At 41.1% G+C, this 288,358-nt stretch overlaps 3 protein-coding genes and 1 pseudogene across 4 annotated transcripts; 2 read left to right on the top strand and 2 right to left on the bottom strand.

Moving 5' to 3' along the window:
• The first annotated feature begins 29,738 nt into the window (after positions 1 to 29,738).
• LOC148039272 (mitochondrial outer membrane protein porin of 34 kDa-like) lies at positions 29,739 to 45,473 on the top strand. Its single transcript, XM_087675159.1, has 7 exons — positions 29,739 to 29,920; positions 30,486 to 30,536; positions 32,188 to 32,255; positions 42,276 to 42,386; positions 44,421 to 44,507; positions 44,599 to 44,807; positions 44,917 to 45,473. Exons 2-7 carry the CDS (start codon positions 30,488 to 30,490, stop codon positions 45,221 to 45,223), a joined length of 831 nt encoding a protein of 276 aa, XP_087531285.1. The 5' UTR covers positions 29,739 to 29,920; positions 30,486 to 30,487; the 3' UTR covers positions 45,224 to 45,473.
• A 71,187-nt stretch (positions 45,474 to 116,660) lies between these two features.
• Positions 116,661 to 226,926, top strand: GRV2 (DNAJ heat shock N-terminal domain-containing protein). Of its 2 annotated transcripts, XM_087675158.1 has the most exons (24): positions 116,661 to 117,645; positions 159,286 to 159,421; positions 159,612 to 159,845; positions 159,935 to 160,022; positions 160,284 to 160,492; positions 163,176 to 163,277; positions 163,404 to 163,466; positions 163,551 to 164,118; positions 164,269 to 165,776; positions 200,284 to 200,646; positions 215,842 to 215,982; positions 216,170 to 216,562; positions 216,682 to 217,176; positions 217,507 to 217,730; positions 217,808 to 218,152; positions 221,205 to 221,499; positions 221,583 to 222,044; positions 222,124 to 222,469; positions 224,021 to 224,364; positions 224,455 to 224,925; positions 224,999 to 225,123; positions 225,364 to 225,487; positions 225,577 to 225,645; positions 225,794 to 226,926. In XM_087675158.1, the coding sequence occupies exons 1-24, from the start codon at positions 117,299 to 117,301 to the stop codon at positions 226,016 to 226,018; spliced, it is 7,677 nt and encodes a 2,558-aa protein (XP_087531284.1). In that variant the 5' UTR covers positions 116,661 to 117,298; the 3' UTR covers positions 226,019 to 226,926. The 2 variants fall into 2 exon arrangements, with proteins under 2 accessions (XP_087531284.1, XP_087531282.1); XM_087675156.1 differs by having other exon boundaries at positions 163,551 to 165,776.
• On the bottom strand, positions 173,546 to 175,755 carry LOC148039271 (uncharacterized; annotated as a pseudogene).
• A 17,973-nt stretch (positions 226,927 to 244,899) lies between the features above and the next one.
• LOC148039269 (uncharacterized) lies at positions 244,900 to 245,631 on the bottom strand. The gene is made up of 4 exons (XM_087675332.1): positions 245,383 to 245,631; positions 245,203 to 245,308; positions 244,971 to 245,117; positions 244,900 to 244,903 (listed from the first exon to the last, which is right to left on the bottom strand). The coding sequence occupies exons 1-4, from the start codon at positions 245,594 to 245,596 to the stop codon at positions 244,900 to 244,902; spliced, it is 471 nt and encodes a 156-aa protein (XP_087531458.1). The 5' UTR covers positions 245,597 to 245,631.
• Between the last annotated feature and the right edge of the window lie 42,727 nt (positions 245,632 to 288,358).

Here is a 288,358-nt window from a genome sequence, read left to right as displayed (position 1 = left end):
CTAGCCAAAGTCAAGGAGGTAGACTTAGCCCAGGAAGGGGAAACACCTCGACCAGTATTCATTGCCGATGACTTGACTGATGAAGAAGAAACAAGTCTTGTTGCTCTCTTGTGAGAGTATATAGACGTGTTTGACTGGTCCTTAGAGGAACTTAAGGGGGTAGATCCGAGTGTCGTGATTCACAACATACCCATGACGCCAAACACAACACCGGTCAAGCAGCGAACCGTACCCTATGAATCCAAAGCACACCCATGCTGTCAAAGAGGAAATTGACAAGCTAATGAGAGTTGGATTCATTTCGAAATTGAGCACACAGATTGGGTATCACCCATAGTCATAGAGATAAAGAAGAATGGAAAAATCTTAGTGTGTGTCAATTACAAGAAGGTGAACGTTGCTATGAAGAGGAACAACTATCCATTGTCGTACACCAAGCACATGCTTGAGAGGGTGGCAAGCAAGGAGGCCTATAGTTTTCTGGATGGCTTCTCAGGGTATAACCAGGTGCAAGTGCATCCTGCGGACAGGCACAATACCGCCTTTGCCACTGAGTGGGGAATCTTTGCATACATAGTCATGCCCTTCGGGTTGACCAATGCCCGTGCCACTTTCCAACGCCTCATGTGCACCATCTTTAAGGGCATGCTTCGCAAGGAGTTAGAAGTCTTTGTCGACGACATGTGTGTCCATTCGACCTGGATCAAACACTTAGACAAACTCCACGTAGTCTTTGAACGGTGTCGCTTATATCGTTTCTCCTTGAACCCCTTGAAGTGTCAGTTTTGGGTTAAGTACGGATGCATCCTTGGGCACGTGGTGTCAAAGAACGGCATTGCCACTGACTTCTCGAAGGTCAGGGTTATTGTTGACCTTCCAACCCCAATTAACTATAAGGGAGTTCAATGCTTCTTAGGCCATATGGGGTACTATCGGCGGTTTGTACTGAACTATGCGTTCATCGCCAGACCATTATACAAGTTGCTGATCGTCTTCGAATGGACCAAAGCATGCCAATAAGCGTATGAAGAATTGAAAAAGGCTCTGACAACAGCACTAATTCTACGAGCTCCAGATTAGACCATTACCTTCCACGTGCACATCGATGCTTCTAAGTTTGCCGTGGGGGCAGTGTTGTGCCAACCTGGTGAGCACAACTTAGATTATCCAGTGAGCTTTGCTAGCAGACAACTCACTGGGGTGGAAATGAACTACTCGACAACAAAAAGAGAGGGATGAGCCATGGTGTTCGCTGTGAAGAAATTCTGGCATTATCTATTGGTCACACCCTTCATCTTTTTCGTGGACCATCAAGCCCTGCTCTATTTAGCAAACAAACCTTGTACTACAGGACACATAGCTCGATGGCTCCTTCTGCTTCTAGAGTTCGATTTCTCCGTGGTAGTACGAAAGGGAAAATAGCATTACATGGCTAATCACATGTCACGCATCCCCACGGGAGAAGCTGCTGGACAAGGCATCGTTGATGAGTTACCCGACACCCACCTATTCCACCTGTCCAGTGAGAGATTTATTTAAGGCTGATCTAACGCCATATTAGGCGGACGACATAGTCCAAGTGCTTGAGCATGGACTACCTGAGCGACCAATAGAAAAGGCCTGACTTAGGCAGTTGATCCTGAAGATCTAGCCCTATCAGCTGATTGCAGGCTAACTCTATAGGCTCAGGCAAGACGGATTGCTACATAGATGCGTATGTGAGCATGAGATGCACGATGTGCTCTCAGAGGCGCACAGTGACATTGCGGGAGGACACTTTAGCGGAGACATGACAGCACGGAAGGTGCTGTAGTCTCAACTATGGTGGCCCGCGCTTTTCCGCGATGCCACGCGATTCGTTAAGCATTGTGACGAGTGCCAACGGACAAAAGTCTCGATTCGCAAGGATCGGATGGAGTTGACCCCAATTATTGCTCGACAACCCTTCGAAAAATGGAGAATCAACTTCATAGGACCCATCAGTCCAGCGACGCAGTACTCACAAGCCAAGTACATCATTGTAGCCATGGATTACCTCACAAAATGGGCAGAGACAAGAGCCACACGTAAAAACGACGCTAGAACAACTGCCAAGTTCCTATGGGAGCAAGTGATCTCGCGATTCGACTGCCCCATCGAACTGGTTAGTGACCAGGGCACGCACTTCATCAACGAAGTGATAGTGCATCTCTTGTCCACCTTTCTCATTATCCATCGCAAAACATCTCCATACTACCCTCAAGCGAACGGTTAGGCAGAATCCACGAATAAGATTCTCGTCAATGTCCTGATGAAAGTAGTCTCAGCCTCACGAAGCGACTAGGACAACAAACTTATGGTGGCTTTGTGGGCTTATCGTACAGCTTATAAAACGGTTGTCGGTCAAACCCCGTTCAGGCTGACCTATGAAATAGAAGCAATCCTACCCTTAGAATTCTTTGTTCCTAGCCTGAGAATAGACCTTCAAGAATGATGGGAAGGGAAGGAGGCATGGATGCAATGCCTGGTCGAGCTCGAACGCCTCTCAGAGACCCGTCTTCTAGCCACCCATGCACTTATATGTGAGAAGGCCTGTCGCAAGAGTTGGTTTGACAAGCATGTCAAGCAGCGCGACTTTGAATAGGGCGACTTAGTGCTCCTCTACTCCGTCAAGGGACATAAATAGAAAATGAAATTTCGAGGCCTTGGACCCTTCAAAGTTCGTGCAATCAGCCGCACAGGCAATGTCGAACTCAAAACCTTGGATGGTGAGGGAATAGGCTTCTTCAATGGTAGTTGGGTCAAGAAGTACTACCCTCCCACCCATCCTTTGCACGAGCCATCAATGTTAGAACCGCCTATCAAAGTACGAGTGGCCACAATCACGAAGATTGATGATGAGGATGAGGAAGCCGTAGAGCCCACATACCTCCATGTAACGGTCACTGCAAAACAAACTTGCGCTTTCAATGCTCTGATCGATGAGGGAGCAGACTTCAATGTCCTAACTCAGATCATTGGACCAAACTTGGTAGCCCACCACTTCAATCCACGAATGCTAAATTAAGCCCATATGGAGCCCATTCCTATGCACTCCTCGGCAAGTGCAAAGTAGCCATTTCTATCGAGTCTGAGACTGTCGCAATGATTTTTTATGTGTTGCCAAATGCTAAAGACGCGGGCACGGAGTCGCTGCTATGATGCACTTTCAAAAAGCAGACTCACTGCGATGTTGATTGTGAGTCGCAGCGCATCCACCTCGCAATAGGCAACGTTTGCATTGTCGCAGCTTTCAGCAATGGCTGCGCGACTTCATTATCATCCGCAAAGCCACCGATAGAATTCTCCATGACCAAATCTACAGAGGGGGGTAGTGCGCGGCTGCCACCTTCCAGAATTCAGGAATCACAGCCCACAGTAGCAAAACATCAGGCTCAACAGCCTAGTTTTAAATGGAAGCCCAAACAGTTGCAACCGCCGCCTAGGAGTCGACACTCCTATCCTCGTAGGACCAAAAAATCTAACCCTAGGAGGCCAAGACGTAGTCACAAAAAGCGCCACATGATCAAGCAAAGATGGGTCCCTAAAGCCCTCTTATGTACACAAGGCTACTATGAGGGAAATACCTGGCTGTGGATCCCTAAGGCCCACACGGCCAAAGGCACCATTCATACACCGCCCTCAAGCTTGATCAAACCGCGTTCCATCAACCCTCAAAACCATAAGCCGCAGTGCTCTCCTGAACAACAACCATCCGCCTCATCCACGCCTAGGCCCAAGACAGTCCCACAAGCCTGCCGGCCCAAACCGCACGCTCCATCACAAGAGTCATCACCTACCGAAGTCAATCCGCCTCCCCAACTCCAACCTGAATGCAGCAGCCCATCTGTCATGGCTGCTCCTAATCCACTTAGCCTCCAAGCAGCCCAAACACAAACTCACGAACCCTCCCAACTGCCCATCTTTGTTGTCAAAAGTTCTTGTTCTGTCAAACCTCAAACACCTGTCAGCCTTACGCCCTCCTATGAACGAAAATCCTTTCTAGCGCTAGCCGCTGACCTTGCTGAGGACACCGAGGATGATGTGGTGGATTGTATTAAAAGACTCGATAACACTTTCATGTCACTCACACTAAGCTATGGCCGCTTGGACTTAGGTCTATTAGAAGAACCCTTTGCAACTGAAGTGCAAAATATGCCTTGCTCTTGGGAAACCTTTGAATTTGCGTTCGCAAAAGCTTCTCGCTCTGCTGCTGAGTTGATTAACAGCAAAATCTCCAAGGAGCAAGCCATCAAACAACGCCTTATCACGTCACACGATCCACGAACCACTTATGCTATCACTGACCAAGAAATCGCAGAGTTGTCACACCTCGCTGATACTGGATCACCTTTCTTGAGGCAGTGGTACGCTCTTAGGTTGCAGTGGGAAGTTGAAGGATGTTGCATAATGACCAACATCGAGCAACGCTGCGCCATCAAAATAGCAGAGTATGATCCCACTTATGTCGCACCCACCTCGTATAAAGTGTTAACCACTCTTCGGGGCCGACCCATGGAAGAACACCTCAAAGGACACCCCTACCTCGATCTCTTGTTGATCGAGGAAGAGCTACACGTTGCTAGCCATGTTGACTCTTATGACTTCCTCACAGATGGTCTCACATACATCACGCACATGGGAATTCGACCCTTTTATTTGGACTGCGCAGCTCAACTGGAATACAATCCAAATTTCTATACTTGGCTCCTTCACAAGTAACTCCTACCCAACATGCCGAAAGCCCTTAACCTTTTGACCCTCAATCCTAGGAATGATTCTTCTCAAGATGGAAGGGGAGGGGGGAAGGTGAAATGAATCAGATGAGAAATGAATCAAAGGAGATAAATCAAAGTAAAATCAGTAAAAAGCATAAACATGTATTATGAAAAAACGGATGGGGTAGGAAAATGGGCAGGAAAACTTTGAAGTAAAGGGCAAAAAGTCCAAGTCTAAAAAGGAAAATCTACATGGCTTCTTATTGAATTCATTCAAAAAGCATAGAGTTTTTCTTTTCTAGCAATCAGTGAATTAATATGTGGAAAGTACTAATGAAAGTTACAAATTATGGCACGGGCATAAAATGTCGCAGCAAGACCGCGCCCATCGACTCCCATTCACAAACGAGGAAAGGGGAGCAATACCGCATCCATCTAGAGAACCACGCCTTCAGCCAACTCAAATTTCAAACCATCCACAACATAGAAGTTGTGGTGGCCAGGGAGGAAGCAGTCAGGAGAATGGTTGAACAATGCAACCTCACAAAGTATCTTGAAAAGTTCTCGCAAGAGCCGGACCACCTGAAGTGCATGGAGTTCCTCAGAACGTACAACCCAGATCAAGAATGTAGTACTATGACGGTGGGCAGAGGAGAAGATGCAAAGCAGGTACAAGTCCGTTTAGACCTAGCCTTGGTGGAGAAGGCTTTGGGGTTGGTACCAAAGATGAAGAGGAAACAAAAAAGGGATGTTTATGCCATGCTTAAAATGAAGGAAGACGTGCTCACAAATGACGGCATAAGCATCTAGGATATCCCTGGCGTAGAAGCCAGGATGCAAGCCAAGCTGATACATGTGCTCTTCTCCAGCCAGTGCTACAATTCATTGATGCATTGAATTAGCGAACCTATGCTGGAGAATGTAGCAACCCATACCCTAGAAGAAGTAGATTGGAACGGGTACGTGCGAAAAACGATCGATCAGGTAGCCAAAGAATTAGCCCTAGGAAGTGTACCAGCAGGAGGAGAATCTGCAGCCTCTAAAGTTACAGAAAGAAAGAAAGCCTCCTTCATCGGGTATGGAGGTGTCTTGACTGCGCTCATCTAGGAGGCAGTGAAGGAAGCACAGGATGCGGAAGAAGGAGAAGGAGAAACGCCAGAAAGGTCGCCTCCTCACCAGGACAAGGATAGGTCCACCGATAGAACTGAGACAGAAGAAGAAGGGGAGGGACACAAGCAAGAAGACAACCAAGAAACCCAAGAAGAAGATAACGCAGAGAAAGAAGAAGGATGGCGAAGGCAGAAAGAAGGAGAGAGAAGACTTGGAAAGGGCAAAGAAAGAGTCCCTAAAAGAGGCCAAGGAGAGAGAGAGGACGAAGAGACATGAGGAGGAGAAGGAAAAAGAAGAATTATAGAAAGCAAAGAAGGCATTGAAACAGGAAGCAAAGGAGAAGAAAAGAAAGGAAAAAGAAGAAAAATGAAAAAAGAAGAAAGAGCAGAGAAAAGCGGAGGAGGAAAGGAGAAGAAAGGCGGATGAGGACGAGGAGGAGCTACAAAGGAAGGAGGAAGAGGACCTGGAGGAAGCCACACGCCGGTCCATCAACCAACAAAGCTGAGCAGATGAATTGGGGAACCTAAGCCCGCATAGAGAAGAAGGGCCAGGGTCTAGCACATAGGTGCCGTAGTTTGTGCCACCTCAAGTCCCTAAGGGCAAGGGCAAGGCCCCAATTCATCCAATTCCTACCCTCCTGGTACCTCCTGCTGAACCCACCACCATCACCCCTAGCATCCCGACCAGTGCCGATGTGTCAAATTTCGTGGCGTGGATGTAATATTTCATCAACAAAGAGATGACCCAGGGACATAGCACGGGAACCACGGCCACAGGACAAAAGAGGCCAGCTACTGATGCAAAATCCAGGCAAGAGCCTAAAAGGCAAAAGGTAGAAGCCTCAACCTCACCCATCCACACAACGATGACGCCATCGGCTAACTATGACGAGTACGTCGCCGAGCTGCTCTCCCAATTGGAGAAAGCTAAGGAGGAACGCAAGATAGCCATGGCTGAGTTGGCAGCAGAGAAGGAATCAGTAGCCGCCTTCCAGCTAGATAAAATGAGGATGATAGTCATGCAGCAAAGGGAGACCACAGATCTCAAACAATAAATGAAGGCTAAGGATGATAGGGAGGAGCATTGAAGACAGCAGCTTGAAGACAAGACACACGAGCTAATGAAAATGCAAAGAGAGTACAAGCTCCTGATAGTGCAATACCAGGAGCTCGCTACAAAATCTGCTCAGGTTGATGCGCTTGTGGTTGAGCTGAATGCCAGGGACGAGGAGAGAAGACAAGATATAAAGGAGCAGCAAGAGGAGATCGAGCACCTGACAAATCAACTAAACTCTGAAAAAGAAGAGCAAGAGAGGCTGGTCAGGGAGTTGGAAGACCACGAGCAGAAACTCATGATATTAACCCTAAAGCAAGGAGAGAGCTTGGAAGAAATGAACAAAAGAGCATAGGAGTGGGCTGTGCACAATGAAAAGAGGGTGAAGACACTGGCGCGGTGCCTTGCTCTGGTAGAGAATGAGAAAATCATTGCAGAGAGCAAGGCAGAAGCTGCCCAAGTGGCCTTCGGCACTCAACAGAAGGCCTTCCTCGACACCATCCTGGACACCACCCACTCAGCGCAAGGAGAGTCGTTGGAGGTGACGCAAAGAAAGCTCGGTATAGCACGTAGAGCCTTACACGCTGGATTGCAGATGCCACCCCTACCTACGGAGGTTAGGCTGAGCTTGGACGAGCAACGAAAATACCTATTGTTGGCCAGTCTAACCCCCCAGGAAATCGACGCCCTCGGATTTTAAGAAGAAGCACCACAAGGAGAACAACAGGGGGAGGAAGCAGAACTTGAAATCGACATGAACCGATTCAAGGAGGATGTAGTCCCACAACCCCCCTCACCACAGTCTCAAGAGCCACCACAAGAGGACCTATCTGTGAAAAGAAAAGCCACATCTAGGGAAAGACGCAGAAAGCTAGTAGAGAAAGTCAGGAAACAGCTAAGAGCCAAACCAGCCGTGCTGCCGTCTGCACCCCTCCCACCGTGCCTTGATGATCTCCCCGCAGGATTCCATGCAGAATTGGTGTTGTGGGAGATACAAGAACAAGGAAAGGATCCATTCACCTTTAGTTTTCTCCTACCCAACAGTCTGCCGAGGGTCTTGCTGCTCAAGGTGATGGATGAGGTGATCGCGATCGATGGCAGGTTGGGGCAAAGATGGCTAGAAGAGCGAGAAAAAACCCTGACCTCTTGGGGCACAGAAGCAGCTGATTACTGGCAGAACAAAGTTTTTGAAGTCCCACACACTGTACATGGCTACAAAAGCCAACCCTTGTGGAGGAGGCGAGTATGCAACATCAGTATGCTCGCCTGGATGGCGTTTTGTAACACCCTGCCATTCGAGCGGAACAACCCTACCTACATGGCATACCCTCAAAGGGCAGGGGTGGATTTTGATGCCACCCTCCACGGGCGGTATAACTTCCCTATTATTTATAACTCTAATGTAGTATCCTTCGAGCATGCCCTTCTCTTTACCTCCGAAAGTCTAGATGATTCTATGACACGCTTCCTTGCAAATTTCTCCTCATGCCCTAACCCTGCATTTGTAACAACCTGTAATTATCTTAGGTTACTTAAGCTACTCCTTAAGCAGGACTCGACTCCACAAGAGCGCAGTCTACCTCCCCTCTTCTTTGACCCTAATGCTATTGACAACTGCGCCATGGCTCGTCTTATGATGAGGGCTAGTCTCCTCCCCTCTTTTTGCCTAGCCCTCCTAGAAGATATGAATGACAGCCAATTCACTAGGTGCAATCACCCTTTCCTCTCCACCACTTCTCTTCATGTCCGCATGAATCTGAAAGATTACATGCAAAGTCGCTAGTTTTTGAGCAAATTTATCCAACCCCCTTCCCCTCCTCATTCAGATGAAGACAATTAGGCCTGGCTATCATTCCACAATTGAAAAAAAAAAGACATGAAAGGAAAGGCACACAAGCACTCACTTGCAAATGCACTTGAACACCACATAGAGCACTATCACTGCATTTAGGGGTTCTCAAGTTAGGCGTGCCCGGTGGCTTCGGTCGATCGGCTCAGGTCCTAACCCCCTATCCCTTTTTGCTTCCCCACTTTATGCTTAGGGCACATCAAGGGTAGGACATACCTAGGGAGCTAACACTCGCCTATGGTTAGACCTGTCACCCTAAGTCACTTGCACCGCACCTCCCTTAACACAAATGGGATCCTCAAGTGTGGGACATCACCCAGGCTTGCCTGTAGTTAGACCCACCTCCCCATTCCATTAGCACGAGCATACTGCACTATAACAGCAAGGTAGACACTCCCCTTAGGAAGAGCACCACACCTTCTCCTTTCAGGCATCACACAAGCGGCAAACCACCAGCTTTGGAGGCCCCTGTCAACCACTCACTATCCATCTGGCTTCCCCAACAAACATCAGCTTCCACACGCACCTAAATCTACATGTGGCCCTCCCCTTTACACCCTCATTGCCCAAGTGCCTACCACCCTACAACAACATAGGAGTGCCATGGGACTGGCACCCGTCTCGGAGGGGGGTAATGTTAACCTCAAGTCGAGATGGCGGAAAATGAAGGAAAAAGTGGAAAAAGCATGGATGAAGAGCAAAGACATGCAGGCGACCTCTAGAAGCTAAGCCGAGACCAAAGATGCAATTTTAAATGAAATGTGCCTCAAAAAACTTGGAAAACTCTTGTAAAAGAGCGCCAGGCTCCCTCCTGTGCCAATTGTAAAATATTAGACGGGCATAAGCTAGAGGCATAAGGATGGAAGAGGGAAATGGAAAAAGGACCTTGCCACAATGGCCAGTCATGTAAAAAAGGTGATGGGTGCCCATGGGATTTTAGGGTTTGTATATAAAGTTCAAAAAGTGAATGGAAGATCATTCTTTGGGTGTGTGGCAAAAGGAGTCTTCATCTTCTTCTCTTCTTCTCTCCTTCTTGCTTGTGTGTGCTCTTGAGAGAGGGAGTGTGAGAGTGTGAGGGAGTGAGTGTGCGGGAGTGAGGGATCAAGAGGGTGAAGCTATTCACCATCTCCTCTTCTCTTCTTCTCTTCTCTTCTCTTGTGCACACGGCTATGGAGGATGGAGCTTGGAGATGGAGGAGGCTTGAGGATGCTTGAGCTAGCATCAAGAATCATGGAGCTATCGAGGTGTGCGAGGGAGGAAGCTACTCACATCGGCATCAAGGTAAGCTCACTACATTCGTAGGATCGACAGCGCGTCGGCTAGGTGAGAGATAGCCATTAGAGCTCGCTTGAAACACTTGAAGCAATAAGCGGTCCGTGGGTCTTGGTGGTTGAGCAAAAACTCCCACAACATCTCCAGTTCACAACTTCAACTCCATGTTGGTATAACCCTGCAATAGGCATAGTCTACTCAGAGCTCTAGCTCAACTTGTGACAATCACAGGAACTAGTTTCATCTTCCAGCAGCACATCAACATATCCATTATCACATCACCAACATGGCTTCTACACTAGCTCATCGACATCATAGGCACAATACACAATCAATTACAATCATCCGTCAGCACATGTCATCAACGACTTCAATACTCCATCTAATAGTAAGCACAACTAGATAATCATCACCAATTAAAGTCATCATCCGAGGTGTCATCACCCCAATCAGCCCATAAAGTCACATGGCAATAGTAGCACAAATGATGGCATACTTTGGCTCAATAACTTCCACAAGGAGCTTGCTCTCATTTAGTAGTGCATTCAACAGAACAATCAAGGAGCAACACAACTCAATCTTTACTTCCACCAATAGCATATTTGACGGCTTGATGCAAGAGATACTTGATCATCGCCAACTTAGTGAGTGCAATCATTGGTGGAAAGATTTGATAGTATTCCAATAAATATTCGGTATTGATTTAAATTTCTAGCTTTACTAAAGTGTTTAAACCTTAATACTCTCAAGCCCTTATTCACTCCAAGAAGTCACTTTGCCATCAAGTGTTCTTTGATACTAGTATTGAATTTCCTTTCAACATCAATGACCATAAGAAATATGCCTCGAATATCAACAAGGAGTCAACATATAACAAGCTTTTCGAAGACATGGAACCAAAGCTTTGAGCTTAAGAGTATGAGATCAAGACAATAGCATTTGGAAGAACAAAACTCAAGATCAACATGGCTATAAGTAGAACATGTTCGTATGCTACTACAAGCCAAGGAGGGCTACCAACGCTATTATTGGCTATCAAGAGCATTCATTTCCTATCTATTTCCCTTCACAAATTCAATATCTCTTATCTCTAGCACGAAACCCCTTATCTTCTTCTCTATCATAGTATCTGCCAATCATTCCACTATCTCAATCCCTACCAAATTTCGTATTGATGTATCTCATCTAATAGCTCTCTTTGACACATGCTTACTTTCTCCTATCTCATTAAACTCTAAATGTTCTCCCTTATCTAAAGTCTTTGTCACAAGATATTCCTATCACGTCAGTCCATTATTCACTCTCTCTTGTCAACTAGTGGAATACATAGAAAATGATTTGATGGACAACCCCAAATATCTACCAAATGAAGGACTCTCACATCCATCTCTTTGTCATGACTCTTCCATTTTGTGCTCTTCTACTCTCAACTCATCCATGTTTGTCTACAATATATGTGGCCTAGGGAAGAGGGTGAACCTCTTTCTCTTCTTCACGTCAGTCATCATCTGGTAAGTCCATGTGGACCTACCCTTCCTTGCAAGAGGCCTCTAGGTCATCATACTGTGACCGTCAAGTGAAAGAAATAAAGAGGATTAAACTTACAAAAATAAAATGTCATATGAACCAAGCTGAAAGTACCAAAACTTCCAACCAACCATTGTAGTAATGATAGCCAATGTACCAAATGTACCAAAGAGCATCAAATGTCCACCAAAAGATATCAATAATAGCTACAAGCAGCACCAAAGGAAAACTTTGTCCAAAAAATAGCATGAGGAAGTACCAATAAACACCAAAGGTACCAAAAAGTACAAGAAAACACTTAGTACCAAAGGAACCAAAAGATACCAACTGTACCAAATTCAATAGTGTACTTCATGTACCATAGATCTTTAAGTACACCAAGTACAAGAACCACCAAAATATACCTAAAAGAGACAGAGGCAGAACCAATTAGCTTTTTTAGTAATGAAAACAACCAAAGAGTACCTAGAAGCTCTATGTGGTATTGAAACAATTTCAAAAGTGATAAATGTATCCAAAAATATAAAATGCTACAAAAATATTAAGAGGAAGTACCAAAAAACACCAATTGTACTAAAGGTTCAAATACCACCAAAGATTTAAAAACCACTAAGAAGTGCCAATTGCACCAAAGGTTCAAAAAGAATGTACCAAGTTCTACCAAATGCTTCAAATACCAAAGAGCTTAAAATATGCCAAGGAATACAAGAACCACCAAAATATCTGAAAAGAGTATGAGGCAATACAAATAATCTTTTTAGTAATGAGAACAACCAAGGAGGAGAGTACCAAGAAGCACGAAATGGTACTAAAAGGGTTTCAAGAGTACCAAATGTATCCAAACAACCACATGAACCACATGCTTCTAAAGGATTAAGAGACAATAAAGCATCAATTCCACCAAAGGTTCAAAAAACACCTTATAATCCCAGAGTACCAAAAATCACCAAATACACCCTATATTTTTAAGTATACCAAATACAACCCCTAAACCTAATGCACCAAAGAGAACCAAATGTATCAAATGGGACCATATCAACTAAATACTTTGAAAATATACCAAGTTGTAACAAATGCTTCAAGTACCAAAGAGCTTAAAATGTGTACCAAAGAGTACAAGAAACACCAAAATATACCAAAAAGAGCCAAAGTCTTTACCAATGAGCTTTTTAGTAAGAAGAATAACCAAAGAGAGTTCCAAGGAGCATTAGATGGTCTAAAAGGGTTTCAAGGGTACCAAATGTATCCTGCTCAAGCTCAATCTCACTGACCCTAAGATGTCGTAGCATTTGTTGGCTCGCTTGAAGGTGTCAGGTTTCGACCTTCTTTGCCTCTACATCATTACACAAAATTTATTGCGAAAGCTCTTGGAGGTATGCTTTCTACACTTTAATGTCATCCCTTATGCACTCAACCATTGCATTCGACTCCTTGTACTTGAGGAATGCCTCCTTCTTTTGCTAGATTGAAGCTTTTAGCTTTGATAGCCTATTCATTGTACTCTTTGTCTGCCAACAACAGAAGTAGACAATGACTCCAAGTCAACAATGTAATCATAGACTGGCCTGCATACCCAGGCTCTAGCTTTGTGCAAATGTCACTCACACAGACTTGGTGAAGCAAGACTTCTTTCTAGGAGGAACAACAGCCTCTTAAGAGGCACTACTCGCCCTTCTCTATGTCTCAATCTTCTATTTCAATCCCCATGGCCTCCTCCTATATATCTAAATTACACTTTTCCCAAACCTAGCCCATGCCGCTTTATGGCCTATGGGGTCTTTTGTCCCATCATGGTATCACTCAAATGCATAGCACTGTGCAAACCTAGTTGTGATCTCACCACAAGATGGAGGTGCTTGACAGACATTGTCAAAAAGCAACATGCAAATCTTCTACCAAGTGAGGATGCATTGGCTCATGTAGTTTGTTGCTCTTTTTTGGTACTTATGCTTGGTCAACTATTGGTCTTCACAGAGGGCATCTTCACTTAAGTCCTTTGGAAGCACCCCTTTCAATCCTAGGCCATACTCCTCATGCAGCTCCTTTGTTGTATAGCAAGATTTGCACAACTATGGATACTCTTTTATTTATGTTTTTCATGTGTCGATCAATACTTCAGAGTTAGGCATACCTTGGCCCTCTTTTGAAAATAAACAATGTTGAATGTATATTTAAAAAAATAATGTGTGGGGGTGTGGGGGATGTAGTTTCATCTACCCAAAAGTATATGGACACAAAAGCAATCATGTTTCCTAATGTAATCTTGGCACAGGTTTTACCTAGTGTAATAATACCAAATTTGGTGCTATTGCACCACCAAATCTGGCACTATAAAGGTTTAGTCTCTCTATTGCTTATCCTAGAAAGGTCCAAAACCAGACAACCATCTACAACAAGCTCTTGGGAATTGAAACTATGAGATTATGCAATAATGTTGCATTGATGTTATTATTGACCACCATAAGCGTTCTATGCACAAGCGTGCATTGGAAGATTTGACCCCTTTGGTGTTTTTTTAAATAATGTTACACAGATTTGCATTGATGTATAAAGGTAACATTTAGAGGCTCAAAAAGAAGTCAAGGCCTACTAAAGGCTTTAAAGTTTAGCAACCACTTTATACACATTTCTTATATCCTAAGCAATGTTAGGATTTGACATGCACCCATACTTTTCATGAGACATTTTCTTTTGGACCTTGCCAATCCCAATTGCATGGAAAATTTGAATATTTTCAATCCATTGAAAATCGTAGTAAATTTTGACACAAAAGATAGAGTTGAACTAATAAATATCAAGCATTATATATAGCTATGGCCATTTGACATGGGGACAATCATAGTAAATTTGTGCATATTACCACTTGAAGTTCAAAGTTACAATAGAGAATCCACTTTAACTCTTAAAAGTAAAAATATTAGATACTTATTGAGCACATATTATATGCTCTCTTTTTTTGGATGGGCATTCCTTATTATTGCCCATCCATAAACATTTTTTCAAAAACTTTGAAGTTTCATATAGATTGATAATTTTTTAGATTGACAATCTAATGAAAAGTTCCATGTTATTTTGCTATTCTTAGGACTAGTTGGAGACCCTTGGACTAGCTTTGCATCTTGAGTTTAATCTTGTTGTATAGCCAATCGAGTCTCTACTTCAACATGAGCACCATAGCATGAGTGGACAACCGATGAATATCAGGTTTGCCCTAGGCTATATTATCTTAAAGCTACTCTCTATGAGCCAGCTCAAAGGAGAGTCCCATGAGAGCATGATTTTCTCTATTTTTTTCTTACCAATTTTAGAACCAGACAAGAAAGAAAAGTGTTCATACGTCTAAATGAGCTCTTTTGTGGAAGGTTGCCCCAAATCCCATTGCTTGGTAATACAATGTCCAAAGCCGAATCTATCATATCTTCATAGTTTGCTATAACAGGCTATGGTCCTATGCATTACTGTCTTGGCATTGAAATTAAACAGTCACCCACATCCATCAAAATGCATCAACATACCTACATTATGTCTATTCTCTCCCGTTATTCCATGCTAAAATGTAATCCCATGGTCACTCCACTTGCCCAAAATCTCCAATTGAATCCATCCTCATCCCATTCTCTTTCAACTGACCAGGCTCATGAAATGGAGACTATTCCTTGTATAAAAGCACTTGGATATCTTTGATATCTAATAACTTGTACTCATCCAGATTTATATTATGCAGGACACATTCTCTCCAAGGCCATGCATCAACCCACTTATGAACATTGGAAGCAGCTTAAACGGGACTTCTGATATCTAAAAGCAACATCAAATGTGGGAATTTGTTTTACAAAAGGCAGCAATGATTTTCTTTACGGGCCTATTCCGATGCAGATTGGGGTGGTGATCTTACTACCTAAAGATCTCTAACTAGTTTTATCATTACTTTAGTAGAAGGTCCCATCTCTTGGAGTACAAAATAGCAACACTCCGTTGCACTTTCTGAATATGTGGCATGCAACATGGCCGCCTAGGAAATTATTTGTCTAAAGAAACTCTTGGAAGACATCAGTTTTGGGTATCAGCCTCAGCAAATCCAATCTTCACCAACAATAAAGCATCAATCTCTGTCATTCAAGGACCAAAATTAAGCATTAAACTCTGACATATTGATATGAGATATCATTTTGTACATGAATTAGTTGAAATTTCCCATATCATCCTTCAACATGTACCATCATGTGATAATGTTGTTGATTTCCTCACCAAATCAATTCCTCACTTGAAGCACAAAATTGCCATGCAAATCCTTTGCATGATCTGATCGAGAGAGGAAAACATCCAACTAAATTGATGAATTCAATATAATATTTTATTTTCTCTACAGATACCTATGGAATCCTTTTGAGGAGGGATGTTAAGATAAAGTTGTGGATAAGGATAAAAGTTTAGATAAGATAAGGACAAGTCAGTATGTGGACAAAAGGATCTCATAGATGTTGAGATATTGAGCTCCACTCGTGATATGCCAGGGTGACCGTTGTGCATTTATGTCACCGACTTGTTAGCTGCAGATGCGATTGGTACACCACCCATGAATAATAGCTAGATGACAACTATCCTTATCTACTCTAGTTCGTGGCTCAGTTAGTATGCCACCTTAGTTAGTTGAGTTTGGTTTGAGACCCATATATAGGGTTCTCCTATTTCTTTGTACTAGAGTTCTTTTGGCTTACACAACTAAGAAGAGGAAAACTGTTTTCAGCCTCCACCTGTGTGTGTATTCCCCCATTGTGCAAGCAAGAAAGCTACAAGTGAGACTTCTTCCTTCTCTTCCACAATCATGACATGGTATCAGAGCCTGGTTCGTGGTAAGGAGCTCAAGAAAGCAAACCAAGTTCGCGGCGTTCTGGTAAGAGGACCAGTGTTGCTTTCATTTTTCGAGTTTGGGAGCAAGTCTCTGTAGGTAGCACAGCCAGAAAGTGCAAGAGTGCAGTGTCTCAGATTGAGACGCCCTGTTTTTTTGATTCGAGGCCTGTTTTGGAGATAGAAGTTTTCCGCACGCACTCAGGAAAAGGCCCTGTTTTTTGATGTGCGACCATTGTTCTACAGGTCGGTAAAAAGTTATTGTAGAAATTGCATCGTATGCCTGTGCGCAGAGACATTGGGAGTTACAGAATCATCCTTGTTGCCTATTGATGCAAAATCGTCACTAGGAAGTGACTATGTGGTCAAATACCACTTTCGTCAGTTTTGCAGATTTACCCTTGTGAGGCTGAAGCTGTGTTTTTTGCAGTGATAGAATTCTTTGCAGTGTTCTGTAATGGCGTCTGATTCTCTTTCACAGATTGTCATTGAAAAGCTTAACAAGAACAACTTCCAAGCATGGAAGTTTAGAATGACGAATTTCCTTATGGGAAAAGGATATCAGGAATTTGTTGCAGAAAATTAAGAAGAACCAGTTCTTCCTGATGTTCCCAATCAACAGCAAATGCAGACATTTAAAGGATGGCATGAGAGAGCCAGAAAAGTTATGTATTGGCTGTCTATCAGTATTTCAGACTCTATGATTATGCATATTCAGGATGCAAGTACGCCAAAGGAGGCATGGGATACTCTGTCAAAAATGTATAGCACAAATACGCAAGCCAGAAAAATGCAGCTCAAGCAAGAGTTGCACAATGTGCAAAGAGAAAGTATGAGCATCAATGACTACCACATGAAGGTGAAGAAGATTGCAGATGCACTTGCTTCCATTGGGTCGCCAGTGGAAGATGATGATTTAGTTTCTATGACCTTGAATGGTCTAGGAAAGGATTATGCACAGTTCTGAACATCCATTTCCGTCTGTGAAAGATTTCCTGATTTTGAGGAGTTGATTGCTCTTCTAATTTCTAAGGAGTAGAGAAATGGTGGTGCATCTTCTTCAGGAGGAACTTCAAAAGAAGCTGTCTTCTACTCAAATGCTGGAAGAGGTAGAGGCAGAGGTAGAGGAGGCCGATCTGGAGGCCGTGGTAGAAATCAGAATATGCAACAAACTCAAGAAAACCAGTCCTATGGAGGAGGACGTGGTAACTCTAGAGGCAGGGGGAGCCAAAGAGGTCGTGGTGGATGGCAAAGAGGGCAAAATGCAAACAGTAATGTTGAATGCTACTACTATGGTAAAATGGGTGATAAGGCTAAAGACTGCTATAAAAAGTAGAATGACATCATGAATGAAAAATTGCAACAAGGGAATTATGTGTCTTCTAGTAGACAGGGTAATGACAGAAATGAGCATTTGTTTATGGTGCAACACATGACCAATTTTGTGACAAGTGTAGAAGAAAGCAACGATGTGTGGTATGTTGACTCAGGTGCATCAAACCACATGACAGGTCATGCAGAATGGATGTAGGATGCAAGGAAAATGGAAAAACCAGGATTTGTGGAGACTGGTGATGATACTGCACATCCTATTGTGTAAATTGGAAAAATTCCTTTGTCTATGCAGGATGGGAAAAAGAAATACTTGTCAGAAGTATTTCATGTCCTGAATATCACCAAGAACCTGGTTTCTGTTGGTCAAATGGTTGAGCAGGGCTTGCAGGTCAGATTTAATTCTCATGGATGCTTTGTTGAGGATATGAAAAATAAAGGTCGCTTGATAGCAAAAGGAAAGAAGAAAGGCAAAATGTTTACGTTGGAAGCAGACATGCCTGAATTGAGTGCAACAATGTTTGCACATGGGATCGGTGTAGTTGCAGATATTGATATCTGGCATAAACGCATTGGTCATGTTAATGTACAGCGACTTAAATCAATGCAAGCCCAAAATATTGTTGCAGGATTGCCTAAATTCAAGGTTGCAGAAATGCATAAGGTATGTGAAGCCTGTCAATTTGGAAAACAGGCAAGGAAACCATTTCTTAGACATGTTCAAGAGAGTAAGAAGCCATTGGAATTAATCCACTCTGATGTGTGGACTACTAAAGCTGCATCTATTGGAGGCTTTCATTATTTTGTCACTTTTATTGATGACTATAGCAGAAAAGTTTGGGTGTATTTTATGAAAAAGAAAAGTGAAGTGTTTGGGCATTTCAAAACTCTTAAAGCTATGGTTGAAAAAGAAACAGGCCTGTAAATAAAATGCCTAAGGTCAGATGGAGGGGGAGAGTACCTCTCAAATGAGTTTGCAAGGTTCCTGCAGGAGCATGGCATAAAGCAGCAATATTCATGCAATAATACCCCACAATAAAATGGAATTGCAGAAAGGAAAAACAGGCATATTGGAGAGGTATCTCGTGCCATGCTCAACGAAAAAGACCTGCCGATTTTTACTGGGCTGAAGCAGTTGCTACAGCAGTCTACATAATGAACAGGACTCCCACTGCAGCAATACATGGGATGACTCCAGAGGAGAGGTATACTGGTAGGAAACTAGATATTTCTCATTTGAAAAATTTTGGTTGCATTGCCTACGTTCATGTGCCAGATGAGTTGAGATCCAAGTTGAATCCAAAAGCTGAGAAGTGCATCTTTATTGGTTACTCTCTGCAGCAGCAGAAAGGGTATATATGCTATAACCCTTCTACTCGTAAGTTTACAGTGAGCAGAGATATTGTTTTTGATGAGATGAGTAGCTAGTATAAACCACTAAATGTGATTGATAATGTAGATGCACAAAATGGTAATGCTGCACAGAATTCACAGCAGCAGTCACAAGATATTAGTGGACCTGGAGTGTCCTCTAGCTGCGGTTCACATTCTTCGCCATGGACAAGTAGATTGAGATCAGGAGAATCTTCTCAAAGCAATACAGATAGTGGTATGCAGGTTTCACAAAAAGAAAAAGAGAAGGTAGATCAGCCCATGTTTGATGTGAGTGCATGTCACTCTTATGTGGATGGTGAATCTAGTGGCTCAAAACAGAGCATTGATGATGAGTTGGGTATTCCTTCTATTGTTACACCTGGAGTAAGGAAGACCATGGATGTTTTGAGAGCACCTGGGAGTGAACCTACTTTGCGCAGGTCTACCAGAGCTAGGTATCCTGTGGATAGGTTGAAATATGATGGATTTACAGCCATTCTATATGCCTATATGGTCAAAGTGATATAGGAACTAGAACCCACTTCTTTTGAGCAAGCCATGGGAAAAGAAAAATGCGAGAAAGCCATGGATGCCTTGGAAGAAAATGCTACATGGGAATTGGTACCTTTGCCTAAAGATAAGAATGCAATTGGTTGTAAGTTGGTTTATAAGGTGAAGCACAATGCAGATGGTTCTGTGAACAGATACAAGGCAAGATTAGTAGTCAAGGGGTATGCACAAACATATGGCATTGATTATGAAGAAACATTCAGTCCGGTTGCAAGGATGGCAACCATAAGAGCAGTCATTGCTATGGCTGTATCAAAGGGATGGTCTTTACATCAGATGGATGTAAAGAATGCCTTCTTGCATGGTGATTTGCAAGAAGAGGTCTATATGGAGCAGCCACCAGATTATGTGCATGTTGTTCATCCTGAGTTTATTTGCAGGTTGAAGAAAGCCTTGTATGGCTTGAAGCAAGCACCTAAAGCATGGTCTGACAAGATAGGACAGTATCTTGTCTCTATTGGCTTTCAGATTTCCAAGGCAGATTTCTCACTTTATGTGAGAAAAACAGAGAAAGGTATTATGCTAATTGTCATTTATGTTGATGATTTGATTATGACAAGTGATAGTGATGAAGATATCATTCATGTGAAAATGCTATTGAAGTAGAAGTTTGAGATGAAGGATTTGGGAGAGCTGCATTATTTCTTGGGCATTGAGGTGATTAGATCACCAAGTGGGATACAGCTCTTGTAGAGGCAATATGGATTGGACATGCTGTCCAAATATGGGATGACAAGCTGTAAGCCTATTTCAGTTCCTTTGGAGCAGAATGTGAAGTTGAGCGCAGATGCAGGTGAGCTTCTGGAAGACCCTACTATATATAGACGCATAGCAGGAAGTTTGATTTATATGACTATTACCAGGCCAGATTTGAGCTATGTTGTTGGATTGGTAAGTCAGTTTATGCAGGCTCCAAGGAAACCGCATTTGGATGCGGCTAGACGCATACTCAGGTATGTGAAGTCCACACTGCAGTATGGACTATTTTATGAGACTGGGGTTCAGATACAGTTGCATGGATATACTGATGCTAATTGGGCTGGTAGTATTTCTGATAGATGATCTACCAGTGGATATGTGTTCTCTTTTGGGAGTGCTGCAGTCACTTGGAGCAGCAAGAAACAACCTACAGTTGCCTTATCGAGCACAGAGGCTGAGTATAGGGGTGCAGCAATGGCTGCATGTGAGGTAGCTTGGTTGCATAAGCTACTTTATGATATGCATCAGCCTACAGATGGGCCAGTTGTCATTTATTGTGACAACATGAGTAGTATACACTTGGCAAATAACCCAGTCTATCATGCTAGAACAAAGCACATTGAGGTGCATTATCACTATGTGTGGGAGAGGGTTTTACTAGGTCTTATTGATCTAGTTTATGTCAGCACAAAGGATCAAGCAGCTGACATATTCACAAAGGCATTGGGTGCAGAGAAGTTGTGCAAGTTCAGAGACCTGCTTGGTGTGCAGGAATTGGGATTGAGCTCGAGGGGGAGTGTTGAGATATCGAGCTCCACTCGTGATATGCCAGGGTGACCGTTGTGCATTTATGTCATCAACTTGTTAGCTGCAGATGTGGTTGGTACACCGCCCATGAATAATAGCTAGATGACAGCTATCCTTATCTACTCTAGTTCGTGGCTCAGTTAGTATGCCACCTTAGTTAGTTGAGTTTGGTTTGAGACCCATATATAGGATTCTTGTATTTATTTGTACTAGAGTTCTTTTGGCTTACACAACTAAGAAGAGGAAAACTGTTTTCAGCCTCCACCTGTGTGTGTATTCCCCCATTGTGCAAGCAAGAAAGCTACAAGTGAAACTTCTTCCTTCTCTCCCACAATCGTGATAATAGATATCCACCTTGTAAATATCTCAGATATTTGGAGATAAAGCTCACCTACCTCATTTAATGTACCTTGTATATATACAACCACTAACAATTAAATGCTCAACTACAGTTCACTACCTTTTCTATATCATCTCTATCTCTATCTCTTATTGTGCACGTTATCCTCTTATCTTCAAGTTCTTGGTTTTCACTACACTAGCCTCTACCCATTTGGTCATATAGTAAGCTACCACAAATATATAGCAATCTTGGGAATACTAGGCAGGAGGACAAATGGGTCCCATGAAGTCTATACCCCACTTTTTGAAGGGTTGGCATGTGATAATAGGGGAGAATTCTATTTTATCTTTTCAAATCAACAATCTTGGATAAGGTTGGCCACCACAATTGGGAGTGTAAAACTTGTTTAGCTATGGCATTTATGTCAAAGTGGCCACTTGCAATTCCTTCATGTCCTTATTGTAGCTCATCCTCAACTTCACGCTCACAGACACATCTTTAAAGGAAAACATCCTACCCCACTCTATACAATTGATTGATGTTCATTTGGTAAGATTGGGTTTTGATCAAGAGATCGGTGATCTACACCTTTTCAATAAGTTGATTAGGCAATTTGCTTTCCAATATACGAGCAATGTCATCTACCTAGTGGGATGTTAGGTCTACCTTGAGGAATTGAGCCTCTTATTATATTCTAAATAAATTAGCAATTGGGAGATTATCATTAATCATAGTAAATATCTCTCCACTCATTATGCATGACATGTAATTGGCAATGAGATGTTGCTTTCCTTTCCATACGATCATAGAAAAGTCAACTTTTAATAATAGTAGAAGCCATCAAACAATTCATCTTGTATCACAGGGTTGATTCACCAAAGTGCTTGATGGTTTGCAAAGCAGATGAATGGTGTGGCCAATAAATAATGGGGAAACTTCTTAACAACATACAACATTACTAACCCTTTCTTTCTACCTTTGAATAATTCGTTTCCAACTACATGAGTTGTCTAATGGTGGCAAAACTCATAGGGAAGTCCGTGTTTTGTTCACCAATTTTGCATAGTATAAGGCTATTTGCTATTTTTGAGGTATTAATATGTACACTGAAAGTTAATATCTAGGGCTCATAAGATAGACATAGTCATTAGAGCCTTTACAAGTGCTTTATATGACTCCTCCCAAATAACTAGAAGTTTGTAAAGCAACCTCATCATAGCGTACTTAAGCACAAAGCGTCGGTAATGCCCAATATGTCCCACAAAGCACTAAATGCCTTTTTTATTATGGCAAATGGCAAAAGATCCATTATCACTTCAATCTTGGTAGTGCCATTTGTGCAATGTCATTCTTGGATACACATGGCCTAAGATGATGTTGTGCTTAATCCAAAATTGGCATTTCAATGGGCTTAAGGAAATGAGTTCCTCCCAAAGCTAGAATGGACATAGAGGTCATCAACATATACCTTGAGCTATCATCTCAACATATATTTAAAGATGGTGCACATAAGGTATTGGAAAGTGGTTGGTATATTGGTCAAATCAAGTGGCATGACAATGTAGGTGAACACTCCCTATTAAAAGCAAATGCAATTTTTGGATTATCATCCATGTAATCTTAACAATTCGGGAATTTATAAGCTTTCTTTCATGCACTTGTTTGATCATGTGCTTAGCATGCAATAGTGAATAATGATATCACTTAATTGTGGCATTAAGATTTGTGTAGTTAACACATACTCTTATCTTTCCATTCTTCTTAAGTACCATGACAATGGGTCATACTTGGTTTGTATGCTATCCCATAAGTGAATTTTACTTTCTTTAGCTTTTCTAACTCTTCACAAACATGACAAGCGTAGCTAGAATTCATAGGATAAGATCTTAATTTCATAGGCTTGGAGTTGAGTTTTAGCGACATTGTATGTATAAACACTTGAGGTTGTATATCCTTGAGATCTATTAGTTCCATGAGAACACATCATTGTCTTTCTTAAGTAAACTAATGAGATGTTCTTCATCCTCAACATTGAGATCCTCGAGGATGTAGACAATTCTTAGAGATTCCCCTAGTTTAGTAAGGTTTATCTCCTTCACCTTTAGCGAATCCTCAACGTGTCCTTGGATTGTCCTTCTCTCTTAGCACCAAGCAACACAATAACTCGATCTCCCGTTTTAAATTTTGTCAATCGCTTTAGGAGATCCTAGGGTTTTTCTAAACTATTGAGTCTGGATTCATGGTCTATTGAGATATACTTGAGATACTTTTGCTTAAGATGGATTGGGATTTTCATTTTGGCCCTTTGTATGTGGTGAGATTTTAGGGTCAAAGTCATCACTCTCATCCATCTTTTGAGTTAAAACCTTTAGTGGATGGAGCATCAAAAGCTATGTCTATTTCTTTATTAAGTATTACTACTTTTGAATCAGGGGTCAAATCAAGGACCAATAATTCATTCTCTGTCAGTTCTTCCTCTTCTAGTTTACTTTCCTCCTCAACATCTACACCTTGCTCTTGCATTAGAGAGACGAAGAGGTCGTTGTGATAATCAAATAGGACTTGGTGGATATTTTTCCATTGGAAATTGGATCCATTAAGCAATTCCTCAAAAACTAGGATGTTTACTTCAGGTTCACCACAAAAGCATGGCCACCATTAGCTTAATATATTGCATAGTTCAAGCATGTTCATGTGGATAGGATAGTCCTTAATATGATTTGGTGATGGTGAGTCAAGTGTCATCAGAAAAAGAGGCACTTTGCTCACCATAATAGTGCATTAGTATCCTTCCATCTATCCACTAGGCATAATGCGATCAATGTCACACATGTACATGTGCAACAAGTCACTAATCTTGTGGTGGAAAATTGACAAAATTCACAAAAATGAAAATCATCTTATTCTCATAATGAATCCTAGCAATTTCCATAATAATCACATGACCACAAAAGCAAGGTACAAAAGATAATTGAGAAAAAAACCAAACATTTTAATTGTCATCCACAATTGAGACCAATGGAAACATTGTCCCTCAGATATCGCTTTGCTTGGATTCAACACTTCCATCCACCCTACTACGAGTATCTCCTAGGATCTTCTCCACCTTTGTCTCAACAATGATAACTCCTCCATCTTCTAATATTCATTGGTTCATCGACTTAATATGTAAGAAGAACCAATGGAGTTGTCTTTTACCTAAGTAATTACCCAAGTGTGCATGTGTACTCACATTGTATTTTCAGAATAGTGTATACATGGTTTCGATTCTCAAGTGTGGGAAAAATCTCTAGGCTTGCTTAGAGTTCAACCCATATCCCAAACCAACAATATATGTCCTACATACCAAAAATACTAGCACTCCCCATAGGAAGCAAATGCACATGAGGCTTTCCGTTGCAAATATAGAAGTTTTTGAAGATTCTTAAACTGTCACCTATCCCTCAACACCAACTACTTCTTCTCTTTACAACCCAATTCCATTAGCCATCGAAGCTAATCTACTGAAGGGAGCTATTTTTCAAGTGTACCATCAACAATGACATGACCTTCAACAGCTTTGTCACCAACCACAACTTCAACATTTGACAATTGTGTAACAAGAAGCATTCATTATCTTCTTTGTCAACAATTAACAACACCCCTCCTAGGACAAACATAATGCCTATTCCCAACATTGCACATCTATAATGTTGAGTGCCAAGGGATTGACTCTCATCTAAGAGGGATATAATGTTAACCTCAACAAAAGTGATACCTCAATAAGAGAAGAATAATGAAAATTCAAAATGACTACATGCAAGTTGAAGTGCCAATTTTAATTTGAAAACAAATTTATTGGATAACATTATTAATTCAAGCACCTCAATCGCAAAGTGTAGTTATAATGACTTCTAAATATTTATTATGACTGCATGCTCGTTGCATGTTTGTAATATCATGTGAGAGTTGGGCTTTCTCCCATGCAAATTGTAACATACCTTAAAGGAAGACTTGCAACATGTGTCATGTTGTGGATACAAATCTTCTATTCACTTTGGATGCATGCATAAACTAAATAGGACCGATCAGGAGCATAAAAAGTGGGCAAGGCACCCAACTTATGGGAGGAAACCATAATCCTAACCCTAGTATATAAAAGCCAAAAAGTGAATAGAGCCATGAAAGTGAGAAGGTGAGTCTTCTATAAACTATTTAGTTGTTTGTTTTCTCGCTTGCATTAGGATTGTGAGGAGAGATTGAATGGCTTGGAGATCTAATTTTGAGCAAACTATGTGAGAGATACATAGTGAACAACTAAAAGCCCACATCAACAAATCATAAGGGAACAAAGAAACAACTCAATGTTCTCTAGATGCAATGTTCACAAACAAGAAGTATGCCTTAAGTGCAAACAATCATCATACCAAGGAGCAATGCAATTTTGAGTTTATATTTTTCTTTTTTGTAGCTAGCCTCAGACCACATAGTTCGACAATTCTAGATATTGCCACTTCTAGTTAATAGTCTAAAATATAGACAATTTCAGTAGAAGAAAGTCCATGCTAGCTATTCAAAGTAATGGCAACTTGTAACTTTGAATACACATTATATCACAAAGGCATACTATTTGCAATTGTTAGACATGCTATCACAAATGTCCACATGTAATGGCATACTATCTATTCAAAGTAATGGCAACTTGTAACTTTGAATACACATTATATCACAAAGGCATACTACTTGCAATTTTCAAACATGCTATCACAAATGTCCACATGTCACTAAATGAGCTAGATTTGAGCAAAGCATATACTCCCCCCCACTCCCCTAAACCCTCCTTTCCTTTGCAAGAATTTGCACATGTACACCTGGTTTTTATATCATGAACACAAAGTCATACCAAAGAAGGAGGTTGCAATTGAAGTGGAAATCCATCTCACCAAACCTTGCAAAGCCCAACACATGACATGACATACACATTCCAAATTTAGCCACGTTATTGGCACATATGGACATATCAAGAGAAAGAAAAGATATACCAATTCCAAACCTAAAGACTTGCATATCAATTGAAAACATGCATGCTTTTCCTTGAATTGTAGAAATCAAAACTTCAAGAACTAAACACCTAGAAACACAACTTGTTTCTCCCATTGTAGACAATGATACATCTAGAAGTAATAATATGGCATGGTGACATTATGTGATAGAGGAAGGAAAACACTCATGGAGATTCTTAAACTACCCTCAAATTCAAAAAATAGTAAAACACCTCTCATGTTTTGTTGAAATCCCTTAAGTACCCCTCCCAAAGTAGCTAAAGTTTCCAAAAAGCATTTTCAACTTTATATAAATTCACAATATATGTTGCTAGGAGGCATTTGTTAGCTTGTGTGAGATGTATTTATTGGAATGTGTGAGGCATATTTATGAGCTTATGTGAGGGGTATTTATTGACCGATGTGAGGTGTTTATTCTTTAGAGGGTTCTCCTTTACGCATGGTGGATGTTATTAGTTGGGTGCCTTTGGAGTATCCTCTTTGACTATTTGTTTCAACAACAACCGATGTTTCATAGTTTATATTTTTAGTATTGTGGAAAATGATTTATAATGATTCTCATTATGTCTTTATTTGTTGTTAGAGTCTATTGATGTGTAGAGGTAGGTGAGGATATGTCAACATTGTTGGACTAAGCATTGCCCAATTTTGGATTGTTCACATCTACTCATTGATGTCATTGGATTTATTTATTTGTTAGAGGCACTCCAATGGAAGTATTTCTTTTTATGGCATTGCCTACATTATTTGTTGATTATCATTTGTAAGGTGTAATGCCATTAGCATTGGACAAATTGTGGCATAGAGTTAGATTATTCATTTGATTAAAAAAAGGGGTAAAAATTGTTAGTGCAAATAAGCAAGCAAAAAGCTTGCTCTATTTTTGTGAAGGGTTGTTTTTGGATAAAAGATCAATCAAATCACTAAATACATGCATTGAGGAGAGCCCTCTAAAATGCATGGGGGGAGATTATACTAATCTTGTGTAGTCATGCACTCTTTGTTGCTTATTTTTTCATGTTCATCGTTTCTTACTTTCTTGTGAATGGGATATTAAGCTAGGGTGAGAGGTTCTAGTAATATACCTCTTCCAATGTTCACAAAACTCCATGACACATCATGCTTTACATTTTGTAAGTCACATGCTTTGTCAATTGAGGATGATATTATGTGATATTCTAAGGCGGAGAGGCCTTTCAAGGAACTAGAATCCTTACATGAATTAACAAATAATTATAGTGCATTAACTTCTAATTTTGGTCTTCATTAGTAGCCCCAAAAAATGGTTTATTTGTATTTATTGTCAATTATTTCACAGGGTAGGACATATGCACCAAAGTTCCTTATAAATATCAAAGGAGATGTCTCCTTGTACAAATGGATTCAAGTTATTCACGAATTGATTGTTCATGGTTCGTATCACAAATTAGTTTGATCCCATTGTGGGCATCAAATACACTCTCATTCTCTTCCAACATTAGTTCTTCAACTACTAGTAACCTATTCCTCACACTGTCAATGTACATTTCATGGCTTGTTTTGGCTACCCAACCATTTTGCCTTTGTCCACCATTCTTTAGAGTGTTGGTGACATCTATAATTGTGTGTGACCTATCACTTAATCCTTAGTGTGTGCCTTAGATGTTTTGTAATCCATCCAACATCCCACGTTCATTTGCAATAGTTGACTTCATTAGCAACATTGTTTTTATAGTTTGGAGGTGTATACATGTTGTTGTCTTTGTGCTTTCCTCTCCAAGAGGGCTACTTAATAGTCCCCTATATGTGACCACATTATCAAATAGTTTCCTTTGTCATGCTTTGTGTTGAGGAATTTGGAGATCTTCCTCTTCATCATCATACCTCTTAGAGTTGGCATCCACCACACGTAGCTGCTCGCTTCAGATTGTAGACAACTTCTCCTAGAGTAATCATCATCTTCATTATTGACTCCTTGGCCCAAATGACTAAGTTTTTCTTCCTTCATAGGTATAGATCCCTTTATAGGTGTTACCCCTTGATCATTTAAAAGAGTGTAGCCATCTTTGAGCTTTGATCGATGTCATTGACTGGACTTTGCTCACCTCAATGCCAATCCGTGAGACATGGAACCTCAAGGCTCCTTCATTTTATCAACATTGTACATGGTCCCATCACTTTCATTCATTGTGTTTCTGAGTTCATTGCCTTTGGGTTTTGCCATACACACATTGTCTTCCTTTGTGCAAACCTTAATGCTCCTTTAAAGGGCCCATATTAGTTACACCCAAGTTGTGTTGCTTTGATTCCAATATCAAATGATCAAAAAGTTGATTTGAACATAAAAGCAGTGAAGGATGTTGTTGAGATGCTCATAATGCATTTTACAGCTTGCAACATTGAAGTGAGAGAGACCATGCTTGTAGTTGCTAAGTGGATTTGAGTATTCTTCATCTACCCGCACATGATTTTCTTCTTGTGCACAATGAACTCTACAACGTCACGTGATTTTCACAAAACCAATTACATAGCAAGGCTCACCAAGACAGGCGAAGAAAACAATCATTCCATTTGAAAGTAAACCTTGAAAATGCAGGTTGCTGCAACAAATTGCTAGACTAGTTTGGTAATAGTAGAGGTGCCCTAAAATAGATATGCTTGTAGTAGGGCGCCCCCCAAAGGAAGATCACTCGTATGCTCTAGTAGAAGATTGTGTTGCATATGTTATCTTTCAACTTTTTGAGCTACCGGCCAATCGTAGAGTACGATGCTTGTCTATGATTAGTGGATTAAGTGATGGGCTTCTTCCTCATGACAGATCTTCCTCTCACCAAGGATTTGATTGAATCGATGGCTATCTAATAAAATTAATTTCAAAAAAGGTTTCGCCACTAGCAAGCAAAGAAAGATTTCATTGCAATGCACCAAAGAATTTGTGATACATAGGTTATCGCAACCAAAACTATTGATCTTCTTCTAGCATGCCCATTGCCAACCCTAGTATGTGTTGATGATGTGAAGTTGCGAACTTCATAAAATCGCAGCATTTCGACAACAAAAAATACAAGAGCATCTCGGTAGATTAGGGAAATTGGAGTGGTGGTTTGGAATATCAAGAGACTAAGGGACATTTTGGTGATATTTTCATTCTTGAAAATCTTTAACGAGAGCATGAAAAATGAAAATTTCCCATGGACCTCGAAGGGGCAGCCGCGGGCAGGCCAAAAAGAACTTTAGGGCTACCCTCGTTATGAAAGGTGCTGTGTGTTGACCAGCCATTCTTTCCCTTGATCGCATCGGCCGGAGGAGATACACACGCAGAGTCGAGAGACAAGGGAAGGGAGCAGCTCACCTCTCGGCGTCTTCTCCTCCGTTTCAGGTATCTCTCGAGGCTTCCTGCGTGTGTTTTCGTTTTCCCGCTGCAGTTTGATCAGGCACAATTTCTTCTTCCGGTTGTTGCATCTCGCTCGTTTCTGCCATGTTCGTGTCACTGGCATGGAGGTTTGCTGATGATAATTCAAGGCCTTCTGGTGAAAGGTTCACTTCGCCTTAGCTGCACACGGACTTTTGGTTGTTGTCCGCCCATTTTGGATTGGTTGAGGGATAGTTTGTGTTGCTAAGTTCAATATCTCGATAAATGCACAGTATTCAGGACATTCTCTGAATGCAGCTGTTTATTGCTGTCAATAGCTTCAATAGAATGCTTCGAAAGTAGTGTCGCAAATTTAGTTTATGATTATAAGCGAGGCACAACTGGCAATGCTACCAGGAATAATTCATGGTTATGTAAGCTGTTTGTTGGAGTTGCTAAAAAACAATGCACAAATAGGATGGTTCAATGTTGAAGCTTTCTCTAGTTTTAATCGGGGGAAGGCCCTTGTTTTTTGATGAACTAGTCCTACCTTCTCAGTTGAAGTGACCGATCCTTTGCTTGATCTTAACAGTGATGGGAAAGGGACCTGGCTTGTTCACAGACATTGGCAAGAAGGCAAAAGGTGTGCCTCCCATGTGATGTTTCTCTTCCTTTAAAGCTCATGAAAACAATGAAAAGGCAGTGCTATATACATATAAGAATTAAAGCTCTAAAAATTTGTAAACGGTGAGCCTTGCTTGCATGATTTTTAGTTTTTCATTGAAATTTCTAGTTCGAAGTTTGCTGATAGAGTTGAAATCGCACTCTTTTGATTATTCCTCTGCCCATTCTCACGATTTGATTTATCAGCAGTGCTCTTCTTATTTGCTTAATCTAAGACTCTGGAAGCTTTGACAAGTCCTGCTGAACATCTATTTGTCAGAGCAGTGCAATACTGCTTGTGAGATGGATTGTCGCTTCCCCATGACACTTTGAATAAAATATTTGACGAGATGTGACATGTGAATTCTGGCTCACCATCCTTTATAGTGGAAAGTAGTACAGCTTTTTGATCGGTTTCTGAAGCCAAATTATGACGGCATTGAAAGCAGTACAGCCACTTCACCAATGATGGCAGTGTGCATTAGGTGATTTTTGTAGATACCAACTTTGAACTGTTAACTAACTTGTAATGCTACGTGGGTGGCACTGCTATCAAACTGATGTGGCATTACATATGGTCAGGATCGAAAGAGCTCACTTTCATCGTAAGTGTATACACACTCTTTATATATTTAAGGAGCATGCAGAAGTATCACCTTGTAGGAGGCAACCTTTTTTCTCTTTGAGGGGGTTTTGTTTGTTGATGCTTATAGCTCAAGTAGCACATGGTGTAGTGGTTGGGATCCTTGTGTGACTGTGTAGGAACGCCAGCCATTTTGGCCCTTGGATGAGTTTATGGGAACTTGTTATGCAAGGTAGTTGGTAGAGGTTATAGTGGTTTGAGTTAATTCATTGAAGTATAAGGATTCTTAAGTTGAGGTCTTATAAGTTAGGGTCCATAGTGAAATAGAAGCAATATCTTATGCAAAAAGTTCCATTTTGATGTATTTTTGCTATGACTTGATAACTAAAGTTGAAATAACTGGTTGGAGGGGGGATGGGTGAAGTCAAACACAGTAAGTCTATATGTTGTTATTAGTTAAGACATTTGCATGTATTTTGATGGAGAGAAAATTCTGAAATAAATGGCCTTGTTGCGTGGTTCTACTGTTTTTATGTGTCTCCATCTTGTATTCCTTGCCAGTCAAAGTGGGCTGCTCTGCTTGTCCTTTCTGCCTCAGCTCATTTGACATGTGCAAGTTTTCCTTTGGAATTGTTGTTTACTTCAGTACTTTTTTGAGTTAAGTCATTAGTCTTCTTCGGGTCTCTCTCCTGAATTCTTAATGTTCCAGAATTCAGCTCTTAGTGAATGCATGCGCAAGAGCAAAGGACTTTCTATTTTGTGGCATGTCATGGGCTTGTTGTCCTTTCTGCCTCCAGCTCATTCAAACATGCAAGTTTTCCTTTAGAACTGTTGTTTACTTCAGTACTTTTCAAGTGAAGTCATTAGTCTTTTTCAGGTTTCTATCTTGAATTCTTGTTCCAGAACTCAGCTCTTAGTGAGTGCTTGTGCAAGAGCTAAAGGACTTTCTACTCGGTGGCATGTCAATTTTGGAATGAGCCTCTGTCATTTGTGCTGCTTACTATGCAGTTTCTGCTAATGATTTTTGCAAATTTTTCCATGCATCCAGATTTGCTGACCAAAGAATACATATCTGACCAGAAATTCACAGTCACAACACAAACCGACTCAGGTTTGGTAAGATGTCAGTAACTCACTTACTTATTACTTGCTCGTGTATAGGGGAACATGTAATTTAGCTTACACTTTTTATTGGATTTGGGTTGATCAAAGCTTTTTTATATTGACAACTAAAAGGTTACATGGTCTTCTCATGTTCGAAGTTGTGTCAGGGATAAGAAAAAACATCATTCATAGAAGTGTACCTTTCAGTTTTAGTTAAATATGCTTGGGTGCTACCTAAACTTGACTTGGGTCTGCTTTTCACTTACTGAGTTTTGGTGCAAAGTAAAAATTTGGATGGCTACATGCTGGTTAGAAATGGCTGGGATCTCAACAGATTAAATCATTTGTTTGAACTAGAATGCTTGGGTCCTCATAAGTCATGTGGTTGCTGATTATACCGTTGGATAAACATTTTGTGGTATCAATAGAACACCTTGTCTCCTCAATGTTAACATTCTTCCTTCTCAACCTTGTTGTCGCCTTGTGCCTTCCCATGTGTGAGGGTGTTCATCCACACACATGCGTGCACACACACACACACACACAATGTTTGCACATGTACAAACATGTGCAAATACATGTATATATACAAGTGTGTATACTCCTTTGTATGCTTAAACACTCACGTTCTTGCATTGATACTTGTTGGCTTACATGCCAATTCTCTATATTTCTATCTGCCAATTATACATATGCCATGCTTTTATAGAAGTGCACACTTTGTACATTTGTAATACATATACATGCATGTCTTTGAATGCATCTATACACGTGTATTATGTTGTTGATTAATGGCGCCCAATATATATATATATATATATATATATATAGAGAGAGAGAGAGAGAGAGAGAGAGAGAGAGAGAGAGAGAGAGAGAGAGAGAGAGAGAGAGAGAGAGAGAGAGATTCCAATGACATTTTAGTTGAAGGGCCTCCTTGAAGGTGCATTTGCTTTTCTTTACTTATAGGAGAATTGGATACTATAATTAGAGCATCCTATTGATTTGAATGATTGCAAGTGGCTTGAATGCTTAGTCTTGAGCTTTAGGAGTACTAGGACATAACTAGAACTTGACTTAGGATTGCTTGCATTGAAGGAGCTGATTATGCAATCAGCTATGATTGCAAAGGCTTTTGGGGGGACCTTGCTTGGAATGCACAATGGGCCAAAGTAGAGGCACCAACATTGATAGAGGATGGTTGAGTTGATGACACATATGCATGCGTATGCATATGGATATGCTATAATCCATTTGTAGATACATCTTTTCATGCATATCTTCATATATGCATTCATTACTTACATCGTACATATGTTTATATGTGTATACATGTATTGTCTATACATACGTACATATGTATGTATATATAGACATACGTGGATATGCCTTAAGATATATATTATTATGAATGAAAAATTTTAAATTCACAATGTATACATATGTGTGCTTTGTACATATGTATCTATGTTATGGATATATGTGGATATGCCTTAATATATATTGTATCATATACGAAGAATTTAATTCACAATGTATACATATGTGTGCTTTGTGCATATGTATCTATATGTATGCATGTATAGATATATGTGAATATGTTTTGGCTATATATATGTACATTCGTTTTATTGAATTAATGGACAATACTCTCAATGTATTATACATTTAGGTAATATGTGTTGTGGATTTCTTTCAAACACTAAATGCACATCCATTTTTATAGATATGTTTATACTACACATAGTTGTATACAACAAAGTTTTCACACATACATAAACACATGCACATTTGTGCATGCCATCAAGATACCTATATATGTGTGCATGCATTTATATCTATGTGTGTATTCATGCACGTGCATTTGCACATGCTTGAAATACAACCAGATTATTCCTTCATGCCCAATAGTTATTATTGATCTCAAAAGACACTTTGGTCTTGTTGTGAATCTAAATACTTTACTTCCAAGCATAATCACAAATAATAAATTGAAAATGGATGCATGCAAATCCTCACTAAAAGTTGCTTAGTGGAAGATTTTACCTTCTTTAGGAAGATGATGGGCGTTGGATGAGATAATGTCTTTTCTTATCTTGTTGTCCTCTATGTATATTTGTGCTTTGTCTCTTTTTTTCTTGTTCTCTTCTCACCAGAGATACATTTACCTTTAAGTGGGAGGTTGTTGGGGGTAAAGGTACATTTGTCTACGTCCTCGTGTATTTAAATACACTTAAAGTACTCACACGCTTGTAAGTTGTACACTATAGATGGAGGCACCCATCAATGTCACTTCATTGTTTATTATTTCAGTGTCTAATGAATGAGAGAAGGCTGGTCACACACTGTGATTGTTGGAGTTTCCACATCTTCTCTCTCTCTTCTCTCTCTCTCTCTCTCTCGCTCTTTTACTCCATTTGCCATAGCTTACATCTCCGTTGCTTTTTCATGGAGCTTAAACATTGCAAGGGTGTTAATATCCATGGAAGGTTTCATTAAAGGAGCTTTCTAGTAGGAATTTTCTATTTTTAGAGTCATTTGTTAAATTGGTATGTCTGGCAAGCTTGTCTCCATTGCGAGTTTGTTTAGTCGCTCCATGGATAGGTGGCCGAGTTTTCAATTGTGTAGTTTTCAACCATGGGCATCCTAGTGTAGTTTGCAAGTAGAGTCAAAGGCACTCCTTGAATACCTGTATCATCATGCAGGAGGGTGGGTGGTTAGCTCTAGATAGAGGGCAAAAGAGTCTTGGCTTCTTTGACATCCCTTGGAGTTTTTATTTCTATTTTTGGCAAAACTTGAAAATTGAAGTTGAACAAACTAAAAGGCTTAGTAACAAGTGATGGTTGTCTTAGGCTCTCCAAACATGGGTACACCATTCTAGGCATGTTTGTTGGAGGGGACTCTTTAGCAATGTATTAGGCACTTCTATTAAGGTGTTATTGGGTGCATAATAGGTACTCGAATGGCTCATTTAGGAGTGGTCGTTTCTCTTGGCTCTTGATTTGTAGTCTATATATACTCCACTCTGACACTCTTATTGTTTGGGATCACATCCCTTTGGAGAGAGGGAGAGTGGAGGTACTGTTGGTCATCATATGTGCCATCATTTGTGTGGTTTGTATAGTATACTCCATGTCTTGAATTGTAAGTTCCACTGCTTGCTTATTCATTCTTTGAGTTCTTGTGAAAATCAATCTTCTCAGCACTCAAGAAGTATGCTCTTTTATTTCCATGGAGTTGCTTATTCTCATGTGATATCAAATGACCATTGTTACCAGCTTGGTGCTTTGCATTGTTTTATTCTCTCTTTCATTGTTCACTCCTCTCAGTATTCAACAATTATGCTCTTTTGTTTCCATGGAGTTGCTTATTCTCACATGATATTAAATGTGTTAAGAGTGCAGCGATGTGGAAGCATAGGACAGAGTGAGAGAGAGTGCACATAGAGAGAAGAGAGGGAGAGAGAGAAAAGGAGATAGTGTAATGCAGTTTAGTATGCTATATAGGAGTGCAGAAATATACACGGGTGCGGAGAAAATGTTTGCGTGTCTCTGCCTTGAGAACCTTGATCTCTGTCAGCCTGCGCACTGTCAGTCTCAGCAGACCAACTTTGTCAGATGTCAGATTAGAATGAATGAGTGTGCCACCAACTAACTATAAATAGCCGGAAAAGAATAGTGCCCAGCACCAGGTCGGATGTAGTAAATGCAGCCGATTGTATAAAATAATAATAAAACTGTCCAACGGCACAAACTGTTGACCAATTGCACAGTTTGCTGCCATGTGGTAGTTGATGTGGCTCTTGTTGTGAACTGCTTTGTTGATGTGGTACCTTTGTTGTCTGTATTGCTGACGGGGCCAGGGAATGACTCACTAATATCCCCTCTCAGATCTTGGACATATCAAAAGATTGAGGGATTAGGCATGTCTCAGAAGAAGAGCATGGGAAAGCGCCTTCGTGAATAGATCTGCAAGATTATCCTTCGTCTTGTAGTACTCCACATCAATGGTTCCATCGAGAAACTTCTCTTGAATGAAGTGATATTAGATCTCAATGTGCTTTGTTCGAGCATGGAATACAGGAGTCCGGACAAAATCAATGCAACTCTCATTGTCGCACCGCAGAAGAGTAGGATAAGGCTAAGGGCAACCAAGCTCCTCCAACAATCGTCGAAGCCACATAACCTCACATGTGGTGGAAGACGCGACTCGATACTCCGCCTCAGTAGAAGAAAGGGCTACCGTGGGCTGCTTCTTACTACTCTAAGAGATAACACTTATACCTAAGGTAAAATAGTAACTTGTAGAAGACCATCGATGGTCCACATCGCCAATACAACTCGAGTCGCTCCAACTTGCAAAACAAGATCAGAAGCTTCGGTAGCTGTTGGATAAGAAATCCCTAAGTTAGAGGTTTCCCTCAAGTATCGAAGAATCCTCTGAGCAGCTTGCCAATGCACTCAACCTTGCCAAAAGACCCACAGCAAAACAAAGACCAACACGAGTGTTGAGTAGCCAAATCAAGGATCCAATCAACTGACGGTAGCGGGAAGCATCCGTCAAGGGAGAATTAGAGTGTGAAGTGGCCTTTCAATTCAGGTCCATGGGAGTAGAAATGGTTTGACAAGTCTTCATTGCAAAAGTCACCAAAAGCTCTTGAATGTATCGTTACTAAGAGATAAAAATCCCCCTTTGTGACTGATAAATCTCGTGACCCAAGAAGAAATAAAGAAGCCCCAAATAGCAATCTCCAACGTTTGAGGTAAAGCTGTCTTGGTCTCTTGGACCTTCTGTGCATGATCCCTTGTTAGTATCAAATCATCAACATACAACACAAACAACACATGACCAATCTCGAAAGTGTGCATATAAAGTTGCAGATCGGCCTTGGAGCGTTGATATTTAACTTCGATTGAAGAAACGAGTTGATCTTCTCATTCCATGTACGCGGAGCTTGCTTGAGGCCATACAAGGCCTTCTTCAACCTGTAAACTTTTCCCATCCAAGGATCCAAAGCCAAGAGGTTGCTCAACATAGATCTCCTTCTGCAAGTCACCATTGAGAAAGGCCAACTGATAGACATGCCATCTCCTATGGCCAGCTAAGGTAAGAACAACGTGAATAGTCGCTATACGAGCAGTTGGGGCAACAGTGTCATGGAAGTCAATGCTTGGGCGTTGAGCAAAACCTTTAGCAACAACGCGAGCCTTGTGCTTGTCCTAAGAACCATTGCTAAGGTACTTGGTCTTGAAGACCCACTTGACGCCAATCACCTTCTTGTGAGAGGGACGAGGCACAAGAGACCAAGTGCCATTCTACTCAATACCCTCCAGCTCGGTTTCCATAGCCGTCTACCAATGGTCAAACTGCAAAGCTTCCTTCATTGAAGTGGGCTCTCGATCTTGCATAACATGGGTCATCAAACAATAGTTAGAGCAAACAAGCTCTGTAGAATGTGCCTGGGTTTGTTGTGACCTCTGCGGTTCATCCTACGATTCCCACTCCTCAGGGACCCCCTCAATCCTTGAATCTCAAAGTGTGTCACGGGCCCAACGAGAAGGAGGCCCCCGGCACTCTCCATCTATTGAAGACTGGGGAATACCCACCAACGGCAGCTCCACTGGGGTGGCCGGTGGAAGAGAAGACTTTGAATCAAAAGAAGAAGCTCCATTATGAGGCTTTGGCTCCAAAGGAACTGTCTCGGGAGCCCAACTCTCCTCTGGATCTCCAATGACGGGGTTCTCCTCACCCTCCTCTGTGGTCGGAACTTCCACGAACCCCACATCTCGGCTCTACTAGGGTGGCCCGTGGAAGAGAAGACTTTGAATCAGAAGAAGAAGCTCCATCAAGAGGCTTTGGCTCCAAAGGAACTGTCTCGGGAGTCCAACTCTCCCTTGGATCTCCAAGGACGGGGGTGCTCCTCACCCCCCTCTGTGGTCGGAACTTCCACGAAACCCACATCTTAGCTTGTGTAGACATCTCGCTTGATGGGATCAAAAAGACGATAACCTTGGGATTGGGAGCTGTAGCTAACAAAAACCTGTCAACGGGAAGTCGCCAAACTTGTCATGCTGCGTCTTTGGGATGTGCACACAGGCGTCACACCCAAAGATCCGGGAAAAAAAGACATTAGGCTTAGTCCCAAAGTAAGCATCAAAAGGTGTTATCCTGTCAACGACGGAAGTGGGAGATCGATTGAGGATGCGAACTGCAGTAGCCACGGCCTCGGCCTGCAAAAACTGAGGTGTCTGTCGGTGCTCCATCATGGTGTGCACCATCTCGATCACACTTTTTGTTCTTCCGCTCCAAAATGCCATTTTCTTGAGGAGTGTTGGTGTTAGCAAACTCTTGGTGAATGCCCCTATTTGCACAAAATTGAGCAAACTCATTAGACATAAATTCACCGCCCTTGTTTGAACGCAAGGTCTTCAGTCGCTAGCCAGATCGGTTCTCCTCAAAGAGAAGCCAATCCTTGAAGTGAGAGAAAGCCTTCGACTTCAATGTTAAAAAATAGGCCTAAGTTATCCTGTTGTAGTTATCTACGATCAACATGAAGTACAAGCTCCCCTTCAGAGACATGGTCCTCATCGGGCCACAAAGATCTGTAGATACAAGCTCCATAGGTGATGTAGATCGCCTCGAAGCTTTGTTGGGAATCCCATCCCGACGCAGTTTCCCACGAATGCAAGAGACACATGGCTGATGGCTCACCACTATGTCTAGCAAACCTCGGACAAACAATCCTCGTGACATTCGAAGGTACTCAAAGTTCAGGTGGCCAAATCGAGCATGCCATAGCTCGGACTATGTCTGAGAGGTGAGAGCTGTAGAAGACTTCAATTTGTAGATGCCATTCTCCTCAAAGCCATAAGAGAGAACCTTCCTTGATCCACCATCAAGGACTCGAATAGCATCATTGTCAAACTCCACCAAGAGACCAAGAGAATAAATCTTATGGACCGAAAGCAAATGATACCCCAAATCTGGCACATGCAACACCTCGGAAGTGTGGGTACCACCATGTCCATCTGGAATCAGCTGCATCTGACCCTGTGTAGCAATAGACACAAAAGAGCTGTCTCCAATGAGAATCTGTCCACGCGAAGGCCGCAAATCGGCAACACCAATGGGAGGAGTCATGTGCCATGAGGCACCACTGTCTAGATTCACTCTCGAGCTTGGGGAGCTATCATCGCAGTATCAAAAGTCTTCGGTGTAGAGTCCTCTATGATTGCTAAGTGTAGAAAAGCAACTAATGAGGGTGCAGCCACCGTTCCAAAATCCTTTGTATCCTTCTTCTTGGTGTCCTTGTCTTTGTCAGGGCAATCTTTCTTCCAATGACCGGTCTTACCACAAATATGGCAAGTTGATTCCTTCTCCTTGTCCTTCTTGGATTTGTTGTCCTCCTTCTTTTGGTACTTTCCCTTCTTTTGAGAGGCTTGATCAACCAATGTCTCTGATTTGAAAGCATTCTGTCCCTTCAACTGTTCCTCTTGGTCCAAAACCATAGGAACCAACTCTTCCCATTGAAGAGTCGACTCCCACCTTGATGCAATAAGAGCGGAATAAAAGGTACCGTATCGTGGCGGCAATTGGGACTATAAAGTGATCGCCATGTCTTCAGAGGAAATAGGCTTACTCGCATTTTGAACTTGCATCTAAAGCTGTTGAAGCTTGTTGATGTGTTCCCGAAGCGAAGAAGACTTATTCACGAACAAGGTTTGCATTTGCACCTCCAAAGAAACCCTCTTCATGAGGGTCATCTGGTTATACATCTGATCGAGCTCCAGCCATATTTCTCAAGCCACCGTCAAGTGCTTGATGTGAGCTATCACGGCTGTAGTGCAAGACAGAAAAAGAAAAGAACGAATCCTTGCATTCAGTTTGTCCCAATGAGACTGAGCCTTAGTCAACTCTGCACTAGCATTGGAAGAGAGTTTGGACTCATCTCTTACGGAGAGCCTATTAATCTCCTCCATCACAAGCTCCGCCCAATCATAAGACTCTAAAATGGCCATCATCATCACCCGCCAGATGCGGTAATTGTCACCATCAAGCTTCTGATGTGATGGAAGAGCCGATAGGATAGGCACCTTCCTGTCCATGATCGCTTGGAACTCCAAATCAGTCTTTGTAGACATGCTCACCTGCAATGCTTGCACAAACGCAAAATCAGCTCCCTCTGACTATGTAAACGCAGCCTGCTAGGGCTGTTTCCTCCGCTTCCCGAACCTTCTTCAGCTGCCGGAGGCGATGAAAAGGTAAAATCTGCAGTGGAAGGCCTAAAACACAGCCTTCCTCCCCTTCGAACAGCAATATCCTCTAGCAAATTCACCAGCTGGACTCCTTTCCTGCACACCCACACTCCCTCCAGCCTTGTTCCGATGCGCAGCCCTCCCGCTCGCCCTCGAATGCTGAAAATGTACCCTTGTGTCGCGCTGAAATCTCCTCTTCAGGTAGGTTCTTCTAGTCCGTCTGATTTCACCGCTTTGATACCATGTCAGAGTGCAGCAATGCGGAAGCGTAGGACACACACACAGAGAGAGAGAGAGAGAGAGAGAGAGAGAGAGAGAGAGAGAGAGAGAGAGAGAGAGAGAGAGAAGGAAACAGTGTAACACATAAAATCTGCAGTGCAGTACGCTGTATAGGAGTGCAGAATATACATGGGTGCAGAGAAAATATCTGAGTGTGTCTCCACCTTGAGAACCTCGATCTTCGTCAGCCCGCGCACTCAGTCTCAGCAGACCAACTCTGTCAGATGTCAGATCAGAATGAATGAGAGTGTGCCACTGACTATAAATAGCCGGATTTAGTGTTTTTAGTTGCGTTTTGTGTTTTTAGTTGTAGAGATTGTCTCTTCTTTTGGATTTGTGTTTTGTTGCTACATTCACTTGATTGTTGCTTCCTTCTGTGTTTTTTCCTATTGCTTGTGTTCCAAGGACAGCTAACAAGGGACATGTTTGAGGCAAGAGACTTTTTTTTAGAGTTCATCTTTCAGTCTCTTTGTCTAAAGATTCTAGTATGCTAGTTATCTTTGTTTCACATATATATCAACAAATTCTCATGCCCAATCAGCCTACATCACACATGTGGACGTGCACACAGTGCACATGCATGCATGGTTTTTCAAAAATGAAAACCACATACGATAGAGCCACCTCCTCTGCCAGGAACACAAAGTATATCCACCCAAGGGACTTGAGTTACTCTTTCTCCTGCTATTGGATGGAGGGAATTCCGAATAATTGTGCATGCTTGCATACAATGTTTTGTGATGTGCATCTGCCCACATCTCTATTGACCACATCACATGCATACACTTAGCAAATATGAAATTTAAAATGACCCACCACATCACATGCATACATCTAATGAATATGAAATTTAAAACATTATATATGTATGCTGTCCAACCCCATCCCTGTCATTGTCCTTGTGCTTGCTTGTCCCCTCTACCATGTTTTTATCCTATAAGGGTTAATCATGCCAAAGAATTGAGGGGCCAAAATCTTTGATACTTTTGTTTGTGTGCAGCCTTGGATATGTAGATATTGCTTGAACTTCATTTAAATCTACAAAAGAAGATAAATGCTGATTCAAGTGCAAAGGTTTCATGCATTCATATGAGAGATCCTTGATAGAGATATTACTTGAACTCTTCTTGCCATTGCAAGCTGAGAAAAATGCTTGTGGAAGTTGAGCACAATGGTTAGAATACAAGAGCTCTTAATATTGGAATACAAAACACAATGGTTGCAAGTTATATTCAAGAGCCAATGGCAGGCTAGTCAGCTATGATCCGCATGATATGTCCATTCTGTGGACTCAATATGGTCCTAAACGTACATGAAAAATGTCAGATAAAATACGGTGTTTTGTATGGTATTACAAAATACGTATTGCAGAGCTTCCTATTTTATTCTACAATGAATATAACTTTTGACTTTTGATGCTTGTGCTATTGGCAGTTCTTATTTTGTATGTTTATGAGCTATGCAAGTAGTTGTGTCCTGAATGTTGATGATTGTCTTCCAGGTTTTTACGACAAATGGATTAAAGAAAGGGGACTTATTCGTTGGTGATTTGGTGGCCAAATTTTCAAAAAAGAATGTTACTACTGAGATCAAAGTGGACACTAATTCCAAGGTGTGCTTGAACCTTTATTGGGATTAAAGCTTAAACTGTGATTGTTCAAAGTAAGATTCAAAGTATTCTCAAAAAAGAATGTTACTACTGAGACCAAAGTGGACACAAATTCCAAGGTGTGCTTGAATTTTTATTGGGATTAAAGGCTAAACTGTGATTCTTCAATGTAATGTTTATGACTGATTGTTCAAAGTAAATGTATATCATGTGTAGCATTAGTCGTTCAATATGTAGTCGATGGTTTTTTGGAGCTTCATATCCCCAGTCTTAAAAATTAAGCAACGATGGAGAATGAAGTCCGCTTGCCAGGTTGTGGTCCACATACTTTTTGAGTGAACTTTCATCTCTGTTTTTTATCCTGTGATCTGATTGCTCTTAGCTTGTTACCCTAAACACATCAGTGGACCAAGTATTGGAGTTTGTGTGAGCAATCCAGAGGGGAGACTTCTGGCAGTAAACTTGGTATATTAGTTGGCACTTGCATGTCACACCTCCCTGCTAAAAGAAATTTCTGCTTGCAGCTTCACAATCTTGGCTCACTAAATGCGTTGAAGTTTGTGTGAGCAACCCAGAGGGGAGAGTCACTTCTCCCTGCCAAAAAAGAACAAAGAAAAGCTGCTTGAAGCTTCACAATCTTGGCTACTGCTGCACTATGTCAAACACAGCCACACAACATACACCAAGGCCAGACATTGCAGCAGCACTTTGTGGGTCCACATCTTGATGATGACCTGCCACCATGTTGTAACATTCAACTTTCTAAGCTGTATGCGGTTTGCTCCCTGTGTTGTCTTTGCTTCACACTGATTGGCATGTACTCCATTTTAGCAAGCACCTTTTGCATGCTCATGCCAAATACCAAGATGTCATTGGCGCTGTCAAACACAGTGATACAATGTACACCAAGGATGACAGGCATCACAGCAGCACTATCTGGGTCCTCATGTACATGACCTGGCATCCTGTTATAATGTGTAACTTTGTAGGCCGTATGTGGTTTTCTTCCTGACTTGTCTTCACTTCATGCTGACTGGCATCTATTCCATTTTAGCAAGCACCTTTTACTTGCTTGTGCCCACTACCATGAACTCATTGGCATGCAAGCAAGCCTTCATGCAGGATGCAGGTAGTAAGGTGATTTTGGGTATTTGGGATCTTTTATGTTCAATATTCTGCATGAACTCATAAATCACATCACAGATTGGCTATCAATATTTTAGGTGATTCTTGTTATAAAGTAGTTCTTAATTTTGGTGTGTAATGCCATGTTTTTCTTTTGTTGAAAGTCTTGGTAGCTTCCAACTGCCCTCTCAAAAAAGGGACAAAAAATTTAGCCACTGCTTAAGTTACACATGATTATTTATTTCAAAATTTGTATTTTTAACTTTTGAACAAAAATTCAAAGCCTCATTTTGAATTTTCTGCCAAGTGATGTGGTGTTGTTGGTCATATGAGCACATGCTGAACTGGTTTCTGCCAAGTGATGTGGTGTTGTTGGTCATATGTGCACTGATTTGCCCACTGTTGTTTGCTGAATGTAATTGATTGGTGGAGTTATGTTTTTGGACACTTGTCTTGATGCTAAAATTTGCTATGCCTTGGTGCTGCTCAGATTGTAGCTTGACTTATGCTGATTTGGGCTTCAAAACTTTTGCCTTTATTGAGTTCATCCAGCTTACCCTATCTGGCTCTGTAGATGTCATTATATGCCAGATATTGCTTGGCCTTAGATGTGAAGACCTTTAAATTGTGCTTAGATAAGCTAGGTGGATGTTGGCCTATAGAAAGTATTCAAAGCTATAGCTTGTTTTTTCATTTACTCAAAACCTAGTAATTTTGAAATAACTTTTACACCAATTTTCGACCAAATTGTCTTATGATGTTCTGAACCCAGCTCATTTACCACACTAATGGGTGAACAGCCCGATCCTGGTTCTGTTGTGAGTGTGAATGTCAGTAGCAGAGTTTTATGTAATAAGTTCTTAATCTCTGTGACATTACCTTGATCTGACACTCAACGCTGTGCTAGAATAGATTGCTACAACAGTTACAGTTGATGACTTTGGCCCAGGCTTGAAGTCAGTTTTGAGTTTTACAGTTCCGGATCAGAATTCAGGAAAGGTATGCTTCTATGACAGTTTTGTTCACTGTGATCAACATTTTCAGTTGAGGTGTAATTTCCCCCTCTGATAGTCCATCTTATTTGGAAAAGATGGAGCTGCAATATCATCATGATTATGCAGGTCTAAGTTCTATCACTGGCTTGACATCTGTTCCTGTGGTCGAAGTGAATGGGGCCTTTGGTAGTGAGGGATTTTCCATAGGTGGGGAGGTTGCCTTTGACACGAACTCCGGAGCTTTTACCAAATACAATGCTGGTCTCGGGCTCACCAAACCAGATTTCAGCACTGCCCTACTGCTGTGAGTCCTCAGCACTTCGTTCATTTTTAAGATGCTAAGCCAGAGGTCACAGTGGTTATTTGTGGAGATTCGAAATTCAGTGTTCCTTTTTCCCTTTTTCTGGATGCAGGTTGGACAGAAGGGATACTGTGAAAGCCTCCTATGTTCATCACATCAGTCCTGCTACAAAGACCACTGTGGGTGCAGAGGTTTCACACAGATTCTCAACAAAGGAGACAACACTAACTGTTGGAACTTCATATGCCCCAGACCCTCTCACAACTGTGAAGACCAGATTGAACAACCATGGTAAATTGGCAGCTCTTTTGCAGCATGAATTTAGACCCAAGTCAACCTTCACTGTTTCAGCAGAGGTAGATACGAAAGCACTCGACAAACGTGCAAAGGTTGGGCTGGCATTGGCATTAAAACCTTGAAGATCTTGATACTAGTGTCCTTTACCATCACTAGTTCTATTCCATTAGTTAGAGGTTGGATTATTCAAAATAACTTCCTGTCAATAAACACCTTGGACATGAAATCCTGCCGGATTTTTATACAGATGCTGCGTTTTCTGCATTGAGTTTCAATGTCATGTCTGTTGAACATGGCGACATTTTTGATCCACCTATGTGCCTTGATATTCAAAACACATAATTACCGGAGAAACTATTTCAACATTCTATATACATTCTCTGAATGCGTGGTAGTTGGGAACTTCATGAGTATGCTAAGCTGTCTTATTACGCACAGGATTGGTCTTTATTTATGTTTTCTGGCTTTCTAGTCTTGGTAGAATTACATACCAACATCGTAACAACTGAGCTTGTTGGGAGGACTTTGCCATGCCAAATGTGGCTTATCTGTGAACTGCATGATTAATTTGCTAATCTTACACTTGAGGCGCTATGGCTTGGAATGCATCGATGATTGCACTATATTTTGAACATAGAATGGAAGACGCAATAAAGTGGTTATTTATGGATGTGAAATGTGGCTAAGTTTTGGCAGATGCTAAAAGCATTACAGAATTCTGCCATCCTGCTGAGGGAAGTTGTAAGCTGCTGGTAGATTTCTGAAAAGTCCTAAGATTTTTCCCCATGGTTATCTCACAAAATTGTTTGCATTCCTACAGGATGATATTTTCTTTGATACTATCAGGACTACATTACAGATCCTGCTTGTTTCATTATCCATGGAGCCCCTATCCCTGAGTAGTGCCTGTTTCCACATCTAGAGATCCTGCAACCCCAGATTTCTGAAGGGCTCAAACATTTTGTTCCAGAGCTTGTTCTCTGTAGTTCCACAGAGAATGTTCAATAGTTTCATGCATCCTGTATAGGGGACACATCTATGAGCATTGCATCGTCTAGCACATATGATCCTTTGTTGATAATTTGCAAGAATGCTTTTTCCACAGCATCACATGAGAGAGAGAGAGCGAGAGAGCCTCATGGGATGGGTTCCATCTAGGTTGGTTTGCCTTCTGGATGCTCTCAAAATAATGGGCACATTGCTGCTTGGACTCTTCTGTAGCATGCTGGAGTTTCAGCATCATGGGCACATGAGCAGAAAATACAAGCTGTTAAGCAAGTTGGACAGATGTCCTTTGGTGCGGTTACTTAAGCAATCCCACCTGCCCCACTTCTGCTTGTCGCTTTGTACTCCCTGCCTGATGGAATCCTCCATATGCCACGAGAGAGAGAGAGAGAGAGAGAGAGAGAGAGAGAGAGAGAGAGAGAGTGAGTCTCTTTTACGAAAAAAAGAGAGTCAGTCTCTAAATGTGTAGCTCAATATATAATAATCTTAGGGGTTTTCTAGTAGCTACATGTTTGCCATACAGAGGTAGTGCTAGATACATTAATGTAGTAGAGAACCAGAAACTGAACTGCAGACACACCAAGTATAGTAATGGGTTTCTACTAATAAAAAATAAACACGGACGACTAAATTTTTTCCCATAAAGCAAATTAGCCAACTAGTAAGTTAATGATACATGATGTACTAGTTGGATCATTTGCGAAGTTCTAAAACTTGGTCCAATTTTAGTATCTATGAAACTGTTACTCCATTGCTTCCTATTACAGGACCGGATTTTAACTAGTTGGTTGAGCTATCCTGTCAAGGATCTTGCACTGGGTCCATTGTCTAGCAAAAATTTGGACATCCACTTTAACCTAGTAGAGATGTTTGTGAGATGCTTCCTTTTAATCTAGCTTTTGTTTTGGCTATTTAGTTTACATCCTAGAAACTCCTATGTCAGTGATCTACAAAGTGAATTTCAGATCTCAGCCTGGCACTAGGGATGTAGGCAATGTATCTAAATGCACAAGCTTTTTTATGGCAAGGCCTTGTTCTTTTGAGTCTTCTTTGAATGAGTAACTTGAGCAAAGCTTAGCTGAATGATGCTGTGATAATGGAATGAAGACCATTTGGTAGCTTAAATGTTTAGCCTTTGATTTTTGAAGCGTAACGAACCACATGTAAGAAAGCACATTTGCTGTTATGTCTTGAGCTGATTTTTTTTTACAAAAATAATTAAAGACCATAACTTGCTCACAACTTTTGAAGTTGAATTGACTACTAATCACACATTATGAAGATCCTTGAAATGCACTACTAAGATTTAAGACATTAGGTATAGAAATGGTCAAAGAAAACTTGCCAACTTTGTCACTTATTAGTTGAGAGTAAGGCCTATAGGTTTGGAAGTTCACCTTGAGTGGACATGTTAGGCTTTGGCTCTAGTGTCTGTATTGTCTTTACCCCTAGAGGTCATATCCTTCACTTTGCAACAATTGGTGTGTGGGCAGACAAAATCATTAGCCCATCTTCAATGTGGTAGAATGGAAAACATTTTTCTACTACTCTCTCATACTTGTATTTAGTATATGTGTTGTATAGTACTTTGTTCAAGAGTAATCCTAATAAAAAATTGTGTGTTTTCAAAGCCGTGTTCATCTTTTGTTCTTGTGTTTATTATGGTGCACCTTTTGTGAGAGAGCATGAGTATAAAAGTTTACCTTATATGCCTAGACCAAACTCCCATTTGACAACATAATGAAACATTGTCAGGCGAGGAAAGAGTTGCATGGTTCTCTTTACGTTGAAGAGTTGATCTAGTTCCCCTTTTAATAGTTTTGAACTATTTTCTTGTTCTTGAGACCCGTAATATCCTTTTAAGTGTTATTTTTCTACCTATTTGAAAACCATGTGTGGTGGGTATTTTGTAGTTTGACACGTGAACGAAGAAGTGGTATAATATTAGCTTCCAATATCTCCGAAGATTGGCTTGAGTAGATCAACATCATCATCCTCATTAGATGCATCGTGTGGGGGGGGAGGGGGGTGTAGGCTTATGTCATTTTATCATTCCCTTTATCCTATCTTGTTTGGGAAGGGCTAGTGGAGAGAGTTGCTAGTAGGGGCCATATGTCAGGAGAGTTGACCCGGGGGGAGGTAGGCTTATGCCATTTTATCATTCCCTTTATCATGTCTTGTTTGGGAAGGGCTAGTGAAGAGAGTTGCTAGTAGGGGCCATATGTCAGGAGAGTTGACCCACCAGGGGGGGGGGGGGGTAGGCTTATGCCATTTTATCATTCCCTTTATCCTATCTTGTTTGGGAAGGACTAGTGAAGGGAGTTGCTAGTAGGGGCCATATGTTAGGAGAGTTGACTAGTAGCCTGTACAGAGATGTCACTTCCAAAGTAGATGATGTTTGCATCCATATCGTAGATCGCGGATATATAGCTAGTGCAATAACTTTCAACTCAAAAAGTCCTAGGCTGTATTGATAGGGTTTTCCCACTAGACTTAAAAGTGTCTTGAAAGGGTCACTAAAACAAAAAATGAGTGCCTATCTAAATATGATTTTGAAAATGAATGTTAGATTGTTTCATAGTTTCACTTTCCTATTGTGGAGAGTTTCTTAGGCAGTATAATATCGTGTTCTATCAATTTGTAAGAAACTTCTAAAAGTTGTTACTATGCGCTTTTATATCCCGCTTCTCTTGTAGTTATAGTTCTTGATGTGTTCTTTCTACCAAGTGCATGCATATTTCATCCAAACTTGAAGCTACAATTCTAGATACATTTTTTTCACCCCTTGTACATGTTGATTACCTAGTTTTTCATTAGTTTCATTTTAACATATATGATAGATATCTTGAGTGCCCTTACATCCTCTTATCTCATCTTGATAGTGGCAATGGAGGCAATTCATCATAATTTGTCTGGAAAGCCACACTGCATAATAAATTGTAAAGTAGGGTGAATGTTTTTGCTATGCTTGCATGATGCTTTCACATGTAAAGCACAAATTCAAAAGCTAAGAGGAATGTTGATGGGTAATGGTGGGAAGGGATGAAAGAGAAGGAAACAATGACTCATAAGAGTGATGCATTAGTGAGGGCATTTAGGGTTTTATACTTGTAAAGTAAAAATGGCGTGGGAGGTCAACACCTCTCGAGCACAAAAGCTTCAATTTTTTGTAGAGCTTGTAAATTGTAGGGGGTTCGACATTGTAGAGGTTAGGGTTAATAATGGGTTTGCAAGTAATAATCAAGGTAAGTTCCCACTGAATTAGGAGTACCTTGACAACAGTGGGGTGCAAAATCCATCGTTGACATGTCTCCAAGATTAGGGAGACGTGTCTTTAAGATGGTAATTCCCAATTCATCATGACACTCTCTACGATTTGAGACCATTAGGGACAATGTGGGTAGTTTCCATGCCTAAATTGTACACAACTATGGTGGTGGTTGAAGATTGATTATTGGTCCTATTACATACAATAGGACCATGGTTATCTGGCAAAGTGCTTAGAGTTCAAGCTAGAAAGTCAATCATACTCCTTTAAATAAAATTTGTGAAAATTGTACACCCAAAATAGTATTGCATTTTTGTAGAAGTGATTCTAGAGTGGAGATAAATAGAGATTCATGAGAGAGATTCATATGAGAGAGAGAGAGAGAGAGAGAGAGAGAGAGAGAGAGAGAGAGAGAGAGAGAGAGAGAGAGAGAGAGAGAGAGAGAGAGAGAGAGAGAGAGAGAGAGAGAGAGAGTGTGTGTGTGTGTGTAAGGTTTATGAAAAAACTAATAGTATTTTGTGCTTTACATACATACATACATACATACATACATACATGTGTGTGCATGCATGCACAAGCATGCGTGCACGCGTTCTGTCTGTCATTTATAAGCGTAAAGAATATGAATATGTTATCAACTTTCAGTATTGTGATTGAATAGAAATGTGTAATGATAGGCTATGTTTTCAAGTATAATATGTTATAAATAAATTAATAAAGAAGAGCCACAAATGTGCCTAATTGCTCATCCTTAGTCAATTCAATTAGGTGTTTTGGTTGACTAGAGGGGTGTCATAAATGGATAAATAAGGGATTGGAGGAGTTCATTAGAGATTTGCTTAGGAAGAGGGAAAATGAGAGTGGTGCTAGGGGCTACGACAACATGGTGACAATGCCCAAGGAAAGGTCTAAAACTTGGGTAGGATGGTACATTGGGCAAGGGTTAGGAGTAAAGGTTGGTTACTATGGATGAGGTAATGACCAAGCCTTGATGGCATTGGGAGGCCTTAGGATGGTACAACCACCTAGGTGGGATTAGGGAAGGAGGAGTTGAAGGACAACGATAATTTTAATAATTATATTCAAAGGGTCGTATCATCTTCGTTACAACCTTGAGCATGCAAGAATTGTTTAGGAGATTATTGGTGGCGATAGGAGAGTAATAGCTTAGGTTTGTGTGGGGGGAATTGGCAGGTTCTATGTGGACTTGCAAGTTTGGCGGTGATTGCCACAATAGTGCTATCATATATGGTGCCATGTTGAAGGAATTACATAGTAGTTGTTGCGGAAGGTGGAAGCCATGGGATGAATTAGGGTTAAGGGTAGATTGGGTAGTCTAGGAGAAGAGATGAGGGGCGTGGAGGGGGGTTTATGACAAGGGGGATTGTCATGGGTTGTATCACTTTTGATAGTCAATATGATAGTCAATTTGATCCATGTGGACCCTAAGATGAAAGTCTCACATGCCTCAAATTGGTTAGGACAACGACCCTCTGGGCAATTTGGCTAGCATTGGCTTTGAATGGGCTTTGACTGTCCCCACAACATTGACGTTGGCTTTGTAGAGGGCGCCAACTTGGACTTAGTGGATGGAAACTCGGGGCATTACAAGTACTTCTGACGAAGTAAATTCTGTATGGCAGCCTCTATACTATGCCAAACTCCCTTCTGCCACAAAGTGAATGAGGTAAGGGCACCACCTAGTCATGGAAGAGCGGATTAGGACGCTATGCAAGAGGGAGAGGAGCTTGTGAGGGAGAAGAGAGGAAAACACACACACAAAGAGAGAGAGAGAGAGAGAGAGAGAGAGAGAGAGAGAGAGAGAGAGAGAGAGAGAGCTACAAAAAAATAGATGAATCAATAAACTTAAGAGATGGAGAACCCTCGAGACATAACCGATATACACAATATGGACATCAATAGCATGGGCTTATTACACTGTAGAATATGCATAAGATATAGTAAGGGAATGAATTGCATAAGCTCATGAGAGAGAATGGGGAAGGCTCAATAGGGCTGAAGAAGGCCTTTTGGCTCTCTCTCTTCTTGCAAATTACAAAGGAGAAGACCTCTTTATATAGGCCTTGAGGATGTTTAGGGAGGAGGTTAAGACAAAATAGGAGTTAACACCACCAAGCTGCATTAAGGCGGTTCCACCAATGTGGAAGCTCTTTCTAGGTGTTTTGTTGACCAATTTGTACTTAATCAAGCTCCATCATAGGTGAGTTGTCTCCATTCTCCCCCCCATAGCTTGAGTCCAAAAGCTCTCCCATAGAGAATCTTCATAAAATAAGATCATATCTAGCAATAATGGAGAGAGAGTAGTGAGAATTCATACATTACTACTACAATTAAGGATGGTTTGAGGGTGATTTAGGAGGGGAATTCTAATGGTTTATTAGCTCGAGAGAGAGGAGAAGTGAGGAGAAAGGGTTTGGAGTCCAATGAATGATGTTTTATGGAAGTGTTAAGTGTGGGGAAGAAAGTCTGGGTGTGTATAAAATTGGGAGGTGGTCTCCACCGTAGTTGGAAAAAGTTGGCATCCACCATTTTGGCCATATCTCCCAACTCGTAGCTCCAAAAAATTATAAAAAAATACCAGCCAAAACTTCAGCTCACGTGCTACAACTTTCATGTTGAATTTTTTTTTTTTGGATCGGAATGAAAGTATTTTTAAAAAATCTTACAAAATCATGTGCCTGATTTTTCTTCCACTAATGCTTCTAAGAAGGGTCCCATTTGTTTGAATTATCATAAGGCTCCAAAGTCATGACATTATGAGCCTCACATGCCATTTGGATGGCTTTAAATCCATTTCATGTATTTTCTTTTAAAATTATACATTTTTCCTTCACCTTTCTCCATTGATCTTTACTCTTCATCCCCCTTGGTAAACCAATCCATGAAATATTTCCATCTAGTGATTTCCTGGATTTCCCAAGAAGTTGTTCCCACCCTTTTCTTTATTTCAAAGCTCCAAATGTACTGTAGTCTGTGACTTTTGTAAGAAATCTGGGTATATTGATAAATTTTTCTATGCTAAGAAAAAATCTCAAAGAGCATATCTTGCTACAGTCAAAAGTAATCTTTGATGTAACTTCTCCTTTTGAGAGCCTATTGTGCCACCTAATACCCGAAGGCTAGCTAATTTCACCTCAATAGGCAAACGAGCCTATTGTCCATAAACTAGATGAAAAGGTGTGAGCCCTAACATGGTTTTGAAGGAGGTTCTGTAAGTCCATAGAGCTCCACTAAGGTGCTTGTCCCAATCCCGCGGCCTTGAATGTACTTGTTTGCTCATGATTTTACAAATCATTCCATTTACCTTTTTCACCAATCCATTGCATTGAGGGTAGTAAGGGGTAGAGTGCCATCGTTGAATATTTAGCTTTTGCATGAGTTCACCCACCACATTGACTCGGAACCCTAGTCCTCTATCTGATAGATAGTATTTTAAGAGGGGTACCAAACCTACAACAAATGTGGTCAAAGATGAATTTACTCACTTCCTTAGTAGTGATTCTTCTAGTTGGCATAGCCTCGGTCCATCTAGTCATGTAATCCACCCCCATGATAATATACTCTTTTCCTGATGGAGTGCGTGGTAGAGGCCCTATGGCATCAATTCCCCACTTCTCAAAGTGTCCATAGACCTTGATTGGGGTTTGGGGTTCTACTATGAGCCGTCGTGGTCCTGATTTCTGACATTCTTCACATGTTTGACACCAATATTTGACATCTCGATGTAGACTGGGCCAAGTAAAGCTGACTTGTAGAACCTTTCTACTTGTAATGTCGTGTGCAAAGTGGCCTTCACACATATCATCATGGCAAGATTTTAAGATTTCTTCAATTTCCCATTTTGAAGGCATTTTCCTAAGCACACAATCCTTACCAAGACAATACAAACTATCATTTACCATGCGATATCTTGTAGCCTTCCGAGCTAGCCAATGTCTTTCTCCCTTAGTCAGGTGCTTGGGAGCTTCTCCTTGCTCTAAGAGGTGTAGAATATCTTCTAAGTCTTCCTTGCCTTGCCGAAGTGGGCGTTTGATAGCCACTCCTCCCACCTTTGACTCATTTAGCTTTGATGATGCTAGATGGTCGGCATCCTTGTTCTGGTCTCTTAGCACATGATGTACCTGTGCCTCCCTAAATCTTCTCATAAGAGATTTGGCCTCTCTCATTTTACTAGAGAGATTTGTATTTTTGCATGCCCATGTACCTTGCATCTGCCTTACCAATAGCATGGAGTCTCCAAAAGTATTCGACCTCTCGATTGAATTACTAAGACACCAACAAAGACCATGAATTCAAGCTCGATATTCTACCTCATTGTTAGAATGGAGACCTTCCAAGATGATTCCTTCACCATAGATTTTCTCTCCTAAAGGAGAGAAAACAATGATGCCTGCGGCTGCCTTATCCTTAGTTCTCCTATATGCACCATCAAAGTAGAGGCTATAAGCATGTACAAGAGTTGTTATGGATGGGGGTGGTGGAAGATTCTTTCTTTTTACCCTGAGATTTTTCTCATAGCACCTGTTTGTCAAAATATTAGCCAAGCATGCCCGAGTTGTTTTTTCAACCTGCACTGTATAATCAAACTCTTGAAGTCGAACCACCCACTTTGCTATTTTGTCAGAGGTTTCCACATGTTGTAGTGCATAGGGAAATATATCCTCCACAGTGATGATCACAAACCTCCTTGGAAGCAAATATGGCTGAAATTTGGTTACTGTAAACATGAGGGCCAACACTAGTTTTTCCATGGAGGTGTGAGCCTTCTCTGAGGCTTTCATGATGCGACTGGCAAAATACACAGGCCTCATGAAGGATGTTTTTGGATCTTTTTGTAGGAGAGCAGCACCAATGGCCTCTTCTTCCACGCTAGGGTTTACAAAGAATGTTTCTTCCCAACAAGGCTGGAGGATTATAGGAAGCGACCCCAACATTTTCTTTATCTCCTTAAAATGTCCTTGACTTTGTTCACTCCATACAAGTGTTTCTTGGCGTCTCAGTTTGCTGCAGGGGATATATGGCTGAGAGAGTATGTGTATAAATCTATCCAAATATCTTAGCTTTTGTAAGAAGGAGACTAATTGTTTGATGGAGGTTGGGGAAGATAGAGCTAGCATTGTTTCTACCTTATTTGGATCTACCTCATTTCCTTCAATTGACACTACATGCCCTAGTAGTGTAACCTTGCTTTCCCCAATGTGACGTCATCTACAGTCATGGTGTAGTCTTCCATGAAGACAAGATGCATCAGCATTCTGAGAGAGTTGTTGAGTTCCGCAGGGTCATATTTTAGGAGGAGCCGAGAGCTCTCGCACAGCTAGTTGGACAGCCTATAGAGCAGATGCTCATGATCAAGGTGTTGGACAAGCAACTGGGCAGGTAGTCGAGCCTACCATGAGACGGTCTACTAGAGATAGATGTCCACCTGATAGATTTCAGCCCTCGATGCATTATGTCTTGGTTACAAATGCAGGAGAGCCTTTCACTTATAATGAGGCTATGCGCAGGGGTGACAGTCACTCCTAGGAGAGGGCTATGGAGTTTGAGATAGACTCCTTGCATAAGAATGAGACTTGGGATTTGGTTTCCTTGCATGAGGGCAAGAAGTCTTTGCCATGCAAGTTGGTCTACAAGCTGAAAAGTACCCGTGGATACCACAGGCCGGCATATAAGGCTAGATTGGTAGCAAAGCGTTTTAAGCAGGAGCATGGTGTGGACTTTGATGATGTCTTTTCTCCTGTGGTTAAGATGACCACCCTGCGCTTAGTCTTGGCTTTGGTTGCTCAGCTTGACTTGGATTTATACTAGATGGATGTCAAGACGGCTTTCTTACATGGTGACTTGCATGATGAGATTTATATGGAGCAGTCTAAGGGCTTTCCAGAACCTGGCAGGGAGCACCTAGTGTGCAAATTGAAGAAAAGTCTTTATGGCTTGAAGCATGCACCTATGGAGTGGTATCATAAGTTTGATGCCTTTATGTAGTCACAAGGCTACAGCAAGAGTGCTATGGATCCGTATCTTTACACGAAGAAAGCATGTGATGGTTCTTTATTGATTTTGGTACTCTATGTGGATGATATGCTAATAGCAGGGAAAGCTCATGATGAGCTAGATGCTCTTAAGGCTCAAACTCAAGAAGAGCTTTGAGATGAAAGATCTGGGACAGGCTGCTCACATACTTGGTATGCGCATTAGATGCGACAGGCATCAGGGACTTCTCTACTTGTCACAGAGGGAGACGTCCACAAAGTCCTTGAGCGCTTCCACATGCAGGACGTAAAGCCTATTGGCTATCCATTGCCTTCTTATGTGAAGGTATCACAGGGTGATTGTCCGCAGACAGATGAGCAGAGGGCCGAGATGGCCAAGATTCCCTATGCATCCGTAGTGGGCAGTCTTATGTATGCCATGATCGCCACTCGTCCAGATATTGCCTTTGCAATTGGTGTTGTGGCACGCTATATGGATACACCTGGCAAGAAGCATTGGGATGCCGTGAAGGGTATCATGAGGTACCTGAAGGGCACTGCAAATATGTGTATATGCTATGGCAGCCAGGATATAGGAGTCATGGGATACACTGACTCTAATTATGTAGGACATGCAAATAGTAGGAAGTCCACTTCCGGCTATGTATTCACCTATGCTGGAGGTGCTCTTTCTTGGATGTCCAGGGTGCAAAAATGCATGGCCCTTTCTACTACAGAGGCCGAGTATGTTGCAGCCACTGAGGCTTTCAAGGAGGCCATTTGGTTGGGTCTGACCTTGGTATTGATGTTATCCCTACATTGCATTCGGATTCTATGAGTGCTATTTAGTTAGCCAAGAATCCAGTATTCCATGCAAAGATGAAACACATTGAGGTGAAGTATCACTTCATACGTGGGGTCGTTGAGGACAAGTCTGTTGATCTTGTCAAGATCTCGATTGATCAGAATCCTGCAGATCTGCTCATGAAAAGCCTCTCTACAGAGCGCTTTTCCTTCCTCAGGAGGTTGATGGGCATGGGATGAGATGACGTATTTCCTCATCCTGTTGTACATGTGTACATGTTGTACTGTCTTTTTCTTTTTCTTTTCACTCCTCACTCCGGCAGATTCGCCCTTAAGTGGGAGGTTGGAAGGCCCAGTCACACATTGTGATTGTTGGAGTTCCTATTTCTTGTCTCTCTCTTTCTTGCTCTTGCTCTCCCGCCATAGCTCTCGATTGCAAGCTTTGATCCTTCTCACCTTTCAATCTATAATGATAAATAGTCGCAATAATTAAATTATAACCCATAAAGCACCTTTTTAGTGTAAAAATGAAGGTTTTATTGGTTTCGGGTGGGAAAAAGAGGTACGCATGGGATAAAATTCCGATACAAAACATATTTCAGCTATCATAATCAATCCATAGTCACAAATAAAAAAATAACCTATTTGTATGCATAAATAAATAGTGGAAAATAGCAAAAATAGAGAAAATGAAAGGAAAATGGGCTTTGGGCTTAGAAAAATGTGAAAAAGTATGGTTAGTGTCCTTGCATGTTTGGCAAGGGTCGAGGTAAAGGGTTAAGCCTCAACTCACCCTTGTCTTTATGTTCTAGTGTGTTTTCATTGCTGTATACATTAAAAATGACAAAAAATAATACCCTACACCTATGCAACGCAGCATAACCTAAACATTAGAGGGGAAGAGTGAGGTTTAGAGATTAAGAGGGCTGAGAAGGTGTGAATATTTAAAATATTTGATTGTGCATTTCATTTAGAATTGCGATATTCCAGTTTAAGGAACTAGTAGCACGAGAAATCGGTGCTAGTCTCCATATATCAAAGCATACGTTTAGTGAAAATCATGAAAGGGTTGTTTTTCTACATCACAAAGTGCTGATTTGGTGAATATTGTTTGTGCACTAGGATCATATGCACTATGCATGACGCATGCCATGGTATTGATCCTAGATTACATAACAATTATCTTCCTAGGACATGACTTATACGTGGATTGGAAAGGAACCTAAGCTATAGGTTAGTCGTTCGTTTTCTAAGGGAATTATTTGGTGAGGACACATGGTATCTCCTAGAACATGTTTAAAATGAAAGAGTGGAATTTGTATTGTGTGTACTTTTTGTTGAAGCGACACATCTTGGGGCCAATCCCCGAGGTGTAGGAGAGTCGCAGTTGAGCACGACAATCAGTTGAGGGGAGCTTCCTTATGTTTGTGTTACGATGCACTATGCCTATATGTTATGGGATCTCCCTCTGAGGAGAAGGGAAGGTAAATGTTGGACTACATATACGCTACAAACGCATAATTAAGTCTATCTAGTGTACATCAGTGTATTACATATGCTCCTGGCTGCGAGGTCATGTGGTGGGGTTGTCTGTTGTGTGCATGAGGTCTGGCTGGTGCCATAGCCAGTGCCTGCCCATTTTAGGTCCCATAAAAGGTGCTGATATAAGCATTGGAATCACACATGAATGTCCAAGCACAGTGAAGCATAAGCCCTCTCACCGCATGTGCAGTGAACTCACCTATGTGCTTTGCCAAGCACATAGTGACCAAGAATCCCTCGTTGGCCAAATACTTAGAGGCAAGATCCATGCAACCCGTAATTAGACCCTTTGAGAATGTGTTTCACTTGGGAAAAGTCATGCTCTCTAAAAGAAACATTAGGGACATGACATATGAGAGAAAAAGTAACTTGCCCAATAGAGTGGGATCTAGAGATCCACAAGCAAGCTTGTATGAAAATCTACAAATATCAATCAACCTACATCTCAACATGGAACTCCATCTTTGCTATAAAGATGCATCTTCTGTGTTGCAAAAAACTTGTAGATGTTATTTTAAAAAAAACATATAGTCATTGATGCTAAGTAAATGATGATGCAATGCTATATGCAAGATGTAAATTGATGTTATTGCAATATGTAATTGCCATGTTTACTTATCAAGCACAAATCTATCAATCTGAGTCACATCCACTAGTAGTAGAGTTTCAATGTATGTTTGATATTAGAACCCTACAACAATTATATTAAGTCATATATTTTTAATAATCATACATATAAGTCTTCTTCATGGGCAACAGAAAAAGCACATTAATTTCAAGCTAATATAAGACTAGTCAGCTATTGAACAAGTTATAGGTCGCCTCTCCCAACTCTCTCAGCCAATAGATGACTCTGCAACAAAGGAGGTGGCGCGTGCCATAGAGGACTCTAACACACTTTATCTCTATGGATCCATGGAGATGCTTCGTCATTTTAGAAGCCCTTTACCTCTTTTGTCAACAATGCTAGCAAGAGGACTAGTAGTGGCTCCATCGGTAGCTTGAGTAGCCTACGCATTATCTTGAGTGCCTTGGGTGGCTTGTCTAGCATCCTTTCTAGCTTCAATAGCCTAAATACTTCCTTCTACAGCTTTAGTGCCCTTAGTTGCTTGCTTCTCTATAGTAGTGGGCATGGTAAGTGAATTATGAACATCAACTTCCTCCATGAACCCTACAAGCATGATTCAACCCTTAGACTCACATGCATGAGCACAAAAACTATTTCTACAAAAGTGACAAGATGCTTTACATGGGTTAAAGTATGTACTCTCATGCAAATCTTTCTCTTGTTTAAGAATAACTTCCATAGGGTAATCAAGCCATCAAGGACAAGCATTTGCATCCCATACTATCAATTTCGTCTCATGTAATGTTAGAGAATGCATAGTATTCTCATTATGGATATCAATCCACTCTCTTGTGGATTTCAGAGTTGCATCCAACCTCTTCTCTTCTACACATTGTAGTATCCACCTACAACATTCTTGATACAAATGATGCAAGTAGGTGCATGCAATCTCCTTAAAAATTTTGGGTAGAGTCTCCTTTGGTAAAGAGATCAATTTCTAAATAATTAACCTACCACCCACCCTTAGGCTTCCACATGGAGTTTAAGGTAGAGAAACCAATACCATAGATAGGCTTCCACTCACTATTCCATCCACTTCATAATGACCAAAGAACTTATCATATGAGAGCAAACTAATGCATAACCATCATAATAAACCAACCACCCTCACTTGGTCTTCCACTTGAAATTAAAGGTGAAGAGTTTAGAACAAATGCTCCTTTCATCAAAATCGGTGTTTTTAAAGTTCAAACTTGAGAAGTTATTTAGATGCAAATCTATAAATCACACATTTGGCTGAAAACACGAGCTCTGGCATCTTCTCTACAACATCTAAAGACTTCACCCCATCCAAGAGATATACAGAAGTCCACACACATTTTACAAACACCTAACATTGGCACAAATACATTTCCTTACCTCCTCCCCCCCCCCCCCCCCCTTCCTCCAAATTAACACAAAGCTTTCAGAATACATGGGTTTTGATATAGGTGGATGTGATTTTGACCAAGCAAAGGAGCTATGGTTTAGACCAAGCTATGCTAGTAGAGTTGGCTATTTTCGATTTGGCTATGGAGCCTATCTATACTCGCTACAAACCCCCACACTTACATACACCAAAATAACTCTTCCACACACATTGAAAAGACCTCTTTCACACCCAACACGCACACCCCACTTCACTCACACTATCTAAGAAATTAATTGATTTGGTTTTTGCATGAAGAGAATTTATTGGCCATGCAAAATTTTATTTCGAGCACCTCCCAAATAATATGCATGTGAACATAGATGACCTAACATCCTCTTTTTTTTAAAGGTACGAAAAATTTTATTTGAGCACCATTAAGGATTGACTAGAACCAAGGGATATATCTATAAGAAAGCATCTATATAATGTGCATTCAAAGGGTATTTTTAAACACCCTTTCTTTACATGCTATAAGGCCATAAAATGACCCCTTTTACTTTGCTAAATTTACGAGTCTTTTCAAATTAGAATTTAAAAACCCCTTTTGTTAATATAGTCCTATATGTTTTACTAAATAAAAAATCATTTCCTTTGAACTTGTGTGGTATCTTACATATTCTATAAGGTGGACTCCCCAAGCAAGTATTTCTAGACAAAGAGATTATTTTACTCTAATAAGATGGCACAACCTTACCATTAGCATCCCACTCCTACATAAACTTTAATAATGTTTTGAGCATAAGATGGCACACCTAACAACCTAACCATAAGCAAGCTTAAATGTTTTGACAAGACACAAAGTCTACCCCTTTTCAATATGACACACACTTCCACTTCATCGTCCCCACCATTTCTAAGAAGACTGTAAAATATTGAGGTGGCATTTGCAATTGGCATCCTACATAATTTTATGACATTAGATGGGGTTGCTCTATTTGCTATTTATCGCATGAGCTACACATATCCTTGGAATTACCTAGAGGCTAGCTATCGACTTTGTGTTGGATATCTCAATAGCCACACAAGTGCAGCTACATACCTTTAATGTACTAACACATGAAAATGTAGCATCATTATTGCTTATAGTACTTAGCAAACCCCATAAAAAGGTGTGCATGTGCTAAGGTCCTAAATGCTTTACAATGCTATATTGAAATCTCCCTCTACAATTGGTTTATATGAACCAGATGGTAGAGTAAGTAGATAGTATTATGAAAATAAGTAGCTATAAAATCATATTAATATTGCTACATTAAGGTATGGTTGACATGGACTATTTAGCATACATGGCAAAGACTCTTCAACTACATCAATGGTGGTGGCTCTAATAGATCTAATCAAGCTACATGTATCCTTTGGACAAAGGTTGATCAAGGAACATTAGGCAAGGATCCTAATACAAATTACCATTAGATTCTCACCACAAAGGTTGCATGATTTTCTCTATGCCTTAAGTCTCTTTCAACCAAAAAAATTAGCAAAATATCCAAGTCCAATCCCTCTTACCACCATCATTCAAACACAAAGTAAAATGGGAGGTTCTAGTCTGATGTCACACTACCACCTTGAGGGACACACACCAATGACAAAAAGGTGGAATAATGTCGATACTACCATGAGTGAATGCATCAAGGGCCTCACAAAAAAGCAAGTAGACTGCCTTTAGTAGGAGACTTGAAGGCCATGGCCTCAAGGGGGAAAGGAGTAAGCTATATGCCTTGAGGTCTGGAGCCCCAAGAGGAACACCAAGAAAATGGAGATTCTACTGCAAGAAAATCTATCTTGTATCATAAACAACCATCTTTTTCATATTTGATATGTCCACAACAAAGAAAAGAACATCATGAACAAGAAACCGTCACACATCTTCATAGAAACAATTCTCCCATGGCTTTAACTTTAACAAAATCGATCATGCTCTTCATATTCTTCATAGAATTCATTGATAGACCACAAAAACATAAGAGAATACACCACTTTGAATGGAAAGATATCACCTAGTATTCTTTTTCAAAGGTTCCATAGCTTTCTCTCGCAATCTCTCATAGATATGTTGTTTGGCATAAAATTGGCTATCTTTCACACACACACACACACACACACACACACACACACACACACACACACACACACACACACACACACACACACACATAATCTCTCAATTGTACAATGAGATCATCAAGAATAGTCATTCATTACCCCTGTTAGCTCGTGGATACCCCTTCCAAGAGGTATGTCTAGTATGAAAGGTCACCAGGACCACTACAGTGTCCCTTGAGAGCTCACTACTATCACTTCACTTCAGTCTTTACTTCAAGTCTTCAACAGCTAGATCTTCAACTTCTTTGAACTTATATTCATCCCTTCCCAAGAATAAAAAACTTTTCCAAGATTCACATTCATCCATATCACATTTATAAAGGTATACAAAACAAAACAGAACAGAAACAGATGATCTACACATGCTCAATAGAAGGCATCATAAAGATTTTAGCTCACTTAAATCACTCAAACCCATCAAAACTCAATCAAAAGGCTTCCAAAAACTTTCAAACTTCATCAATCATTACTCTATCCCTTCATACATAAGAAAAAAATAACAAAACAGAAGGTCAAGAGACTCAAATAGGCACAATCAGACACTAAAATAGGACATCAACAAAACATCATATCTCCACTATAAACCATCATGAGCTTTCAAAACATAATCAACCTCATCCAAAACACTTCCAAACACTTAGAAAACAACTAAAAATCATGCAAAATCCATCAAAAATCAACCATTCAATCCATAAAAAAAAAAGAAATCAACAAAAAATCAAGTCATTTCAACCCTCAACATATCCCCACACTTAATCAGGGACCGTCCTCGTGACCTAGGAAAAAGAGAATATAAGTTCAAAACATAGTGTATCTCGATCTTCTTTATCATCTTCAATAAACCATCCAACCATAACCCCAACTTATAACATGTATCTAATAAGGAATACAACAAAAGGAAAACACCTTTATCCATCATAATAGCTTTAAAACAAAAAAGCATGACAAATTTGTAAAGAATATAAGAGGTTTGTTTTCTTCCACCAAAAGCATCCATCCCATAGAGAAAATCTCAAACCACCATTATTCATATTCTCAATTAACTTCATCTTCTTCTTTCACTCCACGCAAGAGGGACAAAACACCATATATACACCATAAAACATATACACAACTCACATGGACACAAGATGATGTAGTCTAAATGGCACATGCTCCCAAAAAATGAAGAGCAAGGAGAAAGCTTTTCATTAGAAAGGATCAATACATCCAAGGGAGCGTCCATAGGCTATGTAGGATAAATGTATTTTTTCTTAACCTTGTTACTTAGTTTGAGACGTTCCGAACTCTTGTTCTCATCCACAAAATATAAAGGCACATTCTGAAGAAATTGTAAGCTACACATCCTTTCCAACATGATAATGAACTGAGTAGAAAAAGCTTGTGCAAACTAATATAAAACATCCATCTGAGCAACAGTCACATCCTCATTTGGATTAATCATCAAGTTAGAATGCTCTTTCTAGTATTCAAGTGAGACTGCTAATGCTTAAAAGCAAGATACCAGCAAAAATAAGACGCCAATTGTACCAAGGTATCTTCAAAAGAAGCATAGGATTTAGCAAATTGCAAATAAGAAGTGGAACATTGCACTGAACTATCCCAAGAACTAGGAATGATAGCCCAATTAAACACTAGTCCTATCAAAGAATCATGTAATGTCCACTGCCATCAATGGAGGATATCACTGTTATACCCAAGAGTATCCATCACTGATCGAGGAGGAAGATTAATATAATCTGAAGGAGATAGTAGAGGGATAATAGAAGAATAGTGAAGAGGGAGGTAAGATAAATCATAGAATGAAGATATCTGAAGGGATAATGAGGGTGGGAAAGAAGGGAAAGAAAATAGGAATTTCTAAAGGGATTCTGGAAAAACACAAGGAATATGTTGAACAACATAAGTAGTTTCAATAGGAGTAGGCGAGGATATAGGATTAGCAATAAATGTACATGTAGTAAAAACTAGAATGTGAGGGGAAACCATAGGGGTAAAAGATAATAGAGGAATACTATCCAGATTAGATTGGAGAATGGCAATATACAATGGTAATCGATAGGAGATTAAGGAATATGATAGGATATCATGAGAATCATAAGGATGAATGGAACAACACAAATCAAAGGCTGAGAAAAAATCTTCATTGAATAAAGGATTCTTAGTAATATGGTTTAACAGTTGGGATCTCAAGGGTTGAACATCTGACTTGTGAAATACACTCCGTCAACGGTGAGGCTCTAGAACATCATGATAAGTCTTTAAGCCATCAACCATATTCAATTTAGTTGCGTAGACATACATGATTGCTTGTAAAATCACATCTTTAACATAAAAGTTCATATCCTCCTCATCTTAGGAATGTGCAAATCTCCGCAGAGATACATAAAAAATAAGAGTTAAGCTTCATAAGAAATCAAGTCATCAACAAATCTGTCAAATACTACTTTCAATAAATCTGCTAACCACATATTCTACTACACATCCTCTCGAGGTTCTAAATCCACATTACTCAAAGAGATATACAAGCAAAGCATTGCTACTGATACTGAATCCAAAAAGATGATGGAGGTGACATCAACTCATCATAATGGATAAAATCCTCCTGGACACAATTCATGCGCTATGCTAAAGGCATTCTACCTTTGCAGAAAAGCCATCACACAATTTGGCTTTTTGTTGCAAATGGTCTAGTTCTTTAGACAACAAGAAAGACATCATGGAAACTTGAGGAGGAATAGAAAGAGTGGCAACTTTCTGATTAAGTTCTTCAATAAACTTCTTTTGCGACTCTATAGTCTCTTGAGAATGCTAAAATTTTCCCTCACAAACACCAAGCTCGCGAGCGAATTTAATCATTTCCTCAAGGGTAGCATCCTTCTTTTTAATTAAGGACACATTTGCTTCCTCTTGTTAGAATATCAAGCTCCCATTACTCTTCAGTCAGTCTATCTTTATGTGTGTGACCGACATTAGCTGGATACAGTTGTACATGTGTGTGACATTCAATAAGTTGATGTAGTCAGTGACTCAACCACAGTTAGTCTTGGTTAGTCATACCTATGTGTGTAAGTCTCTTTCAATGAGTATGATGGAAGAATAATAAAAGAAGAACAACAATGAGCTGAAGCTCATCTTCTACTCCACTCTGTCTCTCTCCCTATCTTCCAACATGGTATCAGAGCTTGAACACCTGAAGCTTGAAGGCTTGGTAGTGGCCATTTGACATGAAGTCATCACATCTGAAGAAAACGTCATCAAAGAAGACAGTGCCTGCAACCCTTTTTTTGTAGAAGCTATATCTTGCTATAGAAATGGTTTTTGAAGAAATGGCCCGCAATTCTAGACCATTTTGATGTGGTATACAACTTTGCAAAAGAAAGATTTTTTTCAAATTCCTCACAGATTTTGAGATATTCAGCACAGACCTATGCAGACTAGCTGTTTACTGCAGGAAACAGGCAGGCAACCATTATACTTGAAAGGTGTACATTTGCTTGTGTTAGGTTCTATGCTTCATGGCAGTGGTGAAGACTTGTCAGGGAGCTTCACGGAGCATTCTTGAGCACATTTGAGTGCTCATCTTCATCAAAATCAACACGACCTGCTATTGCGTGATTAGCCCAAACCTGCGTGATGGCACCTAGCTGTATGCTGATGTTAGATCTCTCCAAATGATTGAAAACATGGTCTAAAGCTTGTGTGGAGCCTTTGTGGAGTATCCCTGAGCAATGCCTTGCTGCTACAACACCTACAGCATGTATGCACCTCTGACATGAGCTTGGAGCTCTCAAACTTATTAAGAAGTACCATTGAAGCATAGATATATGCTGGGAAGTCATATGGACTTGATGTCATGCATTGGAGCTAGGATTTTATGTTGAAAAATATTTAGATCTAGATTCTTCTAATGGCTAGAAATTGTCACTGAATGTAGGCAACAAACATTGTCTCTTACTGAAGCATTACATGTCATTTTGGAGCTCCTATCATTTATATGACGATCTAACATATTTATGTTGAATGCTTGGAAGACTAAAGAGAGCATTGGATGCAATTGAGGATTGAAATTTGGAGATGAAACAAATGCCTTGACATCTACTTGGCTGGTCATTTATAGTAAATGCAATATATTACATTGCCTCTCTACACTCTTGAAGAAAATAGCATCATTTATCACTCAGGATCTCAAAGGAGTCGATTTCTTGAATGTCAAGAAGTTGCATGGATGTTAGCTTGCAAGTTTTAGACTGCATATTCTCTTCAATGCAGTAAGAATACATGAGACATAGATACAGTACTTGTAGAGTCTATGTATTGACTAAAACACCTACGGGTTATCCCACATGCTTGTGGATGTTTCTGAGGTTGTAAACTATTGAAATACCCTATTTCTTTCGTGCAGAAAATTATTGTAGGAAACTGGCCTGAATTGCAAGAAGTTGTCTTGAATTGCAGAAAACTATCATGATCTACAGGAAACTGTCTTGATCTGCAGAAAACTGCCCTGAATTGCAGGAAATTACCTTGAATTGCAAGAAACTGTCCTGAATAGCAAGAAATTCATCCTAAACTATAGGAAAAGGAGTTAGATACTTACAGGTTATATACATAATTGAAAACCTAAGCTGCAACTATGGCAAATGCTCAAGGCACTAAAAATATCACTTAAATTGTGGGAGAAAAGCTGGACAACAAAAAATTTGCTCTATGGAAGTTTCGTATGAAGAATTTTTTGGTTGGCAGAGGTTATTGGGACTTATGTATAGGAGATGAGGCTGAACCTAAAATGTGTGAAAGAAATCCGACAAATGATCAAAAAAGGGCTCATAAGCTATGGACTGAGAGAGCATGGAAGGTGTTACATTGGTTTTCCTTATGTATATCAGATGCTATGGTTATATAGATTACTGGATGCACTTCCCCAAAGGACACATGGGGCATACTCATGAAGAATTATGGAAATATAACACATGCAAGAAAGATTCAGCTGAAGTAACAGTTCAATAACATGTCTAGGAATGGCAGAAGCATTTAGGCCTACACTATAGAGATCAAGAACATAGCGAATCAACTTGCCACCATTGGATCTTCAATGTCTGAGGATGATATGATTGCAGTGACATTGAATAGACTTGGGAAAGAGTATAAAGCATTTGATACGTCTGTTTTTGTGAGAGTTGCATCCCCTGATTGGGATAAGCTCATTGCTTTGTTGCTGCATGAGGAAGTTAAGCTTCAGTTGAATATAGGTTCTAGTATGTCTCAAAGTAGAGACATTGGTCTTTACTCTAGCTAGCGTGGCAAAGGCGGCAAAGGCCGTGGCTCTTTTGGAGGTCGAGGAGACACTCAAAACACTTATGGAAAGCAATAGCAAAATTCCTAACATGGCACGAATACACATGGCCAACGTGGATCTGGCGGTTTTTGAGGCAGGTGGAGATTCCCTAGAGGTAGAGGAGGATCCTAGCAGTCAAATGATCAATCCAACAGGGACAAGGATTGTCATTATTGTGGTAGATATGGGCATATAGCCAAAGATTGTCCTAAGAAGTAGGCTGACATGAAAGCCAAGGGTAGAGAGCATGGAAATTATGCTTCATCTAGCGAAGTTCATGATGATCAGGGTTACACATTGTTTGCCATGCAACATGTGTCTAAGAATGCATCTAGTCAGAATAGAGATGAGAGATGGTACATTGATTCAGGGGCTTTAAATCATATGACACCCCATCGAGAATTGTTTGACGAGACGGTTGCAGATTCGCATGGACATGTTTGTACTAGGGATGACACCCAGCATACTATTCAGCATAAAGGAGTTGTACCTTTGTTGATGCTTGATGGCAAGAAAAAGAGCCTGCATGATGTACTACATGTACCTACAATAACCAAGAATATTTTGTCAGTTGGACAAATTGGCAGAATAGAATCTACAGGTGAGATTTAATAGAGATGGATGCTTTGTTGAAGAATATGGTAATGACTGCAAATTGATTACTAGAGGCCGAAGAGATGGAAAAATGTTTACTCTTGATGCGTCATTTCTAGAATTGAAAGGAGCCATGTTTGCACATGACGGTGGTGCTATACGGGATGTTGAGATATGGCATAAGCGGATTATGCAGTAGAAGGAGATTGTGCTTGGACTGCCTAAGTTCAAGTATCATGACTTTGGACATGTATGTGATGCATGTAAGTTTGGAAAGCAGACAGGTTTCCATTTATGAGACATGTACCAAATAGCTCACAACCCTTGCAATTGGTACATTCAGATGTATGGGGCCCATCTCATAATGCTTCGTTTGGTGGTGCCCATTACTATGTATACTTCATTGATGATTTCAACAAGTACACTTGTCTTTACATAATGAAACACAAGGATGATGTGTTTGATGCATTCAAGGACTTCAAAAAGCATGCTAAAAATGAGTTGAGTTGTAAAATTTCATGTCTTAGATCAGATGAAGGTGGACAATATGTCTCTAATTACTTTGACAAGTACCTTGCTAAATATGGGATCAGAACATAGTTAACTTGCAACTATACACTGCAACAAAATAGTGTAGTAGAAAGGAAAAATAGGGTAGTAGCAAAACAATTAACTTGCAACTATACGCCGCAGCAAAATAGTGTGGTAGAAAGGAAAAATAGGGTATTGATGGAATTAGCAAGAGCTATGCTAAATGAGAAGATTTTGCCAAATGGTTATTAGGCTGAAGCAGTAGTGACTATTGTCTATGTGCTAAATAGAACCCCTAAAGCAGGGATTCATGATGTAACTCCATATGAGAGGTTGTATGGTCATAAGCTTGAAATTTCACACTTGAAGGTATTTGGCAGCATTGCACATGTGCATGTTCCTGATGAAAAGAGGAAGAAATTGGATCCTAAAGCTGCCAAAAGTGTGTTCCTTGGTTATGCACAAGACCAGAAAGCTTACAAGTGCTATGTATCATCTACACATGAGACATCAATTAGCAGAGATGTTGTTTTTGATGAGCTGGCATCACGGTGTGGTAATCTTATTGCTGTGGCTATTGATGGATCAACCAGCACTAGTAATTTTGAAAATACACCTACAATGAGTACATCTATAAGTGGTCCTATTGGTGATGGGCCGCCTACAGTAAGTCCTTGGTTAGGACGCTTGCGGAGTCATACTCCTATATCCATTGACTCAAATATGTCAGTGAGGGGGAGATTGGATAAGGGAAAAGAAAAGTTACTTGAGGATGTGACAAGTCTATACAGCAGGATATGAGTCATCTAACAATGACAGTTTGGATAGTGAGTTGGGCATTCCGTCTATTATGATGCATGGAGCAAGGCGCAGTCGTGATGTACTGCCTCATGAGAAGCAATCTTAGAGTGAGCCACAGTTACAGAGATCTGAGAGAGTCAGAAAACTAGTTGACAAGTTTATATACACTAGTTATTCAACCCGTCATTATGCATATATGACTAGTGTGACAGGTTACAAAGGACCTATAAATTTTGATGATGTAGTTATAGATGATAACTGGTGTGTTGCCATGGATGAGTATGCAGCCCTAGCTGAAAATGAGACATGGGAATTGGTTGAGTTGCTTGAAGGCAAAGTCCCCATTGGCTGCAAATGGGTGTACAAGGTTAAGTGCAAGTCAGATATTTCGTTAGAATGCTATAAGGCCAGGCTAGTTGCAAAAGGCTATGTGCAGTGGTATGGCCTTGACTATGAGGAGACTTTCAATCCGGTGGCTAAAATGGCAACAGTTAGAACTGTCATTGCTTTGGCAGCATGCAAAGGTTGGAAATTATGGCAAATGGACGTCAAGAATGCTTTCTTGAATGGTGATTTGGTTGAGGAAGTATATATGGAGCAACCTGAAGGCTATGTTCACCCGGACTTTCCTACACATATATGTAAGCTGAAAAAGGCTTTATATGGGCTGAAACAGGCACCTAGAGCATAGAATATTCAAATCAGCAGTTATTTACAACAACATGGATTTAGATTGGGTGATGCAGATCATAGTCTGTTCATGAAGAAGACAGATCATGGATATGTGTTTCTAATGATTTATGTAGATGATTTTATCATCATTAGATATGATGAAGAGGGCATTGCTGAAATTAAATCATGTTTACAAACTGAATTCAGAGTCAAAGACCTTGGTGAGCTGAAGTATTTTCTTGGGATTGAGGTAATCTCTACCCCTCAAGGTATATGGTTGCTACAGAAGCAGTATTCTCATGACATGTTACAGAAGTATGGTATGGCTGAATGCAAGCCTATGGAGACACCTCTTGATCAAAATGTCAAGCTGGAGATTGATGTTGGGAATGATATAGAGAATGTGTCCATGTATAGATAAATGGTGGGCAGCTTGATATACATGACTATTACCCATCCTGACTTATGTTATGCAATGGGGCTGATTGGTTAGTTTATGCAAAAGCCTCGCAAACCACATTTAGATGCAGTTAGGAGGATCATGAGATATGTAAAGGGTACTATAAATTATGGATTGTTTTATGCATATGGAAAATCCCTTGGCTTGACATGGTTTACTGATGCTGATTGGGCTAGTTGTGCCTATGACAAGAGGTCAACCACTGGTTATGCATTTGGATTGGGCAGTAGTATGATCAGTTTGGCAGAGTGAGAAACAACCTATTTTTGCATTGTCTAGTACAGAAGTTGAGTATAGAGGAGCTACCTTAGTAACTTGGGAAGTAGTTTGGTTGATGAAACTACTGAAAGACTTGGGAATACAGCTGGAAAGCAAAGTGAGATTGCATTGTGATAACCTCAACAGTGTTATGTTGGCTAGCATTCCTGTCTACCATTCTAGGTCCAAACATATTGAGATTCACTACCATTTCATCAAACAAATGGTTCTTACAGGGAAGATTGACTTGATTCATGTGAAGACTGAAGACCAGGTAGCAAATTTATTTACCAAGTCTCTGGGTAAAGAAAAGTTTATATACTTCAGACAACTACTTGGAGTTTATCATATGGTTTGAGCTTGAGGGGGAGTGTTAGAATATCAGCTCCCATTACTCTTCAGTCAATCTATCTTTGTGTGTGTGACTGACATTAGCTGGATACAATTGTACACGTGTGTGTCATTCAATAAGTCGATGTAGTCAGTGAGTCAACCACAGTTAGCCTTGGTTAGTCATACCTATGTGTGTAAGTCTCTTTTAGTGAGTATGATGGAAGAATAATGGAAGAAGAACAACAATGAGCTAAGGCTCATCTTTTGCTCCACTCTGTCTCTCTCCCTCTCTTCCAACACCTCTAAAGTAGCAACCTTAGCTTCTAACTCTTTAATCATGGCCTACTGGGAATCCATCAAAGCCATAGTTGTAGTCATTTGGGTATGGATGTCACTTCAAGCAGTCTTTTCTGAGGCTAAATCTACAAGAGCTTTACTAAGCTAAATCGTCAAAGAATCCACCTTATCTTGCAATGAAGTATACACTCTCGTATAAATAATCTAAAGACATGAAGTCATGGAAGTCTCCAAAGCATTTTGCACACCCGAAACTAGCTATGACAGCATAGATCTAGAAAGGACTGTTTGTAATGAAGAAGGAACCCGTGGATCCAATTGTCCTTCCCTTTGTGCAGCAAAAAGATTGGTGCATGACAGGAACGAAGGAAGGGAGCTACCAGACACCTCAAGGATCGAAATCTATACCACAAGGGTTGAAACAGGTAAAGAATCAGAAGGACCTTGTGTGCGGGGTTCTTTCAAATGAACTTGGTAGGGGGTTCATCTACTAGATTAGAATTAACTTCCACAAGAGGAGAAGGAACAGGTGGAGGAGACTGTTCTGGAAGGGGAACATGATCAGGCATTGGAATGTCACTTGGGGGAGGTGCCAATTGAATGATTTTCTGTAGAAAAACTCTATAAGACACATTACAAAGTTGACCTTTCATGACTCGCTAAAAATGTTAATCCATCTTGGCCAATAGAAAGGTTATCCAATTAAGCTCAACCCCTTCCAAGATCCTGACAGAGGCTATGAAGAGTTCTCTAGACAAACACTTTGAAGCAGGCTTGCCTAACATGAATCTATCTTGGAGAAATTGGTATAATTGTTTCCATAATGGAGAGGCAATATGTGCCACTGATACTCCTGAACTAGTGATAACTTTATGTGCTACCAACAGAGTAGAGGTTTTCTTCTGTAACAAGGCAAGGATCTCTGTAGTGGATAATAATTGATTACCACTAGGCACAAGAATAGCTGCAAAAGGCAGAACCATGGCCTCATTGACAATAACAGGAGATATGCAAAATCGATGGCCATAAACTAAGCATGATTGCTTCTTGTAAGTCTCCAGGAAATAATCAAAAATCTTTACATCCACTGGAGGGAACTTCAAGGCCACGAAAAGATGAAGGCCATCCTTACAGATACATTCAACATCCAAAGAAGGGAATAGTCATGGACCAATAATGGTATATGCTAGATAGCAAGTGGGGGAGTGGAAGACGATGCCACTTAGACCACACTACAATATCCACACACACACAAAATGAGGAAAAGAGGAAGGATTTTTGCAAAACCCACACATAACACCACTGAGATAGATAATAGGGGAAACAAAAATAGCAATATCAACACATTGACTGGACTCGACTAGACCTCCCCAAGCATTTCACATCCTACAAAAAATTCAACATGGCCTACGCACATATATGATGGAAAGATTCATGTGATGCAAACATTCAGGCACCCATATGTTAGAAATCAAGCTCACCGTCAGTGTGTCTTCATCTATGACCGACATCTATGACAGCTAGTGTGTACACATGTCTACATGTGACTACATTAAATAAGTCGGGTTAGTAGTCAATCAGTGACCTGACTAGAGTTAGTCAGTCTAGTCTACATTTACACTAGGTCACTTTATCTTGTAGTGGGTGTGTGCTTTTCAGTTAAGTGTGTGGAAATGAAGGAATGAGCTTGAGAGCCTGAAGGCTCATGGATATGGAGTCTTTCCCTTTCTCTCTCTCTACTCTTCGAACATGGTATCAGAGCTTCATCCATGAGGCTGTGGGAGAATGGGCATGACAACCTGCAGTGCAAAGGAGATGGAAGTAAGGAATGAGGAAGAAGCTGGACACTTGCAAATGAAGCCATAGTCAAAGGAAGAAATCAGTGTGGACTGCCTCCTGAAACCTGTGTCTTGAAATCGTGGACTGCAACCTGTGTCTGAAAATCGTGGACTGCCTCCTGAAAAACAGCAACATGTATCTCAAAATCTGCGCCTGCTGATTTGAATGGACAGCAACCTGTATCTGAAAATCTGCGCTTGCTGATCGGAATGGACAGCAACCTGTATCTGAAAATCTGTGCCTGCTGATCTGAGTGAACAGCAACATGTCAATCTTCAGTGGGGCACCTGGACAAGGTTCATAGAGCATGTATGATCACTATTGAAGGTATTTGAAGTGTGCAAGGAGCAAATGCTTATGTGGGAGCTCTGTTATGAGCTGGAGTGACAGACACAGACCTGTAATCGTTTCTGAACTGCTGTAAACATGAATGAACAGCATGCATTCAGTCATTACTGACACACAGGAGCCTTGTACTACACTCAGAAGGCATCTTTGGAGCACAAGAATGTGTCAAAGCATGTATACATTGGATCAAATGTCTTGGAGCTGAGATCTCTTGCTCAGAATACTCAGATATGAAAATCAATGACAGGCTGAAAATTGTCATACACAGTCAATGACAGAATACTCAAATCTGAAAATCAATGACAGGCTGAAAACTGTCACACATAGTCAATGACAAGTACTGTGCATTACTGAAGCAATATAGGTCATCTTGGGGGTTTCGTCATCTATATGAACTGGCCTATACATGCTGAATGCATGGAGAATTGAAGCAAGCAATGAGCATCATTGAAAACTGAATTTTGAAGCTGAAATAAATGCAGTTACACTGTCTTGGTTAATTACAAACAGCTCATGAGGTTTATGCCATTGGTCAATGAAGGCAGGTTGTCTATGCCTACTCAGATGCTCATGTATTGAACTTGCCACTACAAAGTAAATGTATGACATGGTCAAAAGACATTTTGGAGCTGCTTGGAGCTTGGTATGCTGAATTCTGGTTGACTGCAACTTGAAACTGAATTTGTTGACACACTCAGTTTTGGACTTGAAATTGCTGTTGGTTACTCACAGTTTACAGTTTTCAGACTGCATGTATGTACCCTGGCAGTGAGGTTACATAAGCTTAAGCTGAAGCAAACACATAGCTTATGTATTGACAATTATATCTACAGTTGAGACTGCTTGTTTGTGGGTTGTTTTGGGGTATCAATGGGCTGAAACACCCTGGTTTTTTTCTGCAATTTAGTGCAGAAAACTGTCATAAACTGTTACGGACATACTTATTGGACTGCAGGGAGTCAGGCACTTGATAGACAGTCTATTGCATCATGGCTAATGCACATGGGACTGACAATATCACTCAGATAGTTGGAGAGAAGTTGGATAATAAGAACTTTACATTATGAAAATTCAGAATGAAAAACTTTCTGGTTGGCAGAGGTTATTGGGATTTATGTACAGGAGATGAAGTTGCTCCTGAGTTGCCTGCACACAATCCAACAAATGAACAGAAAAGAGCCTACAGGCTATGGAATGAAAGAGCATGCAAGGTGCTGCATTGGTTTTCCTTATGTATATCTAATGCTATGGTAATTCAAATCACTGGATGTGAGACTCCGAAGGATGCTTGGGACATACTGATGAAAAATTATGGAACCATGACACATGCAAGAAAGATCCAGTTGAAACAGCAGTTCAACAATATGTCTAGGAATGGCAAGAGCATCCAGATATATACCATGGAGATTAAGACCATAGCTGATCAACTTGCTACTATTGGCTCAAGTGTATCAGAAGATGATATGATTGCTGTTGCTTTGAATGGCTTAGGCAAAGAGTACAAAGCTTTTGACACTTCCATTTCTGTCAGAGAAGAGCCCCCTAGCTGGGAAGAGCTAGTTGCTTTGTTGCTGCATGAGGAAGTCAAACTTGGTTTGAATACAGGTTCTAGTGCATCTCAGAGTAGAGACACTGTGTTGTACTCTAGCCAGCGTGGCAGAGGATCTAGAGGTCGTGGTTCATTTCGAGGTCCTGGTGACACTCATAATACTTATGGACGGCAGCAGCAGCAGAGTAATTGGCATGGTGCAAATACACAAGGCCAGCGTGGATCTGGCAGGTTTAGAGGTAGGGGGAGATCACCTCGAGGTAGAGGTGGTGGTTCTGGTTCATGGCAGTCATCTGATCAGTCCAACAGGGACAAGGACTGTCATTATTGTGGTAAGTATGGGCACATAGCGAAGGATTGTTACAAGAAGCAAGGAGATATGAAGGCAAAGGGCAGACAACGTCGGCACTATGCATCTTCCAGTGGTGCTCATGATGAGTCAGTTGATAGACTCTTTGCCATGCAGCATGTATCTAAAAATGCATCGAGACATGATAGAGATGACAGATGGTACATTAACTCTGGAGCGTCAAACCACATGACCCCGCATGGAGAGTGGTTTGATGAGATGGTTGCAGGTACACATGGTCATGTATGTACTGGGGATGATACCCAACATTACATAAAGCATAAAGGGATTGTTCCATTGATGATGCCTGATGGCAAGAAGAAAGGCCTGCATGATGTCTTAGATGTACCGACCATAACAAAGAATTTGTTGTCTGTGGGTCAAATGGCAGAACAGAATCTACAAGTGAGGTTTAACAAGGATGGATGTTTCATTGAGGAGTATGGAAATGGCTGCAAGCTAATTGCCAAGGGCAGAAGGGATGGCAGGATGTTTACTTTGGAAGCGACCATTCCTGAACTTAAAGCAGCTATGTTTGCTCATGATGAGAGTGCCATCAGAGATGTAGAGATTTGGCACAAGCGGATTGGACATGTCAATGTACAAAAGCTGAAATCTATGCAGCAGAAAGAAGTAGTACTTGGATTACCTAAATTCAAGTATAATGATTTTGGTCATGTATGCCCTGCATGTCAGTTTGGGAAGTAGGCACGGTTTCCTTTCATGAGACATGTAAAAAACAGCACTAGGCCTTTACAGTTGGTACACTCTGATGTCTCGGCCCCTTCACATAATGCTTCTTTTGGCGGTGCACGATATTATGTCTCATTTATTGATGATTTCAGCAGGTACACTTGGCTTTATATCTTGAAACACAAGGATGATGTGTTTGATGCATTCAAAGACTTCAAGAAACATGTTGAAAATGAATTGGGCTGTTACATATCATGTTTGAGATCAGATGGAGGAGGTGAATATGTCTCAAACTTTGAAAAGTATCTTGCTAAACATGGGATCAGAAGACAGCTCACATGCAGTTATACATGTGTTGCAGAGAGGAAAAACAGGGTTTTGATGGAGTCAGCTAGAGCTATGTTGAATGAAAAATGTTTGTCAAATGGTTATTGGGCTGAAGCAGTGGTGACTGCTATATATGTGCTCAATCGAATCCCTACAGCAAGGATTCATGATGTCACTCCGTATGAACGGCTGTATGGTCATAAACCTGATATTTCACACTTGAAGGTATTTGGCAGCATTGCATATGTGCATATACCAGATGAGAAGAGGAAGAAATTGGATCCTAAGGCAATGAAAAGTGTGTTTATTGGATATGCACAGGAACGGAAAGCTTATAAGTGTTATGTACCTTCTACGCATGAGACACTCATAAGCAGAGATGTGATATTTGATGAGTTAGCATCTTGGTATGGGAATCCTGTTGCAGTGCCTACTGATGGCTCACCCAGTATGAGTCATGCTGAAAATACTCCTGCAGAGAGTACTTCCATGACTGGTCAGACAGGTGATGTATCATCTACAGTGAGTCCTTGGACAGGACGATTACGGAGTCGCACTACTGTATCCACTGACACGGATATGTCAGTGAGGGGGAGAACAGATAAGGGAAAAGAAAATGTTTTTGAAGATGTAGCAGGTCCACTCACTGCAGGTTACGATTCATCTAGGAGTGACAGCTTAGATAGTGAATTGGGGATTCTGTTTGTTATGACGCCAGGTGCTAGACAAAGCCGTTATGTGCCGCCTCATGAGAGGCAAGCTCACAGTGAGCCACAGCTCAGGAGATCAGAGAGGGTCAGACGACCTATTGACAGGTATACTTACACTGGACATTCAGCCCGTCATTATGCTTATATGACGAAAGCAACAGGTTTTAGAGAACCAAGTAAGTTTGATGAGGCAGTTTCAGATGAGAATTGGCATGCTGTTATGGATGAGGAATATTCAGCTTTGGCTGAAAATTGTACATGGGATTTGGTATAGTTGCCTGAGGGCAAAACACCTATTGGATGCAAGTGGGTGTATAAGGTAAAATGTAAAACAGATGGATCATTGGAAAGATATAAGACCAGGCTGGTTGCAAAAGGGTATGCGCAGTAGTATGGTCTTGATTATGAGGAGACTTTCATCCCTGTAGCAAAGATGGCTACAGTTAGAACTGTGATTGCTTTGGCAGCAGCTAGAGGCTGGAAACTATGGCAGATGGATGTAAAGAATGCATTTCTCAATGGAGAATTACAGGAAGAGGTTTACACGGAACAGCTTGAAGGCTATGTACATCCAGAATTTCGAGCACATGTATGTCGGCTGAAAAAAGCATTATATGGGTTGAAACAGGCACCCAGAGCATGGAATGCTCGCATCAGCAGTTATTTACAGCAACATGGTTTCCGATTGGGAGATGCTGATCATAGTCTATTTGCGAAGAAGACAGACAGTGGCTATGTTTTTCTAGTTGTCTATGTTGATGACTTAATCATTACAGGAGATGATGAAAATGGGATTGCAGAAATAAAGACATGTTTACAGGCTGAGTTTAAGGTCAAAGATCTTGGAGAGCTGAAATATTTTTTGGGGATTGAGGTTGTCTCTACACCTCGAGGCATATGGCTGCTACAGAAGAAGTATGCTCATGACATGTTACAGAAATATGGTATGCCTGATTGCAAGCCTATGGATACGCCTTTGGAGAAGAATGTCAAGCTGCAGATTGATGTTGGGACAGAGATTGAGAATGTTACTATGTACAGACAGATGGTAGGCAGCTTGATCTATCTCACGATCACTAGACCTGACTTGAGTTATGTTGTGGGGCTGATCAGTCAGTTCATGCAGAAGCCTCGTAAACCACACTTGGATGCAGTCAGAAGAATTCTGAGATATGTAAAGGATACCATAGATCATGGGCTGTTTTATGCATATGGGAAAACCCTTGACTTGATGGGGTACACTGATGCTGACTGGGCTGGTTGCACGTATGACAGGAGGTCAACCAGCGGCTATGCATTTGGATTGGGTAGTAGCATGATCAGTTGGCAAAGTAAGAAACAACCTACAGTTGCATTGTCCAGTACGAAAGCCGAGTATCGTGGTGCGGCCTTAACGGCCTGTGAAGCTAAGTGGTTACAGAAGTTACTGAATGACTTGGGAGTACACTTGGAAAGCAAAGTCAAGTTGTACTGTGACAATTTGAGCAGTGTTATGTTAGCAAGCAATCCTGTTTATCATGCATGATCAAAACACATTAAGGTTCACTACCATTTCATCAGGGAAATGGTTTTAGCATATCAGATTGACTTGGAGCATGTGAAAACTGAAGACCAGGTAGCAGACATCTTTACCAAATCACTTAGTAAAGATAGGTTCATTCACTTTAGACAGCTACTTGGAGTGATGCAGATGATTTGAGTTTTGTTTTTGAGCTTGAGGGGGAGTGTTAGAAATCAAGCTCACCGTCAGTGTGTCTTCATCTATGACCGACATCTATGACAGCTAGTGTGTACAGCTGTCTACATGTGACTACATTAAATAAGTCGGGTTAGTAGTCAGTCAGTGACCTGACTAGAGTTAGTCAGTCTAGTCTACATTTACACTAGGTCACTTTATCTTGTAGTGGGTGTGTGCTTTTTAGTTAAGTGTGTGGAAATGAAGGAATGAGCTTGAGAGCCTGAAGGCTCATGGATATGGAGTCTTTCCCTTTCTCTCTCTCTACTCTTTGAACACCATAAACCCTGTATTAGGCACTCAACATAAAATCAAATTTCACGCAATCCATATCCTAGACATATACATAAAGCAAGACTATGACCATCAATAAATATGGATAGACAATATATTATCTTTGACCAAGAAAAATCCCAATCCCAAGAAATGTAAGGCATACACCTAGGGTGCGATGAAATGGGTGAGTGAAAACTACACAACTCATTTTATTAGATGATCAATTAAGCTCGGTTCATTATTAAATTAATCCATTAATTCATGGTGAGTCATTTGCATAGCCCAACCCCAACTCATATTGACTTGACTGGACTTGGGGTCTCTAAAAATGCAATTCATTTTTACAAATTACATGATTTTTGGTGCAAATCACATGCATGAGTGACTTTGGGGGGTTTATTAATCGTTACAAATTAATTGTGTGTATAGCGCGTGTGCACATGCACATGTGAATGAATTTTAAGTTACCAAATTAAGTGAGTTATGGTGTAATTAAGCTCGTGCAATGACCGGGTTCCTTTTATAACTTAACAACCAGTTCATTTTAATTTAAAATTTTAGGATATGCATTCTGTTCATTTTGTGGGTGCAACAGTCGGTTGATTTTTATTACAATTACTTATGTGTGATGGTGCATGTGAAGGAGCGAAAGAGAAAAACCTGGCGGCGTGTGGACATCCACAAGGCCTGTCATGCAAAATTCCACTTGTAAACAATCCAAAAGACAGGAAAAATCCTTGTACACAACCAACAAGGCGACCAAGGGGTAGTCGACCTCCTAGCATTTACAAGAAACCACATCCTAATATAAAAATGAAAGGGAACAATTGGCATTCAGGTAATTATGTGTTAGGTTTGTGTGTTTTGTTTTCTTTTTCTTTTTCTTCTTAAGTTTGTTGTTTTTTTTTTATGTTGAAAGATTTGTGTGTATGTGTTTTAAGTTGGGTTTGGTTTTGTTGTCTGTTCTTTCTTTTTTTTATGTTTCTTGATTTGGGAGTTTGTTTGTTTTTTCTTTTTTAAAAAAATAAAGAAATGAATAAATAAATATGATTATCCATATAGTAAAAAAATATGAGGAATATAAAAGAAATATGGTTGAAATGTTTTAAGGCATGAAACCAACCATGTTTTGGAAAAGTTCTACCATGTCGTATTATTAAAGTTCTTTACGTTTCAAATAAATCATTTCGCAAATGTTTACTAATTTTAATGTAATTTCAACAAGTCATAAACATAATGTAAATGTAATTTTAATTTCTTTTTGAAAATTTTTAGATTTTTTTCACTTTTTAGAAGATTTATATGACATAATGAAGGTTTGTGAATTTTTACCCTTTTGTTTAATATTATAATAATTTTTAAATTTGTTATTAACATTTTCCATTAATATAATATTTCAATTTTTTTTAAAGTATAGATTTTTTTAATTTTTTGCATTTTAGTTGAATTTTGATGAATTTTAGGCAAAATTTTAATGTTTTTATGGTTTGTTTTCAAAAATTAAAAAGGCAAGAAATATGGTACCCGATCATAAATGAGATGGCCTGCGCATGAACAGATACAAGCTCATCGCCAAGTGGACAGAACCAGACGGGCGTCCTCGCGTGTGAATGACCACGATCATGAACACACATAATGACGTTCACACACGAACAAGACCTTAGGAAATGTCAACAAGCACGAGATGGGGGAATAGTGGGTGGTCATGCGCGAAAGGAGAAAAAGAAACATGGATAGGGGAAATTGTGATATTGGTGGGAGTATTAGGTTTGGTTGTGTATGTAGTGGTTTTTTTTTTATTTTTAATTTTTAAATTAGTGAAGTAGATATATATAACAAGGGGGGATGTGGGGGCTATAGGTTTTTTTTTAAGTGTTAAAGTATGATTTCAATTATTTAGTTTTGTTAAATAATTTAATATTTGCATTAAAAAAAAATAGGGGTACCTTTAGTTTGAGTGAGCAGCTTTAGGATGGGCAGGTCAATTTGGCAGTCTTATTCGTCTTGCTCCTCTATCAGCTTTTCATTTTTTCCCCTTCATGTTTCGGCCCACCAATTACTCATTTTTCCTATTTTTCACATGTGAATGTCCCTAACGCCATCGGAACTGCATTCTAACTTGCCAACCCTATCCCACCGATTTTCCCTAACATCTTTTCTTTTTGTGGCACTCCATTACGATGCACAAATTTTCTTATATTAATTTTCAACTCTGTTTTAGTATGTATTTCTATTGTTTTTCCCATGTGAATGCGCTCTACCACCCTAGAATTGCATTCTACCTTACCCATCGTGTCTGACTCCTCACATTGCGAACATTTTTCATTTTTACCTTGTTGGGTTTCACACAATTGATCTCTCTATCTTAATTGCTCTTTTTAGTTTCAAGAGCATTTTTTCAGTTTTTCCAATTCAAAGTTGAATTGCGAGGTGGTTAAGACAGGTTCGCATGGAAAAACGGCCAAAAATGCACAATAAAGTTTTTGAAAATATAGAAAATTTAATAATGGACAAACCATACATCTGAATGATGGGGCGATAAAAGGAAAAAATGTCAAGGGGAAGTTATAGGTCAAGGCTGTATCATCAAATCGCTCTTTCGAAGTGAAAAGGCGCATTCACATGGAAACACGTAAAATTGGCAAAAAATCCTTTAAAATTTAATAACTCATGATCTATGACACGCTATAAAAAGGAAAAGGGCAAATTCGAAGGGATGAACAAGGTTTTAATGTCAAATTTTACTTTTGGTGAACGTAGGGTGCATTCTCATGGAAAAGTGGCAAAACAAAGAAAAAAGACAAACAAACAAGGAGAAACCTCAAGATGGGTTGAAAAGAAGGATGAGTGGGTGGGAAAGGGACCCCATTAGGGAAAGATTAGAACTTGGTATGCATAAATCATCCGATAGGGATTTGTCCATGAGGGTATGCAAAGCGGACGCCCAGGGATGCGTCCCCACACTTAAGACCTTAATAAATCAGATTGATGATGGAACAAGGTCCTAACACAGGATCATAACCCATACACGTACATCCCCACACTTAAAACATGATTGACTCTTGCAATCAAAAGGATTAGGGTTAGAAAAACTTGGCCTGATTTGCAGATGATCAAGGGAAACCGTCGCTATCGCATGAAGGATCGTGGTCATCGGCAAGAGGTACTAAGGCTTGCCATAACACACTCGTCCAACATGATAGGGACCACACATTAGCACCCAGAGAGGTAGCTTTGTTGATGAAGTGTTGGTTAGATTGTCGATGGCGAGGTGTCCAACACTCAATCTCAACAATCACTCATGTTGAAATGATAGATTAGTCGCTCACTCCATAGCTCACGTCACTCAAAAAATAATGATTGAAACCCATAGCTCACATCTAATCTAGATATCAATGAGAGGAATGGTTCAGAGAGGGAGTATGCCAATGTGCACAATTGATAGTGCATCGGTGCATCCCAATCCATTTTGCATAAGTGCAAGAAGAAAGGCCAAGGAGCCTTATCATATAGTGCACCAAAGAGAATGAGGTGTAGAGTGATGGTAGAGGAGACATGTCCCATATGTGCATAGGGAAACGAGAACATACTGGTCTCCGAGTTTCGGAATGCCCCTCAATCCTCACCTCTCTATTTTGATGAAAGGGAAATCAATCACGCTCAACCCTCCCTCTGTCTCACGCTTTGTTGATGATAATAGGAGGGCAATCAAGTTCTTCACATCCTGTTAATTGAATCCTCCCTGCCACTTGTGCGAAGGTTATATGCCTTATGCATAATTGATGGTGCAATAGTGCATCCCGCCCTGTGCCGACATACAGTGTGAGAAGGAAGGCCAGGGAGCCTAATGGTGCCGTGCATAGGAACAATTTTGTGTTGGGGGTAAAGGCGCCTCCGCCTAGCCACCCGTGTATTACTACATTGACAATACCCGCCACTGCACGCTGTAGGTGACGGGAACCCGTCACAGTCACTTATTCTTTATTCTTTTAGTGACAGTTTGAATAAAAGAAGGCCCGGTCACACGTTGTTGGAGTTCCCATTTCTTGTCTCTCTCTTTCTTGCTCTTGCTCTCCCGCCATAGCTCTCGCGTACAAGCTTTGATCCTTCTCACCTTTCAACTGGTATCAGAGCAGGTCCTTCGCAAACACTTCTCAGCCTTCCCCGACATCTACATGAGGTATGAGAGCTTCCTTCTCACTCAGTTCTCAGCCATTCTTTGACATGAACAGCAGGGTCTCATGAAGAGGTAGCCATAGCTTCCATCATTGAAGCTTGTTCTCTTCACCTCTTGCTTGGACTTGTCCTAGGCTTGTGTAGGCCTATTGTAGGCCTTCATTGGGCTCTTTCTTGTACCTTACCCACCCTGACTTGGCCCCTCAAGTACAGTAGCATGCTCACATTTTATTTGCGCATGTTTGCAATAATGGCTCAAAAATCACTCTTTTTGTCATATCTCAGGCATTCGAAACCCGATTCAGGAAATGTAAGAGTCTAAAATTGGGATTTTGGCACGATCGGACATGATAGTGATGTCGGATTTACCAAATTCTGATGACAAAATATTCTACAACAGATTTCAGGTCTGAGACAGCATGTATTTGTATGCCTATGACTTATGTGATGCTTCTACTGATGTCTATTGATATCGGATCACTTGTGGATGTTATGCCTCTTATGTGAGACATATTTGGAGCTGATTTAGCTCAGCCATTGACTGTTTTGAATAGTCCCAGAACTGGCCAAAACAAGGCGGCACTTATCTCTTGAAGTCTATGCTTATCGGGATTGATCACTTGATGCATATTGATGCCCGAATGATGTCTACATGTATGGAGATGCTATGTTAATGGATTGCCATCATGTTGGTACTGATTTGAGGCTTGAAATACTCAATCTGGAGTAGTGAATGTCTGCTGTAAACATTTGGGTTGAAGCTATTCTACTCATGTATGCTTATTCATATGCTATTTAGGTCATGTCTTGGAGATGTACATTGATGTATTGACCATCGGGGATTGGAAAAGAGTTTGACATTGCTTCTTAATCATTGTTTGAGCTTGAGCTCCGCTTTCCATAGCATTTGGATATTTATTTTGGATGTATCTTGGCACTTATCAGTCTATGCTTGACCACTTTGGATACACACTTATGCTCATGTCACCTACCTATGTTAATTACATTGTTTGAGCTTGGATGCTATTGGAGCTTTACTTGGGCTTGACATTCGATTTTTCGGAGCATATTTTGGAGATTTATTGGCTTGCCAGAGTTTATTTGGGATATACTTGATGTCTATGGATGCTACGTATGGATGTCACACGGCCTCCATATCGGGATGTCTCATTGATGCTTGATCTTGGACACTTGTCACTGGTGCTTGTACATGCTTTGTTCGAGCTTTGTTGCTTGATATTTACAGCCTTTGTGCTAGTGGGAGCATCTTTGGATGCTTGACAGACATTGAGCAGGCGATCTATGCTATTTGAGTTTTTGAGACTATTTGGGATTTCTTACCCTTTGGGATGATGCATGGTTCATATGTCTTGGTTCCTTCTGATGCTTATGTGCTGACTCTTTGACTTGGGTCCCTTTCCTTGTGAGCTAACACCTACTTGTATCAAGTCTTGATAGTGGCATGCACACTTTGCTCCGTTGACTGGGGGGTGCGCCTACTCACTGGCAAATATTTCATGACATGTTTGGATGCTAGATTCATGCTTATCGACTGTCATATGTCTATGTTATGCCTTCATGATGCTAGTTATGGTCTTGGTAGTATATTATTGACTTGGGATCCACTTCTAGCACAATTAGCTCTCATTTACTAAAATCTGTCATTTATTATAGCAAGCTGAAATCTACAAATTTTGAGTACTTCTCTGAGGGTAATGCTTACTATTTGATGTTATCTTGGTCATATTTGGTGGACAGGTGCTTCTCTTGGTAAAATCCACTCTTTCAGCTAGTTTTAGTAGTGGTTTTAGTGCATTTTTTGCTAATTACAGCAACCTGCAATTTCACCTTTTTGCATTGATCTAGGACAGTATGGCTGGTCATATGAAAGATATAGCTCTCTTTAACATTGCCAAGTTGGATGGTACCAACTATGGGTATTGGAAGTCTCAAATATGGCAGGTTTTGATGCAGAAGTTGTAGATTAAACCCTTATGTTTCAAATGTGTCAAACCTGAGGATATGGATGATGATGTTTGGATGGAAGTTGATGAGCTATGCAAGTCTACCATTATTTTGTCACTCTCAGAAGAGGTCCATCATAATGTTGTTGAAGATGAGAATGAGAGTGCATGGGATTTATGGGAGAAAATTCAATAGCTTTATGCGCAGCAGAGTCTTGCGTCACAGATGTATTGACTGAAGTAGTTAATGGACCTCTGCATGAAGGAGGGGTCATCCCTATCATCTCGTTTCAATCAATTTCATGCTATCATGAAGAATCTGTTGTCACAGGGTATTGAGTTCAATGATAACTTGCACTCGTTATTTCTGCTTGGCACCCTTCCTGAATCATGGGATGTCTTCCGTACTGCCATATGCACAAACGAGCTTGATGGGCTGAAAATATAAGATGTTGAGAGTGCTTTATTGACTAAGGAAATCAATAGGAGAAACAATTATGTTTTCTGCTCTTCACATGCATTGACCGTTAGAGGTGGCAGACATGGCAGGCATGATAATGATCATAAGGGTAGGGACTCTCAAAAGTCCAGGTCCAAGTCACATGGTCGTAGTAAGCCCTGTGGATGGAATTCTGATCTTACCTATCATTATTGTGGAAAAGCAAGACATATTAGGCCGCAATGCCATAAAATGCGTGATGATAAGCGCAAGAAAAAGGGAAAAGAAAAAGTGTAGAAAAAGTCTTCTGAGCGCAGTATTGTACCTGCAAAGTCCAATGTGAAGATAGAAGAGGTTAATGTGATGCAAGCCACCGATTCAGATGATGATTACATACTTATAGCTTCTTCATGCGATGCCTTATAGACTTCTGAGATACATTCTATGTATGCACAGTGCTGGCTCTTGGATTCACGTGCGTCCTTTCATGTCACATCCTATCGAGATTGGTTTCATACCTATCGTACCATATCTGGTTCTATGCGTCTTGGTGATGACATGTCTCTTGACATTGTGGGCATTGGAGATGTTCGACTGTAGTTTTCTTCTGGTAGCTCTTTTGTTTTACATGATGTACGCCATGTACCTGCATTCTGGATAGCTTGATGATGGAGGATATTTTGTGTCTTTTGGAGACTCTGCATGGAAGATTACTTGTGATAGATTTGCACTTGCAAAAGGTGCTAAGTCTGGCAGCTTGTATCCCTTACTTATATCAAGAGCTACATTGGATCATGTTTTGTCTGTAGGTTCTATTCCCCATGTATCCCTTTGGCATGCTCATTTGGGGCATATGTCTCTAAAAGGAATGAAAATGCTACGTGCTTTGTAGTATCTTCAACCTTTTGACTCTTCGCATTTTGATTCTAACACATGGGTGAGCCCTTAACTCTTTGTGCACTCAGATGTATGTGGATCCATGCCCTGTTAGTCACTTGGTGGGGCAAAGTACTTTGTTACTTTCATAGATGATTACTCACGTAAGGTTTGGGCTTATCCCATAAAGAGAAAATCAGATGTCTTAGACACATTTCAGTGTTGGCTTGCATTGGCAGAAAACCAGTCTGGGAAAAGGCTAAAATGCCTAAGATCAGATAATGGGGGTGAGTATATATCACATGCTTTTAAGCAGTTTTGTGATAAGCAAGGTATTAAGCATCAGTTGACCGCCCCTTACACCCCACCCCAGAATGGTATGGCTAAACGCATGAATAGGACCATTCAGGAAAGGGTTTGTAGCATGCTTAGCCAGGTTGGCTTACCGCAGCACTTTTGGGCTGAGGCAAGTACTACTGCAGTGCATCTCATTAACAGGTCCTCTAGCAGTGGCATTGACTTTCAGGCTGCAGAGGAGGTGTGAGCAGGCAAACCTCCCTCTTATGATCATTTGTGTGTCTTTGGCTGTGAGGCATTCTGCCATGTGCCCAAGGACAAACACAATAAGCTGGATCTTAAGAGTGTCAAATGCATTTTCATTGGCTATGGAGATGTAGGAGAGATGGGTTACTGTCTATGGGATCCGCAGGCGTGGAAAATGATCCGCAGCCATGATGTCATCTCTCATGAGGACAAAATGCATATGCAGCTAAAAAATTGATTGAGGCATACATAGTTATCTTTCAGGAGGAGCCCCCTGCTCTCGTTCAGCTCGCTCCACGGTCAGTTAAACAGTGTGCAACATCACCTGATGCTCATGGCCCAGATGTTAGACATGCTGATGTTAGACATGATGTCAGTTAGGCAGCAGAGCTTGGATTGAGGCATTCTACTAGAGATAGACGACCTCCTGACCGTTTTGCACCCTCTATGGATTATGTATTAGTTACAGATGCAAAAGAGCCTCTCACTTATAATGAGGCTATGCGTCGAGGTGATTGTCACTCTTGGGAGAGGGCTATGCAATCTGAGCTTGACTCATTGCATAAGAATCAGACTTGGGATTTGGTTTCCTTGCCTCAAGGTAAGAAAGCTTTGCCATGCAAGTGGATGTACAAGAAGTTGAAGAGTACCCCTGGACACCCCAAGCCGGCATACAAGGCTCGATTGGTTGCTACGAGTTTTAAGCAAGAGCATGGTGTTGACTTTGATGAAGTCTTTTCTCCTGTGGTCAAGATGACTACCCTATGCTTAGTCTTGGCCTTGGTTGCACAGCTTGAACTGGACTTGTACATGGACTTGTGCCAGATAGATGTTAAGATGGCTTTTTTACATGGGGACTTGCATGATGAGATTTACATGGAGCAGCCTAAGGGCTTTGCAGACCCTGGCAGGGAACACCTAGTGTGCAAGCTAAAGAAGAGTCTATGTGGCTTAAAGTAGACACCTAGGGAATGGTACCATAAGTTTGATGCGTTCATGCAATCACATGGCTACAGCCACAGTGCTATAGATCCGTGCTTGTACACGAAGAAAGCCCATGACGGTTCTTTACTGATTTTGGTACTCTATGTGGATGACATGCTTTTAGCAAGGATAGCTCATGAGGAGCTAGATGCTCTTAAGGCTCAACTCAAAAAGATCTTTGAGATGAAAGATCTGGGACAGGCCTCTCATATACTTGGTATGCGCATTACACGCAATCGATCTTAGGGACTACTCTATCTATCACAGAGGGAGTACATTCATAAAGTCCTTGAGTGCTTCTGCATGCAAGATGTTAAGCCTATTGGTTGTCCATTACCTTCTCATGTGAAGGTTTCACATGCCGATTGTCTGCAGACAAATGAGCAAAGGGCTGAGATGGCCAAGATTTCCTATGCATCAGCCGTGGGTAGTCTTATGTATGCCATGATAGCCACCCGTCTAGATATTGCTTTTGCAGTTGGGGTTGTGGCACGTTTTATGGCTACACCTAGCAAGAAACATCGAGATGCCATGGAGGGTATCATGAGGTACCTAAAAGGCACAACAAATATGTGTCTTTGTTATGGCAGCCAGGAAACAAGAGTCGTGGGGTACACTGACTCTAATTATGCAGGACATGCAGATAATAGGAAGTCCACTTCTGGCTATGTGTTCACTAATGCTCGAGGGGCTATCTCTTGGATATCCAGGGCGTAGAAGTGTACAGCCCTTTCTACTACAGAAACCGAGTATATTGTAGCCACAGAGGCTTGCAAGGAGGCTATCTGGTTAGGCTGTTTAATTGCAAACCTTAGTATAACAGACGCTATGCTTACATTGCATTTAAATTCTATGAGTGCCATTCAGATGGCCAAGAATCCGGTCTTCCATGCAAAGACGAAACATATTGAGGTGAGGTATCACTTCATTCGCAAGGCCATTGAGAACAAGTCTATTGACCTTGTTAAGATTTCGACCGAGCAGAATCCTGCAGACTTGCTCACGAAAAGCCTCACTACCGAGCGCTTTGCCTTCCTTAGGAGATTCATGGGCATTGGATGAGATGATGTGTTTTTCCTCATCCTATTGTACATGTGTACATGTTGTACCATCTTTTCTTTTTTCTCTCTCACTGGGACAGATTCGCCTTTAAGTGGGAGGTTGTTGGGGGTAAAGGTGCCTTCACCTAACCGCCGTGTATTACTACACTGACAATACCCGCCACTGCACACTGTAGGTGGCGGGCGGCCATCACAATCACTTATTCTTTATTCTTTTAGTGGCAGTTTGAATAAAGGAAGGCCTGGCCACACATTGTTGGATTTCCCATTTCTTGTCTCTCTCTTTCTTGCTCTTGCTCTACCACCATAGCTCAAGGTGCCTCCATCTAGCCGCCCGTGTATTACTACATTGACAGTACCCGCCACACTGCAGGTGGTGGGCACCCATCACAGTCACTTATTTTTTATTCTTTTAGTGACAGTTTGAATAAAGGAAGGCTCGGCCACACGTTGTTGGAGTTCCCATTTCTTATCTCTCTCTTTCTTGCTCTTGCTCTCCTGCCATAGCTCTCCATGCAAGCTTCGATCCTTCTCACCTTTCATTTTGTGCTTTGTGCTTTGAGATGCCCATCCCATGTGTGCAACACTCCATTCACACATCTCACCTCTCTGTTGGATGTAAAGGGCAAGGGCTGGTCGCTCACCCCACCCTCTGTTATAAAATCCGAGATACACACTCGAGTTTCTTATATACTTAAAATATATATGGCAAATATTATGTTAGCACAGAGGGAAAATAGATGAGAGAAAAGAAAGATGTAGAGAGAGAGAGAGAGGTAGAGAAATTGGCAACATACTAGGGACTGGAAGTTGGGCCAGTCCCCCCCCTTGTGGAGTTATATTATTGACAAGGAGCAAGCTCCTCCATTACACAGAAGCCAGTTCTTACTTGTAGATCTTGGAAACAAGATCACGATTCCTTGCACAGTATACAACCGGTTAACACTTGCACAACTTGGAAGTTGGCACCTTTTGATCCTTCTTGAGTCTCCTTCTCTCCTACACAATATCTGTAGGGCTCTCCTCTTGGCACTTGATTTCAGCAGAGCTTCCACAGCACTTCCACATTCTCTTCTCTTCTTGGAACTTGATTTCAGCAGAGCTTCCGCAGCACTTGCACCATCTCTTCTCCTCTTGGAACTTGATTTCAGCAGAGCTTCCGCAACACTTGCACCTTCTCTTCTCCTCTTGGAACTTGATTTTAGTAGGGCTCAGCAGGGCTTCCACAACACTTGATTTCAGCAGGGCTCCCGCAGCACTTGCACCTTCTTTTCTCCTCTTGGATACATGCAAAGTGATGCTTCCTTCACCCCTCCCTTACACCCAAAGAGAGCCTCCTCTTTTATAGGCTTTCAAGAGCTTCTCTTCTTGGAGAGAGAGTTGAGTTGTTCTTCATACAAGATGTGGTTGTTCCACTCTACAGCACTAATTTCGAGATATCTCTTTGTGCGTTGTTTGGATGAAAAAACGTCCAACACAAAAGTTGTAGATCTCGTTGTTTTCGAACCTGCTTGGCTCGTTTTTAGAGATTGTTTTCCTATTGCGAGATATTTTAAAAAATAGCTTTTCCAAAAAATAAATTTTTAAATTGTACTCTTAACTTATGGTCCATGCAACCACTTTGAGTCATAGATAAGGAGAGTTCTTTAGATTGCATTGGGCCTCAACCTTAAGATTGAATTCCACACAAAATCTTGTGTCATTTTAGACCTTAGAAAGAGAAAATCACTTCTCTCCTCACTTCCAGAGGATCATGTTCTCTCGTCTTTCTTAGTGAGAGAATTCCCTCTCTCATCTTTCTTAATGAAAGAAAAGACCTTAAACCTTGACTTGTAGGGGAGAGGATGACCCCAAATGAATGCAATGCTCATTACACACAAGTAAAACATTCCCAGGTATCCCTGGATGCACACATAAATACATAACACAATGCTAGTGCACTTCCTCTTCTTAGAACTCAATCCATCTTCATTTATGTGCAACTCCTTGGTTCTTGTGTACACTCTTACACTTGGCACACACTTCTTTCCCCCTTCATAACTTATACTTCATGTACCAGATATCCCCTTCACAATGCTTTAATCACCCCATTAAGTGATACACTAGGAATACTGGTCTCTAAATGGTCTCATGGCCATGCTAGATCATCATCAATACTTAAAGAAAAGTGAGTCATTAATTTATTGACATGAATTTATTAAATAGAGAATGTGTGATAAGCAATGAATTTAGTGACACCCTCTATCTCACGCTTTGTTGATGATTACAGAGGGCAGCCCATACTCACATCCCCACCTGATTAGGATGAAAGCTCACATCGTCAATGAAGATAAACTTTGTCAAATTAATGATATCAACCTGGATCGCTTGATGAAGAGGCCTACCTAGGGAGATAGCCAACAAGTCATATACTAGGATTGCATATGGAAAATATTGTATATTGGAGGAAGCAAAAGCACTAATGGGGTTACAAGATTCGACACACCAAGGGAGGCGACTCTGAAACTTCTACTGCAAGAGTTCTGCTAGTAATTCAGTTGTCCTGGACGGTGGGGTGTTACCACCTTTTCCACAGCCAGCTTCCTATCCAAGGGTGTATGCTACCTTTTCTTGGAACGAGAACTATTATTATGACATGTAATTTCTTCCTTTTATCCCATAAGAGTTGTGTTATTATTATTATTTTTCTATTCTTTTCTTTTCTTTTGCCCTACTCCAAAGGGTGTTTCCACCTTTTCTCGAAGAATAGGTCAACATGATAGGGACCAAAGTCCGTTTCTCCCATGACCGATATATTTATTTATTTATTTATTTTTCTTCTTTTGAAAGAGGAGAATGGCATGAACACATGTATCAGAACCATCCTCGCCATCTCTATTGCATTAGACGGAAAGGAAGCCATATCATCAGGATTAGCAAGAGGGTTATCATGAGCATTAAGTAAAGCCATATCGACCGTCGTGCAATGAATGAAGAAGCTATTGGTGATGATTGTTAGGATCCCTAAGGAGGATAATACATCTTGAGACAATAGCCATTAATCAGGAAAGGGATCATTCGAAGCATCGACTATCTAGATTTGGACATAGCCATTAGGGTTGACAACAAGTACCTTATAGGGGCCCATCCACCATTGTTGAAGCTTACCTGGAAACTTGCCAAATCTTGAATTATAAGCAAGGACTAAGTCTCCTTCCTTAAACTCGTTCTGCTTGATGAAAATGTCATGATAGGCCTTTCTATGTGAGCTTGCATGGCTTCCATGCACTGTAGGACTATCCTACGAGTCTCATCTAGAAATTCTAGGTGCAAGAGATGGCATTGCAAGGACTCCTCATCTCCCAAGCGTTCTTTGATAGCCACGCGCAAAGAGGATAGCTCGAGTTCAATAGGAAAGGCGGCTTCCGTCCCATACACCAGTTGGAAAGGGGTCTATCCTACAGTAGCCTTATGGGAGGTTTTGTACGCCTAGAGGGCCTCTATAAGTCGATCATCCCAATCACGACAATGTGTGGAAATCGTCCTTGTCAAGATTGAGTAGAGGATGCAATTGGTAACTTTGACTTGGCCATTGGCTCTAGGATAGTAGGGTGTAGACTTACAATGGCATATCTTGTACAGCTCTGTCAATTCTTCCATAATCTTGTTAAAAAAGTGAGTACCTCTATCACTTATGAGCTCTAGAGGACTGCCAAAATGGGTGATGATATTCTCGTGTAGCAACAGGGCCACGACGTTGCCATCATCTCGCTTCAGAGCTTTGGCTTCACACCACTTTGTTATGTAGTCCATATAAACCAAGATGTATCTGCTCTGTTTCCTTCTAGTTGGCAGATCGATGGGACCAATGAAGTCAATTTTCCATTTCTCGAATGGCTTTAGGGGAAGGATGGGTTGCACTGGCATGATGCTAGATTTGATAGGTTTTTCCATTCGTTAACAAGCATCTCAATGGTTGCAGTAGTCACAAGCATCCTTATGGAGGGTCGGCCACCAATAACTTGTGAGCAAAGCCTTCCTCGATGTCGCTTCTCTTGCAAAGCGTCTGCCACAGGGCTCATCATAGCATGCTTTCAGCATTATTCCAATCTCTTCTCCTGCAACACATCTGTGCAAGACTTTGTCTTTGCCTTTCTTGTACAGAGCACCACTTAACATGGTGTAGGGGGCTGAATTTAATAAAAGCTTCTTCTTCTCATGATTAGAGATACCAAGGGGATATTGTTGGGTTTCCAAGAGGTTGGCTATGTCTACATACCATGGGGTAACAGTTTTGACTAGAAACAAGGAAGCATCAGGAAGGTCTGGATCATCTTGTTCTTCGTCATCACTCTGAGAGATTCGTGCAGATAATCAGCCAGGATATGAGAACGATCTGGTTTGGTAACCACTTCAAAGTTGAACTCCTAAAAAAAAAGGAGCCATCTCATCATTATTCCCTTCACATCAGTCATGTTCATTAAAAAGGACAGGGCCTCATGGTTCGCGTAGAATTTGAAATGCATCTACAACATGTAGTGTTGAAATTTCTCCAAGGCAAACACCATTGCCAAAAGCACTCAATCTCCATTATGGTATAATTCCTTTCTCTATCCCTTACTTTTCGGCTAACATAATAGATAGGTTGATCTAACTTTGAGGGGCCCTTTTGGCATAAGACTGCACCTAGGCATTTGACTGATGCATCAGTGTGCACATGGAACTCCTTTGTCCAAAATCAAGAGCCTGTAGGATGGGTGCTTCAATGAGGCATTGTTTTAGGATGTTGAATGCCTTGTCACAATTAGTGGTCCATGTAAACTCTGCATCTTTTCTAAGAAGTTTATGTAGGGGGACTGCCTTTGTTGCAAAATGTGCAATGAATTTTCCATAGTAGCCCACATGGCCAAGGGATCCCTTCAACTATTTGAGGTTGGTTGGCATTGTTAAGGCTGCAATCTTCTCATCGAAGACGCATTTGTTGAGGTTGAGAGAAATCCCATACTCTCAACATTTGTCAAAGCACTACTCTAGGTGTCCCCAATGCTCACGGATTAGGCTATAGACATAGAAATCATCTAGGTACACCTCAATGAAATCATGTATATGGTTTTGGAATGTAGCCATCATTACTCGTTGGAAGGTAGCAAGAGCGTTACAAAGCCCAAATGGCATCACTCTATAAGCATATGTTCCTCATTTTGTTGCAAATGTTGTTTTAGATTTATCTTCTTCTGCAATTTGGACTTGATTATATATGTTGAATCCATCCAAGAGATAATAAAGTTCATGGCCTACCACATTGTGTCCAACATTTGGTCTGTGAAAGGAATAGGAAAATTATCCTTCTTTGTCTTGAAATTCAGCTTTCAGAAGTCTACACATATTCGTAGCTTTCCATTCTTCTTTGGTACTACCACAATAGGTGAAACCCATTCACTATTGGCCACTGGATAGATGAACTCAACTTTAAGGAGCTTTAGTAATTTGGCCTTTATTAGGGCAAAGCAATTTGGATTCATGCACCTCTGTCTTTGCCTCACAGGCTTGGTGTTAGGCTCTAGGTCGATGTGATGTTTGCACACTATGGGATCCCCTTTAGATCTTTGTTCGACCATGTAAAAACATCCAAGTTCTTCTTCAATAGGTCATGCAGGACCAATAGCTCTTCTTCTAGAAGACTTATACCCATCTTTAGGTGATATTCGGTATCCTCATCATCCATGAAAGTTAATTGCTTTTTACCTTCCACTTCGCAGATAAAAGTCCCACAGACTGCCTCTGGGTATAGATATGACTCCTTCAAGGGAGTGGTCTCCTCTTCTGATGATTCATTGGAATCAACTTCCTCTATCAATGGAGACTTAGCTTGCTCCTTGGAAAGTTGAAAGGATATTAGAGCGGTTTTGAATTTGGTTTGGGGATAATTTACTTCTTGGTTCGAGGACTTGTCTTTTGAGGATGCATCCAAGAAAGTCACATAATAGGAACCTTCTGAGTTTTGTTTAATCTACAGGGCTGGTGGTTGTTGGCAAGGTGCATTGTCATCATCTTCTCTTAGGAAGAGTGGATTAGGGCAGCAAGAACCATTGCTGAAGGAAGGTTTATTCTTCTAAATCCATTTCTTATGGATATTTTGCATATGACGTGACTCATTAATTGGTCCAAAGGGTACCATAGTCATTCTATCAAACATCATGGGATCTTCTACTTCTGAGGCTTCAGGAACTTCTAGAACTTCTTCCTCATTTTTTCCTTTTTTGAGAGTAGGATAAATTCTTCTAGCCCTCTTTCATAATCTTCTTCTTCGCTATCATCTTTGTCCTCTTTAGACTCTATTTCTACATTTGTGGGGGCTTTGTAAGAGAAGAACAAACTCTATGTTATTCTCTCTACTTTTGCTTCTACATATGTCTCTATCTCTGCCTCTATTTCTGCTATGACCATGTAACAAGGAGAACAATACATCCATGCTTCTATCTCATTGTCAAAGGTGATTTCAAAAGTCAATTCAGGTTGAGGCAGGAGATATTCACCCATTGACAAAGACTTTGCTTCTTTTGGGAGTTGGCTTACAGTGCTCATTGTTAGGGACTGTGTCTCTATTTTCTTGGGAAAGATGTGTTTGACGGCTTCTTTGTCTGATGTACCATCTACTACTTCATTGGAAGAGTCTTGTTACGACTTCGATGGAAGTGGATCCATTACCTTTTTGTGATCCATATAACTTCATCACCACCGTGTTGGGTCCTCTGCCTAGGGTTAGGGTTCATTTGAACCAATCATGTCCATGCTCTTGCTTCAAAAAGCGAAGGTCTTTCCAACAACAAAGGGTATGAGGTCCCATAGGAATTTGGTTTGACCACCAGATATGTCAGCCAATAATCCCTTCCTGCGAGGGTTGTCTTCATGTATGGGAGAATTCCCAAAGACTTGATTCTGCTTTGGTCTGCCAGTTGGATAAGCCACAATGTAGGGTGCATTCCTTGCAAGCCTAGATTCTTTATTGTCTCATCCATAATTATGTTTACCGATGAGCCTCTATCAATAAATGCAGCTGCTATAAAGCATCCTTCAATCCACACACCAATTTCTGGGGTTCTAGGATCCAGGAAGGCGTTAGCTACATCCACTTCCTTCATAAGCTCTAGGGCTTTGTTGGACTTGGTTGCTATTGAGAGAGCAATCCTTAGACCTCTTCTTCTTGTTAGTATGCTTTTGAATTTCTTTCGACAGCTAGGAGACAATAGTAGTAACTATCGAAATGTCAAGTTTGGTTTGAAGGTGTCTAGCTCTTTGACCAGGTCATATTCTTTGATAGGATCCATAAGCTTCTCCAATCGGCTAGGAAATAGGGCCACACCCACTTTTATCTTCCCTTTTTCTTCTAGGAGTGGCAACATTTGTGCTTCTTTTCCTTAAGGAGGTACTTCGCTATCCTCTATCTCCTGGATCTCTGGTCTTGTCTCTGCAACTATCTCTATGGCTCTCTATGGCTATATAGTGCTCTGTACTACATTGTTCTGTGATGCATTGTTATGTTTCTCCTTGGGAAGGTTGAACTTCACGGTCTTAGAATAGGGAATGTTCTCTTTTGGAACTGCAGGTTCTCCTTTCTTTGCACGTATTATTGCGGCAACTTTCAATTCTACCAAATTGGAAGCAAGTTCTTGTGTCTTCTATTGAGTCTCGGGAGTAGCTTTTACAGGAGCGGGATTTGGATAATCTTTTTCATTGCCTTCTCATTTGCATCAATTGCATAAGGGCTTGTAGTCCATAGACCTTCTAGGGTTTGGATAGTTCGATGAGATATGCAACTTTTCTCCACATCTGTAACACTCCACCTCTGATCTCTGGCCACTGCCAAACTGTCGTCCTTTGTAACTTTGAGTGGAAAAACTCCTTAGGCCGAAATTAGGACCGAATTTCAATGTCTTACGTTGTCATTTTGGATTCTAGCGAGTTGAATCTTCCTTCTTCGTCTTTCTTCCTTCTTTCGTATATCTCCTTCAAGAGAGAAAATATCCTTTGTATGGTTCTTCCTCAAACAATACAAACAGAAGGCTCCTAGAATGGTTGGTTTTTGAGTACATTTAGTGGCTAAATATCCTACTTGATGGCACTTTCTACACCATGTATTAGAATGCATCACATCTCTTCCATTTCCTATAGGAGTGGATATGTTGGCAGTATTCACTTTCAGTGTCTGTAGTTGTTCTGTAATCACATCCATCAACTTCTTCTTGATGCTTTACGATTGAATTAGACAAGTAGTCCTTGAGATTTTCACCTCCTGGAGTACTTGTAGTAGGGTTTTGGGAAGCTTCTGTAATCACCCCATAAACTCATTGGGTTGATCCAGAGGATCCTCTATTCTAGTTCTGATTCAAAGCTCCTATTTGTTGAGACTGGGGATGGTTGATTCCAATTGGTAGGATTCCAAAACTCATTCTTCTGAGGATCATTGTGGTACCATCATCATAGTAATGCCAACTTTTGATGGTTTCAATAACACTATGTCTACCAACTCCGAGTGGGTTTCTAATTGCACAAACATGAGATTGTTAGTGCACCATGTGTCCCACATGTCATGCTGTTGAGCATCCACGAACAATTTCCAACTCTTTTCTTTCTTATTTTTGTGAACTTCCACTGACCACAACTCCTGAAGCTTCTTTACGATCTCCCACTTAATGATATCTGGAAACTTCTCAATGAATGTCAAATCCCCCATGGATGATCATTCTCCCATTTTTTGCACTTCGATTAGCTCCCAAACAATTTACCACCAAGATGCACATCTCTATTGCTTCAACAGAGAGAGAAAATAGTCCACCACATAAAGCTTGCATCATGATGGTAATATGTTTCTACCATTGTGGGATGAACCTCCTGTAGAAAGTGGCTTTGGAAATGAGAATTTCCAATTCTTCAGTGGTAGAAGGAACTTTGCAAGCATCCATTGAATTCTTCTTCTCTTGGCAATGCCAATTTCTTCATTTTCAAACTCATCTGATGCTTGTTGATGGCAGTTTTCCCTGACTGCGCACCAAAAACATGGAGCCCCAAGAGGAACACCAAGAAAATGGGGATTCTACTGCAAGAAATCTATCTTGTATCATTAACAACCATATTTTTCATATTTGATATATCCACAACAAAGAAAAGAACACCAGGAACAAGAAATCTTTACGCAGCTTCATAGAAACAATTCTCCCATGGCTTTAACTTTAACAAAATTGATCATGCTATTCTTATTATTCATAGAATTCATTGATAGACCACAAAAACACAAGAGAATACACCACTTTGAATGAAAAGATATCACCTAGTATTCTTCTTTAAAGGTTCCATAGCTTTCTCTTGCAATCTGTCATAGATACATTGTTTGCAATAAAATTGGTTATCTTTCACACACATTCTCTCTCTCTCATACATACTCTCTCTCAATTGTACAATGAGATCATCAAGGATAATTATTCAAATCCTCTATTAGATCATGGATACCCCTTCCAAGAGGTATGTCTAGTATGAAAGGTCGCCAGGACCACTACAGTGTCCCTTGAGAGCTCACTGTTGTCACTACACTTCAGTATTTACTTAAGTCTTCAATAGCTAGATCTTCAACTTCTTCGAGATTATTTGAACTTATATTCATCCCTTCCCAATATTTAAAAACTTTCATAAGTTTCACATTCATCCATATCACACTTACAGAGGTATACAAAACAAAACATAACAAAAACAAATGATCTACAGACGCTCAACAGAAGGTCAACAGAAGGCATTACAAAGCTTTTACCTCACTTAAATAACTCAAACCCATAAAAAATCAATCAACAAGCTTCCAAACACACTCAAAATTTATCAATCATTACTCTATCCCTTTATACAAAAGAAAAATAGAACAAAATAGAAGGTCAACAAACACGCACAATCAGACACTAACAAGACATCAACAAAACATCATATCTCCACTATAAACCATTATGAGCTTTCAAAACATAATCAACCTCATCCAAAACACTCCCAAACACTTCCAAAATGACTAAGTGTCATACAAAATCCATAAAAAATCAACCATTCGGTCCATAAAAATAACAAAAATAAGTCATTTCAACCATCAACAAGGTTTATAACAAAACAATATAAATGAAAAAAACAAAAGAGAAATTTATATTAATGACAATACAAATCAACGCAAAAAAATGAAAAAAATAAATATAAATAGATGTGATAGGGATATCCTCTAAGATATGAGTGATTGTCGCTCTTAAATTTTGATGAACCTACTCCATTGTTTAATCATCTTGATTTGTAGTGATAGATGATACAGCTTTTAGACTATTCAAATCCTCTTGGGACTTCATCTAGCCCTCATTTTTCCTCTACAAATTTCTCAGACTATATGTTTTTGTCATGTCTTCATCAAATACACACTATGAGCTCTATAAGAGTTGTGTTCTCTTCATGAAATTATAACCCTACAGAAAGCATAACATGTCAAGTTTTGCCATTTTGACTTGGAGAATAGCCAATGATTTTATAGAGCACAAGGTTTCATTGAGAAAAGGAGAGGTTCTCCTAAGTGAATACTGTCTATAGAATCTATTGCCTTCAACACAAATTTTCTAGGGATTCTAAGCCATCATAGAGAATGAAGGTGGATCAAACAATGTCAATGTGTCTCTGAGTTGGGATCACAAATGGCATGCGCACTACCTAATTTGATAGTACATTATCAACCGCCTTCTCTATCTTGCACTCAAATGACTGTGTATATGTGTCTAATGGTATTAAATCAATAGAAGATGAGATTGACAACTTTTTTTATTATACTCTTGGTTGTAGCAAATCAACTTCAGTGTGCCTTGACATACATTCTAATGATAATAAGGATCCTGACAATGAGATCATTTCAACAACTGCATACAATGACAAAGGTATCCACATGGAGTTATATGACACAAAGGTTAAAGAGGAGCTACATGTGGGCAACCAAAGTAAGGACGTGTCTTCATATTATAAGTCCATAGTGGCCTTCATCAAGGAGAAAGATAGAACGAGTAGATTGAAAAAATTACTAGCATTTTGTTGACCTTCACAAAAGGTGGATGAGCTCCCAATTGTGTATAATGGTTTGATTGCTTTTGAGCTTCCATCTACACATGGTAAGAAATGAATGATGGGTATCAAGCAAAAACATGATGGTCACATGTGGTCATGGCCCTCATAAACAAATATGGTGAGTATAGGTTATCTTGTAAGTAAAGGAAACTCCAAGAAAGCATGTCACTATTATCAAAAGGTTGTTAGTTGTATAGCCATTTGCAGATGCATGATCTATTATGTGTTGCCACATGATCCTACAATGACATGTTCGGTGATCCATGTTGGGGAGCATGCTCACAATGTTCAACAAGGCATGAAAAGGGCAACTTTTGAAAAAGTGCAAACTCTTGTTAGCACAATCCTAAAGATTGAAAAGAGGGGCCCATGAAAAATACAAATGCTAGTTGCTTGACAAATATTTTTTGAATATTTGACCAAAGAAGACAAATTAGAGGCAAGTGAGGTGGATCTTAATAATTTCCTGGAAGAAATGATGCCACTTGTGCAAAATAAAGGGTAAGATTGTGTATTGTTATTTTCTACCAATATTGTATGTCTTGCATTTGAAATAACCATTTAATGAATGTATAGTTTCAAAGGTATCATTTCACAAGAGAGATCCAAACAAGGTTAGAACATTGGTGATGGGTCTGAAAACATACTTCTATTGAAAAAATGTTGTGTCTACCCATTTTTCCATTCAAGTAGATTTCTTGGATAGGGTGATGCCAAGGAGGTGCTACTTGTTTAAAATGCCCACTAAGGAACTAGCATTAAGGGTGGGCTTAGTCAATCACATGACGTGAATCGGGACTGGAGATCTTTGAAGTGCATGGGTGCACTTTGATCACACCCATAGGGTTGATGGGTGAGCAACTATGTCTAGGTTTGTTTATGATCCCGCGAGTATGTGGCAACATTATTATTGCTTATATTGAATATTGAATTATTGATATTGTACTAATATATCAATCATCAGCTAGCATGAGAGCATGAAAGTGATTGCAATATGCGCATTTAAAGAGGAGAACAAAGAGTCTCACATCTTGTTTTAGAGAAATTTGAATTTTTTCATGGTTTGATGTGGCCATGATCCACATAACTTTATTGGATTCATGTCTAATGAGGCAAGTGCAAATTGGTTGGCAATACGAGTTGTGTACAATGGAGGACCTCATAATGTAATGGAAGGGAGAGAACACTCTTTATATTTTTCATTGGGAGCAAAGTGTACAAAAGCATACCAAGAAATTAGTCAATATAGATAAACAAATGTATGACCTTGAAATGTGTGAAGCATGGAGGCTAGCAATGACAACTCAATAGATCTCTCTTCATGCCTTTGCTATTTGAGATTGGTGGGCACAAAATGTAAACAAGGATAACATTAAGTCTTTGGACAAGTGGTTGAAATTGTAGGAGCAAAGAATTGTCCATTGGGAAGAGATTGAATCTCATGTAGGTGTGCCATTTTTCTTAGGTCATTAAAAGATTTATTGCATAATGCACTATTCAAGAGAGCTATTAACTTTGTTCTTGGATTTAACTTTGCAAGAAAATAAAAGTCCTTGGGAACATGCTCAAATTCCAAGCATAAATTTGTTGAAAAGTGTCCATGCTAACTAGTTAGCAAGTGAAGGTGGAAAATGAAATGTATGACTTTATGATACATGTGTTAGTGATGTTTGGAATGTGTATATTCAATTTGCAAACAAGTTGGGCTATACCATAGGTAGGTTTATTGGATTTGGGCCTTTTATGGACTCTTTGTTGGCTAATATGCCAGCAAAAGGGAATCCCCAAATCCCGCCTCTACTACATGTGCATTGCAAAGTGTTGTAGCTGGCAATCCTTTGTATCCATTAGTGGCTGTGCTTTTTCATTTGGTTTAGCCATGGTCACTTGGAGCAAAAAAAAAGCAACCCACAATTGATTTTTCAAGTATGAAAATAGAGTATAGAGGTATCACATTAGCTACATGTGAGCAGAAATGGTTAATACTACTTTTATGTGATATGGAGATTGAACTAGATAGTGGAGTTATCATGTATTGTGATATTAGTAGTATCATGTTGGCAAAGAACCCAATAGTCTACCATGTAAGGATGAAGCATATTGAAGTACAATATCATTTCATCGAATAGATATAATGAGAGTCGAGCTCCCTCATGTGCATATTTAATGAATGAGTAGCACTTGAGTTAAAGACATGTAAATTAATAGCTCTAGGTGCATACTAGGAGGAGTGACTAGTCACTTGGCCAAAAAGGGGATTGGAATTCTCAAGTGGGATGGGGAAACCCTAACCCTAAACTTATATAAAGAGGATGAGAAATAATGGAATAAGCTATTCTTGTGTGTGCTAACTTTTGGCCTTTGCATCCTTGCTTTGTATTGTGTGAGCAAGAGTGAGAGAGAGAGGTTGAGGTTGAGGTAAAGAAAATGTGAGTGTGCAGTGAGGGATTGAGTGAAGCCCCCATCTTTTCTCATGTACTTTCTCATACCTTATCCATGCTCTCTTCTTACATGATGAAGACCATAGAGGGTTTGAGAGACTAAGGAGTTCATCTTAGATCATGAGGTGTGCAAGAGCATTCTTGCATGAAGGTATGCCTTGAGCACTCACTCCAAACAAATGTTAATTCATGTGTGAGAGATTATGTGAGAGGTAGTCATCAATGTTGTGGTTGAACCTCTTGAATCAATAAGAGGGTTTTCAAAGTCCCAACGTTGGGCACATGGTACCAAATTAGAGGAAAACACAATGCTTAACCCATATTTGGATTGGATATTAAGCAAGGAAGAGCTTCACATGGCCAAAAAAATACGTTAAAACACCTCCTAACCAATGTCTTGACCTACATTACTCATGTAAACATATGCCCATATGATGTGGTACTTAAGTATAGCCCTCACTTCTATGGTTAGCTATTATAAAGGTAGTTGTGGTACGATTTGTGTATCATCCCACTGCATTATCTTATTCATAAATAAGTGCTTAAGCACATCATATTCACAAATTGCATACCTTAAATTAGTCATTCCACCATTTACCCTCTACAATCCTAGGAAGAATTACACTCATTCAGATGAGGAGAGAAACTTACTACTACATATTGGTCGATTTACCATAATTGATACACAATGGGTCAACAAGAGAATACAAAAGAAAAATATTAAATTTGAAGAAGAGGAAGATGTGGAAAGAGCAAAACAGGAGTCCAAAAGAGAGGACAAGAGAAGAAAGCAAAGGCAACAAGAGGAATAGGAGGAGCTTAGATGGAAATATATGGAAGGCATGGCCCTATCCATCAGGAGATTGATGGAATCATCCAATAAAACCAAAAAATTAGCACTCATTAACCTCCAATATCAGAGTCTAGCATGAACCAATTAGGATCGAGTATAGTAAGCATATTATCGAGCCCTAAAATGGGCCCAACACTAGCTCTAACAGCTCTAGCTCAGCTCCTAACCACACCAAACAATCCCACACGGCCTCACGGCTAGGAGTGTCTAGGTATTATAAATAACTATTCTAATCGCTATGTTTATAGATACAATTTCATTATAGTCCATTATCTGTCTCGACTCTAAGAAAAGGAGTTTCCCACATATAGGTGACTATCTCACCTTGAATCACATACATAAAGGGCATCTCCCAGCCAACTGCTATGGCCTCTATGGCTCTCCTACACCCCAGGGATTGGCCCCAAGATGCACCCTCTAAACGCACCGTAACATGCTCCTCTCTTGATATATATTGTTCCAAAAAAAAAATTTATAGCCTCGCATAATCATTCCTTAAGAAATAAAAGCACTAACCTATAACTAGGGATCCTCTTTCACTCCATGTGATCAATGGATTTCAAACAAGTGCTATGCATCTAAGAGATTTATTTTGATACTATGTTTATATGTGTATGTCGCGTGTCATGGAACTTGGTGCTCAAACAATTCTAACTAATAAAAAAGTCACATGATATGAAAAACCATTCTTTTTATGATTTATTCTAGCATAGTGCTGCATTGAAAAGATGGAACCAGGCTAACCCATACTTTCACTCCTTTGAATATTCGCTAAAACCCTAAATGCCTTACTATGACACACAAACATTTGGTTCTTCATTGCAAAAACATAAAAATTCACTATTCATTTAATGTCTATATCTTGTATATCTCGATTTGTATATTTCATGTGCCATTCTACATAGAATCTACTCTTACCCATCGACCACTTTAACATAAAAGTGAGCATAGACTAAGGCTAAACCCCATGCCTTACTACTCACTATACATTTGTCAATTTTGTCTTAAGTTGCTTTATTTGTCTAGACTCAAAAATCTTTTTTTAATTTTCTTATTATTTAATTTTTAATTATTATTATCATAATCACAAAAAATTCTCTAATTTTTAATCATAAAATAGAGAAACACAATCATGGTGACTAGCATACATTATTTTGTCCCTAATGCACTATTACTTCCATTAATTTGATCAACTATCATCATATTTCTTAATTTTACGGGTTTTAGCATGACTTGAATAATTAATTTTTCCATTGTAATAGCCACAATTTTTGAGATTTTGGAATTATAGCACTTGAACATAATAGATATTACTTTCATATCAAATTTCACCCCATATGCATCCCAATTGTATGATAATGACAAAAATAGAATTAAATTTCCTTTGAAATCGAGGCTTATTGTAAAGTATTCTAAAAAATGCTTTATTTTTTATAATTTTGGAGTCACTTAGTTAGCCTACTAGCACTCCACACAGCTGCTAACAACCACCTTTAAGTTCCTTCACTCCATTTCTCACATTGTACCATGTTTCGGCACCCATTCCCCCTCATCCTCTCAATCCATATGAACAACAATTATGGTGAGAGAGAAAGAGGTGAAAGAAAGACTAAAAACTAAACTTTTAAGAGAATGCATCATTTTGCACGATTCCTATCACAATTAAAGGCAAAGAAATTCAACATCACATGACCAAGAGGGTTTCTGATGATACTAGCTATTAGAGAATCCCATTTTTGGAGGAATCAAGGGGTGTGATGAATAATGTGCTCCCCCCTTCAAATCATACGTTTTTTGGCTCTTAAGCTTAACTTATCTAGTTCATGTCCCTTTGTGTTCACACTATTGGCAAGTGGTTCGGCTAAAATCAAAGGCCCAAATGAACTCAGATTCGAGATCTAAAAACACGGTCGCATTCCTGATGTTATTTTCTACTAACTTGGCATCTTGGATGTTATTTCAAGCTTTTGGATCAAGTAGTTTCTTTGTAATATAAAATTTATGCCTTTTAAATGGGCTATCTACCGAACTCCAATTAATGAACGGATACTTCCAACACGTTCCGAGCCACCCACTTTCACCTAATAAACTCGAGCATCTCTTCATTGTGATTGCAAATACTTCATTTTTTACTTCTATTTTGGCACTTAATCACACCTCTCCTTGCCTAAAATGGGCCCAACACATATCGATGCATCCGCCAATAACTGGCAAAAGGACAAGGCACCCTCCACTACCATTGGTTACATGAACATTACCTCCCTAACAATGTCAAAAGAAAAGTAGAAGAGAGGCCAAACAAATGAAAAGCACAACTCATATCCTTGTCTCAAGGAAGGTTAGAAAACCTCTCAATCACAGGTAGCAAAAGAGTGGCAACATAGAAACGAAGTTATAATAGAGAGAGTACTGAAGATGCCAAGGATTAAGGGATTGTCTACGTCAATATGTATCTTCATACAAGGTTCCACACAAGATTTTAAAGACCTATTGAAGGAATTAGAATAACAATACGACAAAGAGGATCAAAAAACAAAAAGCTGCCCTGATTGCACTTGATAGAGAAAAAGAAGTCTTTGCTATCTATAGAAAGTAAATAATCATAGATGCATGAGGCCTAAAGCGAGAAGTGGTATCACTAAAAGTAAGGGAGGATACTGGAAGGAAATACGATGAGATGCAAGAGTAATACTATGAAGTTGAAAGAGAGAACAAAGTGCAACTAGAAAGCCAAATGCCAATGTTGTCAATAATAAAGCTTGCCTAAAAGGGGAATTGAACACACAACTACAACTACAATAACAACCAAAGGCAATGCTAGAAGAAGCAAGAAAGGCTAAAGAAGAAGCAAGCACAAAAATAGAAAGTTCACGAAACTTGCTAATGAAGTAGCAAAAGCAACAACAATTACGAATAACTCCAAAAATAGCTAGCCTATGAAATACAATAAAGGATGGAATTGGGACAAGCTTGGATGGAGTAGTAGCAACCTTGGAAATTTTAATAAAGTGGCAAAATAGAGGATTGCAACAGCCCAAGAAAAAAATTGGCCAACTAGAAGAAAAGAATGTGGACACCATCCTTTACTTGGCCACAAGGTAGGCCCAATCAACCGTGTCAAAGGAGAGGGCTAGAATAATTGAGAAAATAATGTAGATTATGTAGCAAAGCTTTGCTAACACCCTACTTGAACCATCAAAACTATGTGAAGGCAACTTGATTGAAGAGCTTAAGAGGAAGCTAGAAGTCACTAGAAAAGTATTCAAGCTGAGCTTGGAATTAAACATACCTCAACCAAAGTATGGGGTGACTAGGGATGATTATATAGTACAGTTGGGGGGAATAATAATAGAAGATTAAAGATGATAGGCATGTTGACCCACTGAAGAATTACTAACCTCACCACCATCCTTCAAAGCAGAGGAATGGGATCTAACAGGTACCATACATAGGAGTAAGTATGTAAGTGCACAAGATGAACCCACTTCCTTGGACACAATGATAGACACTAGACAAAGAAGAAGGGAGAAAGTTAGAAAAATTAAGAGGAAGTTTGTAGCCTCACCCCCAACATGTGCCAAATGTACCCTTTCTCAGACATGAGAGAACCCAAGCTCATCAATTGGTTTAGTGAGAACAATGCACTAGAACATTGGGAGTCTCATGTTATATTTATGTAGGTTACTTTTTATCTTCCACAAAGACTCAAGATAGTGCTACCTCTTGATGTAGTGCAAGGATAATTGGAATGAGCATGTAGCTATGAAAGAGGTGGCTCGATCTCATACTTTCAATACAATGATAAAACATAGTAAATTGCAAAAAATTGTGGCCCTTCCATGCTCTTTTCTTTATGTCTTCATATTGTTAACATCCCCCCCCCCAGTCGAGTCCTAGTCCCATGATACTAATGCCACAAGAATGTGATGTAGATGGTGAGATTTGCTAGGTCAATTGACGAAGAGATCCTTGAGGGAAAGGTTTCTTTGATAATGTAAAGGAAAGGCAGGGTCGAAGATGGAGGAGGTTGTAGAAAGTTGAAGGTGTGGGCCACTAATCTTGATGGTTTTAGATGCACTTAGTGTACTTGCCATGCCAATGTTCTCTTCTTGAGAGGTGTGTCTACTTGTCTTATGCAGTATGGGGTGCAAATGTTGTGCAATTATGAGGAATTGGATTGAGTTCCAAGGATACTCCAAACATTGTCCCACACTTAAGGACCTAGTTGATGTAGGATTGTGTGAAGTGCTATCCCCAAGGTGAGAAGTCTATTGAGCATGCTCGAGTTGCCTTGCCCTTGATGTGCCCTGAGGTCATGGTGTGAGGACATGGGCTAAGGGATAGACCCCTAGGTGTAATGAGTGTGTCATTTGCTTCTTCTTCTTCTTCTTCTTATCCTTGTTAAGAGTTGTCTTTGACAAGGATGGGCATGTTTCTTGCTCCTGGTTGTTCTACTTCTTGCAAGGTCAAGGAAATTCTTGTGAGCTCTTCAAAAATGCTTGAATCAATCATTTTAGATTCAAAGTTCTTTAAATTTTTGAATTTCTAGTTTTTTTTATACCTAGATAGCATTGCATGATGAAATCTATAATTCTTACCCATGTGCTTGCTATCATTACAATAAATTGATACTCGAGTGGGAGTCTTGGTTGTTGGTCTTGGCAAGTTGCTTTCTTGGTCATGAAATTGATCTATGGAGGTTGCAAAGATCTTGAGTACTTTGTATCTATGGTCTCCCTCCCTCCCCTGCAAAGTAGGAGCAAGCTTCCCAGTACAAGCTCAAGGGATTTCCCAAGCTCTCCTTTGTAGGTTCCTCAATGGGTTCATTGGATGTACCTTCACGCTTTGCCCAAAGCATTATGACTATTCAATCACTCTTCTTGACTTCGTGAAGCATGGAGGTAAGTCACATGGTTTCTTCTGACTTCAAAATTCAAACTCAATATTATGTATGTCATCCTTCACGTATTTTCTTCTCGAATGGATTGGGAGTTTGGTTTTAATTTTCACAGATTGGTATGGTTGGAGAATTTCTAGGTTAGAATCGCTATCTTCATCTATGTTGGAGTCAGGACTTGCCATGATATCCTCCTGGACTTTGTCTAGGTTAGAATCGCTGTCTTCATCTATATTGGAGTCAGGACTTGCCATGATATCCTCCTAGACTTTGTCTTGGTTATTCTCAGTTAGGAGTATCCCAAGGTTTAGGTATAAATCATTGATCTGATGCCTTATTTGTTCATAGTGAAGAACCTTGAGATAATTAAGTCATTCCAATTCCGAGGTCACTTTGACAACCCTAGCATCAATGTGAGCAGCCTTTGTAGTGGAGAGGGTTTTGGATCTAGGTAGATTTGCTCAATGGTGCAATCATTAGTGTCATAATCTATTGAGTCTAACTCAAAATCCTTGTTGTCCTAAATTGACAAGTAGTCCTCAAAGTCACTCATTTCCTCAATGTCTATGGCTTGCTCTTGCATTATGGAGATGAAGAGATCATTGTGAAAATCAAATAGGACTTGGTGTCCATTGCCATGTGGGGTTGTTCAAGAGTTCTTCAAAGATGGTCAGATTAGTATATAAGCAATCACAAGAACATGGTTTCCATTGGCTAAGGATCTTATGCAGTGCAAGCCTATCCATTGGTGTTGTTTAGCCCTGTAATATGATGGTGGTTGAGTTAGGGGCATCATGAAGAGAGGCACTAAAATTGATTCAATGGGAGGTTCAAGGAGAAGAGCTATAGTGTTCAGTCCATTTGACTAACTCACATGTTGTTGGTTTGAACTCCAAGTCCTTAGTGAATGATAAGTTTAAGGTAGCAAGAATATGTATCCAATCTTGCTCATTATCAAGGGAGGGAATATATCTAGCCAAAGGTTGAGTGGTTGGAGGGTCAATAGAGTCTCCTTGTAATAGTGCAAAGATAGCATCCAAGTCAATGGGGAAGTTTTCCAAGGCTTCATCCTGATGTAGATTGCCTCCTTCTAATTACCTAGAAAGACTAAACCATTACCCTAGGCTTCAATCAAATGTGCATTGTGCATCATTGTTGATTGCCGAGCAGTAGGTCATAGGTAACTCCTTTCCTGACAACAAAGTTAACCTTGAACTAACCCCTACAATTTGGACTAGCTAATCTCTCAATACTTCTAGTGGTCTAACTTTGAACCCATTAGCTTCAGTTAGATTAAAGTGAACTAGTTCAATCGGTGGATTTCCCTAGGCTTGAAGTATGGTCTCATTAACTATACTCGCACCACCTCCAATATCCACGATTCCTCATTGTGTAATGTTGCCAAGGGTTTCCATGGGAAGAATTGCACATCACTCAACTCCTTTGTGAGAATGTGTTAAACCCTAAGGCACTTAGAGTGGGAAGTGCACTTAAGGTAGATTGTGAAGTGGGGTGGGATCAAGATCAGGAGTTGTGCCTTCCACCTATGCTTTTAGTCCTTGCCAAATTAATGGACTACCTTTGAGTAGAGTTCTGAGTAGTATGGTAACTTTAGCTTATTCAAATACTTGCAATTATGAAATATTCGACGTTTTGGTAGATATATTATGAGTGGCTTGCATCATGAACTAGAGAAACCTCATGTTCCATGGGTTGCAAGTTGTTTGGTAGTTCATGGCTTGCTTGGAGAGATGCATTAGGTATGTGAGACATGTTGGGAAGTATCTCATCATCTTGCTCTTTCTACAACTCTTCCTCCATTGTCTTCACCCATTCCTCAACTTTGTCAATAGCAACTATTGAACCGGGTCAAGGTATGACTTATCCTTGGAAATAGTTTATTTTGTGGTTTGAGGTGCAATTGCAGCACTCTCCACATTAGAGATAGTTTATTTTGTGGTTTGAGGTGCAATTCCAGCACTCTCCACATTAGAGATAGGAGCAGTTTGTAGTATTTAGGAGAGGCTATTGCTCTTAAGTTTGAGTTAAGCTCTCTTTGTCCTTTTCTTGGTACTCTTTTTACAAGTGACTGAGCCATTCATTGTTGTAGAGACTTCGATGCTTACTCCCCCTATCTTTCTTTGTGCACGAGTGATAGGGTGCATTAGAATGGGAATACTATCTTCATCATTAATCATTTCCACTACAAATAGGCTTAAGGGTATTGAAGCCACAATGGACTTACTATTACTTGCCTTGTGTTTTGGACAATTAGGATACATGTGTGGCTCCACATACCGAACAACATTGATCAACTTTGTTTCCCTTAACTTGCTCTTGTCTATCTAGATATCTCGAGGAAACATGTCTTGGTTGCTCACAAGTCCAACACATAATGGGGCTTTGGTTGAAAGCATGCCTCACTTGTGGCCTCATCCCAACATCATGACTAGTATATGTCTATAATCCATGAGGACTAGGTGTCTTTCATCATTAACAAACAAAAGGGTCCATGTACTCTTCATCCTCTACTAGCTCCTCAATGAAGTGGATGGAGGCATTGCTAATCAGATGTGTGATTATTGGCATTGGGGGTCTAGGTATTCTTGATGAATTAATTTTCACCCTTTGCACTGCTTGATGCTCTAAAGGGGTTGGCAATGTCAAATGTGGAGCAAATGGGGGCTTTATTGGATAGTTAGTAGCTTAATTATACTACTAATAAACAAAATTAGGATTGGGAGTCTTTGTGGGGCTATGTAGTCTATAGCCTCATGGCCAAAACATCCACAATTGGTGCACATCCTTAGTGGTTGGGAATGCTTTGAAGGGAGGTGGCCTCCACCACAATGTAGACACTACATGTTTTGGTAGTATGGCCTTGAGATTTTTAGTGACTTAGCCATTTTGAGCAACTCTTGATGTTTCTTCTTAACATCAGCAATCAAATCTAGTGCCTCTTTACTCTCTATGTGAGTTTGTCCTACACAGGTTTCTTGGTGGGATTCCATTGTGCATTTCTCCCTACTTCTTTCTCTATGGAGGCCATCCATGTAGATAGCCTTGTCGAGGACATTATTAATGATGGAGCAATTTAGCTCAAAGTTTCCAGCTAAGGTTTCATATCTCCTTTCATTGTAGATGCCCTTGATGAAGGCCTTAGTGATGTCTGCCTTGGCTCTGGTGATTAAAAGAATCAATATGAATGCACAACAGAAGGGAGATGGCATAAGATATGGAGAGTCAAACCATCTTATTCTCCTTTATCTTCCATTTAATAGGATGACATGAAGTATCTCTCAAAGTGATAGATATCTTTTGACTCTAAAGTTTCTTTTTACATAGTCTCTCTTTTATTTTGTGTATACATAGGTATTGACTTAGCCTATGTTATATTTCTCAACACTCCCCCTCAAGCTCAAAATGAGCTTCCAAATACAATACCATAAGTGCACTTCTAAATTACTCAAACTTATATTTACCAAATGCTTTGGTAAATATATCTACGACTTGGTCATTAGTTTTGAAGTGTACCAAGTCTATCTCTCCATCCATAATCAGACTTGCCAATGTGAGACTTATCCTCTAAGAAACTATGCTATCATCTTATTGATTGGTATTGGCTCAAGGATATGAATGTTAGTTTACCAATTGCAATCATTCCTTCCTTCCAACATCACTAGCGACAAGACTCTCCCTCAAAAGAAAAAGGGAACACTAAAAGGTGAAAGCTCTTAGTTAGCTTCAGTGCTTGCACAATCATGTCACCTATGGGTTCTCAAGTTAGGTGCATTCTATAGACTCAATTGATAGGCTCTGCTTCTAAACCCCTAGCCCATTCCCCACATCATAGTCTCACGGCACATCAAGGGAAGGACATTTTGGGTTCACCTACTAGACATATCACCATGAGCATTACATCACACCAACTAGGTCCTCAAGGATAACACTCCAAGCTTGCTTGGAGTTTGACCCGCCTCTCAATTGTACTCACACTAGCATGAACTATCATGGGATAATGAGGCATATATAACCGTAGGGAGTGCACGTTTCTTAAGTATATACCATGAAAATCCCTAACAACATTAGTGTCTCATTCACTTCTACTCCCTTCCCTTCTTCTGCTATCCTGAAGCACATTCTCATCTCTTGATGCAATGAAGATAAATAAAGCCTTGATACCAACCTCCATTACCACTCTTCTAGCAATCCCAATGTTACCATCCATTTCATGATGTCCCGACCGTGGCGAAGCACAAAAGGTGGAGGTGGATACAAGTGCATCAATAATTTTTTGGAGCATAATAGGAGGCAAATTTCAAGCATGAGAGCCGAGCCATGCAAGTTGTAAATTTATTATTGAGTTGGAATGGTGACCTGCAATAGTTCTAAGGTTGTGGACACAATACCTCTATTCAATCAAAGTTAGGGATGGTCCAATTAATCCAAACTATATGCATAAATTAAAATGGGCCAAAAGGAGGTGGGAAATCCAAATTTTGGAGGGAGCCCTAATTTGGAAATTCTATATATAAAACTCAAAAAGTAAATAGAGGAGAAGTCATAATCATGATTGTTTCATATTTGATGAGATTGTGATGATTCCAACATTCCCATCGGTTCACATATAGAACCTCAAGAATTGTTGGTTGCATCATGTATAACAGTAGATCATAGCTTGAGCAGCAAAAGTTATTGAAGAATACTCTATTCCCACAACCAACACTAAAATGACACTAGCTCAAAACCAAGGTTGGGAGCTAGACAACAAAACACAAATGCATATTTCCCAAAGTATGGTTACTAATACAAAATTTGATGTCACCAGCATGCAAAAGAAGGTCACTAGTGAGTCAGAGGTGGAGTAGTAGCTAGGCAGCCAAATCTACCCCAAAAACACATCCCTAAAGACACAACCTTTTGTGTGTGTGTGTGTGTGTGTGTGTGTGTGTGTGTGTGTGTGTGTGTGTGTGTGAGAGAGAGAGAGAGAGAGAGAGAGAGAGAGAGAGAGAGAGAGAGAGAGAGAGAGAGAGAGAGAGAGAGAGAGAGAGAGAGAGAGAGAGAGAGAGAGAGAGAGAGAGAGAGAGAGAGAGAGAGAGAGAGAGAGAGAGAGAGAGTGTGTGTGTGTGTGTGTGTGTGTGTGTTGGGGGGGGGGGGGGAGACCTTGGGGAGAAGCTCTTCTCCTTTCTCACATTTTTCTTCTTCTCATGTGAAACTTGCTATGCTAGTCAATCCACATGGATTTCTATGTCTCTTGATGAGCTATCCAACCCTAAAAAATTGGTATATATTGAGGACCCTAGTCACATTTATCACTTTTCCAGCTTTTGGGCGAGCATACATTATTGGCTCGTGTTCATGGATTAGAATACATTCATAATCACATGACCTAGAATAGACTTGTGATCATATCGACAAACTTCTGATTGTGATTTTGAGACTTGTGTTTGTGATAGGCTCGTAATCATGAGAGACTTACAATCATGATAGGCTTGTAATCATGAGGTTAACAAATGATCATAGATCATGATGAAACTTTGGTATCGTGATAATGATGCACTTGTCATGATGCATTGTGATGATGATGTGCTCGTGATCATGGAAGTGGATAGGCTTATAATCATGGAAATATTGGATTGGTCATGATGGAGATCAATAGACTTGTGATCATGCAATATTTCTGGCAATCGTGATCACGATCATGGATCTAATAACATCATGATCATGAGATAGAGGCTCAAGATCATGATTTGTAAGAATCTCTCGCTTTTTGGAAGCAATTGATGTTGTGATGAAAACAACAATCACTAGCATGCTTTTTGAAGGCATTATGGTTTTCTTGTGGCTTTTGCAATCATGCTTTTTTTGCATCCATTCTTTTCCAAAAGGAGTAGATTTATAGGTTGGTTGCTCTCCTCCTCTATTTATTCATCACTTGCAAGTCCTATTGGGGAGAGGGAGCCGATGCCAATGCCCACACAGTTGGTGACTCACTATTGTACACAACTCTCTCATTGGTATATGGATTCCATTTCTCAAGCATACTTTTGAGTTGTCTTTTTCTAGTGTTCTTCCATTTCTGTCTTTTCTTGTGTTGTGCAATCTATTATAATAGTTTTCTACACTTCCATGGTTGCACCCACTTTTGATGGATATATATATAACATCTCTAAAGGGGCCAAAGTGGCATCTAAGACCCAATAGATACAATGTTATGATTCTAATATGTACATTAGTTGGACAAAATAAAGAAAAACTTGCCTAAGCTAGAGTCAAAATCTTGAAACTAATAAGAGCACACTAGACTAATCTAGATCTACAATCATGATAAGCAACAAGAGGGTACATGCATACTTCTCATTTGAGAGAACAGTTATGCCAGACTAATAAGAGCACGCTAGACTAATCTAGATCTACAATCATGATAGGGAACAAGAGGGTACATGCATACTTCTCATGTGAGAGCACAATTATGCTAGCAAGGAACATGATACGTGAAGAGAAATTGGCTCAAGTGGAGAACTACATTCACCTAAGGATGGCCCTCATGGCTTGTTGAAGCATGTGAATATGTTTATCATGAAGATAGCAAGCTAAGTGCCCTCCAAATCAAGCAATGATGGCCAACATCCATCCATGGTAGTTGCCTCTATCTTTCCTCTTGGGGTGTGGGTGATGGGCTTTGTGGATTTTTATGGTCCTATCTAAGATCATCCTTAGGTAGGTGCTTGCCCCCAAGTCTAGAGGGCAAGAGACTACAATCTATGACATTGGAGTGTCACTAGTATTAGATGGTAGCCCCATGGGATAGAAGAAGTCTACAAGGGCTCTTTGTGTGGGCCCCTCTATGTTTGTGAAGCTCAATTAGGTAGAGTTTAAGCTAGCATTGGTGTGTCACCCTTATCAAGGATGAAAAGGAAGCCCTTTCGGTGGAGAGCTTGTTCTAGCTATCTTTGATATCTTGATATGATGGGCAGTGGCATGCGTATTGATCTTCTAACTCTAGCTCCTCCTTGCAAAGTTGGCACAAGGTGTCCAATAGAGTGCACATTGTCCAAAGGTATCTAGGTATCTCAACATGGAGTTTGTGTGAGGATGTGCAAAGCTGGCCATTGCACATTGGATCCCACAAGATAGATTCACACCCATATATCTCAAACATATCAACAAGTTGTGATGTGCCAACGAGAGTAGATGGTCATGGTAGAAGACCATCTTTGTATCGAGGGTCATGCCAATCATAATCATTTTTAGCTTGACTATTTTTTGCCTCCGATCACTTGGTTTTGCTTGTGATGGCTAAATGCAAAAGATGGTACCTCCAAGTTGTACTTGAAAGGTGGGAGCACATGGGGATTGAGCCATGCAACCCAAACCAAACATCAACTTGCAAGAACTAGCATCCCAAGTCACTATATGCTACTTGTTGTTAGGAGGGCTCAAAGGCTAGCCTAAAGTACTTGTTCCTAGGTTGTTCCACCAGAGAGAGAGAGAGAGAGAGAGAGAGAGAGAGAGAGAGAGAGAGAGAGAGAGAGAGAGAGAGAGAGAGAGCTTCCTATGTATGCAATTTCCATTAATTGATAGATAACTCTTTAACATGTGAATTGGTTAACATAAGGTAGGTTGTTGATTTTACCACTTTACTTGCATGTGTTTCATTCAGATGTGGATGTATAAAATATGAACACCCTTAAATGTAGATGCTTCAAGGTTTCACAAGTTCCACTACTTGTTATAGTCATTAGAGTTGATCCTCTTGTTTGTTTGGGGCCATGTCCAAATAATATGTTTGATACAAGTACTTATATGGTGTGAAAGCAAAGGCAAACCAAGATGCTTGTTTGAGAAAGGTGACAAAGGACGATCAAGAGATTGATGATTCACAGCTATTAGCTTGGTTGGGTTAAGTAGTTCTAGCTCCCCACCTCTGCACCTATATATTGATGGCTCCAACAAAATCCATTCATTGCAAGGTCGAAGTCCATGTTCTGGTTCAACCATTGGTGCTGCTTCATTGGGGAGAATGCATTGTATGCACGGGGGATTGGCTTGTGATATGTATGCCATACACCATGTCATGCTACAACTCGTTCAAGCATTGGTGCTGATCCATTATGGAGAATGCATTGTAATATGTATATGTATGCTCCGCTGATTGGCTTGTGACATGTATGCTACACCATGACATGATACAACTCGTTTTAATTTTGACTATACAAGATAGTCTTGGATTGAGCATTCCTTTTAGTGGGCCCCAGAATTTGTGACGTCTTCTTGTGTGAGCTCTTTGCGTGTGACACCTTTTAATTTTGTTTTTTCGTTTGTTTGTTATTTATAGTTGTTTATTGCCTTTGTTAAGGCTTGCAGAATTCCTTCGAGCAAGCAGCAGCATCATCTGTGCTGCGTTTGTCCCAGATCGATCGCCTTAACTAGTTATTAAGAAAAATCGATGGAAAAGATTTGAAGATCAAAGGACAAAGCTTTCTCTGCTTCGGCCAATTGGTCATCGCCATCTCCATCTCCATCTCCATCTCGCGTCTTCTCAGGTTCTTTCATCGGCCACTGTCGCAGGCCAGTGTATGCAGCCAGGATTCATTTGGATGTCCTCGTGCTTGACATTCGATTCTGATTCGCTCAATTGTAACCATTCACCGATCACCAGCTTCCTGCACGCGACTGATGAATTTTCCTCTCTCAGAGGGATGTGCATCTGAATTACACTTGTATGAGCGCAGTGTACCGCCTTTTATACTTCGAGGTATGGTAGCACCAGCAGTGGTAGGAGCCTCCAAACAGCAGATTAGGGTTGCATATTCCTGCCAATTCAGTTTAGGTATATAGTTATAGCTTCATACAAGCAAACCTGGGTCAGACAGCAACAGGAAGAGCTGGGGGCGAGTCAGTCAGGGGGCCGCACTGAGGCGGCCTGGAGCTGGTGGCTTCTCCGCCCGAATGTGCGCCCCCGCTTGCACCCTCTCCACCTTCTCCAAACCATGGATTTCAACAATCGGCCATCGACATCATCATCAGCCTTGGATAACACTTCTTCTCGAGATGCGCCATTGCAAGAAGAGCCAGAGTATCTTGCTCGGTATTTAGTTACGAAGCACTCTTGGAGAGGCAAATACAAAAGGATTCTATGCATTTCACCAATATCGATCATCACCCTGGACCCTGGAACCCTGAATGTAACAAATTCATACGACGTTGTGACTGACTTTGAATCAGCAGCACCTGTTATTGGTCGTGACGATCCTCAACCTCACCATGCCCAGGAGTTTATCATCAATCTCAGGAGTGATGGACGTGGGAAATTCAAAGCCATCAAATTCTCATCAAGGTACCCTACTGAATTTGCATTATCATAACAACAAAGAAGTTTCATTATGCTTTTGTCCTTGTTTTTCACTTTTCCAAGTTTGATTTAGGTGCTTGTTTTTTAGCTTTTAATTTTACAATTTTACCTTTTCTACAGTTCTGCTCTTTGCCAATGGCAAGTCTCAAATGATGTCAGATCCAATAGCCAGTTACCCAAATGTCAGATCCAAAAGTAGGTTACCTGTTAGTAATCTTAGGATTAAGGCACTTTTGTCTAGCACATAATCTTCGACCTCTAAAAATATCTAGAAACCCAACCTAATCTCAACCTACAAAACTAACTTTTTCAGAATTCAACACAGATGCATGAGTGGACACGCTGCATTAGCAATCACCAAACTTTTTTGCTTTCCACACTCTGCTACCTTTTTCATGACTTATGTCCACCAGTTTGGTAATGTTGGCAGTGCAATAGTTGGGACTTAAACAAGATCATGAGTAATATATATTGGTGACAAGAAGAAGCATAATATATACATTTAAATCATCAGGTACGATTCCTCTAAGTATGGGTAGCTGAGTTCTCCCTTCCTCTCACTCTCCGAACCTAGACAAGAGCACAATGTAGGGCCACTCTTCTATGTAAAGGTGTGAGGGTTGAATTATGAGTCCCTGCAGGCCCTAGAACTATAATGCAAGCATATTGACAAGTGCTGCCTTGTCATCATGTGAGTCTCCTGAGGCTTCACATTTCATTAGAGTAGGCCACTCAAGTTGGTTTCTCATCACCTTAGACAAGGTGTTTTGCTTCATGTTTACTAGGTGCTGTACTTCCCTATTTTGTTCATGATTGGACGAAATGTTCTCGGCCATCCAGTTGCATCATCTCCACCATGTATGTCTTGTCCTGCTTTTCTTTTGTCATGGAGAACCATATTTGGAAGCCCCTTCTCTCCTTTTTATCCCAACCTGCCCAAGGAGGAGCATCAAAGGATGAAGAAGATGTTAACAATGAGGAAGCTGATGTGGAAAACTGGTTGCATAAAAGGCAGCAGCGAAAATGCTGATGGCAGGATGATGAAGACCACTAGGAAAAGATGTAGAATGCTTGAGTGTTGTGGAACTTGGGCATTTGTATATATGTATAGATGACACTAACTTGCCCCACCTCATCACCCTCTCATACTTCCACTTGGGCATTGGAGAGTCATGAGGGGTGATTGCATCACTTATACTAGAAAGTAGTAGGGGGGGCTGCCAAGCCCTTCCCGTGATCTGAAGAAAATGATATTGTTTGCACCTTGGCTGGAGAATCCGAGTTAGAGTCTGAGGAAGAGGATGACTCTGTAGAGGAGTCTGGATACTGCTTCCTCTTCATCTCCTTCTTCTTCCACGAAGTTGCTAACTCTTTGCAGTCCTTGCACAAATGTCCCTTCTTACCATAGTGGTAACATTGGGCCTTCTACTTCTTCTAGTGACCTCTCTTTGAAGCTGTAAAGGCCTCACCAGAGTCACTAGACTGCGAGGGAAGCCTTCCTTGTAAGCGCAAAGACATCTCATGCTCAAGTAGGATCGAGGACATATGTTGGTTGGGTTGCATGAGTCCACAAGATGAGCCTTTGGAAGGGTGGGTTGCATGTGTTGAAGTTGGTCCTATACCTTTGTGACATGAAGTAAGAAAGATTGAATAGTATCCTTTGGCTCGAACTTCATCTGTTGGAACTGTCCATAAAGAGTCATGGCATGCATAGATGAAGGGGCCGCATACAACATCTGAAGCTTTGCCCAAATTTCTAGAGAGGTCCTACAGGAGGTGATTGCTGGAAGGACTTCTTTAGAGATGTAGCGAAGAAGAGTGGGATATGCATGGTCATCATCAGCATCCTGTGTGAGCACAACTTCTTCATATTTGTCCTCGCCAAAATCAGCTAAAGAGGAGTAGAATGCTTAGGACGCGCACAAGTGCTAGACACAACGTACCATAACCGCTTTTGCACAAACAATGCTTTCATAACAGCACTTCAAGTTAGGTATTCGAGGCCGTGTAATTTGTCATCGGTGGAATAACAAGGGGGAGCCATTTAGAGAGGATAGGGAAAGAAAATAAAGGAACGAAGAAGAGGAGAGGGAGAGTACAACCAAACCAACAGCACAAATTGCACTAAATAGAGTTCACATGCACGGTGCAGTGTACACCAGTTGATCACAAAAACGATTGTAAAAAAAGAGAAAAGAGATGGATGACAGCCAAGAGACATAGTCAAAAGCTGGAAATTGTGGTCGCTTAACCTGCAAAGGCATTAAATGCGATAAATGCAGCAGTGATTCAGCACAACAGTAGTAAAATAATGCAGAAAATTGGAACACAGAGTACTGGACCAAAATCTGCAGCCTACAAAAGCTGGAAACAGGGTGATGGGCAGCAGGCAGCTGTTGTTAGGCTGTAAATAGTGTGCAACAGTCAGGAAAAATCAACGATCAATAGGGATAGATGTGTAATCAGCAGAAAACAACAGCAGGAGCGTAGATCTTGAAATGCGATACCATATCGGAAGTGGATGTTGTTGAGAGTTATGCAATCACACCCATGTGACAGCCTCTTTGTATGGAGCAATAGGGCAAGACTCGTACAGTTTACTAGAGAGGATGCCAAAAATGCAGGATGCTTGAATCCCATAGCACAGTTGAGAAAAAGGGAACCATCATGAGCCTATAAAGTGTTGTACCTTCTTATCATTCAATGAGGGAATACTACTGTACTTTGTCATTTCAGTCATAGTTAGTGTCATACTCAAGATTGTGTTTATGAGTCCAAGCTTCCATCTTGGAACCTAATTCACTTGAGTAATAGTTGATTTCTCTAATCTATGTCATCATGAACATTGTCTTTGTGTTCCATCTGCCATAGCCATGCTCAGATCTATGCATTTCAACATGGTATCAGAGCCGTGGTGAGCATGGCTAAGCTCAATAAACTCTTCTCTTAGCTTCTCTTTGCCCCTGTCCAGCTCAAGTCTAGTTGATGATTCCATTTCTCACTTCATCTACACTCTCTACCTCTTGGCAACCAGTCTGCACCCTGCTTCCTTTGAGCTCTTGGATCTCACTCTACAAGCCATATCTTTGCAAGGTTTCTTTTGGGGACTCTCTCCTCTGCTCAGGGTGCTTCTCTCAGGTCGTACTGTTGTCGCTGTGTGCACAGGCTGCGATCTTCCTGCGACCATAGGGCAATTGAAGGTTGGCTCATGAGCTCTTTTCCCATAAAAGGATTCATCAAATAATTGTCTCTACAGGCTGTTGTGACAAAAAAACTAGTGCACAAATCGGGTGCTATATGCGTGCGTAGTGAATGCCGGAAGGTTTCTAAGAACAAAGAACTCTACAATTCTTTATAAAAAGCAAAAGAGAGTTTGCACGATATGAGACAAAAAGACAAATTGGATGCAATCGCCCCCCATGCCTTGTGTGAGCGCTTCACAAGGTATGTATTTTGCCCACTTTACAAATAGTATGCTTTTGGCTTTTGTATTTGCTTTTGTCCAAATAAAGAGTAAGGTGTTTGGGCGTCCAAAAGTCGGGCTGTGCCCAAATACAATGTCAAATAATAAAATATTAAACCGAGCGCCTATGTGCATACAAAATAATAAATGCTTGTCAAGCGCTTTAATAAATAAGTGCGCTTAAATAAATATTGGTCCCATGCCTTTAGTGATAAGGTACGCGCCCATAAAAAATAATAATTCTTCTAGGCATTTTGAATTCATGCCATCGCTTGGTGCTACCCAACGCCACTATCGTCTGCTCTACATATCAACTGAAGCATTTAGAATTGTTAGAAAACAATAAGATAAAACCCAACAAAAGTGAATACCTAGCAGTCTTCAACTACAAATAATTAAATAGGTTGGAACTTTATCCTAACCTTAATTTAATTCAAGTGCGCACTCTAAACTCATAAACGTCCATTAATTTGATATGTATTTTGCGGAATCACCTGCTGTGGAATCACCCAGGTGCACATTAAATTAATATGACGCTCGAAAAAGACAGGTGTCCTTGTCAACTTCTCGCACAAGGAATCCACCTTGTGTACGAGCCCCGACAAATATAGTTTTACGGAATCCATCGAAAAACCTTACGGAATCCACCGTGGAATAAAAACCTCACGAAGTCCACCATGAAATATGCCTCCTGGTATCATAATTGACCTCAATTGTTGCTAGCTCAATGTGGAGAGAGCAGTGAGGGGTAAGCAATTAGGTCGCGGGCGTGCATCCATTGGGCTTCTTCAAGAGGATGATTTTTAAACTTAACCAAATATCTAGAATATCGATGGCCAGTTCTAGTGGTCATAAAGTCAGTGTCTAGAATAGTTTTAGGTTCAAGGATTTCAGTTTCTTTTTCTAACAAAGGAGGGTTTTCATAGACAGGGTGAAGTAATTGGCCTCTAAAAGGTTGTAACAAACTGATATGAAAAGTATTATGGATCTTCCAATGTTTGGGTAGTTCTAATTTAAATGCATTGTCATTGATCTTGTGAATTATTTTGAAAGGCTCATAAAACCTAGGCGCTAATTTAACAACAGGGTGTTCTCAACACTTTGCAATCTTCTCTTTTCAATGCGTAACCATATATAATCATTAACATTGAAACTCATGGTTTTTCTTTTCTTATTAGCTTGTTTAGTGTATGATTGTTGGGCTTTCGCAATCATATCTTTAACTTGAGCAAAAATAGTAGCATGCATATTGGCAATATTATCAACAGTTTTAACTTTGTTTGACAATGATGTGACATGTGTAGGGAATCTATGTCCATAAATGATTTTAAAAGGTGCTTTTTGAGTAGCTATATGTGGTGTATTATTGTATGCAAATTGAAGTAGATACAAATGTGTATCCCATATTTGTGGTTTTGAAATTGTATATGCACGCAAAAGATCTAGAATTATACTATTAGTAGCTTCTGTTTGTCCATTGGTTTCAAGATAGAATGCAGATGAGAAATTAATCTTAGTACCCAAATTAGTAAACAAAGTAGTCCAAAAATTATTGCAAAATCTAGAATCACGATAAGAAATAATAACTTTTGGCAAACCATGATTAGTAAAAACAGTCTTTTAAAAAAATTGTGCAGCTTGAAATGCAGTTAATGTTTTCTTACACGGTAGAAAATATGATTGTTTGCTAAATCGATCTACTATAGTTCAAATCATATTATGATTAGCTTGTGTATTATGCAAACTAGTTATAAAATCCATTGAAATATGTTCCCATGGATGGTCAGGAATTGGTAAAGGCATTAACAAACCATATTGCTTACCATGGTGTCGCTTGACTCTTTGGCAAATTAAACACTCAAAAACAAAGTTAGAAATATCAGATTCCATTTGCGGCCAATAAAAATTTTCAACCAATGTTCTTAAAGTGAAAATAATACCTCTATGTCCTTGATATAGAGGACAATGAATTTCGTGTAACATAAATGATCGAAATTTAACAGTGACACATGACGTTTTCTCATAAAACATAAATCCATCAGAATAAGACAAAGAATTAATTGGAATCCAGTTATTAGCAACTAATTTGTTTAAATTAGCTTGAAAATTGGGATCATAGTCATAGGTATCTTTTATAGGAATAAGGGAATCAAAAGATAAAATGGAAATATTATGGATACTTGGTCTTCTACTCAATGCATCTGCAACAAAATTTTCTCTACTTGGTTGATACTAGATAAGTGGATGAAAACTTTGAATGAAAGCAACCCATTTAATATGACGACGGTTAGAAATTTGTGGCTAGCTAAGGAGATGTTTGATACTTTGCTGGTCAGTTTTGAAAGAGGTATTTTTCTGGGATACCATAGCTGATAAGAGCTTTAATCAGCTCAAAGAATTGCTTACCTCGGCGTCTATCTTGGTTTGCCCAGATTTTTCGAAAGAATTTACCATTCAGTGTGATGCTAATGGCAGAGGCATAGGGGCTGTATTGTTACAGGAGCATGGGGTTATAGCATTTGAGAGCTGCAAACTTACTGAAAATGAGATGACCATGAATGTATATGACCAAGAAATACTGACCATTTTTCATGCCATTAAGAAATGGCACCACGTGAATCTTGTATGGAGACATCTCCTATTCCTGATCCGCTAGTATTAATGACTACTAGAAAGAATGGTCGATTAAAATTAGGTAATTGCAAAACAGATGTATATGTTAAAGCATGTTTCAACAAATCAAAGACTTTTGCTGGTTGTCAAACCAATGATAATGTCGAAAAACACAGATCTAGAGCATGGCAGCTATGGAGGTTGGAACTCAAAGTACAAACTCATAAAGACATAGACTAGACAAGACAAATTGTCACACAAGTGAATTAGGTTCTAAGATTGAGACTTGGACTCATAAAGACATTCTTGTGTGTAAGGACAATGACACTAACACTTGATTGAAAGGACAATAGCACTACTTGAAAACGTGAACCAAGTACATGTCTTTATAGCTTTCCAACTTCTCCACTCTCCTCACTGTGCTTATGGGATACAACACCTCATCGTGCAGCATACATCATTTGTCTATTTCTCAACACCCCTCCTCAAATGATGAATCTCTACCCTTGCTGGCTTTTGCCCCCCCTTGCATACAAAGATGGACCAGGAGACTAGCTCTATGGCAGCCTAGTCAAGTTAAGGCTTGAAATTGTACATTTTTGATAGGGTTTTTACAAAGTCAAATCCAGAAAGATCTACTATGGGAAAAACATACAATAAAAATTCTTCAAAACAATCTGTCAGAGTTGTTGATGGTAGCGGAAGCATCTTCTTTTTCTTTTTCTTCATTCATGAACTGGTTCTGGTGATGATCACTTTGCACTTGTTGGGCTCTTTTCTTGTGGAAACATTCACTGGCTACATGGCAAGTCTTACCACAATAATGGCATGTCATTTGACTTCTATTGTCAGTGTTGAATCCTCGACCTCTTCCTTTGGGTCCAGTATCTCCTCTAGTGTACAAGAGGTTTTCCCTTGAGCTGGTCTCTTTTACATCTTTGCTTTTAAATTTGCTTTCTTCATTAAGCAGTGAGTGCTCAATATCTTTGAGTGAGAGACTCGGAACATTACTTAGAGTGGACACAAGGTTCTCATATTGATCCTTGTTTACACTTGCAAGCAGTATGGCTATTGCTTCATCTTCATCAATATTCTTTTTAAGAGTTGCAAGCCGGGTTTTTAAACTCTTAAACTTATTAATGTGTATGGACATGGAAGCACTATCCTTTATATCCAGCTTATAAAATTGCACGAGCAATTTCACATTTGAATTCTTTGCTTGAGTACCAAAGATCTTGTCAAGCTCTTCCCAAGCCTTTGTAGCATCTCTGATGCTAGAGATATGATGCAGGACATCATCAGATAGTCCCCATGCAATGATGCCTAGAGCTTTGTTGTTTATCTTCTTCCATTCTTTGGTTCTTTGGTGGAGCCACTGCAAGTATCCCGATTTCTGCATCTTCCTTATTGTCATCTGTATCTTCTTCCTCATCTTTAAATAGGTCCCACAAATCCTTCCGCATGAGGTGGTACATGGTCTTCTCCTTCCAAGCATGGAAGCCTTCTCAATTGAACTTTGCTATTTGCTCAAGCTCTGCCATGTTGAGCAGCTCCAATTAACTAAGAGAAGACCAGCAAGGGGGATTTGTGAAGTGTCACAAGAAGGTCAGTGTCAACTGACACTAGTTGAGTATCAATAGATACTATTCTTGAGCTTAGTATTGAATGTCGGTGCTTGATCTTCTTCTTGCTTGTTGATTTGAAGTGTTAATCTTGCTGGGAACTGAGTTCAGACTCAGATAAGAGTGGCAGTGTGTCCCCTAAGTTGAAGGGAATGAGAAATTGAAGAAAAAATGAGCTTGGACCTTGATGGTAGCTATGGCTTCTTGGATTAGGGTTTTGACCCAGGCCTGGTTTTTTCCAGATATCTAGAGCTAGAGTTGATCATTTTGAAAACTTTTTTTATGAAAATGTAGCTTACTCTATGCTCTACAACAGCCCCATGAAAATCGTCAAGATTGGGTACAGCAGTATGCGTGCAGATCAACGAATCGTCAACAGGCGCAGTTATGGCAGCGACGTCGAATTTCAGCAATGCCAGGCTTGTGAGTGCCCAATGTCAAGCTTAGACGTGATAGGAAGAAGCTTCTTGAGTAGAAGAACAATCCTCTAGAAGAAAGCACATTGAAATATTGCCTGGTTTGAGAGATGAGAGAGCTCAAAGTGAGGTATGTCTTGCAGGCCACAAACTGGGGTTATAGCAGCAACTGACAATAGTGACAATGCTGAGGTCCAGATAGCCAAATCTCATGGATTGATGTGATATAGGAAAGCTTTGTGAGGTGGGGAACACCTCTCCAGAAGGAAGCTCAGAGAGATTTGGTATGTGGAGTGAGATACAAGAGCTTCAAGATGACAGGGTGCTGTTGGCTATGGCTGACATGGAAGCTCAAGTGAAGGTAGAGTTGAGTGATGAAGTTATGGACTAGAATTGAGCTGACTAGAGTTGAAGAGGGATTGAGAGAGAGTAGAGGAGAGCTAAACCATGGTCAACTGAGCTCTGATACCATGTTGAAAAATATGGATCTAGAGCATGGCAGCTATGGAGGTTGGAACTCAAAGTACAAACTCATGAAGACATAGACTAGACAAGAACCAATTGTCATACAAGTGAATTAGGTTCCAAGATTGAGACTTGGACTCGTAAAGACATTCTTGTGTGTAAGGACAATGACACTGACACTTGATTGAAATGACAATAGCATTACTTGAAAATGTGAACCAAGTACATATCTTTATAGCTTTCCAACTTCTCCACTCTCCTCACTGTGCTTATGGGATACAACACCTCATCCTGTAGCATACATCATTTGTCTATTTCTCAACATGATATACAACATCTTTCTTTAACAATTTCGTCAAAGGCAATGCAAGTAATGAAAAATTTCTCATAATTTTTCCATAAAAACTAGCAAGGCCTAAGAAAGAACATAACTCATGCACATTTTTAGGGATTGACCAATTCAAAATTGCTTCTATCTTTTTAGAATCAACATAAATATCATCAGAAGAAACAATGTGACATAAGTATTCAATTTAGGTTTGGAAAAATTCACTCTTGTCAGGGTTAGCATATAATTGATTCTCTTTCAACAATTTGATGACAGAGTGCAGCGGTGCGGTTGCGTACGACAAAGACTGAGAGAGAGAGAACACAGAGAGAAGAGAGAGAGAGAGAGAGAAAAGGAGATAGTGTAAACGCAGAAAATCTGCGCTGTAGTATGCTATATAAGAGTGTAGAAATACACAAGGGGACAGAGGAAATATCTGCGTATGTCTCCGACTTGATGACCTCGATCTCCGTCAGCCTGAGCACAGTTTGTCTCAGCCAACAGATCTCAAGATCAGAATCTGAATAATGAATGTTGGAGTGAGCCACTAAACATGCTATAAATAGCTGAAAAAATAGAAAATCCCAGCACCAGGTCGGTTGCATTAAAATGCAGCCGACTGCAGGAAATCTAGCCGACTGCACAGCAAATTTGTCTGATTGCAGGTGCTGATGTGGCACTTGTCGACGTGGCACTGATGTCCGTACTGTCCAGCTGTCCAGGAAATGACTGTTTAACACCTCCTCTCAGATCCTAGACGGGTCAAAAGACTGAGGGATCTAGAATGCTGCCGAAGAAGAGCCTGGGGAAGCGCCTTCGTGAACAAATCTGCAAGATTATCCTCCGTCTTGCAATACTCCACATCAATGGTCCCATCCAGAAGCTTCTCCCGAATGAAGTGATACTGGATCTCAATGTGCTTCGTCCGAGCATGGAATATTGGATTCCGGACCAAGGCAATGCAATTCTCATTGTCGCACCGCAGAAGAGTAGGACGAGTTTGGGGGCAGCCAAGCTCCTCCAACAATCTCCGAAGCCACACAACCTTACATATGGTGGAAGTCGCAACCCGATACTCCGTCTCAGTAGAAGAAAGGGCTATCGTGGGCTGCTTCTTGCTACTCCAAGAGATAACACCTGTACCCAAGATAAAACAGTAGCCTGTAGTAGACCGTCGGTGGTCCACATCTCCAGCCCAATCTGAGTCACTCCAACCTGCAAGAATCAGATCTGTAGCATCTGTACTTGCGGGATAAGAAATCGCTAAGTCAGAGGTTCTCCTCAAATATCGAAGAATCTGCAGGGCAGCTTGCCAATGCACCTGTTTGGGTTCTGTCATGAACCCTGCCAAAAGACCCATAGCAAAACAAAGATCAACACGGGTGTTGAGAAGCCAAATCAAGGATCCAATCAACTGACGGTAGCGTGAAGCATCATCATGGGAGAATCTGAGTGTAAAGTGGTCTTCCAATTCGGATCCATAGGAGTAGTAATGGGCCGACAAGTCTCCATCTTGAAAGTCACCAAGAGCTCTTGAATGTACCTCTGCTGAGAGATGAAAATCCCTCTCTGAGACTGATAAATCTCGTGACCCAAGAAGAAATGAAGAAGCCCCAAATCCGTCATCTCGAATGCCTGATGTAAAGCTGTCTTGGTCTCTCGGACCTTTTGTGCATGATTCCCTGTTAAAATCAAATTATCAACATACAATATAAACAACACATGACCAACCTCAGAAGTGTGCACATAAAGCAGCGGATCGGCTGTGGAGCGCCGATATCCCAACTTCGACTGGAGAAACGAGTCAATTTTCTCGTTCCATACACGCGGAGCCTGCTTGAGGCCATTCAAGGCCTTCTTCAATGTGTAAACTTTTTCATCCGAGGATCCAAAGCCAGGAGGTTGCTCAACATAGATCTTCTCTTGCAAGTCACCATTCAAAAAGGCCGACTTCACATCCAACTGATAAACAGGCCATCTCCTATGGCCAGCCAAGGCAAGAACAGCTCGAATAGTCGCCATACAAGCAGTGGGGGCAAAAGTATCATGGAAATCAATGCCTGGGCGCTGAGCAAAACCTTTAGCAACCAGGCGAACCTTGTGCTTGTCCAAAGAACCATCGCTAAGGTACTTGGACTTGAAGATCCACTTGACACCAATCACCTTTTTGTGAGAGGGACGAGGCACAAGAGACCAAGTGGCATTCCTCTCAATAGCCTCCAACTCGGCTTCCATGGCTTTTTGCCAATGATCAGACTGCAAAGCCTCCTTCACTAAAGTGGGCTCTCGATCCTGCATAACATGGGTCAGTAAACAATAGTTGGAGCAGACAAGCTTTGAAGAATGTGCCTGGTTCCTCCGTAACCTCCGCGGTCCATCCTGCGGTTCCCACTCCTCAGGGACCCCCTCGATCCCTGAATCTCGGAGGGTGTCACGGGCCCAACGAGGAGGACGAACCTCTCCCCGTCACTCTCCATCTGCTAAAGACTCAGGAACATCCACCGGTGGAAGCTCCTCGGGGGTGGCCGGTGGAAGAGAAGATTCTGAATCCGAAGAAGAATCTCCATCAAGAGGCTTTGGCTCCAAAGGAACTGTCTGGGGAGCCCAACTCTCCCCTGGATCTCCAAGGAGGGGGTGCTCCTCACCTCCCTTTGTAGCCGATACTTCCACGAACCGCACATCTCGGCTCCTGTAGACATCCTGCTTAACGGGATCAAACAAACGATAACCTTGGGATTGGGAGCTATAGCCAACAAAAACCTGTCGTCGGGAAGCCGCCTCGAACTTATCACGCTGCGTCTTCGGAATGTGCATATAAGCGTCACATCCAAAGATCCTGAAATAAGAGACATCAGGATTAGTCCCAAAGTAAGCCTCAAAAGGTATCATCGTGTCAATGGCCGAAGTGGAAGATTGATTAAGGATGTGAACTGCGGTAGCCACTGCTTCGGCCCACAGAAACTGAGGTGTCTGTCGGTGCTCCATCATGGTGCGTTCCATCTCGATCACACTTTGCTTCGTCCGCTCCAAAATGCCATTCTCTTCGGGAGTGTTGGTATTAGCAAACTCTTGGTGAATGCCTCTATTTGCACAAAAACGAGCAAACTCATTAGACATAAACTCACCTCCCTTGTCTGAACGCAAGGTCTTCAGTTGCCGGCCAGAACGGTTCTCCTAAAAAAGAAGCCAATTCTTGAAATGAGAGAAAGCCTCCGACTTCAAAGTCAAGAAATAGGCCCAAGTCATCCTGCTGTAGTCATCTATGATCAACATGAAGTACAAGCTCCCCTTCAGGGACTCAGTCCTCATTGGGCCATAAAGATCCGTAGATACAAGCTCCATGGGTGAAGTAGACTGCCTAGAAGCTTTGTTGAGAATCGCATCTCGATGCAGTTTTCCATGAATGTACGAGACACATGGCTGATGGCTCACCACTATGTCCGGCAAGCCTCGGACAAAGGATCCTCGCGACGCCTTCCGAAGGTACTCGTAGTTCAGGTGGCCAAACTGAGCATGCCGTAGCTCGAATTGTGTTTGAGAAGTAAGAAGAAGAGAAGTAAGAGCTGAAGAAGACTTCAATTTGTAGACTCCATTCTCCTCATATCCTGAAGAGAGAACCTTCCTCGATCCACGATCAAGGACTTCAACAGTATCACTGTCAAACTCCATCAAGAGGCCAAGAGCACAAATCTTATGAATCGAAAGTAGATGATATCCCAACCCTAGCACATGCAACACCTCAGAGGTGTGGGTACCACCACATCCATCTGGAATAAGTTGCATCTCACCCCACGTAGCAATAGACACAGAAGAGCTGTCTCCAATGAGAATCTGCCCATGTGAAGGTCGCAAATGGGCAATACCAATGGAAGAAGGAGTCATGTGCCGTGAGGCACCGCTGTCCACAATCCACTCTCGAGCCTGGGGAGCTGTCATCGCAGTATCAGAAGAAGTTGGTGTAGAGTCCTCAATGACTGTGAAGTGTAGAAAAGCAGCTGATGAGGGTGTAGCCACTGTTCCAGAGTCCTTCGTGTCCTTGTTCTTGGTATCCTTCTTGTCTTTGTCGGGGCAATCCTTCTTCCAGTGACCGGTCTTGCCACAAATATGGCAAGTTGATTCCTTCTCCTTGTGCTTCTTGGATTTGTTGTCCTCATTCTTTTTCTTTTGGTCCTTCCCCTTCTTCTGAGAGGCTTGACCAACCAATGCCTCCGATTTGGAAGCATTCTGTCCCTTCAATTCTTCCTCCTGGTCCAAGACCATAGGAACCAACTCTTCCCACCGAAGAGTCGACTTTCGCCCTGAAGCAATAAGAGCGGAATAAAAGGTACCAAATCATGGCGGTAACTGGGATAGTAAAGTGATCGCCATGTCTTCGGAAGAAATAGGCTTCTCCGCATTTTGAACGTGCATCTGAAGCTGCCGAAGCTTGTTGATGTGTTCCCAAAGCGAATAAGACTTATTCACGGACAAAGTCCGCATCTGCACCTCTAAATAAACCCTCTTTATCAGGGTTATCTGGTTGTACATCTATTCGAGCTCCAGCCATATCTCACGAGCCACCGTCAAGTGCTCGATGTGAGCTATCATGGCTGTGGTGCAAGACAGAAACATAAACGATCGAATCCTGGCATTCAGTTTGTTCCAATGAGACTGGGCCTTGGTCAACTCCGAGCATTAGAAGAGAGTTTGGACTCAGCCCTCACCGAGGGCTTGTTAATCTCCTCCATCACTAGTTCTGCCAAATCATAAGACTCTAAAATGGCCAACATCATCACTCGCTAGATGCGGTAATTGTTTCCATCAAGCTTTTGATCCGTTGGAAGAGCCGGTAGGACGTGCACCTTCTTGTCCATTATCGCCTGAAACTCCAAATCAGTCTCTGAAGACATGTTAACTTGCAATACTTGCACAAACGCAAAAGCAGCCCCCTCTGATTGTGAAAACGCAGCCTTCTAGGACTGATTCCTCCGCTGCCCAAACCTTCTTCACCCATCGGAGGCGATGAAAAGGTAAAATCTGCAATGGAAGGCCTCAAACGCAGCCTTTCTCCTCTTCGAACAGTAATAACCTGCAGCAAATTCACCGATTAGACTCCTTTCCCGCACGCCCACTCTCTCTTCAGCCCTGATCCGATGCGCAACCCTCCCGCTCGCCCTCGAAACCTGGAAACGTAGCCTTGTGTCTCGCTGAAATCTCCTCTTCAAATAGGTTCAACCCTCAGTCAGTTCATCTTCACCGCTCTGATACCATGTTAGAGTGCAACGATGCGGAAGCGTAGGACAAAGATTGAGAGAGAAAGAACACAGAGAGAAGAGAGAGAGAAAAAGAGTGCAAACGTAGAAAATCTGCGGTGTAGTATGCTGTATAAGAGTGCAGAAATACACAAGGGGATAGAGGAAATATTTGCGTATGTCTCTGACTTGATGACCTTGATCTCCGTCAGCCCGAGCATAGTCTGTCTCATCCAATAGATCTTAAGATCAAAATCTGAATAATGAATGCTGGAGTGAGCCACCAAACAGGCTATAAATAGCTGAAAAAATAGAAAATCCCAGCACCAGATCGGATGCATTTAATGCAGCCGACTCCAAGAAATCTGGCCGATTGCACAACAAATCTGGCCGACTGTAGGTGCTGACGTGGCATTGACGTCCCTACTGTCCAGCTGTCCAATTGTTCAGGAAATGATTGTCTAACATTTGAAAATCAAAGATAGATGTTCACAATGCTCATTCTCATTGTTATTGAAAACCAAAATATCATCAAAGAAAACGATCACACAATTTTGATACTTCAAAAATATATGATTCATCATACGACTGAATGTAGCTAGCGCATCGGTCAATCCAAAAGGCATAACAATAAATTCATAATGATCAAACTGAGTTCTAAATGCAGTCTTGAAAATGTTAGGTGTATCCAATCGTATTTGATGATATCCAGATTTGAGATTTATCTTGCTAAAAATAGTGGCTCCTTGTAGTTTATCTATAAGATCGTCTATTCTAGGAATCGGATATCTATTCTTAACAGTGATTTTGTTTAGGACGCGATAGTCAATGCACATTCTATAAGTATTATTTTTCTTCTTGACTGATAGGACAGGTACAACAAAAGGAGAACTACTGGGCTTAATGAGTCCTCGGTTCAACAGTTCGTCAACTTGTGCTTGAATTTTTTTCTGTTTAATCTGATTGTGTCTATAAGGTGCTTTACATGGTGGTTGAGAACCTGGGATTAAATCTATTTTATGGTCTTCAGGATGTATAGGTGGTAAACCAAGTGGTAAATCAGCAGCAAAACAATCTTTAAATTGTGAAAGAAACTGTGCATGCCTAGGATGCATCTGATTTTTCTTAGCTTCAATTTCATTCATCCATACTAAATATGATTTACTACCTTTTTTCAATGCATGTTTAGCTTGTGTGTGACTAAGTAGTGGAAAATTATCAAAGGTATGCAATCCATGTAATGTGATTTGGTTCCCTTTAAAGTGAATTTTCATGAAATGCGTGAAATAATCTATGTCAAGATTATATTTGTGCCGCCAAGGCATTCCTAAAATAATATCACTAGCTTACAAAGGCACAACTAAGAAATTTCTGCGCTCAACATTATCACCAATTTTAATCTCTAAATCATGAACTTCTTGTGTACCATTGTATCTAGTACCTAAGAATGTAGCCTTTATGCGATAATGAGTTGGAATAGTAGACAGATTCAAAATTTTTACCAACTTTGCGGAAATAAAATTATGCGTGCTTTTATCATCATGTAAAATAATCGTTTCTTGACCATGCACAAAACATTTTATTGTTAATAATGAATGAGGATTTGACATACCTGATAAAGTATCTGAAGCATTGCCGATATCATTATCATCTTCAATGAAGTCTGACATATCTTTATGATCCTCGTCATCATTCGCTCCCAAGTGATTGATTTGAATAGCTTGCTTCTTGGACTGGTAGTTCATTGTTAAGTGTTCAGATTGATGACACTTGTAGCAAACCATAGGTTTTACTTTGGAGATATTATTGGTAAGAGCTAGAAGTTTGGGTATATTGAGATTTGGTTAGAGAGAAGGCTTAGAATTTGAATTAGCAGTTGATGGTATAGTAGGAGGTCGAGTGTAAGGTTTACGGAAAGAAGAAGGAGCAAAGCAATTTTGATTGAATCTTCGGAAGTTCGAATTGAATAGCTTTGTACCAAAGTTACCATTAGTTGAAAATTATTGCGGTCACTTTTCTCGTCCATGAATTTTATCCTCCGCATCATGCTCTAAAGATATCACATTCTCCAAAGTCTTCGGCTTGAACATATTTACTTTCGCATAGAAGTGACCAAGCAAACTGGATATGTACTTGCACTTGTGGGTCGCCTTAGGAACATCTTCAAGTATTCAAAGTTGAAGTAAGGCACTCCAGAAATGCTCAGTGTATTGCGAGATGGATTCACGATCTCTTTGTTGCAAGAGATCCCATTGTTTGATAGCTTTTTCATGGAATTGAGGTGGAAGAAAATTCTGCAAAAATTTCTTTTGAAAGGCTTTCCAAGTAGAGGGACAATTAATACTCTTGCAGACAACAACCTACCATAATGATGTTCTGTCTGCTAGATGGTTAGTGACGTATTTAAGTTTATCTTTTTCAGTATATTGCTCTTTATGAAAATAGTCGTCAAATTGATTGATGAAAGCAAGAATAATTTTGCTATCATGTTGCCCATTAAAAGTATGGAATTTGAATTTTCTTTTATTTATCTTGGCTTCTTTCTTGAGAGACTGTGCATCGAGTGTCGCATCAATCGTACGTCGAATAATATCTTCAGGTTGCATTCCGTCTTGATTGGCAGTGGATCGTTGAAGTGTAACCAGTTATGCTTGCAAGTTTTGTCGTGCCCTTTACTCTTCTTGAAGCTACATCATGATTAGATCTAATTTTTGCTCCATAGCCGGCTCTGGCAAATCACCTTTGCCCATTAAATTATCCATGTGATGATCAGACATTCTGCAAAAATCTCAAACAGCCTCACACCTCGAAATCTGGTTAGAAGGATGAGCATAGCTTAAATTTGGGTTTACAAGGCTTGCTTTTTAAAAAAAAATTATGGCTTTTGCTTTTACGATCTTGCTTTTCTCAGGTACAACAATTGATAACAGTCTTCTTTTAAGCGAAAAAGTCTTCTGCATAGACTGCGTGTGACAGTCTTCTTGCTGTGAATCAGCTCTGCCAAGTTGCAGGTGGAAATAGAGGCTTGATGGAACTTCGAAATTGATTCGGCAATACTATAGTGCGAACACTCGCTATGGAGGAGATTAGTAATTGAATTTTAAGCTTTAGAACTTTAAGCTTTATATAAAAAGCTTAATAATTCTAACAATTCGTTGCAGGACGACTATACGTTTTGGCCGAAATCGATGCCATTGAGTACATACTTCTGCTGCCAATCGTTGAATTTATGAAGCTTAGGCTTTTTTAAAAAAGCTTATTAAGCTTATAAACTCCAAACTTAGTAGAATTCTTCTTTGCTTTTTTGCTATAAAAAACGACTTACAAAGGAACTTCAGAAGTGGTGCTCTGCCTCCTGGGAGAGGTCCTTTGTGATCTGAGAGTATAGCACGGGGTTCTTAACTGCTAGGAACATACCTATATTGTCAATTCATTGCGAGACAGCTTGTAGAGCCCATTCGTTCTAGGAGCTTCGCCTTCGTGCAAGATGGTAAGCGATTGGAAGCTCTTGATCTCAGCTTCGCTTTGATATCACTGTACGCAGATCGGGTGTTGTATGTGCGCGTAGTGAATCTCGAAAGGTCCCCAAGAACAAAGACTCTACAATTCTTCATAAAAAGCAAAAGAGAGTTTGCACGACATGAGACAAAAAGACAAATTGGGTGCAATCTCCGCCCATGCCTTGTGTGAGTGCTTTACAAGGTATGTATTTATAGATTTATTTATCTCCAAGCTAAAAAATGGCCCACTTTACAAATAGCATGCTTTTGGCTTTTGTGTTTGCTTTTGCCCAAATAAAGAGTAAGGCATTTGGGCGTCCAAAAGTCGGACTGTGCCAAATATAATGTCAAATAATGAATTATTAAATTAAGCGTCTATGCGTATACAAAATAATAAATGCTTGTCAAATGCTTTAATAAATAAGCGCGCTTAAATAAATATTGACGCCACGTCTTTAGTGATAAGGCATGTGTCCATCAAAAATAATAATTATTCTAGGCAATTTGAATTCACGCCATCGCTCGGTGCTACCCAACGCTACTGCCGCCTGCTCTACACATCAACTGAAGCATTCACAATTGTTAGAAAATAATAAGATAAAACCCAACAAAAGTGAATATCTAGCAGTCTTTAGCTACAAATAATTAAATAGGTTGGAACTTTGTTCTAACCTTAATTTAATTCGAATGCGCACTCTAAACTTATAAACGTCCATTAATTTGATATGTATTTTGCGGAATCACTCGCTGTGAAATCACCCATGTGCACATTAAATTAATTTGACGCCTGAAAGGATAGGTATCCTCGTCAACTTCTCGCATAAGGAATCCACCTTGTGTACGAGCCTCGGTAAATATAGTTTTACGGAATCCATCGAAAAACCTTACGGAATCCACCGTGGAATATGCCTCCTGGCATAAAAAACCAGTCGATTGCTAAACCCTAGAAGAAGACTCCATGCCATTTCACTTGAAGCTCATTTGTTTTTCTTTATTTTCTCACTCCTGTCACTTGAACCAAGATCCTATCACTTTGATCTATTGATTTAGTAAAGTTTCTAGCAAGATTTGCCCTTCAAATCAGCAAGGAAAAGATTCAAGTGAAGATCAAGCATCCAACATTAAGCTTCAAGATAGTATCTTTTTGATACTCATTCAGTGTTGATAAACACTAATCTTCTTGTGTCTCTTGATACATTGAAGTATAACTCTTTTGCTATGCAAACTCAGAATTTAAAGCTCATTCTCAGTTGTGGGAATGACCAAAATCAAGTCTTTTATGAAGATTCTTGTTATGGAGAGTGATACAACTCTCCTTGCCAAATTGTGCTACATAGAAGATGCCTTTATTCTATCTGTAGGAAGAAATGTAGCTGGGTACACTAAAGTGCAATCAATGATTTCATTTGAAGATTTTGAAGACACTCTAGCTATCTCGGTCATCATGCTATCTTTGCTTGAGGGGAACATGAAGACTAATGCAAGCAAAGTCAATGAAAAAGACATGAAGACTAATGCAAGTAAAGTCAATGAAGAAGAAGACCAGAAAGACCATAATGAAGAAGAAGACTAGACAGACCATAAAGAAGAAGACTAGGGAAAAGAAGACCATGAAGACAAAAAGAGCATCAAAGAAAGGCTTAAAAAGCAAAGTGGACTATATCAAAGAAGGAAACAAAGAAAAGAAGATTTGTTATGTCTACCATGACACATCTGTTGAAGAAAACCACAAGGGCGTGTTGGTGCTTGTCTCCATACTCAGATCCATGCATTTCAGTAGATGCAACAATGAAAGCATAAATAGATGTTGAAATAAACTATTGAACACAAGGACAGAAGAGAAAAACACAGATGAATATTGCAAAGCATAAGAATGCTTGGGAAATGGAATCCATATACCAAACACGAGACAATTGCATACAATAGTGAGTCATTTGCATGGGCTCCCTCTCGCCAACAAAACCTCAAGTGATGAATGATTGATTGAGGAGGGAGTCTCTGAATATATAGGCCAAAATAGTGCCATAAATGGTAGTAGGTTGGCGAGCAACAAATGCCTAAATACTCATCATAATGAGCAAAATTAAATTCCTAAATAACCTAGTAATGTTACTCAGACTCATACATGAGTTGACAAGACTACTAATAGGAAGATGGCGCCCAGGCTGGTTAATGTCGGCTCTGCTGGAAAATGCGTTCACCTTGCCCAAAATAGTGCTGCCCAGCCTGAAGTGGCACAAATATGCGGGAAATGAAGTACTAGGTTCTAGGAAATCCATAGCCACATCACCACCAAGATCGTCCCTCTCTAAAAGGAATGGGGGGTACAAGGGAACCACCAGAGGAGAGGGTGGGGGACGAGAAGCAACTTGTGGGATAGGCGGTGCATAAGTGGAAATGGGTGTATCAGTAGACAAGTGCCTCGGAGGACCCTGAGTAAGAGAAGGGAAATGGAGCTTGTAAAGCCCACTCTCCTACCAACTTGTCGCGATAATAGCCTCTGTAGAAGAATCGTGAATACAAATAACTTGCTCGGTAAAGACAACTTGGGTACCAAGCCTAGTAAGGCCATAAATTGGGAGGAGTGGAAAGCCCAAGTTCGTAATATAAAGGGCTTGTGAAAGGGAGCACGAAGCACGGTCAGGAAACAAAGGCAAAGTGCCAACACCACAAATAGACAACGATACAATGTCACCAATAGTGACTTGAACCCTCAGAAGGGCATAGATCCTGCAACAAATCACCTTGTGGAGTCATGTCTAGAAGCTCCACTATCAACCAGCCAAGGCCTCTCAGAAGATGAGGTGGCCGTTGAAGAAGGCTCCTCCAAGTCAACAATATGAAGGAATACAGACTCATGGGTAACTGTTGGAGTAGGGGTAGAAGGCTGGGATGTTTTAGCTCTATCCTTTGCTCCTGATAGAAGGTGAGGGTACTTTTTTCAACATTTCTCCTTTGGATGTGTCCCCTTTCCACAATATGGGCATTTAGGCTTCTCCGAATTGGAGTGAGAGCCTGAAGAACTCTCTTGTCTTTTAGCCTTTGACTTCCCTCTCTTCTTCTTCCTCCCCTCCCGAACGTGAAACAAAAGCTTTGGTGGAGATGGATCCCCTAACAACCTCTTTGGCGCGCTCATCATGCTCCAAAACAAGCGGGGCAAGCTCCTCCCATAGAAGCTTCTCATGGGTCCTCAATGTAAGAAGGCTAGTGTAGAAGACATCAAACTGGGGAGATGGCAGCTAAGCAAAATAATCATAGCCATATTCTCTAAAGAGATCATCTTGCCAAGGGACATACCAATCTGTTAATATGATCCTTCATGGAAGGAGAATCATTAACAACAAGCATTCATAATTTCTTCTCGAGAGTAATCTGGTGGGCAAATGTCTTCTAATGGTACAAAGAAGCAAGCTTTGTTCACACTTCCGTTGCTTTCTGTGACCTGTGCATTTGCACTAGGACAGAATCCTATAAGCTCATAAAGAGGAAAGATCATGGTCTGGAGGTGAGCTGATCCCATAAGGCCGCACGATCCATCAATGATCCAATGGTGGGATCCTCCACTGGACGTGGAATAGGATGGGTAACAAACTCCCAAAAATTGAAGGTGTCAAGGATACACCCCTCCTTACATGACCAAAGCGAGTAGTTTGAACCATCAAGCTGGTCCTCTTTGGGCAAAGAAGGGAGTATGGGCACTTGAATAGAGGGTGCCATGGATGGAATTTAGAGGCCAGCAAAACGGGCCTTCTGAGAGACATGGAGAGAACGGGAAGGAGAGGTTTCTGAACAAACGGGCTAGGTGACCTCTGTTCTTCATGATCCATGCGATAATCTGACCGCCGTTCAAAGGAGTGCTGAGAAGGCTCCTGATTTGTATTATCAAAGCCACAAAACTAGTTGTAAGACATCTTCAAAATCTTGCAAGACACCCATAAGAAATTTGCGTTTTGATGGTAGACATTCCTGAAACAGGAGGAAATGGCTAAAGGGTCACAAGGAAGTTGATGTAGAGGGTCCGCCGGGGGGAGAAATACTGTCGCTTGCACAAAGAAGCTGTTGCCTTCAATAAGAAAGCTGTGTTTTTAGCAAAACGTTGATGTGGCAAGGTCGCCTGGCAATCTAGGGTGGTCTCCTCCGTGAGAAATCAACTCTCGCTCTTTTAGGTGATGATACCATGTGAACGCAACGGAAGAAGGAACACAAATAGAGAGACAAAGCAACAGAGAGAGATTGCAAGAAAAGAAGAAAGAAATCTGCATGAACAAGGAAAGAATGCTGAATACGGAAGGAGGATTGATTAGTCCTTGCTTGCAGCCCACAACCTCAGTGAGGGCACCAAATCAGGTTGATGATGATGGAAACATTGGTGGCGGAGAAAGATGACAAAGTTGGAGTGTGCAAAGGAATGAGGAAGATGAATGAATGATTTGCCAACTGAGTTAGGAAGTCTATAAATAGCCAAATAACCCCAAAACTAGCCAACCTGAAATCTGGGGCTAAAATATGGCCAACCAGCATTAATGCTGGTAAAATGCTAAAAAACCTCAGAAAAAAATCCTAGAAAAAGTGGACAATGTTTAGCAAGTGAGGTGGATTGACAAATGGAGAAACTGCTCGGGAAATGCACACAAAATCTCGACCGGAGGAGAAAATTCATTGAAAGGCAATAAACTGAGTGCTCTAGAATGATCTATCTCATTCGTCAAAACAAGTGATAGACAAGTGAGAGCTCCTAAAGTCCTTGTCTGTTGACTCAAATTGAGGTTCACAGGCAGGAGATGACAAGGCATGACAAACATGATTCCTAACACATTCTACCAGGTTTCTTTCGGTCTCCTGTACTCATTCCATGTTCATTTTCCTTTCCATTGCACACTCCCACATGGCATTATTTGACTTGTGAGAGCTAGAGATGATCGAAGAGGAGTGCTTGTTTGTGGCCAAGATTGTGGGGCAACATCATCCAAGTGTTGACAGTCAGGTTTCAATGCAGGGCGGCCCATTTTCTAGCTGTTTGATTATATCTAGGCTGTCCACGACTTGCATTTTCTGTTATAGCCTTCCTTCCCCTTGCGTCTTGTAGTACTGCACCTTCTCCTTGTTGCATTTTGACCTGGCAGCAATTTCCAACTCTTGGGCGGCCATCCTACACTGTTTGTGACCTACAAACAGGCTGTGTTTTTCATTGGAAAGGACTCTTCTTACAGTGTTTGATTAGACAAGCCTTGCACAAGGCTGTGTTTTCTACCCTAACATCTTTTGGTTGTGTTTTTGCAGCCTGGCATTATCATATAGTGGCATTTTGCTGGATTTGTCTTGGATACTGCCCCTCCTTCCTGTTGACATCATTAGCATACTGCTGTATAACAGCTAGATGGACATCGAATAGGCTGATGTCATCATCCTCCATGCCATTTTCATCAACATCAAGTCATCTTTTGCATTAGCAACCACTTTTCTTTTTTGTTGCAGATCTTTTTGAAGGATATAGATGGTAGATTGGTACAATAGGTAGGATAATGTGGATTGGTGTTAGAACCATCGAAGTGAGGACTGAGATTGTCAAGACCAATGTTCAAACCCCTTGGACCATGAGGATCGTCGTTTGTGAAGACCTTTAAGATTGAGATGCAGTAGACCTGTGTCTTGTATAGCCATCTCCTACCAGTGAGCTTCAGTTTGAGTGTCATGGGGAACGTGAAATTTTGACATGCTCTAATCTTGCCGATAACATTTGATTAAGATATCAATCAAATGTGCAAGGTTTAGCACTTGTGATGCACATGGTAGTTATTTCATGGTAACAAGCCAAGGACTCCGATGATGCAGTGGGTGTCAAAGACAAAAGTTGTGATAAGTGATGCCATCTGGGCTTTGGGGGTCAGTTGGTATCAGTTTTAACCGAGGACATTTGTTTGGCCAATAAGTGTAGGTGGGGACACTAGGGACTAGCATTAATTAATTAATGCTAGTCTAAGGATCAATAGAAGTTGGGGACGACTCAAGGTTGCAAATGGTCCAACTAATTTAATTATGGATAGGCATATTTAATTTGGCCTTGAACTAAGGGCAAATATTGCTCCCATTGAGAATTCTAGCGTGGTACCAATGTTTTTAAACAACCCCTTCCAAAATAAACTGGTCTTTTGAGGGTGGTAAGAAGGTACCACCTATCTTGTAGACTAAGGATAAGATCTTTGAGGTTGACCGTTATGTGGAAAACTTAGATGCAGCCTATGCAAAGATAAAGTATGCACTTTAGGGATCACAGGAAAAGCAAAAGAATGCAGCCAATTGCCATAGATGTGCTTTGCAATTTGCAAAGGGTGATTATGTATTGTTGTGTTTTGAAAAGGCAAGGCTAAATTTTGACATAAACCTGCTAACAACTCCCACTGCATGAGCAATGTCTGGACGAGTAGCAACCATAGCATACATAAGAGAGCCACAAGCTAATGCATAAGGAACTCCATTCATAGCATTTGCTTCCACGTTATCTTTCAGATTGTTGGCTTTGCTAAGCTTGAGATAAAGAGGTAAGGGTATCCCAAAAGGCTTAGTTTCAGCCATGTTAAATTTGGCCAGTACCTTTCCAATGTACTTTTCTTGAGATAAAAATAGCAATTTCTGCATTCTATCTCTACCAATCCTCATGCCCAAAATATGCTCTGCATCCCCCAAATCTTTCATGGAGAAGGCTGATTTCAGCTGATTTTTGAGAGCATCCAAGCTAGTCTTCTTTTTCCCAGCTAGTAACATATCATCCACATACAAAACAAGTATGATGGGGCTGCCATCTGTATCCTTTTTCATGTACAAGCAATGATCTGCATGGCTGCATGTAAACTCATGAGATAGCATAAAGGTGCCAAACTTTGTACCACTGCCGTGGTGCTTGCTTTAGCCCATAAAGGCTGCGTTTTAGTTTACACACCATTTGCCCTTTACCAGGAACTACAAAGCCCTCGGGCTATTTCATGTAGATTTCCTCATCAATGTCACCATGCAATAAAGCTGTTTTTACATCCATTTGATATAGCTCCAAGTCTAAAACGACAGTGAGAGCAAAAAGCGCCCGTAGAGTGGTCATCTTCACAACAGGTGAAAAAACCTCTTGGAAGTCAATCTCTTCCTTTTGTGCATACCCTTTGGTAACTAGCCTTGCCTGTACTTGGGTTTCCTATCAACTGTCTTTACTTTGTACACTCATTTGTTTGGAAGTGGCTTCCTTCCCTTGGGCAATAACACAAGATCCCAAGTATCATTTGCATATAGAGATTTAATCTCTTCTTGCATAGTTAGCTCCCACTTACTGCTGAATGCACATGACTTGGCCTCTTTGTATGTAAGAGACTCACCCTCATTTGTAAGCATCACTTAATGGAAGGAGGGGTCAAACCTATGTGGTTGCCTTCTTACGTGTGTAGACCTGCATACCCAGTGATCAATATTTTTAGGAATTGGGTCTACGTCAGGAGGTATATTATTTTCAGCATTTATTGGTTGCTGTAAGCCATTTTTAGCATGCTGTTTATGCTGTACAGCACCTTCATTTTCATTACCAGCACCTGCATTTTCATAATCCGCAAGCCTATCTTGCTGTCCATGATCTGCTTGTGCTCCTATTTGCTGTCCATCATCATCTGGCTCAAAAATAACCTGTTGATCATCAGTTTCAGCCTGTGGTACTGCACCATGAGGCTCATTTTCTGAAGTAATAGATTGTTGCAAACTCTGAAATTTCATATTTTTCATATCTTCATTAGAGGCTAAAGTACCTTTCAGCAAATTTGCCTCATTAAACACAACATTATGGCTGCGAATAATTTTCTTGGACTGAGGTAACCATACTCTGTAGCCAAATTCACCCTCATCACCATAGCCCATGAAAATGCCTTTGGTGGATTTTGGGTCAAGTTTGTTCCTTAGCTCATCCCTAACATGCACAAAAGCATCATAGCCAAATATGCGTAAATGGTCATATGAGGCCGATTTGCCAAACCAAACCTCCTCAAGGATGCCATTATTTAAGGACCTGTTTGGAGAGCGGTTGCAAATGTGAACCGCGGTTTTGAGTACCTCTCCCTAAAATTCATGAGGGAGATTAGTAGTGGACAGCATGCACCACACTCTTTCACATAAAGTCCTTTTATATCTTTCAGCCACCCCATTTGAAGAAGGGTTGTAAGAGGTTGTAAGCTCCCTCTTAATACCATGCAAGTTACAAAAAGACTTGAATTCAATTGATGTGAACTCACCCCCATTATCAGTTCTCAAGCATTTCAGCTTTCTACCTGAGTGGTCACAAATGCACGAAAAGTTTTAAAAACAGCAAACACTTCACTTTCTTTTTCAGCGAGTACACCCGAATCTTCTTGGAATAGTCATCAATAAAGGAGACAAAATATGCAGCACCACCTAATGATTTCACGGCCATACTACATATAGCAGAATGCACTAAGTCCAAGATATTGGACTTACAAGAGACACCAGAGTAAAATGAAATTTTTATTTGCTTTCCAAACTAACACTTATTACAAAAATCAAGTTTAGGGCCTTTTCCATCAACCCTCTTCAGAGAGGTAAGGACATCAAGTCCTTTTTGGCTCATATGGCCTAATCTCTTATGCCATAACTCCAAGTGGCTACAAATTTCAGCAACTGCAAGAAACTTGCCATTCAAGGCTTTACAGTGCAAGGTTTCTTTTGCAATCAGCATGGAACCCTTTTTTACTTTCCACAAACCACCACCAAACAGTGTAGTGTAGCCATGCAAGTCAAGCTGACCAACAGATAGTAAACTCTTTTTAATGTCAGGCACATATTTGACATCTTTCAACACAAGCTCTTGACCATTGTCTAAAGACAAGTGTACAATGCTGCAAGCATGGTTATTTCCAAGATATATCTTTCCATAACTGCCTGCATTGAACATAGCAAAACACTCCAGGCAAGGAGTCACATGGAAAGAAGCACAAGAGTCTACAATCCAAGTCTGAGTGACACCATCATCAACTGACAAAAGTGCATCAATCACATCAACCTTGGTAATCTGCATATCTTGCATGTGATATACAAAGGCATCATAATCAATTGCACATAATACATTAGCCTCTGTATTTGAAAGCTCCTCTATAACCACACTAGAGGTCGCATTGGCCTTTTCTTTGCCTTTGGTTGCCTCAGACGCATCTGTCTTATCTTTCTTCTTCTTTTTATCTCCTGCATTCTTCTTTCTCTTTTGTTCCTTCTTGTAATACTTGCAATCAGGTTTCTTATGGCCCTTCCGACCACAGTGATAGCAAGTAATGTCACTCTTATCCTTTTCTTTGCTCTTGCTCCTGTTTCTCTGTCTTGCATTTGCATTTTTCTTTTCAGCTTTGTCTCTTACATTGTAAGCTGAGTTGCTACCTTCTCCACTAGACATATATCTAATTTCTTTATTCAAGATAGAACCCCTCACCCCATCATATGAGAGATTGGGGTTATTACTGAGTGAAACCACCAAGGTCTCCCAAGAGTCAGGCAATGTCATGATAAAAAAGATCGCCCTCAACTTATCATCAAAGTCCAAATTTGCATCTTTAAGCTGATTTAGAATCCTTGTAAATGCACTCAAGTGCTCAGTTGCAGGCTTTGACTCATCCAGTCGCATATTCACCAACTTGTGCATTAAATGTACTTGATCAACTAGTGTGGTGATCTCATAAGTAGTTTTCAGCTTCTCCCATATTGCATAACCTGTATCTAAACCCTTAATGTTTGTCTGAATGTCATTAGTGACACCCATTCTTATGTAAGCCACAGCCTTTTTATTTACTTTGGCCCAATTTGCATCAGACATTAGTGCAGGTTTATCTTCCTGCAAAGCATCCTCACAATCCTTTAGGAACAAAATGCCTTGTATATGGTCTTTTCAAAGGTCAAAGCCATGACCATCAAACTGTTTGATTTCCATCAAACTCTTGATGTCTAAACTGGAAGAGGTTGCAGGCCATTTTATCACGAGCACAAGAGTAAATGCACTAAAATGCAGAAGCACAAGTTGAACCAGCAAAATACACTTCTTTTCTTCTCAACCAAGAGCAAATCTTTGCTGTTTGTACATGAACCAGCCACCACATGGGCAAAAATGTAGAAATTTACCAAATTCTGCACAAACCCCCAAAATTTCAGGTCCAAGGTTGCATAAATGAAAAAAAAATTGATACAGCTGAGCAAAACTTTGCCAATACATGAAAAACCCCTAATTTTTGAGATTCAATATCAAGAAATTTTACTCAAAAGAGAAAAATTCTGACTAATGTGGCAAAATCCCCAAACTAATTGAGGTCACCGCTCGCAATGTCTGCAATTTCTGACTCGAAAATCACTGACAGGCATGAATGATGTCAAATCTGGGAAAAGCCCCAAATTTTAGGCTCGATTTTGCACAGAATTGTGACTTGTGCCTCCAATGCGTGAACTGCCACTAAGAGGAGAAATTTCCAAAAAGGATTTGAAAAGAAAAATAAGGATTTTTGCTTTTACGAAACGATTGACAGGTTCGTTGACCCGCCGGCAGGCGTCTCGTCGCGGGATCGGCGGTGCCTGTCACGCTGACTCTCTGATTCACACTGGTCGTCGCTGTTGGTAGCAGGTCCGCAACGAACTCCAGCTGCTGTCGCACTGTACAGTTGTCGCCCGCACTTCGTCATGCTGGTCTTCAGAAACCTCAACCGCCAGCATTGCCTGTCTCCTATCGCCTGCTTGTCGTCAGCTTGTCAATGGGCCTACTCGCTGGACATCAGCCCTGTCCCGTAGTCACTCGACTACACCTTGATCTTGGAAGCGTGCAGAGGCTTAAGCTGTGATACCAGTTGTTGCGAGAAGAGCATAGCTGAGAGAGATGGGAGTCAAGCAGGAGTGAGCGTGGGAGTGTGACAGCTGGAGAGAGAGTGAGCAGAGTGAAAGTACGAATTGATAAGAGTGTACCAACAATGTGTTGGTACACAAATAATAAAATGTATTTATACTTAGGGCACGTAAAGGGTGCATTCACATGTACACTGTGCGTGTACTATTCATGGGAGTTTAAACCAAGCCTTTATCCCAACAGTCTCTAAACAAACTTGGGCCTTTGATCGGAAAGCATGGCATATAAAATAGGAACTCTTAAAGGGAAGACTTAAAAACACTTCTACATCACTTCAGTATTTAGAGCAGCCTATGCCAAGAACTAAGCAAGATTGGGCCGTAGAGCTTGTTTTGAGAGATTTCAGCACTACCAAAGAGACCTTTGACTATTATAGCTCTTACCAGCCGTTCAAGATTTCACTGGCTGAGCATGATTTGATTCTCATACATTGAGCCCAACAAGCCATTGAAGGTAGCTATGAATCTTTCCCTTTAGATTGTGTGCATACATTTCGAGATATTGCAAGATTGTCGGAGTCTCCCTTAGGGATGGGCCCTCATCTTTTCAAATCCCACCCATCCGCCCTTTTCTTTTGCTACATCCACATCTACATTTACACCATCATTCATGTCATCCTTCACAATTCCTCCTGTTACACCACACACCTCACTACTAGGGTGCTCTTCAAACATAGGCACTTCACTTTCTTTTAGGTTCTCAACCTTTGCTTATTTGAGTGGTGAAGGTGCTGTTAGCTTGTATTTTATCACTCTGCCATCTCCTGGTTGTGAGCTATATCAGACTCTGTTGGACATAGTAGCTCTGACTGTTTCAGTCCATTCTTTTGTGTGCATTTCTTTTTCAGTGAGTTTTGGGTGTGTTCACACTACCAAAGGTCAGTTTCTAGCCTTTGCATTTCTTTTTCAGTTGCTAGAGGACATGTTCACACTTGTTAGGTGGCGATTAGCATTTTAATTGATTGCCAACATTATTTTATTGCTGGATATCAGGCCGGCTAGCATTTTTTCCCTCCATATGATCAGATCGGTCAGTTTTTAACGGTTTTTGCTATTTATAGCGTGGCAATTGGTTATTGCCATTATTCATTGGTTGTTCTTGTGCAGATTGCTTCAGCACACTCCGACTTCCAGCCTCTTCTCCGCTTTGGTACTACCATTTGCTGATCTAGTGGCCTCATTGATGTCTTGGGATGCGTGCACTCCACTCTTTGTATTCAGCTTTCATTCAGATTCAGTGCAGATTTCTCACTTTGTTATCTTCTTTCATTGCAGTCTCTCTTCCCTTCTCTCTTCTTGTTTGTGTTCTTCTTCCATTTTACACTCTCACAGGTGCATCGGTGGTGGAGGCTCATCCTCTAAACCAAGCATTTTTAGGATATCCTTCACATGGGTTTGTTAGAAGTGGGTGTAGTGATGGAAGCATGTACATTTGCTGCAATAGATTGCATAACAAGCGTCAATATAATAGCAGTGAGTCATTGGATGAGTGGGCACTAGTAGTGGCTCCCTCTCTCAAGTAGAACTTGCAAATGCCAGAGCATCGAGCTGACCATAGAGGGTCACAACTCGCATGGTCGATAGAGCCTCATACAAGATTTTGAGCTTCTCCCATACCTTTGAAGCAATCCTGTAGGAGATAATTGTTGGAGGGACCTCTTTAGTTTTACACTTGAGAAGAGGAGAATAAACGTGTGCATCATCTGTATGCCAAGTAGGGAGAGGGATGAGAGGTAAGGATCCCAATAGGAAATCCATTATGCTTGCTCCAAGCCTTTGTGTAGGGATGTTTATGTATATAGACACATTGAAGCAAAACCTATAGAGCAGCTTTGATATGAAGGATCTTGGTGAAGCCAATCATATTCTTGGTATTGTATACTCAGAGACAGATCGAAAGGTTCCTTTAATTGTCACAACAAGAGTATGTATCCAAGATTGTGCAGTGTTTCAATATGGAGGGGGAGAAAGCAATTGGTGTATCATTACCTCCATATCTAAAACTCAATGTAGAGGACAACCCTACATCTGATGATGAAAAGGTTAAAATTGCTAAGATCCCATATGCTTCAGTTGTGGGTAGCTTGATGTATGCTATGGTTGCTACACGTCCTGACATAGGATTTGCGGTGGGAGTGGTTAACAGGTACATGGCACATCTCGGTAGAAAGCATTGGAAAGCAGTGAAAGGTATCATGAGATTTCTTAGAGGCACAAAGAATATGTGTATCTGCTTTGGAAAGTAGAAAGCATTTGTCATTGGCTTTACGGATATCGACTATGCTAGTCATACTGACCATAGGATGTCTACCTCAGGGTACGTATTCACTTTCACAGGGGGAGTAATTTCTTGGATCTCCTGGCTACAGAAGTGTGTTGCATTGTCTACTACAGATTATGTGGCTGCCACTGAGGCATGCAAGGAGTTTTTATGGCTTTTACGTTTGGTGGGAGAGCTTGACATTACTCACTCTCACTCTCTCTGCAATCACCATTGACTAACATTGAACCTCCACTACTCGTCAACACCACGACATAGTTGGCGAGATTTCAAATTATTTACCAATGGATACCAAAGGGATAGAAGAGGGACTTGACAGACTGCTCTCAATTGTTGCAGCTTTACCTATAAGCTTTTCAGTTGGAGCCGACTTTAGATCGGGCTTAATCAGGCTTAGCAGAGCTTAGAAGGTCTAGACCAATACCTTATGCTCAAGGGGGAGGTAGCACTTCCACTCCTCTAGGGATGGACAATTCTAGTATTTAGTAGATCTTGGGTTTATCCAGTGTACATCTAGGGTACTGTTTGTTGATAGTATGTTTGCTTGGAGGTCACTATTTAGTGTATTAGTCACTGTAATTGGTATGGAGATGGGTATTATTTTCATTGCAGCTCTGAAACTGTACATTTGCATCAGATTATTAGTAGAGTATGATCAGTTATGCATCATTGAATCATGATTGGCTCATACTTCAATTTATGATCATTAGAGGTTGACTATCGGTTGCTGGTTTCCAGCGTATGGTCATTAGTTTTTAGGGGTATTCAGCTGGTTTTTATGGACAAAAGGATGTGAAGTAATGCCTTCCTAGAGCTCTTTGGGAGTATGATATTGGTTAGCATAAAGCGTGGCATGATGGTGGGCCATTTTAATGCTTTTCCTAGTAATCATCAACATCTCTTGGATATTGTGCAGAAAATCGACTAGGGACTGCATTTTTACCCCCCTAAGCTTTGTGAAGTCGGTGGTTTCAGCTCATAAGCGTACATACACATAAATGGGCTATAACTAATGGTTGAATGGTTAGCACTGCTACAAGCAAACTCAATTTGAGAAAGATAATGCTCCCAATCAGATTGTAGACACATGCATGAAGCATATCCTCCATGGTTTGATTTATCCATTTGGTCTATTCATTGGTTTCAGGATGGTCTGAAGATGACATGGACAATCGAGTTTCGAATTTTGGAAGACCGTTTACTAGAAATGGCTAGTGAACCTAGGATCTTGATCATTGACTATTTTATCGGATAAACCTTAAAGTCTATAAAGATGTTTGACAAAGGGACCATCCAACTCATGGCTTTTCACGGTCATCTTTGTAGGAATGAATCAAGCCATTTTCATCAATTGGTCGACCATAACTTAGATTATGCCATGACCTTGATTTGTAGAGAGTAATCCTACTACAAAATCCATAGAAATGCTACTCCATTTCCTATCAGGGATTTGTAAAGGATGTAACATCCTCGTATGTTTGTGTTGTTCAACTTTCTTAAGCTGACATTATGGGCACCCATGCACATAAGACTCAACCTTAGTCTTAATATGCGGCCAATAAAATTTACGGGTGACCAAGGTCAAAGTTCGGTGTATGCCACGGTGTTTAGTGCTCGGTACATCATGACACTTGTATAATTTTTTTTTGTAGATATTGTGATCATTGGACACACACTTTATCTTGTTAAAAGAATAATCCATTATGAATGGAATACTTTCCACCATCTTTCTCTCAATCGCTAGCCTTTGGGCGTTCGGACTACTTAAGCTTCCCGTGCTACTAGGTCCTATTGGGTGTAAAGGCCCTTATGCTCTCCCGTGTGTATATTACTTTACACATGTGAACTCACTCTTGTGGGTGTAAGTGTACTGTATCCTAAGTATAAATACATTCTTTTATTCTTTGTGTGTACCACATTGGTACACAACTATCTGTTGCACCTTGATTAACATGCATACTCTCTTTGCTTTTGCTCAACTCATCAAACTGGTATCAGAGCACGACGGTCCAAGCAGGTAGACGTGGTAGGCAGTTGCAACAACGTCTGCTACAGGCAGTCGTCCTCGCAGGCGACAGGTATAGGTAGCAGTTGTAGGCGATAGCCCAGTCAACAAGCGGGCGACGCGCTGGCTCACCTCGACACGCGCTGACGGGCGACTAGGTTTTGACGGGCCCAATGTCAGACGGGTGACGCGACTGACCAACATGCGACTAGGTTGACCAGCGCGATAGGTCGACGGGGCCACCAGGCGGCAGACGGGCCCAAGTCAATGACCTTTTTTAAAAATTTGGAATTTTTTGTTTTCTCTCCCTTTTCCACGAGGCATTCACACGCACAAGCACAAAATACAAATCTGTGTAAATTTGCTCCTAAAATTTGGGGCTTTTCCTAGATTTGGTGCCGGACACACATAACAATGACAGTTGACCCATAAATTGCAGACATTGGGTGCACAGGCCTGGCTTTTCACAAGTGAAATTTTGCTCAGTTGAGTCAATTTCATTGAAACTTGTGCACTCTAGAACCTCAAAATTTGGGGCTTTTGCAGACTTCGTAAAATTTCTACAACATTTGCACGCATTTGCTACTTGGGAAGATATATTGATACAATTGGGGCAGATTTACTGTAAAACTTTTAGGGCTTTCCACATTGGTGATGCATTTTGAGTTGATTTGAGGCTTGACAATGAAATTTGCAGCAGATTCATTGCCGAGTGAGAGAAATTTGAACTTTGGATGTTTCAAATGTTGTAAAAGGGCAGCTTCTCTTGGTATATGTATTGCTGAATGCTCATTATGCAGTGAAACAGTGGTATATACAGTGTTTGGGTTATTGCATTTGGGCATTATGGTGATGTATTACTGAAGTGGAAGCTGTCATTATTGCAAATGTATTAGATTTGATTCGTATATATGCTGTAATCAGTACTTGAGACTGAAATTGCAGCAAAACATCTGCATCTTGGACACCTTGGAAGTACAAGTGTGTGTACTTGTTGTTATATTCAACAACCTTGCTATTGGTTGAAAGCATTCAACACCTTATTGTAGTTTTTTATTGTTGAAGATGGGTGGCAGTGCATCTACATCAGACACAAAGAATCTCTTTGAGATTCGTAAATTTGATGGCAATGGCTTTGATCTTTGGAAAGATCATATGCAAAGTATACTCTTTTTAAAGGATTGTGATGATGCTTTGGCAGAACATAAGCTTGTTGCTTTGCTAGATGAGGATTGGGCTAAAATGAATAAAAAGGCCATTACTTACATTAAAATGGCAGTCGCAGATGATATCTTGGTTGATATAAAGAGGCATGATACTCTTTATGTAGTTTGGGAGAAAACCAAGGCTACTTATGAGAATACAACTCCTGTCAATCAGGTACATCTCATGTGAAAGTTGGTCAACTTGAAGCTTGATGAGTCTAAGTTTGACTTAGAGCATTTGAATGCTTTCATTGGTATTTTGAGTCAGTTACAGGATGCAGGCTTGCCAGCTTTTGATCCTAAATTGAGTTCTATATTCTTGCTCATGACTTTGCCTGATTCATGGGAAGCATTGGTTGTCATTGAGCAATAACCCCAACTTGACATTTGATGGTGTGCGTGGTTCTATTCTCAATGAAGAGATTAGACGCAAGGCAAGTGGGGAAAACAGTGGATTCGCCTACAATGTGAAAGGAAGAATTGAAAAAAGATCAAATGCTACAAATAAGAACAAAAATTGTAGCAAAAGCAAGGAAAAATAGCAAGATGTAACTTGTTATCAATGTGGTCGCAAAGGGCATAAAAGCCTGATTGCAAGTACTTTAAAAGGGAACAAGAACGTAAGAAGTAGGCTAATGCAATAGGCAAAAAGAATGAAAAGTATGCCAGCTCTATCCCTAAAGAGATAGAAAAAGTAGATGTGGTATCTAGTGTTGTTATTGAGGAGATAGAAGAGGATAAAGATGCTGATTTGCTGGTTGCATTTTTAGATCCACGTACTATGGCAGTGGGGGACATGTATATCACTAAAAGGGATGCGATAGATGCTTTGTTGTCAGCTCATGATGGTTTGTTACAATCGTGGATTGTTAACATCGGTGCTTCATTTCATGTAAGTTCATCTTTGGAGTGTTTTTCTTCTTATGCAGGAATGGGCACCATACACTTGGCTCTTGAAAATGGTCAGGAATTGATCCTTCATAATGTTAGGTATGTGCTTGGCATCAACAAGAGCTTGCTTTCAATTGGGCAGCTAGACAACAAAGGTTACTTCACTACTTTTGATGGTGGAATGTGGAAGATACAGAAAGGGTCTATGCTAGTCACTAGAGGTGGTAAAAAGGGGACTTTATATTAGCTCTATTGCAAGGTGCTTCTTGGAAAGTTTGTTACAGTTGCTGAAGTGCAGTCACACATAGAGTTATGACACAAGCGTCTTGGACACATGAGCCAAAAGGGTTTGTAGGCACTTTCTTCACTTGAAAGGGTTGATGTGAAAAACTTAAAGCTCGACTTTTATGATGATGTTCTGGGTAAACATGTAAAGAGTCTATACTCTCATGGAGCCTCTAGGGAGGCATGTATCTTGGATTTATTCCATTCTGATGTATGCACCATGCCAATAAAAGCTCATAGTGGTTTTCGTTATTTTGTGTCTTTTATTGATGACTATTTTAGAAAGCTATGGGCTTACTTCCTTAAGCAGAAAAGTGAGGCATTGGATGCATTTAAAAGGTTCTATGCATTTGTTAGTACTCAAAAGGGTTTAAAATTAAAATGCATAAGAACAGATAACGGGAGAGAGTGTGTGTCTAAAGAATTCAATAAATTTTTGTTGGGTATTTCACTCAAGCCTCACTTACGCCTATGCTTACATAGGAGTATCGGTGATCGGTAGACACTATGGCACTTTTTACTCTCGGTAGGAGAGGTTTTTTCCCCCAGACTTATGGTATTATTTCGTACGTGCTTATGACACACACTTAACGGGCACTTACCATGTTCGGATGTGAACACCCCCTACAACCCTAAGGTTTAAGGGTTGTACCTTGTACTTTCAGCTATTGCATTGGGTGTTGTACTTCACTCTCAGACTGTCTATTGTTTTCTGTGCTGAGCTTTGATCCTGCCGTCCTCTCTCACATTTTGTATTAGAGCATTGGCTCTGTTCAGGTGAGGCTGAATTCAGCTCAGCTTTGCTCAATCCTGGGAGCTTCTCTGCTCAGGTCTCAACCTCAACCTTCAGAAGGAGACGCCCTGCTTCTCTGCCTTGCATAATAGTGTCTTGTCTTGTAGCACCTCGACTTGCTTCTTCCCACGTCAGCAGCACGCCACGCCAGACGTCCTGTGAGACTGCTGTGCCTCGTTAGACGTCCTGTCAAATAGTCGTGAGTTCTCGCCAGACATCAACCGCCGCCAGCCTGCCTGGGCCCTCGCCTGCTAGACCGTCCCTGTCCAGTTCAGACATCCCGCTAGCTATTGCACACTCTGTCAGCTGTTGCACGTCCCGCTTGTCAGTCACGTTGCCTGTGCCATAGAACGGTCGCTCGTCAGACTGCCTCGCCACCTCAGTCACGTAGACAGCCCATCTGAAGCGCGGATTGTACTAGCTTGACACATGGCTAACGACTCTGTGTCTATATAAGTGTTTGGTATGTTTCTTTGACAACTTACTATAAATAAAGATGTTGTTGAGAAAAATGAGTATCTACTTTTCAAGATATAGACGAAATAAAGTTATAGGAGCATTGGTTAATCCAAAACGTAGGACCAAAAATTGATAACATCCATATGGCATTCGAAATATAGTTTTCGAGACATACTCCGAAGCTATCAGTATCTAATAGTATCTGGACCTTAGATCGATTTTGGTGAAATATCAAATACCACAAAGTCGATCTATAAGGTTATACATCCTAGGTAACGGATATTTGTTCTTAATGATCATCTTATTGAGACCTTTGTAATTGACACAAAAGTGCATCATGTTATTCTTCTTTTTAGCGAGAAGGACAAGTGTATCCCATGAGGATTTACTCCGCTGAATGAAACCCTTAGCTAAATAGTCTTGAAGTTGCCAAACTATCTCGCCCTCCTCTTTTGGGCTAAACCTATAAGGTTGTCGAGGGACGGGATGGCTATTGGGTAACATTTCAATCCTATGATCTAAGCTTCTACAAGACGATAAAAGTTCATTAGGTATCTCAGATAGAAAAACATCAACCTACTCATATAATATCAGGTCCAAATACTTATATTTAAATTCATATCAAGATTATTGTTATAGAAATCGAATTACCATCCGTGAAAACTAGACCATTGAACTTTTTTAATAAAATAAGTATAAGTTGTAACGTTCAGATTAGAAAACATCGAGTAAACTCTATTGCTAAAATCATATATACATTATTTTCTGTGATCGTAGATGGTAAGCAATCCTTGGTTACATAAAAACGACCATCAAGCTTTAAAAAAAGTACATGATTTTTATAATCAAAGAACCATGGCATGCCAAGAATGACATCAATATGGTTAAGGCTCATGAGTCGAAATCCATGATCTGATGGTGGTGTTGGATCGAAATATTCAAGTCTGGTACCACCTGATCCCAACAATCCATTGTAGGGCACTTCGTATATCGGACACGATAAACTCGATCAACAAGTATTATGTGGAGTCACAATGTTTGCATCAAGCAAGAATAAATAAAATTATGGATACCATTATCAAGTAAAAGTGTAATGTCTTGGCCATTTATACACCTAGTGACCTTTAGAAGATCATGCATGCCAAAAATAATTAACAAAACATTATTTGAATAAAATTTCAAAAGAAATACCTGGCATATCAAGAGTATATATCAAAGTCTTGGAAGTAGACTTCGTCTTTTTGCTTTGGGAACACTTGCGATCACCGTGAAAGTGACCCATCTAATAGTAGGCAAAACAATAGTGCTTCGAACAACCCTTGCTGCGAGTGACCTTGCACTTGCTGCGCTCTTTCTTATGCAATTGCAAAGATGACCAATGAGTTACTGTTGGGATAAATGAGTTTTTTGGCTTTAAAGATTGAGATAGCTCAATGGGAACTCCCAATTGACTGGCTGCCCCTACTTGTAGCCAAAGTGTTATTAAATTTTTTTGCATACTTTTAGACATCCTTGTGTGAATGAAGAGGATTGCAGAGCACCTTATTCTGGTAGTTCGCTAGCAATTCAAAAAGGTATTGCATGTAGAGCAATGCTTGAGGATCATCCAAGGCCTTCATTTTATGCAATAAATCTTTAAACTCTTGTGAGTATGCATCCAAGCTCTTCTTCTCTATATCTAGCTCAAATAATTTTCGAAAATTTTCAGTCCAATCATCGATCACAAAACGTGTCCGAAAAACAGATTGAAAATCAACCCATGTCACCGGCCTAGGTCGTAGACTCGCCCACCAAGCTTACGTTTTTCCCTATAACATGATTTGTATCTACTCAATGCACTGTGCATCATCATGGAATTAATACAAATCAAAATACGCCGTCATTTGGCCAACCATGAATCGATGTTTGTCTCATAATATTCTTTCTTTCCCCCTTTAAAGGGATTGGATTGAAATTGAAGAGGCAATGTCCTTATGGTTGTGGGCACATGGAAAATGGGTAATGCGCAGTTTGACTAGATGCCATTGCATTTCTTTTACTTAGAGCTTGGAGACTTGCCACGAGGGATGAATCTTGTTTGATTTGAAGGAAGACGAGGCTTTAGAATGATGCTCCTACGTGTGTTCAGGTTCGGGAGCGGACATGCATACTCCATGTGCTGAGGTACGAGGGACGAATCTCGTCCGATTTGAAGAAAGATGACGCTTCAGAATTATGCTCGTGTGTGTGTTCGGACAGGCATACCCCATGTGCCGAGGTTCAGTGGGAACAGGCTTCAGAATGACCCTTGTCCGTATGTTCGGGTTCCGGAGCGGATAGGCATACTCCATGTGCTGAGGTTCAGTGGGAACAGGCTTCAGAATGACCCTCGTCCGTATGTTCGGGTTCGGGAGCGGATAGGCATACTCCATGTGCCGATGTTCAGTGGGAACGGGTGCATCAAAAGGGAACACCTTGTGAGAAGACATGATATCGGTAAGAAAAAGTAGAGGGAAGAATAGTTATTTCGGGAAAATAGAGGAGAGAGATGGTAGTTTGGAGATTAGAACCACGAGAGAGAAGAGCAAAGGAAGCAGAAATAATATGCATTTAATGCAGAATTGGATCTTTTTTTTTTGGTGGAAAAGTTTGATAAGCAGGGGGTAAGCTTTATTCAGTTGGGCAGATCTGATTATAAAGGCCTTTCAAAATGAAAATGAGATTTAAATGTCAATGGATAGCTATTCTTAAATTTGTCTTGCTAAACTGAATATCTTCTGTGATACTCATGATTACAGCAGACATACGGTTAAAACATTTGCCAAAGCACCCATTGCATTTGCTTGTAATGGTTGAGCTAGGTTTCCTTGCAAGGTGCTACTATGGGCTCTTACCAAACAAGGTATTGTACCAACATCATACAAAAACCACCTTACTATGTGTGAAGTCAATGAGAGTGCTCTCAATGCACTAGCTGCCTCAACTCTAACAGATATATCATTTTCAAGGCATATGAGTTTGAGTAGTTATGAATCAATCGCCCAATCCCAAAAATTAGTGTAATATGTTTCCACATTTGCTTGTGAGGCCTTCCGTGAATTAACCTCTTCATATGTCTCTAGCACATGATAAGGAGCAAAACCATGTGAGTAATGCTCTTGCTGAGGCATCTGCTGTTTCAGATCTGAGGCCTCAAAACAGAGATGTGAAACTCATGTATACAACCCTCAAGTATGGAAATATGTTTGCACGCTTAGAGTAAGCTGGAAGTACTGGAGACAAAGAAATCACAACTAGAAGGTATGGATATTGATATGTCAACTATAACCAATGGTCACTCCACACTATCCCAGCCATCATAGTAATCTCTTCTCTGCTCTGTTTTGATCCGTAAGTGGACTCAGGTGCTTGCGATACAAATTGCATACCTCTGCTCCATATAGTAGCGTAGGTGTGACAAGGGTGTGAAACCACCATAGTTTAGAGTGAGGCTCCTGGAATTGTATGTGAGTACATTGACTCTCGAGTGCCCCTAGTGTTGTAAACCCTTGTGCTACATGGGCCTTTGTTGCCACTCTCAACGAAAATCGTGGACTAGAGAATGTGACTCCCAGATAAACATATTCCCTCTCATGCCCAATATGTCTCCTCCATATGTGAATTGTTACATGGATCTAGTCACCCTTGCTACTGAGGTGTTGAAGACCATGGTTTTGGTCTTTGCAAGGTTCACAGTGAGGTCTCAGCTCTACAAAAACCATGTAAAGCATCTAGCTGTAATCCCTTTGTTGAATCCGAAATGAGAACAATATCGTCAGCATACAATAATATCAGTATCATCACCCGTGCTAGGCTGGCTTCAGCTCCTCCTCCTTGATCAATGTAATCAGACACCTTATCTATATATAATCCACGGAGAGAGAGAAGGGACCCGGGGGGGGGGGGGGGGGGGAGATGCAACAAATTGATACCAACAGCCAAGAATGAGAGTGTGGGCTGCCAAGAAGGGAGAAGGGCTGCAAATGGCTACACATGCCTTTCTAATTGCATTAATGCCCTCAACAAATGCCAGAAGCTGTATTAATGACAAGGGGGATGCTTGGCATTCTAAAAGTTGCTCGCTGGGTGAAACTTTTACTATAGTTCATCAATGCTAAGGTGCAAACTTTCAATTTAATGAAAGTTTCACATTCCACCTTGTTTCTTTTGCCTTGACTTAATACCATAGCCTATACACTCGTCCACCGCATGTCAAATGTCAAATCCTTCCCTATTGGTGCAATGGTCACATTGTCAAGAGCTAGGGGTATTAGAATTAGAGTTCATTTTAATTCAAGATCTTAGTAAATTTCGATTAGATCATTAAGTTTGTAGCCTATGCATTTTTCTACTGCATGCTTGGTGTCAAATTCTTCACTACTGGTGCAATGGTCACCATGCCAAGAGCTAGGGGTACTAGAACTATAGTTCATTTTAATTAAAGATCTTGGTGAAGTTTCATTAAATCATAAAGTTCATTTCTCATTTTGGTGACAGAAATTGCCTTCACCTGAAATCCTACTGCTGTGGTCTACTTGATTGTTGCCAACTCATCAACCTTGTGTCTTAAGGCTGGTAGTAAACCCGATCATATCACAACTTAAGAGAAGGTTCATGTGTGTTGGTTGTTGTGCTTAACCAAATCACAAAATGTATATCCTCAACTAAATCATTGGTACCACCTATCCAGCTTTCTGACCTCAGATAGAGCTTTGCACTTAATGCCATTAAGGATCTTTGTGTTAATATCACATATTTGAACAATGACTTGAGGCACTACATAGTGCTATCTTCACTTAGAGCGCATAATCAATATCTCTAATTAGACAGGCCATTGTGATTTTTATCACCTTGTTTGTATTTAGCCCTCTATCGGGATGCAAAGAAAATGGTTCTCATCGCAACTCTTGAGGCTCCACCGAAGTATCCTGGGTCTTTAGGCAGTGCTATGGGCATTTGAATACTGCAATTGATCACCTGGTGTATAAGAGGTGAGATCTGAGCTGTATGAGAAGGGTGTTGACAACTAAGTTATGTTCTCACTTGTCTTCTGATCCTTCTGGTTTTTATGCTTCTGTTTCTAGTGTATGTGTAAAGCAGTTTTCTGTATCTAAGCCAGAGGTTTGTTTCCAGGTATCGTGCTTCAATATTAACAGAGCTTCACAGATTAAAATGGAGCAAAAGTATAGATCAGCTGCCTAGTGTAGCAGTGATTGCAGAGTTTCTTGTTTTACATTTGCGGCGCCGAACTTCTGCTTGGGTTCCATTTGTAAGGTTTCCAATTATTTACTGAGATCACATATCTATATAACAGCAACGTCTTGGACATTAAGCACTCATGAATACTAAACAATAACTGTGGATCTTGTATCTGATCCTTTATTAGTTTTACGAGGTCTGAAGCAGTTTTAAAGAGATCCAGTTGCCTTATTCTCAATGTGGAAATTGGTTTTATGCAGAATTTACAAATCACAGCAGTCGGAGTGGAGGTCAGGCAACCCAAGACAGGCGATTTGCGTTGGTGCCTTGATTTTCGGGACATGGACTCACCTAGCATTATTCTACTTTGTGATGCTTATGGTAGAAAAGGTGTAGAGGGAGGCGGTTTTGTTCTGTGTCCATTATACGGGCGAAAGTGCAAGGCTTTCATTGCTGCTTCTGGTGTGTCAAACTCAGCCATTCTTTCCAAGCTGGTAGGTTCTGGGACACAAGAAAATGCTAAAGCTTTGATCTTACCTATTCAGCAAGTTTAACTTCTGATAAATTTGTTGGGCTTTGACAGACAAATGTTGCCAAGACACAGATGGGTCTGACATTGACCATTGATAATTCACAGACAATTGGAGCTGCAGAATTTCTCAAGCAGAGAGGTCTCATGATTGCTTGACTAAGGATCTAATTCTTTACTCTGATGCACTTACATTTAGCTATGCAAGATTCCTATTTAATTTAAAGACTGGAAGATGATTCAAATATAAGCTTTTCCACATGCACAGTCAGTATGAAAAATCACTACTAACACATAAATGGCAGCATGTGCTTACTGGGGCAGAAATTATTCTGTTTCTAATAGCATTGGATTTCACCACTTCATATCTTGAGCTTACAGGACTGTTGTGTGCCTGAATCAGCTATGATGGCAGTTGGTGCAGAAGAGACACGATATGGAGAGTGGTCTGTTACTAGGTTGCGCTCTGCTGGCCATGGCACTGCAAACAGTTTAGGACTGAGCTTTGGACAGGGAGGAAAAGGTGGTCTTGGTGAGAATGGCGATAGTGTGCCAAGACAACTTGTATTGACAAAGTTGTCATTTGTGGAACGAAGACCTGACAATTATGAGGTAATGGTCAGCTGAATCAGATACTATATCTATACTTTAGGGAGCTGAATCTGTTTAAACTTTACAGGATATATGAAGGCTTTGGTAGGTGTATCCCAGAAAAATCATGAATCTTCAAATCCGGTCTGGGATCATGTGACCATGTTTTTCGTAAACAAAGGATGTATAACTCCTGCTCTCCCCCGAGAAAAACATCACACACACACACCAAAATAAGAATAAAAGTCCTCCGAACATTGTGCCATAAACTATATATTGGTTGTGATCTCAAGCTCTCTGTAAGAGGGTCGTGCAAAAGGTAGGCAAAAGCTTAGAGTTGATCATTCTCCTTAACATGGAAGATATTTCAGGGGGCCTATCTGCTCAAGGTTGAACAACCAACTGGTTAAGATCTAGGTGAACCATTTCTTTCTCCTTATCCTTTCAAAGGAGATGGCTGCTTACTCTCTTATCCGGGTTTTTCAAGTGCTCTCTTGAACCCTTGTGTCTCATGCAGGCAGTGTGGCAGGAACAGGTCTTCAAACAGGGCAGCATGAGAATACCATGCATGAGGTTCATGTGTCAGAGACAATAGCAACTCACGAGCTGACTATCTATGGGTTTGGGCTAAGGCAGGCTATTCCTTTAGAAGGAGGATGCCCATATAGTCTTGGGGTCTTTACCCTTTCAACATTCAGCTTATTCTCTTTGAAGCCTTGTTCTCATGCACATGCTCCCATCTCTTGTAATATCCTCACACACTTTCTCCTGGAGTGCTAAGTCCGTCCTCATTGCTTGCCACATGGCAATTCTGTGCTTAACCACTTTACTTCTTCCCACAGCTACAGCACCAAGTGCAAGCTTCAAGACATGGCACCACTTACTCTTTTATCAATCTTGTTCCCACACACATACTCTCATCTCTTGTAGTATCCTATGACACTTTCTCCTGTAGTGTTAAAGTGAGATTTTGTTTATATTTTCAAGCCCTTCCAGCTCTGTGCTTAGCTACAGTAGCGGCAGGACACAGCCACAGCATGAACTGCAAGCCGTTTGATAATGTGGCTTCAACCTGGTCATCTGGCTCTTTCAAGATTCAACCAACTGTGTTTGTCCAGGGTCTGAAGGTATGGTGGTTCTATATCCAGGGCCTGAGGATTCTTCTCTGCTGTTTGATTTCTGAGTGTGAATAAAAGCTGATAGCAGCAAGTGCATTCTGAATAAGGACTTAATCAGGATACGTTGTTTCCTGCAAATAGGGGATTGCATTTCCAGCTTCACAAGAGCAGAAAAACCCTGGCTCTAGCAAAGTCTGGCCATCTAGGGGGCATTAAAATATCTTGCAGAGAAAGCTTTGAAATTGACATGGTCGAATGTATTGACACCCTGTTTTAAAATTTCTAAAAGGTTTCACATCATCTTTCTTCAGGGATTAGACGCTGCCATAATTTTAAATTCTAGCTAATCTGATCTTGAGACACATGGAAATACAGTATTGTCCAATTGTCCATATTGCCATGATTGAAATCACACCCACATAGCTAGAAAGTGAATCAAGAGAGCTTGCCAAGATCTTAATCAACTTGAAAAACGATCTGAAGGCTACACCAACTGCAAACAAAGAGTTCAAATATGTGAAATGCAGACTATGACCATCAAAATACTTCAGGACAGACCTGTAAAGTGATCAAAATAGTGTTCTCCCATTATAACAACTTAAACGTCAACAGATGCTGCTCTCTATGTGACACAAACATTGAGGGAGGTTTCTCATGCCTAACGTAATGGGCCAGGCATTGTATGCAATGACATTTAGGTTTGCTAGCTCAACTTCATCTTTATTTTGAATCTCTAATATCTGTTTCTTCCATGGTAATATCTGTGTTGATAATGGCTTGCTGCACTCTGTGTGACACAAACATTGAGGGAGGTTTCTCATGCCTAACGTAATGGGCCAGGCATTGTATGCAATGACATTTAGGTTTGCTAGCTCAAAATCATCTTTATTTTGAATCTCCAATATCTGTTTCTTCCATGGTAATATCTGTGTTGATAATGGCTGAACCTAAAAGAGCCAATATTTATGTCTCACCTGAAGTTATATTTTTAGTAACTTTGCTGTATTTATCTGCAGTCTTATTTTCTGGATGAGCTTCATCTTGATTCTTGCGTGGTGTTGCAAGAAATTTTGCCATGGCATTATGTTTTCCAATGCCAGCCCCTTATCCCCCTTTTGCTTCCCTGAACAATCCCCCAAATGCCTGGCCACCTGAAAAAATGTGCTACTCTGTGCTTTATTCATCCAATGGAAACTGCTTTGTTAGACTGGTGGAACAAAATACTAGAATTTGATTTCTCTTCACTATTAACAACTTCCCTTGGTTCAAAATTGAGATGAACTTTCAGGTCTTCAACTCCATATAACCAAATATAACCATCTTGAGCTTAGTTTGGAGTGAATATTCAACCCCAAACTAAAACCCAGAAAGCCACTGAAGGGAAAATATATGCTAAGGATCATGGTGTCCCAAGTTCATGAGCATAATCATGAGCTGAATTAATGGTTGAATAGTATATTCACCTGGAACACAACATGCAAATAGTGTATATGGGATGAAAAGTTGAAGTGGAAAAGAAATAGCTTGTGTGTGTGTGTGTGTGTTATTGCCCAAATTTTGAAAGTGAACTATTGTAACGAGTGCAGGCAGTTATTGTTCGACCTTTATCTTCAGTTGCTGCTCTAGTTCGTTTTGTGGAGGAGCCACAAATGTTTGCAGTAGAATTCAATGATGGCTGCCCCATCCATGTAAGTGATTTGTACACACCTTATCATGCACACGTTAGAGGTTGAATTCTTGGTTCAGAATTGAGTGCAAGGAGTGTCTTAGCAATTCTCTTGTCTAAAATTCTGAACGTTACACTACTTTTGCAGGTGTACTCAAGCACATCGCGTGACAGCTTATTGGCTGCAGTTTTGGATGTTGTGCAGACAGAGGTAAATTGGACTGTGCTAATTAGGGCGACTTAATGTTGACTTTTTATCGTACACTTCATCTATAACAGGCTAGGCTTCTTGCAGGGACAGCGTCCTGTACCTGTTCTGCCGAGACTGACCCTCCCTGGACATCGCCTGGATCCACCATCTGGCAAAGTGCCATTGTTACCTCAGCCTTCAAGCTCTTCACACCACAGAATCTTTGCAGACATCGAGGGTGAGGCCTTACACCTGAAACATCTTGCTGCAGCTGCCAAAGATACAATAGCAGAAGGTGGCTCTTTTCCTGGATCAAAAGCAAGATTTTGGCGCAGAGTAAGGGAATTCAATGCTTGTGTTCCATACAGTGGCCTTCAACCTAACACTGAGGTAACGGATGCTACACTAATGGCATTGTTGGCTATGCTTCCTGCTCCACCTAATCTTCCTCCAGAAGCCCCTCCCCCGCCCTCTCCTTCACCTAAAGCATCAGCAACATTGATGGGGCTTATTGCATGTCTGAGGCGCTTACTCGGCTCAACAACTGCAGCTTCAGTGGTCGTTTCAATGCCGATTGCTGTTCAAAGAATCATGGGCCTTCTTCGAAATGGTTCAGAGGGTGTAGCGGCAGAGGCAACTAGTCTTATTGCTGTGCTTATTGGCGGGGGTCCAGGTGAAAACAGCTTTGTTCTCAACTCAAAGGGGGAAAGACATGCGGCATTGATGCATGCAAAGTCTGCTCTTTTGGGGCACCAGCCTTACATAACTGTTTTGATCAATAGACTGAAGTCAATGTCTGTTTCACCTTTGTTGTCCATGGCAGTTGTGGAAGTTCTTGAGGCAATGCTCTGTGAACCTCAAAGTGAGACCACAGACCATGGTACTTTTGTGGAAATGTTGCGCCAGGTGGCTGGTTTACGGAGACGTCTGTTTGCTTTGTTTGGGCATCCTGCAGAGAGCATAAGAGAAACTGTTGCAGTAATCATGCGGACTATTGCAGAAGAGGATGCAATCGCAGCTGAATCAATGAGAGATGCAGCCCTGCGTGATGGTGCCCTATTGAGACATCTTGAACATGCCTTCTTTCTTCAGCCTGGCGAGCGACGTGAAGTTAGTAGGCAACTTGTAGCCTTGTGGGCAGATTCATATCAACCTGCATTGGATCTCCTTTCTCGAATACTTCCTCCTGGACTAGTGGCTTATCTGCGTACTCTCCCTTGTGACGATGAAGAAGATACTCCAGATCCTGCAACTGAAGTCAGCTTCTCTGCAAAGCGCAAACAAAAGCGCATACTCCAGCGAAGAAGGGGTCGAGTTTTTCGCGCAAAAAATGGAGAACTAATGAACAAAAAGGATGGAACTGCTCTCTCAGATTCTACTAACCCAACTTATGGAAATGGGCTAACAAATACACAGGTGCAAGTGAATAGTGCTACTGTCACGAGCATGCCTGCATCAACCCCAAATATTTCAACGCCAAAGATGGAAAATCGTATTACAGCTGAGGGACCCAGTGTCCCCTTGTTTGCAGATCCTCATTTGTCTGCTTCAGTGGCTGGTTCTATTTCTAGTCCAAGCACCATAGATGTGTTAACAACAGAAGCAGGTACTGTCTATGCAAACAGCCCAGCTCCTGCTCAAGTAGTTGTAGAAAACACCCCGGTTGGATCAGGTCGCCTTTTATGCAACTGGCCTGAATTTTGGCGGTACTTTGGGCTTGATCATAGTCGGGCAGATTTAATTTGGAATGAGAGAACTCGCCAGGAGCTAAAGGAAGCACTGAAAGCTGAAATTCATCATTTAAATGTAGAGAAGGAAAGGACTGAGGATGTAAGCCTATTAGTTTATAACAATGGTGGTGATAAAGGAGAGCATGTATCTAATCAACTATCATGGAATTATTTGGAATTTGGAGTCAGGTACCCTAGCCTTTCAAAGGAGGTCTGTGTTGGTCAGTATTATCTGAGGCTTCTGCTCGATGGTGGAGGCATGGGAGGCCGGGCTCAAGACTTTCCTCTCAGGGACCCAGCAGCTTTCTTTCGGGCTCTTTATCATCGTTTTCTATGCGATGCTGACACGGGCCTAATGGTTGAGGGAGCAAATTGGGATGAGATGGGTACTTTAGAAGACTGGTGTGACATGGGAAGACTTGATGGTTTTGGAGGAGGAGGTGGATCCTCTGTTAGAGAACTATGTGCTAGGGCTATGACAATCGTATATGAGCAGCATTATTCTGTAATAGGTGCTTTTGATGGTACTGCTCATATAACTGTTCTTCTGGATAGAACAAATGATAGGGCACTGCGGCATCGATTACTGCTGCTTTTGAAGGTAAAATGTTGTAGCTCAACTGTTGGTTTTGGGAAAGTTAGCTTGTCTATGGGATGGCGGTTCATGTGTTTATTGCTCATAAAGGTTTCTGCTTTGGTTTTTGTGTGAAAAGGACACTTGTTTTAGCATTCACACCTTAAAAAGCTGTAAGCATACAATATTTCTATTTGAGAGAGAGAGAGAGAGAGAGAGAGAGTATTAACGTCTCTAAAAGGCCAATGTGGCCTATGAGACCAAAGCAATACATACAATGATGGTGTGTTTCTCATCTGGAACGAGAAAAGATGAAAAACATGCCTATAAGACTGAAAAAATGAAATAGTGTCCTATAAAAGGGAAACATGTCAATGATCTAAAAGTGAAAGTAGAAAAAGGAAGACTCTCCATCAATGAGATGTTTGTCCTCTAAGGAGGTGTATCTCTGCATGGCTGAGGCGTCTTGGCATCTATCTCCTGTGGCGCTCAATGATGGCTTTAATTTGTTTGTGGTGTGGATGTCTAGGCCTTCATCCGGGTGGACGTGGGCGCCTAGACCAGCTAAGTGCCACTGCTCTATCCAAAGGGACACCTATAGAAGATGAGGTCCAATGATGATGTACTCCTGTAGGCTGTGTGGCAGTAGTAGTGGTATCCGCCATACTCTGTCGTGTATCAGTGAAAAAGTCAGTGACTGCTCTCTGTCTATGTGAACCGAGCTGTGGGGGCCTCCTACTCCGTAGAATTGTTGCTCTACGCCTCTGGAGCTCCAAGAGGAAGAATCCCAAGCATCTCTGATCCTCAAACTGCATGATCCGTCTCAGGGGTCCAAAACCCTCTCGAAACAGACAGTGGTATCTACCTCGTATATCATAATATACAGTGCATCGGCAGATGTAGTGTTCCTCTGTCTCTGGCTCTCTGTCGCATAGTGGGCATATGCGTTCCTCTGTCTGTATACCCTCCCATCTGCCTGTCTCAATCCTCAGGTGGTGGGATGAGGTGCGGATCTGGCCAATAACTGTGCGTAGTCCATGAGGCAGCTGTGTGTCCGCGAGCGCGCGCGAGAGAGAGAGAGAGAGAGAGAGAGAGAGAGAGAGAGAGAGAGAAGAAGAAGAAGAAGAAGAAGAAGAAGAAGAAGAAGAAGAAGAAGAAGGAGGAGGAGGAGGAGGAGGTTATATTAAGGTCAACAAAGGGTCAAATTGGCCTATGAGACCAAAATGTTACATCTGAAAATTCGGGGAATTTACCATGCCCCAAAATAGCTGACATCTAATGCTATAATTGTCTAAATGGAAAATAAATAGTGAACAATACATAGCTGATGAGTAGAAAATGATGGCTAAGCTTGATACAATGTGGAATTTTTCAAGAAGCACTCTCATCTTAGGATATCTCTCATTGGTTTGTCTAGCATAGAGGCTGAAGCAGCAAGGTAGGGTCTCCCTAGAGAGAGAGAGAGAGAGAGAGAGAGAGAGAGAGAGAGAGAGAGATATTAACGTCTACATAAGGCCAATGTGGCCTATAAGACAAAATCCAAAGTACATCCATGTCTAATGTCATCTCATTAGTAAGGTAAAGATAACATTACAAGTAAGTGGGTGGCCTATGAAACAATACTGAAAATAACTATACAATGGGGCTATACTAGGGTTGAACCATGTGTAGTGTTGCTCCATTGATAGAAAAGAAAAGGAAAGGAAAGGAGAACCAGATCTGATTTAGCCATGTACAAAAGTGTGGTGGAGACTATGGGCTGTAGCTGGTCTCAAGATCTGCACATGATCTCAGCTATGATGTGGTCCCTAGCTGCTTCATTGACATGCCTGGTGGTGAGTCTGTGGTGTCTTGTGATAATGGCTCTAATCCGACTATGGTGTAGCCTCCTCGGATGTGGTCCTGGTAGACGGGGTTGTCATGCTCGACGAAGGGAAATGGCTCTATCCAATTTGACTCCACGGTGTGGCCTGTAAGGTGTCTGGCGGGGTGGCTCTGTTCCTGCTAGGCTGGTAGTGTTAGTAGGGTCGGCTCTGTAGAAGAAGTCTGTCACTGCTCTTTGTGTGTGTCCCTTTTTGGGTGAGCTAGCCTCCTGTTTCGTAGTAGTGCAGTTCGGCGTCTCTCGAGCTCCAGGAGGAAGAGACCTAGGCATCTTTGGTCCTCGTACTCCTTGACGCGACGAAGGGGTCCAAATCCATCCCAGAAGAGGCAGTGGTACCGTCCTCGTATGTCATAGTATACTGTGCATTTGCATATGTAGTGCTCCTCCGTCTTAGGCTCTCGACCACAAAGTTGGCAAGTCCTATCCTCTGCTAGGGTATTTGTCCATCTACCTGTCTCCATCTGGAGCCTATGTGAGGAGGTGCGAATCTGTCCGATAGCAACCCGTACGCTATGGGAGAGATGGGTGTCCATATATGTTGGCCGAATAGTGAAACCATCATCAGAGAGGCACAAGAAATGACTCTTGTAGAACTCCATCCTCAATCCTAGAGGGAGTGGTGGGTGGATCCATGTCCTTGCCGTCTCGGTCAATATCCAAATCATGTAGTCTCATCCAAATAGCCATTTGTGAAAACCAACAGTTCTTCTCGCCTCTTGTTGCTAGTTGTCTAGATGAGGTTAGTGCCAATCTAGAGTATCTATGGTGTGGAAGTTCCCATAGTCTGTGCCAAAAGGTCACTGCCGTGAAGAGTGCCTCCATGACTATGGGTGTTGCCCCTAGCTCTGCTCTGACAATGGGGTGTGGGGTGGAGGGCTTACTCCTAATCATGCATACTATCATCATGATCAATGGCCTTTCCATGCTATCCCAGCCATCATAATAATCCCTCTCTACTCCAATTTGATCAGTGAGTGGGCTAAGGCGCCTATGGTACAAGCTGCAACCCCATACCTCTGCTCCATATAGTAATGTAGGTGTGACTAGGGTGTCAAACAACCAAAGTTTGGTGCGGGGCTCTTGGAACTGTATGTGAGCACATTGACTCTCAAGTGCCCCTAGTGCTGCATATCCACGTGCCAGACGTGCCTGTGATGCCCCTCTCAACGAAAAACGTGGGCCAGAGAAAGTGACTCCCAAATAGACATATTCCCTCACATGCTCCAGTATGTCTCCCCCAAATGTGAATTGGTACATAGATCTAGTCACCCATGCTGTTGAAGTATTGAAAACCATGGTTTTGTTCTTCCCAAGGTTTACTGTGAGGTCTCTCTACAAAAGATGTGCAAAGCATCTAGATGGCACTATAAACCCTCCGGTGAATCTGAAATGAGGCACTCTTATCCCAAGATCTCTCTCATGGGTCTATCTAGCATAGAGAGGCTGAAGTAGTGGGGTATGGTTTCTTGATGATGGTGGAGTATCCTTTGTGTTTGCAGAAAATGATGTCTCCTGTGAGGGCATGGAGCAGCTGGATGTGGGCTATGGGTTTTGCATCTCTCTATGGTTGTGTCTAGGGTGGTCTCTCATCGTGGGGCTATTGATCAGTCCAATGAGGGCTTTGTACTGGGGTAGTTGATGCTTTGTAGAACTTCTTGAGTGTACCCTGGTGTGTGGCTCCGTGTCTTTGCTCTTGGGTCCATAAGAGGTGCTCTCTATGGCGGTGTAGCTCCAGTAATAAGAGCTCGAGACATCTTTGATCGGGGAAATCCATCACCCTGGATAGTTACCCAAATTCCTCTCTAAACAGGCAATGGAAGTGCCCTTAGATCTCATAGTACATTGGGCATGTGCATGAGTAGTGCTTATTTGTCTCTGGCTCGAGTTGACAATGCGGGCAAATCTTGCCGTGTGGGGGAGGGAGTTTGTACCGTATCTAATTGTCTCGATCTGTTATTGGTGTGAGGATGTACGAAGCTGTCCAATGGTGCATCGTACACCATGAGATAGGTGTGTATCCATATATCTTGGGTGAACAACGTCCAGCTCCTCTCGAGTGAGCTTCAAGTGATGGCAATCCAAGTTGTACTGTTGCAGTGGGAGGCGATCCATGTGTAATCCATGTAGCCGTAACCATGCCTTTGTCCAAGTAGACCAGCACTCAATATCCCTATGTAATGATACTTGCCTAGACAACTCTAGTGTGAGTCGGCTGTCTCGACAAGGTCTAGCGCCTATATAGGAAAGTTACTGTTTGGAAGAGGGCCTCTACCACTATGGGTGGTGCTCCCATCTTTGCGCTGGTAATCTCATGTGGTACAGAGGGCTGTCAAAAGATGATGTACCAGCGAGACAGTAGGGTTTGTGGGGAGGAACATGGAGTGAACTTGGCAAACATGGAGAAGAGAAGAGAAGAGAGAAGAAACTCTGACGAATGGAATGATGAATTTCTGAATCATGGAGTGAATGTGATACAAGGGAACAAGGGTGTCGTAGCACAAGGAAAATGATGAAGATAGCCACCCATGAACTGCAATGTCCTCCTGAAGGGGGTGTGAGGGCAGTGGAGAGGTTGGAGAGAAGAGGTAACGGATTGAATGAATCAGCCGTGAGGGATGAATGAGAGAGTGGCCTATAAATAGGCATAGTCAGAAAAGGATGGCAACCCTTTTTGGGGCTGCAAACCCTAAATGCAAAATGCAGAAACGCAAAAACGCAAACTGCGGGTGAAGGGTCTCTCAACACCCCCTCTTAGACCCAAAAAGGGGAACAAGAGAAGAGTGAGGTGGAGATGCAATGCTACATGCCGAAGAATGCTCATGGAGCAGGTGCCACTTGGACAGTGTCCCTCGTGGGGAAATTGTTCACTTGCCCAAGCACCCTAGTACAAAGATGATGAAAACATGCAATGCATAGAAAGAATGTCAGATTTTGTGTAGTGCCGAGAAAAATAAGGATATGTCCGTACTCGATCTCGAGAGTTGGATCCATGCTAACCAAGTGACCAAGGCAAGAAGAAAAGAGGAGGAAAAAGATGTAGAGGATCCTTAAGATCCAAGATTTTCACCGGAAAGGGAACCTATAGTAAAGGACAGTAGACAGAGTGAGTTGGAGAACCCGAAACTCAATCTCGGGAGAGAAGCCACTTGCTCCATGCATCCATGTTGAAAGGAATACGAAGGCCTCGTCAACAAGTCGCAATTGAACCTCTGAGGTCCCGAGCTAGGTAGATCCTCGTGATCTTGGGTATGAGTAGAAGAGATGACTGCTCGAAGACAGCCACCCCAAGAAACTAGATGATGGGTGAAGAACTTTATGTGGAGTAGGTGCCCTCTCTAAAGTGGGAGGTAAAGGAGCCCCTTGTGAAGGTGAAGAAAAAGTAGGAGAAGTAGCCCTCTCGGAGAGCGAAAAGAGATCATCCCTTGCTAAATCCCCTCTGAGATAGATAGGGAATCCGAAAACTCATGGATCACGGACTCTGTATCATCTGATGAGGAAGAAAGTGCCGTCTGGCATGCGGAAGAAGGTATCTGGGGTGGTGAAGAACTCCTAGAGGTGGCCTCTCAAACTTGAAGAGGCGAGGGTGAAGGGTGGGGCTCAGACTGAGCAATGAGTGAGCAACAATTGCTGCTTCTCAATGGAGCGGATTGGGAAGCCGAAGAAGAGGAAGGAGTTGAGCAACCACTGACTCTCGAAGGAGCAGACTGATGGGGAGACGGTATCAAACAATCAGTCTCTCGATGGAGCGGATTATAGAACCGTGGGTTGTGGTAGCCACTTTACTCAAAAATAAGTGGGAGAAGACTGTCGCTGGCATTGCGACGATCTCCAGGAGGTCGTAGTGCCAATTCATCCTCCATGTGCTTGAAAGGACTTAGTGCACATCGAATGCGTCTTATTGCCTTGAGCATAGTACTCTAATAGCCGATACAGAACGTTCTCTGTGGCCCAGAAAGGAGAGGTGGCACAAGGAGTGCCTAGTTGAAGACGCATATATTTCGGGGGGGGGGGGGGAGCAAAGGTCGAAGTCGGCAAGCATCGGTGGTGTGTCCGGTGATGCCACAGTAGGAGCACCCAATAGTCTGGTCATCTGTTGGTAAAGAAGCCATGGGTACCAGTGGGCCTTACTGAAGAAAGAAGAGGTGGAAGAGGTCAACCACGAACCCTGGACCGCAATGTCCGCCTCAAGGGGTGTGAGGGCAATGCAAAGCACGAACCGCAATGTCTATCTCAAGGGGTGGGAGGGTAGCGGAAGGGCTGAAAGTGAATTGGCAGTGGGAGGAGGATGCTACCAGCAGCAAGAGGTTGCAATCAGTAGAAAAACGTAGGTGAGGAGAGAGAGAGAGAGAGAGAGAGAGAGAGAGAGAGAGAGAGAGAGAGTTATATTAACGTCTACAACAGGCCAAGTTGGCCTATGAGACCAAAATGTTGCATACAAATGTCTGGGAGATTTCAAAAGTCCTAGTGAAGCTAACATTTATGCTATGTTGAACTAAATTGAGTAGGTACAAAAATGATATCTGGACTAGATACAATCTAGAGGTACTCCCAGTGCGGTGTGGAACTGCTCCTGGGGTGTTCATCCTAAGATGTCCCGCATGGGTCGGTCCAGTATGGAGAGGCTAAAGCGGCGGGGCAGGGCCCTCCGATGGCGGCGTAGTATCCCTTGTATCTTTGACCAGTGTCTTCTGTGGGGGGATGGGGGCCGGCGGGGCGTGGTCGCCGGGCTTTACCTCTCGCTTTGGCTATTTCTAAGGTGGTCCGCGGGGGCTGGGAGGCCGGTTGGGCTGGTGGGGCCTCGGTGGTGGGGAGGGTAGCTGGTATTTGGTAGAAGTCGTTGAGTGTGCGTTGGTTGGTGGCTCCTTGTCTTTGCTCCGTGGTTCGTAGGAGGTGGTCTCTGTGGCGTCGTATTTTTTCCAGTAGAAAGAGCCCCAGGCATCTCTGGTCTTTGAATTCCATCACCTTGGGGAGTGATCCGAATCCTTCGCTGAATAGGCAGTGGAAGCGTCCCCAGATTTCGTAGTACACTGGGCATCTACAGATATAGTGTTCCTTTGTCTCTGGCTCAAGATGGCAGAGTTGATAGATTTGGTCTTCTTGGGGGAGGGGGTTGGCCCTGTATCTGCCCGTTTCGACCTGTAGTTGGTGTGAGGACGTGCGGATCTGTCCGATGGCACTTCTGACCCCGTGAGACAGGTGTGTGTCCATGTAGCTTGGGCGGGTGACGAAGCCGTCCGGGGAGATATGCAGGAAGTGTTCTCGGTAGAAAGCCTTCTTGGTTCCTAGTTCCGATGTGGGGGTCACCCATGTCCTGGCGGTGTCTGTCTGGATGATATCCATTCTGGTGATGCGATTTACCTCCTCTCGGCTGAGCTCAAGGTGTGGGCAGTCTAGGCTGTATTGTAGTGGGGGGAGGTGGTCCATGTGCAGGCCATGGAGCCGTAGCCAGGTCTCTGTTCGGGCATACCAGCACTCAGTGTCCCCTTGTGTTGCTAGCTGTTTGGATGACTTCAGGGCGAGTTTGGGGTCCCGGTGCCAGGGCAGGTCCCATATTCGGCGCAAGAAGGTCACGGTCTGGAAGAGGGCCTCAGCCACGAGGGGCGGTGCCCCCAGCTCTGTGCGGATGATCTCGTGTGGTACGGAGGGCTTGCTTCGGATCATCCGTGAGATCATAAGTATTAGGGGTCTCTCCATCTGGTCCCATCCCTCATAGGTGGCCTCCCCCTTAGGCAGTGGCTGATACTGTGGGGCCCTCCGCGCGTGGTAGAGATTGGACCCCCATATGGGAGCCCCGTACAGGAGGGCTGGTGTGACCAAGGTGTCAAAAAGCCAGAGCTTTGTCCGGGGTTCTTGGAACTGTATGCGGGCACATTGGTTCTCCATTGACCCGAGGGCTGCATAGCCTCGGGTTAGTCTATCTTCCGCGGCTTTTCTCAGGGTAAATCTCGGTCCAGAGAATGTAATCCCCAGATAGATGTATCTTTGGACCACGTCCACGTTTTCTCCACCGTATGTGAAGGGGGGTACCGACCGTCGGAGCCATTGGGTTGACGTGTTGAACACCATGACCTTGGTTTTCCCCAGGTTCACAGTTAGGTCTTTGTCTTGGCAGAAGGCCTGTAGTGCGTCCAGTTGGTGCTGCAGCCCTTCGAGTGTGCTGGAGATGAGGACTATGTCGTCCGCATATAGTAAGATAGGTATCAGTGTCCCTCCCAAGCTCGATCCCTCCTCGCCCAATCTATCTATGTACTCTGAGATCTCATCAATGTAGAGGCCAAATAGGGTGGGCAAGAGTGGGCATCCCTGCTTGACTCCGATGGTGCTGGTGATCTCCTTTGACAGCCCTCTCGGTGCCCGAACTCGGCCCGTTACCGATTCGTATAGTGCCAGTATCCCCCATCGTATTTCTGTTGGTACCTCCAGTTTCTGTAGTCTCTGCGTGAGCCTCGCTCGTGGGACTGTGTCAAAGGCCTTGTGGAAGTCCACAAAGCAGCAGTACACCTGTCTTCCATGTGCTCTGCCCTCCTCTATGATGGCTCTCAGTGTGAGGATATGGTCAAGGGTGCAGAACCCCCTCCTAAACCCTGCTTGTCCTGCTGCTCGGTGTTGGTGTTGCTCTGCCCACTTGCTCAGCTCGTGGTCCAGTATGGATCCATAGAGCTTGGCTAGTACATGGCCAACCATGACTGTTCGGTAGTTCGTGGGAACCATGGGGTCTCCGGCCTTTAGGATAGGTATTATGGTGTTGGCTGACCAACTGGCTGGGAAGCCTTCGCATAGGGCTTTGTTGAACATGTGTGCTAGGAGAGGTGCCAGTTTGTCTCTAGCATGGGTCAAATGCTCTGCTACCAAACCTTCGTGGTCTTGGGCACGACCATTTTGGAGTCTGTCAATGGCATCCCGAACCCGCCCCATGCTGAAGAATGTCGATGATCCGGGTCTGCTCCCTGGGGGCCGGGGTAGCTGGGGCTGCTTGGGTACTTGGTATAGTGAGGTTGCATATGCGTGCCAAGTGTCCGGGGAGGTGATGGGCGTCTGGGCTCGGGGTTCCTGAAACGCCTTCCATGCCTCTTTGCTGTCCTGTCCTAAGAATACTTGGTAGAATTCGTGTTCCACTTTGGAGAGGTAGGCTCGTTTCTTCCGTCGCACTAGGCGACGGAAGATCAAGCGTGCCTGTTTATGCGTGTGTACTCCCCATGCTTCGTCCTGTTGAAGACGGAGCCGGGTTTCCCTGCACTCTGCGTCGTACTAGCTATTCTGTGGGACATTCTTGTTCGGAGGGGTGGGGTGGGGAGAGGGGGCTGTGTGGGGGAAGTATTCGGCAACTGAGGTGTGTAGTGTGCCCGCCAACTGTGCTATGACCTCCTCCAGGGGTGCGTGGGGGTTCATTTCTTGCAAGCTCCAATAGAGATGGTCGGAGTATGCGCTCGCAGTTAGCCTGGTAAAGTGGTACCTGGGGAATCTTGGGGGGTTGCTTGCTGGGGGGGTTAGGTCATACCTGCAGGTTATGTCAAATTGTAGGTATGCATGGTCGGCAGCCACTGCGAGTGGGCGAGGTGATATTTTAAAGGATTGGACGTCGGGGATAAGTGATAGAGGGCCGAGGATATAGTCCACTGTGCTTGCTCCCAGTTTCTGTGTGGGTGCTCTATGTGGCCCCCGTCCGATGCAGTTGGCCGCGTGCTTGTGTGGGAAGCATGTGAGGGCATCCGACCCGGGCCATCTGTCGAGGCCGTTGAGGATGGCCAGTCCGTGTGCCCCCCCTAACGCCAGTAGGTGTTCGCCATATTCGGTGCACTCAGCTGTGTCCTGTGACGCCCGGTTGAGTCCTATCTCCTCCGGTGCAATCTCTTTGTACATGTGGTCTTCGCTCTCGAAGAAGGGGGTCTGCCTTTGTGCTGTGCGTACGTTGAAGTCTCCAGCCAACATGACATCCCCCAAGCTGGAGTAGTGCATGATATCTTCGTATAGTGGTAGGTATGGTGACTCACCCTTCTGTGGTGCGTATGGGGAGTGTGCTGGTGGGAAATAGCACACCGCCATGTATATGTCTCGGGGGCGATCTATGTGTATCCGAATCCACATGAACCGGGCTTCCTCATCTTTCCTCATGACTTGCACCATGGGCTGTAACTCCTTCCTGTACAACACAGCCACCCCTCCGGACCCTCGGGTCCCTCCTTTTGTTCGGGCTCTAGGGCGGCATGCCGTCTCCCATCTATATCCCCTCACTTCTGGTAAGTAGGTGCCTGGGCTTTGGTGGGTTTCTGTGTAGAGGACGATGTCCTTGCCGGTGAAGGTCTCCTAGAATAATCCTGCATCTGTCTTCATAGCTCCGTTGCAGTTCCACACTGCAAAACTCAGGTGGGTCTCATAGGCCACGTCCCGTCATTGGCGCTTATTTGTGATGATGACCCAACCATCTCTGTATACTGCCCATTTTGGCTTTACGGATGCAGACTATGCTAGTCATGCGGATTGCAGAAAATCTGCTTTTGGGTATGTGTTTATCTTCACAGGAGGAGTAGTCTCTTGGATCTCCAAGCTACAAAAGTGTGTTGCACTGTCTATTACAAAGGCAAAGTATGTGGTTGCCACTGAGGCATGCAAGGAGGCTTTATGATTTTCACGTTTGGTGGGAGAGCTTGGCATGACAAAGTTACATGTTCTTCATTGTGATAGTCAGAGTACTATCATGCTAGCACAGAATCCTGTCTTTCATGTAAAGACGAAGCACATACAGATGAAGTATCACTTAATAAGAGATGTACTTGACAGCAAGAGCATTGAGCTTATCAAAGTGCATAGAAATGATAATCCTGCAGATCTTCTTACGAAGGGTCTTCCAATAGAGCAGTTTGCTCATTGCCGCCAGATGATGGGAGTTGGATAGATATATGTATTTCAACTTTGTACATACCTAGACTTAGCTGATTTTTTTCTCGTCTTAAGGCACATTGCCTTTAGGCGGGAGGTTGTTGGGAATAAAGGTCCATCGTGCCTTTTATATGTGCATGGGTGTGAACACACCCTTAGCACATTTGTACTTTCATATATGTGTGTGTGTGTGTGTATATATATCTATCTAAAAACCTAAAGAGGTACACTCATCATTGTACCCACAAGTTGTGCTCACTATCCTCTCTACTCTGCACTCTTTGTCTCTTTGCTGTTGTGTGTAAGTACTACATGTCTCGATCTTTGTGCCACAGGTCACAACACAGGAGGACATTGCGGTTTGTGGTTCGTGGCTGTCATCATCATTTTCCTTGTGCTACGACACTCCATGATTCAAGTCTTCATTATTCCATTCATCAAAGTTTCTTCTCTCTTCTCTTCTCTTCTCTACGTTTGCCAATTTCACTCCGTGTTCCTCCCCGCAAACCCTATTGTCTCGCGGGTACGTCATCTTTTGACACCCCCCTCCTAGGTGAGCTCCCTCCCCTCTCCCCTCTAAGTCTGTCAATGTAGTTTGATATCTCATCAATATAAAGGCCAAATAGAGTAGGTGAGAGTGGGCAGCCTTGTTTCACTCCAATCGTGCTGGTGATCTCCTTTGACAGCCCTCCTAGTGCTTGTACCCATCTACAAGAGGCCAAATCAGCATATGAAACAAATATAGATACATCTAAAACTTGGGAAACTAGCATGATTTCCAAGTAGAGTGAACAAAAACACAACCATAAAGAAACTTCCAGCAAGGAAACATTAAAAAGCTGGGATAGATGAACATTAGGAATATGAAAGATCTGCAAGTATGGCAATGCTAAGTGTGGAACTCAACAAGTTGCAGAGATACGAAGAGGACCAAAGTCATCTTGTGATGCCTCTTGTTGCTCTGTCTAGCTTAGCGAGGCTAAAGTGTCAAGGCTCAATTGCTTGATGGAGAGCTAGTATCATCTATATCCTTTGGTCATACCTCAAGCAAGATGTGGACCTATGGGCTGTGGGTGGTATAGTCTACTTCTCTGTGTAGCTCTCTCCAAGGTAACTCCCTATGGTTGATCCACAAGCCTATCTAAGATGTGCTTTGAAGTGTCGGATGTGGCTGCAACTTTGAAAGAGTCTGTATGAGTGGGCTGCCCTACATTTCCTAGATGCTACCCGTCAGACTACAAGAGGTGCTTTCTATGGCGAGTGCAACTTCAAGAGGGAGAGTCGCAAGGCAACACTGATTGGGAAAGTCTATCATCCTAGATATTGGTCCAAATCCCCCTCTGAATAGGCATTGAAAGCATCCTTTGATCTCACACTATAGACTAGACACCTTTGTAGATTGTGCTCCTTAGTCTTCACCTCAAGTTGGAAAAATTGGCAAATCTATTCCTTTGGGGAAGAGAATCTGCTGCATAGTGGCTGGTCTCTATCCTCCTTGGTGTGAGAATGATTGAAATTGGGCGATGCACATTGTACTCCTTGAGAGAGGTATATGTCCATGAACCTTGGGTAGATCGCAAAACCATGTAGGTATAGATGGAGAAGATATTGTCAATAGAAAACCATCCCAGGCGGGATCAGCGGGCAGCCGGCTGCAGGTAAGTGGTGCCATGTGGCGTTTCCTGTCCTGTTTCAGATAGGGAACACAGCAGGGAATATGTGTTTCCTGTTTGAAACGGGGCAGGGAACGTTTCACCAATTCGGAACACGGTCCATGATGGATTCATGCCGGGGACGGCGATTCCATGTGCCGGGGGGCCGTTCGGGCCGTTTCCTATCACTATGGCATAGATCCTTTCTGTATTTTCCACATACCACCACCAAAAGTAGTGAAGCAACCTTTGTTGTCTAGGTGCCCAACAAAAAGCAAGCTCTTCTTGATGCCAGGTATATACCTAACATCATGAAGAATCAATTCCTGACCATTTTCTAGAGCTAGGTGTATGGTGCCCATTCCTTCAGTGTCACATACATGATTGTTGCCAAGGTAGACTTTTCCAAGTTTACCTTCTGTATAAGTAGAAAAATACTCTAGAGATGGAGTTACATGAAAAGAAGCACCGCTGTCAACAATCCACGATTGTGATAAACCATCATGAGCTGACAACGAAACATCTATCACATCTGTTTTAGTGATATACATGTCCTCCACTATCATAGCAAGCAGATTTGAAAATACAACTAGCAAATCAGTATCTTTATCCTCTTCTCCTCGATAACAACACTAGATATCACATTTACTTTTTCTGTCTCTTTAGGGGTAGAGCTGCCATCCTTGTCATTCTTTTTACCTTTTGCATTACCGTGTTTCTTGCATTTTTGTTTCTTTTTAAAGTACCTGCAATCGAGCTTTTTATGCCCTTTGCGACCACATTGATAATAAGTTACATCTTGCTGTTTTTCCTTGCTTTTGCTGCGTTTTTTGTTTTTATTTGTAGCATTATACCTTTTTTTAGTTCTTCCTCTTACATAGGCTAATCTGTTGTTTTCCCCACTTGCCTTGCGTCTAATCTCTTAATTTAGAATAGAACCACACACACCATTAAATGTCAAGTTGGGGTTATTGCTCAATGACACAACCAATGCTTCCTATGAATTGGGCAAGGCCATGAGCAAGAAGATAGCCCTCAATTTAGGATCAAAAGCTAGCAAATCTCCATCCTGTAACTAACTCAAAATACCGGTGAAAGCGTTCAAATGCTTTGAGGCAGGCTTGGACTTATCAAGCTTCAAATTGACCAACTTCTGCATGAGATGTACCTGATTGACAGGAGTTGTATTCTCATAAGTAGGCTTGAGTTTCTCCCAAACTACAAAGGCAGTATCACGCCCCTTTATATCAACCAAGATATCATATGTGACGGCCATTTTAATGTAAGTAATGGTCTTTTTATTCATTTTAGCCCAATCCTCATCTGACAAAGTAAGAGGCTTATGTTCTTCTAAAGCATCATCACAATCCTTTAGAAAGAGTATACCCTGCATACGGTCTTTCCAAAGATCAAAACCATTGCCATCGAATTTATGAATCACAAAGAGATTTTTTGTGTTAGACGTAGATGCATTGCCAGCCATCTTCAGCAATACACAACTGCAATAAAGGGCTGAATGCTTTCAGCCAATAGCAAGGTTGCTGAATTGTAACATCAAGTACACACTCCTTTTTTTTTCCAAGAAAAGAGAACTCTATTAATAACACCTCGGAGAAAGTCCCCCTAAGGTAAATACAAAGTACAAGAAACTTTGTGAAGAGTAACTAAGTACATCCAAGATACAACGGTTGTGTAAACAACCAATTTGATGGGCTAAAGTGCCAGACCATCTGAGGGATAGTGTGAAAGAAGGTGTTTGAATCCCAAATCCTTAGGAAAGCCTCTCTTTTCTTCCTCATCCTCTTAGAGCTGCCCTGCAAGTACACACTTGTACTTCCAAGGTGTTCAAGAAGCAGATGTTTAGCTGCAAATTCCAGTCTCAAGTACTGATTACAGCATATGCACGAATCAAATCTGATACATTTGTATTAAGGACAGCTCCCACTTCAGTAATACATCACCAAAATTCCCAAATGCACTGAGCCAAATGCTGTATTTACCACTGTTTCACCGCATAGTGAGTATTCAGCAATACATGTACCAAGAAAAGCTGCCCTTTTTCAACATTTGAAGCATCCAAAACTCAAAAGACTCCCACTTAGCAGTTAATCTGCTGCAAATTTCATTGTCCAGCCTCAAAAGGACTCGAAATACATCACCAATGTGAAAAGCCCCAAAATTTGTGCAGTGAATCTTCTCCAATTGCATAAATACATCTTCCTGAGCATCAAGTACGGGCTAATGCTGCAGAAATTTCATGATTTCTGCAAAAGCCCCAAAATTCGGGGTCCAAGAGTGCACAATTTCCAAGAAATTAGCTCAAACAAGCAAAAAATTTCACTTGCATCTAAAAGTCCCCAAAATTTTTGAGACCCGTGCAGTCAATGTTTGCAATTTATGGTTTAGAAATCATTGAATCATGTGTTTGACTCCAAATTTGGAAAAAGCCCCAAATTTTAAGTAGCAAATTTGCACATATTTACGATTTGTGCTTATGCGTGTGAAAGCTCGGAAGGGGAGAAATAAAAAAACTGATTTTTTTTCAGATTTGCAGGGGGCCATTGACCTGTCCGCCACGCACGCCACGTACACGCCCGCCAGTTGCACGCCACGCACGCCTCCTGTGGCTTCCGCGCTGACCTGGAGCACCACAGTGCCCATCACCCTGGACTTCGTTGCGTGCAGTTCTTGTGCGTTGGTCCTAGTCATGAGCAGGTCTTGTCTTCGACCTTCTGTCCGACTTGTTGCCCCATCTAACGCCTACACTACTTGCTAGTGTGTCGCATGGGCCTGGTGATGCAACCTTGGACCTGAATCTTAAACGAGTTGTTTTGTACATGGATACTCTTGGCTACAAGGGCTCAGGAAATAAAAATGTCTGCTTTGGGAGTCGTGTGATGTGTAGCTCTACTGTCCAAAAGCCAAACAAGTATTGATGTGCTTAGCTATGATGAGTGGGCCTTTGCAGGCACCTCATTAGGAGGCAACTTGCATATGTGAATAAGACTCGCATCTGATGTCTTTAAAGAGATGATGTGGGCCTTTGCAGACCAGTCAGACAAATCATTTGGAGTTGAGTAGTTCACGTGCTATGATGATTGACTAGTGGCAATGTGGGTGTGGCCTCACCATTGCCCCTACTGAGGGTTACTACCACTCTACTTTCCTTGTCGGGGGTTACGTGATTGGAGTACGGGGGTCTGATTCTTGGATTTGGGCTGTGTGTCTCTTGCCTTAGATTGACACTCATTGTCATAATGGCGAGTCTTTTGACAATGTTGATAATACCTATTCTTCTTAGGTATGTTCAACCATCCAGGTTTAAGAGAAGATTGAGTGTTTTCTTGGGATTGGCTAGCTCTATTTTGATTTTGATTTTAATTTGAGTTTTGTGTGCCCTTGCCCTGTTTCCCCCTTTCAGAAGATGCAACTAGAGCTCTCTCTATTGAGGATGTGTTATAAAATTGATTGAACAACCATGCATAATGCAACAATTGATACTCAAACTCATAAAATGTGGGCATGTGAGGCTATGAAATCACCTGGTGCACAAAATGAAAATATTTTCGTGACAATCTCTTTTTGTCACAGCAAATGTACCCCCTACTGTTGGTGGACCAGTATTGTACTGATCAAACACGACCAGTGGCCAAGCTTGTAGACCCCACTGTCCATCTGTACAAGGATACCTCGAGACAGCCTTTTGATGCTTATACCTATCGTTCTGGTGTAGGAAAATTACTTTGGTTGATTCATACTAGGTCAAATCCTACATTCTCAATTACTTTGCTTAGTCAGTATTTTAATATACCTAGAATGTCTCATTGGATTGCTTGTCTTCAGGTGTTAAAATATTTAAGATGTATCTATAATTATGGACTAACTTTTGGTCATGGTTTATGTTGCCAAGGGTATACTGCTTTTGATTGGGTGGGAGATTTTCACATCTGGCGTTCCCATGGAGGCCACCTCTACAGCTTGGACACGATACCTCTCTTGGGCTATCCATAAGTAGGAGATGATGGCTGCTTCCACGGCCGAGATAGAGTATCAAGCTCTCTTCGATGATACTACGGAGGAACTTACTGGCGGCACTTCAATTGCCTTGCAAATCGCTTACAATTGTCTACCACAACAACTAGAGTGCCATTGTCCTTACGACCGAGCAATCCTATCATCACCCCTCAAACACGGCACATGGCAGTTTACTATCATTTCATTGGAGAGCAGATTGAGCTAGGCACCATTCGCCTAGAGTCTGTGTCGTCAAGTGATAACTTTGGAAATATTTTAATGAAGGTGGTAGTTAACCGGATGATTCTACAGTACCTTCTTTTGTGGATTGGTTTAGGTACATCCTCCTTTACTTCTTCCGATTGACGAGGAGAGAGTGCTTTCCTCTTATTTCTCCTTGCAGTTCGAGAGGGGATGGGTTTCTCTTCTTGATAGTGATAGTGATGATGTTTACAATTTTTCACTTTCAAACATTTATTTATGTATTGTATATTATGGACATTTGTAACTTTATATGTATTGTCAGGATGACATGATTGTGAAAGGGGCGCTTGGGCAAGTGAACAATTTCCTTATGACGGCACTGTCCACATGACACCGTTGCATCGCATTTTGCACAAGCATGAATATTTGCATCTTTCTTTGCATTATCCCATACATTGGCATTTTTTCCATATAAATATGCATCTGTGCACATTTATTCTTTTTCGGTTACCCTTGGAGTAGTCAACTTTGAATTTACCATACTCGTAGCGTTGCACAATGGCAATCTCCAAAGGTAATTTTTTCCTATGCTGGCTTTGCTTGCTCCGGTCACTTTGCCTCTCTCTCCATATGATTGGCGCATGCACATACTTAGAAATCCCTAGGCACTTATCCTAGTAGTATGTGGGGTTGTTTTGCTTGTTTTATGAAGATAGTGGAGCTATCCATTCTTATGTTCCTGTACTTTGGGGTACATTGACTCAGTGGGACGAAAATTGCTTTGAAACCATCACTTAATGCTAAATATTTTGAACAAAGTACAGTAAAAGCCTTAAATAAAAACAAACAAAAGAAAAAAAGAGAAAAGAGCAAAATACAAAGTCCACTGTTGATTCCATCTGCCTTTACAAGACTTGGTAGGCCCTTGGGCAGCCAACAAGCACCCTTGGTCTGATGCCCTAGCCTCTCTGGGGTGATCACTTGGACTCCCTTGGTAAGCTTACTATCGCCTTTGTAGTCTTGGTAGGTCAGTGGTCAGCCAACGTTCGCCCTTTGTGCAATACCCTAGCTACTTTGGGATGAGATGTCTTGGGGAAAAATAAAATAAATATCAAGGGCTTATTTCTCATGGCTTGGTTTTGGGCCTGAGAGGTGATGTTGAGCTAAAAATGCATTAGCTTGACTTAAACAATCCCAAAACACACTGAAAAAAGCGTGTTATTTTAAAAAGAAACATGATCCTAGAGAGTTACTATGTCCCACATGCAAAACCCAAATTTGGGTGCCCCAAACTTTTTATAAATAGACATGCAGCCTACCACTTTGCCTTAATCTCGTTTTTGCAGGTTTAAGAAGCTATATCTCTGCTATCCACACCTCATTTGCAGAGGACATTGCGGTCAGACCACCTGTCTGCACTTGTCACCTGGTACCCTAGAGCTGTTGCCAATTGCTTGAGTGTTGCGTTTGATAATAATGTCAATATCTGGTTCTATGGCTAGCAATGTGGAGCTATTGCCTACTGCCTGAGTGATGTGTTTAATGCTGACGTCAATATATTTGGTACTGTTGCTAGCAATCTAGAGTTGTCGCCATGATCCTCTCTCTCCTCTACAGGCTACGTTTACAATTTCTAGCTATTGCCCTGATCTTCTGTCTTCTCCACAGCTGCATTTGTACGCAATAGTTGTCACCCAGTTTTTCGCTCTCCTCATGTACCTGCATTTTTAGTCTCTCTCTCTCTTGCACTACCATCTATATTAGATTCAGTCTTACTTGCTGTGTTTGCTAGTTTTCGACACTCAGAGACTACCTTTGCTACGATTTTGGATCAATTCGGAGTACAACACACTCTACAGCTCATGATCTCTGCCTTGATCCTAGAGATACAAGAGTTTGAGGTTCAGTATTCATTGCATAGTGTGTTTGCTACATAAGCATTGTATATTCAATATTCATTCACTTCATTATTCACTGTGTTCAGTGTCTATGAGTTACCCTAACCCTAACCCTAGCTATGTTTTGTGTTTATTAATCTATGCTTTGTCGTACCATTGATTTTGTGTTTTTTGCATTTCTTCACAGGGGTAACCTTCCCCAAATGTGCATTCGTACCACTTGGATGTGGAAAAGAAGAGATTCTCAAAGATATGCCTATGTTTTGTGAATCCCTCAGTGTAGTGTGGAATGTCACATGTGGTGACATAAGTGAAGAAGTGAATGATGGAAATAGAGATGCAGGAGAAGAGAAGGGTGGGATCGGTGGGAATGAGAATTGAGGTGTGTAAGAAGTGAATGTGTTAAAATGAGTTGAAGAATCATCAAATTCAAAATGACCTTGAGCAGCAATAAATGAATTTGAAGGAAAAGATTGAGAAGGAACACTTACGAGAGATTCTTTCATATACAAAAGTACCCATCTTCTTTGGGAGGCATAAACCAAGAATTACTTTGGAGATGTCCTTCATTAAGAGTATCTTCCTTACCATTCTCAAAAGAGGAATCAATTTCAATAGATTGAGAAGTAGAAGTAGACATACCTGACCTAGGAGTAGAGAAGAGAAATGAAGAAAGTGGTGTGTACTCTGTGCTAATTTCCACATGGGTATGGCTTATCCTTAGCAGAGATTCCATCCTTCTTGCATAGTCAATAGACCGGTGCACCAAATCTAAAGGGGAAAACACAGGCTTATCTTCAATACATTGTTGAGCTCAATGAATCAAAATGAGGTCATACTCAGCTTGAGTGATCTCGTAAGGTCTTTGGACTCTATGGTAGTCCAATGTCTCTCCTCTCATGCTGAAACTTTGTGGGGCAAGCTGAGAGACCCACTCCTACTCATTTCTTGACATGCTTGGTTTGGGAGATTGAAGTGGTGGTGTTGTCTTCAAAGTCACCTCCGCTTATGTTATTCTTGCTTCTAAGAAGAGATTTACAATCAAGGAGAGTACCTAGCTCTAATACCATGTTAAGAAATGCCCTAACACAGAAATGCAAATACAATTGTACGACAAAGCATAGACTAATAATAGAACATGGCTAGGATTAGGGTAACTCAGAAACAATGAACACGATGAATGATGAAACGAATGGATCTGAATAGAATACGATGCTGAATGCAGCAAACATACCATGCAATGATGAATAGTGAACCTTGAACTCTCGTGTCTCAAGGACCGAGGCAAAGATAATGAGCTGGAGAGTGTGTTGTACTCTAATGGATTCGAAAATGTAGTAAGGCAGCCTCTGAAGGTGTCTGACAGCAGCAAACATGGCAGAGTGGAGCTAGATCAGTGTCACACAGCCAAAGATGAGAGAGAAAACTGCAAACACAGATGGTGATGGACCTGCAACAGTCAAGACGGCAACAAATGATGAAAATGCAGCAGTCCAGGCTGCATGTACAGCAGCAGATCAGTCAGAAACTGAAAATGCAGCTATGGCTGGAGTAGACAGATTAGGGCGACAGCATTTATGACTGTACAGCAGCTCTGGGACACATGGAATATTGTAAACGCAGCAAGTACAGCAGTCGCCATGCTGTGTGGACCAGTTGCCAAGCTGAGAGGAGTCTGGAATAGCAAGATATGGCTGACCAGCAGGAGCTAGATGATGGATGATGACGATGGACGGCTTCGGCAGAGATATCCTCCACGAATGGGGTGTGAACAACAAAGCATCGGCACCTGCAAACTATAGAAACAAGATTGGACTAAATGGAGGCCAGACTATCTATTTATAGAAAGTTTGGTTCTTCCCAAATCAGGGTTTGCATGTGGGACACAGACACACTCTAATATCACATTTCTTTTAATAAAGTTTGGTAATATTTATTGATTAAGCATGTTTTGGGGCTGTTTTAAAGAAGCTAGCGTACCTTTTAAAGATCACTAGTAATATAAATGACCAAATAATCATGGTCTTATTTGACAATGTTTCTACTCACAATTTTCTTTCTTCTTGACTAGTATAGAGACATCAACTCCTTGATATTGTGCTAAGAAATGCACTTAGCCACTTAAACAGCCCCAAAACAGGCTTATTTTAGGCTTATTTTAGCCAAAACCCTAAAACGGGGAGTGGATCGAGAAAGTTAAGTGGGAGAGGATCTAGAACCCTAATTTTCTATAAATTGGCAGCCAGCCCTCCACTCTTTCACAATCTCGTTTTTGCAGGTTTCAGGTGTTACCAGCTTGCTACCCACACCCCGACCACGGAGGACATCTCAGCCCTTACTGTCCATCACTGTTCCCTACAGTCCGATGCGTGTTTCCAACCCTCGACACGCTGATTGCTGCTATTTCTGCCTGGCGACTAACTGCTGTTCATCTGCACTGTTGTCGTACAGCCTGCCACCCCAGCAAACTACTGCATTTGCAGGCTGCAGCTGCTGCCCTGACAGTTTTCTCTCTCGTGTTTGCAGTCGCTGCAATCTTTCTCTCCTGCAGGCTGTCCTGCCTATGTTTTCAGTCTTTCTCTCTCCTACAGGCTCCGTTTTTAGTCTTTCTCTCTCCTGCAGGCTGTCCTGCCTGCGTTTTTAGTCTTTCTCTCTCCTACAGTCTCCGTTTTTAGTCTTTCTCTCTCTTGCAAGTTGCCCTGCCTGCGTTTTTAGTATTTCTCTCTCTTGCAGGATTCGTTTTTAGTCTTTCTCTTTCTTCACTGCTGTCTACATCAGATCCAGCTTCTCACTGCTGCGTTTACTGGTGTTCGACATCTGGAGGCTGCCTTGCTGCGATTCGGGATCTGTTCGGAGTACGAGACACTCTCCAACGCATTATCCCTGCCCTGATCCTAGAGATACAGGAGCTCGAGGTTCAGTATTCATTTACTACATAGTGTGTTTGCTGCATGAGCATCGTATTATTAGTAGTCATATCATTTCATTTATTCACTGTGTTCATTGTCTCTGAGTTACTCTAACCCTAACCCTAACTGTGTTCTTTTTATCAGTCTGTGCTTTGTTATACGCTTTCTGTTTATGTTTCTGTGTTAGGGTATTTTTCTTCACATGGTATCAGAGCCTGGTACTCTTTGAGAAACCTAGGCCTTTGATCTGAAAGCTCTTTGCAAGAAGCAAGAACAATAGTAGGTTCAAATGACTTCGAGCACATTAATACCGATTCAGTCTCTCAGATTAGCCTATGTCGAGAACCGAGCGAGAGTGGGCCGATCAGCTTGCTCCACAAAGTTCCGACATGGTGGGAGAAACATCTGAGTACATGGAAGAAAAGATAGGCAAGCTGACCTCTGAGGAATATAAACTGATTATAGCCTATCGACAAAAGAAGATTGAGGAGCTCGACGGAAGGATTGTCCTTTAAGAAAAGCTTCTAAATGAAGGTATGCATGGATTTCACTCTTCAGATGTTGCACGTAAGTCTGATGATGTTGCAGGGCCGTCGAGACCTCCATCAGGGATGGGCCCCTCTCTTGGAGAGCAAGATCCGGAGTATGTTCCATTTTTTCAGACTCTTCCGTCCTCTCCGGTGCAAGGTACTTTTGATTCGTCTTTTGTGCCTTCTTCTTTTATCTCTTCTGTTTTGCAATATACTGGTAGAGATCATGTGGAAGAAAGAGTCCAGTCTGTTGACTACGGAAAAGGTCCTCTAGAGGACTAATTCTTGTATGTTAACACACGTCGCGGGGATTATAAGAAAAAGCGAGGTAACTCTTCTTCTGTCCTTCCTTCTTTTCCGTCTACTTCACATAATCATAATGAATTTGGTGTTCCTTTTAATGAATTTGGTGTTCCTTTCACTTCATTACATGGTGTATTATCATCTTCACAGTTTCATTTTCAATCTTTAAATGATAAAAATGAACAAAAAGAATCTACACCTCATACATCCCACTTTCAAAATCCGCCCATCCCACCACATTTTTCCGCTGCTTCACCACTTCCATTTACACCATTTACATTTCCATTTCAGACACCTCATGTCACACCGCACATCACTCTGGGGGATTATGGAAACATAGGCACATCCTTTAGGACCTCATTCTTTCCTCAGCCGGGTGGTGTTCCACCTACCTCATACACACTTTCGAGATCATTGCAGCCTGGGTATCCCACTCAGTCTCTCCTGAGTGTGGATCAGTTGCCTCCACAGTTTGCCTCCATGGCAATTCCTAGTGGACCTTCTTGTCATAATGCTGTGTCCCAACCTTACTTTAGACAAGGCTACTGTGTCCCAGTGCCTCCACCTACACCGGCACCTTATGGAAACATTCATGTTCCAGTGCCTTCGCATCAATCGGCACTCATTGGACACTCACAGCCTACTTCTGCCTACCCACCTCTTCCCCCTCCTTACTCTTATCAGACACTCTCACCTCCACCATCTTTCCCACTATCATCTTACTCTACTCACTCGACACCTCATGGTTCTAGCTCATCTTCTGCCAAGAATGCATTTAATGACAAGACTCGTTTTAACGGGTCAAACTTTACTACTTGGTCGAGTTTGATGAGACATGTCCTTGATTCACAGAACCTATGGAATCTAGTGCAGGGGTTGGAACCCCAACCTGATCCCGCATTTGTTCCATACGAGATCGTCTGCTCATGAAAGGCTAGGAATGCCTCCGCTATTGTCGAGCTGATGCAGGGCTTATTACCAGAGTTTCATTCTCAGCTTCAGCATTTTGACTTAGGGTCAGAGCGATGGGCACACTTGATTGACCGCTACACAGCTCGAGATAGGACCCGTTTTATTAATCTTGACCATAAGCTTCAGCTTTTCACAATCACTGACTGGGATGACTTGAAAGTCAAGTTGGCTGAGTATCGACGTCTCCTCGTTGAATTCTCCACTATAGAGACTTCCAAGTCCTCTAACGATCAGGTCACATTGTTCCTAAATAACTCCCTAAGGAATACTTCAATTTGTGGAAGGAATAGTTTCAAAGCCTACCATGCCTACATTCTATGAATTTGAGTGTCAGTTGTTGCGTTACGCATGGTTGTTCGATCAGTTTCATATGAATTTCTCTTCAGAGAGGGCTCTTCTTGCTCATTCTCAGAAAGGGCAACAAGGGAAGGGCAAACCAAATCAAACCTCCACTCAAAATCAAAATTAAACTCAAAAGCTAAATCAATCTGGGGATTCTCAAGGAAACTCCCAGTCATAACTCAAACGTGGGTGGCAGAATGTACCTAAAAAGAATAGGTATTGTCAACATTGTCAAAAGGCTGGCCATTTTGACGACGAGTGTTGATCAAAGGCATGAGACACAACATCAAAACCTAAGTCTCAAACCCCCGCCCCTCAGTCGAGCAACCCCCAACAGGGGAGACAGGGTGATGGCAAGGGGCAGTTTAAAGGTCAGACTCACACTGCCACCGCACAGTCATCTCAGTTGACAACGTTCTCAACTCCTAAGGGCTTGTCTGACTAGTCTGCAGAGGCCCATATCGTCTCCATAGAGATATCAGATGCGAGTCTCGTCCATATCTGTGAGTTGCCTCCCGACGAGGTTACTGGAGAGGCCCACACATCACAACGGAGCACTTCAGCTCCAGTTTGGATTGTGGACAATGGAGCTACACATCACACGACTTATATAGAGGAACTTTTCCGTACTCAAGCCCTTGTAGCCGGGCGGGTCCGTGTAGGAAACAACTCCTCGGACAAGATTCAGGATCAAGGTTGCGTCAGTTTTGCCACTGACAAGGGTCCGGATCTGGCTTCGCTGGACAATGTATATCATGTCCCTCAGCTTGGGGTGAACTTGTTATCTGTTCAGCAGCTTTGCCGGTTGGGGCGAGCAGTTTTGTTTACAGCGACCACAGTCGAGGTCCTTGATTCTCTGACTGGTTTAGTGATTCCTTGCGGTGAGGCACAGCCTAATGGCCTATACCAGATGACACACTTTTTGACCGAGCCGACCGCCGAAGGCTCCGTGTTCCATAGCTTCCAGGCCTTAGCCACATCTCAGGAGCCTACGCACAATGAGCGTCTTTGGCATTTTCGCTTAGGGCATCTTGGTTATGACTCACTTTATGAGTTATCACGCCGTGAGCTGGTTGAGGCCCTTCCACGCCTGAAGCTAGCTCGAGTTGTCTGTAAAGCCTGTCAACTCAGGAAGCAGGACCGTATCCCATTTCCTTAGTAGTCTACACATAGAGCTGAGGAGCCTCTTAGATTGATTCACATTGATCTTTGTGGGCCGACATCCACTGCTGCTTTGTCTGTAAAGCCTGTCAACTCAGGAAGCAGGACCGTATCCCATTTCCTTAGTAGTCTACACATAGAGCTGAGGAGCCTCTTAGATTGATTCACATTGATCTTTGTGGGCCGACATCCACTGCTGCTTTGAACGGCGCGCTGTACTTCTTTTTGATAGTGGATGATCATTCTCGATACATGTGGGTGTACTTCCTCAAGCATACGTCAGACGCTCTCACATATTTTTCTGCTTGGGTGCTGTTGGTTCATAACTAGATTGGTCGTCGTGTTGGGTGCATGAGGAGTGATAGCGGTAGTGAGTTTATGTCCCACGAGTTTTCCGAGTTTCTACAGAAGCGTGACATTTCTCGCCAGCTCACCTCTACCAACTCCCCCTCTCAGAATGGAGTCATAGAGCGTAGGAACCGCACAATCATGGAAATGGCACACTCTATGCTATTCGCAGCAGAGCTTTTCGAGCGCCTTTGGGTCGAGGCTGTTAACACTTCGGTGTATATCCTCAACTGGTGCCTGACTGCGGCTCTTCCTCAGAAGACCTTGTATAAGGCATTTTTTGGCTCTCGGCCTGTTATTTTCCATTTCAGAGTCTTTGGGTGTCGTGCGTACATACAACATGCCTGATGACAAGATAGGAAAGCTTACTCCCCAAGCTGATCTTCTTATTTTTGTGGGACATTCCTTTGAAGCGAAAGCCTATTGTTTGTCGATCCTCGGACAAACAAGGTGATTGTTAGGCGGGATGTCGTCTTTGATGAGAGGGATATTGTGCAGTCTTCTTCACCAAATTCCGATCCACTTCCTTCTTCCACGTCATCAGAGATCGCGCCTACTGAGCCTGGTCTACTTCTCGCTCCTGACATTCCCGCAGTTTCTTCACCTCCCAAGTTCGCGAGACCCGTTACCTTGCTGGTACCACAGCAGACCATGCAGGATTCAGGGATCCTATCTCCAGATTCCACTCCGGAGGGACCTAGAAGATCTGCCCGGCTTGCTCCTCAAGCATCATTTGCATCGCTATTTACAATTGATTACATAGTGCATTTTGAGCCGAGTACCTGGCAGGAGGCTCTTCAGCACCCTCAATGGCGAGAGGCCATGGAAAGGGAGCTAGAGAGTATTGACTAAACTGAGACTTGGACATTGGTGGATTGTCCGAGCCACAAGAAAGTCATCGGGACAAAGTGGATTTTTCGGACAAAGCTAAAAGCTAATGCGACTTTAGACAAGTACAAGGCTCGCCTTGTAGTGCAAGGGTTTCGATAGAAGCACGGCATTGATTATGAAGAGACCTTTGCCCCTACTGCACGGTTGACTTCCTTTCGGTTGCTACTCGCGCTCGCCACTCACCACGTCTGGCCGATACATCAGATGGATGTCAAGAGTGCCTTCCTAAACGGATACTTGGAGGAGGAAGTCTAAGTGGAGTAGCCATCGGGCTTTCCCTCAGGGAACCCTAGGGATACGGTATTCCGCTTGCAAAAAGCTCTTTATGGGCTGAAGCAAGCTCTGCGGTCTTGGTTTTATAGAATGGATGAGTTCTTACAGACTCATGGATACCATTCTACCCCTTATGACCCAAAGTTATATGTTCGATCCACTTCAGAGGGGGTTAGCTATATCTTGCTATATGTTAATGACTTACTCATCACAGGTTCAGATTCTGCTGCCATAGCGGAAATTAAGGCTAAGCTTAAAGCTACATTTGAAATGACAGTCCTTGGTTTGTTGTCTTATTTTTTGGGGATAGAGGTAGTTCGTTCTGGAGGATGTATTTTTGTGTCACAGCAAAAGTACGAACTTCAGCTTGTGGAACAGTACACTTCGGATCAGACACGACCAGTGGCCACGCCTATTGATCCTACTGTCCACTTATCGAAGGATACCCTAGCACAGCCCTTCGATGCACACAGCTATCGTTCTGTTGTAGGAAAACTTCTTTGGTTAATTCACACTAGGGCAGATTTAGCTTACTCAGTTAGCATACTTAGTCAGTATTTCATAGCACCTAGGATGTCACATTGGATTGCATGTCTTTGTGTGTTGCGCTATTTGCGGTGTACTTTTTCTTATGGCTTGACATATGGTTCTTGTTTATGTTTGCAAGGGTACACTGATTCTGATTGGACAAGAGATCCTGACACCTGGCGTTCCTATGGCGGCTACCTCTTTACCTTGGGCATAGCTCCCATTTCTTGGTCCAGCCGTAAGTAAGAGATGGTGGCGGCTTCCACGGCCAAGGCTGAGTACCGGGCTCTCTTCGATGGCACCACCGAGGCCATCTATCTGAGAAGTTTACTGGCGCTGCTTCATTTTCCATGTGACTTTCCCACAGTTGTCTACTGCGACAACCAGAGTGTCATTGCCCTTGCGGGGAATCCGATCATCACACCACGGACATGGCATGTGGGAGTCTACTTCCACTTTTCCAGAGAGCAAGTTGAGCTAGGCACTATTCGCTTAGAGTTTGTGCCTTCATTAGATAATTTTGCAGATATCTTGACCAAAGTGGTCAAGCGGCCGGTTCTTCAATACCTGCTACCCAGGATCGGCTTGGGTACACCCTCCCCTAGTTCTTCAGCTTGACGGGAAGAGGGTGCTTCCCTCTTGCTTTCCCTTCCAGTTTGAGAGGGGGCGGCTCCTACTCTTGATCGTGACAGTGATGATACTTACAGTTTTTTAGACATTACATTCACTTATTCTTTTGTATTGTATTATGGGCATTTGTAACTTCATCTGCACTATCAAGATGACTTGATTGTAAAAGGGCACTTGGACAAGTGAACACTTCCCTTGCAAGAGCACTGTCCCAGTGGCACCGTTGCATAGCATATTGCATGAGCATGACATCTTGCATCTCCCTTTGTATTACCCTATGCATTGGCATTCTATTCATGTCAACATGCATCTGTGCGCATTTATCCCTTTTCGGTCTTTTGGAGTGGTCGACTCTAGGATCCACTATATTCGTATTATAATACATGGCAGTTCTCCTAAAGGCAATTTTCCTACCCTTGCTTGCTTTGCTGAGCCCACCGTTTTTTTTTTGCCTCTCACATATTCAACACATGATTGGCACATATACTCACTTTTATCATCCTTAGGGACTTATCTTCGTTAGTGCGAGGGATTGGCTTGCTAGTTTTGTGAATAACTTGGGTTTAAAACTCTCTTTATCTTTTTCTATTTGTCACTTAATCAGCCGTTGCCCCTATATTACTTATATATTTTCAAAACACTTAAAAAAAAAAAAAACAAACAAGTCCTTTGTTGATTCCATCCGCCTTTGTAGGCCTTGGTAGGCCCTTGGGCAGCCAATGAGCACCCTTGGTCCGATGCCCTAACCTCTTTGGGGTGATCACTTGGGCTCCCTTGGTAAGATATCCATCGCCTCTGTAGTCTTGGTAGGCCACTGGGCAGCCGACGTGCACCTTTTGTCCGATGCCCTGGCTGCTTTGGAGTGGAACGCCTTGGGGTAAATAAAAATTTAGGCTGGCCTACTTTTCTTGCCCTATTTTGGGCCTAAGAGGGGGTTTGTGCTAAGAAATACACTTAGCCACTTAAACAGCCCCAAAACATGCTTATTTTAGGCTTATTTTAGCCAAAACCCTAAAACAGGGAGCGGATCGAGAAAGTTACGTGGAAGAGGATCTAGAATCCTAATTTTCTATAAATTGGCAGCCAGCCCTCCACTCTTTCACAATCTCGTTTTTGCAGGTTTCAGGTGTTACCAGCTTGCTGCCCACACCCCGGTCACGGAGAACATCTCAGCCCTTGCTGTCCATCACTGTTCCCTACAGTCTGGCGCTTGTTTCCAACCCTCGACACGCTGATTGCTGCTGTTTCTGCCTGGCGACTGACTGCTGTTCATGTGCACTGCTGTTGTATAGCCTGCCACGCTAGCAAACTGCTGCATTTGCAGGCTGCAGCTGCCGCCCTGACAGTTTTCTCTCTCCTGTCTGCAGTCGCTGCAATCTTTCTCTCTCCTGTAGGCTGTCCTGCCTACGTTTTCAGTCTTTCTCTCTCCTGTAGGCTCTGTTTTTAGTCTTTCTCTCTTCTGCAGGCTGTCCTGCCTGCGTTTTTAGTCTTTCTCTCTTCTACAGGCTCCGTTTTTAGTCTTCCTTTCTCCTCACTGTTGTCTACATCAAATCCAACTTCTCACTGCTGTGTTTGCTGGTGTTCGACATCCGGAGGCTGCCTTGCTGCGATTCGGGATCCGTTCGGAGTACGACACACTCTCCAGCTCATTACCCCTGCCCTAATCCTAGAGATACAGGAGTTCGAGGTTCAGTGTGCATTCACTGCATAGTGTGTTTGCTGCATGAGCATCGTATTAGTAGTCATATCATTTCATTTATTCAGTGTGCTTATTGTCTCTTAGTTACTCTAACTGTAACCCTAATTGTGTTCTTTTTATTAGTCTGTGCTTTGTCGTACGGTTTTTGTTTATGTTTTTGTGTTAGGGTATTTTTCTTCACGCATGGTACCCACTGACCAAGCATATTGAGTCCGATATGCAGAGGGCCTAGTCATGGATCATTGGGATCGAATGATGCTGAGGTTAAATCTTTCGATCCAACAATACCGCGAGTCTTTAGACTTTCAATTGAAGAGTTTGAACCATGTCGCTGTCATCCTTGGCATAGCATGGTTCTTTGATAGATCATCCTCATTGTACATTGACTATAAAACTCATGTACTTTTGTTTGAGCTTGATGGTTGGTTTCATGTGATCAAAGGTTCTCCACCCTTGGTTGGCTACTTCTACCTATAGCCAAAGTGTTACTAAATTTCTTGGTGTATCTATAGACATCATCCAAAGAATGTAGAGGGTTGCAGAGTGCCTCATTCTAGTAATCTAGTGGCAACCTAAAGAGAGAGTGTATATAGAGCAATGCATGCGGGTCTTCTAGGGTCTTTGTTGTGTGTGAAAGGTTCTTAAATTCATGTGAATATATTGTTAGAAGTGAATGCAATAATGGGAAGTATAGAAGACTATTGTAATAGACTATACAACACGAGATAAAAAAGAAAACAAAAGAAGACAAAAGAATACTACAAAGAGAGAACTCAGAGATATGATGGGAAAATGAAATCCATATATCAAACACGAGATAGTTGCATACAACAGTGAGTCACTGGCATTTTCTACCTTTGGCCAAGACTGTCAAAGTGTCCCCTCATGTGAGCTTGGACTAGGAGCCAATCCCACTCTTTGTCAAGTAATAGCCAATCATAAACCTAGAAGTTAATCCTAGGATTTCAAAACCTCCCAAACTTATAGTCCATGCATCAAGGAAGTCCCTCTTTGGAGCCTATGCCCTTGTATACCTATATAGATAAGACTCACCTACCCCACCTCACCACCCTCTTACACCCCTTCTCAGCACTGGAGAGTCGTAAGAGATGATCGCATCACTTGCACTAGAAAGTAGTAGGAGGGGTTGCCAAGCCCTTCCTTTGATTTGAACAAGATGACCTGCGCCTTGGCCTTGGCCTTGATTGGAGGATCTAAATTGGAGTCAAAGTCAAAGGAGGAGGATGACTTAGCAGAGGAGTATATATCCTACTTCTTCTCCTTCTTCTTTCTCATATTAAGACCTGGCTGGGTAAAGATCCACTTGAGATTTTTGTGTTAGTCACAAGAGTGAATCTCTTTCCGAGTAAATAATGACACCAGAGTTTCAAGACATGAATGACAGTATGAAGCTCTAAATCATGTGTGGTGTAATTCTTCTCATAAGGTTTGAACTTGTGGAAAGAATATGCTAGTGCGGATCCTTCCTGGGTAAGAACACATCCTAGTGCCGTGATGCTAGTATCCACGATAGCTTCAAATTTCTTTGTGAAGTTTGGCAATTTCAAAATTGTTGCAATAGTAAGGAATTGCTTCAACTTGTCAAAGCTTTCCTATTCTCGTGTCGTCCATATAATCTTAACTTTCTTTTGGAGTAATTTAGTGAGGGGAGCTGCTATCAAGGAGTAGTCTTTTGATAAAAATTCTATACCAACCTGTGAAACTAGAAATCCTTGTATTTCTCTAACGTTCTGGGATGGTGGCCAATCATTGACATCTTTGATCTTGGCCAGATCTACTGATATGCCTTCTTTTGAGACGATAATAGACTTGGGATGCCATGAGAGCATCTTCTCTCAATATATCCTCTCCCTACCCATTACAATCAGTAGCTGCCCATAAGGCAACAGACTATCATTGTCTCTCTCTCTTTCCCCCATCACAATATTCTATCTCTGTTCCCATCAAGACACACTTTTTTTTTCTTCTCCCCCTTCGATATCACAACTACCTCGACTCTTCACATTAATGTTTAACATTAATAACCATGTTAATTTTAACATCGATGTTACAACTAGCAACACTATGAACATCAACATTGAATGTTAATGTCATCAAGTCTAATGCTAACATTAATAATTAAGTCAACATTAAATATCAATATCAAGGCAAATTACCGATGCCAATCTAAGCCACAAAGCTTCAGTTACCAACGATGGTCTACCAACCTTGGAGTGGCAACTCCCCGAGCTCCAATCATTAGTACCATTCAAGATCCTTGCACATTAGAAGTAGATGCAATGATAGAAGCGTAGAAGACTGCATAACACAAGAGAAAAGAGAAAACAAAAGAACACTACAAAGGGAGAACTTAGAGTTGGGAAATGAAATCCATATACCAAACACAAGACAATCGCGTCATACAACAATGAGTCACTAGTTATGTGGGCACTGGCACCGGCCCCCTCTCTCCAACAAGACTTGGACTGGGAATCTACAAGTGGACAATGATACAGACTGGGGGGGGGGGGGGGAAGCTGAATATTTAGGCATAAAATAATGCCATCAAAATAATGGGTTGACCAGCACAAATATGCAATCACCCAGCAATAAATTCCATAAATGATCAAAATGATGACTTTAAAAAATATATAAAATATCCTATGGTGCCCAGCCCACAAATGCACATGCCAAACTTGCCCATGATCTAACTAATCTACTAAGACAAGCATTACCTCAACATTAATGTGAGCATGAGTACGGGACAAGAAGTATACATTGTCGTATCCACTACCTAAACACATGTCTCCCCACACACCCCCCCCCCCCCCCCCCCCACCCCAAATGCATGCCCTCGCACTATGCCAACCTAAATGAGATAAAAGTATATCTATCAAGTGTGAAACATTATGGTTCCATGAGCAAAAGTAGTTTTATGCATGGCATTGAATCTTACACGAGATAATAGTTTGATACTTTGATACCAATGGAACATCCATCTAGGAGCTAACTTGCACATGAGACATGATACAAGCTATATTCACGAACATATGGGTAATGGGCATTAGACTCATCTCCCAACCATAGAGCCAAACAGACTCACCCCCGAGCCTGGGAGCTAGTAGTACATCAGGCAAAATAGGTCCCAAGAGTTGGCGTCCCATACCACCAGCACACATTGTTCCAATGTATGGGTGCGTTGGTCTATGAGTCAAGATTCCAAGAATGATGATCACACAATGTGCACAATAGGACCTTGTGTTCTACGAATAGGACTTGGCTATCATAATTGTAAAGTATCCTTAGTGCGTTTGTACTAAGTCACTTCATGACCATTGTGACCAATGCTACTAGGGCCCACCCAGATGTCCAGGGATGTAACACCAAGGGCCTACTATAATGTCCAAGGTGATATATGTCTTTTTTCAAGTGGTTTAATTTAATGGGACTTGCTAATTCTTTTCATTTCTTTTGATGTCTATAAATGAGCAATAAGACTTAAAATTTTTACATTCTCCATAAAATGAATTGCTGCAACACAAGGATGGGGTGATTAGTAAGCACCTCCTCTCATCCCATCATGTTGATGCTGAAGGGGGGAGGAGAAGCATTTGATGGAGATATGCAAAATACATGTCCAACTAAAAATCTACAAAATGAATGCAAGGGAGACAAGAAGAACCTAAGGACCAAAGTCCATGGGAGGGGTGGTGGACTAGTTAGACAAACTTGGTCCACCCATTGGGTGCTATGACAGGGGTTAGTTGAAGAGGTGTTCCAAAAGCCATGTGACCAGCAAGTCTCTAGTGATCAATGTGAGCACTTTGCAAATGTAATGGATTCATCACACACACACACTCTCTCTCTCTCTCTCTCTCTCTCTCTCTCTCTCTCTAACAGTTGGTATCGGATCTAGACATGTGGATTCCATCTCGCCACCACTTATTCGTTGCCACCTGCACAAAGTCCACTCAACTAAGAAACAAAGAGGAGTTGTTGTTTTGGAGGGAGGAGCTGCTAGTTTGGAAGAGAAGTTGATGTTTTGGAGGAGGTGCTGCTATTTTCAGCCTACATGCAGTCTTGTTCATAGTCTTGTACACAACCCTGCACATACAACCTCTCTCATGATTGGGACTATGAGATGATTAGATTGAAATATTTGGTGGGCAGCTTATTCATGAACAAAGTGACTTGATTGTCATTTGACTTTGGTGGGCCAATGTTGGCAAGTACGGCAAGTAAATGCATATACTCTACCAATTTGATTGTCGAGTCATCCCATTAGTGATTTTATGGAGCTCATGGTCAAGATTGATACATTAGGTACAATTATGAGCCACATAGCGGTTGACTAAATGTGCTTAGCACTCAGATACAAGGTTGAAATGCTTTCTGCTGGCAGGCAGTCAGCCAGGGCCGTCACCTTCTGTATAAGGCCGGGATGCAGGACGATATTCATTATCGAGGCAGGATCGTGCGCAGTGGTCGGTTTGGAGGATCTACCCATCCGCCAAGTACTGGACCCCACAGTAGACCGCTCTGAGGTATGGGAGATCATAGGGAGTCTTACTAGTTGGCATATCTGGAAGGTGCGGTGAGGCTTTCGGCGGAGAGAGACTTTTAGTACAGGCAACCTTAGCAGAGCTTTGGACCTCCATCCACTCCCTCCGCGGTCGATGGGATCAGGTGTAGGGCGAGTATAGGGTTTGTCAGGAGCTCCGATGTCATTTCATGCGCACTTGGGGCGGCCAGGACCTGTTTTTGTGATGCAGGCAGGCAGCCCCATATGGCGATACACCCCCCCTCCATGGCTTCTCGCCCCCATCCCCCCTAGACCGCCTTGAGAGGCTTGTATACATGATGTATTTGTGACTTTCATCAGCTCCAGCTAGTCTCTTGAGCATGAGCACTCCGTTGTAATCAGTTTTTTGAGTAATATAATCAGCCACATTTTACTTGCAAAAAAAAAAAAAGATACAAGGTTGAAATGCAGTAATTATGAGTGTAAGTTGGGCCTCCACCATATGCTTCTTTCCCTGCTCCCACCCAAACTGCCTTGAGAGGCCTTGTATGCATGATTTGCTAGTCTTAACCACATATACTTCCTTGCATTTCATCCGGGTAGTATAGTTAGCCACACCTTTGTTCACAAAAAAATAAAACTCACTGTTTGAAACCAGGATAATTGACATGGTGCAATTTTATATGTCTTCATTGTTGTAATAATGCAATGGGAATGATACTGTTATTTTCGTGTTATTTCATGAAAGAGTGGAAAATCTCACTGTGAAACAGTCTCTGAATAATTTTAGTGTGTTCGGTCTTTTAGAGTTGTGTTACATGACCTGCACTGATTCATTTGTATTAGGCTTTTAGACATGTATTCTAATTTTTATTCCCCTTTTTTTGTTCTTATGATAGGTGTTAATGAAGGTACCTGCTAATGCTGAGGCATGCATATCTGTAGGGGGATGTGTCTTAGCTGTAGATCTTCTGACTACTGCACATGAAACCTCAGAAAGGACATCTATACCATTGCAGTCGAACCTCATTGCAGCAACAGCCTTTGTAGAGCCTCAGAAAGAATGGCATTATCTCAATAAAGATGGTGTGCAGGTTGGTCCTATGGAGAAAGATGGAATCAGGAGGGCATGGTCGAAGCAAGAGATTGACTGGAATACCAAGTGTTGGGCTTCAGGAATGTCAGAGTGGAAGAAGCTATGCGATATCCGTGAACTGCGGTGGGCATTGGCTTCTAGAGTGGCAGTGCTCACACCAGCACAGGTATTTTGGTATTTTGATAAATATAACAACCAAAAAGGTCTTAGGAAGAACAAAGTTTTGATATAGTTATAAAGTTTCACCAATTCAAGCTGGCTGTAGTTTGTTTGGATGACATACTAGGTGTCTGATGTGGCATGGTTGCTCAGCTACCATATTGACTTTTAACTATGCTTAGGGAAAGTTCGTCTAAGCTAGTCTATCAAGGCGGTTAAGCTGATCTTTTTGGCTCATGTACAGGATCATTCAATATAGTCTTTGTACATGCAGGCTTATGTGCAGTATTTGTACAGCAAAATATGTTAGTGCAGTACAGATCATCTGGGGAAACCAGTTGAAGCATGTAGTCATCACTCTTTATTTTTTGTTAGCTCCATACTAAGATATTTAATCGTTTTTATGAATAGAAAAATTATTAAAAATGCCCAAAAAGATACTATTTTCTCTCACAAGCATTTTCACTTTCAAACATGGGATTTAGTGTCTTTGCCCTTTGGGAAGAAAGCCATTGGAACAAAATGGGTCTACAAGCTGAAACGGAATGCAGATGGATCCATTGACAAATATAAGGCAAGGCTTGTAGCTAAAGACTATGTAAAAAAGAAAGGCATTGACTATGAGGAGACATTTGCTCCTATCTCCCGAATGACGACCATCAAGTCTATGGTTGCTTTGGCTGCCTATTATGGATGGACTGTGCATTAGTTGGATATTAAAACTACATTTTTACATGGGGAACTTCATGAGGAAGTATATATACAGCAGCCCATTGGTTTTGCAGTCGAGGGATCGGAATACTTGGTTTGCAAGCTGAAAAAGGCTTTATATGGTTTGAAACAAGCTCTTAGAGCTTGGTATGCAAAGATAGATGCCTTTTTGCTCAGCCAAAGGTTTATAAACAACTCATCTAAGTCTACTCTTTATGTATGTAAAGAGGGGGGATCCATGCTGATCATTTGTCTATATGTTGATGATCTTTTGCATTCAAACAAAACATGCCGATCAGATTTCAGCATTCAAACAAAATTTGCAGCAAACTTTTGAAATGTCAAAGTTGGGGTCTTTGCATTATTACTTGGGCATTCAATTCATTCATGATGCTAGAGGTATTGGTTTATCACAATAAAGATACATTGGTAAACTTCTTGAAAAGTTTGGCTTACAAGATTGCAAGCCAATTTATACACCAATGGAACCTAGACTAAAGTTGTCATTACATTATGATAGTGATTTGTTTGATATACACACATATGCTCCAGCAGTTGGATGTCTTATTTGCCTATGCAACACTAGGCCAGACATACAGTTTGCAATTTTAGCCCTGATCAGATATTTGTATCAGCCACGTATGTCACATTGGCAAGCTCTTAAACGTGCCTTTCGTTACTTGCAGGATATTAGATCTCTTGGATTGCTTTATGCCAAGGGGGGACCACTGCAATTACATGTTTACAATGATTTTGATTGGGGTGGTGATTAGGATTTATATCACTCCACTAGTGGCAATTGTTTCTTTCTTGGCTCATCTTGTATATCTTGGCTTAGCAAGAAACAATCCACTGTTGTCACATCGTCATTTGAAGTTGAATACAAGGTAGCTTTCACTACCACAGTTGAATGCGTATGGATTAGACGCTTGCTAGCTGATTTGGATGTATCTGTTATGGAGCCTACTCCTTTGTTCACTGACAGTCAGAGTGCCATTGCAGTGGCATGGAACCTAGTGTTTCATGCAAGCACGAAACACATTGAGATACATTATTACTTTGTCAGAGAGAGACTACATGCAAGTGATATCAGCCTTGAGGCTTGTCTATTGTCCTACCACCAATAATGTGGCAGACATCTTTACCAAAGCTCTTCCTCGTGACAAATTTGAAGCATTTCGCAATGCTTTAAATTTGATCTCCTTTGGTGGCGGATGATCCTTGTACTTTTGATCACTCTTCACTCCAGCGGGGTTTGTTGGGTTTTTCAGTTACACCTACGCTCACAGAGGAGTGTTGGTGATCAGTAGGACACTGCGGCACTTTTTAATGTCGGTATGAGAGGTTTTTTTCCCCAAACTTAGTCTTATTTCATATGTGCTTATGTCACACACTTATGGGCACTTATGGTGTTCGGGTGTGAACACCCCCTACAACCCTAAGGTTTAAGGGTTGTACTTTATACTTTCAAATTACACTCTTTTAGTCTATTGCATTGGGTGTCATGCTTCACTCTCCACATTGTCTTTTGCACTCTGAGCTGAACTTCGATCCTCTCTCCATCTCACAAAATTGGCCTAGCCAATTTAATTGTTGGCTAGTATAATTATTTTTCTAAGCAAGAATTAATCATTAATTTAATTTTCAAAAAATTAAATCTAAAAAATAATTTAATTGGGGCTGAATATTACTGAAAAATGCATTTAGAAGGCTGCGACTAGGCAAAACTTGCACATGCAAGTGATGGGAAGGCTATTAGAGACTGTTCTAGCCTCATTGGGTGCAATTGAAGAATTTTTTCTACTAAACCCTGATTTATTGTAGAAAATAGGGTTTACCAACCACCTTGGAAAGAGTGCTGAAAAATTGGGGCCTAGTACTTGAAATTCAGCAAGTTAAATCTAGGGATTTCAGAGATTTTCAAGAGGTCAATTGGCCAACGTTAAGTTTTTGGCAGAATTTGTTATTCAAAAAGCAAATTGAAGGCCAATCCCCAAGCAAACCAAGGGGCAAAGTGGTTTGAAGACTTGCTGGTTGCTATGGTCTACAAGATGTATTGCAGATTAAAGGAGATTATATTGGACCTTAGTGTGCTTCAACCTTTGGTAATAGAAGTTTAAGAAATACCGCAAAGAGTGCCAATTTTTGGGGCCAACAAGGTATCCAATGTCCAAGATTAAGTGGTAACATTTGCATTTGCACTTTATGTGAATTTTATGTTTACTGTAATTAGTGTATAATCAGATCATTGCCACCCTTTCCTCAAAAGAAAGGCTTGTTACACCATATGTATGCCCATGAGGTGTTTCATATGCCAAGCACCTGCCATGCATCATACCTCTCTCTCTCTTATAGAGGACACCTCACATATCTACAATGGCTCTTTGCAAACCAACTTACAAAACACTGGATGAGTAGATCGTTGGAGGAATGTACAAGAGACTTACTAGAGGCCATGCAAAGCTCAGTCATATATGCATTCCTAAACACCTTGTCCCGATGTAGACCCACACACTGTACTGCTTCCCAAAATAGCTAGTATAATTATGAGTGTAGAGTTACTCGTAGTTGCTTATAGAGAGAGCTGGAGCTAGGTACTCAGACACATTGTCAAGCAAGGATGGTCTTCAAATGCCTTGTGCGAAAGAAGAAGCGAGACTACTTGGTGAAAGCAAAAGCGGAGGTATATTAGCTATTTTTGGGACAAAGGCAAAGGAGCATTGCCTTTACCGACATTGCCCAACATACTATGAGATTCGAGGCTGCCTTCATTAGTTAGAGACATGTTTGGGCCGCTATCAAGAGTCATGGATTACACTGATAAGCAATGCCTTGGCCTCTTTCTCCTTGAGATATGATGGCTTAGAGAGACTCTCCTCAAAAGTATAGCCCCAAGACAACAAGGACCTATCTAGAGGCAATTTACAGATTTCTTCACAAGGGAGATTCAAGAGACCTTAGAGCAATCCCAGTCTCAATCCACACAAGGAAGGATCATTTGAGGGGACCTCAATACTGCCACAGTCTGCATCTATACTAGGGACATTGATTGATTGACATCCTACATGGTCAATCTAGGCATTGTAGACCCGGACATGAACGTCGATGGCACATGCATATGTAGATACAAGCATCATTGCTAAGGCTAGTACCTCCATGATACTCCTAGTCTTAGCTTTTGTACATTAAGTTTTATCACTATGGACGGTACTAGCTAGGCTTTCTCCTTTTATCATTAGCTTTTAGCAGCCTTCTACTATTCATTTACATTTACTATTCTTTTCAGACAATTGTATCATCACACAAATGGTTGTAACTTATGGTCTCAAAGTTTATTTTGGTCTTTTGTAGATGTTAATAAGATAATTGAATTAAATAGTAAATATTTAAATCAGACCATCAAGTCAACAAAGAAAAAACACAGACACAAATGAAAGTCTACCAAAACATAGAAATGTCACTCAGAAAGGACAACTGGTATGGAGCGAACAATATCCAGCCAGACAGCAACAATGTCAAGAAGAACTAGATCAGTTGATACCATAGAGGAGATTTGCCATAACACTAAACCACGAACATGGGCCACATGGCCATGGATACCCGATACTAAATAAAAAATGAAGGCATTCTGAGTACGCCAAACATGCCACAAGGCTGTCCATCTAAGGAAATGGAAGAGGCAAGAATAATGTGATGCAAAGAGGACGTAGAAGTCATATTTTCCATAATCCACGAATGAGTTGATATTCGGTGCTGAGTTGTTGAAAATCACACACGGGAAACAAAACTCCAAATTTGTCTAGCAACAGGGCAGGAAACAAAGAGATGAAGCATTGTTTTGTCACGTGTAGTACAGAATACACAACAACCACTAGAGATCTTGCAGGCACACAACACATCGCCAGTTGGAAGACCCCCAATAAGCAGCCTCCACATGAACACTTTACCCTTATATAGAACCTTAGACTTCTAGAGCTGGACGAATCTTTCTTGCCATTTCTTTTTGCTATCCCGAATATGCCATAATTTATTAGCCTTTCTCATGACCCATCTCTTGGCCTCCACCATTTGATGATATATGTGGTTAGCTGATCTTTTCTCAAAATCATCAGGAATCACAAACTTCCAATCACGCCAAGGAGACAATGGCTGTAACGCAAGCAAAGGAGAGAACCTCAAAAGCCTATCTTGTATAGACAATCAAATGTTGTGATAACCTCGAGGCACCCGAAAGTGCTAATAAATACACCGAAAAGAATAAAGACGGGACCTGCCCAGGAATGACACCATCGAGGTTTGTTTGCAATCCCAAACGAGCCATCCGATTAAACTTGTCTTTTTGCAAATCTTTATTAGGTCAATCCAACAACGTAGAGGTAGCCAGCACTTTACCTTGCAACAAATTCTCCTTACGAAAATCAGGAGGACACCAAACCGCAAAACGTAACATCGCCTATCAAGATGCGATCAAATGAGAAAGGAGAAAAGATTGGGAGACCTTAATAAGTCTTGTGGAATTAAGCACATGCCACCAAGAAGCATGAATAACAGTTGTCATGTCACTATGCAGACATAGTGTGAAAAACTCTAGAGTGCATCATCATTCGGCTTTCTTATTAATCTGGAGAGCCAATGCCATATTAATTATTAGTGTAAGTGTCCGTAGTGTGGATGGTTCAAAAGTACTTGATTTTTAGACAAGTTTAGTCTAATTTTTAATATTTTAAATATTATTTTCTGTAAATATCCAAAAGCTGTAGACAACTTCTAGAATAGGATGACATGTAAAAAAAGCAAGTGGCTTTCAGTCATTTTTTGAGGGATCTTGTGCAAAAAGAAGGATTGGCGAAATCGTGCGACGCGCGATCGCAGTTTATAGGCAGTAAACAACACTCGGAACTGGGAGAAAAAGGAGTGATTTGGGAGAATTCTGAGCAGGTATCTTGGTATTTTAACAGAAGCATCAAATTGGCGTTCTGGGCAGCAGAGAAGAAGCTACTGTTTGATGCACGTTTTTTGTCTACAAGGGATTTATCTTCTTAGGATACAGAAATAAATTAACAGGCTTCACCTCTATGAGTAATCTTCTACATCTTCTGTTTCTTCGAACCCCTTCTCTTTCATCAATTGCTCTTCTTGAATCTCCCTTCACCCTAGTGTCTCTTACTCCCATGGAAACGCTCCGACAACATGCTGCCATGAGAGATTCCAGTATTTTCTTTAAAAAATTTTGCAATATTTGACTAGGGATGACTCTCTACACATAGTAGCTACAAAAGAGATAGCCTCAAAGCTGCCATATGTAAGTTAACATCCAACAAGACTGCTCCCCCCATCCTTCTAGGAGTAGTAACATGTTGCCACGAAATCCAAACCTGGCCCAAACGATTCCCTTCTTTTTCCACAACATGAATCGGATAGATTGACTCAATTTCAAAAGAGACTTCTTAGTCCAAGGAAGCAATGGCAAGAAAAAAGAAATCATGCTAATCATGGTGCTTTGAGCAACTTTAAGTCTTACATGAAGAGGCCAACCTTGAGATTTCCAGTACATAAATTGATCATGAATACGGGATGACATCAAATCCAACAGGCACAAGGAGCTACATCCACACCAATAGGATAATCCAAGTGTTTGGTTATATTTCCCTTAGAAATCACAATTCCATGCCAGCCCAAGGCTTGCAAATCATTCTCCGCGCAAGAGAGCAATGTAGATTTCTGAGCATTAATATGAACTCCCGATGCCATAGCAAAAAGATTTCACACAACCATTGTCCGATTAACATTCGAGCAATCAGCCTTAAGGAACTTGAAGGAATCATCTGCCAAAGATTGACCCATGAGTTGGGTCCCACTGGGAAGAGACAGACCAACAATCTCACCTTAATCGGCCAACTTATCCAACAATGAGAGCATTGAGTGGCTGACTAAAGTAAACAGCAAAGGACTGAGAGGGCAACCTTGCTGAAGAGATTGAGATAAGGCAATTTTATCTGTGATCCCTATTAAGTGCAACGCGGGCCACAACACCCTAACTAACGGTATCAGCATGAGAAATCATACGAGACCCAAATCCCATGGTGGTCATTAGCTGCCGCAAAAAAGACTAGCTAATATGATCAAATGCCTTTTCAATATCAAGCTGAAGCATAACAACCTGCTGGGCTGAAGCTTTAGCATAGTCAATCCCCGATTGAACATTCAAAATGTTGTGTATTATATTCCGGCCCTTAATGAAACCATATTGGCGTGGATGAACCAAATGCGGAAATACTTTTGCAATCTATTAGCAACGATTTTAGAGAAGATTTTATATAAAGAACCCATAACAGAAATGGGTCTCCATTGTTTCAAGGAGGTTGGAGAGAGAACCTTAGGCAATAACCAAATGACAACAATCTTCCAGTCTGAAGGCATCATACCAGAATTTCACACTTGCTGACACAGCCGAGTCAATGGGTCCTAAGCTGGTCAACATGGGCTGAAAACAACTCATTAGGAAGCCCATCCTAGTCAGGGCTTTTCCTTCGAGACAAATGAGACAGCACCTCTTCCACTTCATCCTCCGAAATATCAGCCTCCATCAAATCAACCCATTCTGGCTTAACCTGGTTACCAACCAATTCGCAAATGTATCGGCGAGCAGAGTGAACAGCATCTAAAAGAATCTCCTGTGGAGCCAACAATGATTTATAAAAGTCAACACACATCTGAATGATGGAAGCAGGATCAATCACCATAACACCTTTCTCATCCATCAAACACACAATATTTTCCCGATCATATTTTTGGTGTAATCAAGCAAAAATTTGATGAGATTGACAGTATTGTCGTGTAAAGCTTCTACTCTGGCCAGCAATTTGTATATTTAGCATATTCATCTTCTTGTAGAGATTGAACTCTGCCTTTCAGCCATTCAATACATATGAGCAAGTCATCAATGGTGTCCCCTGACTGACATAAAGACGAGTGGGCCAGCAAAGATTGTGCATGCAGCAATTCAGTGCGTAAAGAGGAAGCATGCTGAATACCATAGTGTCGGAATAACGATCATGCATTATCTCTAAAAACAACCCATGCTTCCATCCCTTTAGATATGACCGTGGAGCGAAAAGAAGCAATCAGTTGTTGAATACATTTCAAAAACTGATTTTGCAGAAGAAAGGATTGATTCAAACGAAGAGGCAAACGGGCAAGGAGAGCCTTAAAGGCATAACCAGGTCTGTGGTTCAACTCCAAGACCAAAGGATAGTGGTTTGACAAGACATGCTATCTCTTCACCCACATATCAATAACTACAGGAAGAAAATAATCACTCTAACATAATGCAGATCCTATCCAGTCTGGCCCCAGTGTTTGGATGTTGAAGAGAGCGATAAGTATATTGAACCTGAGAAGGATGCATCCAAGACCACGTCCTGTTTCAAAGACATAGTTGCCAAAGCATCCCAAGCCTGTCGCTCAAGACCATCCATGACCGAGTGCAGTGAAATCGCTTGATCCACAGATACACATGTATTAAAATCACCCATAACAAAGCCTTGACAAGCCCTGGCAAGGCAGTGCAAGTCATCCCAAAGCTGACGACATTCGCGAGTAGTAGGAGAATACACCCCCCCACTAGCCACAAAACCTCTCTCTCATACAGGATTTCCAGAATCATAATCTGCCGTGATGGTCATGAGAAACCAGAGATGGTTGTAGGGAAGATCTGACGGCCAACATAACTCCAGATTTATGTGGAACACGACCACTAAAAAAGATTGAATAATCCTTATATACATTAGTAAATCATACCAAAGCATGCCGTTTATGCTCCACAGCACAAAAAACATCCCAATTTCTAGCTAACACAACTTTCCACAACCGATACTGATTATAGCGCAAAGAAACACCTTTAACATTCCATAAAGCAATTCTCATGATAAATCAGAGAAAAGAAACTACTGAACCACCACTTTCTCTTTTCCTTTCATATCAATAGCTTTAGCTACGTGAAATCTCTCCATCTCACTTCGGATCACATCTACAAGATCTGCTCTCTGCAAACTAGCAATCGAAGCACAAGAAGGAAACTATTATTGCTGAGAACGGAATCATCCCGAGGAGGCACAAGCCTCCCATGCACGTCAAAGCGCAAAGCAGAATCAGAAGCCTTTTTATCTTCCGCACCAACGGCAGGAGCACATGAAGATTGAGGTTTCATGTAGAAACCCCTGCCTCTATGTTGAAAAGTCTGAGTGATGGGCTGTGGAGGTGGGTGGGCAGGAGACGAATGAAACACTTAGATACTTTTTCATAGAGGCTAAATTGTTAGAGAAACACATGCGTCGGGCAAATTTCCTATCTATGTTTCATTTTCAGATAATGCATGTGGAAGGCAAGAAGAATGTAGTTGTAGATGCTTTATCTCGCAAACCACAGGTGTTAGCTATTTCAATTTCTTATCACCATGAATTGGATGATATGAAAGAGTAGTATGCTGATGACGAAGATTTCTGTGAAATCTATGAACAGTTGATCAATGGCCAACATCATGATCATTATGTGTTCAAAGAAGGCTTTATCATGATACATGGAAGACTATGCGTTACAAAACAGCTAAGGCCAAAAGTTTTATTAGAAAGTCATGCTCCACCTTATGCAGGACATCGTGTTATTGATGCTACAGTCAAAGCAGTAGAGACTTTCTTCTATTGGCCAGCCTTGAGATCTAATATTGATGCATATGTCAGATCTTGCCTTGTATGCCAAAAGGTCAAATTTGATAGATAGAAAGCACCGGGGTTTTTGCAACCACTGCCTATTCCAGAAAGGCCATGGGAAAGTATTGCCATGGATTTCATTTTTGATCTTCCAAGAACTTCTTCAGGGAATGATGGAATCTGGACTATCATTTGCAGATTCAGCAAACAAGCACAAATCATTCCTGTAAGGAAAAAGGTTAAGTCAGAACACATGGTAAATATATTTATGCAAAATATCTTCAAGTACCATGGAATGCCACGGTCAATTGTGAGTGATAGAGACCCAAGAATGACTAGCTTGTTTTGGAAAGCATTGTTTGAAAACATGGGCACTACGTTGAAATTTTCATCTTCTTTCCATCCACAAATTGATGGACAGTTTGAAGAAGCAAATTCGATTGTTTTAGATCTATTGAAGTGCTATGTTTCAGATCATAAGACTTCTTGGGAACACTACTTGCCATTGGTTGAGTATGCATATAATAATACAGTGCACTCATCTACTAGCAAAGCACCTTTTGAGATTGTGGAAGGTGGAAAGAAATTGCCTCCCATTTTGCAAACAAAAGATAACATTTTTGAAGAAAATTGTTATGTAAAAGATTGGGAAGAAGCATATAAAAATAGAAAAGTCACAAGCTAAACAGAAAAGAGCTATTGATAGTCATCGTCGGGAACTCTTGTTCAAAAAGGATGACTGGGTCTTATTGCGTTTTGAAAAGGCACATTTGAGAAAAGAGAAGGGCAAGGAACGTTTGTTTCCAAAGCTGAGTATGCATTACTATGACCCTTTTCAAGTCTCAAAGAAGATCAATGACGTGGCATATAGGCTGAAATCGCTAGAGAATTGGAAAATTCATAATGCATTCCATGTGAGCCTATTGAGGCCTTTTATTGGTGAAGTGCCAAAAGATATGGTTCAAGAGGAACAGCCTAAAGTAGAGGAATTAGATGAGATTCTAGTTCTTGAGCAAATTCCTGAGCAAATCCTGGAACATAAGGATAGGAAAGTAAAAGGTAGAGTTATAAGAAGCTTTTCGGTGTAGTTCAAGAACTATTCACCAATGGATGCCAAATGGATGGAAGAGGCTGAATTGGCAGATTCGCCTCAATTATTGCAACTTTACCGAGAAGCTTTCTTGCTGGAACCTACAGTGACTTAGAATGCTTTTTGAAGCAATGTACATTCTCTATTGTATAGTTGAATGCTGCATCTAATTGAATAATGCACAATGTATGGTTTACACTTAGCATTAACATGTGTATCATTGAATGAAATCTCAGTGCTTTGAAGTTGTATTTGTTACACTTCAGTTGAATGATTATACATGTTGTGACACTAATAGTGTGGGGATACGTGCTACCGCCCTGTGTTGCATCCAGAAACATGTATATTAGAAAGGCTCCTAGTAATCATAGTTACATACAGGATGTGGTCCTCCACGTATGTGAGACTACTTGCAATGGCACAAATGGTAGTGGGGAAACTCCTACCATCGCTCCGTGTCATCTGTTAGCAAGTAATACATGCGATGGCACTAATAACATGGAGGATCTTGTTATCGTCCTGTGTCATCCATTAGCATGTGTGGCATGCAATCGAGGTCACTTGCTTCTTTCAAGAGGGGGATATGTCACTAGGCGGTGATACTTTTTGCAATTGCTTTCCTTATTTACTTATATAAATATTTTATTTTTCTTTTCTTTAGTTGCTGTTGCTTTTTACCCCCAGAGTTATCTTGGATTAAGCTGGGATCTTTGCATGGCCAGAAGAGGCAACCATTGGGACAAATTGGACTAATGGTTTGTCTGAGCCTTGAGACCAGATTGAATGGGCATTGAAGAATAGAATGCCAGTGGTTTGGAACTCTGTGCTTAGCCATTGGAGATGGTGCTGGACAATGAGCCTAGCCAAGATAGAAGATGCACATGTGAGAATGCTCATGGAATAAAAGTCACTGTAACTGAGCCACATTACACTTTTTGATGTGGTTGCAATGATAAAAGTTGCTTAGAATAACTTAAGGAATGCAGGGGTCACCATTCCTAAAAGTTAGGGAGTTACTATTTTTGGACCCCAGAATCTGTTCGCGTCATTATCTTCATTTTTGCACGAGGATTAATTTTCCGGTCTATGTCGAGGTCAAATTTTGCATTGATCATGGAGAAATTTGGACCAGAAGGTTTAAACGGGAAAATTGTTACATGTATGCCATGTGGCACAAATTTCCAAGAGAGAGAGAGAGAGAGAGAGAGAGAGAGAGAGAGAGAGAGAGAGAGAGAGAGAGAGAGAGCATTTTAAAAATAACGTAATAGGCATGAGGGATAGATTTGAGAGTGAAGTTTTGAGGAGCCAAGGGCAGATTGTTGCAAGTACATCAGCTATGGAGAGTACTTTTTCGTCTCTGACTCATGTACGGAGGTAGAGCTTGCTCCCTCTGGCCAACTCTCTCTCTATTCTGAGAGGAAATGCTCTGCATGATGGGCTGATTCCATCGAATGTACAGTTTTGTGTTTTCTTTGCACTTCTGCTAAGGCAAGAGCCTCTCTGTCCAAGTTCAAGAGCAGCTGATGGCTTCTCCAATGCAAGAACTAAAGAAAGTGATGACCATGCCATACAGGAACGAGGTTTTTCAGCTCTGATTTAGTGCTGTTTGTGGGATTGTTTTACTGCTGGAATGATGCCAAGGTAAAAGGGATGTTGTTCTAGATATGCTGGACAGTAAAAACAGTAAATACAGAGTTTTGTAGACTGCAATTCTGCACATTAATCATTGTGTTATGGTCACAAAAAGTGTTTTCCTAAAAGGGATGTTGTTTTGGATATGCTGGACAGTAAAAATAGTAAATACAGAGTTCTGCAGTCTACAATTCTACACATGAATCATTGAGTTATGGTCACAAAAAGTGTTTTCCTAAAAGGGATGTTGTTCTGGATATGTTGTATTGTCCTTATGCAGTTGAGATTTACTCAGAAAAATGAAAACCAACTGTTCATAGGTTATGTATTTTGGAACATTTCATTTTTTGTAACTTTCCATCTTTTAATTGATAAAGAAATATCGAGAGGGGCGTTGTTCTTCGGGGCCAATCTAGTGTTGAGCGAGGGAGTGAGGTCTTTGTTTGTGTGTGTGTGAAAAGACCAGGTATTAATTGAAGGAACTACTGCTTTATGTGAGTCATAAACCGGTTTCACTAGGCACCCACAGTGTGGCACCACCCTAGACAACTGACGCCCTCCCTCCAGGCACCAGCCTAGACAATCTCTTGCCTATCTATAGGCTGCCTCTGTCACTCATTCTTCACGGCTGATTCATTCAGTCCGTCACCTCTTCTCTCCAACCTCTCCACTACCCTCACACCCCTTCAAGAGGACATTGTTGTTCGTGGTTTGTGGCTGTCTTCGTGATCTTCCTTGTGCTATGGCACCCTTGTTCCCTTGCATCACATTCACTCCATGATTCAGATCTTCATCATTCCATTCATCAAAGTTTCTTCTCTCTTCTCTTCTCTTCTCAGTGTTTACCGAGTTCACTTCGTGTTCCTCCCTGCCAACCCTACTATCTCGCTGGTACATCATCTTTTGACACCATGAAGACATAAGTTGCAAGACAAGGCTATCAAATGCATTTTCATTGGTTACAATGCATGGCTGTTGGATGCATTATGGGATAGCAAACAGTCCATTCCTAGATGGCCATTGGATGCATTACGGGAAAGCAAACAATTTGGGGCCTATGGATATGTTTGACAGCTTGCTGCCATTGTTTCAACAAAGTGCACCCAATTTTGGTCAATTTCAGCAACCTATTGAAGGGTTACACAGCAAACACATGCTGAACAGCAGTTTGATTTTCAGCCCATTGATCAAGGCATTGCTGATTATGAAGTGGCCAATGAGAGGGCTGCTATTCGGGAGGCTAAAACAGGCCCTAGATGGCTGTTGGATAGCAAACAATCCATTTCACTTCTTGGTAGAACTAAGCAGCCACTTACCATGCACAAGGTAACTTGGTTGTGCATACACTTGTAGCTACTACATGCAACGAGGAACTTGTTTCTTTACATGATGCTTTACAAGATGAGCATTGGATGGCAACCATGCAATCAAAGGTAGATTCTATCCATAAAAATTGCACGTGGGAGTTATGTGACTTGCCTACTGGAAAGCGTGCTATAGGCACAAATTGGGTTTACAAATTAAAAGGCAGATCTAATTGTAGCATTAATTGCTACAAGGCACATCTCGAGGCTAAAGGGTATGCTAGCAGCATGGGATTAACTATGATGAGAAATTGCACCCACTATATGACACAGTGTCATTGCTTTGGCCGCCCATTTTGATTGGCATGCACATCAATTGGATGTGAAGATTTCTTGTTTGAATGGTGATCTATATGAGGAGGTTTATGTCACACAATCTCTGGTACCTATTGCCTATTGTTGAAGGAATTTTAGGTTTATCACTTATTCTATAGTAAAGATCAAAAAATTACCACAAGGGGTGCAAAGGTTTGAGCCAATCTATGTTGGAGTCAATGTGAAACTTCAGTTCTTGTGTAGAAGCCATCTAGTTCCTTCAAACTTGTATTATTTGTTCTAGTTTAAAGTGCTGAACCATATGGTGAAAACCAGATCTGCTGCACATTGTTATCAGAGGCCAGTTTGATAGGCTCAAGAGAAATATCATCGCATGATAGTGACTCACTCGTTCCCTCTACAGATTTTGTTAGATCTCTAGTTGTCATATTTTTCCATATTTGATGTTTTCAGCTAGATTTTGCTAATCATGTTTTCATTTTTCTACTTGGGATACATGATAATTCCCTGATTTTCAGGCGTATCACACACACACACACACATGTGCACAATGGCTCCACACATATAATCACTACATGCTTTTCCTTTTTTTAATAGTCTAAGGTCTAGCACCCTTCTGTCTAGGTTATCATTGCTTTTGCGACTTAGTGGAAAAATTGTAATGTGCTTGCACTATACTACAAACTCATGCTTGTCTTTACTTTGTAAGCATGTCAACCTAACTCTCTGAGGAGAATGGGTGCACAAATCTTGCCAGGAAACTATGTGCGTGCCATTAGAACTGTATTTCCTTCTTTGAAGAAGTGAAGAGCCAAAGATCAACCTTTGAATAGGCTGAAATGAGTTGTTCTACGAATTTGTTCTTTATGGCACCTTAGAGTTGTGAAATTTTAGGCACAATTGAAACTAAAAAGATGAAAACTTGCAACAAAAAAACGAGTTATTGAAATAGAAAATTAGAAATAAAAGGCAGCTACAACTAGTGTCTATACACTAATAATACAACCTACCAGAAGTTCATTGAGTTTTCATGGAACACGTGTTTTTGGATGGATATGTGTGTAAGAGGCAATTACCTTGTCAAACAATGAAGTTTTACCAGTTTCTTGTCTTCATGCTGAGGCCATCAGTGAAATGGCATAACTGGACACGCGTATGATTGAGTCGTTCTAGTTTGTTGCTGGAATCTACCTTCCACTCACCTTTCAAGGTTTGGTTTATCCTTGTTCTAGGTATAAACTGTAATGGTGAGTATGTACTCAGATATGAAGTCTATCTTCATACTGTCACTTGGTGTGTCACAAACTGGCACATATGTGCTTTGGTTCATCAAAGGTTATGCTATTTATTTTTGACTTAATGTGACTTCACTAGCTCTGAATTAATCATTTTTCTGATAAGATTTTTGTAACATAATATAGGTGGGTGAGGTTGCTTTATCAATTTTGCACAGCATGGTAGCTGTTCATTCAGACCTTGATGATGCTGGTGAATTGGTAACTCCAACTCCAAGAGTGAAGCGCATTTTGTCCAGCTCTCGCTGCCTGCCACATATAGCACAAGTGAGTTTTTGCAAGAAGTTTCAAATTCGGTAGGGTGTTGATTGAGATCTTTTTAGAAAAACAAATCTAGTTGTCATATTTGACCTTACAAAATACACAACATGCATCAAAGGAGTGATGAGTTTTTCATAGTATGATGTAACTCTCTATAGAAACTCTTAAGAGTAACTATATCTTGTATGTGCAGGCAATTTTAACAGGGGAGCCAGCAATAGTAGAGGGTGCAGCATCTTTGTTAAAAGCAATAGTAACAAGAAACCCAAAAGCAATGGCCCGATTATATAGCACTGGTGCTTTCTATTTTGCATTAGCATATCCTGGATCAAATTTGAGCTCTGTTGCAAACCTCTTTGCTGCTACACATACCCACCAAGCATTCCATGGAGGTGCTGAAGCAGCTTTATCCTCATCACTTCCTCTTGCAAAGCGAAGCATACTTGGAGGGCTACTACCTGAATCCCTTCTTTATGTACTTGAGAGAAGTGGGCCAGCAGCCTTTGCTGCCGCCATGGTTGCTGACTCAGACACTCCAGAAATTATCTGGACACATAAGATGCGAGCTGAGCGATTGATTGATCAGGTATGCTTTTTTCTTTTGAATCGCAAGTGCTTCAGGTTCATCAAAAAGCTGTAATACAAAGATAAAGAAGTTTTTTGGTTTTATATTTGAAGTCCTACAAAGTGTTCATTTGCATACAGGTTCTGAAGCATCTTGGTGACTTCACCCAGAAGTTGTCCCAACATTGCCACTTTTTATATGACTATGCCCCAATGCCTCCTGTTACTTACCCAGAGCTTCAAGATGAAATGTGGTGCCACCGATACTACCTCAGGAATCTTTGTGATGAGATCAGGTTTCCGGATTGGCGCATAGTGGAGCATGTGGAGTTTTTACAGTCATTACTTACCATGTGGCGTGAAGAGTTAACAAGGAGACCCATGGATCTTTCTGAGGAGGAGGCTTGTAGAATTTTGGAGATACATTTAGAAGAGGATGAGGAAAATGGGGACTTGATTGGGACATTTGACAATGGGTTTGAACATGAGAAAATTGGAGACCGTCTCGTTGAACATATTGATGAAGAAACACTGAAACGACAGTACAGAAAGCTTGCCATGAAATATCATCCAGACAAAAACCCAGAGGGGAGGGAGAAGTTTGTTGCCGTTCAAAAAGCATATGAATGCTTGCAGGTATTTATTTTAGGCTTGGGGTATTTTGATATGTGTCTGCAAATTTGGATTCTCACATATGAATGTTTATCCCATAGCTTGAGATCATGGCTATGTATTGTTCTTTGGATGTCCACCAACTGTCAGCTTTGACCTGTTTAGTGCTTGACAGGAGTTTGTTCTTGCTTCTACAGATGCAAACTCTCCTTTCTGTTGTCCTTTTTTGTTTTACCCTGTGTGCAACTGTTAGCAATTCTATATGACTTCTATGCAGTCATGCAAAGTATCATAACAAATATGGCCTTCAATTCTATGTTCATCATGGACATTATGGATTTTTTGGGATTTCAGGCTACTTTGCATGGCCTTCAAGGACCTCAACCATGGAGATTGCTGCTACTATTGAAGGGTCAGTGTATTTTGTACAGAAGATATGGTAACATTCTGGAACCATTCAAATATGCTGGATACCCGATGCTTTTAAATTGCATCACAGTTGAAAAAGATGATAACAACTTTCTTGCTCCTGAGAGAGCTCCTCTGCTTGTTGCAGCATCAGAACTAATCTGGCTGACGTAAGTCTTATAGCTATTAATGATTTACTCATGTTCGAATAGTTTGCCTTTTTGTTACTTATGTTTTGGTAAAACAGGTGTGTATCATCTGCATTGAATGGAGAGGAGTTGGTGCGAGATGGTGGGGTCTCTTTGTTGGCAACTTTATTGTCAAGGTGCATGTGCGTGGTGCAGCGTACCACCCCTGTTACTGATCCGGCAGCAATGATTGTGACAAATGTCATGCGCACATTTGCTGGACTGAGCAAGTTTAGAAGTGCTTGGAAAGAGATGCTGGAATGCCCTGGATTTATTGAGGATGCAGTTCATTGCTCTGAACTTGAACATGCATCTGTAGCTGTTGACTCTGCTCTTCAAACCATTGGAAATTTGGCTGCATCAGTTGAGCTTCAAGACTGGATGCTTAAGGCTGGTGTAATATGGTCAGTGGATTTTATCATCACCTACAGATGGCTTTTTCTAATTCAGACAGTTTGCACAAAACATTTGTTTTCTGATATAGAACTTTGACATTCAGCAGCGTCAAAGATGTCCAATTATGTGTCTGCAAAATCTTTCATTCAAAGGAAAAATTATTTGCATATGAGCTAAGAAAAGTAAATAAAAAGTAAGGGCTTGTCCTTTCTATAATTTCAAGAAAAGGAATTCTCTGCATTGTCCTTTCTATAATTTTGAGAGAAGGAATTCTCTGCATGTGCAATCATCATTTTGAAACGTCGAGTAATTTTGCATGAAAGCTGACTTTTGCAATTTACTTTCAATTGGCAGCAGATATTCGCTCTTGTCTAATGAAAGAACCTCATGAAAGTAAAGTTGTGAATTTTTAAATTACTGCTTTCAGTAAGCATGAGATATTCAATTCTTGTCTAGTAAAAGAACGTCATGAAAGTAAAGTTATTGCAACATGATCTTTTTAATACAGCTTTTTATACACTTAAGCATTGGTGCTTTCAGTCACTAGAATTATTTCATTTTTGGCCAAGCTTATTACTGCGTTGTGTCGGTGTTACTGCAAGGAACCTAGAAGTTTGGTTGGATGTCTGGAGTTCTACTGTTTTGCATATCTGGAGTGTCACCTTTGGTCTCCATTTCTGCTTGAAGTTTTGTACAAATTCTTCTGGAGTTCCAGGAAACTAACCTGTATACAGTGAGGGGAAATCGCAGAAGTAGAACAAGTTGCAAAATTATAAAACATTTTGACCATTACCTCTGTAAGATAAATGCCCGGAATTGCTGTGGATCTTCTGGACTTTTTTTTGTAATATTGACTGCTTTGGATCTTTGATCCTAGGTTTCCCACGGGTTCATATGTTCTCAGGAAACTTCCTATGTCAGCTGTAGTTTTGCAAGCCAATATCAAGTTCTTATACATTTCGCAGAGCAAAAATGGTGAGGACACTCTCTTCTTGGTAACCTTCAGATCTTTATGATGGGAAACCTTTCATTCTCAAAAGACACCATGAATGCCCCCAAAGCTCTTCTTGTTAACCTTTATATTGGTGGTGGGAAACCTTTCATTCTCAAAAGACACTGAATTCTCCCAAGTTGATTGGCTTGCAACCTGTACTCTACCATCAGGCACATATTTTCTCACACTCTGTGAAAGAAAACTGAAAGCCACACCACTATACTCAACTCACAATGATGAAGGGAAAGAACCAAAAACTCAAATGGAGGGAGACGTATAGGCAATAATAGAACACCAGTGTATGTGTATTAATGTGCATAGGATTAAGGCCATTCTGCACTTGAGGCTTAACATCACATAGTAGTGCCAGTCTTTGAGATTGGCCCCAAGGTGATTTTAATCAGCACAGTAGCATTTATAACACAAGCATGATGCAAAGCACAAATTTGGCAGACTTTGCAACACATAACAAAGCACCCTCTGTCAACCACTTTTTGGGAACAACATGAAGATGGAGAACCCAATGGAAGCTAGAGGGATATATGCCAAAGTACAAGAGTGAATGAGAGGCGAAAGAGACAGCTCCCTCTACAGTGCTGAAAGTGTGAACTCTGCCATGAAAGTGTATGGAAGGAGAGAGGATAAGGAACTCCCTCTCAAAAGGTGCAGTAAATGTGTGCTGAAGCCAACTCGGAAGTGAAGAAACTTGGTACTGATCCTGGGATCTCTGATGTAGAACATGGGCTTGATTTCAATCTGGAACTGTAATCAAACTCCTAACTGGGGAAAATCCTTGGAATGTCAGCTTCATCTCTGTCTGGAACTGGCAAAATGATGGTTAGAAAAGAATCCTCTAAGACCATTGGTAGCCCCACATGGGATCAGGAGAGCCACCGCAGGGGCCAGATTGGCCCGCTCAAGGGCCTAGATATGTATTGCCCCTCTTTCAGGACCATGATAGCTCCCCTAGGAATTAGAATGTCCCCATGTGGGAAAGAAATGACTAGCAAAGTGTCCTTTATAGAATCTTGTAAACCTGTAGTTTCCTCAGTAATATGCCCTTCTTATGAGAATGTAATGGTCCCCCCTGTGAGACTCTTTTAACTTTTGGTTATTCTTTCGTAGAATCTATACTTGAAGGGTGACTCAAAACAGGCATCACAACAAAGTCAATTGTTGTAACGCCCATACTGAAATGCAATATCTAAGGGAAGAAGCAGCAAAACTTACCTCAAAAAGACTTTGCCAGCACTGTGCCTCCTAAGGCGCCAATAATCAAATTCCAGAAAGGTTTACTGGGGAAACTTTCACTGATTGACAAAATGAGTTGGTAATAGGTATTTCAAATTCTTTTGCTGCCCAATGCTACATAATGATTATGGATTTAACACTTGCCCCTTAGCCAATAGGTGTATATGTACCTCAACCAGCAGAGGATATTGCAGTGTTAGAGCCATGACAAACACCCTCATGCTACCTGATGGCCAACTTGAATAAGATAAACTGTGCATACATCAAAGCTTAATTTTCTTCTTTCAAAATATGCTCATCCTACTTGAAAAAGATAAACCATTGCATAGATCAAAGCTTAATTTTAAGCTGGATTCTACATTGAGTATGAGTGTGAAGTGAGTATATGTTCTGTATCCTGAAGGGTCTAGGGGGCTTAGTTGTCCCTTTTATATTTAATGCTTATTCTCTCAAGTGAGCAGGGTTGTGTAACCTTTCTGGCTTTACTTCATGGTGGGTTTTCACCCCATTTGAGGTTTTCCACAGATTAGGATAAAGTATTTCAAAGTGGACATGTGTGCTGCTTAAACTGCAGATACTCTGTATAAAACTACTCTGTTCTATTGCATAAAGAAGCATTTCATCATGCCTTAGGACAACTCTAATTGCATGCATCAGTGTCAAAATCAAGGCTTTCCCTAAATTTGAGCTCTTCCGGCTTTTTATTATGCTGTATGCATGTAAGACTGGTTTTCCTCTTGAGACGTACTGTTGCTGACAACTCGGCAATGTCTACATCCTTGCAACTGATTCTTAACGTTGTGATTTACATTCAGGTATCTTCTTCCTCTTCTTTTACAATATGATTCGACAGCAGAAGAAAGTGGGGCAAGTGAGCCTCATGGGGTAGGAAGCAGTATCCAGATTGCCAAAAATATGCATGCCTTGCTTGCAGCTCAGGCCTTTAGCCGGTTGAGAGGATCCACGGCAGAAGAGCTCACCACCCCATATAATGAAATAGCTACTAACTCTTTGAAAGCTCTGTTAACTCCGAAGTTAGCAACATTCCTTACCCCAGAATCATTGAAGGAACTTCTTTGCAATCTCAATTCCAATTTGGAGTCTCCAGAGGTACATACTTTGCCTGTTTTTAATAGCATTGAAGGTAGAGTTTCATAGAGAAATGATGAACCAATCATTTTGTTACTACTCAGATAATCTGGAACTCATCAACAAGAGGAGAGCTTCTAAAGTTTGTAGACAAACAGCGAGCATCTCAATGTCAAGATGGCTCTTATGATATGCGTGAAGCTCTAACTTTCAGATATAAATCTCTCATGAAGGAGCTACATGTAGGTGAAGTATACTTGCGTGTGTACAATGAACAGCCTGATTACGAGCTTAGCCAGCCTGAGTTCTTTTGTGGTTCATTGCTGAAATATATTGCATCACTTGTTGATGAAAGAAAGAAGCTTAGTAATGCTAAGTTTTCTCCTGAGACTGAACCTATTGAGAGTGGTGAATCCAAGCTATCTTCTCATCCTGCACAAGAAACAGCAGATTGTGATGCTTCAGAGGAGCCATGCCGAACTCCCTCCTCTGAGCAATCTGAGGACCCAATATCTAAAGAAGCAGCCATTGTGAGGGACCTAACTATGGGGCTTACAGCACTCCAGGTATTTTACTGTAAAGAATAGGTTTAATCTGCTTTTCTCATCAGCACCTTGAGTTTATGTGGAATGTTTTGACTGGCAGAATCTACTTACTGCTACTCCAAGCCTGGCTTCAACTTTAAGTTCAAAGGAGCAGTTGATACCATTGTTTGAATGTCTTGTAGACACCAGACCTTCAAGTGAAGAAGTACCACAATTATGCCTTAACACTCTGACAATCTTGACAACACATGCTCCTAGTGTGGAGGCAATGGTGGCTGATCGTTCTAGCTTGCTTCTCCTACTGAAATTGCTACACAGTGCACCAATATGCAGACCAGGCGCTCTGAGAGTCTTGTCTGCTCTAGCGAGCACTTCAGAGCTAGCTTGGGTCACTGCAAAGCATGGAGGATTTGTTTATATACTTCAACTTCTTTTACCAACACAAGGTACACTTCTTATCTTACATCTTTTGCATCATCAATAATCCCCATCTGTGTGAAGCAGTTCTGTCCAACCACAGCTTCCTCCAGAAAAGCTCTATGGCAAATTTTATGACATCACTATCAAGGTTGATCAAAGAAGGGAAGCAGTGCTTGAAGATCTTAGTATCTTCGCTCAATGCCACGTTACTGCCCAGAAAAACCTTTAGGAGCATATAGTGACCAGCATTGGACCATTTTCCTCATCTTCTGGATTTTTTAGGACTCAAAGTCAGCCAGCTTCTAGGTCATCAATTTTGATTGATTGGACATGTTATTAAGCTGACCTACTGGAGGACTTTTTTTAAGTTTCAAGGTTATGATAACCCACCATCTTTAGTTCTATAGCTTAGTTCAACCAGCAAAACTCAGTAAGAATTATAGAGTTAAGGGTTAGCTTTCAATGTTTGTCTCCTCTCTCCTCTCTTCCAAGTATGCATGTGTGTGAGAAGTGAGAGTGGGAACCAGTGTCTTCACAGATAGGTGAGACATTTCTGTTGGAACTTAGATGGAAAAACTAGGTAATAGATATTCAAACACATTTAGTAAGAAAGATTAGGTAGAAATATTTGAACAAATTTCAGATTGCTTTCCAAAACTCAATGTTTGTCTCATTTTTCCTCTCCAGGTATGCGTGTGTGTGTGAGAAGTGAGTGGGAACCAGTGTCTTCACAGATAGGTGAGACATTTCTGTTAGAACTTAGATGGAAAAACTAGGTCATATATAATCAAACACATTTAGTAAGAAACATTAGGCAGCAATACTTGACCAAATTTCAGATTGCTTTCCAAAATACACACCAGATGTGCAGGCACAGACTCCTGAAAGGGGTGTGCAAGGTAGGGTGGTCACAAGCACATGCACGAGAAGGAAGAAAGCTATATTAATGTCTTCAAGAAAGCTATATTAACGTCTGCAAAGGCACATGCACAAGAAGGAAGAAAGCCATATTAACATCTTCAAAAGCACATGCACAATAAGGAAGACAGCCATATTAATGTCTTCAAAAGAAAGAAATCTATATTTATGGGTGAAGGATATCCTAGAAATCTATATTTATGGGTGAAGGATATCCTCTACTAGAAATGTCTGGCTCTTATGATGTCTACGAAGCTCTGAAAGGAAGAGCCCAAGACATCTCTGGTGAGTCAGGTAATGGACACTTAGTTGGGAGTCTAGAGTTCACACAGAGAGAGAGAGAGAGAGAGAGTTGAGGATCAGTAGACCATGAAACTATTGGGTGCACAAATATTTTGTCCCAGATAGAGCCTACTTAGACAGGATCTCTCTGCTACTGTAGGAAGCTCAATGGACTTTCTTATGCTTCAGTAGCATCATCTCTCTGCATGTCATATTCTGAAGTTGATGTTAACCGTTGGTGATTTATTTATTTTAGCCCTGTTGCCTTTCTAGGAGACTACTGTGGTCTAAAAGAGTTTCCTTATACTTTCTGTGCATTCGGTCAAACAATGGTTTTTCCAAAGGTGGTTGCTCAGATCCATGTTGAAAATCTGCAGAGGAGATCCCCCTTCAGCAGCGGGCAGCAGCAGCATCTCTTTTGGGAAAGCTTGTTGGACAGCCAATGCATGGTCCGAGGGTTGCCATCACGCTTGCTAGGTATCTTCCTGATGGCCTTGTATCTGCTATTCGTGATGGGCCAGGGGAGGCTGTAGTAGCTGCTCTTGAACAGACCACAGAAACACCAGAACTTGTCTGGAGCCCAGCGATGGCATCATCTCTCAGTGCACAGATCTCTACAATGGCATCAAACCTTTATCGTGAGCATGTGAAGGGTAGTGTTGTTGAATGGGATCTACCAGAACAGGCATCTGGTCAACAGGAGATGCGTGATGAACCCCAGGTACAATGATTCTCTTTGCCTGCACTTGTATTACAAAATAATTTCAGCCATTGATTGGACTGTCGTATGTTGAGACCTTTCACGTTACAGGTTGGTGGTGTCTATGTAAGACTATTCTTGAAAGATCCCAAATTTCCTCTTCGTAACCCCAAACGTTTTCTGGAGGGCCTTCTAGACCAATACGTTTCAGCAGTTGCTGCGACACATGCAAAAGGAATGGACAGTGCAGATCCTGAACTTCCTTTACTTCTATCAGCAGCCTTGGTATCTCTCTTACGAGTCCACCCATCCTTAGCTGATCATGTAGCTCATCTTGGTTACATTCCAAAGCTTGTTGCAGCCACAGCAAATGAAAGTAGGCGAGAAACTATGTCTTCTGGGGAAGTGGTTCTTGCAGGAGCAAGTGCAGATGAACTCTTGTCAGTCGAAGACAGTGTGGGAGCTGGCAATCAAACTCCCCAAGAAAGGGTACGTTTGAGTTGTCTGCGAGTACTACACCAGCTTGCTGCTAGCACTGCTTGCGCTGAAGCTATGGCAACCACTGGAGTTGGTTCTCCACAGGTAATTTGGAAAGAATGTAACTTCTGTAGCTATTTACTAATGTGCAGTATTTACTCATTTGTTAAGATTGCAGGTAGTTCCACTGTTAATGAAAGCTATTGGGTGGCAAGGTGGAAGTGTTCTTGCTCTTGAGACTTTGAAAAGGGTGGTGGTCGCTGGCAATCGAGCTAGGGATGCTTTGGTTGCACAAGGTTTAAAGTGGGTATTCCTGATCCTTCCTTCAAAGCCTTTCTATTTCCTTTTAAGTGAAACAGATGGACTAGCGCTGTACCATTTTTGGTTCTCTTGTGGGGAGGCAGAGTTTATTTCATTTGACATTTCAGAACATGGCTGAGATACGAAATTTGTGCCCATACTTTGCTTTGGGGCTAAATTAATTCTGCTTAAGTTAAAACATTGCTGAGGTACCAATTTGTGTTCATAATTTGCTTTTGGCAGGGCTGGATTAGTACAGGTGCTGCTTGGATTGCTTGACTGGAGAGCAGGAGGCACAAATGGCCTTTGTGCTCAAATGAAATGGAATGAATCTGAGGCTTCAGTGGGAAGAGTATTAGCAGTTGAGGTTAGTCCTTTTTTCACCCTTTGAATATAAATGTAAGAGGCAGTAGTGTCTCATGGAGTCCTCCTATTCATGGGATTGCTTGTATGCAGGTCTTACATGCCTTTGCAGGTGAAGGTGCTCATTCAGCTAGGGTTCAAGATATTCTGAACACATCTGATGTACGACATAACATTTATCCAAATCTGTGTAGTTTGTTGTTCTCACTGCCTTTGCATAGGAATTAGTCTACTGAGGATTTTCATGCTGAATTTGATGATGTTAGTTTGAGTGGCTCAAGTTATCATGTCTGGATTTGGATCTGACCAGGTCTGGAGTGCTTACAAAGATCAAAGGCATGACCTTTTTCTTCCAACAAATGCACAATCGGCTGCTGCAGGAGTTGCTGGCCTAATAGAGGGTTCAACTGGCCCTCTAACATATGCTCTTCCAGCCCCAACACCTCGATCAGCTTTAGCTCGGTTATCACTTGGCAATGGTCCTGCTCAAGATCCATCATTGGGTTTATCTGATGAAGAGACTGGAAGCCCATAATACTGGTGACAACAAGGGAGCCCTTTCCTGCCAATTGTTTACTGTACATGATGCCATTGCTCTGCTGTATTTCGCAGGCAGGTCATATCATAGCATTGTATAATTACATGTACATTATTCCAGTGGGTAGAAAGGCCTGCTGTTACTGATTGAGAAGACACAAGGGGGCAATTTCAGCCCACATGTAGATACCCTCAAGTTGTGTCATACATGGAGCTGCCTTTCTCGTGTTGTGTTGACGAATATGAGGGCTGCAAGTTTGAGCATATGATGCAGTCTCCTTGAAAGGCATGCTCTGTATTTAGATGTACTTCCTTGGAAGTAGTTATGGGAAGGACCTGAATTTTTTCACTCTCAGGTGACTTTCCAGCTCAATAGGCAACATGAGCTTGATTCTTTCAAATTGTAATTTTGTGTACTCCAAATATATAGCGTTGTACATGCCTCTGTGTGTGTGTGTGTGTGCGTGCGGACCATTTGGCCTGTATGTGAAAGCTATTTTCACCACTTGGAGAAACAAAATCCAAAAAAACTGAAAAATGTGTGTAGAAGAAGAAGAATCTCTCCACAACCACAGCCTCAGTCATCTACACACACAGGGGGGTGTTGATCAATCGAGCCGTCCAGCTTGGCCGATCCAGATTCCCAGACCCCGTCGACACAGGCGTCAATGACACTTCCACAGGCAGATACAAGAAATTATTGCTCGGTAGGCCCTCTACATCATCATGACATTGTATCAGCTAGAGCTCTTTATTTGTCAGCTACAGTTCTCCTTACTTATAGCTCTGAGTCTTCTTGTACTGTTTATTACATTTTCATTTATTGTTCTTTTCAAACAGTTGTACCATCATACACATGATTGTAACTTACGGTCTCATAGGTCATTTTGGCCTTTTTGCAGACATTAATATATCATTTCATTTCATCTCTCTCACACCATCCCCCCTCTCATTTTGGACATTTAGAGATATCACACATCACTATTGGGAGATAGGAGATTGGTTCTCCCAAAGGGAGACCCATATAGAGAGTAGAGAGAGTTCTTTTGCAAATTAGGACCTATAAGCACTATCAATCCAATATAGAACCATCTTGTTAGACATCATCCACTCCATGCCATGGAGTCACGTTGGACAAGGCCATTACACTTCGTGAGGCACAACCTTGATTTTCAGTGCCACAAGTAGGGAGCCCACACCACAATTAGATTGGAGCAACCATTGTAAGACATTATACTCCGACCACATTGTAGCAAGTACCATATGCTGATATTGAGACCAAGAGAGAGTGTTGCAAACTTACAATAGCTCATATATACAATTTGAGCTGTATTTTTATAGTTTTTCGCACTTACGCTTTACAGTTAGAAGGAGAACTTTAGGTGGCTCTAATGCAAGATAGGGTTCAATTAGAGACTAAAGTTATGCACCACTTGGTTTAGAGGACGCTAATTCTCCTAGACCTCTCTGTCTCATCTCTTGATCACTATAGCTAATGTCACACGTGTGATTAATTATTTTGGATTTGGTTGGGTCAAAAGTTAGCAAAGTAAGTTCCCTACCATGGTCAAGCTTAGCGAAGGCGCTTGTAGCAAGACCTAGTTTAGCCTTTGGTGCTTAGATACTAGTCTTAGAATAGGATACTTATTTTAGTCTACTTTTGAGATGACATTAGGTGTAGATACACTTTGGTTTTGTCTCATGGGTAACACTAGCCTTTTGTAGAGAGAGAGAGAGAGAGAGAGAGAGAGAGAGAGAGAGAGAGATCGAGATCTCCATTCATACACAGTGGAGTTGTATGAATAGTCTCAAGCCATGTAGCAAATATGTCTATAAAGTAATCAAGAAGAAAGCATTTCGATGTTTGCATCCTCTACTAATTATAAAATCTACAACATCAATGGGCCAAATCTTATTGAATTCATTAATTTGATGTGGATAGGCTACCAATGAGAAACTTGTCAAAAAAAGATATGTTAGTGGTCCATAACTTGCCTTTTTAGCAACACTTGTTGTTTCAACCCTAACTTTTTCATGTTGTGCATCATCTATCTAGATGGCTTGCATAATCAATCTTTCAATCCATATAGAGCCATCTCCTCAATCTACAATGAGTTATCACTTGGTCCAAGTTCAACAAGAAATTGATGGATCTTGTGAAAATAGAGTAGACGGAGTGTAGAAATAAAGTAAAACATGGAGTTGAAGGTTGATTGTAATTCATAATATTGCCACTGTGAAGTATAAATTATTTAAAGTTTGAGCCTTAAGGGGTCTTAGCAACATTTGTTGAAGTGAAGGCATATTCGCCACAAGGCCAAGCAAAGATTTTAATGTGTATCATCATTCAAAATAGTAGCATATCCCCAACACCAAGCATAGTCATATATTAACAAGAAAATTCTATATTGAACCATTGCTCATTGCTCAATGCTTTAAGCATATAGCAATTTGCTGCTCTAGCTTACACAAGTAGTTTTTATATTTGTAATAATTAGTGGGTGTTGCACTCTAAGAGCTCAATGCTGAGACCATTGGACACATTATTTCAAGGGCTTAATGTGTGAAGCCTATAAAACCCTATACCCCCAATCTACTCACATACGCAAGCACAATGAACTTGTGAGTGGGCAACAAAAGAGGAATACGAATACAAAGAGAGAGGAGAGAAGAAAATTGCATTGAATTTGAAATGAATGTTGAATATAATGGAGGATTGATCAATCTCTACACATTGCCCAAAGTTAGTGGGGACACTAGATTAGGCCAGAAAATGATGACAACACGATGGTGACAATGATGGAGATAAGAGTGTGCAACTAGAAGTGTTTAATGAAGATAAAGAAGAATGCTATAGCCTATTAGAGCACCTGTAGAAAACAAAAACGAATGATTTGCCCATGCTCGATAGTGGTATAAATAGTCGCAAAATGTTGAATCTAGCCGATCGTAGCCTGGCCAACTATATAAATGCAATATAATTGCATTTTAATGCAGTGCGCAATGATGATGTGGTAGATATGGAGTAGATCACTGATAAATAGACTACACAACCTCTAAGTAGGTGGGACATGGTTGCAAAGGACTAGAATAAGAAATGCGCATGAAACTAAAGAAAAAACACAATCAGAGCTCTTATGTCTTTGTCAAACTCTAATGGAGCTCACAACTAGGAGATGATAGACTACCATAAGAAAATGGCATGCTAACATCCCCTCTCAAATCCTAGGAGTATTTGAAGACCCAACAACCTCATATGATGAAGCATAGAAGCCTCAAGCAAAGGCTTTGTGAAGAGATTCCTTGGATTGTCCTCAGTGGGACAATAGACCACTGCTAACTCGAAATCCACGATTTTCTCCCATACATAATGATGATGAATCTCTATGTGCTTTGTGAGAGCATGAAATATAGAGTTCTTTACTAGAGCTAAGACACTCTAGTTATCCATGTGTAGCTATGTGGATCTTATTTGTGAAAAGCCAATCTCCACCAATATCTAATGGAACCAAACAGCCTCCATAGCTATAGAACAAAGTGATTAGTACTTAGCCTCCATAGAAGATAAGGCCACAATAGGTTGCTTCTTACTACTCCATGAGATAGCTCTTGATGACCCAAGGGAGAAAGCATAACCTATAGTGGATCATCTCGACTCCACATCACCTATCCAATCTGAGTCACTCCATCAAAAAAGAATAACCCCCTCTCCATACATGATCCCATAGGATCGAGTCCCCTATAAGTAGCGTAATACATGCAAAGAAGCTAGCCAATGAGTCTAAATAGAAGTCTTTATGAAAGAAGACAGTAGTGCCATTGCAAGTAAAATAGCCAACCGAATAGAAAGAAGCTCAAAGATGTATTTTTACCAAAGATAAAGATGCCTTGTGCCATCTAATAGATCTCCAAATCAAGTGAAGGATCCCTAGGTTTATCATGTCGAGCTCTTGCTACCACAAGATTTCATGAGGCCAAATCAACCTCCTTTGAGTCACTCCTTATGATAATCAAGTCATCCACATACAAGATGACTAAAATGAACCTACCACGCACAACCTTCTAATGCATATTGGGGTCATGATCTAATCAATGGAAGCCACTCTATGAGAAGAATCGATCAATCCGCTCATACCGAGCCTTAGGAGCTTGCTTCAAGCCATTGAGGGCCTTCTGCAATCTATAGACATGATTCTCATTCCCCTACACAAGAAAACCAAGAGGCTATAAAACATTAATCTTCTCCTCTAGGACGTCGTTCAAAAATGTAAACTTGGCATCCATCTGAAAGATAAGCCAATGGTAATGGGCCACAAGAACCAAGATAGCTTGAATAGTAGAAATATGAGCCGTAGGTGTGAGATTCTCAAAATAATCCAATCGTACCCTATGTGTAAATCCCTTGGCAACAAGCTTATGTTTGTGCTTGTCCAAGGATCCATCAACTGGGTATTTGGTCTTAAAGACCCACTTCACACCAATCACCTTCTACTCCCATGGACGCATAACCAACTCCCAAGTTTGATTGTGCTCAATAGAATCAAGCTCCTCCTACATAGCATGATGCCAAACATCCTATGCAAGAGCCTCATTAACTGTACTAGGCTCATGATCTTGAAGAATCTAAGACATAAGGGCATAGCTCACACAAAATGGACTATCCCTCTGGGTCTATATTCACGGGCTGATCTACATGGGCTTGAAGGGGTTACAGGAAAGTGAAGAGAATCTCCATTCTCCATGAGCCATCGATAACTACCGAGGAATTGTGATAGAATCATCCCATTGTGCGAGAGATCGAGAGACCTCTAGTACTTGTAATGCACTTGTTTGGGAAAGGGACTCCCCCTCATTGGGTAAAGGTACATCCCCCTCATTAGAAGAAGAGGGCTCCTTAGATAGCTCAAGTCCCCTAAAAGACATAAGGGGATAGGGAAGAAGTAGAAATACTCGATGAAGAAGGAATAGAAAGAGTCGTCAAGGGTGGAAGGGGAGCAGAAGGGGGAGAAGTAGGGGATAGAGGGGGAGGAGCCGAAGATGAAGAAGGGATGCCAATAAGTAATCGAGAAGAAAGGGATGAGAGGGGGGGGAGGGGGGGGAGGGAGGGGCGGGGTCAGTCGCGATGAAGAACCACCTACATATGAATCACCATTAATGGGATCATTAGAGGTTGAATCCTCATTAAAGATAACATCCCATCTCACAATAATCCTTCATGTCAATGGGTCATAGAGCCTATAGCCCTTCATGGTCATGTTGTAGCCCATGAAGATAAGCTTCCTCGACTTGGAGTCGAGTTTACTACATCTCTTCTTTTCCACATGGACAAAAGCATTGCACCAAAAGGTGCAAAAGTGGGAAATGGAAGTCTTCTTCCCAAAGAAAGCCCAATAGGGAGTCGTATCCTCTAATATGGAGCTAGGAACCGATTGCAAATGTGAACCACAATAGCCACTACCTCACTCCTATGCTCCAACATCAATCAAGCCATCTCCAACATGGTTCGATTGGCACTTTGCACTATATCATTCTCAAATATGGTGTGTTTGAATGGGTGTACTCCACCCAAATGTTATTATCCTTGCAAAACTTAGAAAAGAGGTTAGAATGAAACTCGTTGTTGTGTTTTGCTCAGACTCCTCAAACCTTGAAAGACATTTGTGTTTCTACAAACACCTTCCACTTGTAAAAGTTGGAGAACGCCTTGCTCTTGTACTCTAAAAAATAATTCTATATATAAGGGTTGAAGTCATCAACAATTAGCATCAAATACTTGGTTTTCCCAAGGGAGGCCATGCCCATAGGACTACATAGGTCAGTGTGGACCAACTCAAGCGATGTAAAATCCCTCTAAGAGACAACTTGGAGATGGGGCTACCTATGCTACTCGGCCCTCAAGCAACTAGGGCAAAGAGTGCAAATGGAAGAGAAATCGGAAAGTCCCTTCACCATCTTCTTTCAAGAAGCCTTTCATATTATATTGAAGTTGAGGCATCCGTAACATGTATGCCAAAGGAGCCCAAGCTCATGAGAAGTCTACACATCAAGGGTTGTGAGCTTATAAAGTCCACCCTCCTAAGTACCTATCCAAAGAATAGATCCTATAGAAGAGTCCTCAACAATCATAACACCATGGGTAAAGACGAGACAAGTGCTTAGCTACATCAAACTATGAACAAAAAGAAGGTTAAAGCCCAAATTTAGAACATAAAGGAATTTGGCTGCTACTAATGCTTGACGAGTATGCAAAAGAAAAATGGTCCCCACTCCATGCACTAGCACGAAAGAGTTGTCACCAATGGTGATCAAACCCCCTCTCAAATGAAGATCCTACAACCAATCTTGATAGTAAGTCATATGGGAAGTGGCCCCACTGTCAATGAGCCATGGCTTCTCCTCAACTGAGGAAGCAAGAGTAGTATCCTCCACCTAAATAGATGCATGAAAACAAGCTTTGTAGTAGTGGGGTAAGTCTTGAAGTCCTTAGAACCATCCTTCGACTTCAAATGGGGATACTTTTGCCAACACTTCACCTTGGGATGAGTGCCCTTCCCATTGTGTGGGCACTTGTGCTTCGACTTTTTCTCAATCCTTCTTCTCGTCCTTCTTGTCATCTTGTTTCTTGTTGGTATTTGCCTTCTCATTCCCCTCCTTGTTTCCCCCTACTATACTTGCAATAAAAGCTTTAGTAGAGCCAAATCCACTAGCTCCTATCTCTTTAAGACGCTTGTTATGCTCCAAGTCAAGCAAGTCTAACTCCTCCTGAAGAAAAGCCTCATGGGTCCTCGATGTAAGAAGCTTGGAGTAGAACTCATGATGGCAGTTGAATCAAGAATCATAGCTATATCCTCCTAGGATATCGTCCTCCCAAGGATGCAAGCTCATCCCTCCTATCCTCAAATTTATTGATGTGATCCTTCATGGAAGGAGAGTCATCAATACTAAGCATTCAAAGTTTCTTCTCCAAGGTAATCTTGTGGGGCCAAGGTCTTTTGATTGTACAAAGAAGCAAGTTTTGTCTACACTTATGATGCCATCATCTTTAACCTATGAACACAAACAAGTACAAAGTTCTAAAGGCTCATAAAGAGAAAAGACTGAGCTTGAGAATTGAGCCTATCCCAAAGGGCTACAAGATCCATAGATGAGCCTTTAGATTATACAAAGAAGCAAGTTTTTTCTACACTTATGCCATCATCTTTAACCTATGAACGCAAACAAGTACAAAGTTCTAAAGGCTCATAAAGAGAAAAGATTGAGCTTGAGAATTGAGCCTATCCCAAAGGGCTACAAGATCCATAGATGAGCCAATAGTGTGATCCTCCACGAGTCGAGGAATAGTAGTAGTGACAAAAGCCCAGAGATCGAAGGTGTCCAAAATAAACTCCACTTTGCAAGAACAAGGGAATTAATTTGATTTGTCCAAATGGTCTTCTTTGAGGAGAGAAGGAAGAACAATCACTTGAATAGAAGGTGCCATCATAGGCATTTGAGAGCCAAAAGGACAAGCCCTATGGGAGACATGAAGAGAGGGAGAAGGAAAGGGTTGCTTCAATCAATGTGATCAATCATCAAGACTGGGTTCCCATTTATAATGGGGCTTAAACCTCTAATCTTTGTGATGATCATGTTGTCTCTTAGAGGGGATAGGAATAGACTTCTCATCTAAGTCATCAAATAATATTCCATGTTGCAAGAATACAATTGTAGATGTTCCACTTTTGTTGAAAGCCCCTGTAAAATGTGTTTTTTGCAACAAATAGCAAGTGATTTCAGTAGTAGGGTGGTCTTCTTTGAAGAAAACCTTCATGGCGATGATAACATGTGAGAGTGCACAACAAAATAGGAAAATGAATATGGAGGGAGAAGGAGAAGAGAAAAGGTAGTAGAAAGAGGAGAGAAATCTAAATTGAATCTAAAATGAATGTTGAATACAATGGGGGACTGATCAATCACTGCACAAATCCCAAAGTGTCAATGAGGGCACCACATCAAGCTAGAAAATGATGACAACATTGAAGGCGATGACAATGACGACGACGTTGAGAGAGGGTGTGCAACCAACAATCCTCAATAGAGACGAAGAAGAATGGTGCAACCTATGAGAGCACCTACAAAAGATAGAAAAGAATGATGTACCCATGCCTGATAATGGCTATTAAGAAGCCACAAAATGCTGAATCTAGTGGTCGACCACATAAATATAGTCCAACTACATTTAATGTAGTGTGCAATGATGACATTGAAGATCAGGGGTGCTGAACATACCCATGTGGGACAAATCATTGATAAATGCACTATGCAACCTTTGGGAGGGCACAAAAAATGGCTGCAAATACTCACTAGAAAAGGAAACGCACACAAAACTGAAGGGAAAGCATAGTCAAAGCTCCAATGTCTCTGTCAAACTCTGACGAAGCTCACAACCAAGAGACAATAGTCTAATAGAAGAAAATGGCAAGCTAACAAAATCAACCTACCAAAGATAGATCGATTTGAGGCAAATGTATCAGGCACACTTACCAGTAGTTACCACATTGTGGTCACATAAGTGTCACTCCACAATCCACCTACATGGCCCTTCCCTCATGATCTTGCTTTCATTATTACCCATGTTAGAGAGAAGTTGCTAATGATGATCTTAAGAAAATGAAGAGAGAATTTCAGAAAGCCACATCCCTCACTCCCTCACATTCTCACCCACACACTCAACTCACCAAGAATATGGGATAGAGAAAATGAGAAAAGAATACAAAGAGCTTCACAACACCACGTCCCTAACTCAACTCACTCTCTCACACTACCTCTCCCTCACTCTCACACATAGATAATAGAGTAGTAAGAAGACAAAGAGAAAAAGTTTGCATACACATGAACAACTTGCTCTATTCTTTTTTATCCTTTATATATATGAGATTTCCACTCCTCCCGTGCATCCAACCCACTTTTGTGGCCACAAGACCTTGGTCTTGCTTCAATTGCATTATTTCTTAAGGTTTATGAATCCTCCTAGGATGAAATTAGATAGAGCACCTTTCTCTTTCCTCAGGAGTCTACCAATTTTTATACAAATTGCATGGAAGCAAGTCCACTCTTGGGTTTGCATTGCAAATTATTAATACATTGCTTTCTTTTCTTAAAAAAAAAAAAAAAGTCTACAAGAGTCATACAATGAGGCTTTCAACCTTACAAAAGAGATTATAGATTTTTAGGGTCTAGAAGACTAATCATGATTATAGATGGAGCAGCTACTTGTAAGAATGATTGATCTATAAGCCTTTGTGTTAGAGAAATTGTTGCCGATGAAGGCCCATAGTTTGTGAGATAATTTAGCTTTTTGTACACTTATTCCCCTTCCAACTAAGGTTGTAGAAGATTGTGGTAAAAGCCAGAGTAGATCTTGCTTAATGAGGGGAGGTGCTTGAAGGTAATTTCTTCTCTTTATGTCCTTAAAGGATTGCCAGATTAGATCTTGCATCATTGTGCCTTCAAGATTTTGACATTCTTCACAAGCTGCTAACTTATTGCTTCATTGGTGTCACCTTTAGGGGTTAGAGCATATCACTTTATCGCATGTTTTGTCTACATTCACTTGATAGAAATTGAGAGAACATGTGGTTAAATTCAAGAGAACTAAAAATTCAAAAATTCAAAAATTTCAGCTATGCATCTTTCCCTTACCAGCACTAGACTTGTTAGCAGCTCACTTTTCAATTATTTTCCCTTGGAGAAAATCCTACAATGCTTCAAAGCTTGCAAAGGTATTGTTTGGATGGTGCATGTGGTTTTTTTAATCTAGTATGATTGATTCTATTATGTACATTAACTATAATGAATCGATTGTTTATATAAGGTAACAAGCTATGGCACAATGTTACTCCACCTAGAGATAAGCCATTTATAAAAGTCGAGATTGTATTGGAGGATAGCATAAGCATCAAGGAGTTGAATAGCTTTTTCAAAGAATAGTATACACACAACATACCACATTTCCTTGGCTCAACTGGCTTGCAATGTGCAATTTCTCCTAAATGGGAAGCTTATTCGATAGAGGGTGATCTAGGACCGGTTCGAGTAGTTATTTCTCACATATTTCCAAGTACTCACAACAAGGAGATTGGAGCTACGTGTGTTGCATCATTCATGGAATCCCACACGACTCATTTCCTTAATGATAGTCGTTAGTTGAGCATCAAGTTTTGCAAATGATGCTCACACACAGTGTACTAGTTTTTATCAAACCCTTCGTCTATTTGCTTTTAATTACAATGCCTAAAAACATCCATGTCATTCATACAATTCTCAACTTAAAGAAGAAATTAAGAAAAATCCCTTGACTTCAACTTGTGGCATAAGTAGTATAAGTACTTATGTTGTTTCTAGTTAGTAGTTACAAATGTGTTCTTTCTTGTCCCGTGTTAATGGTCAACATAGGAATTCATTATATTCCTTGGGTAAACAACTAAGGTTGGCATGCACAATTGCATAGGTCGACAATTTTATCTTGTTATCAATCTCCTTGTAGTACTCCTTTACTGGTCAATTGTCTTCTCATGCCTTGTTTTTTGCTATATCCATAAGAGATCTTTCTGTATGTTTAGACTTCAAGTCTATATATTAGGAGGCTTTCGTCGATTGGAGCATGTCTTACCCAAGGATTGGTTGATAATGCTTTCAACCCTAGTATTTATATTTTGCTATGTTAAATTAATATTGGCTTATTCTAGGGTGTAGAGTTCATTGTTCTACTCACAAATAGGAGGTGTGACTATTGGGCTTTCAATTTGCATTTGGAAGTAGTAACTGACAAGGTTGGTGGATTTGATTGTGATAGTAGTTGAGGACAACTGCATGGCTAGATTCTTAGATAGTTTGGAAGTGCTCTTGGGCTCACTAGCTTTGGATTTACCTTTGGCAGTAGTTTTGGTATCTTTTTGTTGCACGTCCTATGATTGTTTTCTTTTAGGATCCTCTTTCATAATTTGAGCAGCAACAAAAGGTGGTTGTTGTTGCTAATGTGCCCATATTTTTGTTTTGTTGATGACTTTGACTTAGGAGACTTCAATGATTTGATTGAGCTGACAGTTGTGGTCGTGTCTATCTTCAATGTTTCTAACATTGTCATGTGGCTACATGCTCAATGAAGGAAAAGCAAGGAAAAAACATCTATATAAGTATTTTAGATATATGCTTATGGGATACTTACTCATTATTCTAAAAGGTTTTTCTAGGATCAAAATTGGTCCACCAAAATAGTGTAAGTTTCCATTATTAACTTAATGAGAACTTTGGATGAATCTATACACATGCAAGAAGTTATCTCAAGGCATCCAGGCCTAAAAACACAAAAAGGTGATGAATTTTTCAAAAAAGCAATATTTTCATCTATTCTAAGGGAACTTTCATAATTGTATTCATGCTAGTTTGTTGACCAGGTTTGCTCACTTTGATTTGAGTACCTAGACAACCATATGTAGAGCTTGTATGTGAAAGTTATGGTGAAAACAAGGATAGCCAACAAGCTCAAGACAAGACTGTTGTCTTAAAGAATCTGTGATAGTTACATAGACTTCTTGGATGTATGTGGACCTAAACATCAAGGGTATTGAATCACTTATAGGAACAATATCAATGCATGATATGGGCATATGCTTGGAACATGTAAAGAATTGATTTTGAATGCATCTTGGAAAAATAATAGAGGGTTTTTTTAATTCCTATGCATTCTTTTCGTGTGGGGAGCTTTCCCAATTGATTATATTTGATAGATTTTACATGCATCTTGGTTTTTATCATGACATATGAAGTTTATACATTGGATTGAAGCTTATGTATATTTTGTCATTATTAGGGTTTCTCCTAAGCCATCATCTCAAATAGATTGACCTATTGTCGCAAACATAGGGTTTGAGCTATTGTCTCAAGTGCATATATTTATTCTTATCTACTAACTAAGGATTCTCTACAAATTATTGTGGTGATTCCTGGATCTCAAATTAAGTATCTTTTCTTTCTTCTTATCTTCCCTATCCTTATTTTCTCTTTGAATTCCTATAATTAAGGCCTTCAACTAAATACATCATGGACATTTGGTGAACCTAACATGAAAGGCCTACACAAGAGTTTTGTACGATGGGAGATGCTACCAGTCCTTTGGATGATGTAAGGTAGTTATTACAAAGAGCGAGGTAGGTGTTTAGACATGGAGTTCCAATTGGATGCAGATGCAATGTAGATGTTTCAAGCAATCACGGAAAACAAACTAGTGATAAAAGCACTTCAAGTGGTCATCAATGAGCTAGGTCAATTTGCTGGGCAAGAAATATCTAAATATCTCAAAACCTATTGCATGAAAATGGAATTGTATGGTTTTCCAAAAAATCATATGATGAAGTATTTTGATCGGATTGTGGTAATTGAAATCAAGGAGCATGTTTGAGACATACAGCTAGAACATGATGCCATCTAGGAAAACTTTGAGCAATCTCTTAAATAAGAGTATAGTATGCAAGATTCAGAGCAAGATGGCAATCTAGAGTAAGCCTCTGAAAGGTCTCAAGAATTAGGTTTAGCAAAACTATTATAGAAATTGCATGAGTTGCAGTTGAAGGTTACACGACTTTAAAAAAAAGAGCAAACAATCTTGAAAGGGATAGTTTGCAAGGATACAGGAATGATTGTGCATGATGAAGTTAAGAAACCGTACATGAATTATAGTGGAAGCTAACATGACTTGAAGAAGATGCTTAGCATGTTGAAGATGCTCATCATGTTGAAGATGCAAGTGACCTACCTAATGAGTTGTCGAATCCTACAGATTTCAATAGATGCTTTGCCTAAAGGTGTAGAGGATACATTTCTTTTGAATACAAACGATGTAGACACAATGAATCTAGAAGATATAGAGACCATGGATACAAATGCTTTGTTTGACAATGAAAATGATGTAGTGATAGTGAATGCAAGTGAAGCAATGACAATGCATGCCGATGATGCTTTGACTACAAATGCATATGATGCTTTGATTGAGGATGTAGCTATGAAGGATGCAAATGTTATTCAATCTGTGCAAGCCAAAGAAAATGCTTTTCAAGGTGTTTCCCTACCACAAAATAAAGAGTTATTTGTCAAAGCAAGATATAGATGGCTACATACAATTTAGGTTTCATGAGCTTTTGATGCCATGTGATCTAAGAGGGAGTACTTGGATTAGTTACATACTTTTGTGGATGTCAAGTATTTAGATTTACGATCCACGAGGAAGCTATGTTGTTCATCACTAATTCAAGGTGATTATCCAAGTTTTTGATCCTAGAGGTATCATTATATTTGATATGCATGATTTTTTGGGAGATGAGTATTTGGCCTTTTGACCCATGTAGGTTGCATAGTGTGGCACATGCTAGAGGATGTGCAAGTTTGGAGAGGGTGGATGTTGTGTGGTTACACATTTTGTGAAGGAAATGCAAAGAAAAGACATCTACATAAAGTATTTCAAATATATATCTATGGGATACTTACTCATGATCCTACCATGTTTTTCTAAGATCAAAACTAGTCCACCAAAATAGCCTAAGCTTCCATTATTAAGTCTTATTAACTTAATGAGAACTTTGGGTGGATCTAAACATGTACAAGGATTTATCTTGAGTGCTACAAGGTGTCTAAGCCTAAAAATATAAAAAAGTAGTGTTTTTCTTAAAAAGTGGTAATTTTTACTATTCTAAGGAGACTTTCATAAATTTGTCCATATTGACTTGTTGTGATCATGTCTATTTGCTTCGATTTGAGTACTTGGATGACCATATTCAAAGCTTTTGCATGAAAGTTATGGTGAAAACAAGTTGTAGCCAAGCTCGAGATAGGATTGTTGTTTTTAAAAATATGTGACATTTACATGGACTTCTTGGATGTATGTTGACCTGAAGATAAGGGTATTGAATGACTTATAGGAACTATATTAGTGCATGCTTTGGACATATGCTTGGAGCATGTAAAGGATTGATTTTGAATGTATCTTAGAAAGATAAAGAAGGGTTTTTCTTGATTCTTATGCATACTATCAGTGGGGAGCCTTTCTAGTTGATGATATTGGATAGATTATATATGCATCTTGGTTTTTTATCACGGCATATGAAGCTTGTACATTGGATTGAAGCTTATGTATATCAAAAAATTTCTCATTATCAGGGTTTCTTTTGGACCATCATCTTAGAGAAATTGGGCTATTGTCTCAAATATAGTTTGAGCTATTGTCTCAAATGCATGTACTAATTCTTAGCTGCTGCTACTACTGAACTAGGGATTCAATCTAAGGCTTCTCTACAAGTTCTTGTGGTGATTCTTGGATCTCAAATTAGTTTCAAATCCTCGTTCATTAAGGGCTTCAACTAAATATGCCCTAACACTATCTCCTTGTCTCCTTGATTAAAGTGAGAGTTTTGCTAGGAATTAGAAGTTTTGTCTCCATCATCTTGAGGACATGACCTCTTAGAGTTTTTCAATGTCACCTCATCATTATGCTTAAAGAGAGGTGGTTGGTTCTTAAGAGTGTACATTGTTGTCCTTTGTGCACCCTTCTTGTGAACTTATCTGCACTAGCTTGTTGCTAATTTCCTCATTTCTTCTTACGCAATGAAGGAGCTTCCACTTGGGGAGACTTTAGACACTTAGAATAACTGATAGCTTCCTTAGGTTGTTGCTTGGCAATACTAGGTGGATTGTTTGTCTACTTCTTAAGGCTTTCCCTTTTAGTTCGAGAAAGTTCATTGGATTGTTTGTCTACTTCTTAAGGCTTTCCCTTTTAGTTCGAGAAACTTCATTGGATTGTTTGTCTACTCCTTGGCAATACTACGTGGATTGTTCATCTACTTTTTAGGGCTTTCCCTTTTAGTTCAAGTAGCCACATTGGAAGGAGGGTGCTTCATGGGCTCTAATTGTAGTGATGGCCCTTCAAAAGCTATTGTCTTCTTTTGTGGACTCTACAAGCTCAATATCAGAACCATTGGACACACCCTTATTCTTTCAAGGATTTGATGCACAAAGCCTATAGCTATCTCTCACACTCATACTCTTCCTAAGGGATGTGTCTACCTTACTTGTGTAATGACTAGTGTATGTGCCCATGTAACTGGGAGCTGAATTGAATTCCAAGCAAACCTCGGTGGTGTTCCACACTTGGAGATCCAATTGGTGTGAAGTTGTGTTGTGTCAGTCTCAGTATGATAGGTTATCCAAGAAAGCCCGAGATACCCTCCCTTGATGTGCCTTGAGATTGTAATGTGGGAGGTGTGGACTAGAGGGCCAGAGATAGAGCTAGCCAACCAAGGCCACCAAATGTCTCTAACTTAAGGACCCCTAGTACAATGAAGGTATGGCATGCTTGTATACTTTTCTTTTCTTTTTTTGGGAATAACATATAATTAAGTGTGTGGAAGGTAGCACACTACTCAAAAAGCGAGTGAAGTTTTCTCTAAAGGCATCTTTTGGCATTCCTTTATAAATGTGTGAAGCTATATTGGGACTTTTTAGTAAGTAGGGGTGAAGTACATACGAGAAGTGAGCTTTTCTAGGTAACCTCCATTTCTTATTCCACATAGTCCACTTATTTCTCCTCTTCTCCTTGGCATATATCAAGCACTACTACTACCTCCCCACTGCCACCACCATCTCCACTACCACCACCATCACCACCACCTCTACTACCGCTATCACTACCACCTTCATCGCTTCCACCACCACCATCCCCACCGGGGATTTTATTTTTGCGGGCTTTCATTTTCGTTCTTTTCTAATCAATCTCTTTTTTTCGAGCTTTTTCGTGCAACATATCCATTCTGCATATAAATAGTCTTACTTAAGGAGTACGACACATTGCATTTACATGAACACACACACATCAAGAAAACAAAACCAACAAAAAACTAGTAAAATATATTCGTGTCAAATAGTTGCAAGGTACACTCTTCCTAAAAACAAATCAAAGATCCCAATGCATGTAATCTCTTAGACAAAATCGGGCATAGTCACATGACGAAGTGTATAATAAACATATATATAAAAGTAGTAACAAAATGAAATGTCTAGAGTCTCTCGAAAAAAAAAACACACACTCTCTCAGCATGGTACCGGTCCACACACTATGGTGGACAAACACTCCCCATAGAGCACATCATCTATTTCTAGACACATGCAATGTCTCATCTCCTCTGCACTGGCCCGCGCCAAACCACCACACCCCGCAAACACATCCAAAACATAGTCGTAGCGTTTCGTAAATGTAGCTAGTAACCACCTAACCATATCACCAATCACATATCACCAATCAAGATACAGAATCTTTGCGGCCATGCAAGTAGAAACAATGAAAATACCATACAAGGTAACCTGAGAGCAAAAACATGCAAGACTACTTACCGAAAGAAAAGATGAGACCTCTCTGCTCCGCCTCTGACAATGACACCATCAACGTCCATGGGAAAGACACAATCATCCATCATGTAGCTACGATACGCTGGAAACAATCCCTCTGAAATCTTCTCCCCAGCCGCTCTGTCGTAGCAAGGCACAACATGACCATCACGATGCCAAAGACACACAGTAAGATCAAGTACCTATTCACGAGTGGAAATAGAATAAGTGATCCATGTTTTTATTTAAAGCATGTAACATAAACTTTATTTAGAACATACAACCGTACGTTCAACGTATCCAACTTTGTTATCTTACCGCCTCTCTAGTAACGGGATGTCGATAAGCCTTGGAGTCACACATGAGTGTCCAAGTGCGGTGAAGCACAAACCCCACCCTTGCCGCATCCATAATAAACTCACCTATATGCTCTGCTAAGCACATAGTGACTAAGAATCCCTGGTCGGCCAAATACTCGCGAGCAAGGTCCATACAACCCATAACTAGACCCTTTGAGAACATGTTCCACTTGGGAATAGTCATGCCCTCTACAAACAACATTGGTATTATGATATATGAGAAGTGAGTTTGATGTAAACCTTGTGTGATAGAAAGCATAACTTACCCAATGGGATGGGACCTAGAGCATCCACAAGCAAGCTCGTAGGAAAATCCGCAAATATCAATCGAGCCACCTCTTGACATGGAACTCCATCTTTGCTATAAAGATGCATCTTTTGTGTTGCAAAAAACTTGTTGATGCTATACACAAAACAACATAGTCATTAATGCAAAGTAACCGATGATGCAATGCTATATGCAACATGTTAATTGATGTTCTTGCAATATGTAGTTGTCATGTCTACCTATCAAGGGCAAATCTATCAATTTGGGTCACATCCACTAATAGAGCATCGACATATGTTTGATACTGGAACCCTGCAACAATTATCTCAAAGTAATTTATTTTTAATAATCATACACGAATTTCAAGTTAATATAAGACTTCTCACCTACTAAACGGGTCATAGGTCTCCTCTCCCAATTCTCTCGACCAAGAGATGAATCTGCAACAAAGGAGGTGGTGGGCGCCATAGAGGACTCTGGCACATTTTTTCTCCCTGGATTACCTTGAGTACCCTGGGTGGCACCTTTGGTAGCCTTGGTTGCTTGCTTCTCTACAGTGGTGGGTGCGGTAAGCGGTTCATGAGTATCAACTCCCTCCTTGAATCCTACATGGTATCATTCACCCTTAGACTCCCATGCATGAGCACAAAAACTATTGCTACAAAAGCGACAAGATGTTTACATAGATTGAAGTACTTACTGTCATGCAGATCTTTCTCTTGCTTAGGGATAACCCCCACAGGGTAATCCAGCCACCAAGGGCAAACACTTGCCTCCCATGCCATCAATTTTCTATCACGTAATGATGGAGAATACATAGTGTTCTCGTCACGAACATCAATCCACTCTCTTGTGAATTGCGGAGCTGCATCCAGCCTCTTCTCTTCTACACATTGTAGTATCCACCTGCAACATTCTTGCCAATTACGCAAGCAAATGCATGCAATCTAATATGAAAATCAGACACACAATCTAATATGAAAATGCATGCTAACCTATAAATCACACGTTTGGCTGAAAACGTAAGCTCTGGCATCTTCTCTGCAACATCTGAAGATTTCACTCCATCCAAGAGGTGTACAAAAGCCTACACAAGTTTCACAAGCGCTTAACATTAGCACGTATACATTTTAAGAAAGAACTTAAGAAAGCAATATGAATGCACTGCATTGAGTCAACCTGCATGACATGATTCTTCATGTTAAGCTTAAAGAACTCCTCAAATGAATCTGGTAGATGTGGACCTTCTACTTGTATCCTATCAATCTGAAGTAGTGCCTCCGAATGCAAGTGAGCCCAATATGTCTCTTTCTTCATGTAAACCCGAAAGAGCTTATAATCACCAAAATGCGAGTATTGGGGGTCTTTGGCCTTTGTGAGACTCATAAGATGCAACAATATTTTTTTCCTGTGATGCACAACAATATACACAAATAGAAAGCATTGAAGAAAAAAGCATCACATACACACACCTTGCGTTATATATACAAATTACCTTTCCGCAGAGATTTTTGAGCTTGTGAGACAATACAGCTTGTCTCTTGTGATCTTGAGCATGCTTGCATCATCCCACTTTAGCCCAAATAACAACTTAAAGAACTCATCACCATTTTTGGGATTAGCAATGGATAGGTATTTGTAACCCCTATCCTTAAGGCGCTCCTCTTCCACCCTTGTAGCCTTCTCCAAACGTTTCTTCCTCTCTACCTCATCTAGACCAAGAGCCTCAAGCTTAGCAGTTTCTTTTGAGATGAAGACATGAAATTCATCCTATCATTCCAAAAAAAAACTAAATTAGAGATAGAAAAGCACATCTCATACAAGTGAGCCATAGAAAGAAAATCACCTTCCATACAAGTTGAGATATCAAACCGCAAGGAGAGTTATACCATGGAGCAACACCATGATAATACCTTGCCTCTATACTCATCTCAACCTCAGCCCACTTCCTCATGGCCAGACTCAATCTATCTAGAATGGAGTCTTTGTTTGCAATACCAAACTTTTGAAACATATACACCTCATGCGCAATATTTGGAGTAACATGAGCTCTGGCAATACTATTGAAAACAAACAAAAGCATAATATGAGAATGTAAGTGTAACATATTACAAAGAGGAGCATAGTTAAAGGAAGAAGACTTACGCGTTGGTGGTGTCTAGTGCGAGTAGTAGCTCTGCTTCCTTTGCCTTGGGCACCTCAATGAATTGGCACCGTACACTAACATGGTAGTGAGCACAGTCGGAGTACTCTGTAATTGAAAGCCAACAAACATAAGAATGGGATACGAACATTCAATACTTGCATGTATAGTGGACAACTTACTTTCCTTGATGCGTTTCCACCACGTTTTAAGCCTGTGGTTTCCATCCCAAACCAAGAACTTTTTACCCTTAAGGTCTTGCCACTCTCTTCCAAGAGCCCTCTCAAAATCCTCATTTCTTTGACGCCATATTGGACCCCATTCATCTAGATTGCTGGCTGTCACAGACATGGTCTCCCCTCTCGGACCTTCAACTGACACAAGGAAGTGTCCCATAGTCTCAAGATAACCAGTGGAATCAAAGGAAGGAATCAACCACTGGGCATCATCCGTAGCAAATCTGATTGCCTCATGAGCCACTAATCTGCAAAGAGGCACAAGAGGAGGTAGCGTCCTCTTTTTTATATAAAATTGACTCAGCACATCCTTCATCAGTCCTAGAGAGACTTGCTTGCCTAAGTTCCTTGAGTGCTTCTTTTCTTTTTCATCATCATTCTCCCTTTGATCACTATCACCACTCACCTCTTCTTTGTCATCTAGACTATCATGTTGCACATTAGTCTCTGTAGGAGCAGATATTAATAAGTAAAAATTAAAAAAAGTAGCATTAAACCAATCATATTTAATACAAAACATTGAACAAAGCGTCATATGTAAATGAAATGGACACGTAAGTGACTACCTGTGTGCTCCGCAACCCCGTCAATTGTATTGGAGTCCCCATCCACTTGTGCTTCGTCATCAATGTAGACACATCTTTTTGGACCACGTCCTTTCTTTGTTGAAGGAGTGTCCACTGATCTCAAACGTGATGATGCTTCTTGCTCTAAGATCCGCCCAGGAACACATCCTGAACATAGCTTCATACAGACTTCACGGCTACTATGAGGTGACACACATTTCTTTCTCTTTCTAAGCACTCTTTTAGGTGCCATAACTTTCTCTACACACTTACAAATAGATACACAATCAACCTCTTTAAGATTAACAACACAATCAATCTCTTTAAGATTAGCAACACAATCAATCTCTTTAAGGTCACGGGACAAAGCCACGGACGAAGCCACACGCTTGTGCATAAGCCCACGGATCGTCCGCGCGGACGTGGACGATTGGGGGGTTCAATCTCTTACCTTATTCTCACGAAGCATATGGGACGAAGCCACAGGCTTGTATCCATGGGGGGTTCAATCTCTTACCTTGGAGGCCCGTCGGACGGCATACGGGACGGCATACGGGACAGTTGCCATGGGGCATAAGCCCACCCATTGTCCGCGTGGATGCGGACGATTGGGGGGCTTCAAGGTGTTACCTTGGAGGCCCACACGACGGCGCATACCAAATGATGGGATGGCATACAGGATGGTTGCCATGGGGCATAAGCCCATCCATCGTCCGCGTGGACGCGGACGATTGGGGGGCTTCAAGGTGTTACCTTGGAGGCCCACACGACGAGACGACATAACCAAATGATGGGACGGCATACGGGACAGTTGCCATGGGGCATAAGCCCACCCATCGTCCGCGTGGACGCGGATGATTGGGGGGCTTCAAGGTGTTACCTTGGAGGCCCACACGACGGCTTAGCCCACACGAAGCATGACCAAATTAACACGACGGCTTAGCCCACACGAAGCATGACAAAGCGTGACAAAGGTAAACCAAAAGATGAAGCTTAAGCCCACCCATCGTCTGCGTGGACGCGGACGATTGGGGGGCTCAAGATGTTACCTGGGACGGACGAAGCCGTTGATATCGCGGATTGGGAGGCCACGGACGAGGCCACGGAAGAAGCTGTTGATTGGGAGGCCACGGACGAAGCCGTTGATCGTCGCTAGTGCTGCAGGAGTTAAGAACAGCCGCGCAGGATACGAACAGTCGCGCAGGATACGAACAGTCGCGGATGCAGGAGTTACGAACAGTCGCGGATTGGGAGGCCACGGACGAGGCCACGGAAGAAGCCGTTGATTGGGAGGCCACTGACGAAGCCGTTGATCGTTGCTAGTGCTGCAGGAGTTACGAACAGTCACGGATGCAGGAGTTACGAACAGTCGCGGATGCAGGAGTTACGAACAGTCGCGGATTGGGAGGCCACGGACGAGGCCACGGAAGAAGCCGTTGATTGGGAGGCCACTGACGAAGCCGTTGATCGTTGCTAGTGCTGCAGGAGTTACGAACAGTCGTGCACCGTCGTGAGGCACCATCGTTGTGGGGCACCGTCGTGAGCTACAGGAGCGAGACCGTTGCTGCAGGAGTTACGAACAGTCGTGCACCGTCGTTGTGGGGCACCGTCGTGAGCTACAGGAGCGAGACCGTTGTGGGGCACCGTCGTTGTGGGGCACCGTCGTGAGAGAGAGACGGAGAGAGGGAGAGAAGGGAGAAGGGAGAAAGAGAAGGGAGAAAGAGAAGAGAAAGAGAAGGGAGAAGGGATAAAGAGAGAAGGGAGAGAGAGAGAAAGAGAAGGGAGAAAGAGAAGGGAGAAGGGAGAAGGGAGAAGGGAGAAAGAACGGAGAAAGAGAAAGAGAAGGGAGAAGGGAGAAAGAGAGAAGGGAGAGAGGGAGAAAGAGAAGGGAGAAGGGAGAGAGGGAGAAGGGAGAGAGAGAGAGAGAGAGGGAGAAGGGAGAAGGGAGAGAGAGAGAAAGAGAAGGGAGAGAGGGAGAAGGGAGAGAGAGAGAGAGAGAGAGAGGGAGAAGGGAGAAGGGAGAGAGAGAGAAAGAGAAGGGAGAAGGGAGAAAGAACGGAGAAAGAGAAAGAGAAGGGAGAAGGGAGAAAGAGAGAAGGGAGAGAGAGAGAAAGAGAAGGGAGAAAGAGAAGGGAGAAGGGAGAGAGGGAGAAAGAGAAGGGAGAAGGGAGAGAGAGAGAAAGAGAAGGGAGAAAGAGAGAAGGGAGAGAGAGAGAGAAAGAGAAGGGAGAAAGAGAGAAGGGAGAGAAGGGAGAGAGAGAGAGAGGGAGAGGAGAGAGAGTGAGAGCAAAGAGAGGAGAGAGTTGAGAAAGAGAGGAGAGAGTTGAGGAGAGACTTAATAACCCTAATAAAGAAGTTAGCCGTTGATTGCATAATTAGGTAACTAGTTGGCCATTAAATAATTAAATAATTAATACAACATAAATAAATTATGAGTGCATAAAGGTGAAGGATGGTGGGTGGTTGAGTTGTAAATTTTTCTATTGATTTCTCTCCGCTTGTAGTGACGGTGAACTGTTGCCTTCTCTTCATCAAATACACACTATGAGCTATATTCAGAGTTTTCTTCTCTTCATCAAATACTAACCCACCAGAGGGCACCACATGTCGAGTTTTGCTATTTTGACATGGAGACTAGCCAGTGATTGCTTAGAGCACAGGGTTTCATTAAGAAATGGGGAGATTCTTTTGAGTGAGTACTACCTACAGAATCTATTGCCTCCAACAAAAAAATTCCAGGGGTTGCAAGCCATCATAGAGAATGATGGTGGAGCAAACAATGTCACTGTGTCTCCAAGATGGGATCATGAAGGGCATGCGCACTATCTGATTGATAGTACATTATCAGCCACCTACTCTATCAGGCACTCAAGTAACTATGTGTGCATCTCTAATAGTATTGAGTCAATAGAAGATGAGATTGACAACTACATTGATTGTACTCCAGGTTGTAGCAAATCAACTCCAGTGTGTCTTGACGTACACTCAGATAACAAGAAGGATGTTGATGACACAAATGTCGGGGAGGACCTATGTGTGGGCAGCCAAAGCGAGGACTTATCTTCCTATGATAACTCGATTGCAGCCTTCATTGAGGAGAAAGCTAGAACGGGTAGATTGAAAAAATTACTAGCGCTTTGTGGACCTCCACGAAGGGTGGATGAGCTCCCAATCGAGTATAATGGCACAATTGCTTTTGAGCTTCCAGCCACAGATAGCAAGAAACGAATGATGGGTATGGAACAAAAATATGATGGTCACCTGTGGTCACGGCCCTCACAGACAAATATGGCAATTGAGTGCACTGTGTGCTTGAGCTATTGTCTTGGAAGTCTTCAATGTCTTAGGATCACTTGTCCTTACTACATAACAGAGGGAAAATACAATGATGTTTTTTTCCATGGTCACTTGGATAGAACCGTGAGCATGGGTTATCCTGCAAGTGAGGGAAACTCCAAGATAACATGTCACTATTGTCTTAATGTTGCTACTTGTGTAGCCATTTGCAAATGCATGATCTATTATGTGTTGCCGTTGGATCCTACAATGACACGTTTGGTGATCCATGTTGGGGAGCATGCTCACAGTGTTCAACATGGCACTAAGAGGGCAACCCTTGACAAGGTGCGGAGGCTTGTGAGCACGGTCCTAAAGATCGAAAAGGGAGGCCCACGAAAAATACAGATGCTAGTCGCTCGGCAGATGTTGTTTGAATCTTTAACAAAAGAAGACGAGTCGGAGGCGACAGAGGTGGATCTTAATCATTTTCTAGAAGAAATGATGCCACTTGTGCAGAATAAAGGGTAGGCTTGTGCATTATTATTTTCTGCTTACAATGTATGTCCTGCATTTGAAATAACCCTCTAATAAACACATAGGTTCAAAGGCATTGTTTCACAAGAAAGAGCCAAACAAGGTCAGGTGGTTGGTGATGGGTATGACAACATACTTCTTTTGCAAAAACGTTGTGTCTTCCCATTTTTCCATGGAAGTAGATTTCCAGGACAAGGTGATGCCAAGGAGAAGTGCTACTTGTTTAAAATGTCCACCAAGGGACCAGCATCAGGGGTGGACTTAGTGAATTGTATGAGGCGAATTGGGACTGGAGATTTACGACGTGCATGGGTGCACTTTGATCATACCCATAGGATTGATGGGTGGGCAACTATGTCTTGTTCAGTTTATGATCACGGGTATGTGGCAACATAATGAAAGCTTTTATTGAAATTAAATTGTTGTTGATGAACACTATACTAATGTATCAATCATGAACTAGCATGAGAGCATTGCAGGTAATTGTAATATGTGAATTTAAAGAGGAGGATGAAGAGTCTCAAATCCTGTTTTGGAGAAATTTGAATTCTGTCATGGTTCAATGTGGCCATGATCCACCTGACTTTGCTGGATTTATGTCCGATGAGGCAAGTGCGAATTGGATGGCAATAAGGGCTGTGTACAATGGAGGGCCTCATAACATAATGGAAGGGAGGGAGCGTTCTTGTCTTTTTCATTGGGAGCAAAGTTTGCAAAAGCATACCAAGAAATTAGTCCCTTTGGATAAACAAATGCACCACATTGAATTGTGTGAAGCATGGAGGCTAGCAACGACAACTCAACTAGCCTCACTTCAGGCCTCTGCTATCCGAGATTGGTGGGCACGAAATGTCAACAAGGAACACATCAAGGCTTTGGATAGGTGGTTGAAATGGTGGGAGCAAAGAATTGCCCACTGGGGAGGAATTGAATCTCATGTAAGTGTGACATTTTTTCCAGCTCCTTAAGATTTGTTGCACAATGTAGCAATGGGGAGAGCTACTGATTCTATTTTTGGATTTGACTCCGCAGGCTAACAAAAGTCCTTGGGAACATGCTCAAATTCCAAGCATAAACTTATCAGAAAGTGTCCATGCTAGTTGGTTAGCAGGTGAGGGTGGAAAACGAAAGATATCACTTTATGATGCATGTGTTAGTGATGTTTTGAACGCATATATTCAATGTGCAAAGAGGTTGGGCTATACCACGGGGAGGTTTATTGGATCTGGGCCTTCTATGGAGTCTTTGTTGGCTAGTGCCAGCAAAAGGGAATCCCCAAATCTCTCCTCTGTTGCACGGGCGTTGCAAGGTGTTGTAGCTGGAAGTCCTTTGTACGAGGAGCCTATAATGCAAGGTGATAGGGAGACTGTGCAAAGAAAAAAGAAGGGAGGTGGAGCAACTGTAAGTTCTCATAGACCGGGATACGTGATGGAGTCAAGGCAAAGGAAAATCAGGGGCAGGCCGCGGAGTATACAGTTTGACGATGGAAAGATGGAAGAGATATGTATCCAAGAGGATGAGGAGATACCAATCAAGCCCTTTGCAGGTGGAGTAAGTGCACCAAATGCGGAAACGTCAACTCACGTAGAAGAGGTAGAAGTGGCACAGGAGGAGTGGGCTTTACGAAGGACACCACCTAACTGTGTGAGAAAATGTTTTGGTATGGAGGGTAGAAAGAATTGCAGCAGCAAATTACATCGTCAGCAAGTGGGGTTAGTCGCACCATGCTTTTGGTCTGAGAGAGCCTATAAGAACAAGGCCATTGCACAATGGATATGGTTCTGTAATCACGATGTCAAGCATACAAACGGTGTGCAGAAACAAGTGATAGCATCACCAATTGTTCCATCTTTGTGGCCAGTTGATATAGGAACAAATATATCGAAGGAAGAGTGTAGCAGCCTAAGACAGGCTGGTTTCAAGTTTGCCTGCTTTAGCTTTACAGCACCACCAAGGAACGAGAAGAGCAAACCTCCTATTTCTACAGAATGTGGTTCAAGCGGGAGAAGACGCAAGTGGAGACATGGAATTTCCAAAGATGCACAAAAGAGAATAGAGGCAGCTGGTTGCATGGTTGTGACATTCTTGGAGGAGGTAGTGCAACTTGAGAGACAACATTCAGTATTTCGAGTCTTGACAGAGAGTTGTTATGATGTGCACATCAAAGAAGAGCCTAGGTGCACTTGTCCTGATTTTCAAAAAAGAGAATCTAACCAAAAGGCATTTCTTGCTTGCAAACATATGTATTATGTGTACATGCACATACTTGGCCTTCAACCCAAGGAGCACATGGTCATACATCAGCCTGCACTAACCCCCACAGACCTTGCCTTTGTGTTAGGGCAAACACGTAAGATATGCCCTGTTATGTAGGAAGCCCAACGTAAGCATGGCTCATTCATTGTTCTGGAGGACTCATCATCATGCACTTCATTAGGGTGTGACATGTCCTTTTTGTTACATGAAGATCTTGGAACCTTTCTAGATATTGTACTCCTTTTGGGTAATGCAAAACTTTGGAATGTTATTATTTGTTGTGATTATTCAACACCATTGCTCCCTTTATTGTGAATGGGTTAGTAATGCATGATGCGCAATATATTTTTGACATGTCATTTGTAGAAAGCATCCAAGGTTGTTTCAAAAAGCTCTAAAAATCAATTTCAATTGCAAAAGCACGAAATCAAAAGCTTGCAAAAATAACACACCCGAACCCATCCCCACCCATGTTTCTTCCCCCATGTTAATTACCTCAAGTATAGCTCTCTCTCTCTCTCTCTCTCTCTCTCTCTCTCTCTCTCAATGCAACAAAAATGACAAAGGATAACTACTAAATGAATGGATGCAATAAAACCATGATTCTCTCTCTCTCTCTCTCTCTCTCTCTCTCTCAAATAGCAACTTCTCTCTTTCTCCCCCTCTTACACACACTCTCTCTCACTCAATTAGCAACTTCTCTCTCTCTCCTCTTAATTTTGCAAGGATCATCCATCAATTTTTCACAACTCTTATTTTTGCAAGGATCAAGGTTTTGCATGAGATCCATTGTTTTATACAATTTTAGTTGTTAATATCAAGACAAAAAGAATATCACATTGTTACTCTCACATGCATATATACATTCACGTACCTCTCACTTTTATGTGCATGATTTGCTATTACATATTGATATATCACGTCCATTGTGTACACATAAGCGAAACTACATCGCGCACATTTTTGCTACCTTTAATTGAGCATTATTGTGTGGACTTACTATAAGTGGATATGATATCAAACAGTTTGTTACACTTATTGCAATAACGTGTAATATCTATTGTTTTTCACATTGTTCAAATAGTTAATATTGGGACAATAATATTACCTCATTGTTACTCAATCCACTATGCACAATACATTCACATGTGTGCATGTATCTACACTCCACCCTTCCCTAGATATTTCACATGTGCTTTATTTACACATCTTGTAGTACTACAATTGAGCGAATGCCTATACACAATCTCCTTCAGTTGCACATTTCTCTCTTTCTCCTCTTTCCTCTCATCCTCATTTCATTGCGCTTGTAAATAAACACAATCAAATAATTCTGAAAGTACATTTTCATCATGCATATCAAATATCAATCGAGTTCCATTATTGGAGGGTGGAATTGGTGATCCCTATAACAAAGTCTAGGATTGAACCATGGAAGCACACTAGCTTAGTCAACTAGGGAAGTATGTGCTCTAGGAGGACTATGACCATGGGATTTTCCTCAAATTGGGGTGGGCATATAAAGGCATTGGATGAGTTCCTCTGCATCTTCTCTATGCTATCATCCACAAATAGTGTCATTATTTGATCGAAGTGCAGCCAATCAATGTCATCAAAACATTTCAAGAAAAGGGGCTTTGTGTAACTCTGTCCAAAAGAAGTGGTTGTGGGAGTTGCTCTACACTTGCCTTGTCCATATTGAAATACAAAGGTTGGTGCTTGCTTTTACAACTTCACACATTCACATTTAGCTAGTTGGGGTAGATTACTTAAGTTTTTTTCCTTCATGGAGCTCTAGATGGCAATGTAAAAAAATGTAGATATTTCCTTCAAAAACCTTACGAGTCCTAGCCGCAAAATCAACCAATACTTATCCACTTCTAGGGGCTTCACCTGTAACGATCCCTTCTGCTTTGGCCGCCTATGTAGTAGAAGCACCCCATTCATATCAAACACATTTAATTTTTGGGTTGTGGGAGGTAGCTATACATGCACACATGGAAGGGTAAGCACACATGTATTAGTATGACGAAAAAGAGCACTACATTATAGTCAAATATTGTACAAGTTTATGTAAACATGTTACCTTTGCTCTTAGATATCTTCCATCTTCGGCAAAGCGATATATACATGCAATTTGTCTATTGGAATTTAGCACTACTGATGCAAGGTCATCACATCCCGTGTTGATAAATACGACATATCCTAAGCTATATCCTATGGATGTATGTATCTAAAATAGAAGCATATGTAAAGTGTCCTTAAGTTGGGGGTATCTATCTTTGGAGGATACCACTTGTTGTAGTAGACTCCTAGAATGGAAGAATAATAATGGAGAAGAAGATAATATATAGCTTCTGACCTCTGATTTGCTCCATCTCTCAGACTCCCTCCACTTCAGTTTATCATTTGGTATCAGAGCATTACAGAGAAGTACCATCTAGGAAAAGAGATCGGCAAGGGTGAATTTGGCATCACGTATCTCTTGGAAGGTGTGTATAAAGATGACAATGCAGTATATCTGGTGATGGAGCTCCAGCGAGGAAGGAGAGCTTTTTTGATCGAATTGTAGCTCTGAGAGAGCTTAGTATGTACAATGACACAGGGAACACTTGCAGAGTTGTTGTCGTCGCCATTCCTGGGAATTGGAGGGGCCTCTTTTCTGAGTTTGATCCCTTCTGATCCGCATCAATTTTCCATGGTTCAATGTTGGCAAGCATTAACGACCTCCATATAAGCAGGAAATGTCTGTTGGTGAAGGCAATTGTGGCACAGGTAGTAGCCACTGCCGAGGGATCTGATGTGTTGACTATTGCGATGCTATTTACTGATGCCATTGCTCCACAACAGAGATGCAACGGCTCTTATTCTAACACCGACAATGATTCACAGAATCAAGCCCTTCTCTCTCTAGGAAAGATGTCTCGTGGGGTTTTTTGAGGAAGTTATTAGTTTTGAAAATCTTAACTCAAAAGCAAATAAGGCCACTACTGCTCAACGTGATATATCAACTTGCAGGGCCAATGTTTGGCCTCAAAGATGGCATCCTACAATGTTTTCACCTTGGCCAATGTTTGGCCTCAAAGATGGCATCCTACAATGTTTTCACCTTGGCATGAACAAATCTGAAAGTGGCAATGTTTGTGGACTAGCCGATATGGGGACAGGTACCAGAACTGAGAAGAATGCATTTTCTCAACTGAATAAGAAGGGGCAGATTTTGGAACACATAAATGCACACTCTACAAAGAAACTTCCTAGTGCAACAGCCATGGCCATTCTGGGAACAACTGCAACACAACTCAATGGAAGGGCCTTCAGTGTTCTTGGGTGTTTGCAGCATTGTACAGGGTTCTGTTTTGCTCAAGGGAAGTTGTACTGCATTACTGTCTTGCAGAGTTGAACTAGTTATTTGGAGGCCGATTTTTGCTCAGAAAATTCTGGGAAAATTTATGTAGCTTCAGCTTGATATGTACTTCCAGTTTGGTATTAAAAAACCGCAGAAAATTTGCAGGAAGATGGTCAATTTTAGACCCATGTTTTGATGCATTTTGGGTCATACGGATATCGTTTGGGATCCGAATTGGATGTTTTTTGTTGGGAACTAAATATATGACATGTTGGCATCATGTATGGATGTATATGTCAGATTTTGGACACATGTATGACAATCATATTGCTGGAAGCTATTTTTACATGCATATTTGGACTATTTTTTATGCTTTTTGGTCTCGGATTGGACCATTGATGTTCCGGATTGGGGCATACTATTGAATATCATTTGTGGACAGTTTGTATTGCTGTTTTTTTCTAAATTTCCAACAACCATAATGTCTGACACAGCACAGATCACTCAGATTGTGGGAGACAAATTGACCAAAGACAATTATAGTGTTTGGTCTTACAGAATGGAGAATGTTTTGATAGGTAGAGGTCTATGGGACCTCATAACAAGTGATGATGAATGTTTAGAAGTTCTTGAACATCCAACTGAAGAGCAAAAGAAAGCATATAAGGATTGGACAGGGAAAAATATGAAGGTTTTGCATTGGATCTCCATATGTATTTCAGAAGTTTTGATTCCTCATATAAAAAAGGCAAGTACTTGTAAGGAGGCATGGGAAATCATAGAAAAAATGTATGGAACATGTAGAGAGGCTCGTAAGATACAACTCGAGTAGAGATTACATGGTGCATGGAGAGGCAATCGCAGTATCAGTGACTATGTGGCAGAAATCAAGCAAATTGCAGAAGACCTTGCATCCATTAATGCACATGTTGATAATGATGATTTAGTGTTAGCGACACTAAATGGACTTGGACCAACTTTCAAATCTTTGGATACCTCTATTTCAGTTAGAGGAGGCTCGATGCCTGACTTTGAGGAGCTTATTGGATTGCTACTTACAAAAGAAATCAAGTTGGGATTGAATGCATCTAGTAGTGGCAAAAATGCAGGTGGAGACAGTGTTTCTATCACCAGAGAGGTCGTGGCAACTCATCTAAAGCTAGAGGTTCTTCATTTGGTCATAGTAATTATGGTTTTGCTCATGGAAGAGGTAACTTTGGTCATGGGGACTTCATGCATAGAGGCAGGGGGAGATCTTTCCCTAGAGGTAGAGGACGGTCTAGTCCTTCACAGAGAGGTGGCAATTGTCATTATTGTGGGCAGTTTGGTCATTTTGAGAAGGATTGTTATCATAAACAGAATGCCATGTTTAGGGGTCGTGGAAGGACCCAATATGGCCACTATGCAGGCACTTATGGTGGTACAAGTTATGGACCTAGAAGTGGATCGCCTAGAGGTCACCTATTTGCTATGGAGCATGTGCTTGGGAGCATGACTCACCCTCTTCATGAGAATGACTTGTTTTTGGATTCAGGAGCTACAAACCACATGGCTCATCATGCTGAGTGGTTTGATAGCAAGGAGCAAATGCAGAATGAGGAATATGTTGCCATTGGTGATGATACTTTACATAAAATTACTCATATTGGTAGTGTGCCACTTGTTACTAAAGATGGGATTGAGAAAAAGCTTGGTGATGTACTTTATGTGCCCACAATAACTAAGAACTTAGCATCAGTTGGTCAAATAACAAATCAAGGATTGTAGGTGAGATTCAATAAGTTTGGATGTTTCATTGAGGAGTTCCATAATGGAAGAACTGGTAGGGTAATTGCTCATGGTAGAAAGAAAGGGAGATTATTTGCTTTGGATGCAGGTACTCGAGTGATTCAAAACTCTATGTATGTTGAGAGAGGACATGGGCAAGATAAGGAAGTGGAATTATGGCATAGAAGGATTGGTCATGTCAATTTGCAAAGATTGAAGCAAATGCAATCGAGACAGATAGTCTGTGGTCTATCGGATTTTGGATATGTGAATTTTGATCATGTATGTGAGGCTTGTCAATTTGGCAAGCAGTCCAGATTGCCATTTCCAAAGAGGGGGAGAATAAGCAGCTATCCTTTGGAAATAATACACTCAGATATTTGGATCCCATGTCAGAATGTTTCCATGAGTGGAAGATGTAGATTCTATATAACTTTCATTGATGATTTTAGCAGAATAACTTGGGTGTACTTTATGCAGCATAAAAGTGAAGCATTTGAAAAGTTCTTGGAATTTAAATCTATGGCTGAAAAGCAGTTTGGATGCTACATAAAATGTTTTAGGTCAGATAACGTTGGAGAGTACATGTCATATGAGTTTTGTGACTTCTTGAGAGATCATGGTATCAAAAGGCAATTGACATGCAGGTACACACCTCAGCAAAATGGTGTGGCTGAAAGGAAGAATCGGATTATTGTAGAGGTTGCAAGGGCAATGATGAACCAAATAAACATGACATTGTCATATTGGGTAGAAGCAATGCATACTGTAGTTTACATTATAAATAGAACACCTACAGCCTTGACTCATAATATGTCACCATATGAGAGAATGTATGGCAGGACACCCACTGTTGCATACCTTAGAGTCTTTGGATGTGTTTGTTATGTTCATGTTCTAGATGATTTGAGAAAGAAGATGGAACCAAAGGCTGTAAAATGCATTTTCCTTGGATATCCTGATGAGAAGAAGGGATACAAATGCTATGATCTAGTGAGTAAGGAAGTATACATAAGCAGGGATGTCAGATTCAGTGAATATGAATCATGGTACAAGCGCAAAATTGCAATGGATGTTGATTCCTATGAAAGCAATGATGATGATGGCTATGGAAGGAAAATTTCAGCAAACAACAAGTCTAAAAACCAGCATGTAGAAGATGCTTCAGGACCTCAAGAGAATGTGGAAAGCAGTGGCAGCTACAGTCCGTGGAGTGGTCGATTGAGAAATGCACAAAGGAGAGCAGAAGTTGCAAAAGGAAAGAGACCTATGGCTGAAAGTTCAGAAGATGAATCTATAGATGACGAGTATGGCATTCCGCATGTTAAAACACCTAGCACTAGAAGTGCAGGAAAGTATGTTCCACCACATGCTAGATCAAATGAGACACATGGTAGTGCACCTCAATTGAGAAGGTCAGAAAGGGTAAGGTATCCAGTTGATAGATTGACTTATAATGGGTTCATGAAGATACATTATGCATACATGGTTTCTTATGTACAACATGTGGAGCCTACTTGCATTGAAGAAGCAGTAAAGAGCAAAGAGTGGAGACAAGCAATGGATGAAGAGATGGATACACTAAGGAAAAACAAGACTTGGGATTTGGTGAAATTACCTCATGGCAAGAAATCCATTGGATGTAAATGGGTTTATGAGGTCAAATGTAAGTTGGATGGTTCTCTTGAGAGGTATAAAGCAAGGCTAGTTGCAAAAGGATACGCACAAACTTATGGTTTGGACTATGAAGAAACATTCAGTCCAGTAGCTAAAATGACGACAGTGAGATCGATAATTGCTTTGGCTTCTATCTATGGTTGGAAGCTTTATCAAATGGATGTGAAAAATGCATTTTTGAATGGCAACTTAGAAGAGGAACTGTACATGGATCAACTAGAGGGCTATGTAGATCCAAAATACCCACATTATGTATGCAGGTTGAATAAGGCTTTATATGGACTGAAGCAAGCACCAAGAGCATGGTGTGATAGAATCAACAAATTCTTATGCAGTATGGGATTTCAGCAAAGCAAAGCTGATTATTCACTTTATGTGAGGCATACAGAAGATGGTATGGTTGTTATTGTCATCTATGTTGATGATCTCATTATTACAAGTACACTTGAAAATGAGATTATTGAAGTCAAGCATGGGTTACATAAAGAGTTTGATATAAAGGACCTTGGTTTGTTGAGATACTTCTTGGGTATTGAGGTTATTGACACACCTCATGGTATATGGCTGATACAAAGGCAATATGCATTGGAGATGTTGGAAAAATATGGCATGACAAGATGCAAACCGATTGATACACCATTGGATCAAAATGTTAAGTTGATTGATGATGGATCTTATGTTGAGGATGTCACTATGTTCAGAAAGACGGTTGGTAGTCTTATCTACTTGACCATTACAAGACCAGACTTGAGTTATGTTGTTGGATTGATAAGTTAGTTTATGCAAAAACCATGCAAATCACATTTGGATGTAGTGAGAAGAGTTCTTAGGTATGTGAAGAAGACAGCTAGATTTGGCTTGTTTTATGAAAAAGGAATCAAGCCTACATTTTTTGGATACTCAGATGCAAACTGGGCAGGTAGCTCTATGGACAGAAGATCTACTAGTGGCTATGCATTCTCATTTGGATCAGCCATGGTAAGTTGGAGCAGTATGAAGCAACCTACAGTTGCTCTATCAAGCACTGAAGCAGAGTATAGAGGCATTGCACTAGCATCATGTGAGCAGACATGGCTGAGATTGATCTTATATGACATGGGGATAGATATTGATGGTGGAGCCATTATGTATTGTGACAATGTTAGCAACATTATGTTGGCAAAGAACCCAGTCTACCATGCAAGAACAAAACACATAGAAGTGTACTATCATTTCATTAGAGAAAAAGTCATTGATGGAGAGATTGACTTGGTCTATGTGAAAACAAATGACCAAGTTGCTGATATCTTTACCAAAGCATTAGGTAAAGATAAGTTTGAGTACTTCAAGAGTGCACTTGGAGTCTTATGTGTGCAAGCTCATTCTGAGCTTGAGGGGGAGTGTTGATAAATATGACATATCCTAAGCCATACCCTATGGATGTATGTATCTAAAATAGAAGCATATGTAAAGTGTCCTTAAGTTGGGAATATCTATCTTTGGAGGATACCACTTATTGTAGTAGACTCCTAGAATGGAAGAATAATAATGGAGGAGAAGATAACATACAGCTTCTGACCTCTAATTTGCTCCATCTCTCGGACTCCCTCCACTTCAATTTATCACCTGCATTGCAATCTAAAATGTTCCCCTTCTTTTGTATACGTTTGCAAGAACGAGCTCCAAAAAGCCTTGCCATGTTGCATGCCACCTAGAGTATGTGGTATTCATACAAGGGATTAGGAATCTACTAAATGTCTACCAAACATCTCTGTAGTAGTTTAATAACATCGGATCTCATACTGGCCTCTCAGTGGGAATCCTGATGTATCTTACATCCACTCATTTGTAGTAATGTCGCCTTTTTTGAACTCCGAATGGATGATTCCATTGTAAGTGATATTTGAATGCATGTGTGCTAGAATATATATCATATATACATGCATTTAAAGCATGAAATGCTAATCTTTGCAATTGCACTCACTGAATAGAGCCAGCAACAAGTGATATGTAAATAATATCCAGCATTACCATATCATGACTTTAAAACTCTCACCTCTCTACCTCCAATGACATAAACAGGTGTCTCACAATGAGAAACATGTGACATGTGTAATGTCCAACACTTTTGTACCAACTCTATCCATCGGTGTCCATCCTTCATAACCTACTCGACGAGCTCTACCATGGAGTGTATTGTGGCAAGGAAAAGAAACATCCTTGTGTCCTTGAGAACATGATCAGCCAGGTGCATGGCATCCATTGACTCTAGCTCAATATACATCCATCATGTAAAAGCTATATCACAAATCTAAAGCCAAGGCCATGCAAAAGAGAGGATGTAGGCTATACACCCAAGAAAACCCTAGTGTGTGTAATGTGCAAAATAAATAGAATCTCTCATTTTTTTGTGTACAACCTTTGAGCTCTTTCTTCCATCTTCATCTCCCTTACTTCCACCATTGCCGAAGCTCAAGAGACCAAGAGTGTGTGTGTGTGTTTTTGTGAGGGAGAGAGTGATGGACCAAGAAGAAGAAGCCTCTATTCATTCCTACTTCTTCTTCTTCTTCTTCTTCTTCTTCTTCTTCTTCTTCTTCTTCTTAACCAAACACCCCTCCCTCCCCAAGTTTGAGTAAAGTTTTGATTGTTTATCAATAGACTAAATGGTCAAGGTAATTAATGACTGTTTTTGTGAGGGAGAGAGTGATGGACCAAGAAGAAGAAGCCTCTATTCATTCCTACTTCTTCTTCTTCTTCTTCTTCTTCTTCTTCTTCTTCTTCTTCTTAACCAAACACCCCTCCCTCCCCAAGTTTGAGTAAAGTTTTGATTGTTTAACAATAGACTAAATGGTCAAGGTAATTAACGACATATAATTGTTAAAACAAGTTGAGGCCTCAAACACCACTCCAAGAAATACAATCAGAGATTTGAATTTACCTTTTTTCTATCACCTTGATTGTAGCCCCTTTAAAGAAAAAAATGAAGTAAAAGCCTAGTATGGATTCAAAGCTTCAACTCAAGGTTTCATGGTAGCCATTGTTTCTTTCTCTCGAGGTATGCATTGAGTCTTCCCTTCTCCTTACTTGTTTCACCTTGTTGAGGAGCTTTTCAAGCTTAACTAATTCTTGTTGAGTACTTATTGAACTAAGAAGCAACCATTCTATCCATTATATTTATTTATTTATTTATTTATACATACATACATATTGGATGCAGATACTTGTGCACTTGTGGGGTGATTTTATTCTATATACTTTTGACACCAACACTTACCTCTATCAGTAATTTTTCAGTGATGTATATGCTTATGGGATGTATGATTTACTGACAGTTTGATTTTATAATAGTCTTTGGTATTGGTGGTCTATGCTTAGTCACTACTAGTTGTAGTATTTGTGTCTTGGTTGTTGCTAGTCGAATATCCCAAGTAATGGGAGCTTTCTTTCTTGGCTATTTTTCCACAGTTGGATTGACATATACTATTGTCTTTATTCCAAGATTATTGTAATTAGAGTTTGTAGATTGACTTGGAGAACAGACATTGTACTTTGGCAATCTATTGCTTGCAATTGTGGTGATGGATAGCTCTATACTTTGGTATTCCCTCATGTTTTAGCTGAGTTTTGGAGCTAATTTATAGACATTTACAACATCACATTCTCTTGGATTTTGCATCGGTATACTATCATTATGGCTAGTTCTTTGAATGATAATGCTACTTTTAATATTGAAAAGCTCGATGACACATTTACCCAATGGAAGACATAGATATGGAAGGTACTAGTCCAAAAGAAACAAGTAAGGCCACTGAAAACCAATAGTGTAAAGCTCAAAGGCATGGATCAAGATGATTGGAATGACTTGGGTAACCTAAGGATAATGCCTGGCAATTATTGGAAAAGATATGTAATCTTTATGATGAGCAAAGTCCTATATCACATATGTATTGGTTGAAACAACTCATGGACCTTCACATGAAGGAAGGGACTGGTATATCCATGGATTTGAATGAATTTCATTCGATTTTCAACCAGTTGACTCTTCAAAGAATTGAGTTCAAGAATAACCTATATCCCTTGTTCTTTCTTGTGACACTTCCTAAGTCATGGGACACTTTTTGTACTACCATGTGTGCTAATATACCTAAGGATAGCTTGAAACTCTAGGATGTTGAGGGTGCTTTACTCACAAAGGAGATAAATAGAAAGAATATAGATGGAGCTCATGCTTCTCATGTATTGGCTATTAGGGGGGGTAGACATGATGGTAAGAGCGGTAATGACGGCCGTGGTAGAGGCTCACAAAGGTCTCAATCTCACACAGACAATCACAAAGTAATTCATATGGTTGACAATCCTCTTTGACATGTCATAATTGTGGGAAGCAAGATCATATTCAGCCATAGTGCCATAAGATGCGCAATGATAAGTGCAAAGAGAAAGGCAAGGGAAAAATGTAGAAAAAGTCTTATGATCGCACTATTGCCCCTAATAAGTCTAGTGTGAAGATTAAAGAGATAAGTGTAGTGTAGCCTAAGTCGATGATGAATATATCTTAGCAGCTTCCTCTCTTGATGCTTCTCAATTAACCAATACTTCATTTGTATATTCTCAGCGTTGGCTACTTGACTCCAAGTCTTCCTTTCATGTTGCCCCACACATAGGGATTGGTTTCAATCCTATCGTAGCATGACAGGTTTTGTGAGACTGAAAAATAACTTGGCATTGGTGGATATTATTGGCATTGGGGATATATGGCTACAGTTTCCTTCAAGCAACTCTTTTACTCTGCATAATGTATGTCATATACCAACTTTGACCAAAAGCCTTCTATATGCTAAAATGTTGGATGATGCATGCTATTATGTACCTTTTGATGATTCTGCATGGAAGATTAGCTATGGAAATCTCATCTCTGCTTGAGGTGCCAAGGCTAAAAGCCTCTATCCTTCATTTATATTTGGATCAATTGACCACATTTTGGCTATGGCTGACATACCACATGTATCTCTATGGGATCGTCACCTTGGGTACATGTCCTTACAGAAGGGAATGAAAATGCTTACTCGTTTTGTAGTATTTTTCGTCTCTTGATTATAATTTTTTTGATTCTTGTGACCATTGCCTTTATGCCAAATAGGCCTATTGTTCTCACATAAGAAGCCTAGTGTTACGCGCATGGGTGAGCCTTTGGCTCTTGTGCATTCTTATGTTTGTGGTCCCATGCCCTATCAATCATTAGGTGGCATGAAGTACTTTTTACGTTCATTGATGATTATTTGCATAAGGTCTGGGCATATCCTATTAAGCAGAAATCAAATGTCTTATCTATCTTTGTGTTGGCTTGCTCTTATTGAGAATCGGTTTGGGTATCGCCTGAAATGCCTAAGGTCTAACAATGGGGGTGAGTATGTTTCTAAATCATTTAAGCATCTTTGTGATGAGAGGGGTATTAAGCATCAATTGGCCCATATACTACATCCCAAAATGGTGTTGGAGAGCACATGAACAAGACTATTCAGGAAAGAGTCTATGGTATGCTTAGTCAAGCAGGCTTATCATAGTATTTTTTGATTGAGATAGTTACTACTACCGTACATTTGATTAACAGATCCCCATGCATACTATCGGTTGTCAGGTTATAGAGAAGGTATGGTCTAGAAAACCTCCCGTGTCTGCCCATCTTAGAGTCTTTGGATGTAAGGATTTTTGCCATGTACCCAATAACAAACATAATAAACTGGTTCCTAAGTCAGTGAAATGCATCTTTCTAGGTTATGGGAATGCAAGTGAGATGGGCTATTGCCTATGGAATCCGCAAGTTTAAAAGATTATCCATAGCCATGATGTTTTTCATGAGGAGAATACGTATAAGCAACATAAGCAGGTAGTTGAGATACATAGGGTGATCATTCTCAAGAGGAGCCTCCTATTACCATATAGCTAGTTATACCCCCTCCAACTATTGTTCTAGTGGCCCATCATCATAATGGATAGGATGTACAAGCCCCACAACTTGTTTTGAGACGCGGTCCATTAGAGATAGACATCGGCCTAATTAGTTTGCACCCTCCATGGACTATGTTATGGTGTCAGATTCTAGTCAACCCCTTACTTATGAGGAGGCAATGCACAAAGCTAATAGTCACTCTTGGGAGAGGGCCATGTAGTCTGAGTTTGAGTCATTATTGAAAAACTATTCGTGGGATTTAGTTTCTTCTCCCAATGGGAAGAATGCATTGCCATGCAATTGGGTGTACAAGATAAAGAGTACCCCTGAATACCCAAGCTAGTATATAAGGTTAGATTGGTTGCTAAGGGTTTTAAGCAGGAGCATACTGTAGACTTTGATGAAGTATTTTCTCCAATGGACAAGATGACTACCCTATGATTGGTTTCGGCCTTGGTTACACAATTAGATCTAGACCTTCATCATATGGATGTGAAAATAGCTTTTTTGCATGAGGACTGGCATGAGGATATCTATATGTAGCAACCTAAGGGCTTTATGGAAAAGGGAAACAAATACCTAGTGTGCAAGTTGAGAAATAGTTTTTATGGCCTTAAGCAAGCACCTAGGGAATGGTATCATAAGTTTGATGTAGCTTTCATGCATTCACAAGGATATACTCGCATTAATATGGATCTATGTCTTTACACAAAGAAGGCTCATGATGGAAATCTTGTTTTCTCGATACTTTATGTCTATGATATGTTGATTGTTGGGAGAGCTTGTGATGGACTGGATGCTTTGAAGACTCAACTCAAGAAGAGCTTTGAGATGAAGAACATGGGGTAGGCCTTGCATATTCTTGGTATGTGCATGATGCACGATCACTTCAAGGGGCTCCTTTACCTATCACAACAGGAGTACATATAGAAGGTGCTTGAGCAATTCCATATGTAAGATGTTAGGCCTATTGTATCCTTTACCTTCCCATGTGAAGGTCATTCAGGCCCATTGTCCCTAGTCAAACGAGTTGAAGGCCAACATGGCCAAGTTCCCTTACACATCTGCAATGGGCTATTTGATGTATGACATGATAGCCACTCACCCTAACATAGCATTTGCAGTGGAAGTTGTGGTACGCTATATAGCTACACCTGGCCAGTGACATTGGGACACCATTAAGGGTATCACGAAGTATATGAAAGGCATTGCAAATATGTGCATTTGCTGTGGTTGCCAAGATACTACAATCATGGGTTACAATTACTCTAACTATGGAGGACATGCAAACAATAGGAAGTCCACCTCTGGATATGTCTTCACTTTTGTTGGAGGCGATGTTTCTTGAATTTCCAAGGTGAAAAAATGATGCTAAAATCGTGTAACAAGCTATTTAACACTAGCTAATAACAAGATGGCTCCTTCTTTTTGAGTTTGACTTTCCAATCATATTTCTTAGAAAAATGTTGCAAAAAGGTTTTCTTTTTACTACTATAAATGGTTCTCCTTTATGAGTTGGGGCACATTCCCAAGGAGATGACTATTTTAAATGGTTCTCCTTTATGAGTTGTGGCACATTCCCAAGGAGGTGACTATTTTTAAATGGTTCTCCGGCAGACTAAAACTTGACAAAGACATTGTCCTCTTTACTGTAATGATTACTTTTTTGGTACTTAAGTAATTTCATGAGATTTCATAATATACACAACATCAAATATTAGCATATATGTGTGGAAAGAGTTATTATAGATACTCTTTTTTTAAGTAGAGTCCCATGGACTAGTCCTTAACTATTTAATTAATCGATACTCTATTTTCGATGAAATTGATTTATTTTATAAATTCTTACACTCTGACACTAACTTTATTTGTTGTTGGATTAGGTAGATGTGTAAGCAAGTGAATAATATGTTGTCAAATTATGTGTAGAGAGGTGTGAATGATATGTTCATAATGTTAAGATGAACATTTAGTCTACCTTTGATAATATATTTCTCATTGCTATCATGATTATATGTTTTGGAGGGATATTAATGAATTTATTTTTATGATATTAGTGGTTATAATTTTCATAAAGTGCCTAGTAGGGGATTTTGACTACCTCTTAGCTCTATCAAAGAGGCACATATAAGCATTGCCAAGGGATACTTTAATATTGTTATCACAACCCATTAAGATTGTACAATTCTAACACTAATGGCTCATCCATTTTAAAGACATCACTTCTTATTACAAAATTATGATGAGTGCCAATGATTTAAGATCCATTGACTAAAGATCTCGTGGAACTCTCTCTAATCATCACTAAACAACATTTTTGAGAAATGGGAATCAATTTTGTTGGACCCATTAGCCTTGTTGCTAAAGGAACGCATGTATGTTACACTATGGTGCAAAGACATAGCCAAGTTCTTTTAGAAAAACAATATCTCCTTCTTTGGATGCCCACTAGAACTTGTTAATGATGAAGCCTCTTATCTCCTAAATCATGTAATTGTGTATCTTGTTAATATCTTTATAGTAGTCCATTGATGATCCTCCCCATCTAATCTTGAAGTTAATGGCTAGGCTATGGATCCATCAATAAACTCTACTCCATTGTCTTGACCAAGAATGTCAAATCCACCCACCCTAAGTGAGAGCACAAGCTCATTGCCGTACTTGGGGCATAGCATACTACTTATAAGAAATCCATAGGCCATACCCCATTTGCATCGTCCTTTGACACTGACCATATCTTGCACAAGTAGAGTTCTTAATTTTAAGCTCTAAGTAGTCGTTTTCAAATGTTGTGATGCATCAAACTTATCTACACACCTCCGAAAGATAGAGCATCTCAACAAGGCTAAACTTCTTACGATTCTGGTAAGGTCAAACATAAACAACGGTTGACCAGTACGTCAATCATAACAGTATGATCTTTTGAGATTATGCAAAACAAAGGTAATTCAATGTAAGCAACATTCTTAACTTTAGTCTAACTAAAAGCAAAAGCAAAAACTTAAATATAAAGGTTTGGACCTCACAAGGTCAAAGCCATCTCTAGCATTGGCAATGAGGAGTTGTTCACAATTGAAGTGGCCCACATAGGATTCTACAATGTCACTCGTATCAAAAAGTATTATTCCCCAATGCAGCCTCTACATGAACCATCACTCTACAATCTAGCACCTCTACCCAACCAAGTAAGGAGTCCCGCATTTTTCATGTGGTGGCCATTTGCATGGTAGTTACAATTGGTAAGGATGCTCATGTTAGCAAGCTACATGCTTGGCCCAAACCTACCTCAATGTCACCATGGCTCACCAAGTGACAATCCCAACATTGGTTGATGAAGAGTGCCCCTTAACCCTTATTTCATACCAAGTGTGGAAGTGATCCGAGAAAATCACAAAAAAATATTTGTCTAATACTTTGTTGATTTTTTGTACATTTGGAGCTTTGAAATAAAGAAAAGGGTGGGAACAACCTCTTGGAAAATCCAAGAAATCATTGGATGCAAATATTTCATAGACCGGTTTACCAAGGGGGGAGAAGAGTAAAGATCAATGGAGGAAGGTGAAGGGAAAATGTATAATGTGAAAAGAAAAGACATGAAATAGATTTGGAGCCATCCAAATGGCATGTGAGGCTCATAATGTCATGACTTTGGAGCCTTATGATAATTCAAATAAATAAGACCCTTCTTGAAAGCATTACTGGAAGAAAAATCAGGCACATGATTTTGTAAGATTTCTTAAAAATACTTCCACTTCGATCCAAAAAAGCTTTTCAACATGAAAGTTGTAGCCGTGAGCTGAAGTTTTGGCTGGTATTTTTTTATAATTTTTTGGAGCTACGAGTTGGGAGATATTGCCAAAATGGTGGATGCCAACTTTTTCCAACTGCGGTGGAGACCACCTCCCAATTTTATACACACCCACACTTTCTTCCCTACACTTTACACTTCCATAAAACATCATTCATTAGACTCCCAACTCTTTTCCCTCACTTCTCCTCTCTATAGAGCTAATAAACCATTACAATTCCCCTCTAAATCACCCTCAAACCATCCTTAATTGTAGTAGTAATGTATGAATTCTCACTACTCTCTCTCCATTATTGCTAGATATGATCTTATTTTATGAAGATTCTCTATAGGAGAGCTTTTGGACTCAAGCTATGGGGGGGAGAATGGAGACAACTCACCTATGATGGAGCTTGATTAAGTACAAATTGGTCAACAAAACATCTAGATAGAGCTTCCACATTGGTGGAACCGCCTTAATGCAGCTTGGTGGTGTTAATTCCTATTTTGTCTTAGCCTCCTCCCTAAACATCCTCAAGGCCTATATAAAGAGGCCTTCTCCTTTGTAATTTTCAAAAAGAGAGAGAGCCAAGAGGCCTTCTTCAGCCCTATCAAGCCTTCCCCATTCTCTCTCATGAGCTTATTCAATTCATTCCCTTACTATAGCTTATGCATATTCTACAGTGTAATAAGCCCATGCTATTGATGTCCATATTGTGTATATTGGTTATGTCTCGAGGGTTCTCCATCTCTTAAGTTTATTGATTCATCTATTTTTTTGTAGCTCTCTCTCTCTCTCAGTTTTCATCTCTTCTCCCTCACAAGCTCCTCTCCCTCTTGCATAGCATCCTAGTCCGCTCTTCCATGACTAGGTGGTGCCATTACCTCATTCACTTTGTGGCAGAAGGGAGTTTGGCATAGTATAGAGGCTGCCATACCAAATTTCCTTCGTCATAAATTGGTGCCCCCAATGAGGACATTCTCATCCACAATTCTCTACCTCGTTATGCAGGATGATACAACACATGGTGATGCATCCTCTACAACAAGTGCTCCAAGTGGCTCTACTCCAACGCCTTCACTAACTCTTTTTGAAGCTGGTCAAAGTCCATGACTCCCACAATGGTCTCCCAAGGAAGCCCAAGAAAGGAAGTGTGCCTATCCTTGGATGACGGCACGTATGCGAGTAAAAGGTGTTCACCTTAGAAATTCCATTCTCTCACAACGGGAAAAATCATGCTGCCATCAATTGCTAGGTTCTCATAATTGTGGTGAGTATTTTGCAAACAAAGTGAAGGCCCTTCCAGGAGGTCCTCGTCTCCAAATCATCAAATCCCTCTCTCTCTCTCTGACCTAATCCACATTAAAGGAGGACAACTATGCATGAACAGTGTGGATTTTTGTAGAGGTGCAAAGTATGGAGACTACCTTCAACTATTGCTAGCTCGAAGGTTGGGTGTGGTTGAAAAGGTGGCCATCACACCTTATGAAATATATGTCGCCGAGGATGGACACACTAAGGCAAGAATAATCAGTGGTGAGAAAATTCTTTGTATAGCAAAGTTGGTTGGCTTCAAAAAGAAACACTCTGGGAAAAATCCTTTATAAGTCAAGAAAGTGCATTCCCTCTACTCCCTTAAGTAGTCTCCACTGATGAATAATAATAATGGCCCAAATTTCTACACCTTCCACTCTGTACAAAACATCCGAGTTAATGTATGCATCAGTAGGAAGATTTTCTTCCAGCAGTGTCTTGTCATGTACTTTGGGGCAGAAAGATTAAGGGAGATTCTTGTATCACCAGAACCTATAATCTTCCCAATGCTAGACTACAATGCATCCTTCAATGTACATGTCTTTATTTTATTATAATATTTTCTCATGAATCACCACGAGTTGTATGGACCAATCCAACCTCTTACCATGCAAACTGTGCATATTGTAGCCAGCACAAAGCTTAGATTCCAAGACATTATTAGAAGCATACAGGGGCTTAGACGTCTTGCTGAAATCAATGCATCTATGAACCCATTCATCCTTCCCCTCATAAAATACAACTTAAGTCTAGACATGTTCATCTTTGTACTCTACTAAGGTAACATGGCATTTCCAAGCTTCTTTGGGCGCAATAGGGAAAATGCAGTGGATTTTTTGGACAACCTTGAGATGGCCTTCCTTGTGTTTGGGAGGGATGATGAAGCATTAAAGTTGAGGGATTTTCCTTTGGTGCTCAAGGAAGAAGCTAGAATGTGGTTCCAAACTCTAAATCTGCCCCAAAGAGCTGAATGGGAGGGATTGAAGGCAGCTTTCTTGCAGAGATTTCAACAAACTAACTCAGCTGAAGAGTTATGGCAACAGCTTTTGGCCCTCCATCAAAGTGATCCTTATGGTTATGCAACTTATGAGGAAGGGTTTTTGAAGCTGTGGGGGCACTGGTCAAACTCAGTGAACCCTAGAGAGAGAGCTCCAAACTGCCTTTAAAAGGATCGATTTATTTCAGGTTTGTACCCCTTGCTCAGGGAGAAGGTAAATGTGAAATTTTCAAACACTTTTGAAGATGCTTTGAGAATCACTAGGGAAAAGAATCGAAAGATTCTCTACCAAGCCCAAGTTAGCCAAGCAGTTTTGGGAAACAACATCACAACTATAGAGGCCTCTCAAGTTCCCCCAAATGTATCTAATGCACCAGGCCTTGTTAGAGGTCAAGAAGACATGATCCAACCAATAAACAATCCTACTAATCAACTAGAGGGTTTGAGAGTGAATCTTGTGCAAGGTGCAAGAAGACCTATCAAGGGGAATGGTGGGAATCGCCCACAAATGCGGCAACAAGCAACGGAGATGTTGTGTTACAACTGTGGCGAAAATGGACATGGCATGTACAATTGTCCTCACCCTAGAAGATATTATCACCCTGCCAAAGGTCCTCGACAACAAGTAAGCCCTCCTTGTGCTAGGACTTAAGAGCAAGAGCAGTCACGACTTGCAATTTTACAACCACCTTATGTTCAAGCTGAAACCCCTGCTGTTCAACCAAATATTAATGTCATTAAAATAGAGGAGGTGGTCAAGGATAGAAGGCTCCAAGATGAAATAGCGAGAGGTAAGATGAAGGTAGATGTACTAGAGACCATGCCTATCAAGTGGGTACGTGTCCAAACTGAGGCAAGCAAGGAAGCAATCAATGAGGCAAGTACATCACGGGCACCTAGAGATGAAGGGAAGAAGACAAAGGCTCGATCTAGGTCTAAAATTGATATCTTCAACTTTCCTTTGGGTTCTCGGACACAACCTTATGATCTGGTAGTAGCAGATGTGAGCTCTCAAGGGCAAAAAATTACTTGGCCACAACTACTTTATGCCTCTCCAAAGCTACGACGACAATGGTAAAAAATGGTAAGCACAAGGGCAAGGCAAGGTAAAATGGCTAGTGCAATCAAGGCATATGGCCTCAAAGATATAGTGCCTTTAGTGGAGGCTCAAATCAAAGGTCAACGGATTTGAAAAACATACATCAATAGTGGAGCAGAGGTTTGTGTCACAACAGAAAAGCTTATGTATCAATTAGTCTTAGAAGTAATGGAATCCTCAACCTTTAGGGCAAAGATGGCCAACAATGATGCAGTCACATGTGTGGGTGTAGTGAAAGCTTTGAGAGTTTCTGTTTTTGAAATCACTGCTACTCTTAGGATACAGCTTACTTCTCTTGTCCCTGGGCACATGGCAAAATGCCTCACATCCAAAGACACATAGATGTGCATAAGAGGGAGGTTTTCCAGTCCATACCTCCTCTGCAACCTGGAAATCCAAACCACTAGAAGGTGATCTGTTTATGACATGCACAGTTGTACTAACTGCCTCAGCCTAAAAGCTCTATGGTAGGCCTGTGTGGCTAATCATACTATGTACACTTTCCTAGATGGTTGTATTCTTCCGCTCAGCTAAACCATTCTGGGGGGGGGGGTGTAGGGGGTGGTCAACTAACACTTGATACCCCTCTCATCACATAACTTCTCAAAAGTACGTGAGACATAGTCACCCCCATTATCTGTCCTTAGGCATTTTAGCCTATACCCAGATTGGTTCTCAACCAATGCAAGCCATCTTTGAAACACATCCAAGACATCGGATTTCAGCTTAATGGTATAAGCCCAAACTTTTCGTGAAAAATCATCTATGAAAGTAACAAAATACTTGACACCACCCATAGACTGACAAGGCATGGGCCCACAGACATCCGAATGTACCAATGCCAAGGGCTCACTCATGCATGGCCTACCAGACTTCTTATGCGCATAGACCTAGTCTGCCTGCCATAAAGACAATGCTCACATGAATCAAAACATGCATAATCAAGGGGCGGTAAGTACGGCAAACCAGAAAGCATTTTCATTCCCTTCAAAGACATATGGCCCAAACGGGCATGCCAAAGAGATACATGTGGGATAGAACCCACACACAAAACATGATCAAGGGAAGAAGTGGATACAATCAAGGGATAGAGGCTGCCAGCCTTGGCACCTCTCGCAATCACAAGTTTGCCATGAGTGATCTTCCATGTAGAGTCTCCAAAAGATACATGATAACTTGCGTCATCAAGCTGCCAGCTGACATGAGACTGCATGTCAAAGCAGGTACATGACGTATATCCTGCATAACAAAACTACTGCCAAAAGGAAACTGTAGCTTAACATCACCAATGCCCACAATATCAAGAGAGTTGTCATCACCCAAGCGCATAGAACCCGAAACAGTACGGTATGAATGAAACCATTCTTGGCAAGGTGTCACATGAAAGGATGCACCTGAGTCCAAGAGGCAACACTGTGCATACATAGAGTGTATCTCTGTCATCTGCGAAGCACTAGAAGAAGTTGCAAGGATATAATCATCGTCAACATCCTCAGGCTGCATAACATTGATCTCTTCAATTTTAACACTGGACTTTGCAGGCACTATGCTGCGATCAGAAGACTTATCCTGCACTTTGTCTTTCCCCTTATCTTTGCGCCTTTCATTGCGTAGTTCATGGCATTGTGGCCTAATATGGCCCTTTTTCCCACAATGGTGATAAGTAACATCTGCATTCCTACCACGGGATTTGCTACATGACTTCCCATGAGACTTGAACCGAGATTTTTGAGAATCCCGTCCACGGCCACTGCCACTGCCATGCTTTCCATATCCATCATTCCTGCCTCTAACTGTCATAGCATGCGACACATGAGAGGCATCCAAATTCTTACGGTTAACCTCTTACTGTAGAAGAGCACTCTCAACATCAGATAATTTCAAGGTAGCAGTAGAGGCACATAATGCAGTGTGGAATATATCCCATGACTCATTAAGAGTACCAAGCAAGAAAAGAGGAGTGACATCCTCTGCAAAAGTGATGTCCAGCGAAGTCAAGTTCTTGAGTATAGCATGGAACTAGCTCAAGTGAGCAGACATAGTCAGATTCTCCTTCATGTGCAGATCCATAAGCTGCTTCAGCCAATACGTCTGACTCGCTGGACTTTTCTTGCCATAGAGATTTTTGATTTTATCCCACAACTGCCATGCACTCTGTTCTTCCTCAAATACATTGTAATGAACCTGTTCTATGAGAGATAATACAATAGTGGACTTGCATAACTCATCAAGCTCAAACCATTCCTCATCTGGCATAGTTGCAGGCGGCTGCCCATTGAATCTCAATGGTTCGATCTGCGATTTTTGCACCAATACCTACCAAATCTGGCTCTTCCAATAAGAGTAATTTGTACCATCAAGCTTAATGATGTTGAAAATAGCATGATCAGTGGACGAACTCGCCATAATGTAGGCTGGAAGACTATAGACAATTCTAAATTGCTTGCTATTTACTGCAAAAAATGATTAAAAAATCACCAAAATCGAGAGAAAATGGCGAGAAAAGTGTAACCAAAGCTGTTGCCCACCAAGTACTAGTGAAAGTACATCATTTTAAAATATTTCAACATGAAAAATCCATGTCAATCCAGAGTTATATGCTTGCTGTAATAAATGACAATAGGGTACTATGAGAGTCAATTTTTGACCAAATTACTACACCAAGTCAATAAATGACAACCAAGACATAACCAGCCATAAATGGACATAAATCAGCATGACACAGTCATCAAGACCCTAAACATGTCACCAAAGCATCCGTCAGTGAGTACGCATACCCCCTGGACAATAGGGCAAAGTATACATAACACTAGCAAGACCTGACACCAGTAGGTGTATGCTCACAAGAGTGCAAAGCCCAAGCTTAGGTCAAAAGCAACTCCAAGATATCAGTGCATGAACCATGCAACATTTCAGTGTAAGAGATCCCAAAGTCTCAAGTATCTGCAAAATGCTCAAAATACCATAAACCTCTTGCTCAATGTTGGTCAAGCATACAAGATGCTCCCATTGGCTCAAAAGGCAGATAAACAAGCTCAATAGCTCAAGCAAACCAAGTCAAAGTACCAAAGACAGGTAACCAAGACAATGCCTCAATAGCATCCAAGGTCGTAATGGAAAAAGCCAAGTCGTAACAGAAAAATCCAAGTCAATGTCCAATTGCTCAAGGGAATACTCAAATGAATGTCAAGACGAGCTCTACAACACAGCCAAAGCATAAAGCATTCACCAAGACATCATAACCCATACTGAGTAGCCTAGGCATAAACCATGCCATAGATGAAATGCCAGCTGCAAAGAAGTGATAGTCAAACCCAAATCGAGCTCTAATCTCAGCTCAAAAGCATTCCGGAGCATAAACAAGACATGTGGCATAGTCCAAATACATCATGACATCATACCGAGTAGCCGGGAGCACCCCGTGACCAAGAGGCATAACCCAACTGTAGCATAAATAGCTTCAGCCTTGAATAAAAAGAAAGCACCCTTACATACACATATATCATTAATTGCTTAAGGGAAAAAGACTCGGAAAGGGGACGAAACCACCTGGAATGGCCACAAGAAGCTCCTTCGTAGCAAAGGCTCCATACAGTGACTTCGTCAACCTGTATGATGCAATAACTAAAACAATAAACTATTAAACATACCTGCACCAAACAGACATAGGGCCCTCTTGGCCTAAAGAAATAACACATTGTACTATAGACTAACTGGCCTTCTTGGCCTAAAGAAATCAAACATGACACTACAAAATTGCCTGGCCCTTTTGGTCGAAAAAAAACAGACATTAAAACTCTTAAAGCAACTAGCCGTCTTGGCCTAAAGAAATCAAGCAAACCAGCTCATATAGATCCCTCCTTGGAAAAAGGCAAGTATACGAAAATACGCTCTATTCCAAGGGGAAAAATAGGGCTCTCAGCCCTAAACTAAATGCATCGTTGTGACCCATTCCTCTTGCATGTATAGCAAGAGGTGTACACATAACATGTCGTCGATATAACCTATGGGTCCAAGATAATAGTGGTAGATGGGTCTTAGCCACTCTTCACATTACCTATATCAACTATTGCCTGCCATATTAGGCATGGTCTGATAAAATTCCCCACAAACGACCAGGTCTCATTAGCAACAACAACATTTGGATTAGGACCACAGTTGAAGAAGAGGTCCTCTTCATAAGCAAAATTGGCTAATGAATCCGCAAACTGATTCCAAGAACGTGGAATGAGCTGAAGAGATACACTCTCAAATTCATCAAGTAGGGTTATAGCAGTTCGATGATACATATGAAGGATGGGATTTCGAACAGTGTATGTCCCATTTAGTTGATTTACAATTAGATGGGAATCCCCTTCTACTAACAACCACCGAATACCACCTTTCTTGGCAATATTTAGTCCATAATCAAAGCTTTATACTCTGCCATGTTGTTAGTGAATCCTACCCCGAGATAAGCAGCTAATTTCATTGTAACTCTACGCCGGGGATCTCAGATAACTACTCCAACACTCCCTTTTTTATTAGGCCCCCTAGACGCTCCATCAAAGTATAACGTGTATGTCCACAATGGGTTTACACAACCAGCCATCAAGAACTCCCCAATTCGTATAATCAAAATTCAACATATTTAGAGGATGAACTAACAGCTCCATCCAACCTTCTTCATTAAACTCAACACGGATGCTAGTCAAAATTTGTAAATAGTGATGGCAGAAAACTTTGATCTCCCACACAAAGGTACCGTCTTCGTGCTCAATCACTTTGTATCCTTTGCTCCACCAGATAAGCTTCCCCTAATGATACCTTTGCTTTGGATATGGGTGCTCCAAATAAGGGATTAACCATCCCATTAACCAATTTAAGCTCTCCTGCAAGTCTCAAATCAACCCCCAGCATGGACTTGCAATGCATTTAGTGCATTAGCATATTCAAAAATAATAAGGTTTAATCTTATTAAGATTAACCTTATTTTTAAATTCCGCTCCATGTAGATCAGCTAGTAAAGCCGTGGACTTAATTTTACCTATCCTAACTACCTTGTAAGGGCCATCCCATCACTTTCTTGGAAATAGCTCCCTACGCGAATCGTAATACAGAACTAACTATCCTTTTTTAAAGGTATACTTCTTTGATTTTAGATCATGCAACCGCTTCATCTGACGCTTAGCCACCTCTTGGTGTAACAGACTCTGCAATTTAAGCTCATCCAAGTGGGCTATAGTCGTAAAAAATGCTCAAATAGGTCATCTTGCTCACCCAAAGAATGATTGATTACGAATCTTATGGTCGGCAACTCAATTTCCAAGGGCAAGACACACTCCTCCCCATAAACTAATTTGAATGGGGTGTGGCTAATGGCTCGTTTAAATGTCGTATTATACGCCCATACTACCACATATAATTTTGTATCCTAGTCCCGTTTCTTTTTGGAGACTATTTTGGATAGGATACCCACAAGCTTCTTATTGGTGCTTTCAACTTGTCCACTTTCTTGTGGATTATAGAGAGTCATCTTATTGTGCTTGGTTTTCCATGTTTTAGTCAGACATTTAATCACTTGTTTAAAAAATGGGTTCCACGGTCCAATACTATTTTCTTTGGTGGACCGAAACGACAAATAATCTACTCAAGTAGGAAACTGATAGTCTCTTTTGCATTGTCTTGCCTTGTCACCCATGCATCTGACAACTTTGTAAAGTAATCAGTGGCTACTATAATGTATCTCTTCTGAGTGGTAGATGACGGGGTAATAGGACCAACAAAGTCAATGCCCCATTTCTCGAATGGAAGGATAGCCATAACCGGAGTAAGTGGACACTTCCTATTATCTCTACTGTCATGTCTGACATGTATTGCATCTCTTAACATACCTAAATGAATCCTGGAATATGGATGGCCACCAATATCCAACTCTTACAGCCTTCTATGCCATCAACTGCCCAACAAAGCGCCCTCCACAAGCGGAGTCATGGCACTTCTCCAAGATAAATGGAACCTCGTCAGGCATCACACATCAGGGGATAGATGTCATCGACACCCTACCGATATAATGTTCCTGTGATCAAGGAAAAATTCAATACCTACTGTTATAATTTTCCTCTTCTTGGATTTGGATAAAGTAGCTCCAGTCTCTCCCGTAGATAAATAGTGCATTATAGCAGCATACCAGGAGGGAATAGATGCCATGTCAATCTTAAACAATGTTTCCATATCACTTCCTTCAACCAAGACCTCTTTTGGCTCTCCAAAATCCACAAGACATTCTACAATGCCCTCTAGCTTTGGTGGCTTTCTCTTGATCTCGTAATCAAACTCCTGTAAAGTGACTAACCACTTTGCTAAACTATCAGGCGGCTGTAACTTATTCAACAATAATCAAAGCCCTTTCACTTTCGTATAAAAAACCACCTTCTCATAAAGAATGTAGTGCCTGAAATTTTTGGTCGCAAATACCATCACAAAGCACAACTTCTCCATATAGGTATAGTTAATTTCCAATATACCCAACTCCCGACTAGCAAGAGCTATTGGATGGTACCACTTTTCCTCCCAAATTTGGGATAAGCAATAGCTGATACTATACATGGTGGCTCTGCTGAAAATATATAGAACATTTCACCCCTTTTAGGTGCTTTTAAAACATATGCTTTAGCAAGTTCCTTCTTCACATCGTCAAAAGATACTTTGCAAGCATCACTCTATGCAAATTGATAGTTAAAGGATAATAGGTTTGTTGGTGGCAACATTCTTTTTGCCAGGTCATTTATAAACCCCCGATAATACCCCATTGATGAGATAGAAAGCTATGCACTTCCTTTGGAGTATGCGGCGGACTCATGGCAACTATGACCCTGATCTTTTCAGGGTCAGTCATGATCCCTATTGAACTGACCACATGGCCTAACAATAGCCCATAAGGCACTCCAAAGACGCACTTCCGTGGGTTAAGAGATATACAAAATTGTGTACACTGCTCAAAACACTTCCGCAAAATAATCAATTGTCTTTCTCTTGTGGTGGTCGCCCCAGGTCATCAATGAATACTTTCAACTCCTCTGGGGAGATGTCACCAAAGGTCTTGTTGGCTATCCTTTGCCACGAAACTAGATGCATTACATAAACCAAATGCCATCACATGGTACGCAAAGGTACCGAAGACCGTAATAAATGTCGTTTTCTACTTGTCTTGCACAATAATCGCCATTTGGTTATACACCGCAAAGCAATCCATGAACGAATATATTTTCCTACCTGCTAATTGATCCAAAATTTGGTCACTAAAGGAAAATGGGTAGTATTCTTTAACAGTCTATTTATTCATCTCTCTAAAGTCTACAGAAAGCCAGATTTGATTATTATTGAACAGGGAAGATCAAACCCGCTTTTTGCAACTTCCGTAACTCCTCAAACAACCTATTCCTTACTTCAAAAGGCACACACCTTACTTTCTGACATACAGGATGGGTACCTTCCTTTACAGGAATAGTATACACAATCACAAACTGGGAGGAATGCCCCTAAGTTCGTCATAGCTCCAAGCAAAGATGTCACGGAACTCTTGAATCAGGGGCAAATAGTCCTCTCTCTTTTGAACTAAGCATGGAACCTAATTTGATTGGTCGCGAATCATTAGGCATACCAAGGTCCAACTCAATAACGTCCACATCTCTTATTCAATCTTGAGGCTCTGTCGGCTCATTTAATGTTATTTGATAAATGTCCTCTGTAGTGGACCCTTCTTTAGATTCATCGCTCGATGACGTCTCACTATAGATGGATCATCTATTGTTTCTAGTTTAGTAGAGGATAAAGGAGATCTCTCACTTTGAGGAGACTCAGGGTAAGCATTAACTATTACACGATTGGCACCTCTACCTAGAATCACTCGACCATCGAGTATATAGACTTGACAGACCATGTGTAAGATCCATGGCCTACCTAGCAAGACATGATAGCTAGGACGTCCTACAAACCTTATCACCCTAAAGTCTAGATAGCATTCCACTCTTGCAACAATAACGTAGACTTTAGTGATGCAACCTTTTGGTTGTCTTAGACTGTCATCTGCCATCTTAAGAAGTATAGAGCCGTCTTTTTGAATTTCAAGACTAGCCTCTCCATTAAGTTTGAACTCATGATATTGATGGAGGATCCAGTGTCCACGATGGCATGCCCTACTAATATTCCATCCATGTATGCTGGAGCCCTAGGACAATGCTTTTCAGCATGATCAAACCAGTCTTCTCCCACTCGTGCTGTTGTGCCCAAAGGTTCTACAATATACCCAATACATAGGATTTTCTTGAATTCCTTGCATACTTTTGGAGAAAGTTTAATAAATTGCAAGAGATTCATGTCTGGTTTAACTTCGTAAAGAAAACTTGCTAGATCAAAGTCATGGTAGTTAGCCAAAGTTCTCTTCTCGTGCCAAACCATTCTCCCCTTTGGTCTTTGGACCGGCTTTGGTGCCTCTTTTTGAACTTTTTCCTTCTTTCTTAGCAATCCTTTATCCTTCTCGGGATCAACTTTACTATCAACAAGCCTTAGAGGTCTACCTTCCATATCAGGATTTAGAACTTGTTTTCCCCTAGCATCTTGCTTAGGGTTTCCCTCGACAGATTTTACACTTCCTTTGTCACCCTCTCTAGCTTTTTGACCTCTTGTTATGGCTCGTAGATTAGAAGTTTTAGCATCATTGGCACGTACGGCCTTAATAAGGCTGACTTCACTACCATGAGGCAACTCCTCTACAACAGCCTTTCCTCGTTGCAGTATTGGTCTTGGTCCCTTATCTTGCTGGAGATTATTCCCTTGTGCACGATGGTTAACTGGACTTGGCAGTTTACTTCCTTGTTGGAGAGAACTAATCTTACTCCAATAGGTAGTAGCTAAATGGCCGAATTTTCTACAAATATCGCATTTGACATTCGGGCAATTCCTAGGGAAATGTTGGCCACCACACCACTTACAGCTGAATCTTGAGAGGGCACTTTCTTCAGGGCGTCGACTCCCTATCAAATTTTGTTTCTTCTTAAGAAAATTGACATCCACATCTATTTGTCTATATTGTTCAGAAATCATATCGGTGTAGTGCTTCATCATGTCCTTAACTTCACCAAGGACATTAGAGGCACTCGACTCATAGCTGCGATCATCTATCTGTCGTCCCATCAACCTAACCACTTGATTAGGAATTGGCCGCTGACCTACTAGGACAACATTAGGATTCATTATTTGGCCTCCATGATTTAGTGGGGCCGTTTGACTAGCCACATGCATAGTCATACTACTGGGAGGAGCGGGTATCATAGGCAGATTCGGCATGATACTCCCTCTGCCATTCGCATTTGACATGGGGTCCCCTTGACTCCCATTGGTCAGTGCCAAATTATTACCATTCCAATTTATCCTTGCTACATAAGCCGCTTGCAAGCGCGACTCTACTCCTGCTTGGGTAATAGCAATGTCAATGTCGGGCAAAGCGACACTACTTAGCTGCACCTAGATATTAAAATCTAATCCATGTAGGAAATATTGCAACTCTGTAGTTGGTGGAATGGGGATATAAGTATTAAGTTTGCAAAGAACTTGCTTTAGCTTCTTGGCATAGGCTTGGACATTCTCATTTGGCTCTTGGCATGTTACATTCAAGACACCAACCAATACTGTCCAACCTCTCTAGAGCAAACTCTCTACAAAAGGCTGTGAAGGATTGGTCAGTGCTAGTTATAGTTTCGACCTCTAGACCGTGATACCATACTGTTGCCCTTCCTTTTAATGTCATATTGAAGAACATCATTAGGTGTCCTTCATCTTGGATTTGATAGTTGAACATGAGCATTTGAAACTGCTTAATATGGAGTTCTCCATATTCTTCTGCTAACCCATGGAAGATGGGCAAAGGTGCTCCTAATGCTGGTAAATCTAGTGTCCCTGCTAGAATTGCGATGGGTTGTGCCATGGCTACAACCGGATTGCCAATAGGATTTTGTGTAGGTAAAACTACAACCCCACTTGAAGTGGGTTGATTGACTAGAAGAGGGGAAGTACTAAGACTTTTGCTTGCACTCAAAGGGATTCTTATGACACTTAGGTTATTGGAACCATTGCAGCTTATGCGTAACAAGTTGCTCCTTTGAGGAGAACAACGCCTTGGAATCTCCAACACCGTCTAGCCCTATTAGCACGTTCCGCTTTTTGTATTTTGGCTTGACGGTTCTTGTTAGAGGACATAAACCAAATATTTGGTCCCTAGAAACCCTAGATTTGGAACCACCACTTATTGGAGGCTCATGGCAGACACACCACTGATGGGACCTAAAATGAGCCAGCACTGGCTATGGCACCAGTTGGACCTCATGCATACAATAGACAACCCCACCATATGGCCTCGCGGGCTAGGAGCATCTATAATACACCGATGTATGCTAGATAGACTTAATTATGCATTTGTAGCTGATACGTTGTCCAACATTTACCTTCCCTTCTCCTCAGAGGGAGATCCCATAACATATAGGCATAGTGCCTCATAACACAAACATAAGGAAGCTCCCCTCAGCTGATTGCCGCAGCTCCACTACAACTCTCCTACACCTCGAGGATTGGCTCCAAGATGCGTCGCTTCAACAAAAAGTACACATGATACAAACTCCACTCTTTCATTTTAAGCATATTCCAGGAGATACCATGTGTCCTCACCAAATAATTCCCTTAGAAAACGAACGACTAACCTACAGCTTAGGTTCCTTTCTAATCCACGTATAAGTCATGTCCTAGGAAGACAATTGTTATGTAATCCAGGATCGATACCATGGCATGCGTCACACATAGTGCATATGATCCTAGTGCACAAACAATATTCACCAAATTAGCACTTTGTGATGTGGAAAAACAGCCCTTTCATGATTTTTACTAAACGTATGCTTCGATATATGGAGACTAGCACCAATTTCTCATGCTACTAGCCCCTTAAACTAGAATATTGCAATTCTAAATGAAATGCACAATCAAATATTTCAAATATTCACAACCTCTCAGCCCTCTTAATCTCTTAATCTCATCCTTGCCCTCTAACGTTTAGGTTATGCTGCGTTGTATAGGTGTAGGGTATTATTTTTTGTCATTTTTAACGTATAAAGCAATGAAAACACACTAGAACATAAAGACAAGGGTGAGTTGAGGCTTAACCCCATACCTCGACCCTTGCCAAACATGCAAGGACACTAACCATAAATTTTCACATTTTTCTAAGCCCAAAACCCATTTTCCTTCCATTTTTTCCTATTTTATGCTATTTTCCACTATTTATTTATGTATTAAATAGGTTATTTTTTGATTTGTGACTATGGATTGATTATGACAGCTGAAAGATGTTTTGTATCAGAATATTATCCCATGCGCATCTCTTTTCCCCACTCGAAACCAATAAAACCTTCATTTTTACACTAAAAATGCACTTTTCGGGTTATAATTTAATTATTGCGACTATTTATCATTACAGATCCGCATTTCTTTTATGCACATGCCTCAATCATAATGCAAAAAATATCCAATTTTTTTTTTGTTCCATATGAATTCCATTTCAACCATCAAACATTAGAAAGAAACAATTTTCCTTTGTAAAAATGATGCATACCGCTTACTTGCGTGTTGCGGGTTTTGTGATTAATTTTTTGGGTTGCCAACGGACCGACAAACAGCAAATATTCAACGTTGAACATCTCCCCTCAGCCTCCGCTTGATATTGGAGCAATCCGGTTCATGCTGGACAAGCATACGTCATTGCATTCTCTTCTTAATTCTTGCCATGTGAAGCACCATTTGGAGGAGAGAGATGGAGGAGAGAGAAATACTAAATCTGGTTCTCTTCATCTGGGCAGCCATTGGACGCATGAGAGGCGGCGATGGAGAGCGTAGGAAGCAAGCATTTGCCTGGCATGATCAATTTATATGGTTACATTGAGGTGCCATGACCCCCTCTCCCTCTCCCTCATGAAATTGTCGTGCATAGAAAACAGCGCCTCCTTCTTCTTCACAGTCGAAAAAAATGAAATCATCATTACATTGAGGTGCCATGACCCCCTCTCCCTCATGAAGTCATTGTGCATATAAAATAACGCCTTTATCTTCTTCACGGCCGAAAAAAATGCCTCCCTTCCGCCAAGAAATCAATTTGGGGGGTGGAGACCCCAAAGGTCACACCCCCCCCTAATCCACTGTCTTTTTTTACTAAGTCCCTTTTGGGCTTTGGACCTTGGGCACCTCCATTTGATTGTCTGGCATCGGAATCACGATCTGAGAAATTTGGCACGTCCATCTCGAAGTCCCCCAATGTTGGGCATCTCCTAGAGTCTCATCCGATAGTCGAAAAAAGTATGAAAATTTCCTAATTGTCACTTGGCGGGTCTTTAAAGCACTTTAGGGGCTTGGCGCTTAAAATCATACTGATTGTAGCTACTACCTTCGACGAAGGCAATGCTTGCTGCATGTCTTTGGCATGAATAGATTCCACTTATTCCATTTCCACTCATGAATAGATTCTTGATCTTGCTGTATGTCTTTGGCATCATGCTAGTCATGTTGTACCCTTGTATAATAGAGAGGCTGGGGAGAAGATTTCAAAGAGGTTGTTTCCAGCTTATCATGGCTACATGTTGGATGATTGTGTATTTCCCATAGATGTTGATGGTGTCATTGTTATGGGATGAAGAGGTCTCATCTCTTCTATTGGTAAGTAGTTTTGTATGTTTTTGCTCTTAGGTTGCCTTGTATGGTCTTTTCATTCTTTTTACTTGCATGCCCGTAAACATTTTGTATCTCGATTGGTGATATAGTTAGGTGTATTGGCTACATTTATGGAGCACTGCAACTATATTTTGGATGTGTTTGTGGGGTGCGGTGGTTTGGGGTGAGCCAGTGTAGAGGAGGTAAGCCATTGCACGTGTCTAGATCTAGACGATGTGCACTATGGGGAGTGTTTGTCCACCATTGCATATAGACCAATAACATGCTGAGAGAGAGGCTTTTCTTGAGAGACTAGATATTTCATTTTGTTATTGATTTTATATGTTTATCGTGTGCTTCATCATGTGACTATAGTTTGACTAATGACTATGCTATGTGACTATATGGTTGGGAGTATGCCATGTGACCTTACTATGTTATTTAGTCTGATGTTTGCTTTATGGTTGGTTGTGTTGATACCGTACCATGTAATTAAGTGTTTTGCATGTGACTATATTGGTTTTTCATTCCCTATTATTAGTTCACCTTGTTAGAGCTTAGATTGCATTATCTATTCAGTACTTTCTACCTTAGTACTTATATGTGAGAGCTCAGTTTTAGAGTCGAATTTAAACCATAAAACTGGCCTGAGAGCCGTAACAACAACATTTTTGATAGAAAATGAACAGACCACACATCCAGGAGCTGGAGTTTCCTAGGCGGATTTGGATGTTGGAATCCAACGCAAGTGTCTATTTGTCGATCAAAGTCCATTTGACCCCCCATTTAATGATCACAAGGTTTGGTGTTATGAAGTAGCTACTAGATTTGGAAGCCAAAAAGCAAACAACAAAGGCTAGGGCAATAGTTTTCGTTGCCAAAAAGTTGCTTGTCCAGTTAGATTGCCAATTGGAGGTTGTTTTGTCCCTCTGTTTGGAGATTGAAACCGCTTCGAAGAACAATGTGAATGCGATGGGGTCGAACTAGTTCTTTTGCAAGTTATGTGTTAATTAGGCTTAAGAGAGCCAAGATCCTAAAAAACATAATGAATGGGGGGGGGGATTTTTTACATGCCTCATTTTTAATTAAAAAATGGCATTTTGTGCGTGTTCAAATCATATCTTTTCCTTCTAGGGCTAAAATCCTTGGACTCTTTTCTCCATATCATAAGAAACAATAAGAGATTCGATGCACTCTATGAAAAGTTAAGATTTTAGTCTTTAACTCTCCTCTTTTTCTCTTGCCACAATCGCTATTCATATGGGCTGAGAGGATGAGGAGGAATGGGTACCTGTTCATGATGACATGTGAGGAATGGAATAAGGAAACACAAAGGAGGCATCAATGTGGTTGTAAAAAAGCTTAATGGCTTCTCATTTTTGAAATATGATGGGATGCATATATGGATTATAGCGTAAGCATCTTTTATTAAATTTTATTATGAATCTCTCATTCTTATTATAAAAAATGATAAAAAATGTTTGAATATGCTTGAAATGTATGAAACTATAGAATAATCAGTAGTTTTTAGGAATTCACGTAATGAAAATCAAAACCGTAAAATTCGCAATGCGAGATTTAATAGGAAAGTGATACTTTCATGGGTTTTTATGGTCCAAATGGTATTCTTATGGAGTTATCTTGAAGTAATGCTGAATCACAATCCAGATAAGCTTCATAAATTTGAAAATAAAAAAACTAGTAATTAATATTAAAACAAATGATGAAAAATCATGAAAAATAAAATTTTAATATAAATTAGTTTTCATGTGTAAAGAATTACTATAAATTAGATATATGTGTGTGGATGTATGGTGAAGGTAGGGTATGGAGATTTGCCTCAATCTACCTCTATCTTCATGTGAAAGTGTGTGTTTACCGCTTTTTTACATAGAAAAAATGTCATGAAACACCCTCTTAAACTGATGGATGATTGCAAAACCTAAATGGTAGAAGGAAAGGGATTGTGAAAAGTTAAGTATCAATTAAATTCTAATTTCCATGCATATCATGACATATAGGACTTGCTTCATTTAAGTTTAAAGGGACAATAGCATGGATTAGTCCGGTGTTGTTTTTAAGCAATGAAGCAATATGTTAGAATGAAATGATTGAAATATTGATTTTCACACGACATATTGGTTGATTTGTGGCTAATTTGTTTGAGAACTATATGGCATTACACATTGCATTTGCATTTTTATACATGGTATCAAGAAAGAGAAAGTCTCTTGGATGCATTGCAATTGGTTGCTCAAACTATTGACCAACAATGAGAGTGTGAGGGTCCCTAAGCTCTAGGATAGTACAATTTTCTTTGGGGACTGATTAAGTGAGGAAAAAAAATATTTATTGGAATGTGCAACTTGGAAAAAGAGAGGACAATGCTATGATTATGTTTTATGTTTGAGACGATGCATCCTTGGGCCAATCCCCGAGGTGGTGTAGGAGAGCTGTAGAAGCCATAACAATAAGCTAGGGGATGCTTTGTATATGTGTGCAACGAGGTGTTAGTCACCTATATGTGTGGGATACTCTCTCTATTGGTGGGCAAAATTGTTGGAGTACAAATTGATACAAATGTGTGATTTATTTAAAGCAGTGATGTATAGCCTCCAAATGCTCCTAGCCATGGGGCCATGGGGGGGTTTGGTGAGCATAGGAGTCCACGGCTAGAGCCATAGAGCCAATTGTCAAGATTGTGGGAGAGAAGGAAGGAGTCTCGCTTGAAGCTTTCTTGCTTGCACAATGGGGGAAGACACACAAGGGTGGAGGCTGAAAACAGTTTTCCTCTTCTTAGTTGTGTAAGCCAAAAAGAACTCTAGTACAAAGAAATAGAAGAACCCTAGATATGGGTCTCAAACCAAACTCAACTAACTAAGGTGGCATACTAACTGAGCCACGAACTAGAGTAGATAAGGATAGCTATCATGTAGCTATTATTCATGGGCGGTGTACCAACCGCATCTGCAACTAACACGTCGGTGACATAAATGCACAACGGTCACCCTGGCATATCACGAGTGGAGCTCGATATCTCAACACTCCCCCTCGAGCTCAATCCCAATTCCTGCACACCAAGCAGGTCTCTGAACTTGCGCAGCTTCTCTGCGCCCAATGCCTTCGTGAATATGTCAGCTACCTGATCCTCTGTGCTGACATAAACTAGATCAATAAGACCTAGTAAAACCCTCTCTCGCACATAGTGATAATGCACCTCAATGTGCTTTGTTCTAGCATGATAGACTGGGTTATTTGCCAAGTGTATACTGCTCATGTTGTCACAATAAATGACAACTCGCCCATCTGTAGGCTGATGCATACCATAAAGTAGCTTATGCAACCAAGCTACCTCACATGCAGCCATTGCTGCACCCCTGTACTCAGCCTCTGTGCTCGACAAGGCAACTGTAGGCTGTTTCTTGCTGCTCCAAGTGACTGGAGCACTCCCAAAAGAGAACACATATCCACTGGTAGATCGTCTATCAGAAATACTACCAGCCCAATCAGCATCAGTGTATCCATGCAATTGTATCTGAACCCTAGTCTCATAAAATAGTCCATACTGCAATGTGGACTTCACATACCTGAGTATGCATCTAGCCGCATCCAAATGCGGTTTCCTTGGAGCCTGCATAAAC

This window comes from Lygodium microphyllum, chromosome 3, assembly GCF_053477565.2.
Source record: "Lygodium microphyllum isolate KBCC chromosome 3, Lygodium_microphyllum_v1.1.10, whole genome shotgun sequence".
NCBI lineage: Eukaryota > Viridiplantae > Streptophyta > Polypodiopsida > Schizaeales > Lygodiaceae > Lygodium > Lygodium microphyllum.
Note: the sequence above shows the minus strand (reverse complement) of the source record. Positions and strands in the feature narration are given on the sequence as shown.

What these genes read in the sequence shown, in the direction of transcription:
- LOC148039272 (XM_087675159.1), top strand. Translation starts at nt 30,488, where the DNA reads ATGGGAAAGGGACCTGGCTTGTTCACAGACATTGGCAAGAAGGCAAAA. An exon ending in CACAAACCGACTCAGGTTTG is followed by an intron (nt 32,256 to 42,275) that starts GTAAGATGTCAG and finishes ATTGTCTTCCAG; the next exon opens with GTTTTTACGACAAATGGATT. An exon ending in CGGATCAGAATTCAGGAAAG is followed by an intron (nt 44,508 to 44,598) that starts GTATGCTTCTAT and finishes TATTTGGAAAAG; the next exon opens with ATGGAGCTGCAATATCATCA.
- GRV2 (XM_087675156.1), top strand. Translation starts at nt 117,299, where the DNA reads ATGGATTTCAACAATCGGCCATCGACATCATCATCAGCCTTGGATAAC. An exon ending in TGGATGTTGTGCAGACAGAG is followed by an intron (nt 163,467 to 163,550) that starts GTAAATTGGACT and finishes GGCTTCTTGCAG; the next exon opens with GGACAGCGTCCTGTACCTGT. An exon ending in CTGAGCGATTGATTGATCAG is followed by an intron (nt 216,563 to 216,681) that starts GTATGCTTTTTT and finishes ATTTGCATACAG; the next exon opens with GTTCTGAAGCATCTTGGTGA.
- LOC148039269 (XM_087675332.1), bottom strand. Translation starts at nt 245,596, where the DNA reads ATGGGACACTTCCTTGTGTCAGTTGAAGGTCCGAGAGGGGAGACCATG. An exon ending in GTGGAAACGCATCAAGGAAA is followed by an intron (nt 245,309 to 245,382) that starts GTAAGTTGTCCA and finishes TTTCAATTACAG; the next exon opens with AGTACTCCGACTGTGCTCAC. An exon ending in GCACTAGACACCACCAACGC is followed by an intron (nt 245,118 to 245,202) that starts GTAAGTCTTCTT and finishes TGTTTTCAATAG; the next exon opens with TATTGCCAGAGCTCATGTTA.